Genomic DNA, 288358 nt, shown 5'->3' with positions numbered 1-288358 from the left:
TGGACGGATACTCCAGTGTCTTCTTGGGAACTCTGCAGCTCCTTGATAGTTACGTTTTGCCTCTGTGCTGCCTCTCTAATTAATGCCCTCCTTGCCCAGGTTCATAGTTTTGGTGGGAGGCCCTCTCTTTGCAGGTTTGTTCTGATATCATGTTCTTTCCATTTGGTGATAATGGATTTGATGGTGCTTCGGGGGATCATCAGAGATTGTTTTTTTTATTACCCAACCCTGGCTGTTAGGGGCACAGTTCAGCTGATCAGCTGAAAAGGTGCGGGCTCATTGCTGAAACCTGCACAAAACAGGGGGAGGCGTCCAATGACGGATTTTGAACGTCATTGGACGTTAAGGGTTTAATGAGGTTGCTGCCTTTGTGGCCTTTCAGAAATGGTGTGTATATACTGACAGACCATGTGAAAGATTGCACACAGGTGGGCAGAAATTATTAGGGGCTTCATCGCAAAAGGGGTGAATACATATGCACATGCCAATTTTTAGTTATTTTATTCTATAAATGTAATTTATGCCTATATTTTTCTCACTTCACTGAAATTTAGACTATTTTGTGCTGATCCATCACACACAAATCAGATTACAAAAATATTTAAACCCAGGTTGTAGTGTAAAAAAATAGGTAAAAAGCCAAGGGAAGGTGATTCACAAGCCACTTTAGATGTGCTGCGGCTTTCTTTTGTCCTCTGGATGTATGTGATACGTCCGAAGGTGGGTAGTGTGAACCCAGCGCTGATTGACTTCAGGGATCATATGATGTAACACTGGTACATGATCCGAGTGTCGACACCCCTGGAATGGCGCCGAAACCGGAGGTGAGTATGTTTTAGTATGTTTAAAGGGGAAAATATTCAGATTGAGAAGGGGTTGTCCGAGTAGTAGACAACTATTTAAAGTGGTTATCCAAAACTTTTAAACAAGGGGTGTAACAAGTAAAGCAAAATTCAGCCTGTCTGTTCTATGATTTGCGTTGAGGACACTTATTGTATGTGAGCTGGTGAATTTTGTGTGCCAGGGCTGCTTTTTAGTCTCAGTCCAGTCCTGTATCTCCCCCATTATCTGCATGGAAGGAAGAGTGTGAACTTGTACTAATTGTGCAGTAACTAGTGTTGAGCATTCCGATACCGCAAGTATCGGGTATCGGCCGATATTCGCTGTATCGGAATTCCGATACTTAGTTCTGATACTTTTTTCATATCGAATACCGGAATCGGAAGTTCCCATAATGCTAGGAGCCCGCTCGATTTGATTCAGCCAATGGGGATCCTCAGAAGTGTGGGCACATCCTGTTAGGCATGTAGGCATGTTAACTACTGGCATGGCTGTGATTGGCTGCTGAAATGATGTCATGATGCACTATAAAAACCGCTGCAGCCGCCATTTCTGGTCACTCTGCTGTGAATTCAGTTAGGGACAGGCTGCTGTTGAAGACTGTGAGGGACAGTTAGAAATAGCGATCATCCAAAATATCTATTGCTCTACCCAGGCTACATAATCCACCACTGTAGCATTTTTGTAGCCCAGCAGCGCTGTTTTAATAGCTGTCTGCAAGGGCTGTGTGAGTGCAGACCCACGCTGTGTAGTGTGTCCTGCAGGCACGTCTGCTTGTAGGCCGCCCAGCGTGTGTCTCTGCCTCATACACATTTTTCTTTTATTGCTGCTTTTTTTTTCTCCTGTATAGTGTGCTTCCATACGTATCCATATACGTTGGTTGCAAACACTAAAGGAGTGGACAGCGGAGCCTTTCAGCAGCCTTTCAGTGCTATAGCCCATTTCTCTGCACTGTTTTTGGCTGTCTGATAGGTCTCTCTGTGTGTGAGTGCAGCTCACGTTGCAGTGTGTTCTACAGCCACCGCTAGCTGTAGTCCGCTCAGCGTGCGTCACTGCCTCATACATAGTCCTTTTTTTGCAGCTAATTTAGCCAGATTTTTGCTCCTATATTAGTGTGCTTCCAACCGCATCCATTGTCATTGGTTGGTTGCAAACACTATATAGGATTAGATAGAGGAGCCTTTTTGCTGGCTTGTGCCCTTCAGGGCCAGCCAGACTAGTATCACCCTATTTTTTGGAGCCTCATCAATTGCATTGTAGGTTAGCTTCCTGCATTGTAATCGCTCCAAAAAGTTTGTGATACTATAGCTTTCAAACTTTGGTCACATCCTTTTCTCCCCCCCCCCCAAAAAAAAAAGGAAATAAAGTTCACCAAACACTCCACTTTACAGTTGTCTAGGCCACATTAGATCATATTAAAGTGTAGTACCCACACTCTGAGCCAAATTAGTGTTTCTTATACTGGTTAGCAGGTGTTCAGGAATAAGAACACTAAGCCACCCCTTTTTTACTTTTCTGCCTATCTTTATCAGTCTACCAAGATGAAGAAGGCAGGGAGTAAGGCACGTGGTCGTGGCCGTGGAGTTTCAGCAGGGAGAGGACGGTGGGATTCAGCAGGGAGTGGACGTGGGGATTCGGTGTCTGCTGCGGCCACCAGTGACCCGGCATCCCCCACTTTTACCAGGCAACAGTCCTTCATGCGCAGCTTGTAGGACCTCGCCGTACCCCACTGCTGCGTGACGAACAAATTGAAGCCGTTGTCGGATGGATGGCAGCTAACGCATCCACTTCAATGACTTCCGCATCCTCCCAAGGCCAGAGCACTGAAGAGCAACCATCTGTCTCTTCACCACCTGCCAAATTGCCCAGGCAGTCTGAGAGCCCTGGACAGGAGCCATCTCAATCTTTACTTCTGTTCTCAGAATCTGTTGGCTTGGAAAGAGGTGGCCAGCCAAGCAGCATTCTAGAGCATGAAGAAGAGGGAGTATGCAGTGATGCGCAACTGCTTTTTCCCTCTGAATGTGAAGAGGCGGGTGGGCCAGTGCCTATTGTCAGCTCACCTCAGTGCTCATCTGATGATGATGAGACTCAGTTGCCAATTTCTGGTGCGTACGGTACTGGCAAGACAACCCAGGACCAGCCGGTGCTTGAAGAGGGGAGTGGAGATGATGAGGTCCTTGACCCATCATGGCGTCAGCCACAGGAAGGTGGTGGGAGCAGCTCTGAGGAAGAGATTCCCCAAACGGCCAAAAGAGGAGGGAGAGGGCGGGGGCAGACTTGGTTGCCTGTAGCCTCCACTTTGGCACCCGTGAGGAGCAATCCTCTTCCAAAACACAAAACGGGCGCTCCCAGGACTTGCAGTGCGTGGTCTTTTTTTGACACAGTTGCAGATGACATTTACTTTGTCAAATGCAAGCTGTGTCATCAGAAAGTGAAACGAGGGAAAAATGTGAGCAACCTCAATACCACAAATATGTGGAAACATGTGCGTACCAAGCACGAGGTGGAGTTACACAGACACACTGAAGATGTAGGCCAACCTTCAGCAGCACCTACCACCTCTTCAGCTCGTGTTGGGGCCTCTTCCTCCAGCTCACACACAGCTGGTTCGGCTTCCTTACTGGAACGCCATGGAAGAACCACTGCCACTGTTGTCCAGAGACCCAGTGAAATTCCACCCACTGAACCACGTTCACAGTCATCATCACACTCCCAGGCCACTCACCAGCAATCGGGAGCACAGGCATGGGAGAAAAAGCAGCCATACTCGGCAAACCATCCCCGAGCACTGGCTCTGAATGCCGGCATTGCGAAACTACTGGCCCTTGAGATGCTGTCATTCAGGCTGGTGGAGACTGACACCTTCCTGAACTTTATGTCATTGGCAGTTCCACAATACAATGTGCCCAGCCGCTTTTATTTCAGCAGGCAAGCCGTCCCTGCCCTGCAAAAGCATGTGGAGGGAAAAATTAAAAATGCGCTACTAAATGCTGTCAGTAGCAAGGTCCACCTGACCACCGATGCGTGGACCAGTAGCCATGGACAGGGACGATACCTTTCCCTCACTGCCCATTGGGTCAATGTTGTGGAGCCGGGTACAGATCTGGAGAGTGGCTCTGTACGTATTCTGCCAACTCCAAGGATTGCAGGAATGCAGTCTGTACATATTGAGTCCTCCTCCTACTCTGGTTCCTCGGAATCAGCACTGCGTGAGCCTGTTAGGCCAGATATGAGCACAGGTGTGGCCAAACGTCAACAGGCCGTCCTTAAATTAATTTCTTTGGGGAATCGGAGCCACACAGCACAGGAGCCCTGGAATGCCATCAAGCAGGAGAGCGATGTGTGGTTTGTGCCAGCGAATCTCCAGCCAGGTTTGGTAGTGAGTGACAAGGGCCGAAATCTAGTGGCAGCTCTGGGCCTAGGCAACCTCACTCACATACCATATCTGGCACACGTGCTCAATTTGGTCGTGCAGAGCTTTCTGAGGGACTATCTGGATCTTGATGCACTGCTGCACAAGGTTCGCCTAAAGTGTGCTCACTTGCGGCGTTCCAGCATGGCAAGATCACGCATTGCATCTCTGCAACGCCGGTTCCGCCTGCCAGAACATCGCATCATATGTGACCTCCCCACCAGGTGGAATTCAACGTTACATATGTTGGAGCGGTTGTATGAGCAGCAGGCAGCAGTAATGGAGTACCAGCTGCATCAGGCGCAAACAAGTCGCACTGTGCGCCGGACAAACTTCACCACCACTGAGTGGGCCACTATGAGGGACATCTGCCAAGTTTTGTGTGCCTTCGATGACTCCACGCGGATGGCCAGTGCAGATGATGCACTAATCAGCATGACTGTCCCCCTCATCTGTCTGCTTCAAAAAACCTTACAAGCACTAAGTGAGGAGGTTTTTGAAGAGGTCGAGGATGAGCAGTCAGAAATGCCATCTGCTTCTGGCAAGTCTGCGCAACGTGCTTCCACACAAAGGCCCAGGCAGGGGACACTTAGTGAGGAGGATGACGAGGAGTCAATGGAGGAGGAGGAACACATCTCTCCAGAGGAGGGAGGTACACAAGGCTCTAGTAGTCAGTGTGTACAGTGAGGGTGGGGTGATGCTGAGCAGGCAGAGATGCTGCCTCAAGCTGGGGACAGCGTTTCCGGTCCAGTTGGCAGTCTGCAGCACATGGTTGATTTCATGCTGCAGTGCTTGTTAAATGACCGCCGCAACGCCAACATTCTCCACACGGCTGATTATTGGGTGTACACCCTCCTAGATCCTCGCTACCGGGACAACTTACAAAGCCTCATACCACAGTTGAACCGGGAGCGAAAAATGCGGGAGTACCAAGAAACACTTGTGCAGGCCATCATGTTCTCCATTCCGCCCGCAAGTGTTGCTGGTAGTGCTTTTCAAAGCAGCCATGTGGGTAGAGGCAGTGGAGGAAGCTCTGCACAAAGAGGTAGCAGAGGCAGTGCCGCAGGACAAGGCAAGGCCAGTATGGCCCAAATGTGGAAAAGTTTTGTGGGACCGCCACAAACGGCTACACCATCACAGACGGCTCCAGTCAGCAGGAGGCATCGTTTCCGTCAGATGGTGACAGACTACGTGTCTTGCCCTGTTAGTGTTCTTCCAGACAGCTCTTCCCCGTTCAAGTATTGGGTCTCTAAGCTGGATACATGGCCAGAGCTTAGCCAGTATGCATTGGAGGTGCTGGCTTGCCCTGCTGCCAGTGTATTATCGGAACGTGTCTTTAGTGCTGCAGGTGGTGTGGTAACAGACCGTCGCATGCGACTATCCGCCGATAATGTTGACCGGCTTACTTTTCTGAAAATGAACAAGGCCTGGATCTCACCTGAATTTGCCAGTCCTCTTCCAGAATAAATAATTGGCTGGCAACAGGATCCAGGTCTCCTGTTGTGTTCATGTTTCTATGACCTGAACTTTATTTCCTGGGCTACAGCAACGCCCGTTGTTGCTCAGAAGTGCTGTCCACACAGACAAAACACTCGCTCATGTGTAAGTGGGGTTCGGTAACGTCAGCTGATCCCCTGCTGTGTGTATGGCAAAGTGTCCTGCTCCCTCCACAGTCAAACAACCTCAGATTTACACCTGGCTCCAAGTAGGCCTCGGCCTACTACCTGATTTTCCCTGGGCTCCGACACCGCCAGTTGGAGCTCAGAAGTGCTGTCCGCACAGACAAAACACTCGCTCATGTGTAAGTGGGGTTCGGTAACGTCAGCTGATCCCCTGCTGTGTGTACGGCAAACTCTCCTGCTGCCTACAACTTCTGACTACCTCTGATTTAATATGTTCTCTGATTTGCCCTCTGTCTCCACTCTGTTTTGAGTATTTCCTCCGGCCTACAACACTGCCTGTTTCTGCTCTCAAGTGCCGTCTGCACAATCCACACTTGTTCCTGTGTTACCTGGGTCCTGTAACATCTGCTCATCTCCAGAGGTGAGCACGGCAATGTCTCCTGCTTTGTCTACATTCCCACTACTTGTAGTGGAAATGTGGACAGAGCAGGAGACATTGCCTGACTCACCTCTAGGGAGAAGCTGCTGTTACAGAACCCCAGTAACACAGGAACAAGTGTGGGTTGTGCAGACTGCATTTCAGAGCAGCAACTGGCGTGGTTGGAAGCCAGAGGAAATACTCGAAACAGAGTGAAGACAGAGGCCTAATTGGAGTACATTGACAGTTAGTAGTAGTCTAGAAACAATCGCAAACTGCCACCAAGTAGTCCTCGGCTTACTACCTGATTTTCCCTGGGCTCCGACACCGCCAGTTGGTGCTCAGAAGTGCTGTCCGCACAGACAAAACACTCGCTCATGTGTAAGTGGGGTTCGGTAACGTCAGCTGATCCCCTGCTGTGTGTACGGCAAACTCTCCTGCTGCCTCCAAATTCAAACAACGTCTTATCTTAAACTGCCTCCAAGTAGGCCTCAGCCTAGAAAATGACTATCCCTGGGCTCCAACATCGTCAGTTGTTGTTCGGAAGTGCTGGCCACACAGAAAAAAACACTAATTCATGTGAAAGTGGGGTTCGGTAACGTCAGCTGATCCCCTGCTGTGTGGAGGGCAAAGTGTCCTGCTCTCTCCAAAGTCAAAATACCTCAGCTTTACACCTGGCTCCTAGTAGGCCTCGGCCAGCACCCTGATTGTCCCTGGGCTCCAACAACGCTAGTTGGTGCTCGGAAGTGCTGTTCACACAGAAAAACACACTTGTTCATGTGAAAGTGGGGGTCAGTAACATCAGCTGATCCCCTGCTGTGTGGAGGGCAAAGTGTCCTGCTCCCTCCAAAGTCAAAATACCTCAGCTTTACACCTGGCTCCTAGTAGGCCTCGGCCTGCACCCTGATTGTCCCTGGGTTCCAACAACGCTAGTTGGTGCTCGGAAGTGCTGTCCACACAGAAAAACACACTTGTTCATGAGAAAGTGGGAGTCAGTAACGTCAGCTGATCCTCTGCTGTGTGGAGGGCAAAGTGTCCTGCTCCCTCCAAAGTCAAAATACCTCAGCTTTACACCTGGCTCCTAGTAGGCCTCGGCCTGCACTCTGATTATCCCTGGGTTCCAACAACGCTAGTTGGTGCTCGGAAGTGCTGTCAAAAACAGAAAAACACACTTGTTCATGTGAAAGTGGGGGTCAGTAACGTCAGCTGATCCCCTGCTGTGTGGAGGGCAAAGTGCTGCTGCCGCCAAATTGTAACTACTTCAGATTTAAACATTCTCTGATTTGGCCTCTGTCTCCACTCTGTCTCTAGTATTTCCCCTGACCTCCAGCACTGCCAGTTCCTGCTCACAGTTGCCGTCCACGCATTCCACACGTGTTCCTGTGTTCCTGGTGTTCTGTTACGTGAGCAGATCCCCCAATGTGTGTCCACCACTGTCTCCTGCACTGTCCACCTTCCCACTGCAAGTGGGGGGAATGTGGACAGAGCAGGAGACAGTGGCAGAGACACATCAGGTGATCTGCTAACATTACAGAACCCCAGTAACACAGGAACACATGTGGATTGGGCAGACGGCTGCTGTACGCATAAACTGGCGGTGTTGGTGGTCACGTGAAACCCTGGAAACAGAGTGGAGACAGATGCCTAATTGGAGCACGTTGACAGTCTGTTGTAGCCTACAAACAATCTAAAACTGCCACCAAGTAGGCCTCGGCCTGCACCCTGGTTCTCCCTGGGCTCCAACAACGCTAGTTGGTGCTCGGAAGTGCTGTCCACACAGAAAAACACACTCGTTCATGTGAAAGTGGGGTTCGGTAATGTCAGCTGATCCCCTGCTGTGTGGAGGGCAAAGTGCTGCTGCCTCCAAATTCAAACAACGTCTTATCTTAAACTGCCTCCAAGTAGGCCTCAGCCTACAAAATGACTATCCCTGGGCTCCAACATCGTCAGTTGTTGCTCGGAAGTGCTGTCCACACAGAAAAAAACACTTGTTCATGTGAAAGTGGGGGTCGGTAACGTCGGCTGATCCCCTGCTGTGTGTACGGCAAACTCTCCTGCTGCCTCCAAAGTCAAAATAACTCCTATTTACATCTGGCTCCTAGTAGGCCTCGGCCTGCACCATGATTGTCCCTGGGCTCCAACAACGCCAGTTGGTGCTCGGAAGTGCTGTCCACACAGAAAAACACACTCGTTCATGTGTAAGTGGGGTTCGGTAACGTCAGCTGATCCCCTGCTGTGTGGAGGGCAAAGTGCTGCTGCCTCCAAATTGTAACTACGTCAGATTTAAACATTCTCTGATTTGGCCTCTGTCTCCACTCTGTCTCTAGTATTTCCCCTGACCTCCAACACCGCCAGTTCCTGCTCACAGTTGCCGTCCACGCATTCCACACGTGTTCCTGTGTTACTGGGGTTCTGTAACGTCAGCAGATCCCCCAATATGTGTCCGCCACTGTCTCCTGCGCTGTCCACCTTCCCACTGCAAGCGGTGGGAACGTGGACAGAGCAGGAGACAGTGGCAGACACACATCAGGGGATCTGCCGACATTACAGAACCCCAGTAACCCAGGAACACGTGTGGATTGGGTAGACGGCTGCTGTACGCATAAACTGGCGGTGTTGGTGGTCACGTGAAATCCTGGAAACAGAGTGGAGACAGATGCCTAATTGGAGCACGTTGACAGTCTGTTGTAGCCTACAAACAATCAAAAACTGCCACCAAGTAGGCCTCGGCCTGCACCATGATTGTCCCTGGGCTCCAACAACGCCAGTTGGTGCTCGGCAGTGTCTTTGGCACGGGTACTCCCTGTTGCCCAGCCTGTTTTCAGCACGCGTGCTGTTTCCGGGTAGTGTCAAGGTCACTATGCCACCAATCCGTTGTCCTGTCGTCTTGCGGCCGGGTTAGCCGACTCTACGGTGCCTGCAGTTTAGGTGACTCCTATGTGGGCTGCGGGAACTGGCACTGAAGGCTGGATCCGTAGTGCCAATGGGACATGGACCCCCTGTAGGACTGTGGGTTTCGGTAACTGCGGCCGGCTTGCGGCCTGGCTACTTTGCTTTGAATGGGTACCTTCTGCTACCCACCCGGGTTCCAGCACTGTCTGCTGGTTCTCGCCAGAGCCTTTGGCCTAGGTGCCTCCATCTCGGTATCCGAAGTCCAGCACCATCAGCTGGTCCTTGGTAGTGCTTTCTAGCACAGGTACCTCCTGCCTAGTAACCGTGGTCCAGCACCGTCAGCTGTTCCTCGGTAGTGCCATTGGCTCTTGTAGCTTTTGCTACCCATCTGGGTTCCAGCACCGTCAGCTGGTTCTCGGCAGTGTCTTTGGCATGGGTACTCCCTGTTGCCCAGCCTGTTTTCAGCACGCCTGCTGTTTCCGGGTAGTGTCAAGGTCACTATGCCACAAATCCGTTGTCCTGTCTTGCGGCCGGGTTAGCCGACTCTACGGTGCCTGCAGTTTAGGTGACTCCTATGTGGGCTGCGGGAACTGGCACTGAAGGCTGGATCCGTAGTGCCAATGGGACATGGACCCCCTGTAGGACTGTGGGTTTCGGTAACTGCGGCCGGCTTGCGGCCTGGCTACTTTGCTTTGAATGGGTACCTTCTGCTACCCACCCGGGTTCCAGCACTGTCTGCTGGTTCTCGCCAGAGCCTTTGGCCTAGGTGCCTCCATCTCGGTATCCGAAGTCCAGCACCGTCAGCTGGTCCTTGGTAGTGCTTTCTAGCACAGATACCTCCTGCCTAGTAACCGTGGTCCAGCACCGTCAGCTGTTCCTCGGTAGTGCCATTGGCTCTTGTAGCTTTTGCTACCCATCTGGGTCCCAGCACCGTCAGCTGGTTCTCGGCAGTGTCTTTGGCACGGGTACTCCCTGTTGCCCAGCCTGTTTTCAGCACGCCTGCTGTGTCCGGGTTGTGTCAAGGTCACTATGCCACCAATCCGTTGTCCTGTCGTCTTGCGGCCGGGTTAGCCGAATCTACGGTGCCTGCAGTTTAGGTGACTCCTATGTGGGCTGCGGGAACTGGCACTGAAGGCTGGATCCGTAGTGCCAATGGGACATGGACCCCCTGTAGGACTGTGGGTTTCGGTAACTGCGGCCGGCTTGCGGCCTGGCTACTTTGCTTTGAATGGGTACCTTCTGCTACCCATCTGGGTGCCAGCACTGTCTGCTTGTTCTCGCCACAGCCTTTGGCCTAGGTGCCTCCATCTTGGTATCCGAGGTCCAGCACCGTCAGCTGGTCCTTGGTAGTGCTTTTTAGCACAGGTACCTTCTGCTTAGTAACCGTGGTCCAGCACCGTCAGTTGGTCCTCGGTAGTGCCATTGGCTCTTGTTCCTTCTGCTACCCATCCGGGTGCCAGCACTGTCTGCTGGTTCTCGCCACAGCCTTTGGCCTAGGTGCCTCCATCTCGGTATCCGAGGTCCAGCACCGTCAGCTGGTCCTTGGTAGTGCTTTTTAGCACAGGTACTTTCTGCTTAGTAACCGTGGTCCAGCACCGTCAGTTGGTCCTCGGTAGTGCCATTGGCTCTTGTTCCTTCTGCTACCCATCCGGGTGCCAGCACTGTCTGCTGGTTCTCGCCAGTTTCTCAGCCTTCTTGTACCTTCTGCTACATTTCCAAGATCAAGCTTTTTGAAATTGTCTTTGGTAATCCTTATTGATCTCCATGACGACGACCCTGATGACGACGACCCTGAAGACCACACCAAAGAAGACCAGAAATATGACTCTAAATAATAAGACCAAGAGGACAAAGAACATGAAGACAACCACCAAGATACAGAACAAAAGACAGAAGAACAAGAAGCAGAAGAAGCAAAAGCAGAAGAACAGAAAGCAGAAGAACATTAAGCATAAGACTAAAAATCAGCATAGAAGAAATCAAAATTATAAGCAGAAGAAGACTAAGCAGTAAATGGGGGTGAGTCCGTTCCTCCTCGTGGTGCCCCTGGAAAATGCCTGCTGCTGCAGGCCAAACTGAACGCTGACAAATCCTGTTGTAAATCTTTAGTGACAGGCAGAACGTAAGGTGTAATCTTATAACTTTTATAGATAAGTACTACAGGAATGCCTGTCACCATAAGAAAATGAAGACAAAGAAGAATAGGAAGAAGATGAAGAAATAGCATATTAAAATTAATAATAGCTGAATAAGAAGAATATGAAGAATGGAAAAAAAAAATTAATGGGAAGAAGATGAAGAAGAAGAAGATGAATAAGGTGAAGAAAAAGTTGATGAAAAAAATGCAACTGCTGCGGATCATGAAGGAGAAAGTGTGGGAGAAGTACAAAAGAAGGTGAAGAGCATGGAAGTTGTGAAACATACATATCTGACAAAATATAAAAAAGGTTAACATAGTCAATATCTTTTTAACTCCGAACGTCTTGAAAAAAAAAATTGGAATTAATGCTATGCCATGTGATTTGAATAAACCACTATGCCTTTAATGTCTCCTCCACCTCCCACAATACATTCTACATGATTCTTATTTTCAATTATGTAGAATTAGCCAACAAGGAAATAAAGGGGTTTTTTTAATTCCGATACCGGAAGTCCCATTGACTTGAATGGGACTTCCGGTATCGGAATCGGCGATACCCGATTTTTTTTTCGTATCGGGCGATACCATCCGATACGATATTTTTGGGTATCGAACGGTATCGCTCAACACTAGCAGTAACACTTTGTCATCTCTGCCCCATCCTGTCTTCCATCATAAGGTTAAAAATACTCACGCTCCATATCTGGCTTTATGGCTTGATCATAGATGCTGGATCCAAATTCCCAAGAAAATCCCACCAACCCAAGATTGTGAAAGAAACGTACAAAACACTTTTATTGGATGTTACATTAAGTGAATTTTATTCCAAATCTCATTATTATTATTTCATTCAGTGTCTGAAATTTAGAATCAGCCAATTACTATGAAAAAGACACTGAAAATGGCACAACCCCTGACTCACGAAGAATCATCCCCCAGCACTCAGGAGAGGAAAAACCCCCTGTGGTGGAAACCTCTAGGGAACCATGGCTGTTGGACTGCCCTTCCCTTGGGCTTAGAAGGTTAATGCCAACACATAAGAGCAAATTGTACCAGAATTTGTACATTGTGTCATATTTGTTATGGAGAAGCTAATGCGACCTCTCCAGGCCGTATACATAAAGATGAAGGCGGCGAGTACCGGACGTGAGGGAGATCTGGTTGCAACATCTGTCACCCCATTGATCTGGCTGGCTAGGCGCTATGGCTGATCTGGCTGACTAGGCGCTATGGCTGATCTGGCTGGCTAGGTGGTGTCCCCTTCCTCCCATTGTGGAGTGATGAAGCTCTAGGTCTCCAGACACATCAAGTACGGCTCCTCATACGGCTGAATGACCGGTGGTTCCGGAATCTTCTCCAGTATCATAGATGTATGTGTTTATGACATCAGCATAGTTGCCGTAGTAACCACAGGTGTTTATTACTGATGTTTCATTGGCTAGAAAGTCCCTCTCAGTGTTCCAAAGAATTAACTCTTGAATGACTGGCATTGTGCCTTTCTCCAGAAGTCTGTAAAATAAACTTCTCACTAGACATTACCATTATCATTATTATATTTTAAAGTTGCCCTATCCAAAGTGTAATTAGTGATCGCATCTACAGATTTGCTGTGTAACAAGCACAATAATTATCTTAAGCCCTACTAAGTGCATAAATGCACAATATGAGTACAGAGCAGTCCCATAGAGAATGAATGATACCGAGGTCAATGCAGTTAGGTAAAGAAGTAGAAAACCAAACTGGGGTGAGTGTTTCCCATGGCACAATACAGCGGAAAACCATGTGGCGGTAATGGGACTCTGATCCAGCGCTAGCATCGGGCCCTTTCCCTGCCCAGCATCGTACTTTCAACTGTATCAGCATCCTGGTCCTAGATGTCTATATAGTTTAAATCAATGATGGGAGAAGGAGCCGTCTGCTCCCACCATTCTCCCTCTGTGTCTGATCTCTGTGACATCTCAGCGCAGGGGGCACGGTGACATCACTACAGAGCCCTATGGTCAGTGCAGAGGGTCAGAAGACACGCTGCAGAGACCGAAGCAGTGGTGAACTGGGAGCGATGAGTATTTATTTTTAATGTGTGGCCCATAATAATGTATGGAGGACTTCATGGGACCCATAATACATATTGTGCCCATAATAATGAATGGAGGAGTATATGGGACCAATAATATTATATGGGATATACATGGGACCTATAATAATGCAGTAGGACTATATGGGACCCATAATAATGTATGTAGGACTATAGGAGACCCATATCTGTAATATAATGCTGGAAGCGTCACTCTGTCTGAAGCCTTTATACACTGCGCAAGCGCGGCGCGCCTGTGCAGTCAGGCTCCAGACAGAAGAAGGCATCCAGCGCTACAGGGAATGTGTATGGTGCCGGAAATCGCGGTAGACACTGAATGCATACCGTGATCTCTGGCGCCATACTTACATACTTAACTGACTGGGAGGAGCGGTGCTGCGGGACTTCTCTTCTCGCCAGAGACCGGGGCAGGAGTGCGCATGCGCATAGCGCTATCTGGCGCCATCTTACTGAAGACGCATTTGCAGTGTGTCGTCAGCAATATGGCGACGGACAGCGTGGTATGGGCATGCGCGTACTCCAGCGCCACACTCCTCCCCCACACTCCTCCCCCGGCCTCCAGCAGAACGGGACAGCGCTGGAGCACAGGAAAGAAAGGTGAGCATAAATGTTTTTTGTTTTTTTTTGTATATGTGCAGTTTAATAGGGGTGAGGGGGACCATACATATCAGGATTTGGCGTGAGGGGATCATGAAAATCAGGATTGGGGGATGAGGGTAACATGCATATCAGGATAGGGGGGGTGAGGGCACCATGCATGCCAGGATAGGGGGTGAGGGGACCATGCATACCCGGATAGGGGGTGAGAGACCATGCATATCAGGATGGGGGGGTGAGGGGACCATGCATACCAGGATAGGGGGCTGAGGGAACCATGCATATCAGGATAGGGGGTGAGGGGACCATGCATACCAGGATAGGGGGGTGAGGGGGACCATGTATATCAGTATTGGGGGTGAGGGGACCATGCTTATCAGGATAGGGGGGGTGAGGGGTAGTATGCATACCAGGATTTGGGGGTGAGGGGACTATGCATACCAAGATTGGGGGGAGTGAGGGGGCCATGCATACCAGGATTGGGGAATGAGTGGTACCATGCATACCAGAATAGGGGGCTGAGGGCTACCATGCATACCAGGATTGGGGATGAGGGGACCATGCATACCAGAATTGGTGGGTGAGGGGGTACCATATACAGTATCCTACGATAGGGATGAAGGGGGACCATGCATACCAGGATTGGGGGTGAGGGGACTATGTATACCAGGATTGGGGGGTGAGAGGACCATGCATACCAGGATTGGGGGGCGAGTGGACCATGCATTCCAGGATTGGGGGGTGATGGGACCATGCATACCAGGACTGGGGGTTGAAGGGACCATGCATGCTAGGATTGGGGCGTAAAGGGACCAGGCATTCCAGGATTGGGGGTGAGGGGACCATACATACCAGGATTGGGGGGTGAGGGGACCATGCATACCAAGATTGGGGGGTGAGGGGACCATGCATTCCAGGATTGGGGGGTGAGGGGACCATACATACCAGGATTGGGGGTGAGGGGACCATGCATACCAGGATTGGGGGGTGAGGGGACCATGCACACCACGATTAGGGGGTGAGGGGACCATGCATACCATAATAGGGATGAGGGGGTACCATGCATACCAGGATTGGGGGGTGAGGGAATCATGAATACCAGGATATGGATGAGGGGGTACCATGCATACCAGAATTGGGGGGTGAGGGGACCATACATACCAGGATGAGGAATGGAGTGCCATGCATACCTGGATTGGGGGGAGTGAGGAGATAATACATATCAGAATAGGGATAAGGGGGCCATTCATAGCAGGATAGGGATGAGGGGTACCTTGCAAACCAGGATAGGGATGAGGGGTGCCATGCATACCAGGTGAGATGCAGTGACCCCTGTGACAGCTAGGGGGCGCTGTATGGGCTACCTGAGACATGCATGCAGGCATTCCCTTTGTTATGATGGGAAAATGGTGAGCGGCAGGATTATAAATGGCCGATATGTATCACAGGGGTGGGTGCCCTGTGATGGAAGCTGGGATATGTATTAATCAGCAGAGATATACTGCTGAGGATTTGTCGCTGTGTATCAGGGAAGCTTCCAGGTGACTTGGTGAGATGGGTGGAACCAGTCACCTACAAACCCACCCAGGGGTGTGTCTGAATGCCCAAAGTAAAACCTGTATGTGTTTGGCTGTGTGTGTAATAGGACCTGTAGTGAGGTCATGACCATGTTATCCATACCTCACCTGTGGGTGTGATTATGTACCATATAATGTGCCTGAGGTCTGGTTACATGGGGAGAGAGTGTGTTCCTGAATGGTTCAGGGTGCAATGTCCTGGAGGGTCAGTGTTGAGAGATTCTGGGAGAAGAATTGGATCCCTGGAGCAAGTGCTGCGACCCTGGACCTGGTGAGGCGTGAGTGTTGGACGGTCTCAGGAGGGGACAGACGTCCTGAACAGCACCCGCTGAGGCCCTGGACCTGGTAGCCGTTGTGTTGGGAGACCCTGGGAGGAGGGTTGGATCCCTGAATAGCACCCGGTGAGGCCGGTGTGTTGGGCGGTTCCAAAGTGGGGATGGACGTCCTGAATAGCACACAGACAGGCCACGTGTATTTGCAGAGTCAGTGACGGCACTGCAATGGGGGAGCTACCGTCCGTCTGTGAATATGGACTGTCAGGTGGCCTGGTGAGCAAGGCATTGTCCGGGACGGTGATCCCAGTTCGGCAGCTTCCCTGAGAGAGAGGACTACCAAAGAGTCGGCATCTGGAGCAGGAGCTCCTGCGAGGTACCCCTGGACATGGGGATATAACTGTTGGTGCCCGTGATGTTCTATGGACACTAATGAATTGTTCGGCGTGCGGTCACCCACGGTAACTGGACAAAGAGGTCCAGCATGTTTAGTGACAGCATGTTAAAGCCATGTACCAAGGATTGTGATGTACTAAGTGTAAGCATATGATGTGTAACATGTTCCTCAGCGGTTTATGAAGGCATAATAAACTGCACTAGACTGTTTAAGTGGAAAGTGTTCCTGTATGCTTTAATATCGCAGTCAAGTGAGTGTCCCCCAATGCACTCAATAAGCGTTTCCTTACATATAGTGGAGAATGCTAAGGGCACTTTTGTAGCCTTGTTGCTAGGGGCAACAGAAAAGGTCTGCAAACTCGGTTGCTAAGGGCAACGGTCCAGGAGGCACGTATGAGGTGTTTTGCTGTGACTCGGTGGGGTCACAAAGTTTTTTTTTTTTCTCAAGTCAGCATGCTGTGGCTCGGTGGGGTCACGAAGGTGACAAGTGTCTGTCTGTAACTCGGCGGGGTTACGAAGGTTGCTGTGGATCGGCAGGTCCACGAAGATGGCGCAGTGGAAGTGTGTATGGACTTGTGGCAGTGGGAGCTGCAGTTGCAAGTTGCAGCAAGAGGTTCTGCAGCAGCAGGAGCTGCAGTGACACCATCAGCTGCTTGTGAGGTTCAGACTGTGCAACCTCTTAAAGGGCCAGTACAAGCCCGAAAGACATAAACTGTATGGTGTGAACTTGGACCTGAGACTGCCATGGGGGAGTCCACGGAGTGTACCCCGGAGAGGGGTGGTGTCCCTAAATGGGGTGGTGTCCCAAAAGGTGGTGGTAACCCATACAGGGATGATTGCCAAAAATGGGGTGGAATCCCAAAAGAGGGTGGTATCCCACAATGCAGTAGTTGCCCACAAAGGGGTGGAGTCCCAAAAGGGGGCAGTAACCAAAATTGTGATGTGGCAAAAAAAGAGGCGGCGGCGAAGGGGCCATTGGACTGTAACTGGGAGCAGCAAAGTTCCTGCTATGCAGGCCCATGCTATACTCTGGATAGCTTGGTCAGTGAACTGACACTACAGTGCCCCTTCTGGCTGGATGGAGAACGGGTGATGGCATTGTTAGACCCGGGGAGTTGGGAGTCTGTGCTGTAGACCCCTCCTGGATGTTCTGTGTTGCCTGGAATAGGGCCGAGAGTGAAGGGCTTTGGTGGGGATGATAAAGAACCTTTGACAGCCTTCCTCTACATTGACATGACTTAGGGTTCCACGTACCATGAAGTGACGGTAGTCCCGGACTTACGGTGCACTATGGTAATAGGGCGGGACTTAGAAGCCCTGTGGGACTGGTGGACAAAAGGAGAAGTGCCTGTAGAAATAATGTGTGTGGGAGGTAATGGTGTGGAAAGGGCGACTCCTAAAGTTGACAGTAGAGATGAGCGAAACGGGTCGGTCAAATTCATAAGTCGCCGACTTTCGCTGAAGTCAGGTTTCATAAAACGAAACCCGACCATAGCGTGAGGTCGGCCACGAGGTCAGCAACCAGAGTGCCAAAGTCGCGTTTCAAATGATGCTTCCAGCGACCTTTTTCAGCCAATGATAGAGGATGCACACTGTGGGCAACGCAATGACATGGGCATCGGTCACCACCATCTTTGAGAAGGGCATGCAAGTGATTGGCTTGCTTTGTGTGGCGTCACAGGGGCTATAAATGGGCGTGCACGCCAACCGCCATCTTACTTCTGCCGATCTTAGCATTAGGGAGAGGTTGCAGCTCCTGATTCTGAATAAGGGAGAGCGTTAGGCAGGGAAGAAGAACAAAAAAACTGCTTCTGCTGATAGCGATTTCCACTGTTCAACACAACAGTTTGTGTGCAGTGACAGGGGAGGCTATATTTTTGTGCATCAGCTCTGTTGGTTATTAGGCTGCCTTATAAGGCTCCCTGATAGCTGCATTGCTGTTTGCAAACTGCTGTGCAAACTGCTTTTTTAAAAGCAAAAATACTTTTCTTCCTCTTTTCTGCACAGTTACCAAGCGTTCATTTTTCCACACTTTTGTGTGCAGCAGTCCTGCTTATTAGGCTGCCTGCTGCTATACTTGGACTGAGAGCATCATTGTCAGCCTCCTAAAATCTCTATGGAGCTTCCAATTCTCCCCAATACTATATAGACACCTTGTACCTGGTCATACACCTGCCTATTTCAGCCTGTTAAATTGAGGTGTAATCTATAGTGGGCCTGAGATAATAGTTCAGCCTCCTAAAATCTCTAGGGAGCTTCCAATTCTCCCCAATACTATATACACACCTTGTGCCTGGTCATACACCTGCCTATTTCAGCCTGTTAAATTGAGATGTAATCTATAGTGGGCCTGAGATAATAGTTCAGCCTCCTAAAATCTCTAGGAAGCTTCCAATTTTCCCCAATACTATATACACACCTTGTGCCTGGTGCCTATTTCAGCCTGTGAAATTGAGGTGTAATCTATAGTGGGCCTGAGATAATAGTTCAGCCTCCTAAAATCTCTAGGGAGCTTCCAATTCTCCCTAATACTATATACACCTTGTACCTTGTTTTACAGTACCATATAGCCGGTGGTATTTTGGGCACATTTTTCCAAAAATGAGGAAGTATGATGGAAGAGGCCGTGGAAGTGGGCGGGGGTTGCCAGCTGGTACTGATGGTGGTGGGGATGGTGGTGCATCTGCTGGTAGTGGCAAAAGCACAATAGCACCTAAGGCAGGAGGTGTTGAGCCTGCGTCATCGTCTGGCTCCACAAGGCCTCGAAGGCTCCCTTTTCTGGGAGTAGGTAAACCGCTTTTAAAGCCGGAGCTTCAGGAACAAGTTTTGGCTTACATTGCTGACACAGCCTCCAGCTCTATCGCCTCCTCTTCTGAAGTTTCAAAAAATAAAAGCACTGAGTCATCAGTGGAGGCTCCTGGTCAGGAACAACACCTTTTCTTGTGTCCTTTACCCCTACCAAAAGTGAAGTATGCAGCAGGCCACACTACAGATTACTCCATGGAGTTCTTTTCACATACCATGCCTGGGTTATCAAGTCAAATCGTGAATTCCCCAGTCCAAGATGAATCGGACATGGAGTGCACTGATGCACAGCCACTGCTAGATTTTTCTGCTGGTACATTCACTCAGAGCACTACATTGTCCTCGCAGTGTACTGAGCCAGAATCTGACCCTAATGAAACTCAGGTGCCCCTTCCCGCATATTATATCACCTTACATGGTGACACAGAGGAAGGTGCACATGAAATTGAAGAGGAGGTGATGGATGACCCAGTTGTTGACCCAGATTGGCATCCACTGGGGGAGGAGGGTGCCACTGCCAATAGCTCAGAAGAGGAGGAGGAGGATCCGCAGCAGGCATCGACATCGCAACAGCTATTATCTGGCAGGCCCGTAGCAGTCCAAAAACTGTTTACAAAAACCCAAAGAGTTGCAGGACAGCTTGGCCAGACGGTCAAATTAGCACAGCGTGCAAGGCCTCAAAATGTCTTCCATAGTAGGAAGAGTGCAGTGTGGCAATTTTTTGAACAAAATCCTAATGATCAGGCAAAGGTTATCTGTAAGAAGTGCGCAAAGACCTTTAGCTGAGGGAAAAATCTGAGAAATTTGAATACCAGTTGCATGCTTAGATATTTAACCACCATGCACTTACAAGCATGGACGGACTACCAAACCTCACGTACTACATGTGCACCTGCTCCGAATGAAGGTAGTCAGCAACGCTATATCGCTTCCCCCACTGTAAGCCCACCGGTTAGCACACCACCAGCAGCAAATGTTGAGGTGTCGTCGCAAGGCCAAAGCAGTCAGGGAATCACAATGTTATTGCTATGAAAGACTGAATCGAGGCCATCAACAAGACCACCAACACCATCACCATCACCAACCCTCTCTCAGTCTGCCATGTCCACCGCTAGTTCCACCATATGCAACTCTCAAGTCCAGCTCACCCTAACAGAGGCTCTGAGTAGGACAAGAAAGTACTCATCCTCTCATCCGCGTATACAGTGTTTGAACGCCCACATTGCCAAACTAATCTCGTTAGAGATGATGCCCTACCGGTTGGTTGAAAGCAAAGCTTTCCGTGAGCTCATGGCCTACGCAGTACCACGCTATGACCTACCCAGTCGGCACTTCTTTTCTCGAAAAGCCATCCCAGCCCTCCACCTGCATGTAAAAGACCGCATTGTCCGTGCACGCAAGCAATCAGTGAGTGGAAAGGTGCACCTCACAACAGATGCATGGTCCAGTAGGCATGGCCAGGGCCGTTAGGTGTCCATCACTGTGCACTGGGTTAATGTGGTGGATGCAGGGTCCACAGGGGACAGTGGCAGTGGGACAGTGCTGCCTAGCCCACGGTATAGGAAACAGTTGGCTGTAGGCGCTCGACCCTCCTCTCCTCCAGAAGGGAAAGCTCGTCCACAGAGCGCAGTCGCACGAGCACTCCATCCGCAGCTGCCAGTGTTGCACACGAGGTGTCCCACTATCGAACAGCTAGTGGTAAGCGTCAGCAGGCTGTGTTGAAGATGATGTGTTTGGGCGACAACAGGAGGTACTGGCCGACTACCTGCAGCGACAAACTGAGTCATGGCTGGGCAGTCTACATCTTGAGGCAGGCAAGATAGTTAGTGATAACGGCCGGAATTTTGTGGCAGCCATAGCCCTTTCAAAACTCAGACACATACATTGCCTAGCTCACACCTTGAACCTGGTGGTGCAGTGCTTCCTCAATAATTATCCTGAGTTAACAGCCCTGCTCCATAAGGTGCGAAGACTGTGCTCGCACATCCGCCGGTCGCCCGTACACTCCAGTCGTATGCAGAAGCTGCAGCGATTGCTCCACCTTCCCAAGCACCGCCTAATTATCGACGTTGCAACAAGGTGGAACTCCACCCTGCACATGGTTCAGAGGCTGTGCGAACAGAGGCAGGCTGTAATGCATTTGTGGGAGGATACACGGGCAGGCAGTGTGAGGGCAGACATGGAGTTGTCTGGTGGGCAGTGGTCAAAGCTGAAAGACCTCTGTAAAGTCCTTCAGTGTTTTGAGGAATGCACACGGCTGGTAAGCGCAGACATCGCCATCATAAGCATGAGCATCCCACTTATGCGTCTGCTCATGCAAACTTTGACGCACAGCCGAGGAGGAGGGAAGCCTTGATGACAGTCAGCCATTGTCTGCTCAGGGAACACTCCTGGACGAGGTGAAGGAAGAAGAGGAAGAGGAGGAGGAGGAGGATGATGGGGATGATTATTTAGAGGAGGAGGATGCTTCTCAGGGGGCAAGAGAAAATGTTGGCATGGCAAGGTCAGGTACAGGGTTTGTGCGTGACTGGAGGGATGTTGATTTGCCAGAAAGTGCTCCTCCACCCAGCACTCGCAGTGCATCATTGACACCTGGAACATTGGCCCACATGTCAGATTATGCCTTGCAGATCCTAAAAAGGGGCCCCCACATTGCTAAAATGATGAATGATGATGACTACTGTTGGCCAGCATCCTGGATCCACGCTATAAAGGCAAATTCCGAAACATCATGCCACAGGAGAGCCTAGAGCTAATATTGGCTAACAAAAAAGCGACTCTGGTAAACCGTTTGTTTGAGGGATTCCCAGCACACAGCGGCGGTAATGGTTCTCTCACGAGCCATAGGGGGCAACATGGAAGATGTGTTCATGGTGCACACAGCCGAAGTGGTGTTGGACACAGGGGTTTCATGACCATGTTATGGACTGATTTTTCAAGTACCGCTCACACTACTGGTAATACTGCATCGATTGAAAGTGACAGGAGACAGCAGTTGTCAACGATGGTTACAAACTACTTCTCCCATATCGATGTTCTCCCTCACAGGTCATTCCCCTTTGACTATTGGGCCTGTAAACTGGACACCTGGCCTGAATTGGCACAATATGTCTTACAGGAGCTCGCTTGCCCTGCTGCTAGTGTGCTATCCGAAAGAGTCTTCAGTGCTGCTGGATCAATCCTGACAGAAAAAAGGACCCGTCTGTCGACCCAAAATGTTGATGATCTAACCTTCATTAAAATGAACCATGCATGGGTTTCATAGGATTTTGTCCCACCTTCCCCTGCTGACACGTAGGTTGCCAGAAAAATGGCTCGCTTTTGTCCTCCTCTTCCTCGGACTTCGCCAATTCCTCCATTTGCAGCTGCTGATTGTCCAACATCAACATATGCCATTTTTTCAACCTCCCTAACTGGGCTGCCTCCCCCCCCACGGCCGGGGTCACCACCTGGGGCACGCACCCGTGCGAGTGCCGTTGCCCTAGACAGGTGGGTGGGCCCACTCTTGGGTGACGGCACTGGCACAGGGTTCGTCATAGTACAATCAAGTGTCTCTGACGGTGGGGGTGCACATCCGCCATCAGAGACACCGGCATACTATGAGGGGCCCTGTGCCAGTACCGCCGCCCACGAGTGGGCCCCCCCTGCTTGCTCAGGGCCCCAGCACTTGCAATACTTACCTCTCCCTGCTCCACCGCTGTGTAGTCTGGGCTGTTAAATCCTTCACTGGGACTGCCAATACAAATTTGGTGAACTGATAGATGATAGTTAAGACGTAGCTATGCCTTGTCCTGCTGGGCTCTATCTTCAGGTGATCAATGGCTTCCATTTTTTATGGACATCGACTCACAATGAGATGCAGTAGTGGTTTATCATCAGCTTTCACAGTTTTCCTACTCACAGACGTGTGACATTCCTGCCCACATTTTTAAATGTGTCCTCTCATGCCAATCCAATAGAATCGCCTACGGCCTGTGGCTTCTGTCTTTTGCACTCCAAAGTTACCTGACAGATCATGATAGGCAGTGAGGACAATGTCTACATCTCTACCTGTGATCACAATTTGATGGAGATGAGTAACGGTGATGGGATCCACGGTACTGCGATACAGCAAACCTTTCTTCACAAGAACTGTTTTCGCTGTCTCAACCGACAAAGTAATTGAGGGTCAGCATCGCCTCTGAGAATTCTCCCGGGAGTTTTTCCCGTGACTAGTAATTCCAAAATTTCTGCAATCACTCGACTTTCCGTCTGTACTTGTATCCATCTCGTTTCCTCTTGCGGAGAGTCTGGACTGTCTTACTGAGACTGAAATATATATGGAGATTGAAAAATAGCCCAACAGTGTATACTGGTGTACGCTTTGAATACATTACCCTTTTTCTACTTTTTAGATTCTTGTCTAATCCACACTGAGGCTGTGAGTGTCTTTGTCGGACTCCGGAAATATACACGGAGATTTTTAATGTTTAAACTATGCTACATATATACCTGTTATCCGGTGATACTGTACCCTTTCTCAACTTTCTACAATCTTGTCGAATCCATACTGGGCCTGAGACCATCTGAGTCTGCCTCCTGATATATAGACATAGATTTTTAATGTGTAAACTATGCTACATATATACCTGTTATCCGGTGATACTGTACCCTTTCTCAACCTTCTACAATCTTGTCGAATCCATACTGGGCCTGAGACCGTCTGAGTCTGCCTCCTGATAAGAGATGAGCGGTGTTCGAGTTGACCTGTTCGCCAAGTTCAAATTCGAGCTGTTTTGGGCGGTGTTCGAGCCGTTCCTCAAACTTGAACACTTTGCTTAAAATTCGGCTGTTCGAGGTTCCGTTCGAGAACAGTTCGTTCACCAAAAGCGTAACTTTATTTTCACATTAATAATGGTTTTCAATGTTAATAGACAGTTTCATGGCATAGTAGTACACCTGTCAAGGAGCTACACTGTGTGCGTTTCTAATAATTTTTTACCGCATCTTGTCCAGAAAATCCTTTTGGGCCTTGTAGCACTGTCTGCTAGAGTTGAGGGAAACGGGTCGAAAAAATTCAAAAGTCGCCGACTTTTGGCAAAGTCGGGTTTCATGAAACGAAACCCGACCCTAGGATGAGGTCGGCCACGAGGTCGGCGACTTACGCGCCAAAGTCGCGTTTCAAAAGTTTGTTTTGCGCTCTTTTTCAGCCAATCAGGATCCACGGACACTGTGGGCAACGTGATGACATAGGCACGGGTCACCACCATCTTTCAGAAGAGCATGCAAGTGATTGGCTTGCTTTGGTGGGCGTCACAGGGGGTATAAAAGGGCGTGCACGCCGACCGCCATCTTACTTCTGCCGATCTTAGTATAGGGAGAGGTTGCTGCTGATTCTGTAGGGAGAGCGTTAGGCAGGGAAGAAGACAAAAAAACTGCTTCTGCTGCTAGCGATTTGGCCTGCACAACACACAAGTCACTGTGTGTGCAGTGCAAGGGGAGGCTATATTGTGGTGTATCAGTGGTGTTGGTTGTTGGGCTGCCTTCTAAGGCTTCCTGACACGCTGGCATTGCTGTTTACCCACTGCTCCGCAAACTGCTTTTTTAAAAGCAATCCAATCTCCCTTATCCTCTCGTCACTTTGGTCACAGGCAGCTGTGCCATCGAGCGTGTCACATAGCGCTCAGATATCAGTGGGCCGCACACAATCCACAAGTGTCCAGTGTCCAAAAGTGTACGCAGAGATTCAAAATCTCCATTATCCTCTCGTCACTTTGGTCACAGGCAGCTGTGCCATCGAGCGTGTCACATAGCGCTCAGATATCAGTGGGCCGCACACAATCCACAAGTGTCCAGTGTCCAAAAGTGTACGCAGAGATTCAAAATCTCCATTATCCTCTCGTCACTTTGGTCACAGGCAGCTGTGCCATCGAGCGTGTCACATAGCGCTCAGATATCAGTGGGCCGCACACAATCCACAAGTGTCCAGTGTCCAAAAGTGTACGCAGAGATTCAAAATCTCCATTATCCTCTCGTCACTTTGGTCACAGGCAGCTGTGCCATCGAGCGTGTCACATAGCGCTCAGATATCAGTGGGCCGCACACAATCCACAAGTGTCCAGTGTCCAAAAGAGTACGCAGAGATTCAAAATCTCCATTATCCTCTCGTCACTTTGGTCACAGGCAGCTGTGCCATCGAGCGTGTCACATAGCGCTCAGATATCAGTGGGCCGCACACAATCCACAAGTGTCCAGTGTCCAAAAGTGTACGCAGAGATTCAAAATCTCCATTATCCTCTCGTCACTTTGGTCACAGGCAGCTGTGCCATCGAGCGTGTCACATAGCGCTCAGATATCAGTGGGCCGCACACAATCCACAAGTGTCCAGTGTCCAAAAGTGTACGCAGAGATTCAAAATCTCCATTATCCTCTCGTCACTTTGGTCACAGGCAGCTGTGCCATCGAGCGTGTCACATAGCGCTCAGATATCAGTGGGCCGCACACAATCCACAAGTGTCCAGCGTCCAAAAGTGTACGCAGAGATTCAAAATCTCCATTATCCTCTCGTCACTTTGGTCACAGGCAGCTGTGCCATCGAGCGTGTCACATAGCGCTCAGATATCAGTGGGCCGCACACAATCCACAAGTGTCCAGTGTCCAAAAGTGTACGCAGAGATTCAAAATCTCCATTATCCTCTCGTCACTTTGGTCACAGGCAGCTGTGCCATCGAGCGTGTCACATAGCGCTCAGATATCAGTGGGCCGCACACAATCCACAAGTGTCCAGTGTCCAAAAGTGTACGCAGAGATTCAAAATCTCCATTATCCTCTCGTCACTTTGGTCACAGGCAGCTGTGCCATCGAGCGTGTCACATAGCGCTCAGATATCAGTGGGCCGCACACAATCCACAAGTGTCCAGTGTCCAAAAGTGTACGCAGAGATTCAAAATCTCCATTATCCTCTCGTCACTTTGGTCACAGGCAGCTGTGCCATCGAGCGTGTCACATAGCGCTCAGATATCAGTGGGCCGCACACAATCCACAAGTGTCCAGTGTCCAAAAGTGTACGCAGAGATTCAAAATCTCCATTATCCTCTCGTCACTTTGGTCACAGGCACCTGTGCCATCGAGCGTGTCACATAGCGCTCAGATATCAGTGGGCCGCACACAATCCACAAGTGTCCAGTGTCCAAAAGTGTACGCAGAGATTCAAAATCTCCATTATCCTCTCGTCACTTTGGTCACAGGCAGCTGTGCCATCGAGCGTGTCACATAGCGCTCAGATATCAGTGGGCCGCACACAATCCACAAGTGTCCAGTGTCCAAAAGTGTACGCAGAGATTCAAAATCTCCATTATCCTCTCGTCACTTTGGTCACAGGCAGCTGTGCCATCGAGCGTGTCACATAGCGCTCAGATATCAGTGGGCCGCACACAATCCACAAGTGTCCACTGTCCACAAGTGTACGCAGAGATTCAAAATCTCCATTATCCTCTCGTCACTTTGGTCACAGGCAGCTGTGCCATCGAGCGTGTCACATAGCGCTCAGATATCAGTGGGCCGCACACAATCCACAAGTGTCCAGTGTCCAAAAGTGTACGCAGAGATTCAAAATCTCCATTATCCTCTCGTCACTTTGGTCACAGGCAGCTGTGCCATCGAGCGTGTCACATAGCGCTCAGATATCAGTGGGCCGCACACAATCCACAAGTGTCCAGTGTCCAAAAGTGTACGCAGAGATTCAAAATCTCCATTATCCTCTCGTCACTTTGGTCACAGGCAGCTGTGCCATCGAGCGTGTCACATAGCGCTCAGATATCAGTGGGCCGCACACAATCCACAAGTGTCCACTGTCCACAAGTGTACGCAGAGATTCAAAATCTCCATTATCCTCTCGTCACTTTGGTCACAGGCAGCTGTGCCATCGAGCGTGTCACATAGCGCTCAGATATCAGTGGGCCGCACACAATCCACAAGTGTCCAGTGTCCAAAAGTGTACGCAGAGATTCAAAATCTCCATTATCCTCTCGTCACTTTGGTCACAGGCAGCTGTGCCATTGAGCGTGTCACATAGCGCTCAGATATCAGTGGGCCGCACACAATCCACAAGTGTCCACTGTCCACAAGTGTACGCAGAGATTCAAAATCTCCATTATCCTCTTGTCACTTTGGTCACAGGCAGCTGTGCCATCGAGCGTGTCACATAGCGCTCAGATATCAGTGGGCCGCACACAATCCACAAGTGTCCAGTGTCCAAAAGTGTACGCAGAGATTCAAAATCTCCATTATCCTCTTGTCACTTTGGTCACAGGCAGCTGTGCCATCGAGCGTGTCACATAGCGCTCAGATATCAGTGGGCCGCACACAATCCACAAGTGTCCAGTGTCCAAAAGTGTACGCAGAGATTCAAAATCTCCATTATCCTCTCGTCACTTTGGTCACAGGCAGCTGTGCCATCGAGCGTGTCACATAGCGCTCAGATATCAGTGGGCCGCACACAATCCACAAGTGTCCACTGTCCACAAGTGTGTGCAGAAATTCTAAAACTCCCCTGTCCTATAGACACCTTGTACCATGTTTTACATTACTATATAGTTTGTTGGATTTTGTCTACATTTCTACCAAAAATGAGGAAGGCTGGTGGAAGAGGCCATGGAATTGGGCGGGGGTTGGCAGCTGGTAATGATGGTGTTGGTGGTGGATCTGATGGTAGTGGCAAGAGCAAAATAGGACCAAATGCAGGAGGTGCTGACCCTGCGTCATCGTCTGTCTACATAAGGCCTCGAACGCTTAGTTTTCTAGGAGTTGGCAAACCGCTTTTAAAGGCAGAGCATCAGGAAAAAGTTTTGTCTTACATTGCTGACTCTGCCTTCAGCTCTATCGCCTCCTCTTCTTCAGTTGTAAAAAGTAAAAGCACTGAGTCGTCATTGGAGGCTCATGTTCATGAACCACACCTTTCCTTGTGTCCTTCACCCCAACCAAGATTGAAGGATGACGCAGGCCATACTACTGATTACTCCATGGAGCTGTTTTCACATACCATGTCTGGATTATCAAGTCAAATGGTGAATTACCCAGGCCAAGATGAATCTGACATGGAGTGCACTGATGCACAGCCGCTGATGGATGATTCTGCTGGTACCTTCACTCAGAGCACTACATTGTCCTCGCAGTGTACAGAGCCAGATTTTGACCCTGATGAGACTCAGGTGCCCCTTCCCGCACACTATACCACCATACACGGTGACACAGAGAAAGGTGCACATGACATAGAAGAGGAGGTGATGGATGACCCAGTTGTTGACCCAGATTGGCATCCATTGGGGGAAGAGGGTGCTGCTTCCAATAGCTCAGATGAGGAGCATCCACAGCAGACATCGACATCGCAACAGCTGTTATCTGGCAGGCCCGGAGCACTCCAAAGACAGGTTCCAAACATCAAAAGAGTTGCTGGACAGCTTGTCCAGAGGGTCAAAAGATCACAGCGTGCTAGGCCGCAAAATGTCTGCCAAAGTAGGAAGAGTGCAGTGTGGCAGTTTTTTGAACAAAATCCTCATGATCAGGCCAAGGTTATCTGTAAGAAGTGCGCAAAGACCTTTAGTCGAGGGAAAAATCTGAAAAATTTGAATACCAGTTGCATGCTTAGACATTTAACCAGCATGCACTTGCAAGCGTGGACACAACACCAAACCTCAAGTGCCACATGTGCAACTGATCACAACGAAGGTAGTCAGCAACGCTACATTGTTCCCCCACTGTAAGCACACCGGTTAGCACAGCAGCAAATGTTGAGGTGTCGTTGCAAGGCCACAGCAGTCAGGGAATCCCACTGTTATATCAACGAAAGACTGATTCTAGGCCATCAGAAAGAACACCAACTCCATCACCATCATCAACCCTCTCTCAGTCCGCCCTGTCCACCGCTACTTCCACCATATGCAGCTCTCAAGTCCAGCTCACCCTCCCAGACACTATGAGTAGGTCAAGAAAGTACTCAGTCTCTCATCCGCGTACACTGGGTTTGAACGCCCACATTGCCAAACTAATCTCGTTTGAGATGATGCCCTTTCGGTTGGTGGAAAGCACAGCTTTCCGCGAACTCATGGCCTATGCAGTACCACGCTATGACCTACCCAGTCGCCACTTCTTCTCTCGCAAAGCCATCCCAGCCCTCCACCATCATGTGAAAGACCGCATTGTCCATGCACTCAAGCAGTCAGTGAGCGGAAAGGTGCACCTCACAACTGATGCATGGTCCAGTCGGCATGGCCAGGGCCGTTACGTGTCCATCACTGCGCACTGGGTTAATGTGGTGGATGCAGGGTCCACAGGGGACAGCGGTGGTGGGACAGTGCTGCCTAGCCCACGGTATAGGAAACAGTTGGCTGTAGGCGTTCGATCCTCCTCCTCCTCCTCCAGAAGCGACAGCTCGTCCACAGAGCGCAGTCGTACGAGCACTCCATCTGCAGCTGCCACTGTTGCACACGATGTGTCCCCCTATCGAGCAGCTAGTGGAAAGCGTCAGCAGGCTGTGTTGCAGATGATGTGTTTGGGCGACAGACACACTGCCGAGGTGCTGGCCGAGTACTTGAAGCGACAAACTGAGTCATGGCTGGGCAGTGTACATCTTGAGGCAGGCAAGGTAGTTAGTGATAACGGCCGTAATTTTGTGGCAGCCATAGCCATTTCAAAACTCAGCCACATACCTTGCTTGGCTCACACCTTGAACCTGGTGGTGCAGTGCTTCCTCAAAAATTATCCGGAGTTAACAGCCCTGCTCCAGAAGGTGCGAAGACTGTGCGCGCACATCCGCCGGTCGCCTGTACACTCCGTTCGTATGCAGAAGCTGCAGCGATTGCTCCACCTTCCCAACCACCGCCTCATTATCGACATTGCAACAAGGTGGAACTCCACCCTGCACATGGTGGAGCGGCTGTGCGAGCAGAGGCAGGCCATAATGCATTTGTGGGAGGATACACGGCCAGGCACTTTGAGAGCAGACATGGAGTTGACAGGCGTGCAGTGGTCGAAGCTGAAAGATCTTTGTAAAGTCCTTCAGTGTTTTGAGGAATGCACACGGCTGGTAAGCGCAGACGACGCCTTCCTAAGCATGAGCATCCCACTTATGCGTCTGCTCATGCAAACTTTGATGCACCTTAAGGAGCAGGCGTCTGCAGCCAATGTTGATGAGGAGGAAGAGGAGGAGGGAATCCTTGATGACATTCAGCCATTGTCTGCTCAGGGACCTCTCCTGGACGAGGTGGAGGAAGAAGAGGAGGAGGAGGATGATGGGGATGATTACTTAGGGGAGGAGGATGCATCTCATGGGGCAAGTGAAAATGTTGGCGTGGCAAGGTCTGGTACAGGGTTTGTGCGTGACTGGAGGGATGTGGATTTGCCAGAAAGTGCTCCTCCACCCAGCACTCGCAGTGCATCATTGACACCGGGAACGTTGGCCCACATGTCAGATTATGCCTTGCGGATCCTAAAAAGGGACCCCCGCATTGCCAAAATGATGAACGATGACGACTACTGGTTGGCCAGCATCCTGGATCCACGCTATAAAGGCAAATTACAAAACATCATGCCACAGGAGAACCTTGACCTAATATTGGCTAATAAACAAGCAACTCTGGTAAATCGGTTGCTTGAGGCATTCCCAGCACACAGCAGCGGTGATGGTTCTCACACGAGCCGTACGGGCCGGGGGCAGCTTGGCAGAGGTGTTCGTGGTGCACACAGCAGAAGTGGCGTTGGAGACAGGGGTTTCATGACAATGTTGTGGACTGATTTTTCAAATACCGCTCACACAACTGGTAATACTGCATCAATGGAAAGTGACAGGAGACAGCAGTTGTCAACTATGGTTACAAACTACTTTTCCTCCCATATCGATGTTCTCCCACACAGGTCATTCCCCTTTGACTATTGGGCCGCTAAACTGGACACCTGGCCTGAATTGGCCCAATATGCCTTACAGGAGCTCGCTTGCCCAGCTGCAAGTGTGCTATCGGAAAGAGTCTTCAGTGCAGCTGGATCAATCCTGACAGAAAAAAGGACCCGTCTGTCAACCCAAAATGTGGATGATCTAACCTTCATTAAAATGAACCACGCATGGGTTTCCAAGGATTTTGTCCCACCTTCCCCTGATGACACATAGGGTGACAGAAAAATGGCTTGCTTTGGTCCACCTCTTCCTGGTACTTCACCTATTTCGCCTTTTGCATCAGTTGAATGTCCAACATCAACATATGCCACTTTCTAAAACTCCCTAACTGTGCTGCCTCCCCCATGGCCGGGGTCACCACCTAGCGCACGACACCGTGCGAGTGCCGTTGCCCTGGACAGGTGGGTAGGCCGACTCTTGGGCGCGGGCACTGGCACAGGGTCCCTCATAGTGCAATCAAGTGTCTCTGACGGTGGTGGTGCACACCCGCCGTCAGACACACCGCTGTACTATGAGGGGCCCAGTGCCAGTACCAACGCCCACGAGTGTGCCCCCCTTGCTTGGCCAGGGCCCCAGCATTTGCAATCTTTACCTCTCCCTGCTCCTCCGCTGTGTAATCTGGGCCGTCAAATCCATACTGTGCCTGACACCATCTGAGCCTGCCTCATGCTGTATATACATATATTTTGAATGTGTACGCTATCCATACATGTTATCCGGGGATACGGTACCCCTTCTAACCTTTGTGCAATGACGTGCAATCCATACTGGGCCTAACACCGTCTGAGCCTGCCTCATGCTGTATAGACATACAGTATATTTTGAATGTGTACGCTATCCATACATGTTATCCGGGGATACGGTACCCTTTCTAACCTTTGTGCAATGACGTGCAATCCATACTGGGCCTAACACCGTCTGAGCCTGCCTCATGCTGTATAGACATATATTTTGAATGTGTACGCTATCCATACATGTTATCCGGGGATACGGTACCCCTTCTAACCTTTGTGCAATGACGTGCAATCCATACTGGGCCTAACACCGTCTGAGCCTGCCTCATGCTGTATAGACATATATTTTGAATGTGTACGCTATCCATACATGTTATCCGGGGATACGGTACCCCTTCTAACCTTTGTGCAATGACGTGCAATCCATACTGGGCCTAACACCGTCTGAGCCTGCCTCATGCTGTATAGACATATATTTTGAATGTGTACGCTATCCATACATGTTATCCGGGGATACGGTACCCCTTCTAACCTTTGTGCAATGACGTGCAATCCATACTGGGCCTAACACCGTCTGAGCCTGCCTCATGCTGTATAGACATATATTTTGAATGTGTACGCTATCCATACATGTTATCCGGGGATACGGTACCCCTTCTAACCTTTGTGCAATGACGTGCAATCCATACTGGGCCTAACACCGTCTGAGCCTGCCTCATGCTGTATAGACATATATTTTGAATGTGTACGCTATCCATACATGTTATCCGGGGATACGGTACCCTTTCTAACCTTTGTGCAATGACGTGCAATCCATACTGGGCCTAACACCGTCTGAGCCTGCCTCATGCTGTATAGACATATATTTTGAATGTGTACGCTATCCATACATGTTATCCGGGGATACGGTACCCCTTCTAACCTTTGTGCAATGACGTGCAATCCATACTGGGCCTAACACCGTCTGAGCCTGCCTCATGCTGTATAGACATATATTTTGAATGTGTACGCTATCCATACATGTTATCCGGGGATACGGTACCCTTTCTAACCTTTGTGCATTGATGTGCAATCCATACTGGGCCTAACACCGTCTGAGCCTGCCTCATGCTGTATAGACATATATTTTGAATGTGTACGCTATCCATACATGTTATCCGGGGATACGGTACCCTTTCTAACCTTTGTGCAATGACGTGCAATCCATACTGGGCCTAACACCGTCTGAGCCTGCCTCATGCTGTATAGACATATATTTTGAATGTGTACGCTATCCATACATGTTATCCGGGGATACGGTACCCCTTCTAACCTTTGTGCAATGACGTGCAATCCATACTGGGCCTAACACCGTCTGAGCCTGCCTCATGCTGTATAGACATATATTTTGAATGTGTACGCTATCCATACATGTTATCCGGGGATACGGTACCCTTTCTAACCTTTGTGCAATGACGTGCAATCCATACTGGGCCTAACACCGTCTGAGCCTGCCTCATGCTGTATAGACATATATTTTGAATGTGTACGCTATCCATACATGTTATCCGGGGATACGGTACCCCTTCTAACCTTTGTGCAATGACGTGCAATCCATACTGGGCCTAACACCGTCTGAGCCTGCCTCATGCTGTATAGACATATATTTTGAATGTGTACGCTATCCATACATGTTATCCGGGGATACGGTACCCTTTCTAACCTTTGTGCAATGACGTGCAATCCATACTGGGCCTAACACCGTCTGAGCCTGCCTCATGCTGTATAGACATATATTTTGAATGTGTACGCTATCCATACATGTTATCCGGGGATACGGTACCCTTTCTAACCTTTGTGCAATCACGTGCAATCCATACTGGGCGTGAGAACGGCTGGCGAGCTATTAAGCAAGCTACAGCACCTGTCCAGACAAGTACAGGGATTCCCTAGCGAGGAGACTTATTTGATTGTTTTCTATGTTGGGACAGCAATTTTTGGGGAGCACTATACTCTGGAGAATGATAGATGGGGCCCACCATACACTGGAACATTCCAAAGGTGGACATCAGACACTGGAGCAGCATTTACAGGGCCCATTATACACTAGAGCATTAGAAATGGGGCCCATTATGTTTGGAGCATTATTTGGGCCCATAAGACAGTGGAGCTTCATCCATGGGGACCAACATATACTGTAGCATTATGTGGAGCTCATCATATACTGTTTCAAACATTATATGGGACCAATGATTTTGTATGGAGAAATAGATGGGCCTCGTCATGAGATGTAAAAATTGAGGTATTTTTCATTGTACTATACCGCTATTTCTCTGCCGTATCGGAGCATGATGAGTTGTGGTATGTGTTAAAGGGGCGCTCTTTCGCCCAGGGCACATGAAAACCTGCAGCCAGCCCTCCCCCCCCACAACTTTAGCCAAATAACCCCCATTTTTCAGTGCGTAACTTGTATTATGAAGTTAATTAAGGTTGACAAGCTTAAGTAAGAAGAATTGATGCTTTTGGCATTCAAATGGGCACTGTAGGTGTGTTTCCTGTCCTCTCTCACTGCCGACTTTTATTCCCCATTGACTTACATTGGGTTTCGTGTTTCGGGACGACCCCGACTTTTCCCTATAATCGGACGATCTTGCTCGACCCGACTTTTGGAAAAGTCGGGTTTCACGAAACGAAACGCGACCCTAAAAAAGCAAAAGTCGCTCAACTCTACTGTCTGCTACTCAGCAGAGGAGCCCACCCGTGAACCTAGCTATGCCGCCTGTTTATGAAAGAACCAGTTTTTGACTGCATTTAGCCCAGTTAATACTTTGGGCCTAGTAACTGTGTCTGCTACTCAGCAGAGGAGCCCACCCATGAACCTAGCTATGCCGCCTGTTTATGTAAGCACCGTCTGCTACTCAGCAGAGTTGCCCACCCGTGAACCAAGCTATGCCGCCTGTTTATGTAAGAACTGCGTGCTACTCAGCAGAGGAGCCCAGCTGTTAAGCAAGCTACAGCACCTGTGGTTTGGACACTTAATTTTTTCACATTCTTTCAGGAATGCCGGTTAGGCCTAATTCCGGAATTCCGGTTGACCTGCACTTTCTGGGAAATCCTCGTTCGCGGGGAAGAATTGGAATCCCAGATCCCCATCACTAACGGGGTTCAGCGGGTTATCCGCACCTGTAAGCGACACACGCTGGTCCTTTCAGTGTAGCGCGCATGCAGCCCCGGACATGTAAGGGCATGACAGACCTGTTATTGCACGATCTCGCGTGCCAGAGCCTCGCGTGTCCCTCTAGTAAGCTGGACGCGGACCGCGGGGTCATGCCGGAGTCTCGTTCGTTAACAGAATTAAGCTGACAAATCGCTAGCACAACTAAAAACGGCCATGCACCACCACCCACAGAATCGACAAAGCTTGCAATCTGTCCATCTTTTCCGTGGCTGGCATGGTTGAGGTTGCCCGTGTGGAGTCCAATTAAGCCACAGGCTCCACTCCTGGTGGTGCCCTTCTGGACATTCCTTTAAGGTTCAGCTTTGCAACCATACTGCCCCTGGAAACCAAACACTTTGCCTTCATGGACGCTGTTCAGAGGGTCGTGGGAATAACGTCGCCCGATCGGTGGTTGGCATAATTTATGGTGGGAAGTCCAACGGTATATGATCGTCTTCGATTTTAGAATTTTAGATTTTTTTTTATTTTAGATTTTTAGTCCAACCTTTCTTGACTTTATAAGGGCATGACATGACTATATCTGTGTCTCCTCCTCCTCCTTTTACTCCTCCACCTCTTTTCTATATGTAGTTGCTCTTTTCCATATGTTATTTTTGTCTTCTGAGCATTTTGTCAGCTTTGGGACACCTTTTAAGGTGTTTTGTAATTGTTTTCAATGTGTTTGTATGTGTTTGTGTTTGCCTGCCATTGCTTTGAATGGGGTTCGATGGTGTTCGTCGAACGTTCCACGAACATTCGACGAACTTGCCTCCTGTTCGACGAACCGAACCGAACTTGAACACTAGCGGGGTGGCTCAACACTACTCCTGATATATAGACGTACATTTTTAATGTTTAAACTATGCTATATATACCTGGTATCTGGTGATACTGTACCCTTTCTGCCAGGAAGTCCTCCTCCACCCACCACTCTAAGTGTATCATTAACACCTGGAACACTGGCCCACATGTGTGATTATTTCTTGCGGATCTTCTTTTTATATTGTGGTGTGATCCATCCTGAGCTTGTGAGAGTCTGTGGGTTACTCCTGCAATTTATATGTAGATTTAAAAATTACCCCAACACTGTATACAGCTCTACGCTTGTGATACATTACCCATTTACTGCTTTTTATATTCTGGTCTAATCCAAACTGACCAAGTGAGAGTCTGTTTCTGACTGAGATTGACAATGACCCCTACACTGTGTACAGCTGTACGCTTCAGATCCATTACCGTTTTATAGCTTTTTATATTGTGTTGTAATCCATACTGAGCCTGAGAGCGTCTGTGTCTGCCTCCTGAAATATATACGGAGATTTAGAATGTTTAAACTATACTATACATACTGGGTATCTGATGATACTGTACCCTTTTTCTACTTTTTATATTCTTGTCTAATCCGTACTGAGCCTGTGAGAGTCTCTGTGTGACTCATGAAATGTATAGGGAGATTGACAATTATCCTTTGACTGTATAGAGCTGTACGCTTCTGATACAGTACCATATATCTGATGTTATTTTGGGTACATTTTCTCCAAAATTTGGAAGTATGGTGGAAGAGGCTGCGGACGTGGGTGTGGGGGGGGCAGTTGGTACTGATGGTGGTGGTGCATCTGCTGGTAGTGGCAAAAGCACAATAGCAACTAAGGTAGGAGGTGTTGAGCCTGCGTCATGGTCTGGCTCCGGAACGCCTGGAAGGCTACCTTTTCTGTGAGTAGGTTAACCGCTTTTAAAGCCGGAGCATCAGGAACTGGTTTTGGCTTAAATTGCCGAAACAGACTCCAGCAAATATGCCCTCCTCTTCTGAAGTTTCATAAAATGCAAGCACTGAGTCATCAAGTGCTGGCTCCTGGTCAGGAAGAACCCCTTTCCTTGTGTCCTTCACCCCCACCAAAAGTGAATGATGCAGCAGGCCACACTTCACATTAGTCCATGTAGCTCTTTCTCACATACCTGCCTGGGTTATCAAGTCAAATCATGAATTCCCCAGTCCAAGATGAATCTGACATGGAGTGTGGGTGGCCAGCCAGGGCAGTGGGGTTAATCTGTATCGGGCCGGTGTCTCAGAGGGATGTGTCACGGTGGTGGTAACCCGGTCCGTGGGCCTGGGCGTCCATGCAAAGGGGTGAATAACGTTTATAGGTGAATGATACGTGACGCCACCTGTGGTTTCTGATCAGATTGACCAGCGCTGCAGTGTCGCTTCTCTGGGACAGATGTTGTGGTGCAGCTAAGATGTAGAAGCCCTGCACAGGTAGGGCCGTAGTCACAGGGCAGATGAAAGAGTTGGTAGAAGGTGTGCAGTGCAGGATGTAGCAGAGCCGTGCGCCAGGCGCAGGAGAAAGATGACAGATACAGTCGTGCAGTTCCTTTACCTGTACTTGGCAAGTGCCGTCCAGGACCCAGAGTACAGATGGAGAAGGAGTTGGTCAGCCTGGAAGCAAATTAGGAATTCTCTCTCTGCAGATAGGTAGTGTGGCCTCTGTTCTAGCGCTTATCTGAGGTACTCGCAGTACTGAGTTCACTGACGTTCCCCCTGTTGACTCTCTTTTGAAACTTTCTCGTATGGCAGGCAGCCGTAGCCTTTTCCTTCTGACACACACAAGTCACTGCTGGGGTCTCCGAGCCTCAGTTGGGAACAGAGCATTTACAGCTGCTACTTCCTCCGGTTTCTGCTGCAGGACCGTCAGTGTACCTACAAACTCGGAGACCGGAATCCGGACCATGCGCTCCAGCTAGGAGTGAGCCTTAACTCTGCTCATCGTCCAGTTCCCCTTCTCACGTGCACACACTTCTCCTTCCCTTCACAGACTGCCCTAACTTCCCTCTTCCCGACCAAAGAGAGCAGCTACTCAGCAGTCAGGTTCAGAGCTCTCCCTGCTGGCCTGGAGTGGGAACTGTGTTGTGTGTTGGTTTAACTGGTAGAGAGATCCTTCGTTGCTCCCAAGCATGACATCACACTCCCTAGGAGGAAGGTAATGCCACTGTGGCGACCGTACTCCTGGGGGCGCCACAAGTGCACTGATGCCCATCCACTGTTAGATGATTCTGCTGGTACATTGACCCAGACCACTACATTCCCCTCGCACTCTACACAGCCAGAATCTGACCCTGATGATACTCAGGTTCCCCTTCCCGCATACTATACCACGGTAACAAAGAGGAAGGTGCAGATGAAAGTGCAGGTTCCTTGAGCAGGTGGGGAGGGGGCATACTCATGGGTGATGGCACTGGCACAGGGCCCCTCATAGTACGCAAAAGTGTCTCTGCTGGTGTACGCAAAAGTGTCTCTGCCGGTGGGAGGGTGGGCCCAGGGCCCACCCCCACCCGCCGTCAGACACACCGCCGTACTATGAGGGGCCCTGTGCCAGTGCCGTCGCCAACGAGTGAGCCCCCCTTGCTTGCTCAAGATCACAGCACTTTCAAGTTGAAATACTTACCTCTCCCTGCTCCACCGCCGTGACGTCTTCCGCGTTTCCTGACAGTGACATTCTGGTCAGAGAGCGCGATGACATCACGTCTGTACACCCTCTGCTTAAACAGTCCAAGTGCAGAGAGATGGAAGATGGGGACGACGAGGAGTCCAGACTAGTACAGGGATTCCCTAGCGAGGAGACTTATTTAATTGTTTTAAAGGTTGGGAGCAATTTTTGGGGAGCACTATACTCTGAAGAATGATATGTGGGGTCCACCATACACTGGAGTATTCCAAAGGTGGACATCAGACACTGGAGCAGCATTTACAGGGTCCATTATACACTGGAGCATTAGAAATGGGGCCAATTATATATGGAGTATTATTTGGGCCCATAAGACAGTGGGGCTTCATCCACAGGGACCAACATATACTGTAGTATTATGTGGAGCTCATTATATACTGTATTGAACATTATATGGGACCAATGATTCTGTATGGAGAAATATATGGGCCTCATTACTCTGTATAGCGCACTATGCGGTGGCCATAATACTGTATGGAGTAATATACTGTCCGTTTTTGGAGCTATTGGTGAATTTAAAATGGATATCAGTCATGTGATGTAAGACGTGAAGTATTTTTCATTGTACTATACCGCTATTTCTCTTCCGTATCAGAGGATCATGAATTGTGGCATGTGTTAAAGGAGCCCATTGACACTCTTTGGCCCTGGGCCCACGAAAATCTGGAGCCAGCCCTACCCCCCCACAACTTTAGCTAAATAACCCCCAGTTTTCAATGCCTAACTATTATTATAAAGTAAATTAAGGTTGACAAGCTTAAGTAATAAGAATTTATGTTTTTGGCATTAAAATGGTCACTGTAGGTGTGATTCCTGTCCTCCACTCACTGCCGACTTTTCTTCCCCATTGACTTGCATTGGGTTTCGTGTTTCAGTCGGCCTTTGACTTTTCATGATAATCGGCCGATTTCGTTTGACCCGACTTTTGCGAAAGTCGTGTTTCATGAAACCCGACTCGACCCAAAAAAAGGCAAAGTCGCTCATCTCTAGTTGACAGTACTAAGTTAGGCATGACCAAAGGAAATGGTGGATGGGCCCAACTTAGTGACATGACGGTAGCAGCCATGCTCGAAAGTATGACAAAAGAGAAGGGTGCGTGTGCCCAACTTACGGACGTGATGTCACCCGACGTGTACCTCAGGGTGACTGATAGTGGTGTGGTATTTAAAAAGAGTGGAGCTGACACCCGAACAGAGGGCGACTTGAGCATTTACCAGACTGTGGGGTGTGACACAGGTAGCGGGCATGACTGTAATATGTTATTACCATTAGCAACCACTAGGGCTGAAGACAATGTTTGTCAGACAGAAGCATGAACCCAGTGTAATGACAGTGCTCCATAAGGTGAAGGCAGCATGATGCAGGTAGTCATACCAGAATGTGTGACCATTGAAGAGGAAAAGCTCTCCAATTTGACCGCTATCACCCGACAGCTAGAGGGTCAAGTTGACAAACTGACCAAGGAAGTGTGCACGTGGAAAGAGCGAGTTGACAGTTTTCACCAGGTAGAAGCGCACATACAAAACTCGGAGAGCGAGCGCGAAGAGCTCTGTCAACAGCTAGCGAAGGAATGTTTAAAGGTGGCGAGTATGGAAGTCGCCAACTCCACGCAGTTGGAGCGGCTGCACTACCTAGCTCTCTGCAGTCAAGGCCCTGAGACAAATGGCCGAGCACAGAGTGGATGAGCTGGAGAAAGAAATCTTGGAGCTCAGAGGTTACCTGACAGCGTGTGAATAAGACCCTAAGGGAAGATATGGAAGTGCTCAGAGAAGCAGTGAGAGGTTTTCTGCAAGAGGAGAAGGTGGTGGTCAAAAACTTACAGCGGCCGTGCCCGAGTGATAGCAAGGCAGAACTGCCAATGCCCATCTTGGAAAAGGGTCTTGCAGAGTGTAAATCTCAGGAAGATTGTGAGACAAGAGCTGAACAAGACAGTCACCTGGTCGTGGCAGATGTCTTGAGGGAAGTGTCTGTGGTAAACCAGGAGCCGTCTGTCCATGAAGAGAGTGAGGCTTCGCTCTTCAAGTACCTGATGGAGGTACCCGAAGACATGCGAGAAGCGTGTGCCAAAAAGAGTGTGCATGAGGCTTTTAAAAAGGCAATAAAGGCCTATAGTGTGAACTGGGCCCTGGAGATGAACCAGTTGATGATACTAGCAGAAAGGGAAGTCATAGAGAAGCGGGTGACTGTCCTGAGGGAGATGCACCTACAATGTCTCCGCACGAAACAGATGGTCATGTTAAGGAATATGAAAGCCGCTCGACGTCTGGAGCTTGCAAGGGAAGTTGAAAGTCGGCTGGGCTTTGTGGAAGACATAATTCCGGTACCCAGAAATCTGGTGGGGAAAGTCATTGGAATACTTGGAAAGGTGATGCAGGAGATGGTAAATAGATCTGGTGTGAAGAGAGTGAGGATCCCACCTGCTGGTGAAATCTAAGTAGCGGTTGATGACATGGTTCCAGTCATTGTTGTTGGCTCGGTGGAAAGCATTGGAAGCATCCGAATGCTACTGGAATATCGGGTAGCCTACCTGGAGGAGATAGAGCAGTTGAGACTGGACCTACTGCAGATTAATAAACAAATGCAGAACATCAGGTGGCGGCTGCCTCCAACCCAAGGTGTAAGGACCCAAAGTAATCCTCCAAATAATTAAATGGCAGGTAGCCGAAGACTGTCAGCAAGACAAAAACGTTGAGAATCTGCAAGTGGCACTTCTACTGTCAGTACGAAACTGAGAGACCTTAGCTCCTGTGAGGTACTAAATGGGTCAGACTCAGGCCAGACAGTTGACTCGACTGTAAGTGGGTCTTCTGACCGTACCGACCAAGAGAACCGGCCAGTGAGAGAAAGGTCAGGTGACGGGGCATACTACGGAAAAGTGGAGACTAAAAAGGGTATGGTGACCCAGGTGGACTGTGACTTAAGGGCCAAAGCTCAAGGCCGACATAAGGACCGCTGGGGACGGGGAAGGCCTGACAGATTGACTCTGCAACGGGAAAGGACAAAGTCCGATAATGTGGTGGTCCCAGAGAGGGATACAATGACAGTGATGGACTACGTCTCGGGAGCTGACGCGCAAAGATGACTGAGAGGGCCCTCTCGACTGGTAGGGCAAGGTGACATGGGTGCCCGGTCTCGAGGCCCCTGGCTTGTGGCAAATGTTCAACCCTACAAGTTTGAACAGGTGGGGTATGTGATGCAGTGACCCCTGTGACAGATAGGGGGCGCTGTATGGGCTGCCCGAGACATGCATGCAGGCATTCCCTTTGTTATGATGGGAAAATGGTGAGCGGCAGGATTATAAATGGCCGATATGTATCACAGGGGTGGGTGCCCTGTGATGGAAGTTGGGATATGTATTAATCAACAGAGATATACTGCTGAGGATTTGTTGCTGTGGGAACAAATCAGGGAAGCTTCCAGGTGACTTGGTGAGATGGGTGGGACCAGTCACCTACAAACCCACCCAGGGGTGTGTCTGAATGCCCAAAGTAAAGCCTGTAGGTGTGTGGCTGTGTGTGTAATAGGACCTGTAGTGAGGTCATGACCATGTTATCCATACCTCACCTGTGGGTGTGGTTATGTACCATATAATGTGCCTGAGGTCTGGTCACATGGGGAGAGAGTGTGTTCCTGAATGGTTAAGGGTGCAAGGTCCTGGAGGGTCAGTGTTGGGAGATTCTGGGAGAAGGATCGGATCCCTGGAACAAGTGCTGTGATCTTGGACCTGGTGAGGCGTGAGTGTTGGACGGTCTCAGGAGGGGACGGACGTCCTGAACAGCACCCGCTGAGGCCCTGGACCTGGTAGCCGTTGTGTTGGGAGACCCTGGGAGGAGGGTTGGATCCCTGAATAGCACCCGGTGAGGCCGGTGTGTTGGATGGTTCCAAAGTGGGACAGACGTCCTGAATAGCACACAGAGAGGCCACGTGTATTTGCAGAGTCAGTGATGGCACTGTATTGGGGGAGCTACCGTCCGTCTGTGTATCTGGACTGTCAGGTGGCCTGGTGAGCATGGCGCTGTTCGGGATGGTGATCCCAGTTCGGCAGCTTCCCTGAGGACTACCAAAGAGTCGGCATCTGGAGCAGGAGCTCCTGCGAGGTACCCCTGGACATGGGGATATAACTGTTGGTGCCCGTGATGTTCTATGGACACTAATGAATTGTTCGGCGTGCTGTCACCCACAGTAACTGGACAAAGAGGTCCAGCGTGTTTAGTGACAGCATGTTAAAGCCATGTACCACGGATTGTGATGGAATATGTGTAAGCATGTGACATGTAACAAGTTCCTCAGCGGTTTATGAAAGCATAATAAACTGCACTAGACTGTTTAAATGGAAAGTGTTCCGGTATGCATTAATATCGCAGCCGAGTGTCCCCCAATGCACTCAATAAGTGCTGCCTTACACAAGATTGGAGGGGGGCAGCACATACCAGGATGGGAGACCATATACCATATCCGCAGTTGTCCGGATCAAAGGTGGTCACTAGGGGCCCGCACATGGACCTGGAGAGCCCCAAACCACCGAAGATTTTAGGGGGACCAGCTAGAAACCCGGCCTACCACAGTCCCCCTGGGGCGCGATGCCACACCTGTCATCAGCTGGGCCACCTGCAAAGACAATGCCCCAACCGGACTCAGCATACCCAGTGGCCAAAGGCAGGAACAGCTACCTTCAGTCGGGCTGCTGTACACTGCTACCAAGGCGAAGCTGACCCGGCATTGGGGGCTACGATTAACCAAGGGGTGGAAGAGATGGAGGAAGTGCTGCATGAAGTAGACCCCGTGCAGGCAGCCCGGGCAGATAATCGACAACAGCATCGACAGGTCGTGTGGGTTAATGGGAAACGTATGCAGGGACTAAGAGATTCCGGGGCAACTTTGACCCTTGTTAAGCCTCATCTCATCCGGGACCAAGAGAAGATGGACCGGACAGTGGCAGTCCGTGTAGCAGGGGGAGCTATACATCGACTACCCACTGCCAGGATTCACCTGAACTGGGGAGCTGGGGATGGCCTTGTTGAGGTCGGCTTGATGGAGGATTTGCCTGCATACGTCTTGCTGGGAAATGACTTGGGGCCCATGTTGTCTGCATTCTCGGTGGCCACTCTGGCTGAGACCTATTATGTGAGCACTCGGAGACAAGCTCGAGCTGCGGAGGTGGAATCACATGCAGAGGAGGCCCAGGTAAGACATCCCAGCTCTGCACGTATTCCCATAGCCAGACACATTTCTTGGGCCACCCCAGAGAAATTTAAGAGGGAGTTACTTGAGGATCCTTCATTAGAGGGATATCGTGGGAAGGCACAGGAGGGGAGAGGAGTACTGGAAGGGGAACAGTTTGTATGGAAGCAGGGACTCCTCTACCGGATCACAGAGCAGCACCACACAGGGACGAGCCCCACTATAAAACAACAGCTGGTAATTCCCAAGAAGTATAGGCAGGAGTTACTGCGCATCTCTCATGATATACCCTTGGCCAGGCACTTCGGCATCAGTCGCACCAGGCATCATCTGACACAAAAGTTCTTTTGGCTGAGGGTAACCTATGATGTTCGTTACTACTGCCAGACCTGTGACAGTTGTCAGCGCATTGGCAAGAGGGGGGATCGATGCAAGGCCAAATTACGCCCCCTCCCCATTGTGGAGGAACCATTTAGCCGAGTAGCGGTCGATCTGATAGGGCCGTTAGCCAAACCCAGTCCGTCCGGGAAAAAGTATATATTGACAGTGGTAGATTATGCCACACGGTATCCAGAGGCGGTTACGTTACCTAACATACTGTCAGAGACGGTGGCGGCCGCCCTACTCCAGGTTTTCTCACGGGTTGGATTTCCCCGGGAGATTATCTCGGACCAGGGTAACCAGTTTACAGCAGAGGTGACCAACCAACTGTGGAAGCTGTGCGGCTTAAAGTCCATTAGAAGCGCCCCATACCACCTGCAAACCAATGGATTGTGTGAACGCTTTAACGGGACGTTAAAACAGCTCATTGGGACTTTTACCAGGACCTACATGGACTGGGAGAAATTCTTGCCACATCTCCTGTTTGCCTATTGGGTGGTGCCCCAAGAATCCACGGGGTTCTCCCCGTTCGAGCTGGTATACGGAAGACGGGTAAGGGGACCCCTAGACTTAGTGCTGGAACACTGGGAAGGGGAGGGCCTCATAGAAGGGGTACCTATTGTACCCCATGTGCTGGAATTCCAGGACCGCCTACAGGAGCTGACTCAGGTTGTATGTGAGAACTTGCAGGCGACACAGCGGCGCCAGGGCGTATGGTATGATTGGAGGGCCAGAGAGCGCACTTTGGAAATAGGACAGAAGGTCCTGGTGTTAGAGCCCACTAAGCAGAATAAGTTTCAAGCTGCATGGCAGGGGCCCTACCAGGTAGTGGGGAAAATAGCCGACACAACTTATAATGTCGCCGATTGTGACGACCCCAGGGTTATCCGCATGTTCCACGTGAATATGCTGAAGCCCTACATGGAGCGCCCTGAAGAGGAGTGGCCATCTGTGCACCTGAAGCAGAGGATTTAGCCGGACTTCCCTTGCCGGATGTCTTAGGGGAAAGGACTCAGTCTAAAACACGGGACCAGGTACACTTGGGTGAAGACCTAGGCCCCCGGGAGAGACAGCCGGCGGAGGCGTTGTTGAGGCTGCGACAGAGGATGTTTTCAGAGAGACCGGGGTACACTCGCCTGGCACAACACAAGGTTGAGACCCAGGATCAGACCCCCCTGCGACAAAACCCCTTCCGCGTCCCTGAGTCTGTACGAGAGGGGATGCGACAAGAGATACAAGAGATGTTGCGTTTAGGGGTCATTGAAGAGTCAGGTAGTCCCTGGGCATCCCCTGTAGTGTTAGTGCCCAAGAAGGATGGGACTACACGGTTTTGTGTAGACTATCGTAAGCTCAATGAGAAAACAGTGACGGATGCATACCCCATGCCGCGTGTGGATGAGTTGTTAGACCGGCTGGCGGGATCAAAGTATTTGACCACCATCGATCTATGCAAAGGCTACTGGCAGATTCCCCTTAGTCCTGATGCTATTCCCAAGTCGGCATTTGTCCCCCCTTTCGGCTTATTCCAGTTTCGAGTTATGCCATTCGGGATGAAGAATGCCCCAGCGACCTTCCAAAGGCAGGCTGACCGGCTTCTGGATGGTCTCCAGGACTATGCTTGTGTCTACCTGGACGACATTGCCATCTACAGTGCGACATGGGAAGAGCATCTAAATCACCTAGAGACAGTATTGGACAGGATCCACCAGGCCGGAATCACCCTGAACCAAAACAAGTGTCACGTGGGCCAAGCAGAGGTTCAGTATTTAGGGCATTGGGTGGGAAGTGGGAAACAGCGACCAGAACCAGCCAAAATTGAGGCCATAGCCAAATGGCCCATCCCACGCACTAAAACCCAGGTCATGGCGTTTCTAGGGACAGCGGGGTATTACAGGAAATTCGTTCCCAATTACAGCAGCGTAGCCAAGCCCCTCACTGATTTGACCCGTAAGAACCAACCCCGCCAGGTAACCTGGACCTCAGAGTGTGAGGAAGCCTTCCGCCAACTAAAGGACGCCCTCACCAATACCCCTGTATTGGCCGCACCCGATCCAACTAAATGTTTCCATGTTCACACAGATGCTTCTATGTTTGGATTGGGGGCAGTACTGAGCCAAGTCGGGGCGGACGGCCAAGAACACCAGGTAGCTTACCTGAGTCGGTAACTACTGCCCCATGAAGTAAGCTATGTGGCCACCGAGAAGGAGTGCCTGGCGGTAGTATGGGCACTCAAGAAGTTGCAACCATATTTGTATGGACAACAGTTTTCCCTCCTAACGGACCATAATCCCTTAGTCTGGCTTAATCGGGTCTCCGGAGACAACACCAGATTGCTGTGGTGGAGTCTAGCCCTACAACCTCTGGACTTCACCATCCACCACAGACCCGGCAAACAAAATGGTAACGCCGATGGACTAAGTCAACAAACGGAACTTGTACCAACCCCATAAACTTCGGTCATCCCCAAACCGATCCGTTGAGGATCAGACTGTGTATGCCGATCGTGTCGCTGAAAAGGGGAGCCGTGTTACGTGTTACAGAACCACTCAGCACCCAGAATATGTTGTGCAGTTATATGTATGTATAATATAATAAGGTATAATATACAGTAATAGTATAATATAAAGAGGTTAAAAAAGACCTTGAAGTCCTTGCTTAAGAAGGTTGTGGAAAAGGTGGCAGAAACTGGGATTGCCTATTCCCGTACCTGCGGTTCTCTTTTAGTCGAGTTCCACATGCCTCTATGGGGTTCTCACCATTCGAGTTGTTATACGGACGACAGCCTTGGGGACTTCTGGATATTGTGAAACAGTGCAATCATATAATCCCTTTAAAAATATGAAACTTTAATAAATTGAGGTAAAAAACACCCCCCTAGTGCAATAACACAATTATCAAACTCTATACAATAATAACGTAGGATAGCCCTACACTAGCCTGCTATTCCTTCCTGACAGTGGAGGTTGGCACCCTAAAAGGTACGATTTGGCGCCCCCATTCCGCGGCGGCTGTCCCAGACTCGCCCTAAATGACCCTTATAAACTACAGGTGGGAAAACAATAAGCAAATAAAAGAGATGAAAGATAGTGCTTAATATAATACACAGGCTATTAGTGTACAATATATAAAAGGAAGGCTATTACATGTAAACAGAGAAACCTCTTGTATAACCAATAGATAGCAGCAAGTCTTGTCTTTTTGGGTATTAATAGACCACAGAAAATACAGATTCCATAAGCTACTAGTAGATAGTGGCAATCTTGTCTTTTTGGGTATTAATAGACTACAGAAAACTTAGATTCCATATGCATTATCAAATAAAGCCAAAAAAAAAAACTCTGCAGTAAAATCAGACAAGCACAGACAAGAGGTAAAAAATAGCATGATTCAATAAAGGAACATCAGAATTATATCCATATTAGTTCCCATAGAAGGCAATGGATGATACCTATTGCCAAAAAAAAAAAAATTATAGAAACAGCTGGGGGTTAACCCAAACTTAGCTTCCAGCCTCGACGGTTCCTTTATTGAACCATGCTATTTTTTACCTCTTGTCTGTGCTTGTCTGATTTTACTGCAGAGAGTTTTTTTTTTTTTTTTTGGCTTTATTTGATAATGCATGTGGAATCTAAGTTTTCTGTAGTCTATTAATACCCAAAAGACAAGACTTGCTGCTATTGGTTATACAAGAGGTTTCTCTATGTTTACATGTAATAGCCTGTCTTTTTTATATTGTACATTAATAGCCTGTGTATTATATTAAGCACTATCTTTCATCTCTTTTATTTGCTTATTGTTTTCCCACCTGTAGTTTATAAGGGTCATTTAGGGCAAGTCTGGGACAGCCACCGCGGAGTGGGGGCGCCAAATCGTACCTTTTAGGGTGCCAACCTCCACTGTCAGGAAGGGATAGCAGGCTAGCGTAGGGCTATCGTAGGTTATTATTGTATAGAGTTTGATAATTGTGTTATTGCACTAGGGGGGTGTTTTTTACCTCAATTTATTAAAGTTTCATATTTTTAAAGGGATTATATGATTGCACTGTTTCACAATATCCAGAAGTCCCCAAGGGTGTCGTCCGTATAACAACTCGAATGTTGAGAACCCCATAGAGGCATGTGGAACTTGACTAAAAGAGAACCGCAGGTACGGGAATAGGCAATCCCAGTTTCTGCCACCTTTTCCACAACCTTCTTAAGCAAGGACTTCAAGGTCTTTTTTAACCTCTCCACCAGGCCGTCTGTCTGCAGGTGGTACATCGACTTCCTGAGTTGTGTATTCTTGACATTTCTTTGGACATGAATGGTGTTTCTTTGTCCATCAGGTTCTCCTTTGCCAGGCCAGTTCCAGAAAAAATATAAGCTAGCTCTCGGGCTATGCTTCTGGCGGAGGAGTTTCTTGGTGGTACCACCTCCAAGTACCATGTTGCATAGTCAATGACCACCAGGATAAATTGGTGCCCTCTGGAGGGTTTAACTTGGGGCCTGACAAGGTCTATGGCAATCAGCCACAAAACTAAAGAATGTGAATTGACCCCTAAGCTTTAGTAGCTGAAATATATAATTTGTTCATGAGCCTCCATTCCATTGACATGTGACTTTCTAATATTTGGCTGTCTATTGATGTCAACACTTTAAAAGGGCCATTTTTTGTCCTAGTTAAGCAGTTTCTTATATGATTAAGTGATATATACATAACTCCTGTTTTTGTAGTCATTTTTGCATCTGTGTCTCCAAATTAAGCTTTTTTAACCTATTTGCATTATTTGTTTAATAAAGAATATACTTTTTTTATACTTGGCACTGGCTTTCTTGTGCTTGTAGGTAGATAGTTTCCTGTAGTTGTTGCAGAAACACTATTCTCCATCAGGGTTCGGCACGAGTGCAGTGGGGTTGGACCAGCTGCTCTTTGATTCCTCGATGATGCCCAGGCTCAACATTTTTTTAACCTTCTTCAAAATCACTTCATGGCGGCCTTTGGGAATTTTAAAAGGCTTCTGATTCACCTGTACATGTGGCTCCGTTAGGATTTCATGTTCAACAACCTGCATTGGCAGTTTTCGAAAACAAGTCTCAGTTCTGCTGAAGCAATTCTCGGCACTGTTATTGCTGGGCCAGTGACAGTGACTCTGCCACTGCGGCATCCTTTACCTTGGTCTCAGGATTGGCCCCAACCACATAGCTTCCATCGTTTCCCTGTCTCCAATAGCGTAGCTACTGAGGGGGCAGAGGGGGCCATCGCCCCGGGCCCTGTCACATGAAGGGGCCCACCGGAGCCGAAGCTGCTGCTGTGATGAAGCAGAACAATGCACAGTAGGGAAGAAGCAAAATGCCTGCTCCCCAGCCTGACAAAGACTCTGCACTGCTGGAGCCAGTTGCAGAGTCTCCCTCCTGTAGTGTGAAGTGCAGGCTTCACTGACCTGAGGCTTCACTGTCCTGAGGCTTCACTGTCTGCTCTGCCTGTCAGGTTGCAGTTTTGTGCAAGGACCCTTAGATTGTCTTGGGCACTCTGGGTCCTAGTGCCGACCCTGCATTTCACTCAGACACTTCCTGGTCCTGCCTCACTGCCGGTGCCTGCAAACTTCATCTGTAAGTGTGGATGAAATATAATAGATTGATTAAATGAAGCCATGTTATGGTCACTGGGGGGGGGTTAAAGTGAGAGTTTGAGGGTATTGTGAGGGCTGAGGTGGGTGAGGGACGACAGAGCACTGAGGAGTGAATGTGAGAGAATGGGGATATTGTGAGGTCAGAGGTGGGTGAGGGGTGACAGGACACTGGGGGGTGAATGTGAGAGTTTGAGGATATTGTGAGAGCTGAGGTGGGTGAGGGACAACAGAGCACTGAGGGGTGAATGTGTGAGAATGGGGGTATTGTGAGGTCAGAGGTGGGTGAGGGGTGACAGGACACTGGGGGGTGAATGTGAGAGTTTGAGGATATTGTGAGAGCTGAGGTGGGTGAGGGACAACAGAGCACTGAGGGGTGAATGTGTGAGAATGGGGGTATTGTGAGGTCAGAGGTGGGTGAGGGGTGACAGGACACTGGGGGGTGAATGTGAGAGTTTGAGGATATTGTGAGAGCTGAGGTGGGTGAGGGACGACAGAGCACTGAGGAGTGAATGTGAGAGAATGGGGATATTGTGAGGTCAGAGGTGGGTGAGGGGTGACAGGACACTGGGGGGTGAATGTGAGAGTTTGAGGATATTGTGAGAGCTGAGGTGGGTGAGGGACAACAGAGCACTGAGGGGTGAATGTGTGAGAATGGGGGTATTGTGAGGTCAGAGGTGGGTGAGGGGTGACAGGACACTGGGGGGTGAATGTGAGAGTTTGAGGATATTGTGAGGGCTGAGGTGGGTGAGGGACGACAGAGCACTGAGGAGTGAATGTGAGAGAATGGGGATATTGTGAGGTCAGAGGTGGGTGAGGGGTGACAGGACACTGGGGGGTGAATGTGAGAGTTTGAGGATATTGTGAGAGCTGAGGTGGGTGAGGGACAACAGAGCACTGAGGGGTGAATGTGAGAGAATGGGGATATTGTGAGGTCAGAGGTGGGTGAGGGGTGACAGGACACTGGGGGGTGAATGTGAGAGTTTGAGGATATTGTGAGAGCTGAGGTGGGTGAGGGACAACAGAGCACTGAGGGGTGAATGTGTGAGAATGGGGGTATTGTGAGGTCAGAGGTGGGTGAGGGGTGACAGGACACTGGGGGGTGAATGTGAGAGTTTGAGGATATTGTGAGAGCTGAGGTGGGTGAGGGACGACAGAGCACTGAGGAGTGAATGTGAGAGAATGGGGATATTGTGAGGTCAGAGGTGGGTGAGGGGTGACAGGACACTGGGGGGTGAATGTGAGAGTTTGAGGATATTGTGAGAGCTGAGGTGGGTGAGGGACAACAGAGCACTGAGGGGTGAATGTGTGAGAATGGGGGTATTGTGAGGTCAGAGGTGGGTGAGGGGTGACAGGACACTGGGGGGTGAATGTGAGAGTTTGAGGATATTGTGAGGGCTGAGGTGGGTGAGGGACGACAGAGCACTGAGGAGTGAATGTGAGAGAATGGGGATATTGTGAGGTCAGAGGTGGGTGAGGGGTGACAGGACACTGGGGGGTGAATGTGAGAGTTTGAGGATATTGTGAGAGCTGAGGTGGGTGAGGGACAACAGAGCACTGAGGGGTGAATGTGTGAGAATGGGGGTATTGTGAGGTCAGAGGTGGGTGAGGGGTGACAGGACACTGGGGGGTGAATGTGAGAGTTTGAGGATATTGTGAGAGCTGAGGTGGGTGAGGGACAACAGAGCACTGAGGGGTGAATGTGTGAGAATGGGGGTATTGTGAGGTCAGAGGTGGGTGAGGGGTGACAGGACACTGGGGGGTGAATGTGAGAGTTTGAGGATATTGTGAGAGCTGAGGTGGGTGAGGGACGACAGAGCACTGAGGAGTGAATGTGAGAGAATGGGGATATTGTGAGGTCAGAGGTGGGTGAGGGGTGACAGGACACTGGGGGGTGAATGTGAGAGTTTGAGGATATTGTGAGAGCTGAGGTGGGTGAGGGACAACAGAGCACTGAGGGGTGAATGTGTGAGAATGGGGGTATTGTGAGGTCAGAGGTGGGTGAGGGGTGACAGGACACTGGGGGGTGAATGTGAGAGTTTGAGGATATTGTGAGGGCTGAGGTGGGTGAGGGACGACAGAGCACTGAGGAGTGAATGTGAGAGAATGGGGATATTGTGAGGTCAGAGGTGGGTGAGGGGTGACAGGACACTGGGGGGTGAATGTGAGAGTTTGAGGATATTGTGAGAGCTGAGGTGGGTGAGGGACAACAGAGCACTGAGGGGTGAATGTGAGAGAATGGGGATATTGTGAGGTCAGAGGTGGGTGAGGGGTGACAGGACACTGGGGGGTGAATGTGAGAGTTTGAGGATATTGTGAGAGCTGAGGTGGGTGAGGGACAACAGAGCACTGAGGGGTGAATGTGTGAGAATGGGGGTATTGTGAGGTCAGAGGTGGGTGAGGGGTGACAGGACACTGGGGGGTGAATGTGAGAGTTTGAGGATATTGTGAGAGCTGAGGTGGGTGAGGGACGACAGAGCACTGAGGAGTGAATGTGAGAGAATGGGGATATTGTGAGGTCAGAGGTGGGTGAGGGGTGACAGGACACTGGGGGGTGAATGTGAGAGTTTGAGGATATTGTGAGAGCTGAGGTGGGTGAGGGACAACAGAGCACTGAGGGGTGAATGTGTGAGAATGGGGGTATTGTGAGGTCAGAGGTGGGTGAGGGGTGACAGGACACTGGGGGGTGAATGTGAGAGTTTGAGGATATTGTGAGGGCTGAGGTGGGTGAGGGACGACAGAGCACTGAGGAGTGAATGTGAGAGAATGGGGATATTGTGAGGTCAGAGGTGGGTGAGGGGTGACAGGACACTGGGGGGTGAATGTGAGAGTTTGAGGATATTGTGAGAGCTGAGGTGGGTGAGGGACAACAGAGCACTGAGGGGTGAATGTGTGAGAATGGGGGTATTGTGAGGGCTGAGTTGGGTGAGGGGCGGCAGGACACGGGAGGGTGAATGTGAGAGTTTGAGGGTATTGTGAGGGCTGAGGTGGGTGAGGGGCGACAGGACACTGGGAGGTGAATGTGAGAAGATGGGGGTATTGTAGGGGAGGGGGACAGGGTACTGGGGGTGAATGTGAGAGAATGGGGTTATTGTGAGGGCTGAGGTGAGTGTGGGGCGACAGAGCACTGGGGGTTAATGTGAGAGAATGGGGTTATTGTGAGGGCTGAGGTGAGTGTGGGGCGACAGAGCACTGGGGGTTAATGTGAGAGGATGGGGGTATTGTGAGGGCTGAGGTGGGTGTGGGGCGACAGGACACTTGGGGGTGAATGTGAGAGAATAGGGATATTGTGAGGGATTAGGTGGCAGAGGGGTGACAGAGCCCTGGGAGGGCTGATTATTATACTGTTTTGTTATGATAATATATTCAGTCTATTACATGTAATAGTTGCTATCTGGGGGGCTGAAGATGGGGAGGTCAGGGGCTTTTGATACTTACCTTAGCTCAGTCTTTTACGAGTATTAGTATAACAAGCCTCCATATAGTAACCATGAGCTGCATCACATTTAAAGGGAATCTGTCCCCCGGGGACGTACTGTATATGACATATTAATATGGGTATACAGGTAATAGAAATGTTACACTAGTCCTACCTGTGTGTGCCTCATATTAATGGTCTTGTTGAGAAATGTTATATTCTGTCTTTATGCTTATAATTTCTTCCAGGCTACGGCGCTTGTGGTGCCTGGAAGAAATCCCTGCCTCCTGTCTTCATCGTAATACTTCCTCCCATCAGCGCCAGTTATGTCCCCGGAATCCTGCGCCCCCTGCATTCCCTCAGAAATACACACCTCATTCTCCCTTCTATGGGCACTGCATTCAGGGTTCTTCTGTGCTGGCGACTTCTGCTTCAGTGACCTCCAGTGTGCGCCGATAAGGTGCTCTCCCCTCTTCTTCCCTGCATAGTCATCACCATGTACATATGGTTCCTAGCAATGACTATGCAGGGAGGAAGTGGGGAGAGCATCTTATTGGCGCACACATCGGAGGTCACAGTGGCTCGCCTGCGCAGAAGTTCCTTGAATGTAGTGCCCACAGAAGGGAGAGGATGAGGGATGTATTCCTGATGGAGTGCAGGGTGCAGGCGCGGGATTCTGGGGCTGTAACTGATGCTGATGGGAGGGTGGTAGTATTACAATGAAGACAGGAGTCAGTGATTTCTCACAAGCACCGCATTCCCCGGAGCCTGGAAGAAATCATTAATATAAAGACAGAATGTAACATTTCTCAGCAACAAGACCACTAATATTAGGTAGACAGGGAGGACCAGTGTAACATTTCTATTACCTGTATGCCCATATTAATAGGTCATTCATGTCTCGGAGGGTGACAGATTCCCTTTAAAGCACTACTCCAGCATTTTTTTTATTTCACCGCTGGAGTGGCGCCATTTAAATCCAAGACCTCTACTGACTATCTGATACTCACCTTCCGGCTTTTTCATTTGTTTTCACTGCCGCTCGGCTCCATCTCCTGCAGTTTGCGACCTGTCCGCTGCTCCAGTGTTTTATGGTGCTTCACAGCGGTCTCTAATCAATGTGAGTCTATGAGAGCCTCATTCAGGTCTTGTTCTTGCCTCTTTTAGACTTACATTGAGCGCTTGTGATGTAGCTTCTAATTTCTGGCCAGTCAGAAGCTGCGCTCACAAGATGGAGCCACTGGACTGGAGTGGTGCCAAAAAATGGTGAATACGCCGGAGGATGAGTATATGATCGGGGCAGGGGACTTGCATTTAAAGCACCACTCCAGCGGTGAAAAAATAACCCCCGCTGGAGTGGCGCTTTAATAATTTAATTAGCAATTTATTATTAGAAAGTTAATTATGGCTTGGATTAAATGTCTGCAGTCACTTTATGTGACTGCAGACTGCCAAATCACAACAATGAGCGCCTGCTGCATGAGCCCCAAATATCACTTATCGGGCGGTCATGGAACCCACGTTTGCTATTTGCATGTGTCAACTAGAAAGGTTTGGTTTCTCTCAACAGAAGAGAATTGAGAGAAGCCGAAAAAGTCATCACATGACCGCCTGCTCGAATCTGTGATAATAAATGTTAAGTGGGCACTTAACGCATTATTGTTATAGGGGCACTCAGAGTATTGTGACCATCAAAGTTGCATATGGGGTATTATTACTTTTTAGGGACAAAATGTGGAGGGCACTAGCACAGGGCATTAATATTTTTAGGGGGGTATTTTACTATCTAGAGAGCACAAAGGAGGCATTATTTCTATGTAAGGGGCACAGTGGTGGCATTATTACTATGTAAGGAGCACAGTGGTGGCAGTATTATGTGGGGCGGTAGCAGGAGCCGTTATTGTACCACACAGCAGGTGTGTAGGACACATATGGCAGCAGTGGCTCAGTATTGGGGTATCAGCAGAATGAGTAGTTTGCACAGTTTGGGCATAGATATGGATGGTGCGGGAAATATGAGAAGTCAGATTTGTTGTAATCTCTGCAGACGAGTCCTGGTTGAAGAAGCTGTCATGTCGGTCTGGGCCAGATAGAAAAGACTGCAAAAGTCCACCAGATAGAATGTCACCTGTAAGTCACAATCTATAACTGTGCTGTGATCTCTTATATGTTCTGCAGGACAGATATCTGCCACGATATGGTCCCCATATAGTAATATCAATATTCATTTTTGTATATAGATTTATTTTCAATCTCAGAGCAGTCATCTGCTGATGTTCCCCTGTACTCATAATTAGGGTGCGCCACCGTAGTCATAGTCAGGATTAGCTGGTTAGGGGCCCCATCAAATTTTTCGCCTCCCCTAAGCTGAAACCCTAGCTATGCCTCTGCCTGTCTCTCAGTGGTTTAAGCAGGTTGATATGGTAGACTTGGTATGGCTTTCTTCTCCCTGGCTGGTGGACCTTGTAGTTGATGTCACTTAGCTTTCTGACCACCTCGTATGGCCTCTGTCACTTGGGCAGAAATTTACTTTCAATCTTGGAAATTAACAACAACACCCAGTCCCCAGGGCTAAACTGTCTCAACCTAGCCAACCGATTGCAGACCTTTGCCTGGGCCTCTTGTGCTTGAAGGAGTCTCTACTTCATTATCATCATCACCCACACGATCCTGTCCTGCATCTGTGCCGCATGCTCGATGATACTTCCTTGGGATGTGACCTCTGCTTCTGCTCCGCCAGGTCTTGATAACGTGCACACCCTGATGCGTGTTTTGGAAAGAGATTCCTTCGTCGGGGTGTGCACGTTATCAAGACCTGGCGGCTCTTAAAGTTATATTACCCTTCTAATCTTTACCTTTTTGTCACTTTAGCACTATGCACGTTAAGTGTGTTATTGAGTTGTGCTGTTTACCTTAACACCTATGCACTTCATTTTTGCTCTCACTTGAGGGTCCCCTCCTGTACAATTATTTACTATTGTGCGGTTTACATTCTCACTAATGCACCTTATTTTTGCTTGTACTTGAGGGTCCCTGCCTGTACAACCATTTATATTTTATTATCATTTTTTATGGGTATGTGTATAAGGAATAAATTAATATATAATTTTTCATAATATGGTTTATATATATATATATTTTTTTTTTCACATTATTTATTAGAGGTAATTTTGATGATTTTGTTTGGCACTCACATACTGTATATAATTTCATTGAGATCTTATGTGTTTTTTTGATCATATCATGTCACTATTACCTATTAGTCCGTCCCTTGCAATATTGCTTTTTTTATATATGTAATTATATTTTCCTTCTTTTTAATGATAGCCATGTATATTTGGTCCTGATACATGGGCATTTTTCTATATAGCACCATTTTTTGCCATTTTAATGAATAAAGATATATCTTTTTATCATATATTCCTTGTCTCTAGTTTATTGGCTTTCCATTGTTCTGGGGAATTCAGTTGGTACCTTCTCTCTGAATGGTTTCCACTTTTTACAGAGCACCTTGGTTATTCACTATACTGTACATATTAATTATCTCTTTATAAACGTATAGCACCATGAGGTGTAAGTTTTGTGTTTATTTACCCTTCTTTTGAGAGTAAAGCTTCTTCTAGGTACCCCAGTACTGGGATGCAACACCACCTGGTTTCCTCAGGGATTTCTCAACCACCTGGTACCTTTCCACTAGGTCAACCAGGACATCCACAATCCGGGTATCTCCCTGGACAACCCAGGTTTGCACCAGCCTAGGAAGGGAGTGGATAAATCTGTCCATAACAATTCACTTGACCATCTGGGCTGACGTAGAGGTCTCCGGGTTCAACCCCTTCTGTACCAAATGTAGTAGGTCGAACATTTGGAAGCGAGGGGGTTTGTTAATGTAATATGCCCAGTGGTGGACCCTTCGAGCTCTAACAGACATAATCACTCCCGAGCATGCCAATATCTCAGTTTTTAATTTGGCATACTCCTGAGCATCCTGTAAGGTCAGGTCATATTAAGCTTTTTGGGGATTGCCGGTTAGATAGGGGACCAGCATCTCCTCCGACTGCTCCGGCTGCAGCTTCTTACGCTCTGCTACCCTTTCAAACACAATAAAAAATGCCTCAACATCATCACCTGGGGTCATCTTTTGCATGGCTCGTCTTACCGCCTTCCAGACATATGAGACATCACCTGGATTTAGGAGCAGCGCAGTTTTTCTGCTGCGGACATCCCCACCAGGAGTTCCATTTCCATTGCTGCTGTTGGGTCTTCTACATCAGGAATTTTGTTGTCTCCTGCTGGGCTTGATGATGGAGCTGCTGTTGCTGGCTTTGGACCAGGTGCTTGATCAGCTCCTCCATTTCCTATGACTGCTGTTCCATCCTTATAATCGCCTTCACCCAGGACATGCAGTTTGTCCACAGCCATCACAGTTGCTTTCTGGGGATCTTTCCCACACTTCTAACACCAACTGTGGTAAATCGGCTCGCTTGGCTGCATAGAGAGGTAGAGACAGGAACACTGTCTCTTTAAATCTTCCATTGATTTAGTAAAGGTACTGGGAAAAAAACACGGCCTTTCTGGTCTAACAGGAAAACGAAAACATAACGTGTGGCACAGTCTGTGTCGCTATGGGGATCTGCTCTTTCAGGAACAAACAACAAAAGTTCAGCTTTCCTTATCATGAAAACACATCTCTGGAGCTCGCACCTCCAGACACACCCAAAACTGAATGAGCTAGAAGGCTGTGTATTTATCCTCTGGACTTCATCCACTCTACAGCTCTTCACTCAACTTAGCACTAAACATGGCCGATTAATCCCTCTCAGCACTTAGTGTGCTGGAACATTTTCCTAGGTTCATATTACTGAAGCTAACAGCTACAGTGATACATATCTTCCCTCCTGTACTTTGCCAGTGACTTTGTCACAATGTGTTAAATGACAAAGCTGCAAAAAATATGGCAGAATTTTTTTTTTCAAATTATTTGAGGAGTATACAGGTATTTATAATTCTCCATCCATTGTGTAAATCATAATCCTAATTCTAGAATGGAAGATTCTGACTACATATTAGTTTACACGTTAAGCACGTGAACCATGTTTGCCTGGCAACATTAAAAATAAATAGAAAATTGTGGATTGCTCAGATGGAGCTACCTCTTGGATAAATCAACCAGAGAGATGGTATTGACTTTCAGCAATTTATTGACATGCAGCATTGTGCAAAAGTATTAGACAGTGTTGAAAAAATATTAAAAAAATAATGCTTTATAAAATAGAAGTGTTAATAGTTTTTTTTTTATCAATGAGCAAAGTAACTGAACAAAATAGAACACTACATTAAATCAATAATTGCTGTGATCGTCTTTTGCTTTCAAAACAGCATCAAAGCATCAATTTTTGTCGCTACCCTTGCATGCAGTGGTTCAAGGAACTCAGCGGTGAGGTTGTTCCAAACATCTTGTTAACTAACCACAGATCTGTGGATGTAGTCTTGTGTAAAACCTTCTGTCCTTTCATCTCATACCAAATTGTCTCAACAAAGTTGAGATTAGGGCTCTTTGGGGCCATATTATCTCTTCCAAGAATTCTTGTTCTTCACAGTGAAAATAGTTCTTAATGACATTGTCTTTATGCTTGGGATCAATGTCCTGAAGTATAAATTTGGAGCTAATTAGATCTATCCCTGATGGTATTGGATGATAGATAATTATCTGACTTTATTTCTCAGCATGGAGGACACCATTAATCCTGACCAAATTTCCAAGTCAACGTGCTGAAATGCAGCCCTAAACTTGTCAGGAACCCCCACCATGATTCACTGCTGATGTAGACCCTCATTATTTTACTGCTCTCCATTTGGCGAATAAACTTCCTTCTGTTACATCCAAATATTTCATATTTTGACTCATTCGTCCAGAGCACCAGCTGCCATTTTATGTTTTTTTTTTTGTATTGTTTAGTCATGGCCTTGTTTCGATGTTGACTTTTGGCAGCAATTTTTCCATGAAGACTACTTCTGGCAACACTTCTCTGACCAGTAGATGGGTGCAGCTGGGTCCCACTGGTTGCTGCTATTTCTGAGCTGATGACACCGCTGGATAGCTACCAATTTTGAAGGGAAGTAAGCTTGATGTGTCTTTCATCTACAGCACTATTTCCTTGGCCGACAAACTACTGTATAAAGTGTAATAAGGACATCTACGGACAAGACAGGTCCTTACAGCGTACCTATGCACCTGTTGATGCAACTTAAGGTGTATAGGGTTTGGGCAAAAAATGATAGCCAAACTGTGCTAGAAAGTTTCAGAATTGGCCATTGGAGGGTGCGGTTTTGGCCTCACACTGGCGATTTTCATTCCAGTCTTGATGATGGGGTGTGTTGCAGGCAAACTCTTCAAATTATTAAAAGCTGTGTGCCTCTGTGCGCCTCTCCACAAATCTTATTCCAGTCAGCCACTGGAGTAAGAGTTATGGAGTAAGATATACCACAGCTCGTCATGAATTAGATGAGCTATGTCGTCACGTCCCTGTCCCATTCAAACTCTTCCTGTTTTGGTGAAGCTCCGCAAAACTGGTGTGAAAAATCCAAAAGTAGCAAAATCGTAAGCACAACTCAGAGTTCATTAAATATTTTACGACTTGTTAAAGGTTTTCATGCCAGAATTCTGATGTAAAAGCTTTGATAAATCAGGGCCACAGTGTTAGGCAAAAACAATCTCAGAAGTACACCAAATTTATTAGCAGATAACGTCACACATCAGAATGGAAAAATGGCGCAGCGTCTGGAAGATCGAAACTTGATTTGACGGTAACGGGTTAAAGTAAAGCTTTGCAGATGGAGGGCTGATTTACATTGCATGACGCAGTGCCGACTAGACATTATAATTACAGGAGATGGTATTCTATTTTTGCTAAGTAGAAAGAAAACATTTTCTTAAATGAGTATTTATGGGAATTTCTATGACTCTTTATTTAGCACATTGGTTAAGAATCAGATCATGAACATGGTATGATTGAATATTTATATTCTGCTGCCAGTCAGTGATATTTTATTATCATTCATGTCATCAATTCACTTTCTCCCGGAGACATCGCTCAGAAGTCCTGTCCATCACCAGCACAGAGAGCGAGCAAGGCTTTCTCATAGTGTCCTGAAGAAAAGTGCTGCAGAGGAAATTATAATCGGGTTAGTTTTCTTCTCACATTATTCTCATTCAGATGATTTCTGTGCAGACTGTAAAAGTGACTTTGTCTCCATGTGTTGCCAGACACTAGTAACAGTTAAAGAGGTATTCCCATCTCCAAGATCCCATCCCAATATGTAGTAGGGGTGATAATAATATTAGCAAATACCTCCAATGAGAAATGTAGTATAGTTTTTCTGATTCGCTATGACTCTTTCCTCATGTGCCGACATTGAAGGACCTTAGGTATCCATGAATATGACCAATGATATAGTGAACATTAGTTAGCTAGTTGCTAGTGGTCGTAACCAGATATGGCTAATCAGAAAAACTATGCTACATTTCAAATTGTAGGTATTTGCTAATATTATTATTAAACCTACTACATATTGGGGTAGGATCTTGAAGATGGGAATACCCCTTTAAGTTAGTTATACCCCCCAGCAATCACACAGTTGTCACTTAACTTATGGATAGATGATAGTTTTAATACTTACTCCAAACTCTATAAAAGGAATATATCATTAGAAAATGACTTGTAGTTTAACCTCTTATGATGTAATGGTATGGGATATGTTGGCTCCCTGTCTTTGCTGCAAGCTCAGGAGCTGAGCCCGGATCTTTGCCGGCAGATAGCAGAATGTTCATGTGTTGCCGTGACAGTCGGGGTCTGTCTGACGCTGGCATTTATAGGAGACTGATTTTTTTTCTATATATTGCTGTATATAGTACAAACGATCAGCTCCAAAGCCTCCAAGGGGACTACAAAATACAGTGAAGAGTAAAAAAAAGTTTTAAAAATATGAAAAAAAAAGAAGTTCGGATCACCTCTTTTTCCTCCATGAAAAATAGAGATATAAGAAAGTGTGAAAATTACATATGTGTGACATCTCCATTTTGGTAAAAGTCAGATCTATCAACTTATAGAATCGATTAAATTGATCACACCGTTTACCAATGACAAAAAAAAATCTAAAAACGGGCGACTAAAGAGAACTGTATTTATTTTTTAAATTGATTTCCAATTTTTTTTTTAACCACTTAAAAAAACTATGCATATTTGGTATCACTGTAATCATAATAACCTGGGGAATAATATTGCCAGGGCATATTTACTGTGTAATGAACACGGTATTGCGCTTTTTCGCAATTTCGTTGCACTTGGAATTGTTTTCCTACTTTTCACATGATAAAAAGGTGTTGTTCAAAAGTGCAACTTGTCTGACAAAAAAACATGGCCATAGACGGCTATTTTGACAGAAAAATTTAAAAGTTATGACTCTTGGAATAAAAAAGTGAGGATAAAAAGAAAGCGCAAAAAGAGAAAGGGGTTAAATCAGTTTTTTTGTGTTAAATGTATTGTTTTTTAATTTTGGGCAGGTTTTTGTTTCATATCATAATCTGTATTTTAAAAAAGAGAAATTTCGCAATTGGTCATTGTGGATATTTTAGACTCATACTTCCTGTTCTGTACAGTAGACTTTTCAGGAATCTCATTATCAACACAGGCAGGATTACAATGACAGGTAACACCTGTTCCCAAGTTGATAATACAGGATCCACCAGTCACAATAAGCGATGTCACAGCATATGATGGTGTAATGAGTGATTCCCTACTAAAATTTAAGAAGGGACTGGATGCCTTTCTTGAAAAGTATAATATTACAGGGTATATACACTAGTTTCCTTAATATTGCGTTGATCCAGGGAGCTAGTCTGATTGCCGTATGTGGAGTCGGGAAGGAATTTTTTTTCCCCAATGTGAAGCTTACTGTTTGCCACATGGGTTTTTTTTTTGCCTTCCTCTGGATCAACATGTTAGGGCAAGTTAGGATAGGATATGGGTTGAACTAGATGGACTTAAAGTCTCCCTTCAACCTTAATAACTATGTTACTATGTTACTATGTTAGTATTGACTACCCGTCTGTATTATCTCTTTCGCCTTGACGCACTCTGTCCTTGGAATTCTGACTCTGAACCATGACCTGACTAAACCTTTTGCCTTACACTTTTGTACATGACAAGCCCTCTTGATATCTGACCCTGGACCTTTTTACTATCCAAGACTCACGGCTTGCCCGTGAATAGTGACTAGCATCACAACTAGCATCTCCCTGTCTGCTTTGTTTGAGTAACAGATCTTTCACTGTGCACTATACATGCTACATCTTACTCCAGGGTAGTAGGCGGGGAGAAGCCACCGAGGATCCTCTTGTCTCCCGTGCGGCTTGGTACACAGCAGCTATTATAATGTGTTTTTCTCTGAAATGTCTTAGCATTTCAGAATGAAACATATAAGTGCTTCTCACTAAATTAGAATATCATCAAAAAGTTAATTTATTTCAGTTCTTCAATACAAAAAGTGAAACTCATGTATTATATAGAGTCATTACAAACAGAGTGATCTATTTCAAGTGTTTATTTCTGTCAATGTTGATGATTATGACTTACAGCCAATGAAAATCCAAAAGTCATTATCTCACTAAATTGGAATACTTTACTATGCACTATACATGCTACCTCTTACTCCAGGGTAGCAGGCGGGGAGAAGCCACCGAGGATCCTCTTGTCTCCTGTGCAGCTTGGTACACAGCAGCTATTATAATGTGTTTTTCTCTGAAATGTCTTAGCATTTCACTTCCTTTTGGAAGTGCATTGAGCAGCAGGGTGGTGTACTGGTAAAAGGGAAAAAAAAAAAATATTTTAAATCTTCTGCCTGAGCGAGTGTGACCTGAGTGTAAGTGCGAACTGTGGTAAGTGTGTGACTTGAGATTCAGGGAAGAGGTATTTGGAAAACCTATACCAAATACCTGTGTGAGTTACTGAATTGTAGGTTGCTGAGTGCTTTCTACATGTTCAATTTTTGGGGGGCTTGTTTAACCTATTTTTTCTCTCTACAGGGTTAATCTCTTATTTTACTATCTGTGTTTTTAAGGGTTAACTATATTGCATTTAAATCTTGAGGTGTAACTATATTCACAAGGGGTTAATTAAGGGTGGGAGTTCATAATTAAGGGTTTATAAGGGGCAGCTGGTTGGGGCTCATCTCCTTTTGGAAGTGCATTGAGCAGCAGGGTGGTGTGCTGGTAAAAGGGAAAAAAAAATAAATCTTTTAAATCTTCTGCCTGAGCGAGTGTGAACGAGCTGAGTGTCTCCTGTGCGGCTTGGTACACAGCAGCTATTATAATGTGTTTTTCTCTGAAATGTCTTAGCATTTCAGAATGAAACATATAAGTGCTTCTCACTAAATTAGAATATCATCAAAAAGTTAAATTATTTCAGCTCTTCAATACAAAAAGTGAAACTCATATATTATATAGAATCATTACAGAGTGATGTATTTCAAGTGTTTGTTTCTGTCAATGTTGATGATTATGGCTTACAGCCAATGAGAACCCAAAAGTCATTATCTCAGTAAATTAGAATACTTTATAACACCAGCTTGAAAAATGAATTTAAAATCCGAAATGTTGGCCTACTGAAATATATGTACAGTGAAAGCTCTCAATACTTGGTTGTGGCTCCTTTTGCATCAATTACTGCATCAATGCGGCGTGGCATGGAGGCAATCAGTCTGTGGCATTGCTGAAGTGTTATGGAAGCCCAGGTTGCTTTGATAGCAGCCTTCAGCTCGTCTGCATTGTTGGGTCTGGTGTCTCTCATCTTCCTCTTGACAATACCCCATAGATTCTCTATGGGGTTAAGGTCAGGCGAGTTTTCTGGCCAATCAAGCACAGTGATACTGTTGTTTTTAAATCAGGTATTGGTACTTTTGGCAGCGTGGACAGGTACCAAGTCCAGCTGAAGAATGAAATTTCCATCTCTAAAAAACTTGTCTGCAGAGGGAAGCATTAAGTGCTCTAAATTTCCTAGTAGACGGCTGTGCTGACTTTGGTCTTGATTAAACACAATGGACCTACACCAGCAGATGACATGGCTCCCCAAACCATCACTGATTGTGAAAACTTCACACTAGACCTCAAGCAGCTTGGATTGTGTGCCTCTCCACTCTTCCTCCAGACTCTGGGACCTTCATTTTGAAATGAAATGCAAAACTTACTTTCATCTGAAAACAACACCTTTGACCACTGAGCAACAGTCCAGTTCTTTTTCTCCTTGGCCCAGGTAAGATGCTTCTTACGTTGTCTATTGGTCATGAGTGGCTTGACACAAGGAATGCGACACTTGTAGCCCATGTCCTGGGTACGTCTGTGTGTGGTGACTCTTGAAGCAGTGACTCCAGCAGCAGTCCATTCCTTGTGAATCTCCCTCAAATTTTTGAAAGGCCTTTTCTTAACAATCCTTTCAAGGCTGCAGTTATCCCGGTGGCTTGTGTACCTTTTTCTACCACAATTTTTACTTCCACTAAACTTTCCATTATTATGCTTGGATACAGCACTCTGTGAACAGCCAGCTTCTTTAGCAATGACCTTTTGTGGCTTAGCCTCCTTGTGGAGTGTGTCAATGACTGCCTTCTGGACATCTGTCAAGTAAGCAGTCTTCCCCATGATTGTGGAGCCAACTGAAAATGGCTAAGGGACCTTTTTAAATGCTTAGGAAGCCTTTGCAGGTGTTTTTGATAGTTAATCTAATTTACTGAGATAATGACTTTTGGGTTTTCATTGGCTGTAAGCCATAATCATCAACATTAGCGGAAATAAATACTTGAAATAGATCACTCTAATGATTCTATATAATGTATGAGTTTCACTTTTTATTTTGAAGAACTTAAATAAATTAACTTTTTGATGATATTCTAATTTAGTGAGATCACTTGTATATGACTGAAATTAAGGAAGTGGCTGATAGATGCTGCCTTTGGATCGGACAGCATGATCCCCTGATTTAAACTTTTCTGATTAAACATTCCCTTTAAGCCTTACGAATAAAGATATAACATAACTAGCAGACATCCGGAACAACCCCTTTAATTACAGCGCTATCAGTATGATTTTTCTATGGTATGTCTTTCATAATATCTTTCACTACAATAAATAGTGTCTTTTATCCCGAGAGTTGTGACTGCAGAAATGACTAGAACAGCAAGTACCAAGTGTCACACAGAGTGCACTGCCATTCAGATTAAACTAGCAGAATTCTCTCATATGTATTGTGGATTTTATATCCAGTGTAATATCTCTTTGCAAATAAAAAAGTCATGAGACATTTGGATTTCTATTGTTTGTTGCAATGTCTTACTAATCAGATGGAAAAAAAAGTGAATTTGCTGTTTTAATAGCATTTGACATTTTGGGTTATGCGATGTGCTGCAAATCTGCAAAATGGCCAAATAGGATTATTATTCCTTCTGGCTAAAATATGCTGCTACTGAGATGTTTTGCATTAGAGAATGACAAAAAGAAAAACAATAAATCTTTATTGTAAATTAAATATGTGAGAACACCATATGGCATTTGTATTATTGACAATAAACAGTGCAGGAAGCCATAGAATGAAAGGTCTGGAGAAATGGAATGGCTTTAAGTCTTGGCATCTTCTCTACATGAAATCGTAGTGTAATTGCTCTGCATTATTTTCAAATAGGAGCAAACATAAGGAGTTCAAAAAGTGTTGACTTAAAGGGGTTAGACAGGTTCTTGCTATGTTCCTTATTTTAACACATTATACTAACATTTTACCGGTGGCTCAGTATATTTAATAAGAAACAAAGTGATACTCACCGATCGGCACTGAAACAGTGCAGGCTGCACCATGATTTGTTTCCTCCAGAAGGGAAAGGTCACCACCATTTAAGCAGCAGAAGGACCACTGCATCCGGTCATTGGCTGTTGTGGTCATTTGACTCCAGCAGCGCATCATCGGTGATGTTAATGTTGACGCATTACTGAAGTCTCCTGACCGCAGCTGCCATTTACAGGTCCCGCTGCTGCCGGAATGGTGACATCTCCCTGCGGAAAAAAATGGAGCAGCCTGCTGGATTCTGGTAAGTGCCGGTACGGGAGTATCATTTCATTTGTTATTTTTTAATATCTCAAGCCACCAGAAAAATATTCACAATGACTTTAAGCTGAAAGGGGTGACACATTTAAATCACTTGATTATCTAGTCCATCGAATGCATAGTCCTTCAGGACTGTAGAATAGACTGCCGAATGGACGTCTCATAGTATGTGAACACCGTACTGCGGCTGGACTTCATAGGAGAAAGTTAGTTTATTTATATACTGCAATATAGTAGTATTATCGCAGGTTCAAATCACCAAAGAGGGTTAAAAAAGTATTTTTTTAAATTCTAAAAATTAAAAATAACCCCATTAATTATAAAGATATAAAAAAAAGCATATTTGGCATTGTCATATCCATAAAAGTCCGATCTATCAAAAATTTTTATTAACCCAAATTGTAAACACCATAAGAAAAAAATCAAAATGCCATAAATACGTGGGTTCTTTTTGCTATGTCTAAAAAAAGTCAATAAATACATATCAAAAAAGTTGTATTTGCCTAAAAAAGGTATCAATAAAAAGTGGCAGCTTATCATGCAAAAAACAAGCCTTTACATATCTTAGCTCCATCAAAAGTAAAATTTAAAAGGTTTTTTATTTTTTCTTTTGAGACAAAAATTAAAAAATACATTTAGTATTACTATAGTCATACTGACATACAGAATTGGGTTGCAAGGTCATTTTTACCATACAATGAGCGTCGGAAAAACAAAACCCATTAAACAATGACAGAATTATGTTTTTTCTTCCAAATTTTACCGCACCTAAAGTTTCTTTCCAATTTTGTAATTCAAAACTTCATGTGGTTTCACAAAAAAAAAACAGGCACTCAATAAAAAAGTTGGAATTCTTGAAAAAAGGGCAGGAGAAAACAGAAATGAAAAATCTAATTTGCAACTGGACATTCTATACGACAAATACTCATCAACCTTCTTCTGCATTAGACTTTTGCAAATTTCTACCATAATTCACAAGAGAGGACAGCGACCAGACTGCAAAGCTTGATGGCTCAGGCTTTAAGGCTGCCATTCATTATCAGTGGTCAAACCAAAAAGAAAAAGGCAGCGGCTGCGGTGAGAGAGGCTCAGTTGTCTCTAGTGATTATAAGATTATATTCACATGTTCAGAAATCATCCGTTAGAACGGATCCAGCAGTAATCTGTTGGCAAAAAATGTCTGCAGTGCAGACACAACTTTTTCGTCCATCTCTATATATAGAAATTAATGTGTGTGTGTTAGAGTTGAGCGATACCGTCCGATACTTCAAAGTATCGTATCGGATGGTATCGGCCGATCTTTAAAAAAAGTATCGGTATCGCCGATTCCGATACCGGAAGTCCCATTCAAGTCTATGGGACTTCCGGTATCGGAATAAGAAAAACCCTTTCCTGCCCTTGTACAGCCTCTCTGGGGTCTGTACGGGCCTTTCGGGGGGCTGTGCCGGCCTGCCAGGGGGTCTGTGCAGGCTCCGGTGGTCTGTGCCGGCCTGCCGGTGGTCTGTGCAGGCTCCGGGGGGGCTGTGCCGGCCTGCCGGGGGGCTGTGCCGGCCTGCCGGGGGGCTGTGCAGGCTCCGGGGGGCTGTGCCGGCCTGCCGGGGGGCTGTGCCGGCCTGCCGGGGGGCTGTGCCGGCCTGCCGGGGGGGCTGTGCCGGCCTGCCGGTGGTCTGTGCAGGCTCCGGGGGTCTGTGCAGGCATCGTCCGATGGGACTACAAGTCCCATCGGGCGATGCCTGCTACCATGACAGTGATTGACACATTAGCCAATGATGGGACAGTAGTAGTCCCATCATCCGGCTAATGTGTTAAATGTAAAAAAAAAAAAAAAAAAAAATTACATGCTACATACATACAACATGCATACTACATACATGCTACATTCATACTACATACTACATACATGCTACATTCATACTACATAAATACTACATGCAACATACATACTACATATATACTACATGCATGCTACATACATACTGCATGCTACATACATACCACATATATACTACATACATACTACATGCATGCTACATGCATGCTACATGCTACATACATAACACATATATACTACATGCATGCTACATACATACTACATGCTACATACTACATATATACTACATGCATGCTACATACTACATGCTACATAAATACTACATATATACTACATGCATGCTACATACATACTGCATGCTACATGCATGCTACATACATACTACATACATACTACATGCTACATACATACTACATATATACTACATACATACTACATACATACTACATGCATGCTACATGCATGCTACATACATACCACATACATAACACATATATACTACATGCATGCTACATACATACTACATGCTACATACATACCATATACATACTACATGCATGCTACATACATACTACATGCATGCTACATACATACTACATGCTACATACATACTACATATATACTACATGCATGCTACATACATACTACATGCTACATACATACTACATATATACTACATGCATGCTACATACTACATGCTACATACATACTACATATATACTACATGCATGCTACATACATACTACATGCATGCTACATACATACTACATGCTACATACATACCACATACATACTACATATATACTACATGCATGCTACATACATACTGCATGCTACATGCATGCTACATACATACTACATACATACTACATGCTACATACATACCACATATATACTACATACATACAATACATTCATACAATACATACATAGACATACAGTACATATAACATAGAGTAACATACTTACCAATACTTGTCACATTGTTCCCCGAAGCCATTGTCTTTTCCGGAATAAATATTAACATAACAAACCACAAAAATACTCACCCACGATCCGAAGCAGTCCACGAGTGTGTCCCACGACGATCTTGGGTAGAGAACTGCAGCATCAGCTGTTGCTGCCGTTCTCTACGGGCTGCAGGAATCCAATGATGGAAGGTAGGTATCCCACGCAGCAATGGCATAAAGTGAGACTAGGGACTTTTTTTTTTTTAAGTGGCGGAGGAATACAGTGCGGAAGGATCAGCATCCTGATGATCTGATGCTGCAGTTCTCTACCCAAGATCGTCGTGGGACACACTCGTGGACTGCTTCGGATCGTGGGTGAGTATTTTTGTGGTTTGTTATGTTAATATTTATTCCGGAAAAGACAATGGCTTCGGGGAACAATGTGACAAGTATTGGTAAGTATGTTACTCTATGTTATATGTACTGTATGTCTATGTATGTATTGTATGAATGTATTGTATGTATGTAGTATATATGTGGTATGTATGTAGCATGTAGTATGTATGTAGTATGTATGTAGCATGCATGTAGCATGTAGTATGTATGTAGCATGCATGTAGTATATATGTAGTATGTATGTAGCATGCATGTAGTATATATGTAGCATGTATGTGGTATGTATGTAGCATGTAGTATGTATGTAGCATGCATGTAGTATATATGTAGTATGTATGTAGCATGTAGTATGTATGTAGTATGTATGTGGTATGTATGTAGCATGTAGTATGTATGTAGCATGCATGTAGTATATATGTAGTATGTAGTATGTATGTAGTATGTATGTGGTATGTATGTAGCATGTAGTATGTATGTAGCATGCATGTAGTATGTATGTAGCATGCATGTAGTATGTATGTAGCATGCATGTAGTATGTATGTAGTATGTATGTAGTATGTATGTAGCATGCAGTATGTATGTAGCATGTATGTAGTATGTATGTAGTATATATGTAGTATGTATGTAGCATGTAGTATGTATGTAGCATGCATGTAGTATATATGTAGTATGTATGTAGCATGCATGTAGTATGTATGTAGTATGTATGTAGTATGTATGTAGCATGCAGTATGTATGTAGCATGTATGTAGTATGTATGTAGTATATATGTAGTATGTATGTAGCATGCATGTAGTATGTATGTAGCATGCATGTAGTATGTATGTAGCATGTATGTAGTATGTATGTAGTATATATGTAGTATGTATGTAGCATGTAGTATGTATGTAGCATGCATGTAGTATGTATGTAGTATTTTTTTTTTTTTTTTTAAACATTTAACACATTAGCCGGATGATGGGACTACTACTGTCCCATCATTGGCTAATGTGTCAATCACTGTCATGGTAGCAGGCATCGCCCGATGGGACTTGTAGTCCCATCGGACGATGCTTGCACAGACCCCCGGACATCAGCACAGCCCCCCCGGCAGGCCGGCACAGCCCCCCGGCAGGCCGGTACAGACCCCCACAGGGTGCACAGACCACCGGCAGGCCGGCACAGCCCCCCGGCAGGCCGGTACAGACCCCGGGCAGTCCACACAGCCCCCCGGCAGGCCGGCACAGCCCCCCCGGCAGGCCGGCAGAGACCCCCGGAAGGCCCGAAATGACGGCGCATCATGATGCGCACACACCGCGCATCATGATGACGTCAGGCCGTCAATCAACTGAACTTCCGATTCCGATGCCGAATTCCGATATTGAAAAAATATCGGAAGTCGGTATCGGAATTCCGATACAGCAAGTATCGGCCGATACCCGATACTTGCGGTATCGGAATGCTCAACACTAGTGTGTGTGTGTGTGTATCACCAACCAATCACGAAGCATCTTTAATTTCACCAGAGCTGTTCAAAAGAAGCTAAGCTGTGATTGGTTGCTATGACCAACTGTTTTCCTTGCAACCAATCACTAAGTATCTGTCATTTTACCAGAGCTGGTTAAAAGTAGCTGAGCTGTGATTGGTATGTGCAAGTTTTCCCACTTGACAACACTTTAGCAGACACTGACATGGTGGTAGAAATCTAGCATCCCCAGGAACATAAGCTCCAGCCATCGTCTGTCCCCCAGAAAGGAGCAGTGAGTACATGACAGAAATGAATCCCCCCTCCCGTGTGGTGTCATTAAGTGACACACATGAATGTAGGAAAGTGCACATATTAAATGTCTTGTGGATTTAATATTTTCTCACAGACACTTTTATGCATTATCGATGTGTTACTGTGCTCTGATGCTGTGAGCTTTACTACTTTCCACATAATTCACCTGACTATACCAATATAAAACGTAATGCTTTTCCCATGACAACCCATTAAATATGATACTATACTGCATACAGATGCTGTACATCCATGAGCAACTCAGCCGGACAAATTGCAAGTTGTCGGTGCATGAAAATGTGTGTGAAGGTTTCTCTACTGTAGTAATGTATAAGGTTTGTGCCTGTCCATTGGTGAAAAGCATGACTGTGATATTTATGGTGGCAGATAAGTGAGAATATCAGCCTGATCAGTAGAAAACCTGGGATCTTAGTGAACCATGTTTCTGTGCAATTTCACTATTCTACTTTTACTGGCTTTGACGGGATGATGTGGGATATTAGGGGTAGTAGTCCGGTAGCTCTGGCTGATGGGATGATGTGGGATACTAGGGGTAGTTGTCCGGTGGCTCTGGCTGATGGGATGATGTGGGATATTAGGGGTAGTAGTCCGGCGGCTGTGATAAGATGATGTGGGATATTGGTGGTAGTTGTCCGGTGGCTCTGGCTGACGGGATGATGTGGGATATTAGGGGTAGTAGTCCGGTAGCTCTGGCTGACGGGATGATGTGGAATATTATAGTGAATGTGGCTATGCGGAGTGGGCGGGGCTATACACTCAGCTTTATATATATAGATAATAATCATTATAATTTGTTATAACTAACTGTAGTTAGTTACTATGCCCGGGCAGCGCCGGGCTCTTCAGCTAGTTATTAAATAACTGGTCTCTGTTGGATCCATTTTTTTAACATTGACATCTATGGAAAACGGATCAGTTAATTAGTAGTGATGAGTAAACGTGCTCAGGTAAGGTGTTATCCGAGCATACTCAGGTGCTAACCGAATGTCTTCGGTATGGTCGAAAAATATGTTTGAGTCCCCGCGGCAACATGTCTCGCATCTGTAAGGGTATGTTTCCACAGTCAGTAAACGATGCGGGTTTGACACTCCGTACATCTACAGCGTCAAACCAGCAGCGTCCAGATGTTGCAGCATAGTGGATGGGATTTCATGAAATCCCATCTCCACTGTGCGTTCAGAGACGCAGGCAGCAGACCTGCGTAAATGGACATGTGGCGCATCTTTATATACCACAGCATTGTCATGTTGTGTTTTGGGTTTTGGGTAGGTGATGAAGGAGTTAACTCTGAGAGCCTCTCTGTGGATCTGGGGAGGGTTTTTATAGCTTCAGGGGAGAGCCGAGGTATTGCTGCCACAGGTGAGGCGATTAAAAGAGTCTTCTGGTGGCCATGTATGTCGGGGGAGATTAAGAAACATGTCGCTGCATGCGGGGTTTGCGCACGTTCAAAGAGCTCTCATTGCCAGCCGGCAGGGGAATTGGTGCCTCTCCCAGTTCCAAGAAGGCCTTGGACTCATTTGTCCATGGACTTCATCACTAACCTCCCTCCTTCTTGGGGTAATACGGTAATTTGGGTAATTGTGGATAGATCCTCTAAGATGGCTCATTTTGTACCCATGACTAAATTACCATCTGCAGAAGTTCTATCTGGACACTTCCTTTCTCAAATTGTTCGCCTCCATGGGGTACCTACTAACATTGTCTCGGACAGGGGAACACAATTTGTGGCTAAGTTTTGGCAGGCTTTCTGTAGGAAGTTGGGGATATCTCTGTCTTTCTCCTCAGCTTACCACCCAGAGAGCAATGGACAGACGGAACGCACCAATCAGTCATTGGAACAGATCCTCCGGTTTTTAACTTCCACGTTACAGGACGATTGGTGCGAGGCCTTACCATTGGCAGAGTTCGCCTTTAACAGTCGAATAAACCAATCCATGGGTAGGTCACCATTTTTTATTAATTATGGATTGAACCCTCACTTTGGTGAGTTCTCACGGCTGGATTCAAGCTGTCCAGGGGCGGGAGACTCCGTCAGCAGGATAAGTGATTTATGGGCTAAGGTTCGGACGAACATTTCCAGAGCACAAGAGAAATATAAACATTTTGCTGACAATAAGAGGGATCCGGGTCTGACACTACAGTGTGGGGATAAGGTATGGCTTTCTATGCGAAACATAACCTTAAAATTACCTTCTGCCAAGCTGGGACCTAAATTCATTGGCCCTTATGTAATAACCGAGGTAATCAACCCAGTGGCATATCGTTTACTTCTCCCTGCATCCTTGAAACTTCATAATGTGTTACATAGGTCTCTACTCAAACCAGTAGGCTCGGTGGCAGAGGAACCTGGTTCCATACCAACTCCAGTGTTGGTAGACGGTCATATGGAGTTCGAAGTGCAAAACACTGTACAGTCTCGGTGGGTACGTGGTTCCTTGCAATATCTTGTACATTGGAAGGGGTACGGTCCGGAGGACCGATCGTGGGTACCAACCAGGTTAGTGCACGCTGATCGCCTGGTTAGAGCTTACCGTGCTTGGTATCCTGAGAGACCTGGGGGTCCGGAGGCCCCCCGTTGAAGGAGGGGTACTGTCATGGTGTATTTTGGGTAGGTGGTGAAGGAGTTAACTCTGAGAGCCTCTCTGTGGATCTGGGGAGGGTTTTTATAGCTTCAGGGGAGAGCCATCCCCTGTCGCTTATACTCCTATCTGAGTGTGCCCGACCCTGCTCTGTCCATGTGTCTCGCAAATCATTGTCCGTCTGCCTGGTATTCTGACCCTGCTCTGTTACGGTTTACGTCTCTGCTTTGCTGACTCTGTTCCTGCTTTGCCTGTGCTGTGTATGACCTCACTCCTGAATATCCCCCGTGTACCGCGCTTGCCCGTACTGTGTATGACCTTTGGCTTTGTCTGACCTCCCATCTGTATATCCCTCCTGTACCTTGCTTGCCCGTACTGTGTATGACCTGTGTTTTGCCTGACTCTGAGTTTTTGTACAGTGTCCTGTCATTTCTGAAATCAGGACGCTAAGCCCCGTCCCCTTGCAGTCACGTGACCGTAGGTCCTGTGATTGCTTGCTAACTTCAGCATCCACAGGTCCTGTGCATCTGTACTTTCCGGCTGTACCTGAACCCGGGCCCCCTACAGTGCGGGTGAGTCCCTGCTCAGCGGAGGCTGCATGTCGGTGCTGTCAGGATCCTGACAAGCATGTCTATTTACGATGCGGAGATGCTCCGTCCCCGCAGCGTAAATTTCCCATAGACTATCATTAGATGTGGTAAAACCACATCTAATGATTAGTCACATGGATAATAACTGCGTAAACACAGCTTACTATGCATGTGTACTCATTTGCATAAGGTCTTACCTTGTCACCGCCGGAAGTTAGAGTCCACTGCAGTTCTCGCAATGATGAAGCTGACAGCGAGAACTGCCGTGCACGTGACCATCGGGGTTATCTCCGGTCACACTAAACTAGTTCTCACAGTCAGCCGACCGTGAGAACTACAGTGCAGGTGATTAATTAGTCATCCATATTTCTTTAATTTGTAATGGATCTGTCTCTGGATCCAGTAAGCAAAAATGGATCCTTTACAAATGTTAAAAAAACGAATCCAGCAGAGATTAGTTATTTGAAAATGTTCTATCTGAACAACTTTTTTGTCAGCAGATTGCTGTTGGATCAGTTCTAAGGGATGACAACTGGACATGTGAACATAACCTAACAATATGGTGGTGCAGACATTTATGTGGACCATAGCTGATAGTAACGGGATATAGATTGAAGTAGTGTGGACTAGTGTAATAAAATCAATCAGGGAGATTTATGAAGCTACTATTCTGCCTCAGTTTATGCTAAAAAAACTTATTATGACTTATACCATATGTATTCTGTATTTTAGAAAGGGAATGTGATAACAAACCGATAGTAAAAACAGACCCACTGATAACACCAATACCATTGTTTCACATACATGTTTAAACACAGGTGTGTGTGTAAGGGGGTGAAGAGGAAGAAGCACCTAAAAGGGATTACCTCTCCTGCTCTGTGTCCAGAAGCACCTAGCCAGACAGCAGGGTTGCCGGGGGAAAGACTTTCTGGTCTAGACCGACGGCACCATGTGACCATGAGGGGCAGTGATGAAAGGGAAGGGGTGGTGGACAGGAAGCTGTGCAGGGTGAGGGCATGAAAGCAGAGCGCACGGGACGCAGAGCAGAGCGTGCGGGACAGAGATCAGGCTGCAGCACCGCACTCCCAGAGAAAGAGAACCCCCAGTCAAGGGACTAAGACTGAAGGACGAGGTGATGACAGCGCTGTATGTGAGTACGTGGACCCGCTAGCCTCCGTGATTAGAGGAGACTTCCCCCCCCTGACAGTGCTGAGAGAGTGACACGAGAGCGCAGTCCCGGGGACCGCAGTGACAAGCTGGAGCCCCTCAGTGTGGTAAAGAGACTTCCCAGTGTGCGAAGCATCGTTCCTGTGGAGAGACAGACAGGGTATCATACAGTGACTCAGAGCAGGGGAGACTCAGGTTTGCAGCGTCTCCCTGCTCCTTGTTTTAACCCCTGAGGTCCCAACTTCATTCAGAGTAGAGACTATAGAGACTGCAAGCGCCGCTGTTGCCGGTGCCAATGTGGGAGATGCAGACACTTCAATCAAGCTTTCCCTGGACTGATAGGTTACAATTACCTAACTGTTTTATTGCTTTCTACATTTCCATTGTGCTGTTTTACTGTTTTATACTGTCATTTATCCCCCTACTGCTCCTCCCTGCATGGAGAGTAAATCCCTGTAAATAAACCTTTAAGGCCGGCATCACACTAGCGAGCAAATCAGACAAATGCAATGCGATAAAAAAAAATCGCATTGCAATCGTACCAATGTTATTCTATGGTGTAGCTCCCATCATCCGATTTTATTATTGGATCTTTTCCTCGGGCCGAGACAATCGCAGCATGCTGCGATTGTCACTGATTTTCGGATTGGACTCACCAATGCAAGTCTACGGGTGCGATTAAAAATCGGATTAAAAACGGATCACACGTGTGACTTGCGATAAAATCTCAAGACTTCACCAGGTGACAGGAAGCTTTGGCATGCAAATTTCACTGGCACCAGTTAAAAAAAAAAAACAGGAAGAACACCTCCACGGATCTACAATCACAGGGTAGGGCTCACCAAAACGTCGGGATATAACACAATTGAAAAGAACATGCTCAGTGGTGTTAAAAGTCAGTCTGTCATGTTTAGCACAAATCAGACCTAACCAAATCCAAGCACACACTCTATTGCAAAGTTAGGAGGCTCCCACCTGTTGTAGAGCCAATAAATATAGGGCTGGATGATGACTTAAATTAGTTTCAGGCCTAAAAACCGTTATTTGTCCATTTTGGTAGCCTCCGACAAAATATCGGCAGACGGATATCAAACGGATGCTTAGATGCGATTAAAATCGCATCATCGCAGGAAAATCGGATGACAGACGGATCCCTGGTCAGGAAACATTTGTGCGATTTTGGTCCGTAAAAATCGGACCGATTTTTTTTGTCGCTGTGTGTGACTCCAGCCTAACTCTTGGTCTGTCTCGGATCCGTGGCAACATCCTCAGTACCTGCAGTTTATTACATGTGAAGGAGGCATAAGGATTAGACAATATTGCTAATTATACCCCAATGTCTTTTCAATTTACCTTGATGTCATGGTAGAGGGTTTTTCCATATCTCTCCTTGTATCTCTGTCTGATGGTCAGGAGATCTATTTCACATCTGGCTATGATGGTTCTTATTACTGTCTTATTGTGGAAGCCAAAATCCTAAAGAGAAAAAGTTACAAACCCAGGTTACATATGGCAACATACTAAGAAAACTGAACTTTACATTAATTTCTCCATCAGGACAACCCTTTCTGCTAAAAAACAACGCTCTCATGATCAGCTAATTACTCACTGCAGACATTGTAATTGAAGGGAGCTGCAACTGGCCGCTCATTACATAAATCCCATTTTAATGAATGGTCTACAATATTGTGCAAAGTAGTACCAAGTCCATAAGAGTCGAAACAGATCTGTCCATAATAAATCATATGTCATAATTGGGCAGATATGTTAATACTTGAATAGTGCTGAGTGATGCCCCAGTACTTAATGGGAACCTGTTGGCCTGGAAATGCTGTTCAGTCTGTGGGCAACCTGTCATGGCTCCTATTCTAGGTTTAGCTGGCAAGATACAGTGCTAATCAATGATTGACAGCTCTCTCCTTACCCATTTATTCAGTAGAGGTTGGAAGTTACCAACTAGGATCCCGCCCCCTTGACTCCTAAGCCCAGACAGATTTCATAAATTAAACTACAAGTTACAATCAATCTTTTCCTGCAAAGCTATATATCGATCTATTCAACTTCTTCTGTCCTTCACCACACAGCTGGCAGATAGCAGGATGACAGACTCCCTTTAATTGCAATGCAATGATACTGATTTCGCCAGGTAGCTTGTACCTTCTGTTCAGAAAACTAGGTAAACCCTTTGATTCAGTGATGCCGAGTAACACTTAGCCGGTCACCTTTTCCCAATACATACAACATACAAAAATATTGGAAATATCTGAAAAAGTGTTTGGGTTGTTAAGTGTGATTAGATAGGAAAATGATTTTTTTTAAGACCTTGGACTTTTATCCACAGCGAGTCTTCAACAATGCTGTTTTTCTCAGCTCTTGTTTCTTCTGACACCTCTTTGTAAAAACACAATGCCATCTGTGATCATGTGTGATTCATTCCGCCTGCTATAGAAACACTACGTCTGTATGACAGTCACGGAAATGCTCTCTGCATTGTAGGTGCCCTAAATGCTTCCCTTATTATGTATTTGTGGCGACCCCAGGAGTATGGTCGCCACAGTGGCTTTGCCTTCCTCCAGGGAGGGTAATGCCAGGCTTGGAGGCAATGATGGGTCTCTCTCGCAGTCAATCTATGCATGCAACACAGTTCCACTCCAGGCCAGCAGGGGGAACTCTGAACTGGAATTAAGGGGAGGAGCGCTCTCTGAGGGCCAAGGGGAAGGAGTGGTTAGTTAGTCTGCGGAGGGTGAAGTGTGCAGTCGTGTGGAAGGAGCGCTGAGGTAGAGCTGAGAGGAAGCGCTCATCTCCCGTAAGAGGGCATGAACTGGAGCCTGGTCTCCACGGCAGTATGGACACTGATGGTCCTACAGCAGACACCAGAGGAGTAGAAGGCTGTAAATGCAATACTCCCATCTAAAACTTGAGGGCACAACAGCAACACCGATAGTGAGCCGGGACTTAGGAGTGAGGAGTCCCTGGAACAGGCTACAGTTGTCTGCCGTACAAGTAGAGTTCTTGGGAATATCTGACAGGAGGAACTTCAGTGTAACTCAGTACTGGAGATCCCTCAAGTAAGCGCTAGGAAGGAGACTGCACAGTCCATCTGCTGAGAGAGAATTCCTGAGTTGCTTCCAGGCTAGTCTGCTCCGGTACCATCTGTAACCAGGACCCTGGACTGCATTTATCAAGTAAAGGTACAGAAATTTTACCCTGCTGTGTCTTGTCTGCTTCCTACCTTTCCGGCACCGCTACATCCCCGTGCCAACCACATCTACACTGCCCTGGGACTACAGCTTCACCTGTTGGGAGCTTTTGCATCTTTGTTGCACTATACCATCAGTCCCAGCGAATCTGCATGGAGCGTCGGCTTAACACCTCCCTTGCCGAGCACCACAGGTTGCGTCACGAACTATTCATCTAACTACATTCCACAATTTCAATTCCCCCATTACTTGGGTGCCCAGGGCCACGAACCGGGTCACCGCTGCTGTGACACATCCCCCTGACCGAGTACCCCACAGCCCTGTGAGGGCGACCCAATTTTGGGGTCAGGATTACGGAGCCCGGTACCCCCGGGTCCTGTGTGCCAGAGACTGTTGTGTGCTATAGACTGTATGTGAAATTGGCGCCTATTGCCACCATTGCCACGCTGCTTGGCGTGCACGGGAAGAAAATGCGGCAGGCCTTCATGGGCGGAGCCTGCCACAGAGCGCGAAGAAGTGAAGTGCCGCGCGGGAAGAGAGGACAGCGCGCGAGAAGGGGACGAGCTGTGGCCTACAGCCCGGAGCGTCGGGCCTGCGAAGCGGCCGCCGGTGAGCTCACACAACCCCCGGCCCTGGCTAACGTTAACTAGGGGAGAAGAGAATGTCTGTGCCAAGCAGCAATGTAGCGGCGGACTCCGTTGCCAACCCAGCAGCGCCGCAAGGAGTAGCGCCCGCCGCAGCGGTCCCCATAATGCCGCTGTCTATGCCCTACCTCCCGGGAGCGGCTTGGCTACCGCAATACTCGGGTGAGTCACATACGCTGAGTGAATTTAACCCCTTCGCACCCGAGCCTGTTTTTGCCTTCGTGACCAGGCCAATTTTTTCAATTCTGACCAGTGTCACTTTATGAGGTCATAACTCTAGAATGCTTCAACGGATCCTACTGATTCTGACATTGTTTTCCAATGACATATTGTACTTCATGATGGTGGTAAAAATTTTTAGATATGATCTGCGCTTATTTGTTAAAAAAAAATCAAAATTTGGCGAAAATTTAGAAAATTTTGCAATTTTCAAACTTTTAATTTTTATGCCCTTAAATCAGAGAGTGATATCGCACAAAATAGTTCATAAATAACATTTCCCACATGTCTACTTTGCATCTGCACAATTTTGGAAACATAATTTTTTTTTTTAGGAAGTTATAAGGGTTAAAAGTTGACCAGCGATTTCTCATTTTTACAACAAAATTTGCAACACCATTTTTTTAGGGACCACCTCACATTTGAAGTGAGTTTGGGGGGTCAATATGACAGAAAATACCCAAAAGTGACACCATTCTAAAAACTGCACCTCTCAATGTACTCAAAACCACATTCAAGAAGTTTATTAACCCTTCAGGTGCTACACATGAATGAATGGAATATGGAAGGAAAAAATAAACATTTAACTTTTTTTCACAAACATTTTACTTCAAAACCATTTTTTTTTATTTTCACAAGTGTGAAAAGAGAAAATGAACCACAAAATTTTTTGTGCAATTTCTCCCGAATACGCCAATACCCCGTATGTGGGGCTAAACCACTGTTTGAGCACACGGCAGAGTTCAGAACGGAAGGAGTGCCGTTTGACTTTTTCAATGCAGAATTGGCTGGAATTGAGATCGGATGCCATGTCGCATTTGGAGAGCCCCTGATGTACCTAAACAGTGGAAACCCCCCATAAGTGACCCCATTTTGGAAATTAGACCCCCCAAGGGACTTATCTAGATGTGTGGTGAGCACTTTGAACCCCCAAGTGTTTCACTAAAGTTTATAATGTAGAGGCGTGAAAATAAAAAAAATCATTTTTTTTCCACAAACATGATCTTTTAGCCTCCAATTTTTATTTTCCTAAGGGTAACAGGAGAAATTGGACCCCAAAAGTTGTTGTCCAATTTGTCCTGAGTACGTTGGTACCCTATATGTGGGAGAAAACTACTGTTTGGGCACACGGTGGGGCTCGGAAGGGAAGTAGTGACGTTCTGAAATGCAGACTTTGATGGAATGGTCTGCGGGTGTCATGTCGCATTTGCAGAGCCCCTGATGTACCTAAACAGTGGAAACCCCCCACAAGTGACCCCATTTTGGAAACTAGACCCCCCAAGGAACTTATCTAGATGTGTGGTGAGCACTTTGAACCCCCAAGTGTTTCAGTAAAGTTTATAATGTAGAGGCGTGAAAATAAAAAAATCATTTTTTTCCACAAAAATGATCTTTTAGCCCCCAATTTTTATTTTCACAAGGGTAACAGGAGAAATTGGACCCTAAGAGATGTTGTCCAATTTGTCCTGCGTACGCTGGTACCCCATATGTGGGAGAAAACTACTGTTTAGGCACACGGTGGGGCTCGGAAGGGAAGTAGTGACGTTCTGAAATGCAGACTTTGATGGAATGGTCTGCGGGCGTCATATTGCATTTACAGAGCCCCTGATGTACCTAAACAGTGGAAACCCCCAATTCTAATTCCAACCCTAACCCCAACACACCCCTAACCCTAATCTCAGCCCTAACCATAACCCTAACCACAAACCTAACACCAACACACCCATAACCTTAATCCCAGCCCTAGCCCTAACCCTAACCCTAGCCCTAACCCTAACCCTAGCCCTAGCCCTAACCTGTGTACCTGCTTTTTTTTTTCTTTACTTTTTTATTTTTGTGACAAGATCGCTGCCCTGCGATCTGACTCATAGTAATGCCACTTCTCCTCTGATCTCACACTGACAGATGATCAGAGGTGAAGCAGCGTTACTGTGTGACTAGATCGCTGCCTGGCACACAGTAACGCTGGTCACACAGTAACGCTGCTTCACCTCTGATCATCTGTCATTGTGAGATCAGAGGAGAAGTCGCGTTATTATGTGCCAGGCAGCGATCTGACTCATAGTAATGCCACTTCTCCTCTGATCTCACACTGACAGATGATCAGAGGTGAAGCAGCATTACTATGTGACAAGATTGCTGCCTGGCACATAATAACGCAACTTCTCCTCTGATCTCACAATGACAGATCATCAGAGGTGAAGCAGCGTTAATGTGTGACAAGATCGCTGCCTGGCACAGCTGTGATCAGCTGTGCTAGGCAGCGATCTAGTCACACAGTAACGCTGCTTCACCTCTGATCATCTGTCAGTGTTAGATCAGAGGAGAAGCCGCGTTACAATGAGTGAGATCGCCGGGAAACAAGCAGCTTTCCCAGCGATCGCTCCCATTGGCTGCTGTGACGCTGACGTCATCAGGACCTGAACCAATCAGGTCTCGATGACGTCGGGGGTCCCAGCATGCATTGTGCACCGGGATCCCCGCGTTGTAAGGTATGTGGGGGTCCCGGGGGCACAAAACCGCCGACAGTAGATAAACGTCGGCGCTGCACAAAGCCCAGCAAGCGCCAACGTTTATCTACTGTGGGCGGTCGGGAAGAGGTTAAAGAGACTGTGCAGTTTGTTTAAAGTATACCCTCTGAAAGCCAGAAAGTGAATATCCTGATTGGACAGCTAACGGGTGCAGCGCAGAGAAAAGTGAAAGCCTGGCAGGACACTGATAAAGAGACTGTTGCAAAGATCCTGGCCAAGCTGAGAAGCACCTTTGACACCTGCACTGCAGCTGAAATCAAGATGAGGTTCTTTGGCTGTAAACAGAAGGCGCAGGACAGTATCAGGGACTATGCTCTCAAACTGCAGGAGGCGCTGCGCGCAGTTAAGCAAGTTGATCCTGACAGTGTGAAGGAGGACGATAAACTGTTAAAGGAGCAGTTCATTGAAGGACTTCTATCCAGTACACACAGAGAACAGTTGCACATCATAACCCTGCAAGACCCTGATCTGGACTTTGCTGATTTTAAGGACAGGGCTATACGGGTACTGCAGGAACCCACTGACAGCCGTCCAGCGCCCCCTAGGCGTCCAGCGATCACCTACCATCAGGAAGCAACATCCCTGTGGAGGCTGATGCACAGACTCTGGATAAAGATCCCACTGAAGAGCTGCGTCTTCAGGTCCAGGAGTTGACCAAAGGAATGTCTGCACTTACTAAAACTGTGCAGTCTCTGCAAGTGTCCTCCAAGGAGAAGATCCAGCTGGCTTCCAGTCCAGAGGATGTCCCGTGGCTCCGGAAGAGGAGAGCTCTGCCACTCCAAGGGAGGAACAACGATCGCTATGACCAGGACGGACGTCCCATCTGTCATCGCTGTTATAAGGCAGGTCATCTTGCAAGATTCTGTCCTTTAAATGAGCAACCCCTGGGGCAGAGGGCCAACCCCCAGGAATAGGATCCCCAGGCCCAAAGAACTGGAGAGCCAAGTATGTTGGAGGGAGACCAATCCTTACAGTGGTGATTGACGGTATCCCCATGAACGCTCTGCTGGACACTGGCTCTCAGGTGACCACTATGCCGTACATTCTTTACAAGAGGTATTGGGCTGATTCTGAACTTACCCGTGGCCCAACTGATGAACTAACAGTAGTTGCCAGTAATGGCCAGTCTTTGCCGCAGATTGGATGTAAAGAGATTACTGTTAAAGTGGGTCGGGTAGAGCTAAAGTTTCAAGGTCTGATAGTTGTGGATATTGATCGACGTGAATGTAATCCCATGATGACAAATGTAATTGAAAACTGTCTGTCCGAGGTTATTGTCTTGTTGCAACAGGTGGCTGAGACTGCTGGTTCCAGTGAACAACGAATCCTGCAGAAGGAGATCAGAGCCCTGATGCAAAGACAACAGGTAGAACTCTCTGGTGGAGAAATTGGCAGCGTCAGAGTGAGTGATGCTTTTCCCATTGCAATACCCCCCAGATGTGAAATGTTGATTTGGTGTCGGCAGCTATAGGTCTTAGAGGGAGAGATTACCAGGCGATGGTAGAACCAGTTTGCTCCGATAGCAGGCCCACTGTCCTGACAGCCAGAGGGGTGGTTGATGTACGTAAAGGGAGAGTGCCTGTACGCCTCTTGAATTGTGGGGAGGAGGAGGCCACAATACCTCGGTACGCCACAGTTGCTAAGCAGCTCACTGTTAATAACAACTCAGTGCAGGCAGCAGAGCCCTTGGTCTCATCCGACCAGGTGGAGGACAATGGCTCTGGAAAACAGCTAGAGGAGTGGTGTCAGCAACTGCAGGTGGGAACTGACTCTACTCCCTCATACCAGAAAAATGGGGTTCACAGAGTGACACCAGAGTATGAGCGGGTATTCAGTAAGCACCCACTAGATTTTGGGCAGGCAAAAGGGATTCAACATCATATCCCCACTGGAGATCATCCACCCATTAAAGAAAGGTACCGGCCTATACCCCCAACACAATACCAATGTGCTAAGAGTATGTTGAGAGAGATGAAGGAAGCAGGGGTTATCAGAGACAGTTGTAGCCCCTGGGCAGCTCCAATAGTTTTGTAAAGAAAAAAGATGGTACAATGAGAATGTGTGTTGATTACAGGAAAATTAACAGCATTACACATAAAGAGGCCTATCCCTTACCTAGAATTGAGGAATCATTAGCTGCACTTAAAACTGCTAACTACTTTTCCACCTTAGATCTCACTAGTGGGTATTGGCAGGTTCCCGTGGCAGAGGCAGACAAGGAGAAAACAGCATTTACCACTCCAATGGGTCTCTGTGAGTTCAACTATATGCCATTCGGCTCTGCACCACCCCAGGAACATTTCAACGGCTGATGGAGTGCTGCCTAGGACACATGAACTTTGAAACGGTCCTGTTGTACCTGGATGATGTCATTGTTTTCTCCAAAACCTATGAAGATCATCTGGAACACCTGGCTGAAGTGTTTGAAGCTTTGTCCAGTTTTGGCTTGAAGGTGAAGCCTTCCAAATGCCACCTCCTGAAGCCCAAGGTGCAGTACCTTGGTCATGTGGTCAGTGCAGAAGGTGTGGCACTAGATCCTGACAAGATCAAAGTCATCCGGGACTGGCCGAAGCCCAGCAACCTTCATGAAGTACGCCAATTCCTTGGACTGGTAGGCTACTACCGAAGATTCATCAAAGGTTTTACTGAAATAGCCACCCCTATGCAAAATCTTTCAGTCCAAGAAGACCAAACAGAAAAATTCCACCTTTGAATGGACTGAGGAGTTGGAGAGATCCTTCACTCGGCTGAAGATGGCTCTCACAGGTGACGAAGTTCTGGCCTACCCAGATTATGACAAACCCTTTGTGCTGTACACTGATGCCAGCAATGTGGGACTAGGAGCAGTACTGTTGCAGGTACAGAATGGGAAAGAAAGAGTGATCTCCTACGCCAGCAGGAAGCTGCGTCCCACTGAAAGGAACCCTGACAACAATAGTTCTTTCAAGCTGGAGTTCCTTGCCATAGTCTGGGCTGTCACCGAAAGGTTCAAACATTACCTAGCCTCCGCCAAGTTTACTATCTTCACGGACAACAATCCTTTGACCCACTTGGAAACTGCAAAACTAGGTGCACTGGAGCAGCGATGGATGGCTCGGCTATTTACTGTATCTATGAATTCACCATCAAGTACCGAGCAGGGCACAAGAATGCCAATGCTGATGCGCTGTCCAGGAAGCCTAATTTGCCAGATGCAGGAGAAGATCCTGAGGCTCTTGAAGAAATAGAGCTACCTCCCTTCCACCGGCCAATTGCGGCCCAACATGCCCAAGGAGTGAGACACAGACAGTCTGGCTTGAAGGAGGTCACCCTGAATCCATTGCCCCATCATGACTGTGCAGAAATGCGAGATAGTGACCCTGCAGTCCGCCTGGTGAAGGAGCTACTGTCACAAGCTGACTCACGCCCGGAGTCGGATGCTCCTGAAGAAACCCAGAAGTTGTGGAAGGAGAGAGGCCGGCTGTTCATCTATGAAGGAAAGCTGTGTCAGAAGAGTATCAATGCCCGTACTCATGAGCTGGTCTGGCAGGTTGTAGTCCCAAAGAGAGAGGCATCATTGGTCCTAGAAGCATACCACAATGGAGCTGGACTGTTATGAATGAGTCACCGTAGGAGGCAAAAACAGAAATACTAGCTAAGTCCAGAAAACCAGAGAAGTTGGCAGCTATCGGATTGCAGACCCCTGAACCTAACAACAACAACTAGCAGTAGCCGTGGGGGGTCCTAAGGTGCCCTAGACCCCTCGGTCACAGCCGGAGAACTACATAGCCTAAAGACAGAAAGGGAAATCTAAACTGCTCCAGAGCAGACCCCAAAGCAATAGGCAGCCCCCAACATATAATGACGGTGAAGCAAGATGAAAAAACACTCACAAAGATAGAAAGATAGGCTGAGCAAATGATGGGGCCCAAGCTAACTAAATAGGACAGAATAGAAAAGCTGCTGTCTGCAATCCACCAAAACCCTCTCAAAACAAGAGCCAACAGACTGATAGGGAAAAAAGCCCTGAAGACGCTAGGCTTCAAAAAGACTATATCAGTACTCAGGTATTTTCTGGAGACAGAGCAAAAAGGAATTCAGCTCACCCAGCAGGGAAAGGCAGAAATCCAGAAAAACAAGGCAAAACAAAACCAAAACACAAATGCAAAAAGTAGAGCAGAAAACTTAGCTTTTGAGGAGCAGGAATCAGACTGGTCTCCAAGAATCCCTCAGAGTAATCACCCGCAAGGCAGAAGGGCGTCGGCTTTCTTATATCCAGTCAGCAATTCCAGTCACCCAGTCATCATCATTCTGCTCAGGTGCTTTGTAATCAGCCTCACTACCTTCCTTCACCAGAAGAAGGAGTTCATCAGACCTCAATGGTGAAGGGGAAAATGAACTCACAACACTGGACACTTAGGATGGAAGAAGTTGGAAGCTTTGCTCCGAGAGAGATTCTATTGGGCTGGTATGAGGAAAGCCATTGAAAAGTGGTGCCGGGAGTGTGGACAATGTAACCTGCGCAGAAAGGATCGAAACAGCCAGAGAGCTCCTCTACAGCCAATCATCACCAAACAGCCACTTGAGTTGGTAGCCCTGGACCATGTGAAGCTGGTTCCAAGCCGATCAGGCTACATCTATGCTCTTACCATCGTGGACCACTACTCAAGATTCCTGGTAGTTGTGCCTGTCCATGATCAAACAGCCAGCACAGCAGCCAGAGCATTCCAACAGCACTTCTGTAGACCAAATGGATATCCTGAAAGAGTGCTTACAGATCAAGGTCCAGCTTTCGAGGCAGAAGTGTTCGAGGAATTCTGTAACTTGTATGGTTGTAAGAAGATCCGGACAACACCGTACCACCCACAGACCAATGGCATGTGTGAGAAGATGAACCAGTTAGTGATTGACCTACTGAAGACATTGCCCTTGGAGGTGAGAAATCTGTGGCCAGAAAAGTTGCCAGATCTGTTAGACTTCTACAACCATATTCCAGTGAACTCCACCAACTGCACCTGATGAGAGCAAGGCCTGGTAAGCTGCCTATTGATTTGGACATGGGAGTCCTGACACCTGAAGTAACATCACGAGATGCTGACTGGGATACAGAGAGGCAGCAACAGTACAAAAGAGTACAAGAATGTGTGGAAAAGATTCTAGCTCAGGCAAGATAAAAGCAGGAGAAGCTTTATAATTAAAATGCACCTGCCGTTCCTTTTTCGCCAGGAGAACAAGTCTTAAAAAGGAAGAAGATTGCACAAATTGGATGATCAATGGGAAGCTGAACATTATACCATTCTGCCCTCAAACTTTGATAATACCAAGGAATGCCTTACTAGCAAAGAAGGAGGAGAAACCTCAGCAGCAATATCAAGAGACCACCTGAAACTATGTCCTGACCTGTTAAAGTAAAGAGTGGAAGAACCAGATAACATCCAACCCATAGAGGAAGAAGAGAAGGTCAGCACAATACTTGGAGAATTCCCTGCGAAGTGGACTAAAGTGAATGATGCTATAGTGGTGCCAGTGTTGACATTTCCGCAATTGGTAGCACAAGAAGACCTGATTCCAGAAAACCCTGAGGATCAGGAAAATCAGGCAGCAGATGCTACACCAGCAGTGGAGACAGAGAACCCTTGCCCTGCCAGTAGTGAATCTGACATGCCCATAGTGACACTAAGAACACGTAGACATGTGCCACCCAGTTCACATACTACACCGGTAGTTAGAACCAGACAATCAGTGAGGGCCATTACAACACCAGTGTTATGCAGATCTACTCGTATCACCCAAGGCATAATACCAGTTAGATTCCGCATATAACTGTCCAATATAAAATAAAGTTGAGTATTGTAACTGTTAACCTGTCTGTAAATATGTAACTGTTTAAGCTTTGTACCTACAGGTAACCTGTAAGACTTTCCCTTGAATTTTCCAGTTTTGTTTTATGGACATTGTACCACAGGACTTGTGTGGTCACCAATCTGTATATAGTTCACCATTTGCCCAGGAATGGACCATGGACATTGATGCTTGGACTTATCATCATAGGACCATTTTTGAAGCACTTGGCTTTTGTAACTTTTTCATTTTTAAATCTTGTGCAATTATTATTGTTTAACTGTTTATATGTTTCATGTTTTGTTCAGCCCAGGAGTGCTGACTTGCACTAGGGGGGAATGTGGTGCCCCCAGGAGTAGTTCGCCACAGTGGCTTTGCCTTCCTCCAGGGAGGGTAATGCCAGGCTTGGAGGCAATGATGGGTCTCTCTTGCAGTCAATCTATGCATGCCACACAGTTCCACTCCAGGCCAGCAGGGGAAACTCTGAACCGGAATTAAGGGGAGGAGTGCTCTCTGAGGGCCAAGGGGAAGGAGTGGTCAGTTAGTCTGTGGAGGGTGAAGTGTGCATACGTGTGGAAGGAGCGCTGAGATAGAGCTGAGAGGAAGCGCTCATCTCCCGTAAGAGCGCATGAACTGGAGCCTGGTCTCCACGGCTGTATGTACACTGATGGTCCTACAGCAGACACCAGAGGAGTAGAAGGCTGTAAATGCAATACTCCCATCTAAGACTTGAGGGCACAACAGCAACACGGATAGTGATCCGGGACTTAGGAGTGAGGAGTCCCTGGAAGAGGCTACAGTTGTCTGCTGTACAAGTAGAGTTCTTGGGAACATCTGACAGGAGGAACTTCAGTGTAACTCAGTACTGGAGATCCCTCAAGTAAGCGTTAGGAAGGAGACTCCACAGCCCATCTGCTGAGAGATAATTCCTGAGTTGCTTCCAGGCTAGCCTGCTCCGGTACCATCTGTAACCAGGACCCTGGACTGCATTTATCAAGTAAAGGTACAGAAATTGCACTCCGCTGTGTCTTGTCTGCTTCCTACCTTTCCGGCACCGCTACATCCCCATGCCAACCACATCTACACTGCTCTGGGACTACAGCTTCACCTGTGGGGAGCTTTTACATCTTTGCTGCACCATACCATCAGTCCCAGCGGATCTGCATGCAGCATCGGCTTAACACCTCCCTTGCCGAGCACCACAGGTGGCGTCACAAACTATTCATCTAACTACATTCCACCATTTCAATTCCCCCATTACTTGGGCGCCCAGGGCCACGAACCGGGTCACCGCTGCTGTAACACATCCCCCTGACACCGGCCCGGTACCGAGTACCCCACAGCCCTGCGAGGGCGACCCATATTCATTCATAGAAAATGACAGTAATGTAAGCCGGCTGTTATGGGAGAATTTATATTTATGTCAGAATTTTGACAATGGGCTCTGTATTGAAAGTGGGGCATTTAAAGCGGTTTTCTGAAATCCACGTCAATATCTGAAAACCTCCAAATTGCCCGTAATATTGATAAATAGTTCAGCCTTGAACATTTATATACCCAGAAAAATATTTTAAGCAGATAAACCAAGTGCTCACCTTTGTTTGTTTACATCCTGGTGCGGGGTGTTACTTTGTCTTCACAAACTACACCTCCAATCACATAACCCACACTCCCTAAAACTCTGCTTTGTGTTATCAAAGCCTGTGCAACATTGGCTTCTCTGCACCTCTGAGAATCTGCAACCTTTCGACTAGTTTCAGCAGAGCCATTGATTCTCTTTCTCAGAAGCCTTTGTTCCCCTTTGGAAGTCAAACTTTTTCTGCAGAACATCAGATCAGCATCTGACAGGCAGAAAAGGAGGTGTGTAGCTCACAAGCCACCTTCCTGCAGGACCCTGAAGGACCCCGCGGCCATCTTGGGGCCGAGGGTCTCCATGGAGACCATCAGATAAATGTGATTGTGTTGTTCTGATCTCTGCGCAATCCTACTCAATGTCGGTGTCACTATTGACAGCGGCATCAGAGGGGTTAAACGCCCCGATCGTGGGCATTGTTGCAAGGTGTTAGCTCTCAGATACAGCTGACACCCTCACCCGATCGCCGCGGCGCTCAGCGTTAGGCCACGCGATCTCGGCACCGTACATATACCGCTGTTTGTGGCAACGCAGCTCCCACAGCGCCATATATGTGCGGCACATGTTGAGAAGGGGTTAAATATACTCTGTTATTGCTGATTTAATCAATTTTTAGATGACTTTATAACTGCCTGAAAGGTTGAGTAGATCTTTACCTACTTTTGTGCATTTCAGGTTGGATTGTATAAGTGTATCATCCTGTTTAACCCCATAGTGACAGAGCTAATTTTGACATTAATGACCAGGCCCAATTTTTTAAAACTGACCAGTGTCACTTTATGGGCTCATACTCACTTACGAGAGACTCGCACGATTTTCGTGCGAGTCTCTCGCATGAAAACCCGGCACTGCCGCCGGCACTCAGATCGGAGTGTGCGGTGGCATAGAAATACATGTAGCCGCACACTCCGGTCTGAGCACCGGCAGCTGTGCCTGGTTTTCATGCGAGATACTCGCACAAGAATCGTGCGAGTCTCTCGCAAGTGAGTATGATCCCTATGTGGAAATAACTCTGGAACGCTTCAACCGATCCCAGTGATTCTGAGACTGTTTTTTTGTGACATATTGTACTTCTTGTTAGTGGTAAATTTTGGTTGATATTTGCGTATATTTGATAATATTTGGTTGATTTCCGCATATTTATATTTTTGAAAATATAAAAAATGTGTCAAAAAATTAGAAAGTTTCACAATTTGGTTGCTCTTAAATAAGATAGTTATGCCACACAAAATAATTAATAAATTACATTTTCCATATGTCTACTTTACATCTGCATCATTTATGAAACATATTTTTTTGTTAGGAAGATAAAAGGTTTCAAAGTTGATCAGCAATTTATCATTTTTCCAACAAAATGCACAAAACCATTTTTTTAGGGGACCACATCACATTTGAAGTGACCTTTAAGGGGCCTATATGACAGAAAATACTAAAGTGACACTATTCTAAAAACTGCACTCCTCAAAGTCCTGAAAACATTCAAAAATTTTACTAACCCTTCAGCTGCTTCACAGGAATTAATAGAATGTAGAAGGAAAAAATGAACATTTAACTTTTTTCACAAAAATTTTACTTTAGTCCCCTTTTTTTTCACTTTTACAAGGGTTAGAGAAAATTAACCTTAAAATTTGTTGTCCAATTTCGACTCAGTGCGCTGATTCCCCATCTGGAGGTAAAACTACTATTTGAGCACATGGCAGGGATTGGAAGGGAAGCAGTACCTTTTGACTTGGCAAAAATTGATGGAATCGAAAGTGGACATCATGTCGCGTTTGGAGAGCCCCTGATGTGCTTAAACAATGGAAACCACCCCACATATGACTCAATTTTGGAAACTAAACCAATCAAGTAATGTATCTAGATGTGTGGTGAACATCTTAAACCCCAAGGTGCTTCACAGAAGTTTATGATGTATAGCTATGAAAATGAAAAAAATCACACTTTTCCCACATACCGTAAATGTTCTTTTAGCATCAAATTTTGCATTTTCACAAGGGTAACAGGAGCCGTGTACCCAAAAAGTGGTTTACCCCCACATATGGGGTATCGGCGTATTCAGGAGAAATTGCATAACAAATTTCTTGGTTCATTTTCTCTTTTAACACTTGTGAAAATAAAAAAAAATTGGTTCTGAAGTAAATTTTTTTGCAAAAAAAGTTAAATGTTAATTTTTTCCTTCCACATTGCTTCAGTTCCTGTGAAGCACGTAAAGGGTTAATAAACTTCTTGAATGTGGTTTTGAGCACCTTGAGGGGTCTAGTTTTTAGAATGGTGTCACTTTTGGGTATTTTCTGTCATGTATACCCCTCAAAATGACTTTAAATATGATGTGGTCCCTAAAAAATATGGTTTTGTAAATTTTGTTGTAAAAATGAGAAATCGCAAGAACTTCCTAACAAAAAAAAATTGTTTCCAAAATTGTGCTGATGTCAAGTAGACATGTGGGAAATGTTATTTATTAAGAAGTTTGTGTAACATATCTCTCTGATTTAAGGGCATAAAAATTTGAAGTTTGAAAATTGCAACATTTTCAAAATTTTCACCATATTTCTGTTTTTTTCATTATTATTATTATTTTTAACATCCAGTGGGAACAGTAATGATGATGTCTCGAAAACTCTGTGAAATGAATGGCTCTAAATAAGTGAAATAATAACAGTAATATTCCTGTAGAATGTAAGCCCTCAAGGGTCCTCTCCCCTCTGTACCAGTCTGTCATTGTTAGTTTTGTTTGCTGTAAGTGATAATTGTATTTTGATGTAACCTCGCCTCATGTACAGCGGTGCTATATAAATAAATAGTAATAATAATATTAGAAGGTAAGAAATGTTCTAAACTACTATCAATTGTCACAGATGTAATTGTATCTAGTATAACTGCAGTTGTTGAAGGGATATGCTAAAATTTATAACACAGGTGGCAGCAAAGTCCATATAAAAAATTATCTCTGCAGTACAGAAAGAATAAGCATTACAATTTTTAACTACGAGTATTTCACCACCAGATACCACTTATCTACAGTCTTTTATCAGCTCAGGACAAGTCATTTTTGTCATAAATATTTTATTTTACATCTAAAGCAGTGTAGCAATGGAGCTATGTGATTTGCATGAGGTGTAATAATTTAGGTAATGTCATTTTGAAATAATTGCTGTGCCCAAACTGGTAAAAAAAACCCCACACGGTTTAACCTCTGGGTTCTTTAGCAATTATGTCATATCAGGGACTTTTCTTATCAACTGGGGTTCTCCGACGTGGACAGTAGATCTAATGATAGGACTCTGTTCACATCTGCATCTCGGGTATTTGAGATCTGGCCAAAAATACTGAATAAAATAGCACAGCATGCCCAATGAGAGGAAATGAGCTATAATGAGGTCTGGAACCTTGATTGTATACAGTATGTCTGGGATTCGGTATTGTCATTAATTGAGTTTTTTTCCTCCCATGATGGAATTAGACAATTGATATGTATTTAAAACAAGATGTGAACAGAGGCTTGCCCAGTGTTCTAAATATATGATAGCATGGAGATTTTTGACATCTCTTTTAGGCCAGTTTCACACGTCCAGATAATTCTGGTACCGGAGAAAATGGTCTCGGAGCTATCTGTGTCCATGTCGATACGTAGGCCATCCGTGTGACATCCGTGTGCTGTCCGTGTGTCACATCCGTGTGATGTCCGTGTGATGTCCATGTGAATACGTATCACTCACAAAGCTTTTGATGCACACGGATCACACACATACTGCACACGGACGTGATCCGTGTGCGGTACGTGTTTACACGCACCCATTGACTTGTATGGGTCCGTGTTATCCGTGCTCTCGCATACAAACGGACATGTCAGCATATTTTGCACACGTGTCCGTGAAAACATGCTGACATATGCATAGACCCATTCATTTGAATGGGTCTACATGTGTCAGTGTCTCCGGTACGTGAGAAAACTGTCACTACACGTACCGGAGACACTGACGTGTGAAACTGCCCTTATGTGGATTCATCTAAGGCTGGAGTCACACTAACCAGCGCAAAATACGGTCCGTATTTTACATGCGTAATACGGATGAATGACCCCTAAATAGTGCTCCGTAGGTCATCCGTAAGCCAGGTGCGGTCGCGTATTTTGCGCATGTCTGCATCCGTGTGTAATCCGTATGGCATCCGTATGCAATCCGGATGGCGAGATTTTCTCGCAGCCTTGCAAAATGGACATTTACCGGTTTTGAGGCCTGCTAACAATTTAAATCATTAGCCTGCACCCTATTTATACACTCAGAAACAGGTGGCTGCCTCCATTCTGTCCATTTGTGAGCTTGCTTTCACGAGGTGTGTTGGTGTTCTTTGTGCAACATAGCAGAGGGTCTGAGATTCAATACAACTGAGCAGGTTCTCTTTAACTGGCTTTTGTCACGGCTCTTTGGGCAACCATACCCAGTGATAGTGGATCCGCAGAGGAGGAGACGCATGTGGGTCCATCCACTTTTGAGGCAACGACTCACGAGAGGTCATTTTCACCGCCTCTATTCTTCTCTGCGGGAGCATCCTGAGAGATTTTACCAGTACTGTCGCATGAGCATTTCCACATTTGATCGACTCTTGGAGACAGTGCGCCCTGGGATAACCTTTCAGGACACAAGGATGCGCAAAGCGATATCTGCAGAGGAGCGACTTCTACTCACAATACGGTATGTACAGTGGGGAAAAAAAGTATTTAGTCAGTCAGCAATAGTGCAAGTTCCACCACTTAAAAAGATGAGAGGCGTCTGTAATTTACATCATAGGTAGACCTCAACTATGGGAGACAAACTGAGAAAAAAAAATCCAGAAAATCACATTGTCTGTTTTTTTTCATTTTATTTGCATATTATGGTGGAAAATAAGTATTTGGTCAGAAACAAAATTTCATCTCAATACTTTGTGATATATCCTTTGTTGGCAATGACAGAGGTCAAACGTTTTCTGTAAGTCTTCACAAGGTTGCCACACACTGCTGTTGGTATGTTGGCCCATTCCTCCATGCAGATCTCCTCTAGAGCAGTGATGTTTTTGGCTTTTCGCTTGGCAACACGGACTTTCAACTCCCTCCAAAGGTTTTCTATAGGGTTGAGATCTGGAGACTGGCTAGGCCACTCCAGGACCTTGAAATGCTTCTTACGAAGCCACTCCTTCGTTGCCCTGGCGGTGTGCTTTGGATCATTGTCATGTTGAAAGACCCAGCCACGTTTCATCTTCAATGCCCTTGCTGATGGAAGGAGGTTTGCACTCAAAATCTCACGATACATGGCCCCATTCATTCTTTCATGTACCCGGATCAGTCGTCCTGGCCCCTTTGCAGTGAAACAGCCCCAAAGCATGATGTTTCCACCACCATGCTTTACAGTAGGTATGGTGTTTGATGGATGCAACTCAGTATTCTTTTTCCTCCAAACACGACAAGTTGTGTTTCTACCAAACAGTTCCAGTTTGGTTTCATCAGACCATAGGACATTCTCCCAAAACTCCTCTGGATCATCCAAATGCTCTCTAGCAAACTTCAGACGGGCCCGGACATGTACAGGCTTAAGCAGTGGGACACGTCTGGCACTGCAGGATCTGAGTCCATGGTGGCGTAGTGTGTTACTTATGGTAGGCCTTGTTACATTGGTCCCAGCTCTCTGCAGTTCATTCACTAGGTCCCCCTGCGTGGTTCTGGGATTTTTGCTCACCGTTCTTGTGATCATTCTGACCCCACGGGGTGGGATTTTGCGTGGAGCACCAGATCGAGGGAGATTATCAGTGGTCTTGTATGTCTTCCATTTTCTGATTATTGCTCCCACAGTTGATTTCTTCACTCCAAGCTGGTTGGCTATTGCAGATTCAGTCTTCCCAGCCTGGTGCAGGGCTACAATTTTGTTTCTGGTGTCCTTTGACAGCTCTTTGGTCTTCACCATAGTGGAGTTTGGAGTCAGACTGTTTGAGGGTGTGCACAGGTGTCTTTTTATACTGATAACAAGTTTAAACAGGTGCCATTACTACAGGTAATGAGTGGAGGAAAGAGGAGACTCTTAAAGAAGAAGTTACAGGTCTGTGAGAGCCAGAAATCTTGATTGCTTGTTTCTGACCAAATACTTATTTTCCACCATAATATGCAAATAAAATGAAAAAAAAAACAGACAATGTGATTTTCTGGATTTTTTTTTCTCAGTTTGTCTCCCATAGTTGAGGTCTACCTATGATGTAAATTACAGACGCCTCTCATCTTTTTAAGTGGTGGAACTTGCACTATTGCTGACTGACTAAATACTTTTTTTCCCCACTGTACTACACAACCACATTCTCTATGTTCATAATGTGTGTGCTAAAGTATGTTTTTTTGCCTTCTTGGACAAAGTTTTATGCCCTCATCTTACTCAAAATATGTTTCAACTTACACACCAGAATGTTAACTCTAATATGTCCTGCATATCACTTAGTCATTGTGCAACCAAATATGTGTGTGTTATTCTATCTCAATTCCTACCAAGTTTGGTCGGCATGTAACTGATGTTTTTGGACTTTATGCATTCTAAACTTATCAATTTATGTTGTTCTACAGCTTCCTGTCCACTGGCCTGTCTTATGCCGCCCTCCACCATGAGTTTCTCATTGGAAGATCAACCATTTCAGGCATAGTGAGGTCTACATGTACAGAAATCTGGACAAGACTCCATCAAGTGGTCATACCCGAGCCCAGGATGGAAGACTGGTTGAGGATATCAAGGGACTTTGAGGAGGACTGTCAGTTTCCAAATTGTATTGGGGCCCTGAATGGCAAACATATCCGGGTGCGTAAGCCGCCGAACTCTGGCTCCCAATTCTTCAATTATAAGCAATACTTTTCTGCTGTATTGTTGGCTCTGGTAGACCCTCAATACAAGTTTATAATTGTTGACATTGGGGCCTATGGAAGGACGGGAGACTCTAGAGTCTTCAATACTTCCATAATGGCTCGCCGGCTACGCACCAACCAGTTGGATCTACCACCACCACGCCAGCTACCAGGCTCCCCTGAAGAATCAGTCTCTTATGTCCTTGTGGCAGATGAGGCGTTTCAGTTATCGCGCAATGTCATGAGGCCATATCCCCGGCGCAACCTTGACCACAGGCGCAGAATTTTTAACTTGCGCCTATCATGTGCTAGGCGACTGGTGGAGTGTTCCTTTGGGATTCTTTGTGCCAAATGGCGGGTACTCCAGTCTGCCATTCAGTTGAGTGAACAAAATGTGAATGAAGTTGAGAAAGCCTGTGTGTTATGAATGAGTCACCGTAGGAGGCAGACACAAAAATAGAAGCTACGTCCAGAAAACCAGAGAAGTTGGCAACTATCAGATTGCAGACCCCTGAACCTATCAACACAACTAGCAGTAGCCATGGGGGGTTCCTACGGTGCCCTAGACCCCTCGATCACAGCCGGAGAGCTAAATAGCCTAAAGACAGAAAAGGAAATCTAAACTGCCCCAGAGCAGACCCCAAAGCAAAAGGCAGCCCCCAACATATAATGACGGTGAAGCAAGATGAAAAAACACTCACACAGACAGAAAGATAGGCTGAGCAAACGATGGGGCCCAAAACTAACTAAACAGGACAGGAAAGGAAGGTTGCTGTCTGCAATCTGCAAAAACCCTATCAAAGACATTAGCCAACAAGCTGATATGGAAAAAGACCCTGAAGCAGCTAGGCTTCAAAACTAAATCAGCACTCAGGTATTTTCAGAAGACAGAGCTAAAGGAATTCAGCTCACCCCAGCAGGGAATGGCAGAAATCCAGAAAAACAAAGCAAAACAAAGGCAAAGCAAAATGCAAAAGGCAGAGCAGAAAACTTAGCTTTAGATGAGCAGGAATTCAGACTGGTCTCCAAGGATCCCACAGAGAAATCACCCGCAGGGCAGAAGGGCGTCGACGGCCTTATATCCAGTCAGTAACTCCACTCAGCCAGTCATCATCATTAGGCTCAGATGTTTGATAATCAGGCTCACTACCTTTCTTTACCAGAAGAGGGAGTTCATCGGGCCTCAGTAGTGAAGGGGAAAATGAACTCACAACACCTGTGTTGTTCTGCATAACTTTACCAGGATACATGATTGTTCCTCCTCTGATGGTGTTGTGCGTAGGCCGGACAATGTGCGCAGGGTGAGACCACCTATGAACCCTCAACGTAGACTGCTCTCTGGCCTCAAAGTGCATGATATTTTCACTAATTACTTTATCTCACCTGAGGGGGCAACTTCTTGGCAAGAGCATGCTGTGTCTATGTTATAATTTGTTTCTTTAATTGTGTCTAAATATATATTACTCAACCCCTTATGATTCTATGAGTGTTTCATTGCATTGGTTAGTGTATGTTAGTATGTTGACAGGGTTTTTGAAAAATCACACAGAGACGTTAACTATAGTAGACAAATTTTTAGTTTTGCCTTTTTTTTTGGTTGCTTAAAGGCAAACATAATATTGCCATATGAACATTTTGGCAATGGCAAAATGGCCCTTTGTGCCTTCTTAAACTTTTTTGAAAAGTAACATTACATAACATAACCCAAAAAAAATTAGGCAATAAAAACATTGCTGCATGAGAATATTAAACTAGAAAGGAAAAAAATAGGTGAGCTCCATCAACAAAATTAATGCTAAAAGATAACACTCACATTTCTTCAGAATGTTTTCCAATCATAGAAATATTCCACCATGACAGGCAAGGCTACCTCACGGCTTTCAGACAGATATTACCTGTCTGTAGAACAGAGAATATTTAACCATGCTATACTGGAAAGGATGAAAAAACAAAACTTACTTGTTAAGACATAGAGAGAGCATGATATTCTGAAGGCTGGTCGCCTTGATTTGTTACTATAGATTGCTAGCAAAAAAGGTGACTACTTCACTAAGGCCAGCACGCCTTTCCTAGGCATTAGTAAGTGAGTAGTGTATTTTCATCCTTTGACTTTACACACATGTAATATCTGTCTGAAAGGCGTGAGGTAGCCTTGCCTGTCATGATGGATTCTTTAATATGATTGGAAAACATTGTGAAAAAATTAGAATGTTAAATTAGGTAACAAAGTTTGGTGATGGAGAACACCTGTTTTTTCCTTTGTATTTGGAGCACCAGTTAAACCGCACTGGACATCTATGGCCATCAGACTTATAAATCCTCATAGGTTGGGGAAGGGGAACGTGGAAGAGCAGCCTGTGGGTGCTGCTGGACACTGTGGCCAACATCGCCCTGTGTGGGGCCATACTGTTCCCCATGATGTTGGAATTGTCCTGCCTCCTGGGACTGTTGGGGATACTGGCCAGAGTAATGATGATGGTGAGGGGCATCTTGTTGGCTGTGGTAGGCACGTGGCTCATACCCACCAAGATAGCCAGATCGTCCCCAACAGGTTGGGACCAGCCTCCAACACTGGGTGGGTACAAGTGGCCATATTGGTGGGGTTGGCTAGAGGCTGACATTTGTGGCTGCTGAATAGAAGGTTGGGTAGTGGGAGGAAGGGGTTGAGGTGTAGGCCCACGTATTAGGGGATGTTCGGACCCTGCTTGAGCAAGCATCTGTGTGGATGGTCTCATGCGCATTAGATTTCGGGGGGAGAGCTGCCACCTCTCCAGATATTCGAATAGCTCATATGGGGTATTGGGGGGGGTGCTTGCATCAAGCAGGATCTGAAAACATCCCCTAATACGGAGCCTGACCTCACAGGTAAGGGCACGGAGATAAAGGGTGAGGCTACGTGAGTAGGTCTCCTCCCCATCATCTGTAGTTACTCTTGATAAATAATTGAGCACCCCTGTGTCCACATTGGTCCTGCTCTCTTGAATAGTGACCTGGCGCCTTCTTCGTGTTCGCCATGATGTAAGAGCAGCCTGTGGGGATGCCCTGATCTGGCCAGTTGGGCTGCTGCTCAAGTTTCCCGGCTCTTCCAGGATGGGTGATGGGGCAGCAGCAGACCGTCCTGGTGGTGTTGTGTGTTGGGCAGCCATTGGGTTGTCCTGTGATGCCTCATCTTCTGCCATCCTTCTTGTAGGGGGAGAAGATGGGCCAGCCACATCATCCCCTACAGGATCTATTATGGGCTCTGCCTCTGAGGCCGTTCCTCGATCCGTAAGGTTGGATTGAGTTCTGTTATGAAATAGAACAGAGGCAAAAATACATCAATATTTTTGGCCCTGTAAAGTATTTGTGTAATGTGGTGTGAGGTATCTACTTACGGTCTCAGATCCAGAATTGGGGTGAGGAAGGAGAGCCGGACATAATAGATGTATTTTCTTTTTACATATCCAGCATCCCCACTCCTGGACCGCTGCTGGCGTTCCCGGCGGTACTGGTCCCGGATGCTTCGCCAGCGTTTCATCACATCTTCCACTGCAATGTGACAGGAAATATTGTTCACATATTTGATAGGTCACATTTGCTACCAGTAGTCTAGGCATGGGGCCTTCTGGGGTGTGCTTTCTACCCATGGTGGCATATGTAATTGGGCAGATACACAGGGTCTCTTTAGCTACACTTAATAATTGTTTTGTCTAGGAGTATGAGGAGCTTGTGGCCTAACCCCAAATTATGGCTGTGTGAATCCACGTGTCACATCCAAATCTAACGGCCTCATGAGGCAAAAAGTACATGCACAGGAAGGGGGGTGGTGATTCTATATTCCTTTTTTCTTGCGCGCTAAGGTTACTCATGTTTTGCATTGTACTTACGAATTTTATGCTGCTCCTCACGTGGTCGGTCACCAAAGTCATGGTACATCTGGCGACAGATGCGCCTCCATGACGCCTCCTTTCTTGCCCGGTTTGCATAATTTGCATCGCGTTAGTCCCAGATTTCGGGACGCTCCTGCACCAGGACAATGAGCATCTCAACATTTATGTACGTGAACGCCATGCTGCTGCTGTACTCCGTGGAGGCGTACTTCATGGATGTCTGGAGCGCTTTTTGAGCTCATGTCTAGGCTTCCTGATGATGGATTGGCCCATTTCCTGTCAACAGCCAAAAGACCTGCGTATTGCTCGCAGGTGACACATGTGGTCCGTGTGTAATCCGTATTTTTTGCGCACCCATAGACTTTCATTGGCGTACTAGGGGCGTAGTATGCTGACAATCGCAGCATGCTGCGATTGGCACGGAGCGTAGGATACGGATGAGAAATATACGCCTGGTGCGAGTGACCCCATAGAGAATCATTTGTCCGTGTAATGCGTGCTTTTAGCGCCTCTCATTCGGCCGTATTCCTCGCCAGTGTGACCCCGGCCTAAGAGTCTACATCATGTAATATTATTGAAAAAAATGGGTTAAAAAATGTGCCAAAAATAGTATCAAAAACTGTTAATTGTTACAAAGTCATGACAAAAAACAAGTGTGTTTTAGGCTGCGTTCCCACAATGAGCTTTTGGTGAGTTTTTGACACTGTGTATTTTAGACAAAATGCAAGTTACCTATAAAATCTGCAATATTAAAAACTCCCCTAAGGCTCATTGTGGGAACGTAGTCTTAGAGTACGTTCATGTTTTTTTAGACGGATTCTTCTGGTCGAAAAAAGATCTAGAGCTAAAAACAGCTTCTAAGAGACATACGTTTTTTGTCCCATTTTTTAAGAACATGCGTTTTTCGATGCTTTTTTGATGCAGCATTTGACATATCTTTCAGCCTGGTTTTTAAGCGTTTTTAAATAAAATAGTTGCATTTTCACAGAAAAAAACCTTGACCAAACTCTTCAAAAATAAGCATTTTCACATGGTTTACACATCAAAGAGTAGACATGATGCTTTTCAAACAGACAAAAAAAACATGATGTGCACTTGTAACGGGCGCCCGGGTGGCTGCTGTGGCGAGGGGCTTTAACACTTCCACACCCGGACGCTCCGTCACTATAAAAATAGGGTGATCTTCTTGTGACATACTATGTGTGTGGGATGCTGCACCCACTTACTGCCCAGGGATCTGCTCAGTCTGTGGCACCTCAGGTCCTTGTACGCAAACGCAAAGATGCTCAGAGTCCAGGTACTTTTCTAAATAAACTTTACTGGGTTCAGGTTTCTTCAAGATAATTATAGTCCATCCATTTTCCTCGTACATCAGTATCTCTTCTCCTGTACTCTCCCTGGTCTGCCCCGTCTGCTTCTCTTCCTGCATCCTGGTATCCAAGCCCGAAGCTTTCCGAATCCTCCGACTAGCTACCTCCAAGTGCTCCCCTTTCATATTCCTCATCCTGAGTGAATATCCAGCTGCCACTTGCAACTATTGTATGGACCGTAGGTCCTCGAACGCTGCAGGAGGTGACCTGTAATACTATCAAAAGATTTGTTCCAGATGCCTTTCCTCTTTCTTCCTAACCTAAGCACACGTCTTCTCCAGATCTTCCCACTCAACTCTCTTCTCGGGTAACTTCCTGAACTCCTCCCATAAGACCCCCATAGGTCCTCTATATTTAACTATTACTATCTCCTACTTATACGCTAGAGCACCCCCTAGTGTCCCGACTGCTACAAACCCCATACTATCCTACAGTTAAAGCCTAACTACACGACTAACTGTCCCTATCTTATAATCTTTACATACATAAAAGGGTATGGTACACATACACAGTGCACCAGGAGGAGGAGTGCATGACCTGACTAGTCACCCCTTTACACACTATTGACACTTTTTCTCATTCAAATGAATGGGGAATATTGCAGCAAAAAGATCTGAAGCTATTTTTATGTGGATTACAACACGGAATCCATGCCAAATATGCATAAAAAACTCCATACCCTTAGGCTTTATTCACACATTAGTATTTCTGCATCTTTGTTTCACCAGTGTTTCTATGTCAAAACCAGGAGTGTCTCTAAAACACAGAACATATGTCAATCTTTCAATTATAGTTTAATCTGTAAGTTCCACTCTTGAATTTGTAAAAATGCTGCCATGTGAATAAGCCCTTAGGGGTTCTTAGATATGGATTTCTCAGCCTGAAAAACCCATGTAAACAAATTTAGTGTGATTGTACTTTTAACCCCTTAATGACCGCCAATACATCTTTTAACTGACCTGAGATCTAAGAGAATAGCATCCCCATACAGGGGACTATCCATCAGCTGTCGGCTGTACACTGTAGCTGACAACTTTCTGCATCAGCCACGATCAGTGTTTGCACCGTCCAAATCTGTTTAATCCCTTAAATGCTGCTGTCAATAGGGACTACATCATGTAAATGGTTAACAGAGTGTGGCTTCTTCCTCTTTATCTCCATCGGCACCCTGAGATCATGATTGTGTGGTCCTGATGTTTGGCATGGCATTTCACGACCAAATAGCGGCCTTAGAGTCTGATGGCTGTTGTAGCCTGTTCAGAAGTTAGCGCCACTTAGGTGGTAAAAATAAAATTTTCATTCCTGACATGCCACTTTGCATTAATTCCTAAAAATCACCAGAAGGGTTAATAAACTACCTGACTGCAGTTTTCAATATGTCAGGAAGTGCTGTTTTTAAAATGGTATCACTTTTTGGGGTTTCCAATATATATGACCCTCAAAGTCACTTCAAACATGGATAGGTCCCTTTAAAAAAATAAATTTTGTAAATTTCCTTGAAAAAATGAAAAATGACTGCTACATTTTTAAAACCTCCTAAAAGGTTAATAAAATAAAATAACATTTTAGGAATGGTGCTGATGTAAGGCAGACATGTGGGAAATGTTATTTATTAATGTTTTGCTGTGGTATGACTATCTGGATTAAAGGGATAATCATTCAAAGTTTAAAAATTGCTAATTTTTTAACATTTTTCTAAAATTTCTGATCTTTTTATTAAATAAAAACAAAACATATCAACCTAAGTTTACCATTATCATAGAGTATAATATGTCACAAAAAAACAATCTCAAAATTACTGAGAATTGTTGAAGGTTTCCAGAGTTTTTACCAGATATATTGACACTGGTCGGACTTCAAAAATGTGGCTCCGTCACTAAGGGGTTAAGGGGAGAGCCAGACTGCCGTATAACTTGTGCGAGGATCGCATCGTAAACCTTGTACTGGCAGTCTGCTTGAAAGCTGCATAGAACTACATCACACTGTCAGGCTCAGGTCAGGAGAGGTGCCGGGCCTGTCCATGCAGTGGGCCAGTCTGTGTAGTGTGATACAATCATGCACGAGTGATACAGCAGTCCGTCTCTGCCCTAAAGTATATATACTTGGAGATTGATTACAGAAATGTATACAACTTGAATCTGTTTCCTACATGTAAGGGTATGTTTCCACGTTCAGTATTGGCAGCACTTTGGAAGCAGCTCCATCTAAAGTGCAGCCGGCTTTTGTTCGCGCGGTGATTCCGCATGTGTTCATTGAACCATGTGGAATCACCACATCCTATACATTAGACTGTGATATATATCTTGCGAAGACCGTGGAAACATAACCTTAGTCTGTTCCTAGAGCAAGCATAAGGATTAAGATGATTGGGGCAGTTGCAGAAATCTTGCAACAAATCTGCTGTCTGTGAATTCCCTCTAATGATAATGCTTTGAAGTTATAAATCTAGAATATTTCATCCAGTTCAGATTCCCTCTGAATAAGGTTGTGCTGTGTACCTATGAACTTTAATGATCAGGACGCATAATTATAACATGTATGATAAAGAATATCCACTTACATGAATTGCAGAATGCAACCTGTATGCAAAATATGATGGCTTGTCTCGAACACAAGACACTGAAAAGTAGACAAAAAAAATTTAAAATAAAGGATTAATTTTATAATCAAGACTAGCATTTGTTAGGCGAAATATGACAGTTCAACTTCTATCATGGTTTTGAATCACATATTCCACTCATTAAAGTGGTTGCCGAGTACTTTTATATTGAAGGCCTATCCTTAGGGTAGATCATCAATGTCTGATTGGTGGAAGTTCTGTTTCTAAATCCGGTGGTCAAATGTGCTCAGTTACCAAGCTGCACAGTACAGTGCCATCAAATATATAGTGGCCATGGCAGGTACTGCACATCCTCTCAGTATTCAACTCAATAGGGGCTGGCTGTGCAGTACCTTGGCAAAGCCACTATGTTGCTCATGGAGCTCTGTTTTTTTTTTAAGGCTGTGTGCCCACGATGCGATTTTTAAGCGTTTTTGCCACGATTTTTGGCACGAAAATGCTGCGAAAACGTTTAAAAATCTTGTACATGACGCACCCCATGCATTCCTATGGCATTCCGCACATGCTGTGCTAATGCTGCGCTTTTTTCCGCGGCGGAATCGCATCGCGGAAAAAAATCGCAGCATGATCATTCTTTTGTGCGGAATTGCAAAGAATTGCCGCAATTCCGCACCCATAGGAATGCAAGAGAATCGCTTACTTCCCGCATGTGGCTATGCCCACCATGCGGGAAGTTAAGCGTCTCATGTGCGGTTGGTACCCACGGTGTGGAGGAGAGGAGACTGTCCTCCAGGCCCTGGGTACCATACCCCTGTAAAAAAAAGAAGAAATAAAAAAATCGTGGTATATTTACCTTCCGGCGTCATGCGCTGCATTCCCGGCCTCAGCGTTCCCAGTAATGCCTTGCGGCAAGGTCCTGTGATGACATGGTCTTGCGAGATCGCTATAGTAACGCGAGAACAACATCATCACAGGTCTCGCAAGGCATTACTGGGAACGCTGAGGCCCGGGAAGGCAGCGCAGGACGTCGGAAGGTAAATATACACCGATTTTTTATTTTTTTAATCATTTTTAACATTTTATCTTTTACTATTGATGCCGCATAGGCGGCCTCAATAGTAAAAAGCTGATCACACTTGTCAAACACTATGTTTGACGAGTGTGACCAACCTGTCAATCACTTTCCAAGCGATGCTTCAAATCGCTTGGAAAGTGCTTGAGAAAATTGCGGCAAAATCGCGAACAGAATCGCGGTGAAATTGCGCAGAAAAAAAGCGCGATTTCTGGGAAGGAGTCCGGTTTTCATTGTGCGTTTTAAAAGGCTACGTGGGCCCATAGCCTAAAAGATGAAAAAGCATCTGTATAAAAAAATGGATTGAAACGGATTTACACAAAGGTATGTCAAAAAGATATCAATATAATATACATCTGTCCTATTATTTTCTATTTAGAGAAGCCTTCCCATAACCAAATACTGAACGTGGCCTTAAAAACACTTCTGGATCATGCAGTGTGACCCTGAGAGTCTGAAGAGCGGAAACATCGCTCCGAGGGCTCGCTCACACTCCATATATATTATCTCATGCAAGAGAATAGGGCCGTTTATGTTAATGACACTGGGCTTAAAATCTGTTAACGTTTGGGCCGAGTGTCATCTTGGGCCTCTATCTCACGTCCGTGCCCCCAGTACGTGTGGTAACAGCTTTCACATGTACCGGAGACACGTACACACGTAGATCCATTCAAATGAATGGGTCTGTGCACATGTCAGTGTGTTTCCACGCTGACATGTCTATTTTATACCGTCAGCATGGACAGCAAAAGGTCCCACACAAGTGTAAACGGAGAACACGCATTGATGTCCTCCATGTGACACACATCGGCACCAGGGAAGATGCACTACTGTAAGCGCTGTTCCCCGGCGGCAGGTGCTGAAGACTGCTCTCATCCTCCCCTGCTGAGTAGAATGATGAGCGTTATATTAAACAGATGGGGGCTTTTGGGACTCTTTTACCCCATTACCTGACACCTGCTGCTGCTAATAACAGTGACAGCAGGTGTCGGATGATGGGAGTAAGAGTCCCAAAAGCCCCCACCTGCTGTCGTTCGGACTTTAATATAACGCACATTATTCTCCTCTGCTCGCCGGCAGAGCAGGGGAGAATGATGACAGCCGGCTTCAGCACCAGCCACCGGGGAACAGCGCTTACAGTAGCTCTTCTTCCCCCACGGGTGTCCGTGCTGTACTGATGTGGCACACGATTGCCACACAAGTGCCACATGCAGTACACACACGGACATGGATATGTCAGGTACCATTTTTTTCGGTACCGGAAATAAACGCATGTGTGAAAGAGGCCTTAGTCTGCTCCGGTTCTCTCGTATTAGAGTATCATATCACAGGTGTGGAGAAGACAGAGAAATTAATCTCTCTATCTTCTCTTCTCCATTGTGTCTCTGCACGTACATAGTTAACACCCACAGCCACAGATTTGTATGGGTGAGCGTGATTTGATCATTGGAGGCACTCGCAGCGTGCTATGATAATTTGAGAAAATAATCGCAGATCTGCACTGCCCCATAGTATAACACTGGGCTGAATGCTATCTGATAAAGCATGAGATAGTACTTGTCCGAGTTATAGACTAGTGTGAGCAAGCCCTTAAACAGTATATGGCGCTGCGCTGTTCCTCCATATCCTATTTACAACAAGCCACAGTGGGGTCCTGTGTGTTTTCCCCCTGATTTTATATTGATGAACATTCCTAAGGATATGTTGTTGATCTATAAGTCCTGGACAACTCACTTTACCTGCTTCACAGGTAAAAGGTGAATAGTATCAACAAGCACGGTATGTTATGTTCCAATTACATACAATTATATCCTGCACTACTGAATAAAAATGCCATCAAACAAAGGCTTCACCTCCATATGTTTCCCAGCATCACATACTGCATAGCCACTACTGAGGAGCAATTACATCTATAGTTTTCCTTCACACGAAGTTTTATGGATAAACAGCATGTTTTTTCAGTGTTGTCATTTTTGGGCTAAAAATGTTGTGTTCAGATGTTAGCAGCAAGTTAGCAAAATAAATATTACTGTAAACATTATGGCTTTTTCATTTACTTTTTCTTGTGCTTTAGGCTGTGTTCACATGTTGCATTTTTGTTGTGTTTTTTTTTCTGCAGGCAAAACCTGCTCTCTTGGCAGTAAGAAAGCTTCTTAAAAAATAGTTTTTGGTTAGTTTTTTTTTTTTTGCTGCGTTTTTCATGATGATACAGTTCCTGTTCCTGACTTTTCTGCACCATAAAAGCAGCAAATGAATGCATTTTTACTGCATTTTTGCTCTTACTCATTGCTTTCGACCGGGGAAAAGCACTCCAAAAACGCTTAAAGAATTGACATGCTGCAGTTTTCAAAAACCCAGCAGTTTTCCTATTCAGTCAGGGAAAAAAAAAGCAATTTGTGTGCATCAGATTTCAGAAATCTCGTAGCTTTTGCTGGTACTGTAAAAAGCAGCTTTTAATCTGCATAAAAAAGCAGCCAAAATGCAGCAAACGCGCAACATATGAACATAGCCTTAGTGTCAGTGGCCTATTTCACAAATGTAGCACACCCTAGGATTGGCAGTTTTTGGTGAGTTTCTACCATTTTTTCCCCATTATACTTCCATTGTGTTTTTTTGAGCGGGATTCTTGATTCCTTGATTCATATTCACACTAATTTTTTTAAGGCAGAAAATAAATCCACTTGTAGAAATGCTGTTCATTTATTTTATCCTCAAGCTTTCATTGAAAAAGATTTTTGAAGCTTTTTTTTGTAAACATGCTGTTTGGCAACATTTTGACTTGACGATGTAGGGTTTGGAGCAAATTCCACCAAGGAACCCTCCTCAAACAAATGGCAGGCCACTAAAAAACTCACTGTATGAACAGCAAAGTGGATTTTAGTTTGTAATACATAGGAATAATATCCAAAGTGTGTTTGAAGTGGATTTTAATGTTTATTTGTTGTGGATGTTCAGGATCCGGTCTAAAATCTTCCTAAAACTTGTGTTATCATACCCTTACTCTTCAGTCGATTCTAAGCACAACATGTGTATCACATGACTTATGAGTCACAAGCTTTGTAAGGCTACGTTCACACTAGGTGTTTTTGCAGCGTATTTTTAATGCAAATTTTAAGCTGTGTTTATAAGTACCAACAAAGTCTATGAGATTTCAGAAATATCATGCACACACACATTGGTTTTACTTTCCTGACTGATTTGCAAAACTTCTGCATTTTTGCAAACTGCAGCATGTCACTTCTTTCAGTATTTTTTCCACGTATTGGCAGTGTTTTTTACCCATAGGAAACAATGGGTAAGTGCAAAAACGCAGCAAAAAGAGCAAGTATCAGTTTTTTGCTGCATTTTTGCTGCAAAAAATCTAAGGAAGTTAAATCATGCTTTTTTTAGGCTACTAAATTTTATCTATAGGCACAAGAGACAACAAAAACACAGCAAAAAGCAGCAAAAATGCAACCTGCGAGCATAGCCTACTGTAGAAAAAAGGCATAAAAAAACACATGCTGCTAAACATACTATTTAATACTATGTAGAAAAATGTCAGAAAGCAAATTCATGTGTATTTTATTTGCAAAACATTGTGTAAAGGAAGCCTAAAAGAATTGTCAAGTGGATGAGTAACGTTTATTAAAATGATTACATTTAGTCCTGGAATTAGATGTAAGCAGAAATCCTAACAGGCACAAGGAAAGCAACAGGGGTCTTCATAGAAACACATGCTACATTGGCCCTAGACTGCTACTTTCTATTAAGGGTCATATGAGGAGTATTTATTAGCTTACAATGTTCCCCATAGACTCAGCTGGGACCTCACCTCAAAGCTTGTGTAAAGCAAATGTCAAGCAGGCAATTATCTACTCTACATCCTAGCTTTAGGGAAGGGAATCGCAAGGTCAGTAACACCCTTAACTTTAATTATCGTAGGTTAGATTTTATTTTTTTTACTGTCTTCCTCTCAAGGGCTGATATAAGTTGCAGGATCTTCCAGGGATGTGTCCTATGTATATATTATATTACCTGCATAGACCTAATAGTAAAGATACAAAAGTTTTTTCCTGTTCTATGTACAAGTACTTATCCAAGGAAGATTTAAAGGGAACCTGTTAGGCTGGTTTCACATTCGCGTTAAAACGACGCTGCGCACTGTGTCGTTAAGCCCCGCCCCGATCCGGCTCCCTGCCCGCCCCATCCGGGATCACCGCCTACTTTCGCATTTGCACGCATGCGATCGGCGCACCCTATCTTTAGCATAGGGTGCGCAGATCATGCGCTGCCAGTGTGAAAGTAGCGTGCTGCGCACTTTTGACGGTGCGCCGTGCGCGCCGAAGTGCAACATGCTGCATTTCGGCGCGCACGGCGCACCGTCAAATGTGCGCAGCACGCTACTTTCACACTGGCAGCGCATGATCTGCGCACCCTATGCTAAAGATAGGGTGCGCCGATCGCATGCGTGCAAATGCGAAAGTAGGCGGTGATCCCGGATGGGGCGGGCAGGGAGCCGGATCGGGGCGGGGCTTAACGACGCAGTGCGCAGCGTCGTTTTAACGCGAATGTGAAACCAGCCTAAGATGACTCATGCTGCCCAAACCATGTATCAGCCACTAGCTGTACGATCAAAGCTATGTAAGTTTGTCTCTGAAATCGCATGGATGACTGGTGCACAGTGCGGCTCACCACCCGCTGACCATGAGTAAAAGTCTCTGTAGGTGAGTATGGGCAGAGGCTTACCATTCACTGTCAGCAGGCAGGGAGAAGCGGCTGGGACCCGCCTATAAAACTAGTCACCCACACAGCTCGGTCCCCGGAAGCCTCACCACCCGCTGACCATGAGTGACAAGTCTAACTGTAGGCGCGTATGGGCGGAGGCTTACCATTCACTGTCAGCAGACAAGAAGAAGCCTTGTACAACTAGTGAGCAACACAGCTTGGACCCCCACAGTTATTAAAAGTAGATTTTTTTTCTGGAACACCACATTGTTTCAGAGACACACATATTTGACTGTGATCGTACAGCCAGTGTCTGATACGTGCTGCCCGTGGTTTGGGCAGCATGGATCATCTGACAGATTGCCTTTAACTTGAAGCTGTATATACAAATTGTGGTGATTGAAGAATATGTTGTACCTTGTTTGTCTCTTTTTGTAAAGAAGCAGATGGAATAGGTCTGAATATTCACACAAATCTCTTTTCATGATAACCACATAGACAACAACTGACCCAACAAATACGATTTGTAGAAATAGAAGCTGAAGCTCTTATGTACGATGACATTTCATAGTAATGCATTCTGCCTCAAGCATCTTGCAAAATAAGAAAGAGCATTATCCGAAGAGGAAATTGCATTTATATAAATGAATCTTCTCTGTATGGATACAGAACATTACTCGCATTGTAGAGTGAAAGCTTCAGCACACCGTCTAAATTAAATCTTATTTGCATTTCAAGTCCTGACTATTATTTGGTATAAATTGGCCACTTCTACCTTTTAAATAAGGAACATCATTTAAGGACACTAATTATATATTAGCAGAAACTGGTGGTATATATCGAACACATGGAATAAGATGATTTTCTAGATACTAACCTATTGCCAAGAGCAGCTGCTGAAAGTATCCATCGTAGCAATTTTCAATGACTGCTGCTATGTCTTGTCCAGAAATGTTTTGAAATTCCTGAAAAACTTTAAATTATAGCATAACTTGAAAATGTTGCCCTTATACAGTTAGGTTTTTCTTCAAGGTAACCTTTTGAATATCATGAAATGATTTTATGTACCATCTGCAATATACATCAATTTAAAGAGGTTGTGAACCTCCCTTAAAATTATTGCAAACAGCAAGGATAATCAAAATAATAAGATCAGATAACCCCAACCTCTGTGGATTCATTACAGGCCATTCTGCACCTGGACAGAGTAAAGTTGCTTTGTCTGTGGTTGTCCATCATCTCTAACCAGGGCTTCCAAGGACAGGCTAGCTCTTCTATCAGGTCCTAGAAGAGCTCTAGACTTCACCATTTAGCCCCTGTAAAGGAATGTGGACTAATAGAAAGCCCATAATTGGAGTCCTCAGAGTAGACACTGGATGGTGGAGCAGGCTGACAGGAATGGTCAGGTTGGGTCAGAACTACGATAAGGGACAAAGCTGTAACTCGGAGGAATAGCCAGTAAATGGGCTGAGGTCTGAAACAGGAGACAAAACAATAGAACTACAAGAGCTGAGAACAGAGGTATGGACCAGATTAAGAAGAAGTTATAACTGGCAAGGAGACAGGGACTCAGGGGTTTATACAGTGAGAGCCACTCAACCATGAACTCACAAAAATAAATAATTAAGAACCAAAGCAAGGAATTAATCTTTACTGAGTCCCTTGGAATTAAACAGGCCTGCCATGTTGCTCGGCATTGCCCACAGTGAAGATGGGGTGCCTCCCAGTTACTGAAGTTTAAATAGAGAAGACAGGAATCAACATGGATGTTACAGACAAGATGTTATTATGTCCAGGTTTTTAATCACCTGACCACTGAGATCTTTTGACTGACTCCTGACTTGGAGAAAGGAACTTGAGGAAGCCAACATAGGACCTGCTGTGAGCTGCATCGATGAGACAGGTCAGTAGCAAAGTAATTACCGTATTTTGTGGTTTACAAGATGCACCTGATTATAAGACGCACCCCAAATTTTGAGGAGAAAAATAGGAAAAAACTTTTTTAATAAAATGATGGTTCTTCTTATAATGCTTCTTATTGTTTACCGGGGGTGGTGGCTGCGGTGAAGCAGGGTCTCAGGGTCTCCTGAGACCTTTGTGCCCCTGCACCACCGAACACCAGCAGTGTCGCACATCCAAACAACCCCTCATCCCAGCCTGCGGTCTGCTGCAACATCCACTCTTGCCTCCTCAAGCAGCGACCCTGGGACCTTGCTCCACCACGGCCGGTAAGGTATATTTGCATTATTAGACTCACCCACATTTTCCCCACGAATTTGGGGGGGAAATCTGAAAAATATGGTATACTATTCTTTTTTATTTTTGATCGCTAAATTAATTCTGCTCTGCAATGCAGAAGAAAAAACTTTCCAAACTAAATTTGTGTGAATTGCCAAATTTGAATTTTGGTAGATTTGCTTGTTACTAAATGCATCATCCTGCATCAAAATGATCATTACTTTGCAACATAAGTCTCATTATAAACTTAACCTAAACTAATAAATAACAGAGCTCCTGCTCTAATAGCCAATAAATAAATGTTTCATAAAATTCCCTTTTTTAAAAACAAATATTTCCTATTATCCAAGCACACATTTGTTCTTTTTGGTTCCTTAACACTTTGGGACCTCCTACTTTGCCTATAAGTTGCAAATCTTTGAACTTCGAATATTGCCACTTTGGTATCTATTCCACATGATAAATACCATAACTGAAAAAACTAAAAAAAACTCTGCCAGAACTGTTATTCATACTGCCTATAAAAAAACCCCGTAGAATGTACAGCAATTAAAATATTATTAAAGTGGTACCGTAATAGAAAAACAAATTTAGTTTTTCTTTAAATGGCTTTTATTGTCTAAAATTAGAAAAATGTATAATAAAAAATAAATAAATATGTAAATTTCTATACACATATTGATACAGTGAATAAACTTAAGATGAATGCCATAAAAAATAATATTGGCAAAATTGTTGTATTTTTTAACTCCCACTGCAACTAAAAGTTATAGAATGCATTTTATATACCCCAGACGGTGCCATAAAAAAAAATCAACTTGTACACCAAAAAATAAAAATAGGCCTAATAAGGCTTTTTAGAGAGATGAGTAAAATAATAAATAAATTAAACACTATGGCTATGAGATGTGTCAATGAGAAACAACAACAAAAAATCGCCAAGACACATGAAATATTTAGGGGCTAAATTACCATCTGAATTTTAACATAGTCAATGTACATTCAAATATAATAAAAAAAATTGGGTTTAAAGTTTGTGGTTGAAAATATTCTATACCATGAAATGCATACTGGCAAATTTACACAAAGCAAAAAATGAAAACTTCAGATTTGGGTAAATCCATATGTACAGTGGCAAGCAAAAGTTTAGGCACCCCTGGTCAAAATTACTGTTATTGTGAACAGTTAAGCAAGTTGAAGATAAAATGATCTCTAAAAGGCCTAAAGTTAAAGATGACACATTTGTTTTGTATTTTAGGCTAAAAAGTATTACACATTGTAATTTTTTCACATTTTAAAAATTACAAAAAGAAAAATGGTCCGATGCTAAAGTTTGGGCACCTTTGGAGATTTGTGTGCTCAGATAACTTTGACCAAGGTTTCAGACCTTAATTAGCCTGTAAGGGATATGGCTTGTTCACCCTCAATGTTAGGAAAGGCCAGCTGATGCAGATTCCACAGGTTTAGAAACACATAGCCTCCTCTAATCTTGTGCGAAAAAACAGCCACCATGGGTTCTTTTAAGCAGCTGCCTAGCACTCTGAAAATGAAAATGGTGGAGGCCCACAAAGCAGGAGAAGGCTATAAGAAGATAGCAAAGCGTTTTCAAGTTGTCCTTTCCTCAGTTCAATATGTAATTCAGAAATAGCAGTTTACAGGAACAGTGGAGGTCAAGATAAGGTCTGGAAGGCCAAGCAAAATTTCAGAGAGAGCTGCTTGTAGGATTGTAGGCATATCAGAACCCCCACTTGACTGCAAAAGACCTTTCTGAAAGATTTAGCAGATTCTGGAGTTGTGGTAATTGTTCTACTGTTCAGAGACACCTTATCAAATATGGCTTTCATGGAAGAGTCATCAGAAGAAAACCTCTCCTGCACCCTCACCATATAAAATTCAGCATCAGAGGTATGCAAAAGAACATCTAAACAAGCCCAATGCATTTTAGAAACAAGTCCTGTGAATCGTTGAAGTTAAAATAAAACTCTTTGGACGCAATGATCAAAGGTATGTGCAGAAAAAAAATTGCATAGAATTTCAGGAAAAGAACATCTCTCCAACCATTAAGCATGGGGATGGATCAATCATGCTTTGGAGTTGTGTTGCAGACAATGGCACAGGGAACATTTCACAGGTAGAGGGAAGAATGGAGTCAATGAAATTTCAATAAATTCTTGATGCAAACATAACACCATGTGTAAAAAAGCTGAGTTTGAACACAGGATGGCTTTTACAAATGGATAATGATCACACACATCAAAATCCACAATGGACTACCTCAAAAGGCGATAGCTAAAGGTTTTTCAATGGCCCTCACAGTCCCCCGATTCGATCATCATTGAAAATCTGTGGCTAGTCCTCAAAATAGCAGTGCATGCAAGACGACCCAGGAATCTCACAGAAATGGAAGAATTTTCCAAGGAAGAATGGATGAAAATCCATCAAACAAGAATTGAAAGACTCTTGGCTGGCTACTAAAAGCGTTTACAAGCTGTGATATTTTAAAAGGGAGTGCTACTAGGTGCTAACTATGCAGGGTGCCCAAACTTTTGCATTGGCCTATTTTTCTTATTGTAATTTTTAAAATGTAAAAAATGACAATATATAATTTTTTTGGCCTAAAATACAGAGAAAATGTGTCATCTTTAACTTTAGCCCTTTTAGAGATCATTCCATCTTCAACTTGCTTAACTGTTCACAATAACAGTAATTTTGACCAGGGGTGCCCAAACTTTTAAATGCCACTGTACAATTGAAATGCATAGTAGTAACTTTTAAAGAATGGCTGCTGAAAAACAAGTACATGTATGTGTGATGCACCCGGAGAGGTGAGGCATCTGTGACAATAGCTGTGAAGTCCCAACCCAGAAGGCTCTCTGCACCACAACATGAGTTTTACTTGTGCTTCTTTTCTTCTCCAATTGTCCTCTTGGAAGAAGCACAGGAGATACACACTTTGGGTTGTAAAGAGATTGCAGAGTTGATGCTCTCAATATATATATTGGAAAATACACTTGTAGCTTTGTTGTTTCATACTCCATGTTCTGTGCATTCTGTCAATGTGCAGTTCATTAGATGAAGAAATCAATTTTCTGCCTGTTAGTTTTTCCATACTTATATAGTACTTATGTTGATTTTACACATTCTTTATGATGGTAAAGTTATTATTTTATCCTGATGGTGTGTAAAGTACATTTCTCTGCAAATGCTTTTAGATACTCTACTGTTTACTATAAGTGGCCTTCTTTTCTTTTTTTTGGTTTTCTGTTCCACTTTTTAGAATCATGTCCAACTTCCCAAATACAACGAAATGCTATCCCTTAGGCCCGGGGTCAGACATGCGAGAAACTTGAACGAGTCTTGCATGTCAATACCCAGTGTTATGAATGGGTCACCGAGGAGGAACAACAAAAAGCTAAGTCCCAGAAAACCAGAGAGGTTGGTCACTATGCAGATTGCAGATCCCTGATCTTAACCACACAACTAACAGTAGCAGTGGAGCATTCCTACGTTGTTCCTAGATGCCTCGTCACCGCCGGAGGACTACATAAACCTAAGGCAAGAAAAGGGAAAACTAACTGCCCCAGAGCAGACCCCAAAGGAAAAGACAGCCCCCACACATGTATTGACGGTGAAGCAAGATGAAAACACATACACAGGCAGGAAAATAGGCTGAGCAAACGATGGGGCCCTACTAACTAGAAAGGACAGGAAAGGAAAGCCACTGTCTGCAATCTGCCAAAAAACCCTACCAAAAATAATGTCCAACACGTCTGATAGCAAAATTAACACTGAAGTCACTAGACTTCTCCCACTATATCAGCACTCTGAAATATTCTGAAACAGAGAAAAAAGAGGCCAATCTAATAAGGGACAAAAAGGCAAATTGGCAAATACAGATAAATAGGAGTGGAAGTTCAGCATAGCCCCAGCAGGGACAAGCTAACCACAAAAGAAACTGAATTGACCAACAAGCGCAAGTGTGAACATTAGCAAAAAACAAACTTAGCTTAAGAAGACTGGAAGAGAGCTGAAGTCCAAGACCTGAGAAGCAGACTGAATCACCAGCAGCAGGATAGGGCGTCGGCTGTCTTATATCCAGTCTGATACTCCAGAGATCCAATCGTTATCCTTCTCATCAGGTGGCAGATCACTACCACTTAAACCAACCTCACTACCTCCTGTCACCACCAGAGGGAGAACGGAAGGAGAACTCTCAACTGGAGGAGCAGAAAATGAGCTCATAACAACCCGGCACTCGGGAGCGTGTGGCTGCATGTATTTCTATGCAGCTGAACTCACCGCTTCCGAGTGCCTGGCGGCAGTGCCGGGTATTAAGATGCGAGACTCGTCTGAGTTTCTCGCAAGTGTGACCCCAGCCTTACACTGACACACATATCATATCTCTCTGTGTGAGGCTAGCCTCTGTGGCGCAGCGTGATTTCACACCAGGCTCCTCCATACTAGAAGGTCATTGACAATATTCTCTAGCCACAAAGTATCAGGGCATTTATTGATATAAATAAGGATTGGGCACTTGGATTTCAACATGCCCAATCATTTTGTTCCCAAGGAGCAAGAGATATCTGCCAGCAGTTTGCTCCCCTTCTTCCCTTATAGGACACAGCACACTCTGCCAAGATGAACAGTGCATGCTTATGGAGGGACTACGGAGGAGACAACTATCAGCCAAAAGAGTGCATGTGATGTGCATGGCGTGCTTAAGAGTAACTTATTTTCAGATGACAGCCTTAAAAGCCAGTTCTGTCAGCTTCATGCAAAATAGTATTTAATAAAAACATTTTCTTATGAACAGATACAATATTAAGAAAACATTACCCATCCATAACTGCTGCTGACTTTTATTACATAAGATCATTTGCATCAAGTTTTTGTGATCTCCTGTTCTTCTTTGACATGCATCCCACAGGACCTAGAACATATCATGAGACAATTTTATGCTATTTTGGACTTGTTCACACTTTAGTTTTTCACATCCGAATGCTACCCTTTTATTTCCGAGAGAGAAGTTGTACCTACGACACACTATATCAAGGCAGAAGAAAGTCGGCACTCAATTCTCCTTGGTTCAACATTTTATTGAAATCAATTTGAAACGATGGCAATAAAATCTTCAAACTATCTGATGCGTTCTGGAATACAGTTCCTTAGTCACAGCCATTCTCCTTGGTTCAACACTTTATTGGAAATCCATGTGCAACATCGACAGTGAAATCTTCAAACCATCAGCCAGATAGTGATCTATGGCTCAGGAATTGTATTCCAAAATGTGTCAGCTGGTTTGAAGATTTTACTGTTATTGTTGCACATGGATGTCCAATAAAGTGCTGCACCGAGGATAAAGGAGTTTTGACTTTCTTCTGCATTGATATTTTCTATTGCCTTCTCAGGCTGCCGTACATCCAGGATGTGATTGATACAGGTAAGATGAGATGTTGTTGTTTCTGTTGTTATGGTACTCCATAAAACTGTTTATATGTTTGATTTTTTTTTTTAGTTGGACTGAATGATCCGTGCAAAATCACGGAGACATGTCCAAAACGGTTACGAGTGTCAGATCAAAATCGGCAAGGCAAGTCTATGGCTCAGTGAAAAAATCTGACAGCATTCAGAGGCCATCCGTGTGCTGTCTGTTTTTCACTGACTGATAGACAGGAGAAAGTGGAGAAACACTCTTGGCATGGAATTAACATTCATCTTCTCTCTTCACACAGGTAATCAACTGATCCACCCTGCATGTATTTACTCCATTCTCTGCTAGCAAGCAGCCTGAATGGTACAACTTCCCACCTCTGCTGCCTCTATTTTCTGCTGCAATATATCCAAATGATAATCAACTGATCCACCCTGCATGTATTTACTCCATTCACTGCTAGCAAGTAGCCTGAATGGTACAACTTCCCAACTCTGCAGCTTCTAATTTCTGCTGTAATATATCCAAATGGTACAACTCCATACTTCTGCTTGCTGTCTGTCTTCTGCTGCTTTACCATTTTGCTGCATATTTTAATGTGCTTGCTAAAGCTTTGGTATAATTCATTTGTTGCACTGTATGTAATACTTACTGCTTTAGATCCGTGACTGGGGCCTCTCTAGATCTTATCAGGTGGAAGGTGCTATAGCATATCGACACAGCCTGGTCTAGTGCCTTTGATCATCTAACCACCCCCTGGTGTGCTGGCCCCAGCTGCCAAATTATACCAAACCAGCTCCCACAATCCCTCTCTCCTGACCCTGTAGTGTGACCTATATATGTAGTAGTTCCTAAGGGGAAGCACGCAGTATGGGGTGCAGCACGCAAGCATCCCATAAGCAAAGCATCACAGAAGCTAAGCATCAAGAAAATGACAGTTATACATGGCAGTTAGTCAGGGCAGGAGTCAGGTAACCCACACTTTGCTCTCTCTTTTATCCATGTGCTTTATTTCTATCCTCCTGTGCTCCCTTGCCATCCACATTCACCACCCCATCCCCCCTCCATCACGACTCATACACATCAGCCCCTCTATACTTCCCTCTCCCATGTACAGCTCCCATGCACTCCTCACCTTCCTGAGAAACCTCAGCCCATCTTGCCCAAACACATCACAGAAAAAAACTACTTACAATTCCAACAATTATTTGCTCTTTATCTTCCTGCTCCTACTGATTTCAGGGGACATCTCCCCCAACCCTGGTCTACCATCCCCCAATCTCAACCCCTACTGTACCTCATATCTAAACCATAATAATCTAATTAATATTGCTTGCACTCCCTCATCTCCATCTTTTAATTGTGCCCTCTGGAATCCACGGTCTGTTTGTAACAAGCTTCCTTTCCTACACAACTACTTTCTGAACAACTCTCTTAATCTGTTGGCCCTCACTGAAACCTGGATTCAGGATTCTGACACTGTCTCTCCTGCTGCCATTTCCTATGGTGGCTTACAATTCTCTCATTCCCCGAGACCCACAAACAGACATGGTGGTGGAGTCGGCATACTCCTGTCCCCACAATGCACTTTCCAGGTCATCCCCCCAGTTCCATCACTCATATTTCCTTCTTTTCAGGTCCACACCATCAGGCTCTTCCGTCCCCTTTCCCTCAGAGTAGCGGTCATATACCGGCCCCAAGACTCACCCACCCACTTTCTTGACCACTTTTCAGCCTGGCTGCCGCACTTCATGTCCTCAGAAATTCCAACCCTTATCTTGGGAGACTTCAACATCCCCATTAACAGCCCTACTTCCACATCTGCATCCCAGCTTCTATCACTAACCACCTCTCTAGGCCTCTCGCAGCTTTCAACCTCTGAGACACACAAGGACGGTAACACCCTTGATCTGGTCTTCATCCGGCTCTGTTCAATCTCCCACCTAAATAACTCACCGCTTCCACTCTCTGACCACAACATTCTCTCCTTCACGCTCACAAATCCTCACCCATCCCAGCTCACTCCTACCTACCACACAGTCAGAAATCTACAAGCCATTAATCCTAAGAAACTTTCAGATTCCCTACACTCATCACTGTCCCCAATCTCCTCTTTTTCCTGTCCTAATCTGGCTGTTCATCACTACAACGACACTCTTAGAAGCACCCTTGACCAAGTATCTCCCCTCACCCTCAGAACCTCCAAGCACAGAGTAAAACAGCCCTGGCTCACATCCCAAACTCAACTTCTCCAGCGATGCTCTAGGAGTGCTGAACGCCTATGGAGAAAAACCCACACACCAGAAGACTTCCACTTCAAATTTATGTTAAGAACCTATAACGCTGCCCTTCACCTCGCCAAACAGACCTACTTCACCACCCTGATCTCCTCACTAGCCAACATCCCCCAGGAACTTTTTGTCACCGTTTACTCCCTCCTCAGGCTGAAAGCACAAGCCCCTATCACAGACATTTGAGCTGATGACCTGGCCTCCCACTTTACAGAAAAAATAGATAATATCCGTCAGGAAATCTGCTCCCAATCACCAAGTGCTGTGACTCCCATCCCTTCATGCATCTCCCCTGGCTCACTTTCCACATTTGATCCCACCACAGAAGAACAAGTCTCCAGACTCCTCTTTTCTTCTCGTCCGACTACATGCACTACCGACCCCATTACCTCACATATCTTCCAGTCTCTCTCTCCAGTCGTCACAGCCCACCTAACTACAATCTTTAATCTCTCCCTCTCCTTGGGCATTTTCCCATCCTCCTTCAAACACTCCATCATTACTCCATTACTAAAGAAACCCGCTCTCGACCCATCCTGCACAAACAACTACAGACCAGTCTCCAATCTCCCCTTCATCTCTAAACTTTTGGTGCGCCTAGTTTACTCCCGCCTTGTCTGTTACCTCTCCACTCACTCCCTTCTAGACCTTTCACAGTCCGGCTTCCGCCCCCTAAATTCGACTTAAACTGCACTCATCAAAGTGACCAATGGCTTTCTGACAGCAAAACGTAACGGTGACCACTCTGCTCATTCTTCTTGACCTATCTGCAGCTTTCGATATTGTTGACCGCCATCTCCTACTCTCTAGGCTCCAGTCACTAGGCATTAAGGACACTGCTCTCTCCTGGTTCTCTTCCTATCTCTCTGACCACTCCTTCAGTGTTATGTTCTCTGGCTCCACGTCATCTTCTCTTCCTCTTGCAGGCGGGGTACCTCAGGGCTCAGTCCTTGGCCCCCTTCTTTTCTCTCTCTACACGGCCCCAATTGGACAGACCATCAGCAGATTTGGCTCTCAGTACCATCTTTATGCTGATGACACACAACTATATACGTGAAACAAAACACTGTGAGCACAACTAAAGGGTGGTGCTAAAGTTAGGTTCCCAAACCGTATAGTAAGTATGTAGAAACTTAGCACTCAGCTTAAGTATAAACAAGGCAAATTTATTGTAGTATGAAGGAAAACGTTTTGGTCAATAAATGATATTGTCCTCAGGCTTGGCTGGTAAAGTTGATTAGAAGGGATCCTGCATCTGGAGGCACGTATGCCCCTGCTTCACTTCTAATCAAGTTTACCAGCCAAGCCTGAGGACAATATGTCCCAAGACGGAGCAATTCAAGCTATTCAATAGGTGTATATCCTATTGCTAGATATCTAGCATACACACGAAACTGAATAAGGTCATTTATTGACCGAAACGTTTTCCTTCCTACTACAATAAATTCGCCTTGTTTATACTTAAGTTGAGTGCTAAGTTTCTACATAATTACACAACTATATACGTCTTCCCCCGACCTTACCCCCACTGTACTACAGAACGCCAGTGACTGTCTGTCCGCAGTCTCCAACATCATGTCCGCTCTCTATCTGAAACTCAACCTCTCCAAAACTGAACTTCTTCTGCTCCCGCTGTCTACTATCCTCCCTAAATCTGACATTTCCCTCTCCGTTGGTGGTACCACAATAACACCCCGGCAGCAGGCGCGCTGTCTGGGTGTTATGTTTGACACCAATCTCTCCTTCACATCCCATATACAATCTCTTGCCCGCTCTTGCCGCTTACACCTAAAGAACATCTCTAGAATCCGCCCTTTTCTCACCGTGGAAACAACAAAAACCCTCACTGTAGTATTGATCCACTCCTGCCTGGATTACTGCAACGCTCTATTAATTGGCCTCCCCGTCACTCGACTATCCCCTCTCCAGTCCATACTTAATGCAGCAGTCAGGTTCATCTATCTGACTAATCGGTACTCGGACGCGTCCGCTCTTCGCCAGTCCTTACATTGGCTGCCCATTCATTATAGGATCCAAGACTTCTCCCATGCTGCTCCTATCCTCTGGAATGCTCTACCCCAAGAAATCAGGACTATCCACAATTTGCATAGTTTCAGGCGCTCCCTCAAAACATATTTGTTCAGAGCGGCCTATCACGTTCACTAATCAAAGTCATTCTATGTGTAAGTGTGCGTGTGTAGCCCATTCACTATCTCCATCCATCCCTCACTCCCTCAAGATGGCTGGATCTTCATTGTAAATACATCACTGTAAATGCACACCTGTACTTTGTATCTCTCCCACCTCATTGTAGATTGTAAGCTCTCACGAGCAGGGTCGTCTTATTTTGCTTTAATTATTGTATTGTTAACATTGTTACTTATGACTTGTGTTTTGACACTGTTAAACTGTAAAGCGCTGCGGAATATGTTGGCGCTATATAAATAAAGGTTATTATTATTATTATTATTTTCTCATCAGTGAAAAAAAATGACCAAACTTTGATGAAAATCACTGATGAAACTCCGTCAGCTTTTCTCATACGTGAAAAAAAACTGAAGTCTGCATGAGCCCTTAGGTAGAGAACCTTTTTACACATTAGGCAATGAATCAATTTTATATAGTAGTAAAACAGAGAAGCTCTTATTTTTAATAAAAGGGGTTTTCTGACTTCATATTTTATACAGTGACACCCAAAATTGCAGTGAAAATGGTCTTTGGAACAGAGGGTGGCCCTCTCTTAAAAGAGGAGCTTTATATAAAGAGGATATCATGAAAATTCTAAAATTGTCACTTTTTTTAAATGACCACTAAACAAAATTTAAATTCTAAAATACTGATGAATAATCAGCTTTGTAGCCTCCAAGCCACACGGCACATACCATAGCATCCTGCGCTGCCATGCCAGGATCTGCATATCCTTCCTCTCTTACTCCCTGTAATAAAAGGATAATATAAATGTACCACTAACCCATGTCATTACTTTAAAAACATTATCTTTGAAGGGAACCTGTCATCAGACTCATGGTGCGTGATTTCAGCCAGCTATTAGTGATGAGCGAGTATACTCGTTACTCTAGATTTCCCGAGCATGCTCGGATGTCCAGATTGACCAAACAAGGCAAGTCTTCATCACTCAACCACCACAACCCCTTTGCATACCCGACCAATGCCCAAACCCCATAACCTCACTCTCCAACATCACTGAAGGGGAGCTTAATCGCCTCTTCTCCAAATCGCACCTCACAACCAGTGCACTTGACCCCATCCCATCCCACCTCCTCCCCAACCGCACCACCACACTTATCCCATCCCTAACCCACCTCTTCAACCTATCACTAACGTCCGGTACCTTCCCTTCTGCTTTCAAACATGCCACAATCACGCCTATCCTTAAAAAGCCAACCCTCGACCCAACCACTATGTCCAGCTACTGTATCGCCCAATATCATTGCTTCCATTCGTTTCCAAACTCCTGGAACAGCACGTCCACGCTGAACTTTCCTCCCACCTATCATCTAACTTGCTCTTTGACAATCTACAATCTGGTTTCCGCCCCCATCACTCCACTGAGACAGCCCTGACCAAAATTACTAACGACCTTCTTACAGCCAAATCAAATGGACAATACTCTATACTCCTGCTTCTAGACCTGTCCTCTGCATTTGACACAGTTGACCACTGCTTCCTACTACAGATCCTCTCCTCCTCCGGCATCAAAGGCCTTGCCCTATCTTGGATCTCCTCATACCTTTCCAACCGCACATTCAGCGTCTCCCACTCCCACACCACCTCCTCACCCCACCCTCTCTCTGTTGGAGTCCCCCAAGTCTCTGTTTTAGGACCTCTACTCTTCTCAATCTATACACTTGGTCTGGGGCAACTCATAAAGTCCACTACCACCTTTATGCTGATGACACTCAGATCTACCTCTCTGGCTCAGACGCCACCTCTCTGCTTTCCAGAATCCCAGAGTGTCTATCAGCCATATCCTCCTTCTTCTCCTCTCGCTTCGTCAAACTCAATGTAGACAAATCTGAACTCATCATCTTTCCTCCATCTCACAGATCTTCCTTACCCGACCTAGCTATAACAATTAATGACATCACACTTTCATCAGTACCAGAAGTCCGCTGCCTCGGAGTAACCTTTGAATCTGCCCTGTCCTTCAAACCGCACATCCAAGCTCTTTCCTCCTCCTGTCGCCTTCAGCTCAAAAATATTTCCAGAATCTGTCCTTTCCTCAACCCTCAATCTACTAAAATGCTTGTGCATGCCCTCATCATCTCCCGCCTCGACTACTGCAACATCCTTTTCTGTGGTTTCCCTGCTAACACCCTCGCACCTCTCCAGTCCATCCTTAACTCTGCCGCCCGACTAATTCATCTCTCCCTCGCTACTCCTCCGCTTCTCCCCTCTGCAAATCTCTTCACTGGCTCCCATTCCCTCAGAGTATCCAGTTCAAATGACTAATACTGACCTACAAGGCCATCTATAACCTGTCTCCCCCATATGTCTCTGAACTAATCACCTGATACCTTCCCTCACGTAATCTCCAGTCCTCCCAAGACCTCCTTCTCTCCTCCACACTTATTCGCTCATCACCCAACCGCCTCCAAGACTTCTCCCGAATAGCCCCTATTTTCTGGAATTCTTTGCCCCAACAAGTCCGACTATCAACCACATTTGGATCCTTCAGACGGAACCTGAAAACCCACCTCTTCAAGAAAGCCTACAGCCTGCAATGACCCCGCTACCTCCTTCTCTCTCACCACTACCGGTGATATCACCTCAACCAACACCGGAACTGCTGCAACCCACCAACTTACTGTCTCCTTCCCCACCATCCTGTAGCATGTAAGCCCGAAAGGGCAGGGTCCTCTCTCCCCTCTGTATCAGTCTGTCATTGTTAGTTTGTTTACTGTAAGTGATATCTGTAATTTGTATGTAACCCCTTCTCACGTACAGCACCATGGAATCAATGGTGCTATATAAATAAATAATAATAATAATGTCCTACGAGTATTTGGATGTGCTCGAAGATTTAGTTTCTGTCACCGTAGCTGCATGATTTGTGGCTGCTGGCCAGCCTGAATACATGTGGGGATTTCCTAACAAATAGGCATTCCTCACATGTATTCAGCCTGTCCAGCAGCCGTAAAACATGCAGCTGCGTCAACACAAACTAAATCTCCGAGCACATCCAAATACTCGCACCCGAGAATGCACGGGAGAACCCGAGCAACGAGTATACTCACTCATCACTACCAGCTATGTTTTATTCTGAAATGCTGCGGCGTCTTAGAGTAAGCATATTATGTGTCTCGGCTGACTTGTCCATGGCGGGTCTCTTGCCAACTTCTCGACCCCGGAGGTTGAACAATAGGTCTCCCCCTGTCATCCAATTAGAGAAGACCACGGTTAAGGCAGCATTAATCTTACTACAGGCTCCCTGTAATGGATACATTAAGTGACAAAATGAGTTTTAATGTATATTATCACAGTGGGCAAATGGTTCTAGAAAGAAGGCAAATCTATGGAGGAATTATCATGAGTGGAATGGGGTGGAGGGAACCAAGTCAACGTGGGCATGTGATTGGTGATGCTGCCTTCTGTAAAGATTATTGGCACACCCAAAGCTAGTGCTGAAGCTTAAGCGTCTTTGTCTGTTACTGTCTCCTCTGTTTAACATTAAGAAAGGCCTCCAAAATAATATAGTTCTTGTCCTAAAATGAGAAGCCCTCAACAAATACCAAATGAGATCAAAACAGTGAGCTAGAATACAATCCCAACCCCACTGTCACTGCCTGTTCTGTGGTTATGGTTGATGGCTAAAATGTAACATTAGTACTTTGATTATAATTACAGTATTTTTTTTTGTTATGTATCTTGCCAAAGGATTAGCTCAGAACTTTTTTTTATAGAAATAGTGTAAGCTAATACTAACATGATGTAAAATGTCATTGTTCTGCCACGAGATGACAATATATTTAATCTGTACTCGTATGTCTGAGTATAAGTGTATTGTGTTTTATGTAATTTGCATTGCTGATCCTAAACATCAAAACATGTAGTAAAGCATGACACTGCATGTAAAACTCTACATTGTCACGTGGGATTTTAAAGAGGTTTTGCTATGTTTGACATTTATTACTTATCCAAAAGATTGAGCATAAATGTCAGTCATTTATTCAAAGGACTTGAGAAATCAATGGAAGTGTTGACGTAAATAGCTGTGTGTTTGTCAGGTGCATTTTAATCCTTGTACGCAAAACAATAAAAAAATTCCTTTACTAAAAACCCCCTCAGTTATGGGATAAATCTGCAGTTTAATAACGCTCTGGGAGGTCACAGCTCTGTAAATATGTCACCGACACTGACTGACAGCAGCTCATCATTATGGCCGGCTGTCAGTCAGTGCAGGGGGTGGGGTTACAGCCCCTGCTCTCTATACACAGAGCGGTGACTGAACGCGCGTCGGCACCACCCCTATGTCTAGAGCGGGGCTCTAACTGCGGGTGCCAGGTAGGTTCAGAACTTTATTTATCTGCATATTAACCCCATATCTGCAGGATAATAGCGTCTTTTTCACTTGACAGGTTAATTTTAAAAGGTGATGAGCTGAAATATCAAACCCGGCCAATGAATACATGTGGATCTGTTGTTTTCTATTTCTGCAAATCCCTTATAAGTAAAAGGATCTGAATTAATTGGAACCTCTGCACTGAGAATAGTTGTCGTTAATGAGGACGCAGTAAACTGCAATTGACCATGATTATCAACTTCTAAAAAAACCACATGGTAAATGGCAGAAATGTTACTGTTTTGCTGTAAAGCTTGTTAACATTATTATTTATTTGGAAAATATCCCTGTGGTTTTATCATATTGGATTTCATTATCTATTTTTTTTATCGTCGTTTCTTGTTTGGTTCTGGTTTTAGTTTATTTTTTTACAATAGAATGCAATATACATACAGTACCTGGGCTAGGTTTATTAAAGCATCTCTAAAATGCCCCGAGGTTTCCGAATAAATGTCTTGATCCAGATTGTTGCCATATTCTACAAAGGAAGCAAATGTTTGCATATTATTTTAAATGTCATGCATGTGTTCTTTGAAAGCATCCATTCTGTGTAATCAGACATCTGAAGGGTGGAGTACGTCACCGCAAATGTTTCTGTGATGAACAGCTACTGGCAGATCTTCAAGAAATATCGAAGACTCATCAAACTGCGCTAAGAGCAACACAAACCAGACGCCCGCGGTGGAATTAGCCTGCGTCTACAGTGTTTGGGCAGATCCAAAGCCGAATAATCAGGCTTTTGGGGCTTTAATCTTTTCTCTTTTTTATGTCTATGAAGCCCACAAATAACAACATTTGCAGTGTGTACATACAGTTGTTTAACTGCTCAGAGGCCAATTAGACATGCAAAATAAAAGGAATCCTCAAAATAACAAATATACAAACACCATATGACTATAGAGAGGTAACCGGTTGCTGATTTTTGGCAGGCTCCTCTAAATGACTAAGATTCGTGTGTGTTTTTTTAGTGGACCTTCTGGTTTTTCTTTATTTACTGTTTAAAACTATGTGTAATGAATAATATTTAAAGGAAGCCTGTCAGCAGAAAATGACTGTTCAAACCAAGCACAAGTGTTCGATTTAGGCAAAACAGTTCAGTGCACCTGACCACCTACTTATATTGCATCTATTTCTGCCCCCTTACTTGATTGATGGCTGTGGCTTTGATAGAAAAAAAAGTAGGTAAGAAGGTGAATTGAGCTACTTAGGCTTACCATTTGTGCACCCAGCGCATATGCTTGGTTTGAACAGTTATTTTCTGTTGGCAGCCTTCCTTTAAAGGGAATCTGTCAGCAAGTTTTTGCTATTTAATCTGACAGCTGCATAAAGTAGGGACAGAGAGCCTGAATCCATGGATGTGTCACTAGTCTGTTTGCTGAAGTTTCAATATATTCAGTGTTTAGCAGCAGGAGATTACCACTGCCGGCCTAGGTGATCCATGCAGCTAATCTGTGTGACCATGTCCCCAACCCTGATTGGCAGATTGCTGACAATGTATAGTGTAAACAGGAAGCTGCCAATCAGGGGAGTGGGCAGAGTTATACACAGCTCGGCATTCTGACCACTGCTTCATCTGCAGCAGAGAACACACACATTCTATCAAAACTGCACCAAGCAGCCCAATAATTGACAAATCGCTAGAATCAGGGTCTCTGCCCTACAAAATGCAGCTTTCAGCTTTTAGAGGAGAAGCTTGCTGTCAGATTCCTTTTCACAATACCGTAGAATATGGGCGAGTGCTATGCAAGAAATCATTGCATAGCACTCAGCCCAGTGTTAATCCATGGGGCGTATTTAGTGTGCGTGTAAAGTCGCAGCATGTTGCGATTGTCACCAAGACTCGGCTAAGATTTGGCAATGAAGGCCTATGGGTGCGAGAAAAAAATCACACAGCATTTGAACATTCGAGTACTGTCCGATTTTTAAGCACCGGTGTCCTTTGAAAAGCCGGCAATTCATGTGCCGTGTACATTAAAGAGTGACAGACTAGAATAGATATAGACACATAGAATACATAGATATATAGATGTCAGTGATGCACACACATATATATATGCATATATATTACATAGAAGAAAAGCCAGCAATTTATTTGCCGTGTACTGTAAAATCACTGCAGGAGTTGACAGGATAGAAGAGATGGATTACATCCAGTAGGTAGATATACAGATGTACAATATGTGACAAATGCAATTAGTACAGTGTGTGCAGCTCACTGTACATGTATTTAATTAATAAAAGATTATTTTTTGGAAAAAAATTTCCCAAGGCCCTCGTGCTGGTATTAGAAAGATGAAGTGAGTTCATTGGCTGTGAACTCGCAGGACCTGTCTGACAACACCGTGAGCAGGAGAACTTTATCATGCTCGTGGTGCATTCAGACAGGAAATACGAGTTCACAAGGAGACATTGAGCACACAGTGCTCACTTTCTCTACTGGATGACAGGCTGTATGTTCGCATCATGCAACTATGCAGTCTGCCATCTAGATGTAGCAGAGCTAGACCCATCGTGTGACAAATGACTTAAAATATTGTTGCTTGTTTTTTTAAACTTTTTCAGATGACAAGGGCATTGAGTGAATGGGCGAGGTCGTAAGTATGGTTTAATTAAGATTATGAAAAGAGTCTGTGTCTTTCTTTCAATTAAAGGACTTTATTCTGGGTGTCTGTGTTTTCATACTATGTGACTATGGGGTTAGTAATGGGGGCATCTTATTGACACCTCTCCATTACTAACATCGGTGTTTGATGTCACCTGACAATCCAAAGGTGACATAAACCCCCCTTCAACTATCACCCCACTTGCTACTGCTACAGGGCAAGTGGGAAGAGTGAGGCTAAGTGCCAGGATTGATGCAGAAGCTCCATGAGTATTACCCCCTCCCCAGGCTATAAACGTCAGCTTTCCCTCTGCTGGTTAAGAAAATTACACGGGAGCCCACGCCTTTTTTTTCCTAAAAATAATTTTTTATTAATTAAATGTGCAGTAAGCTGCACACACACACTGTACTAATTGCATCTGTCCCTGACATCTATATAGCTACCTATTCTATTTGCCTTTACTGTATGTAATCCATCTCTTCTATCCAGTCGGCTTCTGCAGTGATTTTACAGTACACAGTACAAAATTGCCAGCTTTTCTTCTATGTAATATACATACATATATACTGTAAACAGTATATATATGTGTGTCTCACTAACATCTATATACTCTATGTGTTTATACCTATTCTATCTATTCTATTCTATCCTGTCACTATGTGATTTTACTGTACGTGGCACATGAATTGCCAGCTTTTATTATATATATATATATATGTTAGGCTGGTGGAATGCACCAAATAATAAAAATGACAATGAGGTGCGTTCGCAGCCTAGGGTCCACTGTGCAGAGATGTAGAACTGCTGCTTGGTAATGGCAGAGGTTATATGGCAGACAATAAATGAACACACGCGGGTTAGCGTCACTCGGTGTGTACAGAAGCGAGTTCTGTTACTTCACAGAACTGTGGTGCCGCACAAAGTATTATCCCATGCGGTGCCAGCATCGGATAATAATCCCAGAAAAACATGCAGGTGTGCACAGAGCCGCTCAGGCAGATGCCTCTAATCGCCCAGGGTTGGGCCAGATAAGCGCACAGGTTGCGCAAGGCGCTGCACAGGTGGTAGCTGCCACTTGCCGCGGTATGATAGTGCCCTGCAGTGGGCGACACCATTGGACGCTAGTGTGTGCAGAGTACTAGGAGCACAGCGGCATGAGCATAGCCACCCATTGGTGCTGACTCTAAGGCCGGAGTCACACTGGCGAGGAATACGGATGAGTGAAAGGCGCTAAAAGCACGCATTAGACACGGACCGATGATTCTCTATGGGGTCACTCGCACCAACCGTATATTTCTCATCCGTATTCTACGCTCCGTGTCAATCGCAGCATGCTGCGATTGTCAGCGTACTATGCCCGTAGTACGCCAATGCAAGTCTATGGGTGCGCAAAAAATACGGATTACACACGGACCACACATGTGACTTGCGAGAAATACGCACCACATAAAACAAACAACACACTGTGAAAAAAGCAAAAAAAAACAAATGCTTGGAGCGAGCTAGGAGTCCCTGGTTTAGTGCGTATGCTTGCACCTTCCTGACGGCAGGGGTTGGCACCCTAGGGGGGAGCATTTTGGCGCCCCCGCTCCACGATGGCTACCCCTAGGGTTCCTAGATACACCCTATAGCCACTCAAATGTTCCCCTAGCAAGATAAATAAGGGAACCCCTATTTCTATACATAGGTCACATCTACACCTAAAGAGGCCCTTAAGAACACATATGACATAGGTGGCACTCATAGATAATTGAGTAGACTAAGTCTATGTCTTTCCATACACTGTCCTTCATGGACCATCAGAAATAAAAAAAGATTATTATAGTGGTTTGAAAAAACCACTATATTGTAATCCGAATGCTGCTAACTTATTCTTCTTATTATTATTTTCCAGTTGAGGTGTCGTTTCGAAGCCAGCGTCCACGAGAGGTGTGCTAAGTATTTTTCGTGTCGATCGGATTTGTAGTTTTTGCGCAATTTGCGTTTGAAAATTTTTTTTCCCGTCATTGGAATGCACTGTCTCCAATGCTTGTCAATGGGAAATGGCAAAACGTGCCCTGAGGCGATTGAAATGGCAGTTGAGCTCATTGATATGCGCAGGCAGAACCAGTTACTACGCCTACGAACGTCACATGACGCCCCAAGGACAGAGCTTCTGCCACATAATATCAGCTCTTAAAGCGAAACCCACAGCACTAATGCAAATCTAGCTTCATCACATGACACATGCCCCTGAGAGAGAATGTCCGCCACAGTTGATTTAGAAGAAGCCCAGTGAGCCAAACTAGCTCTTAAAGGGCCGACGCGCCAAAGTGATTGTTAAAGGGCCGGCGCACCGAAATGAGTCTTAAAGGGCCAACACGCCAAATCGAAAGCTGAGCGACCCCAGGCTCCAAATCGGAGGCTGAGCCACCCCAGGCTCCAAATCGGGGGCTGAGCCACCCCGGCCTCCAAATCGGAGGCTCAACGACCCCGGCCTCCAAATCGGAGGCTCTTTGACCTCGGCCTCCAAATCGGAAGCTCATCAACCCCGGCCTCCAAATCGGAGGCTGAGCGACCCCAGCCTCCAAATCTTACCCAGAGTGACCCCACCCACCAAATCAAACCCAGAGAGGCCCTGCCCACCAAACCAGACCCTGAGCGGCCCCGCCCACCAAATCGGACCCCGTGGGGCCCCGCCCACTAAATCGGACCCAGAGTGGCCCCGCCCACCAATTCGGACCCTGAGAGGTCCCGCCCACCAAATTGGACCCAGAGTGGTCCCGCCCACCAAATAGGACCCAGAGTGGTCCCGCCCACCAAATCATACCCTAAAGGGCCCCGCCCAACTAAACGGACCCAGAGTGGCCCCACCCACCCAATCGGACCCAGAGTGGCCCCACCCACAAAATCGGATCCAGAGTGTCCCCACCCACAAAATTGGACCCTGAGGGGCCCCGGCCACAAAATCGGACCCTGAGGGGCCCCGCCCACCAAATCGGACCCTGAGGGGATCCGGCCACAAAATCGGACCCTGAGGGGCCCCACCCACAAAATCGGACCCTGAGGGGCCCCACGCACAAAATCGGACCCTGAGGGGCCACACCCACAAAATCAGAGCCTGAGGGATCCCCGCCAACAATTCAAGCCCACCAAATCGGACCCTGAAGGGCCCCGTCCACCAAATCGGACCCAGAGTGGCCCCGCCCACCAAATCGGACCCTGAGGAGCCCCGCCCACCAAATCGGACCCAGAGTGACCCGCCCACCAAATCGGACCCAGAGTGGCCCCGCCCACCAAATCGGACCCAGAGTGGCCCCGCCCACCAAATCGGACCCAGAGTGGCCCCGCCCACCAAATCGGACCCAAAGTGGCCCCGCCCACCAAATCGGACCCAGAGGGGCCCCGCCCACGAAATCAGACCCTGAGGAGCCCCGCCCACCAAATCGGACCCAGAGTGACCCTGCCCACCAAATCGGACCCTGAAGGGCCCCGCCCACCAAATCGGACCCAGAGGGGCCCCGCTCACCAAATCGGACCATGAGGGGCACCGCCCACTAAATCGGACCCAGAGTGGCCCCACCCACCAAATCGGACCCAGAGTGGCCCCACCCACAAAATCGGATCCAGAGTGGCCCCACCCACAAAATTGGACCCTGAGGGGCCCCGGCCACAAAATCGGACCCTGAGGGGCCCCACCCACAAAATCGGACCCTGAGGGGCCCCACCCACAAAATCGGACCCTGAGGGGCCCCACCCACAAAATCGGACCCTGAGGGGCCCCACGCACAAAATCGGACCCTGAGGGGCCACACCCACAAAATCAGAGCCTGAGGGATCCCCGCCAACAATTCAAGCCCACCAAATCGGACCCTGAAGGGCCCCGTCCACCAAATCGGACCCAGAGTGGCCCCGCCCACCAAATCGGACCCTGAGGAGCCCCGCCCACCAAATCGGACCCAGAGTGACCCCGCCCACCAAATCGGACCCAGAGGGGCCCCGCCCACCAAATCGGACCCTGAGGAGCCCCGCCCACCAAATCGGACCCAGAGTGACCCCGCCCACCAAATCAGACCCTGAAGGGCCCCGCCCACCAAATCGGACCCAGAGGGGCCCCACCCACCAAATCGGACCATGAGGGGCACCGCCCACTAAATCGGACCAAGAGTGGCCCCGCCCACCAAAATGGACCCAGGGGGCTCCACCCACAAAATCAGACCATGAGGGGCACCGCCCACTAAATCGGACCCTGAGGAGCCCCGCCCACCAAATCGGACCCAGAGTGACCCCGCCCACCAAATCGGACCCTGAAGGGCCCCGCCCACCAAATCAGACCCAGAGGGGCCCCGCCCACTAAATCGGTCCCTGAGGAGCCCCGCCCACCAAATCGGACCCAGAGTGGCCCCGCCCACTAAATCGGACCCAGAGTGGCCCCGCCCACCAAATCGGACCCAGAGGGGCCCCGCCCACCAAATCGGACCCTGAGGGGCACCGCCCACTAAATCGGACCCTGAGGAGCCCCGCCTACCAAATCGGACCCAGAGTGGCCCCGCCCACCAAATCGGACCCAGAGTGGCCCCGCCCACCAAATCGGACCCAGAGGGGCCCCGCCCACCAAATCGGACCCTGAGGAGCCCCGCCCACCAAATCGGACCCAGAGTGACCCCGCCCACCAAATCGGACCCTGAAGGGCCCCGCCCACCAAATCGGACCCAGAGGGGCCCCGTCCACCAAATCGGACCATGAGGGGCACCGCCCACTAAATCGGACCCAGAGTGGCCCCACCCACCAAATCGGACCCAGAGTGGCCCCACCCACAAAATCGGATCCAGAGTGGCCCCACCCACAAAATTGGACCCTGAGGGGCCCCACGCACAAAATCGGACCCTGAGGGGCCACACCCACAAAATCAGAGCCTGAGGGATCCCCGCCAACAATTCAAGCCCACCAAATCGGACCCTGAAGGGCCCCGTCCACCAAATCGGACCCAGATTGGCCCCGCCCACCAAATCGGACCCTGAGGAGCCCCGCCCACCAAATCGGACTCAGAGTGACCCCGCCCACCAAATCGGACCCAGAGGGGCCCCGCCCACCAAATCGGACCCTGAGGATCCCCGCCCACCAAATCGGACCCAGAGTGACCCCGCCCACCAAATCGGACCCTGAAGGGCCCCGCCCACCAAATCGGACCCAGAGGGGCCCCGCCCACCAAATCGGACCATGAGGGGCACCGCCCACTAAATCGGACCCAGAGGGGCCCCGCCCACCAAATCGGACCCAGAGGGGCCCCGCCCACCAAATCGGACCATGAGGGGCACCGCCCACTAAATCGGACCAAGAGTGGCCCCGCCCACCAAAATGGACCCAGGGGGCTCCACCCACAAAATCAGACCATGAGGGGCACCGCCCACTAAATCGGACCCAGAGTGACCCCGCCCACCAAATCGGACCCAGAGTGACCCCGCCCACCAAATCGGACCCTGAAGGGCCCCGCCCACCAAATCGGACCCAGAGGGGCCCCGCCCACCAAATCAGACCCTAAAGGGCCCCACCCACAAAATCGGACCCTGAGTGGACCCGGCCACAAAATCAGACCCTAAGGGGCCCCACCCACAAAATCAGACCCTGAGGGGCCTCAGCCACATAATCAGACCCTGAGGGGCCCCAGCCACAAAATCAGACCCTGAGGGGCCCCAGCCACAAAATCAGACCCTGAGGGGCCCCACCCACAAAATCAGACCCTGAGGGGCCCCGCCCACCAAATTAGACCCTGAGGGGCCCCACCCTCAAAATCGGACCCTGAGGGGCCCCGGCCACAAAATCGGACCCTGAGGGGTCCCCGGCCACAAAATTGGACCCTGAGGGGCCCCGGCCACAAAATCGGACCCTGAGGGGCCTCGGCCACAAAATTAGACCCTGAGGGGCTCCGGCCACAAAATCGGACCCTGAGTGGCCCCGGCCACAAAATCAGACCCTGAGGGGCCCCACCCGCAAAATCGGACCCTGAGGGGCCCCACCCGCAAAATCGGACCCTGAGGGGCCCCACCCACTTAATGGGACCCTGAGGGGCCCCGGCCACAAAATGGGACCCTGAGGGGCCCCAGCCACAAAATTAGACCCTGAGGGGCCCGGCCACAAAATCGGACCCTGGGGGTCCCCACCCACCAAATTTGACCCAGAGGGGCCCCACCCTCAAAATCGGACCCTGAGGGGCCCCGGCCACAAAATCGGACCCTGAGGGGCCCCACCCACAAAATCGGTCCCTGAGAGACCCCGGCCACAAAATCGAACCCAGAGGGGCCCCAGTCACAAAATCAGACCCTGAGGTGCCCCAGCCACAAAATCAGACCCTGAGGGACCCAGCCACAAAATCAGACCCTGAGGGGCCCCACCCACAAAATCGGACCCTGAGGGGCCCCACCCACAAAATCTGACCCTGAGGGGCCCCACCCACCAAATTAGACCCTGAGGGGCGCCACCCTCAAAACCGGACCCTGAGGGGCCCCGGCCACAAAATCGGACCCTGAGGGGCCCCCGGCCACAAAATCGGACTCTGAGGGGCCCTGGCCACAAAATCGGACCCAGAGGGGCCTCGGCCACAAAATCGGACCCTGAGGGGCCCCGGCCACAAAATCAGACCCTGAGGGGCTCCGGCCACAAAATCGGACCCTGAGGGGCCCTGGCCACAAGATCGGACCCTGAGGGGCCCCACCCGCAAAATCGGACCCCGAGGGGCCCCACCCACAAAATCGGACCCTGAGGGGCCCCACCCGCAAAATGGGACCCTGAGGGGCCCCGGCCACGAAATGGGACCCTGAGGGGCCCCGGCAACAAAATTAGACCCTGAGGGGCCCCGGCCACAAAATTGGACCCTGAGGGGCCCCGGCCACAAAATCGGACCCTGAGGGGCCCCACCCACAAAATCAGACCCAGAGGGGCCCCGCCCACCAAATCGGACCCTGAGGAGCCCCGCCCACCAAATCAGACCCAGAGTGACCCCGCCCACCAAATCGGACCCTGAAGGGCCCCGCCCACCAAATCGTACCCAGAGGGGCCCCGCCCACCAAATCGGACCATGAAGGGCACCGCCCACTAAATCGGACCCAGAGGGGCCCCGCCCACCAAATCGGACCATTAGGGGCACCACCCACTAAATCGCACCCAGAGTGGCCCCGCCCACCAAAATGGACCCAGGGGGCTCCACCCACAAAATCAGACCCTAAGGGGCCCCACCCACACAATCGGACCCTGAGTGGACCCGGCCACAAAATCAGACCCTGAGGGGCCCCACCCACAAAATCAGACCCTGAGGGGCCCCAGCCACAAAATCAGACCCTGAGGGGCCCCACCCACAAAATCGGACCCTGAGAGACCCCGGCCACAAAATCGAACCCAGAGGGGTCCCAGTCACAAAATCAGACCCTAAGGGGCCCCACCCACAAAATCAGACCCTGAGGGGCCCCAGCCACAAAATCAGACCCTGAGGGGCCCCAGCCACAAAATCAGACCCTGAGGGGCCCCACCCACAAAATCGGACCCTGAGGGGCCCCACCCACAAAATCTGACCCTGAGGGGCCCCGCCCACCAAATTAGACCCTGAGGGGCCCCACCCTCAAAATCAGACCCTGAGGGGCCTCGGCCACAAAATCAGACCCTGAGGGGCCCCCCGGCCACAAAATCGGACCCTGAGGGTCCCCGGCCACAAAATCGGACCCTGAGGGGCCTCGGCCACAAAATCGGACCCTGAGGGGTCCCGGCCACAAAATCAGACCCTGAGGGGCCCCGGCCACAAAATCGGACCCTGAGGGGCCCCACCTGCAAAATCGGACCCTGAGGGGCCCCACCCGCAAAATCGGACCCTGAGGGGCCCCACCCGCAAAATCGGACCCTGAGGGGCCCCACCCGCAAAATGGGACCCTGAGGGGCCCCGGCCACAAAATTAGACCCTGAGGGGCCCCAGCCACAAAATCGGACCCTGAGGGGCCCCAGCCACAAAATCGGACCCTGAGGGGCCCCACTCACAAAATCAGACCATGAGGGGCCCCACCCCCAAAATCGGACCCTGAGTGGCCCCACACACAAAATCAGACCATGAGGCGCCCCACCCACAAAACTGGACCCTGAGGCATCCCAGCCACCAATACAAACCCTGAGGAGCCCAGGCCACCGAATCGGATCCTGAGGGGCCGCACCCACCAAATCAGACCCTGAGGCCAAAGTGGCCCCTGAGAGGCACCCACACTTAAAACGGATCCTGAGTTGAATGTCTTGCAGGGGCAGCAGGCAAGTCTCTCTTAATGGGGCAGCCCGGGCACCATTTCAAACCACTATCTGTACTTCCTTCAGGAAATACACATCTAGTTTTTGTTGTTATTTGTCCAAAGCGTGGATCCACAACTGAGGTGTATATTGTATGGTAGTCTAATATACACCTTAGGCTACTTTCACACTTGTGTTAGGAGGTGCAGCGCACAGCCGCCGCACAGCTCTGCCCCCTGCTGCGCCTCCTCCGGTCAGCTCCTCCTATGGGCGCATGACACTGCATGCGACATGTGTACCCTATTGTTAGCATTGGGTACACAGGCCATGCGCTGGTATGCTTTTGCCGGCGCATGCGCCCTTTTGACAGTGCGCCGACGTGCGCCAAACGCACCATGTTGCATTTTGGTGCGCTCGTCGCACCGTCAAAAGGGCGCATGCGCCGGCAAAAGCATACCATTGCACGGCTTGCATACCCAATGCTAACGATAGGGTACGCAGGTCACATGCAGCGTCATGCGCCCATAGAAGGAGCTGACCGGAGGGGACGCGGCAGGAGGCGGAGCTGCACAGTAGCCATGCGCTGCGCTTCCTAACGCAAGTGTGAAAGTAGCCTAAGTCCTATGTATCAACTCATATAGGAACTACCTAGAGATACAGTACATTTAATTTATGTTTATATATTTAAATTAATTTCATTTAATCTGGGGCTCCACATACTTTTTGTAGTCCAATATCTTTTATTGGAATTGTTTTGAGGTTTGCACATGACTTCCATGTAACTTGTGTACAACATTGTGCCTAACGTGATCATTGCGGGGTTTTATCATTCAACCTCAATGTTTAAATAAAGAGTTAAAATAGGAAAAATGTCAAAAAGACTCAATTTGTGATATATCCTAATTAGAAACTATACGCTATGAGATATATATTTAACGGACTCAACTGCAGCTCCAGTTCATTCCTTGATAAATTGCACAAAAATAATTGGTTTGTTTCCTCCGCGACAATGTAGACAATGCCACAGTTATTTAATTAGTTTAGAATATTGTGACTAAAAGAATACTCACGCATTAAATAGGCTTCCTTCAGCTGAAATATATCTGAACTTGTTCTTGAAGCTAAAATATCAATAAGGCAATTTTCATCTGTGCCGGGTCCCTGTAAATAATCGCGTCGTGCGAAAAAAGATGTGACACAAGTGAACAAATTAATGTTTTTAAAAGGCAATGTACAATACTGTCACGTCCTGTGTACATACTGTATGTCATACACACAACCGCCACCAATTAACATGACTGATAAGGGACATTGTTTTTCAGATGGGCATGAAATGTACATTTTAATGAGATAGTTTTCTAGGAAAATGAAGCATATGATTCCATATAACACAATAATATGATCCAATCATTGCTTATAGCTATTCTATGCTGTTCTTGTGCCCTGGGAATACTTGGAATTATGTAAATTGTTATAAGTTTTCAAAGCTTTGTTGCAGCATTGTGCATCCTATGTCCCATATTATAGATTACTTCTACGGCCAGGGCTGTGTTTTTTTATATGGATCGTATCAGCAGATGAACAACAAGTGCATGGGGCGGTGCAACGTCTGTATTCTCTCTTCAGATTAGATTAGATTTCCACATAACGTGGAGAATTGTTAAACTAAGGACTCATTCAGACGTCAGTTTTTCCCATCCGTGGTTTTTATGGATAGCACTCGTACCTACAGGGCTGTTCACATGTCCAATTCTTTTTCTCGAGCTGAGTGGTCCATTTTAAAAATTGGAGAAAGGTCCGATTTTGATCCTAGGGTCAGATCGAAATCGGTGGTGCAAGTGTATAGGTCTGTGAAAAATCAGACTGCACTCGGATGGTACGATTTTCACGGACTGTCATATACAAGAAGGTGGACTTTTTTTTTCTCTTACCTCCACATACAAGAAAAGTGAATGACATTTCTGACCACACTCTGATCAAAGTCTGATCAGAATAATCGGTCTGTTTTCCTCATACATGGAAAATACTGATGTCTGAATGAGGCCTTAGGCCAGGTTCATACTGCGTTAATGCAGTCCATTCAATGCATAGCATAACGCGATCGTGTTATGCTTCATCTGCACTAGTAGTGACGGACGTTCGGATGCTGCAGACCGCGTCTGAGGGTCCGTCACAGAATAACGGCACATTGCTAGCACATGCCGATTTATGGCATGCGTTAGCGTTGCGCTCATTAATGGGAGTGAATGGCAGTGTTAACAGATTGCGTTACATGACGTTATGCCGCGGTGTAACACAATCCGTTAAACGGACTGCATTAACGCAGCATGAACCCTGCCTTAGAGAACTGAACAGTGGAGACGTTTGCAATGGCAACCAACAGCTGGAATAACTGGAGCAGAGATGTGAATCTCCATTATCAGTCTGAATTGTGACATAATGTATGCCTTTCAATCATTCCTCTTAAAATGGTCCCTGAGACTTCCTTCCTTTTCCACTGAAGGAGAGTACCTTTGCCAAATGCCATTTTCAGAGGACTGAGTAATCAGATTACAGCAACGCCAAACATCCTGAGCGCTGCACTCGCTATTCTTAACTACCCTTAGGTGTTGTATAAATTTATATCAAATATCTCATGAAAATGGCATTTTAAGCAAAGTCTGTGCTCAAATTTTGTTGGACACTTTTCCCTTTCTTATGGTTGAATGTCCGTAAGCAATTTTAGCAAAGAAGCGCCAGAGGGAACCGACCCTTGTCTCCAACAATGGTTTAGAAGAAATGAAGAAATTCAGGGCACGAAACTGCTCCAAGAGTTGGGCTCATTATACAGTTTATGACCTGAATACCTAATCATCCAGCACACTGGGTTTACTGGCTCAGACTTTGCTATAGGAAACAGACAATTATAGTTCTTTGTCCATCTTCCTTGTTTTAGGTCTTCATGACATTTATTTTTAAATGCTTCTCATACATTTGTGAAAAGTGCAACTGGCCATAGTATTAAGCAAAGATGAACATTTTTTTCTTTTAATTCGAATTTGCCATCTTTGCCAAGTTTTCCCAGAAAATTTGACTTGTAATATATTACTTGCTACAAATCAAAAGCATCTCAAAGCCTCTAACTGTTTAGAGAAGACTTTTCTAATAGGGATGAGTGAACGTGTTTGGGTAAGGTGTTATCCGAGCATGCTCATGTGCTAACCAAGTGTCTTCGGTGTGGTTTAAAATTATGTTTGAGTCCCCGTGGCTGTATGTTTGTCAACTGTTCAACAGCTGCAATGCATGCAGAGATTACTTGTTTGTTAGGTAATCCCTGCCTGTGTTTCGGCTGTCAAACAGCCGCGAGACATGCAGGCGCGGGTTCTCTACCATATTATTCAAGCACGCCGAAGCACACGAGCATGCTCGGATAACTCTTTATCCGAGCACGTTTGTTCATCACTAATTTCTAGCATTCTGAAATCTACCTAGAAAATATTTAACCCCTTTTAAGCTTGTTCATGAAAACATAGCCTTAATATCATAGTGAGTGTCCTCAAAGTAAATGGCTGTGGATAACCAGGCCACAAAGAAACTGGAATCCGTTATGGATCAGCATGGACGAAAGCTGTGGGATATGTAGAAAATACCAGGAGACACAAAGCAAGGATTGTGAATATTCTCAGGAGATGAATGTGAATAGTAAGTTTAGGACATGCCATCAGCAGACAGATGGTTACTAGCAGAGTCATGTGTGATCACCGGACAAATGGTTAACTGCAGGGCAGCAAAAATGAAAAGGCAAATTGAATAGTTGTTGCAAAGAAGCTTACACTGTCTTGGCACACCAGCAGTATTAGTTGAAAAGAGTTTTTTATGCTTGCAGCAGATACTTTTTTTAACTGCAGGTCTGCTCACTACAGTAGCTTAGTGTAGATTTGCTCAACAGGAACTGACCCTAGGGGAAGGAAAAAAGAACTGAGGCCTGAAACAAGACAGGTAATTAACATTATAATTCTCTTTTCCTCAAACTCACAATTTTTCACTGTCCTGTCACACACACTCTTTTCAGTGCATTATGTCTTTCTATGGCTAAGCTGTGAGTGGCCATGTTCACCACAAAATGACTGATGTGTTTCCTACTTCTGTTTTTATGCAGGTTATCATAGTCCCTCCTGATGGGCTGTGAGTTACCATGTTACGTGATAGCTGCAAAACATTATGTGGTAGTACGCCCAGCGGCGACCAAGGTGGCATCCTTCTGTCTCTGATGCCGTCTTCTGCAAAGTGTAAAATGGTGGCTCCCATTTCAGGCAGTTTATAAAGTGAATCACAAATTGTTTGATTTTGCCTGGGTCAGCAAATTTCTTAAAACTCATCGCAAATTAGACTCGCATTAATTTAATATGCTCATCTATAATCTGTAATACGTTTTTATAGTAGATGGGTTACTTGTGTAGATTACGGCATGTCCTAAACCATCCTAGTGCTTTCTTTCTAAAGAAGCACTTACATCATTTTTTTATTCCCATAACCTGTCTTTCTGTTAGTGTAGTCTACTTTAATTGTGTTAATATACTCCGATTGCCATCTTCCTTGTTTTCCACCCCCTTTACAGTCTTCTGAGTCATGTGTCAGCTCTTCTAACTTGCTACTTGATCGAATTACTCAGAAGGGATCTTAGCGGGGCTGGAAACTGGGGAAGGTGAATATTGTGATTGTAGTAATATACTTACACTACATTAACTAGTCAATAAAAAATAACAGGACTGGTTCTTTAAATTAGGAATATATCACTTAAGGTACTGTCACACATAGCGATGCACCAGCGATCCCGACCAGCGATATGACGCGGTCAGGATCGCTGGTGCATCGCTAAGTGGTCGCTAGTAAGCTGCCACACAGGCAGATCTCACCAGCGACATAGCAGGGGTCGGGGATCGCTACTTACCTGTCAGATGAGGCGATCCTGACGTCCTCCCGTCCGCGTCCACGCGTCACTCGTCGCCGCCACAGGAAGCCCAGCAGGAAGGTGACGACGAGAAACGGCCCAGGCCGTTCTCGTGCGATCAGCGATAGCCAGCGGGGGAGCTGGTCGGAGGTAAGTATCAGACATAACGATATCGCTAGCAATATCGCTATAACATCACAAAACCAGTGACGTTATAGCGATATTGCTAATGATATCGCTTAGTGTGACAGGCCCTTTAATCAACATTTTTGGTTCTGTAGTGCCTGGTACATAATCATTTCAGTTCTGTATAAGTTGCAGGTGTGGGGGGGAGGACTCCCATAGAGTGAAGGATCCACCATAGAGTGACTGGGCCGGAACCAAGGGGACTGCCATCAGGGTTCCTGAAGGAACGACACCGGGGTGGCAACAAAGAGAAACACACGACTAAAGGTGACAGGGCAGCAAGGGGCGGGGTGAGGATAAAAGGAGCAGGGAGCGCGCTCAGATGTCAGTTGGCAGAGAGGCGCACAGGAGACAGGAAACCGTGTGATATAGAGAGGGACGGTGTTACAGGCGTTGGAGAGTTGGGAGACGTTCAGGGGTCTGTGAGGGGTAAGCGACGTATTCACCGAGCAGTGACTGGTGTTCTACCCTTACCGGAGGCCTTACTCCACCCACGGTCGGTCGCAGCTGTGCCCGCTGTTCCTCGCCCTGCTGCGGCTGGTCCGCTACCCCTAGCCACCGCCGTCACTATACACCAACCCGCTGCAGCGGCCTGGACACTGCCTCCCTGCCTCCGCCTATGGCTGCGGCCCTCCCATCACCAGCCTCAGTGGACGCCACCTCGCCTTAGGCGGCAGTAGAGGCCTACGTCCTGTCTACAGAGGGACCCTTAGTAGAGGCCGACAAACTGTCACTTAAAAGACTACGACATAACTGCGCTTTGAGGCGGGAGCCGGCTAAGACGTTCTGAAAGCCTACCCCGCTGTGTCTGCAGGGGGTCATCTACACCCAGGATTACCCCAGCTCCAGGATTCCTCCAGGGCCTGTTGCGCCCCAACGGCACAGATCCTCCAGGGCCTGTTGTGCCCCAACGGCACAGATCCTTCAGGGCCTGTTGTGCCCCCATGGCACAGATCCTTCTGGGCCTGTTGTGCCCCCAGTGTCAGGGTTATTCCAGGGCCTGGTGCGCCCCAACGGCAAAGATCCTTCAGAGCCTGTCGAGCCCCAGCTTCCCCTGGATATCGGGGTGCCAAAACAACCGCATCAGCGTCCTCGAAGCTGCCATGCCTGTGACCCTGAAGGACGCCTGGAAGGATAAGTTGACTTTAGGAAATAAGGACCATAGTTGGCCGTACGTGGCCCATTACACCCGGTCTAGCCGGATTAGTCGCATTCTCAATAAGAAAAGTGTTGTTATTGTTGAGTCCCTGCATGGACAGATTGGTGTTATCCTTGTTGTTCGTTCAGCATAGCCCCAGTGGCTCCAATTCATAAACGTTGATTTCAAAAACCACGCTCAGTCTCGTGTCTCGTCACTGCATCCTGAGAACCTGCTGTACCCTACACTTGGCGTAGTCGTCAGGATGCTGTCTCCGAGCACGGACAGTGGTGCCCCAGATCAGGGCAGAGTTGTGAACTCTACCAATAATCAGGGTCCCAGTTCCAGCATTTCATTGGGGGCCATGCTGAGCAACCTGCCTAGATTTTCCAGATCCAATACTATGCTATGGAGCTGGACAGAGCGGATGCGGGGGCTCTTTCGAATGCACCCAATGACTCCTGATTTGGAAGCTGAAGTAGCTCTCATGGCATTAGATGGGGAGGTACGGAGGTCAGTGATGTTGAAACCTCCGGGACACCGCAACACTTTTGATAAAGTTTTACAGATAGTAGAACAGACCCATGGGGACCCAACTAATGTGGGAGAGTTAAGGACCCGTCTGTTCAGTCGAATGCAGGGAGAGGGCGAGACGATCACTCAGTATATGAATGTCCTCCAAAAATTGCATACGGCCATTGAAAGAAAGGATGGGGTAGGGGTAGGACCTATTGATATTACCCTACGTGACCTACTGGTGACTGGACTGCGAGACCCACTAATAAAGCAGGCATTACGGGAGCAGATCAGAATGAATCCCCGAATAGACTTTTCAGAGGTGGGAAGCCAGGCACGGGCTCGAGAGCAAGAGCAGGGGATGGCAGTCCCCGTGGGAAAGGTCCGAGGTGTGGAGGCCTCCGTGAACGCAGTCGAGGAGCCTCAGTGGGTGGAGGAGATGAAACAAAAGTTAAAGAATATTAAGGGTGAGTTGGCCGAAGTAAAGAGAAGAACCGAGACCGGGACTGGACGACCTAGTTTTAACCCCGACTCCTAAGGATCACGCCCCCCACGGGGCGGTCAGTCTGCACAGGCCCAGTATTATGAGTGCGGAGAACCAGGCCACTTTGTCCGAGAGTGTCCGTGGCGTGGGCCAGGCAGCCATTAAACTAAAGGGCTCCGGGCTGGGGGGATGCCGCTCGGAGCCGAAAACCACAACTAGGGGTGGTGGAAGTCCCAAAGATTTGGTAGCAAAATGTCCGGTGGTTTGGGCAGAAGTGGAGGGCCAGGCCATTCGGTGCCTGGTGGACACGGGGTCACAAGTAACCACTATGCCCGCAATGTATTTTCAACAAAATTTCCCGGAGGCAGCAAGACCTCAGTGGGGACCCATGATCAGACTAATAGCCACCAACCAACTGCCGGTCCCGGTTGCCGGGGTGGTGTGGGTACAGGTGACATTGTGCGGTAGATCCCTTGGTCACAGAGGGGTGGTGCTGACTCAAGGAGAAACTGATAAACAGCATCCTGTCACCCTAGGCATGAATATTTTACGGGAGTTCGACAACCTACTGCTCAATGATCCCACACAGATTCTGAAGCAGTGGGGTTCTCGCACCGCTCAGGGACAGGTATTCCAGCAGCTGGTGCGTGAGGTGCGGGTACATCAGGACTGACATGAGGGCGAGGTTCTGGGCAAGGTCGTCGCGCCAGCGGCTCCCCTGCTTGTGCTACCTCCTGGGCAGACTGTGGTCGCCCTGCCAATTCGAGCCTCGATACCCTTGGAGGGCGTGGAGATGCAGGTGGAGCCGTGCCACTCGGAGCGCTTACCTCCTGGCATATTGGTGGCCCGTTCCCTGGCTACCGTGCAAAAAGGGACCGTCCTGGTGCGATGCGTCAACCTTGAAGACCGAGACATCATTCTGAAAGCACGGACTGAACTGGCCAAACTAGTAAGGCCTTTAGAGGAAGTGCTGCCAGCTCCTGTGGTTCAATTGCGAGTACAATCCGAGGATCCTTGGGAAGTAACGATTCGAACCCTACAGGCCACCAAAGTCTCGGCTCAGGAGAGGGGTCGAAAGATTCTGGAGCAGATGCGGGCCGAGCTCTCCGGACAAACTCCAGCCCAGCTCTCCCAGATAAAAACACTGCTCGGACAGTACCATGAAGTATTTGCTAGTCATGAGGAAGATTTTGGGTGTACCACCGCCATCACTCATTAAATCCCCACGGCAGGAGCGGCCCCCATCCGGGAACGATATCGACAGATTCCCCCACAACTCTACCAAGAGGTGAAAACTTTGTTGGCCCAGATGCTGCGGAAAGGGGTGATACGAGAAAGACAAAGCCCCTCGGCGGATAATCGTTGAATAGTTCTGCCAAGCCCGCATCAGAGTTAGAGGTCCAACATATGACATAACTATACGTCATATGTCAGGAAGGGGTTAAAAAAACTTTTCAAGAGGATATAGGCCCTTATAATTCAGGCACTTTTTTATAATGTATAGCTACCTGTCCATGAACAGTTGTGCTCAAAAGTTTAGATACCCCGGCAGAATTTTTGCTTTCTTTGCTTTTTTTCAGAGAATATGATTGATAACTAGTGTTGAGCAATACCATCCGATATTGAGATATATCGGATCGGATTGGATCGGCTGATACCCAAAAAGTATCGGGTATCGCTGATTCTAATACCGGAAGTCCCATTCAAGTCAATGGGACAGAAATATCGGAATTAAAAAAACCCTTTCTTTTCTTGTACATCCAGTTTGGGAGGGGGAAGAGGGTGGGTGGTGCGTGGGCGGACACTGTGCGTGTCTGTGTGTGCGGGCGGGGTCTGTGCGGGCCTCTCGGGTGTCTGTGCGGGCCTGCCGGGGGTCTGTGTGGGCCTGCCAGGGGTCTGTGCGGGCAGTCGGGGGTCTGTGAGGGCCTGCCGGGGGTCTGTGCGGGCTGCTGGGGGTCTGTGCGGGCCTGCCGGGGGTCTGTACGGGCGTGCCGGGGCTCTGTGCGGGCTGTCGGGGGTCTGTGCGGGCTGTCGGGGGTCTGTGCGGGCCTGTTGGGGGTCTGTATTGGCCTGCCGGGGTCTGTGCAGGCTGCCGGGGGTCTGTGCGGGCCTGCCGGGGGTTGTGTGTGTGTTCAGGCATCGTCCGATAGGACTACAAGTCCCATCGGGCTATGCCTGCTACAATGACAGTGATTGACACATTAGCCAATGATGGGACAGTAGTAGTCCCATCATCCGGTTAATGTGTTGAATGTAAAAAAAAAAAAACATACATACTACATACATTCTACATATATACTACATTCATACAACATACATACATACTACATACATACTTCATATATACTACATTCATACAACATACATACATACTACATACATACTTCATATAAACTACATTCATACAACATACATACATACTACATATATACTACATTCATACAACATACATACATACTACATACATAATTAATATATACTACATTCATACAACATACATACATACTACATACATACTTCATATATACTACATTCATACAACATACATACATACTACATACATACTTCATATATACTACATTCATACAACATACGTACTACATACATACTTCATATATACTACATTCATACAACATACATACATACTACATACATACTTAATATATAGTACATTCATACAACATGAAAAAACCAAAAGCAAAACACAAAACAAATATCCTGGAATAAAAAAGTAAAAAAATATATTGCAAAAATTGCATGAAGGTAGTAATAATAGTAATAATAAGGGTATTTAGTTAACATAATTTTGATCAAAATTATGTAGAAGCCATCCCGCCACGTCACGGCAACCCTTGTGGGACAGTCCTAACTCTTGTATTTAAAACCTTTCCACTTGTCAAGTGACGTAAATGTGAACAAGGACAGAGGGACTGAACCACCAATAATAGTATAGGCCATACAACATACATACATACTACATACATACTTCATATATACTACATTCATACAATATACATACTACTTACATACTACATATATACTACATTCATACAACATACATACATACTACATGCTACATACATACTTCATATATACTACATTCATATAACATACATACATACTACATATATACTACATATATACTACATTCATGCAACATACATACATACTACATATATACTACATTCATATAACATACATACATACTACATATATACTACATATATACTACATTCATGCAACATACATACATACTACATATATACTACATTCATACAACATACATACATACTACATACATACTACATATATACTTCATTCATACAACATACACACTACATGCTACATACATACTACATATATACTACATTCATACAACATACATACAACATATATACTACATTCATACAACATACATAGTACATACTACATACATACAACATACATAAAACATGCTACAGACATACAACATACATACTTCATACATACTACATACAATACACTCATACATTCTTACAATACATACATATAGACATACAGTGGATTTCTGCAGATCAGGGAGTATATTGCTTGTTTTTTTTTTCATATTTTTTATAGATGACACTGGCTTCGGGGAACAAAGTGACAAGTGATGGTGAGTATGTACTCTATGTTATATGTACTGTATATCTATATGTATTGTATGAATGTATGAATGTATTGTATGCAGTATGTATGTAGTATGTATGTAGTATGTATTTTGTATGTCTGTAGCATGTTGTATGTATGTAGTATGTACTATGTATGTATGTTGTATGAATGTAGTATATATGTATTATGTATGTAGTATGTAGTATGCATGTATGTATGTTGTATGAATGTAGTATATATGAAGTATGTATGTAGTATGTATGTATGTTGTATGAATGTAGTATATATGTAGTATGTACTATGTATGTATGTTGTATGAATGTAGTATATATGTAGTATGTATGTAGTATGTATGTATGTTGTATGAATGTAGTATATATGAAGTATGTATGTAGTATGTATGCATGTTGTATGAATGTTTTATATATGTAGTATGTATGTATACATTCAACACATTAGCCGGATGATGGGACTACTACTGTCCCATCATTGGCTAATGTGTCAATCACTGTCATTGTAGCAGGCATCGCCCGATGGGACTTGTAGTCCCATCGGACGATGCCTGCACACACACAACCCCCGGCAGGCCCGCACAGACCCCTGGCAGCCCGCACAGACCCCCGGCAGGCCCGTACAGACCCCCGGCAGGCCCACACAGACCCCTGACAGCCCGCACAGACCTCCGGCAGGCCCGCACAGACCCCCGGCAGCCCGCACAGACCCCCGGCAGGCCCGCAAAGACCCCCGACAGCCCGCACAGACCCCTGGCAGACCCGCACAGACCCCCAGCAGGCCCACACAGACCCACGACAGCCCGCACAGACCCCCGGCAGGCCCGCACAGACCCCCAGCAGGCCCGTACAGACCCCCGGCAGGCCCGCACAGACCCCCGACAGCCCGTACAGACCCCCGGCAGGCCCGCACAGTCCCCTGGCAGGCCCGCACAGACCGCGCATCATGATGCGCACAGACCGCGCATCATGATGACATTATTTCAGCAGCCAATCACAGCCACAACACTGGCTCATTGCATTATGGGAACTTCCGATTCCGATATCCGATAATGTAAAAATATCGGTACTCGGTATCGGAATTCCGATACTACGAATATTGGCGATACCCGATATTTGCAGTATCGGAATGCTCAACACTATTGATAACACGAAAACTCTTTCTCCACTCATGGTTAGTGGTTGGGTGAAGCCATTTATTGTCAAACTACTGTGTTTTCTCTTTTTAAATCATAATGACAACCCAAAATATTCAAATCACCCTGATCAAAAGTTCCCATACCCTATTTCTTAACACCGTGTGTTTCCCCCTCTAACATCAATGACAGCTTGAAGTCTTTTGTGGTAGGTGTCGATGAGGTTCTTTATTTTCTCAGATGGTAAAGCTGCCCACTCTTCTTGGCAAAAAGTCTCCAGTTCCTGTAAATTCCTGGGCTGTCTTGCATGAACTGCGCACTTGAGATCTCCCCAGAGTGGCTCAATGATATTGAGGTCAGGAGGCTGAGATGGCCACTTCAGAATCTTCAATTTGTTCTGCTGTAACCAATGACAGGCCAACTTGGCCTTGTGTTTTGGATCATTATCATTTGGAACGTCCAAGTACATCCCATGCGCAGCTTCCAGGCTGATGATTGCAAGTTTGCCTCCAGTATTTGCTGATAACGTGCTGCATTCATCTTTCCTTCAACTTTGACCAAGTTTTCTGTGCCTTTGTAGCTCAAACATCCCCAAAACATCAGTGATCCACCTCCATGCTTTACAGTACGAATGGTGTTCCTTTCATCATAGGCCTTGTTGACCTCTCGCCAAATGACCATGATTAAGACCCCAATGGGTCGAAACGCGTTGGTTGTACTAGAGACTCTGCCCATTTGTTGTATCACTAATGATGTCTATTTTTAATATTTTTTTTAATAAATTTGAACTTTTATTCAAGTCTTAACGCTGGAGATCATTCTTCCTCTTCCCGTTTCTCCTATTTGAAGGTTTGTTGGTTGTAAGACAAGTTAAATTTTTAAATAGTAATATTTTGAGGTTTATACAAACATAAATACATACAATTCTGTAACTTGTTCAGTGTACTTTTTACTATGGAGTTCACCATGCATGGTTAATGATTTATTATCTTTATTCTAAGGGTTAGTATGATTATGGTGATATCAAGTTTATTAAGTTTTTTTTTTTTTCATAATTTTGTACAATTAAATCCACATTTTTAAGCTGTATGAGGGTTAACTAGTATGTTATTTTTAGAACTGGGGAGCTTACAAATGTGACAATACCAATTATTTTGTAATATTTGTTTAATTTAAATAGTAAAGAAATGGGTAAGAGCAATAAGGTGATTTTTTTAAATATATATTTATGTTTGTTAATTTTTTTTTACACTTTTTATTTTAGTTCCACTTGGGCACTCAACTGTCTTGGTCTCTCATAGGATACACTACAATACTTCTGTATTGTCTGTCTTGTATTATCTATTTGTTATGATAATGCTCACAGTCATCCTGTTAGATGCAGGCTTTGGTCAAGACTGAGGAGAACCAAGATGGCAGTCATGAAGATTTTTGTTAGGCCGCTGTAACAGCTCATTGACACCTCTGCATATGGGTTGCGGAAGCCCAGTAAAGGGAGCTCTATCCCTCTGTCAAATCATCTACATACCACGGTGACTACTGACCATGTTATCTAAGGGGTTAGACTGGGTTAAACCACGGGTATTGGTGTTCGAACTGATCCAAACAGTTTCAGCAGGAACTTGGCTATTTATATCAGGCAGGCTCCTGCAGTATAAAGGCAATTACAATTAGCATGATGGATATATCCCTGATTTATCTTTAGGAGTTAAAGTGCATATTTTTTATATATCTGGTGCATTTCAAATTGTCTGAATTGTCCATTTGAATTTCTTTTTATGCTTCAGATGATTAGCCATACATCTGGACCATGGATTTGCAGGTTTTCAACCTAGAACCTTGATAATGGACCTTTAAAATACATTTAGAATAATGAGTAATACTTGAGTCCAGCCTTAATTCAAGAAGTTAAGCATATTGGTATTTAGTGACCGGCGATATCAACATTACCTTCATAGCATGCCAGAGTTCATGAGCATCAAATGTAGGCGGAGAGTACATCAAGCCAACCATAACTTCCTTAAAATGACCATCTAGATTTTCTTTCAAGTCTTCAAGCAAGTTCTTTGGAGAAAAAAATTTGAAAAGTTGTATTTTTTTTGTGACAGCAGTCATTCTATAAGAATTAGAACTAAGACAAACTTGGACTGCTACACTGAGATTCGATTTTGAAAATACTTTCTATTATGTAGATTGCTTTTCACATGGAGAATTTTACAAATAAAATGGGAAATAATGTGCATTTGCTTTGCCTTACTTTCATTTATAAACATATGTGGCGCCCCTGAGGCTCAGTCGCCACAGAGGTACTGCACCTTCTCCTAAGGTGTAGTGCCCCACCGCCTAGGTAAGTTGGGAACTCCTTTCCACACTCCAACACCTGCATCCCACACACAGGATAGTTTAGTAGGTCCACCTAGCAGTTTCAAGCTGGGGGTAGCAGAGCACCCTTCGTGGAACCCTGCTTCGTAACACAAGATGTGCTGGGAGGTGGGTGGAGTTAGTATAAAAGAGTGGGAAAGTTTAGAATTACAGGTCAGTCTGGAGGTCAGTCAGTCAGGAGAGTCTTAGGACGGATCCCTGGAGGAGGGATGGAGGAAGGAGTGCTGCAGCTGTCTCTGTGATCTGAGCCAGCTGGCACGGGAAAGGAACAAAAGGAGAAAGACGTAGAACTGCAACCTAAGCTTCCATAAGAGAGAGAAGGAACAGCACGGAACGAAGGAGTAGGAGAACAGAGAGGAGTTGTGGGTTGAGAGAGTACCCTGCCTATAGGTTCTCAGCGCAAGGCAGGGGCCAGGTCCCTGAGGTTGTATGGACACTTATGGTTCTGCAGCAGACACCGGTGGAGTAATTGGCTGTAAATGCACTACTCCCATCAAAGACTTGGGACACAACAGCAACTGGATAGAGAGCCAGGACTCCTGAGAAGGGAGTCCCCGATAGAGGCTACAGCTGTCTGTCAAACAAATAGAGACTAGGAACACCTAGAGAAAGGCATTCCAGGGTAACTAAGTACTGGAGTGCTTCGCCCTAAAAGGCGCATTGGAGGAGTCGTTCAGAAAGGTATATGTTGGCGGAGTGTTGGAGAGGAGAAGCCTGACTTGCCCGGGAGGTTGATTGAGTCTCTGCCCCGGAGGACACAGCATGGAAGTGGGCACCAGTGGCTACTAAGAATTGTGAGTAAAGCGTTGAAACTGCAAGCCCTGGTGTCCTCCATTCCTTCTACACCATAATCCCGGAAGTAGGACTAGTATAACATTCCCTCATGGAAGCTTCTTCAGGACTTCTCACCAGTGATCTCAAAGGATACTGTATAATAGTACAGATCGAGACAGCAATGGAGACTGGCCAAGAGGTCTTTCCTCTTCAATTATGAATTCCGGTGTTGTCATGGACACAATGATTGCCAGGGATTGGTTCTGTAGGCCAGATGGGCAATGCTATTTAGAGATTTTCACACCAGGAAAGAGAATGTCACACTGCATTGCAGGCAGACACCACTAGTCTTCATTCAGGTATATTAACAGCTCAGCATTACATTTATTTGGTCAGAAAACGCAAAGGGAGTTGCCAGCAGCAGATCTTGATGATTTTTTAGCACAAATGCATTTATTGTGGCAGAACATGCCTCCCACAACCAACTAGTATTAATTACTTCCTTGATAGCAGTCAAGGCCTGTAAGAGTAAGTGTAAGAGTGTTTTGGATTGTGACACTTACTCAATACTGAATAAATCGAGATCTTTTGACATTTTTGTTTCCATTCTTTAAACATATGCATATCATTTACAGGTCTATCCATCCTGTGATTTAATTATTTCCATAACTTTTACTACTCTTCTTGATATTGCAATTTTAATGTTGAGAAGTGTATATACTGCATTTGTACTTTTTCTACAGTCAGCCTTTATACGATAGAGTAGATAAATTATAACCTTTCCAAATTATTCTTTTCACAGTAATGTGTACTCCAGTGTTTCTATAAGGCGGCCTATGTCACACAGAGGATATGCTCTGCGAGTGCAAAATGCTATAATGAGTGCATTTATAACAATTTTTTCTTGCTGGCATGGTATATGTAATTGCCAGTCTATACACAGCTTCAGTTACATTGCACTAAGAATGAAATGTGTAAAAACACAACATATAATTATTTTTAACATTAACGTCATCAGTAAAATATTAAGGCAACCTATAGAACTCTATTCACAAAAAGCATCACATCAATCCAGTTACATAATGCAACGTTATTATCAGCAGTGATCTAAAATTATTCCTGAAAGGTAAATTTCCCATTGTCAGTACATGCTCTCCTAGCCATTAAACAACATTATAGATATTTTTTCAATGACCTGCATACACAGGTTTCATAAAGAAGCCTACATTCCAACGCACACAAGCATATCTGGGGTCCTTGTCATGGTAATGCCTTGTAATGGAGCCATGCATACTGTATCAAGATGTAGCAGTACACAGAGATTTTTTATTCAGAGTCCAAATAAAACAATCTCGGTATGACCCATCAGTTGTTATATGTCTCTTAAGTTCACTCCTAAGGGCAATCTCACACGTCCAGATAATTCCGGTACCGGAAAAAACTGTATCGGAGCTATCCATGTCCGTGTGGATATGTGGCACCTCCGTGTGGCAACCGTGTGCCGCACGTGTGCCGCATCAGGACCACACGGACGGCTGCCGGGGAAGAATCACTACAGTAAGTGCAGTTCCCCTGTGGCTGGTGCAGACTCAGTGATGAGTGGTGACATCACCGCAAGTTACTGAGCATGCGCCAGCTGCTTCCATTCATTCCTCAGTAGTTTACAGTCGGAGCGGTTACATTAGCAGCGTTCCGCCTGCAAACTGATTAACCCCTGAGATGGATTTATGCCGTGGGATGTGACTGAGCGCCGGACAGGTATAGATATTGTTGATTTATTATTTTAGACTTTTACAGGAGAACGATGGTGTCAAAATGGAATTAGGAGTATAATAAAGTTTTAAACAATGTGTGTAGTGTATTCTTTCATTAAAATAGTTTGCTCTTATTGTGTGTGTGTTTATTTAACCCTTGAATAACTCTTGGATTAGTAATGGAGAGGTGTCTTATTGACACCTCTCCATTACTAACCCGGGCTTAATGTCTCCTTACAATAGAAAGGTGGCATTAACCCCTTATTAACCCCCACTTGCCACCACTACAGGGCAAGTGGGAAGAACCCGACAAAGCTCCAGAATAGACACATCTAATAGATGCGCCTTTTCTGGGCAGCTGGGGGCTGCTGTTTTTAGGCTGGAGGGTCAAGATTAATGGTCCCTCACCAGCCTGAGAGTAGCAGCCCCCAGCTGTGAGCTTTGCCGGGTTAGTTACAGATATAAGGGGGAACCCACATCGTTTTTTTTTCATTCTTTCTCTCCTGCTCGCTGTTGCCGGCAGAGCCGGAGAGAAGAATGACAGCCACATTCAGCACCAGCTGCAGAGGAACAGTGCTTACTGTAGCGCTTCTTCCCCGGCGGCCGTCTGTGAACACGGAGGACAGTGTGAACTGTTCTCCGTGTGCACTTGTTCAGCACATTTGCGGACCGTGCGCTCCCACAAACACTGACATGTCTCCATGTTTTGCACATGGACTGTGTGTCTGTGAAAACACACTGACATGGGCAGAGACACATTCATTTTAATGTGTCTACTGTACGTGTGTCAGTGTCTCCCGTACGGGAGGTAACTGTCACTACACGTACTGGAGCAACTGACGTGTGAAACCGGCCTTAGACGTACTGATTTCCTTAAAAGTGTTGACAAATATTCTAACATCTTTTGACAAAAATGCTTCTTTTTTCTACAGTTTTTTTCTGCAGATGTCCGAACCAAAATAAAGAATAGCGATTGCACTGATTGAGTTCTACCTGTTTTTTTGCTGCATTTTCCACTTTTTTATGTGTTCTTGCAGATTTAAAAAAGCATTTTAGTGCAGAAAAATTTGGATCCTACATTTAAAAATGCTGCTGAATTTTTCACATGCATTTTTCACAGAATCCCTATAGAGGTTATAGGTATAAATATGGAAAAAAAAACTGACAATTCAGCATCCTGTTTAAACGCACTGTGGGCTTGTGTTTTTATGAAATCACAGCCACTTTGCTAGAACTGTTAAATACAGCAGATTATTTTGCACAGCAAAAGTGCAGCTTTTCCCTATCTGGGAACAGGACTTAAATAAGATCTGAAGGTTAAATCTGTGCTCAGCCTTTTGTCTTGAGCTTTAATCTTGCACCAGTGTAAATTTACAGAATGGGATTAAAGGAGCTTTAGGGTATGTTTCCACTAAGCGCATTGCCTGCGCTTTGCATCGAGTGGCAACCCCGCTCCACCCAAAGCCCCTCCCCCTTCTGTACGCGTAGTGATACCGGATGTGTTCATTGAACACATGTGGTATCACTGCATCGCATACATACACCGGGTTATTTACCTTGCGGAGACTGAGCGTCTCCGCAAGGTAAACAGACATGCTGCATTCTAAAAATACGTGCCGCATGTCTGGTTTCGTGGGTATGTCACCCGCGTATTAGGATGCATAGTGGAGATGGGATTTCACAAAATCCCCTCCACTATGCTGTAACATCTGGACGCTGCAGTTTAAACGTTCAATCCACAGCAAATCCGGATGTAATACGGTTCATGGAAACATACCCTTAGTCTAGCAGGAGCTGTCAGGTCTCAGGCTGTCAGACAAGACTGGTGACACTAGGCAGAAGACAGAAACGGTTTATTACCACTATGTAGTGAGTAGAAGCATTTGGCAATGCTGGCGCATTGAGTGTCTGTCCGGCATAGCAGTGCTGCTTGTTCTATGGAGACACAGATCAGCTATACCAGTGACTAGGGAAACACATGAACAAATTAACCAAGAAGTGTTGAGCTATGTTGACACGTTGCGTTTTTTCAGGTTTTTTTTAATGTTTTTTATGCAAGTTTTTGGCTGCGTTTTACAGCACCAGCAAAGTCTATGAGTTTTCAGAAATCTCATGCTCACACCTCATTTTTTTTTGTCCTCAGTATTTTGTGCAATAACTTGGTTTTTGCAAAATGCAGCATGTCACTTCTTTCAGCATTTTTCACCCATTGAAAGCAATGGGTGGTGAAAAAACGCTGAAAAAAAAAAACAATGACAAAAGGCAGGTTTCAGTTTTTGCTGCGCTGTTGTTGCCAAAACCTAATGAAGTAGAATCAGGTTTTTTTTATGCACTAAACATTATCAGCATGTACAAGAGACAAATGTACCATGACAAAAATGCAGGAAAAAAAACATACAAAACGTACACCAAAAAATGAAACAAAAACTAAGCAAAACCTGCTTTTTTAAGTACGTTTCTTACTGCCTGTGGAAAAAATGCATCTAAAATAGAATTTGTGTACATAGCCATAGAGTAAAACATGTGTGCAGCTTCTCTGTGGAAAAAGGAGTAACAAGGTACATAAAGTGTTGCTGCTCAGTCTCCTCTGATGAAGAAACCCATGTTTCTTTAAAAGAGTAAGGAAGTGTGGACCCAAACAGCTACCATACTCATCTGACTGTGTGATGTCACACACTCTTTGTGGCCTCTGGTCAAGGGATGCGGCCGGCCGGAGCACGCTGCCCCCAGCATCTCACCAGCGCACATCTACTGTTTCATTCAACAAACTATGGATTTCTATTATGTGTTGGACTTTACTTGAACTCTTCATGAATGTACTAAAAACAATGGACTTGATTAGGTCTTCACAAGGATGAGTGGGCATTTATCCTGCTCGGACCTTTATAACGCATCATAATTGTGTGTTACTGAATTAATACTGCAGTATTTATATAAGATATTTCTCATAGTCATCTAATCAGGCTGCTACCACCAACCATTTATTTGCCACCTATTTTTCTATGTGTACATTTTTGGTGTATATAATATACATACATCTTTCATTTCATTTAGTGGAGCCTGGTTTTGTTTTTCCTCAGAATCATAAAATCTTAAAATCTATGTTCCTTCTTACTCCTTTTTCCACTGGGAAACTACACCCATGTGCATGTTGTCACTTAACAGTTCTTGGTTAATTCAATAGGGCATAGGTGTACTAGTTAAATTATCCCTTCTTTACTGTCCTTACACATCTGGCAGACATGTGATACAATTTCCTACTTAATGTGGATATCTATGCCCTTTTTATATATTGTAGTTGGGTGATTGGCTATATTTAAACCAGTCATCCTATTATAGTGTGCTGTTTTCTTCCATCACTAGGGCTCCTATGGACAACCAAGTTACAGTGGAAAAAAACAATAAAGGAACAATTATGTATGCTATTGATCTCTTGAAGGAAAAAATTATGTAAATTATGTATGTGTGTAGATATATATACAGTGCCTTGCGAAAGTATTCGGCTTCCTGGAACTTTTCAACCTTTTCCCACATATCATGCTTCAAACATAAAGATACCAAATGTAAATTTTTGGTGAAGAATCAACAAGTGGAACACAATTGTGAAGTTAATGAAATTTATTGGTTATTTTAAATTTTTGTGGAAATTCAAAAACTGAAAAGTGGGGCGTGCAATAATATTCGGCCCCTTTAACTTATTTCTGTGTTGCGCCACCTTTTGCTGTAATTACAGCTGCAAGTCCCTTCGGGTATGTCTCTATCAGTTGTGTACATCGAGTGACTGAAATTCTTGCCCATTCTTCTTTGGCAAACAGCTCGAGTTCAGTGAGGTTTGATGGAGATCGTTTGTGAACAGCAGTTTTCAGCTCTTTCCACAGATTCTCGATTGGATTCAGGTCTGGTCTTTGACTTGGCCATTCTAACACCTGGATATGTTTATTCGTGAACCATTCCATTGTAGATTTTGCTTTATGTTTGGGATCATTGTCTTGTTGGAAGACAAATCTCCGTCCCAGTCTCAGGTCTTTTGCAGACTCCAACAGGTTTTCTTCAAGAATCGTCCTGTATTTGGCTCCATCCATCTTCCCATCAATTTTAACCATCTTCCCTGTCCCTGCTGAAGAAAAGCAGGCTCAAACCATGATGCTGCTTCCACCATGTTTGACAGAGGGGATGGTGTGTTCAGGGTGATAAGATGTGTTGCCTTTATGCCAAACATATCATTTGGCATTGTTGCCAAAAAGTTTAATTTTGGTTTCATCTGACCAGAGCACCTTCTTCCACATGTTTGGTGTGTCTCCCAAGTGGCTTGTTGCAAACTTTAAACAACACTTTTTATGGATATCTTTGAGAAATGGCTTTCTTCTTGCCACTTTTCCATAAAGGCCAGATTTGTGCAGTGTACGACTGATTGTTGTCCTATGGACAGACTGTCCCACCTCAGCTGTAGATCTCTGCAGTTCATCCAAAGTGATCATGGGCCTCTTGGCGGCATCTCTGATCAGTCTTCTCCTCATTTGATGTAAAAGTTTAGAGGGACGGCCGGGTCTTGGTAGATTTGCAGTGGTATGATGCTCCTTCCATTTCAGTATGATCGCTTGCATAGTGCTCCTTGGGATGTTTAAAGTTTTGGAATTCATTTTCTATCCAAATCCGGCTTTAAACTTCTCTACAGCAGTATCACGGACCTGCCTGTTGTGTTCCTTGGCCTTCTTGATACTCTCTGTGCTTCAAATAGAACCCTGAGATTATCACAGAGCAGGTGCATTTATACAGAGACTTGATTACACACAGGTGGATTATATTTATCATGATTAGCAATTTAGGACAACATTGGATCATTCAGAGATCCACAATGAACTTCTGGAGTGAGTTTGCTGCACTGAAAATAAAGGGGTCGAATAATATTGCACACCCCACTTTTCAGTTTTTGAATTTCCACAAAAATTTCGATCAGCTTCACAATTGTGTCCCACTTGTTGTTGATTCCTCACCAAAAATTTACATTTGGTATCTTAACGTTTGAAGCATGATATGTGGGAAAAGTTTGAAAAGTTCCAGGGGGCCGAATACTTTCGCAAGGCACTGTATATATATATATATATATATATATAGGAAATGATATAAAAGAAATTAAAAAGTTTGTTAAGCAAAAGTACAACAAAATGTAATTTTCATAAAAAAAACTTTTGATGCAAAAATATATAACAAATTTGAACAGTAAAAAAAGATAACCATGAAAAAACTATGAAAAATTTTTTTTTTTACCATATTTGCATAGCAAACAAAACATAAGAGTTACATAGCGATTACATAGTAATTTATATGCAAATTATCTCTCCAGAGAAGAAGAGGACTAGAACTCTAGTGCCACCTATAGGAATTAGCAATCCTAAAAGTGAATATCGACCCTCCAATGAGCCTTGTCACATGATATATGTATTCCAAAACTGCACTAAAAATACAATTTTTCATGCATAGTAAATGTTCCCTATATCCTTACCAGTGCAAAAAATTATAAGGTTATGGATGCAGAAAGGAATAGATGCAAAAAAAAAAAAAAAATGTATGGTCGGTAGAGTTGAGCGACTTTTGGTTTTTTAGGGTCGCGTTTCGTTTCGTGAAACCCGACTTTTCCAAAAGTCGGGTCGAGCAAGATCGTCCGATTATAGGGAAAAGTCGGGGTCGTCCCGAAACACGAAACCCAATGTAAGTCAATGGGGAATAAAAGTCGGCAGTGAGAGGAGGACAGGAAACACACCTACAGTGCCCATTTGAATGCCAAAAGCATCAATTCTTCTTACTTAAGCTTGTCAACGTTAATTAACTTCATAATACAAGTTACGCACTGAAAAATGGGGGTTATTTGGCTAAAGTTGTGGGGGGGGAGGGCAGGCTGCAGGTTTTCATGTGCCCTGGGCGAAAGAGCGCCCCTTTAACACATACCACAACTCATCATGCTCCGATACGGCAGATAAATAGCGGTATAGTACAATGAAAAATACCTCACTTTTTACATCTCATGACGAGGCCCATCTATTTCTCCATACAGAATCATTGGTCCCATATAATGTTTGAAACAGTATATGATGAGCTCCACATAATGCTACAGTATATGTTGGTCCCCATGGATGAAGCTCCACTGTCTTATGGGCCCAAATAATGCTCCAAACATAATGGGCCCCATTTCTAATGCTCTAGTGTATAATGGGCCCTGTAAATGCTGCTCCAGTGTCTGATGTCCACCTTTGGAATGTTCCAGTGTATGGTGGGCCCCATCTATCATTCTCCAGAGTATAGTGCTCCCCAAAAATTGCTGTCCAAACATTGAAAACAATCAAATAAGTCTCCTCGCTAGGGAATCCCTGTACTTGTCTGGACAGGTGCTGTAGCTTGCTTAACAGCTCGCCAGCCGTTCTCACGCCCAGTATGGATTGCACATGATTGCACAAAGGTTAGAAAGGGTACCGTATCCCTGGATAACATGTATGGATAGCGTACACATTCAAAATATATGTCTCAGGAGGCAGGCTCAGACTGTGTCAGGCACAGTATGGATTGCACGTGATTGCACAAAGGTTAGAAAGGGTACCGTATCCCTGGATAACATGTATGGATAGCGTACACATTCAAAATATATGTCTCAGGAGGCAGGCTCAGACTGTGTCAGGCACAGTATGGATTGCACGTGATTGCACAAAGGTTAGAAAGGGTACCGTATCCCTGGATAACATGTATGGATAGCGTACACATTCAAAATATATGTCTATACAGCATGAGGCAGGCTCAGACGGTGTTAGGCCCAGTATGGATTGCACGTGATTGCACAAAGGTTAGAAAGGGTACCGTATCCCCGGATAACATGTATGGATAGCGTACACATTCAAAATATATGTCTATACAGCATGAGGCAGGCTCAGACGGTGTTAGGCCCAGTATGGATTGCACGTGATTGCACAAAGGTTAGAAAGGGTACCGTATCCCCGGATAACATGTATGGATAGCGTACACATTCAAAATATATGTCTATACAGCATGAGGCAGGCTCAGACGGTGTTAGGCCCAGTATGGATTGCACGTGATTGCACAAAGGTTAGAAAGGGTACCGTATCCCTGGATAACATGTATGGATAGCGTACACATTCAAAATATATGTCTATACAGCATGAGGCAGGCTCAGACGGTGTTAGGCCCAGTATGGATTGCACGTGATTGCACAAAGGTTAGAAAGGGTACCGTATCCCTGGATAACATGTATGGATAGCGTACACATTCAAAATATATGTCTATACAGCATGAGGCAGGCTCAGACGGTGTTAGGCCCAGTATGGATTGCACGTGATTGCACAACGGTTAGAAAGGGTACCGTATCCCCGGATAACATGTATGGATAGCGTACACATTCAAAATATATGTCTATACAGCATGAGGCAGGCTCAGACAGTGTTAGGCCCAGTATGGATTGCACGTGATTGCACAAAGGTTAGAAAGGGTACCGTATCCCTGGATAACATGTATGGATAGCGTACACATTCAAAATATATGTCTATACAGCATGAGGCAGGCTCAGACGGTGTTAGGCCCAGTATGGATTGCACGTGATTGCACAAAGGTTAGAAAGGGTACCGTATCCCCGGATAACATGTATGGATAGCATACACATTCAAAATATATGTCTCAGGAGGCAGGCTCAGACGGTGTCAGGCACAGTATGGATTTGACGGCCCAGATTACACAGCGGAGGAGCAGGGAGAGGTAAAGATTGCAAATGCTGGGGCACTGCCCAAGCAAGGGGGGCCCACTCGTGGGCGTCGGTACTGGCACTGGGCCCCTCATAGTACAGCGGTGTGTCTGACGGCGGGTGTGCACCACCACCGTCAGAGACACTTGATTGCACTATGAGGGACCCTGTGCCAGTGCCCGCGCCCAAGAGTCAGCCTACCCACCTGTCCAGGGCAACGGCACTCGCACGGTGTCGTGCGGTAGGTGGTGACCCCGGCTATGGGGGGGGAGGCAGCACAGTTAGGGAGTTTTAGAAAGTGGCATATGTTGATGTTGGACATTCAGCTGATGCAAAAGGCGAAATAGGTGAAGTACCAGGAAAAGGTGGACCAAAGCAAGCCATTTTTCTGTCACCCTATGTGTCATCAGGGGAAGGTGGGACAAAATCCTTGGAAACCCATGTGTGGTTCATTTTAATGAAGGTTAGATCATCCACATTTTGGGTTGACAGACGGGTCCTTTTTTCTGTCAGGATTGATCCAGCTGCACTGAAGACTCTTTCCGATAGCACACTTGCAGCTGGGCAAGCGAGCTCCTGTAAGGCATATTGGGCCAATTCAGGCCAGGTGTTCAGTTTAGCGGCCCAATAGTCAAAGGGGAATGACCTGTGTGGGAGAACATCGATATGGGAGGAAAAGTAGTTTGTAACCATAGTTGACAACTGCTGTCTCCTGTCACTTTCCATCGATGCAGTATTACCAGTTGTGTGAGCGGTATTTGAAAAATCAGTCCACAACATTGTCATGAAACCCCTGTCTCCAACGCCACTTCTGCTGTGTGCACCACGAACACCTCTGCCAAGCTGCCCCCGGCCCGTACGGCTCGTGTGAGAACCATCACCGCTGCTGTGTGCTGGGAATGCCTCAAGCAACCGATTTACCAGAGTTGCTTGTTTATTAGCCAATATTAGGTCAAGGTTCTCCTGTGGCATGATGTTTTGTAATTTGCCTTTATAGCGTGGATCCAGGATGCTGGCCAACCAGTAGTCGTCATCGTTCATCATTTTGGCAATGCGGGGGTCCCTTTTTAGGATCCGCAAGGCATAATCTGACATGTGGGCCAATGTTCCCGGTGTCAATGATGCACTGCGAGTGCTGGGTGGAGGAGCACTTTCTGGCAAATCCACATCCCTCCAGTCACGCACAAACCCTGTACCAGACCTTGCCACGCCAACATTTTCACTTGCCCCACGAGATGCATCCTCCTCCCCTAAGTAATCATCCCCATCATCCTCCTCCTCCTCCTCTTCTTCCTCCACCTCGTCCAGGAGAGGTCCCTGAGCAGACAATGGCTGAATGTCATCAAGGATTCCCTCCTCCTCTTCCTCCTCATCAACATTGGCTGCAGACGCCTGCTCCTTAAGGTGCGTCAAAGTTTGCATGAGCAGACGCATAAGTGGGATGCTCATGCTTAGGATGGCGTCGTCTGCGCTTAACAGCCGTGTGCATTCCTCAAAACACTGAAGGACTTTACAAAGATCTTTCAGCTTCGACCACTGCACGCCTGTCAACTCCATGTCTGCTCTCAAAGTGCCTGGCCGTGTATCCTCCCACAAATGCATTATGGCCTGCCTCTGCTCGCACAGCCGCTCCACCATGTGCAGGGTGGAGTTCCACCTTGTTGCAATGTCGATAATGAGGCGGTGGTTGGGAAGGTGGAGCAATCGCTGCAGCTTCTGCATACGAACGGAGTGTACAGGCGACCGGCGGATGTGCGCGCACAGTCTTCGCACCTTCTGGAGCAGGGCTGTTAACTCCGGATAATTTTTGAGGAAGCACTGCACCACCAGGTTCAAGGTGTGAGCCAAGCAAGGTATGTGGCTGAGTTTTGAAAGGGCTATGGCTGCCACAAAATTACGGCCGTTATCACTAACTACCTTGCCTGCCTCAAGATGTACACTGCCCAGCCATGACTCAGTTTGTCGCTTCAAGTACTCGGCCAGCACCTCGGCGGTGTGTCTGTCGCCCAAACACATCATCTGCAACACAGCCTGCTGACGCTTTCCACTAGCTGCTCGATAGGGGGACACATCGTGTGCAACAGTGGCAGCTGCAGATGGAGTGCTCGTATGACTGCGCTCTGTGGACGAGCTTTCGCTTCTGGAGGAGGAGGAGGAGGAGGGTCGAACGCCTACAGCCAACTGTTTCCTATACCGTGGACTAGGCAGCACTGTCCCACCACCGCTGTCCCCTGTGGACCCTGCATCCACCACATTAACCCAGTGCGCAGTGATGGACACGTAACGGCCCTGGCCATGCCGACTGGACCATGCATCAGTTGTGAGGTGCACCTTTCCGCTCACTGACTGCTTGAGTGCATGGACAATGCGGTCTTTCACATGATGGTGGAGGGCTGGGATGGCTTTGCGAGAGAAGAAGTGGCGACTGGGTAGGTCATAGCGTGGTACTGCATAGGCCATGAGTTCGCGGAAAGCTGAGCTTTCCACCAACCGAAAGGGCATCATCTCAAACGAGATTAGTTTGGCAATGTGGGCGTTCAAACCCAGTGTACGCGGATGAGAGACTGAGTACTTTCTTGACCTACTCATAGTGTCTGGGAGGGTGAGCTGGACTTGAGAGCTGCATATGGTGGAAGTAGCGGTGGACAGGGCGGACTGAGAGAGGGTTGATGATGGTGATGGAGTTGGTGTTCTTTCTGATGGCCTAGAATCAGTCTTTCATTGATATAACAGTGGGATTCCCTGACTGCTGTGGTCTTGCAACGACACCTCAACATTTGCTGCTGTGCTAACCGGTGGGCTTACAGTGGGGGAAACAATGTAGCGTTGCTGACTACCTTCGTTGTGATCAGTTGCACATGTGGCACTTGAGGTTTGGTGTTGTGTCCACGCTTGCAAGTGCATGCTGGTTAAATGTCTAAGCATGCAACTGGTATTCAAATTTTTCAGATTTTTCCCTCGGCTAAAGGTCTTTGCGCACTTCTTACAGATAACCTTGGCCTGATCATGAGGATTTTGGTCAAAAAAGTGCCACACTGCACTCTTCCTACTTTGGCAGACATTTTGCGGCCTAGCACGCTGTGATCTTTTGACCCTCTGGACAAGCTGTCCAGCAACTCTTTTGATGTTTGGAACCTGTCTTTGGAGTGCTCCGGGCCTGCCAGATAACAGCTGTTGCGATGTCGATGTCTGCTGTGGATGCTCCTCATCTGAGCTATTGGAAGCAGCACCCTCTTCCCCCAATGGATGCCAATCTGGGTCAACAACTGGGTCATCCATCACCTCCTCTTCTATGTCATGTGCACCTTTCTCTGTGTCACCGTGTATGGTGGTATAGTGTGCGGGAAGGGGCACCTGAGTCTCATCAGGGTCAAAATCTGGCTCTGTACACTGCGAGGACAATGTAGTGCTCTGAGTGAATGTACCAGCAGAATCATCCATCAGCGGCTGTGCATCAGTGCACTCCATGTCAGATTCATCTTGGCCTGGGTAATTCACCATTTCACTTGATAATCCAGGCATGGTATGTGAAAACAGCTCCATGGAGTTATCAGTAGTATGGCCTGCGTCATCCTTCAATCTTGGTTGGGGTGAAGGACACAAGGAAAGGTGTGGTTCATGAACATGAGCCTCCAATGACGACTCAGTGCTTTTACTTTTTACAACTGAAGAAGAGGAGGCGATAGAGCTGGAGGCTGAGTCAGCAATGTAAGACAAAACTTTTTCCTGATGCTCTGCCTTTAAAAGCGGTTTGCCAACTCCTAGAAAACTAAGCGTTCGAGGCCTTATGTAGCCAGACGATGACGCAGGGTCAGCACCTCCTGCATTCGGTCCTATTTTGCTCTTGCCACTACCATCAGATCCACCACCAACACCATCATTACCAGCTGCCAACCCCCGCCCAATTCCACGGCCTCTTCCACCAGCCTTCCTCATTTTTGGTAGAAATGTAGACAAAATCCAACAAACTATATAGTAATGTAAAACAAGGTACAAGGTGTCTATAGGACAGGGGAGATTTAGAATTTCTGCACACACTTGTGGACAGTGGACACTTTTGGATTGTGTGAGGCCCACTGATATCTGAGCGCTATGTGACACGCTCGATGGCACAGCTGCCTGTGACCAAAGTGACGAGAGGATAATGGAGATTTTGAATCTCTGCGCACACTTTTGGACACTGGACACTTGTGGATTGTGTGAGGCCCACTGATATCTGAGCGCTATGTGACACGCTCGATGGCACAGCTGCCTGTGACCAAAGTGACGAGAGGATAATGGAGATTTTGAATCTCTGTGCACACTTTTGGACTCTGGACACTTGTGGATTGTGTGAGGCCCACTGATATCTGAGCGCTATGTGACAGGCTCGATGGCACAGCTGTGACAAAAGTGACTAGAGGATAAGGGAGATTGGATTGCTTTTAAAAAAGCAGTTTGCGGAGCAGTGGGTAAACAGCAATGCCAGCGTGTCAGGAAGCCTTAAAAGGCAGCCCAACAACCAACACCACTGATACACCACAATATAGCCTCCCCTTGCACTGCACACACAGTGACTTGTGTGTTGTGCAGGCCAAATCGCTAGCAGCAGAAGCAGTTTTTTTGTCTTCTTCCCTGCCTAACGCTCTCCCTACAGAATCAGCAGCAACCTCTCCCTATACTAAGATCTGCAGAAGTAAGATGGCGGTCGGCGTGCACGCCCTTTTATACCCCCTGTGACGCCCACCAAAGCAAGCCAATCACTTGCATGCCCTTCTGAAAGATGGTGGTGACCCGTGCCTAGGTCATCACGTTGCCCACAGTGTCCGTGGATCCTGATTGGCTGAAAAAGAGCGCAAAACAAACTTTTGAAACGCGACTTTGGCGCGTAAGTCGCCGACCTCGTGGCCGACCTCATCCTAGGGTCGGGTTTCGTTTCATGAAACCCGACTTTGACAAAAGTCGGCGACTTTTGAATTTTTTCGACCCGTTTCGCTCAACTCTAATGGTCGGTCATTAAAAGGGTTATCAAGGTTATCACTTTTATTATTTTTGTCTATGGAGCTAAGCACTAACAGGTTAGCAGTTACTATCTACCTGCTTGTACTTGTGTAGGGTTGAGGAGGTTCTCAGGATGCAGTGATGAGACACGAGACAGGATATGCTTTGTGAAACCAATGTTTATAACTTGGAGCCGCTGGGGCTATGCAGAACAAATAAATGGCGTAACAACAATCTGTCCTCGCAGGGACTCAACAACATAAACAATAATTTTTCTTATATTAAATGCGACTAATCCGGCTAGTCCGGGTGTTGAAGGCCACATATGGCCAAACTATGGGTTCTTATTTCCTATACGCGACTTATCCTTCCAGGCGTCGTTCAGGATCGCAGACGCGGCCGCTTGGAGGTCGCTGATGCGGCTGCCTTGACGCCTCGATATTCCGGGATGATTTGGGCTCGACAGGCCCTGAAGGATCTGTGCTGGTGGGGCACAACAGGCCCTGAAGAATCTGTGCCGGAGGGGCACAACAGGCCCTGAAGACTCTGTGCTGGTGGGGCACAATAGGCCCTGAAGACTCTGTGCTGGTGGGGCACAGCAGGCCCTGAAGAATCTGTGCTGGTGCGGCACAACAGACCCTAAAGAATCTGTGCTGGTGGGGCACAACAGGCCCTGAAGGATCTGTGCTGGTGGGGGCACAACAGGCCCTGAAGAATCTGTGCTGGTAGGCCTTTTCAGGACGTCTTTACCGGCTCCCGTCTCACAGTCATGACGCAGTTTTCCAAATGACGGTTGGCCTGCCTCAGCTCAGGGTCCCTCTGTAGTTGGGACGTGGGCCTCTATTGTCGCCTATGGCGGGGTGGCGTCCACTGAGGCTGGTGATGACAGGGCCGCAGCTGTGGGAGAAGGCAGGGGGGCAGTGTCCAGGCTGCTGAAGCAGTTAGATGTCGATTCGCAGCGGCGACTTGAGGTAACGGACCTGTCTCAATAGGGCGGGGAACAGCGGGCGCGCCTGTGTGCGACCGTGTGCAGGGAGCAGCCTCCGGTGAAAGTCTCTCACGTCTCACTTGTCGGTGAGTGAGTCGCTTACCCCTCACAGACTCCTGACGGTGTCTCCAAAGCACACCGCCCGTTACCCCATTTCTCTCTATGTCACTCAGCTTCCTGCCTCCTGACACACTCTCTGCCAACTGCCACCTGAGCACGCCCTCTGCTCCTTTCATCTTCGCCACGCCCCCTGTTGCCCTGACACCTTCAGTCGTGTGTCTCCCTTTGTTGCCCCCCGGTGCTGGTCCTTCAGGAACCCTCATGGCAGTCCCCTGGGTTCCAGCCCAGTCACTATCTGTGAGTCTTCTGTTGTGAGTTCATTTTCCCCTTCACCATTGAGGTCTGATGAACTCCCTCTTCTGGTGAAGGAAGGTAGTGAGGCTGATTACCAAGCACCTGGGCAGGATGATGATGACTGGGTGACGGGAATTACTGACTGTATATAAGGCAGCCGACGCCCTTCTGCCTTGCTGGTGATCTCTCTGAGGGATTCTAGGAGACCAGTCTGATTCCTGCTCCTCAAAATCTAAGTTTTCTGCTCTACTTTTTGCATTTGTGTTTTGGTTTTGTTTTCCATTGTTTTCCTTGATTTCTGCCATTCCCTGCTGGGGTGAGCTGAATTCCTTTTTGCTCTGTCTTCAGAAAATACCTGAGTACTGATATAGTCTTTTTGAAGCCTAGCGTCTTCAGGGCTTTTTTCCCTATCAGCTGTTGGCTCTTGTTTTGATAGGGTTTTGGAGGATTACGGACAGCAGCTTTTCTATCCTGTCCTATCTAGTTAGCTTGGGCCCCATCATTTGCTCAGCCTATCTTTCTATCTGTGTGAGTGTTTTTTCATCTTGCTTCACCGTCATTATATGTTGGGGGCTGCCTATTGCTTTGGGGTCTGCTCTGGGGCAGTTTAGATTTCCTTTTCTGTCTTTAGGCTATGTAGTTCTCCGGCTGTGATCGAGGGGTCTAGGGCACCGTAGGAACCCCCCACGGCTACTGCTAGTTGTTGTTGATAGGTTCAGGGGTCTGCAATCCGATAGCTAGTTTTTCTGTTTTTGCCTCCTACGGTGACTCATTCATAACAGTCCTCCTCCCCACATTCCCCCACCCTGTAAGCTCGCCAGTCCTCGGGCGAGGGCCTTAGTCTATTGAGATCTGTCTGTAGGGGTATCAATGTTCGTTGCCATACGAACTGATCTTGTTCATATCGTTCAGGGGGTTTGCCGGCTGTTGACCGCTCGGAGCGTCTTAGCTCGACTGGGGGAAAGTCTTCTGGGGTGGTGGAAATTGGTGGGCTGATTGGTGCAGGCGGGCTAATTGTGTCAGCTGGTTCATTATTGAGTGGCGGGCCTCTGGGTTCTGGAGGAAAATCTTCGTCGTCGTCCGGGTCCCAACATATGGACGGCGATTCAGATGTCGACGGGGCAGGCTCCAGTTGCTTCGGGTCAGTGGAAATACACGGGCGTAACATATTATGATGCACAATACGGGTGGCCAGTGTTTCATCCTCCTCGGGTCGTATTTGGTACACAGGTCCTTCCGGATGGATACGGTGTAAGACCCGATATGGACTCTCTTCACAACGCAGCTCTAGTTTGTTCTGGGAGCGTTGATCAAGTACAAGCACACGGTCCCCGCTTTGGAGGTGGGGAGGTGGGGTTGCATTCTTCCCTGGGTGCTCCCAGTCTCGGAGCTTTGTGTGTACGATTCGGTGAAGAGTTTGCAGCCGGTGGCGATGATTTCGGTCCCAAGACGACACTCCGGTCCAGGGCTGAGGTTCTTCGGGGTCCAACTCCACCTCCGTGATCCCTTTACCCTCTCGTCCAAACAACAGGAAGTAGGGGGTATAGCCAGTAACTCGATGTACCCAATTGTTATAGACCCATGCTAATTCAGAAACATATTCGGGCCAACGGACCTTCTTGTCACTCTCCAGAGTGCGCAACATCTGAATCAATGTCCGATTAAATCGTTCACAAGCCCCATTTCCTTGCGGGTGATACGGTGTGGTCTGGGATTTGTCAATTCCATAGAGATGATGTAGTTCCTCCATAACTTTTCCTAAAAAACATGCTCTCTGATCGGAATGTATTTGTTGAAGACAGCCGTATACTTGTATAAAGTTTCTACAAATTGCGGAGGCAGCTGACTCTGCAGTCTGATCCCGAGTGGGGGTGACCACAGCGAACTTGGTGAAATGATCTACCATAACGAGACATTGTTTGTATCCCTGGAATGCGGGCCCAATGGTCAGGTAATCCACAGTCAGGAGCTCAAGGGGCGCTGAGGTCACAATGGTCTGTGTTGCGGCTCGCTGAGTGGGTGGTTTGGCTAATTCGCATAAGCGGCAGGTCCGGCAAATTTTGTCCGCAACAGCTGGCAAGCGCAGGTGGTAAGCTTTCTGTTGCAGCCATTGCAAGGTCTTTTTAGTTCCGAAGTGGGCCCCTTTTTCGTGAGTCTCCCGAGCCAGTACGTGAAGTTGGGCTCCTGGCGTAACCACCTGCCAAACCGTCATTGAGGTTGCTTGTGATGTTATTTTACGGTACAATAGTCGCTTTCAGATAACCAACCACTCCCATTGTCGCAGCATCAGCGACAGGTCTTTAGTCAAATTTTGTCATTGAGAGTCAGTGGGTAATTGGCCAGCGGCGACCCACGTCCTGAGAAGGCCAACTTCTTCGTCTTCTTGTTGTTGTTGTATCCACTTATCCCGAGATTGTTCCAATATGCCCCTTGGGGTCTCGGGGGAAGATATTTTTTGATTGGCAGTTGTGAGCACACCAGCAGTGAGAGCGAACGGTATTTCCTCTCCTTCTAATTCTTCGTCTCGATTCTGTCCTGGAGTTGTATGTCAAATCCTGGAGAGGGCGTCCGCATGGACATTCTAGGCACCTCTTTTGTAGATAATTTTATAATTGAACTTCGCCATCCGGGTCACCATCACTGTTCCAGAGCCCCCAATTTGGCGTTTTCCAAATGAGCCAGCGGGTTGTTGACAGTTCGCACCACAACCTCGGAGCCCGCTAGGTACTCTGCGAATCTCTCCGTCATGGCCCACACCACTGCGAGGAGCTCGAGCTTGAAGGAGCTGTAATTGTCAGGGTTGTGCTTGGAGTCATGGAGTGAGCGGCTTCCATATGCGATCACCCTCTCCCGGCCATCTTGAACTTGTGACAACACAGCCCCCAGCCCGTGAAGACTCCCGTCAGTGTGCAAGATGAACGGTTGTGAGAAATCCGCATAAGCCAACACTGAGGCATCCGAGAGTGCAGCCTTGAGGTCTCGGAAGGCCTCTTCCTGAGGGCGTTGCCACTGGATTCTTCGCCCATTGGCCCAGCGGGAGCCCCCTTCAGCAGGTCGTGCAGGGCTCGAGCTCGACATGCAAAATTCTTTACGAAACGACGGAAATATCTGGCTAACCCCAGAAAAGCCCGCACATCTTTTACCGTCTCGGGGGTAGGCCATTCCTGGATAGCAGCAACCTTCTCCCGGGATGGCCTCACACCCTCTGCTGAAACGACATGACCTAGATACTCAATCTTTGAGCGAAATAGGTGGCATTCCTGAGGCTTCACCTTCAACCCGTAATTTTGCAACCGGCTGAGTACCTGTCCCAACCGCTTTAGGTGGTCCTCGAATGTGGCGGCATAGACGATGATGTCGTCCAGGTAGATCAACGTGGCCTCAAAATTGAGATCTTCCAGACACCGCTCCATCAACCGCTGAAAGGTCCCGGGGCGTTGGCCAGCCCAAACGGCATTCGATTAAACTCAAATAGTCCCATGGGCAATATGAACACCGTCTTGGCTCTATCTTCTTCTGACATGGGCACCTGCCAGTACCCAATGGCCAAGTCCAGGGTCGAAAAATATGTTGCCTCCCCAAGGCGGACAAGGATTCTTCTATGCGGGGCAGTGGGTATGAGTCTTTAATAGTGCAAGCGTTTAGTTTACGATAATCCACACAGAATCGTAGTGTACCATCTTTCTTCCGGACCAACACGATTGGAGCTGCCCAGGGGCTTTGACTTTCCCGTATCACCCCTTTTCGCAGCATCTGGGCCAGCAAAGTTTTCACCTCTTGATAGAGTTGTGGCGGGATCTGTTGATATCATTCCCGGATAGGGGCCGCTCCCGCTGTAGGGATTTCACGAGTGATGGTGGTGGTACACCCAAAAATGTCCTTATGACTAGAAAATACTTCATGGTACTGTCCAAGCAATGTTTTTACCTGTGAGAGTTGGGCTGCAGTTAACCCAGACAGCTCGGCCCTCATCTGCTCCAAAATATTTCGACCCTTCTCCTGTGCGAGACTTCGTTGGCCTGCAAGGTTCGAATTGTTACTTCCCAAGGATCCTCGGGGTGTACTCGCAATTGAACCGCAGGAGCTGGCAGCACCTCCTCTAAAGGCCTTGCTAGTTTGGTCAGTTCAGTCCGTGCTTTCAGAACGGTGTCTCGGTCTTCAAGGTTAACTCAGCGTACCTGGACGGTTCCTTTTTTCACCGTAGCTAGGGAACGGGCCACCAGTATGCCAAGAGGTAAGTGCTCTGAGTGACACGGCTCCACCTGCACCTCCACGCCCTCCAAAGGTATCGGGGCTCAAATTGGCAGGGCCACCACAGTCTGTCCAGGAGGCAGCACAAGCAGGGGAGCCGCTGACGCGATGACCTTGCCCAGAGCCTCGCCCACCTGGCAGTCCTGATGCACCCGCGCATCTCGCACCAGCTGCTGGAATACCTGTCCCTGAGCTGTGCGAGAACCCCACTGCTTCAGAATCTTCTGTGTGGGATCATTTAGTAGTAAGTTGCTGAACTCTTGTAAAATATTCATGCTTAGGGTGATGGGGTGCCGTTGATCAGCTTCTCCTTGAGTTAGCACCACCCCTCTGCGACCAAGGAATTTACCACACAACGTCACCTGCACCCACACTACCCTGGCAACTGGGACCGGCAGTTGGTTGGCGGCTATTAGTCTGATCATGGGTACCCACTGCGGTCTCGCTGCCTCCGGGAAGTTTTGTTGAAAGTACGTTGCGGGCATGGTGGGTACTTGTGACCCCGTGTCTACCAGACACCGGACGGCCCAGCCTTCCACTTCTGCCCAAACCCCCGGACACTTTGCTACCAAATCTTCAGGACTTCCACCACCCCTAGTTGTGGTTTTCGGCTCCGAGCGGCTTCCCCCCAGTCTGGAGCCCTTTAGTTCTGCTCCCGTAATGCCTGTTTTATTAATGGATCTCGCAAACCAGTCACCAGTAGGTCACGTAGGACAATGTCAATAGGTCCTACCCCTACCCTGTCCTTTCTTTCACTAGCCGTATGCAATTCTTGGAGGACATTCAAGTACTGAGTGATCGTCTCCCCCTCTGCCTGAATGCCACAAAACAAACGGGTCCTTAACTCTCCCACATTAGTAGGGTCCCCATGGGTCTGTTCTACTATCTGTAACACTTTTTAAAAAGTGTTGCGGTGCCCCAGAGGTTTCAACATCACTGACCTCCGCACCTCCCCGTCTAGTGTCATGAGTGCCACTTCGGCTTCCAGATCAGGGGTCATTGGGTGCATCCGAAAGAGCCCCCCATCCGCTCTGTCCAGCTCCATAGCATAGTATTGGAGCCGGAAAATCTAGGCAGGATGTTCAGCATGGCCCCCAATGAAATGCTGGAGTGGGGACCCTCATTATTTGTAGAGTTGACAGCTCTGCCCTGATCGGGGGCACCACTGTCTGTGCTCGGAGACTGCATCCTGCTGACTACGCCAAGTGTAGGGTTGAGCAGGGTTTCAGGATGCAGTGACGAGATACGAGACAGGATATGATTTGTGAAACCAACGTTTATAACTTAGAGCCGCTGGGGCTATGCAGAACAAATAAAAGGGGTGACAACAATCTGCCCTCGTAGGGACTCAACAACATAAACAATAACTTTTCTTATATTAAATGCGACTAATCCGGCTAGTCCGGGTGTTGAAGGCCACGTATGGCCAAACTATGGGTTCTTATTTCCAGTAGGCGACTTATCCTTCCAGGCGTTGTTCAGGATCGCAGACGCGGCCGCTTGGAGGTTGCTGATGCGGCTGCCTTGACGCTTCGATATTCCGGGATGATTTGGGCTCGACAGGCCCTGAAGGATCTGTGCTGGTGGGACACAACAGGCCCTGAAGAATCTGTGCCGGAGGGGTACAACAGGCCCTGAAGACTTTGTGCTGGTGGGGCACAACAGGCCCTCAAGACTCTGTGCTGGTGGGGCACAACAGGCCCGGAAGAATCTGTGCTGGTGGGGCACAACAGGCCCTTAAGGATCTGTGCTGGTGGGGGCACAACAGGCCCTGAAGAATCTGTGCTGGTAGGCCTTTTCAGGAGGTCTTTACAGGCTCCCGTCTCACAGCGCAGTCATGATGCAGTTTTCCAAATGACGGTTGGCCGGCCTCTGCTCAGGGTCCCTCTGTAGTTGGGACGTGGGCCTCTATTGTCACCTATGGCGGGGTGGCATCCACTGAGGCCGGTGATGACAGGGCCGCAGCTGTGGGAGAAGGCAGGGGGGTAGTGTCCAGGCTGCTGAAGCTGTTAGATGAAGAGTCGCAGCGGCGACTTGAGGTAACAGACCTGTCTCAATAGGGCGGGGAACAGCGGGTGCGGCTGTGTGCGACCGTGTGCAGGGAGCAGCCTCCGGTGAAAGTCTCTCATGTCTCACTTGTCGGTGAGTGAGTCGCTTACCCCTAACAGACTCCTGACGGAGTCTCCAAAACACACCGCCCGTTACCCCGTTTCTCTCTATGTCACTCGGCTTCCTGCCTCCTGTCACACTCTCTACCAACTTCCATCTACGCGCGCCCTCTGCTCCTTTCATCTTCGCCCCGCCCCCTGTTGCCCTGACACCTTCAGTCGTGTGCCTCCCTTTGTTGCCCCCCGGTGTTGTTCCTTCAGGAACCCTGATGGTGGTCCCCTGGGTTCCGGCCCAGTCACTATCTGGGAGTCCTCCTCCCCACATTTGCTCAGTAAAGACAGCAATTCCTATGCTTCATTTCACTTCTCATTAACAGTGCAGCACATTCTCTAGCGGTCTGCTTTGTCGACGGGGCATAACTGCAACCATCATGCTGATTAAAAGCCGGCCGGCTGACTAGCTAAATAACAGGGAGCCAAACTGTCAATCAGCATGACAATGGCAATGATGACCCATCGACAGAGCAGAGTGGAAGAGAAAATGCTGTTCTGTTGATGTGACATCAGCAGATGGAGTGGGATTGCCGACAGGAGTGTTCCTTGACAGCTCTGAGCTGGCAGAAGTTGTCACTGGCCAGGACAGGCAGGTAGTTAGTGTTACACAACTGTCCTGGGCATTACAGACCATGATTCCTTCCCCTAGGTCCACTGCCTTCTGTGTGGTGTGCGTCGGGTTTTACAAGTTGCCCAGCATGGATCATTGATATCACCTCTAGTGATGAGTGAGCGTGCTCGGATATCCCCATATCTGAATATGTTCGTGCATGAATAATCACCTCCCTAGGAGAGGAGAGAGTCAGGGAGATTCACCATAGTGTTGAATGCAGTAGACTGTAATGAGAACCATGTGGGTGCCTATCCTGCTGGTGATCACAGCCACAAACAGTGGAAGAAAAGTAACTCTGTGGCACACCAACGAGTTAAGTGAAAAAGTTCTCTTTATTCAGGTATATGGTGCCAAATAAAGCCAGGGAAGTAGATTAAAAACTCCTGACTTGTTTCTGGCTTGGCAATGCGCCTTTAGTCATAGGTTAGTCCTATTTAAGGCTCAGTAACACACACTTGTGTCTTCAGATTCTGTTTCAGGAATCTTATTTTTTTTCTTCACCTCCTGTGACAGCTATGCTGACCAGCTCCTTCCTTTCTGACTTCACTGCATCCATCCTGTTGCTCTCAAGACTGCTGAGTATTCCACATTTCCACTTCCTTGCTCCCCACATGCCATCCTGCCAGCTGCACTAACTCCCGGGATCATGTACCCACCCAAATCTGGGGCATAGATTGTCCACTGCACAAAGTGAGCCTAACAGTTAGCAACTGTTACACACTTAACATTATGGCCGGTCCATACAATCAGGGCAATTGTTACCTCCCACCTTTCGTGTCTACCTTTTTTTCCTCCTAGATTGTAAGCTTGCGAGCAGGGCCCTCATTCCTCTTGGTATCTGTTATGATCTATGTGATTATTGCTATGCTGTAATGTCTATTGTTTGTACAAGTCCTCTCTGAAATGTAAAGTGCTGCGGAATATGTCGGCGCTATAGAAATAAAATTTATTATTATTATTATTAACTACATGCCTGTTAGTTCTTGGCTCCATAAGCAAAACATAATAAAGTCCCAGGTAAACCCTTAAAGGCCTGGTCATTTAGGGGTATATAAACACTGCCATATTAAACTACCCCTCTCCCTAAGGGACCTTACCTGAAAGGTGTGAGTCATCTGTGCTCTAATCTCCCAGCACTTTCTAATCATGCAGGAGGTTAGACCAGGAGATCAAAGCTGTATCCTTAAATCTCACACATTGAGAAACGTAGGGGTTATGTTCTTATTCTGCAATGTGGCCGCCTTTTCATGATTGGGTAACTCATACAGGGAGAAGTTCACGTCCCTGTGAAAACTATCTAATAACACTACTTGGACTTAACAAAAGGTAATTCTTTAGGTACCAAATACATTGATTGCTAATATCTCTGCATAGGAGAGGCAAAACTTAAATTAATAAGCAAAGAAAAAACATAACATTTTATTCTGTTTTTAGGCAACAATCCCATTCCGGGTTCCAGTTCAACATTAAAAAATTTGGTGTAAGAATGGTGGACTTTACTATTGCGTTCCTACCCCCCAAAAGTCATCGATCATGTTGTATTATTGTGTGAATAATGTTGTGCGTCTTTTATGTATGTACAATGTACAGAATGTGATATGTGCTTCTACCAGGCACTAAGCAATGTAAGGGATTATAATGCATAAATAACGTAAAATATTATTGGATGCTATATAGTGAGGTGTATCTTGATAATGTATTGTGCATTCATGAGTTATATAGAGGTAATAAATTTGTGTAACATGTATATTGTGAATAGACTGTGATATGGTAGTGTGCAGCATAGGGTAAGATCTAGATTATAATTTAGGACAAAAGGCTTTTAACTTACTGATATTGGACAGTAACTGTAGTTAGCTGGGGACATAGGATAAGGTATAGTTAATGTTTGGGACTAACCCACAATGGCATGTTGATAATGTTAGTAGAAAGTAGACTACTCCCTGATAGTTAGTCAGATAGGAAGTGCAGTAACCAAGGTCAAGTTCAAGTGCATTGCGGACATTCCTGCATTCTGGAGTTCAGGGCTTGATACTGATACTGGGAGGAGTGCCTTATCCTCTGATGTACAGGGGATGATGGACACGGAACTGCAAGAAGGGAAGGTAGCAGTTTCTGGGTGGACTGCGGGACTGAACAGGAATCCCTGTGGCAAACAGGAGTAACCAATGTAGGGATAGTCCAGGAGGAATGACTAATAATGGTGGAAATGGACTGTGTTAAGGAAACATATTGTGATAAGGAAACAAGGAACAAAAAATGTTGTGCCCTATACTGCTTGTTACAATCTGATGAACTCGAACTGTCCAGTAAACTGTTGTTGGGTAATACAAACTGCCTGTCCACTGAGTTATGCGAGGTGGCTCCAGAAGAAGGAGGCCTGGAAATAACAGAGGCCTGTGGCCTACATATGAGTGTGATGCACCCTACACTGAGCAGTCCATTGGGACTGGGACACAATTTCCATGTAAAGTGCCAAGACAATGTGAAGCAGCAGCTCGGTCATGGCTACCATTTGCGGTTAAATACAAAAGGTCCTCTTTAGGTAAACTGGGAATCAGCCCTCCACCAATCTGATATTGATTTAATAAGGAATAATCCCTTTATTTTTTTTATTATATGAAGACTATTAATTGCTGAAACAAAAATACTAAATATAAGTCCTTCAGTTGTCATCTTCTATGCAGCAGTTTTGGAGACAATTATATAGTAGTACCTGACTTTTCAATTCTCTTCAACTCAAATCTACCAAATTATCAAGTCTATGATATAAGGCTGATGTGTGAAGAAAGTGGCAGCAATACTGGCCAGATTTCCTGATGTCAATAATGGGAAAAAGAAATAACTTACAAATATGTTTTATTTTAAGTGCAAATACCCTTCAATGCAATGCTAGCTTAAAAGAACCTGCAACTAACTATATTCATAGAACTAACTTATCTCAATTGTTCACTTATGACCCTTGTGCCTGTTGCAGATTTCAGGAGAACTGTCAGCACTCTGATGTTGTGTGAGAATGATCTGTTTTACTTGGGACACACAGCCACCATTATTTACTTCCTATCACTGAGGTTCAACCACCATGGCCACTGGTGATACAGAGAACAGGGCTGAATGGAGTGGAGGTCGCTCATGTGCAATACTGTTTCATTGATTCTTAATGGGGTTGTCCACTACTCGGGCAACCCCTTCTTTTAAATTAAATTTGTGTCCCTATAAAATAATAAAGCCTATACTCACCTCCCGTGCCAGCGCCGTTCCTGCACTTGCTCTTCCTGGGCTGTGATGTGGTGTTATGCCATGTGCCCCTGGCGCCCAATCAGTGCTAGCGTCACTGTCTTCACCTTCATTCAAACTGAATATGAAGAGGAAGCCAGGGCTGCAGCTCATCCCAGACTTCTTCATGTTCAGTTTGTCTGAAGGTGGAGACAGTGATGTCATCACTGACTGGGCACCGGACATCATGTGTTATTCCAATGCATCACAGCCCAGGGACCTCGAGTGCTGACACTGCGGGAATGGAGCTGCCACGATAAGGGAGTATAGTCTTTATTATTTTATTGGGACCAAACATTTAGTTTAAGAACGGGTTGTCCTTGTTGCTCCCCTTTAATGGGAGCTCTGGAGAGTGTCGAGCACGGTGCTTGGTTGATCTTCGCCGCTCGTGTTAGAATGAATGGAGAGTCAGTGAGCATAATTGATCTATGTTCCATTCAGCCTGGGCTTAAGCCTGCAGCTGTTGTGTACTCCAACAGTTCTTTTATTTTTTTCACTATAATACTGTATAACAATCTATTTAACATTGAAAAATAATCGTCCTTTACATGCAGATAGCTGCTCAGATGTTTGCCATGTGTATTAAAGCACTAGATATAATACAATAATGACAGACTATAAAATGACAGATCTTTCTTTGCAAATACCAGAAATTTAGATATTTTATACCTTGCCAAACAAACTCCCATAGGCCTCTGCGATCATAATTCTTTGTGCACTGCTGCGTTGGGTAAGAATATCAATCAAGACGTCCTTGTCACAACCTGGAGAGAAATAACATGATTTACATTAGTTCTCTACTACAACATGCACACACACTTTTCAATATAGTTAGTAGTAATCATTAATGGTTGATAATCACTGCATCTATTAGTTTTAGGAGACATGATACACTTTTTGTTTTCACTTTTTATCATCCTTTTTTGTTTTCTTCACATGGCATTTGTTCCTGTCTTGGAATGGAACAATCAGATTTTTTATATTCACTTGTGGGTCTCACCTTTTTTAGGATATTGTTTTTCTTTGCACTGGAATTTTTTTTTTCTTATGACGCCCCCTAATAGAGTCTTTTTCATTGGACTCATATTTATTCTTATTCTCCCTTTTCTTTCTTTTTCCTTTTTGATATGGAATATATGGTGATATGCATAGTGCAGCCATTTCAGATTTCACTTCACAAAAATGTCCGCCGGTCCGTGGTTCCCCAGTTTAGCCTTACATGACGTTGGTATTGTCAAGTAGTTTACCTCAGGGGAGACCAAGCATCTTGGCCTTCCCCCGTTACCCCCGCGTGACCATGAAAACCCCACCCCCTCACCGGCGCCAACTAAGACACGGACACAAATATTTTCTTTGGAATTTTTATGGCCACATCAGCCTTTTATTAAACCAACAAAAACAACAATACACTGTATCATAAATAACATAAGTACAATGACTTGAACACTGAAAGGAGGAGTCCTTGAAGCCACAAGATCATGGTGAAGTAGTCCAAAATACTGTGAACAAACCCCATCCATTTGCTCCCAGCCATTACCCCACAGGCTCAGGTGCACCAGCACACCATTAGATATTGTCCACGAACTACTTGGAGATCCGCCCACTTCTGATGGAAAACTCCCCATCCACCTTTCACCAGATCACGACCAACATACCTTTTAACGGAGGAGACCCTACACACCGAGTCTCCAAAACCAATTTCCACCGACTTCAAGGACTCCCCCCTCCTCCAAAACCCGCCACAACGAGGGGGCCTTGAACACCTCAGTGACTCGAGACCCACCCAACCCGCCATGCGACGGCCATCTCTATACCGTCCTGAAGGGTGAGGGCCCAAATATCGGAACCCACTGCATTTAAATGGATCCCGTTCGCCAACCAAAAATCACTCTCGCCCTTTTCCAAATCGAAATGCCGCATGACAACTCCCCCATTCTGAACAATAAAAGCAGACACCGCTCTGTTAACTTTTATCCTGGCCCTATTAACCTTTTCCAACGATCTCATAGACCGCCAACGCCTGTGCGGCACAATCTCGGACCACACAATAGTGACCACCCGGTACAGCAACCACAACCTTAAGCAATCTTGCTTAATATCCTTGACCAACTCCCGAAAAGGCCTAACCGCCAGATCGTTACCTCCAGCGTGAATAACAAGAATATTTGGTACGCGGTCCAACCGGGCGCATTCATGGATCTCCGGCAACACCCTTTGCCACACCAGGCCCCTGAAACTGAGTCACTGCACCACCGCCACTGCCCTGGGAATCCCCAGCTGTCTGCCTTTGTTCCTGACATTGGCTCGCAACGCTCCCCAATAAACGAAGGAGTGACCAAAAATCCGGACCAGCAGCGGCTCAGCACCTGAAACAAAAAGCGACACTAACAGAAAAATATACTTGCAGCATAAATTTAACACCAACCCATACAGACTGCTATTCGTCCCATGTTCACGACCAACCATACCCCCCATCCCTTTCCAAAATTAAGGCCGAACATAACTGCGGTACCGATTGGACCTCCACCCGTCAATGCGCTGTATTAAAGATGGGACCAAACCGCACGCTGCCGCCTCGGTCGCCACTCCTATCCTAAATGAATGAGAGGCAAAGCGGGAATCATCTATCCCCATACTCCGAATGGATTTCTTAAAAACCGCGCCAAACTGATACCGAGACAAACTACCCCCGTCAGCGTGGCCCAACAATGAACCTCTCAAACTGGGACAAAGCTCCCAAAAACTCCTCAAACACTGCACCGGGCATATTAAGGAACCAGACACGTTACCCAACACCACTCGGCGGCCTTTCCAGGACTGGTCCGTTTTGGACCGTCGCATCCAGAATTCAACACCCCGTGAGGTCAATACCACATCCCTGGCTAATAAGTCACCCACCAACTCTTTATTGGGAGACACAAGCTCCCCCACCCGCAAAGCCCCAAAAATGCAAATGAAAAGGTCAGGCGAAACAAAACCTCATATCGATCTGAGCAAAACGACTCAAGAACACGACCCAATTGCTCCAATAAATTAAAAGATACTGGCCGTCTTAAATCACCCCCACCTCTGAAATTGCAGAAACTTTTTGCCGCCTGTTTGACCAAAAATGTTTTCGTCAAATCCCTGCTCCCGTGCAACCGAAAACCAAAAGACAAACCCGCTAATAATCATGTGACCTTTGCACGGGACCAACCCTCGCTCCCACCTCGCCCCAACCAGGACAAAAACATTCCCTCCTGGTCAAGCCCGGCCCAACTGGTTTGGCCGGCCGTAAGGACCTCCTCCCACATCCGCCACACTGCCCGGTAAGCCTCCCAAGTTTTTGGTGCCAGAGACGATTCAATCAGCGACTCTGCGGCCAGTAAGCCACCCTCCACAGCTCCTCCGGACAGGTTAGACCCTCGATCTCTGCTTCCGGATCCAAAGAACAAAAACAATCCCACTGCGAACGAGAGAGAGTCAGCTTTCTCGTTCCTGACACCAGGCACGTGCGTCGCGGTCACATGGGCATTCAAAGACAACCACAATAGCACCAATTGCTGTAAAACTCGAACAACTGGAGGGGATGATGCAGTAAAACCATAAATCGCGCTCACAACGCCCATGTTCTCGCAATTAAAATGCACACACCGGTTCCTGAGATCCCGCCCCCACAAATGCACCGCCACCAGTATCGGAAAAATCTCCAACAACATGATGTTGCGCACCAGACCAGCCAAAACCCACATGTCGGGCCATTGAGCCGCACACTATTGCCCTCCGAAATAGGCACCAAAACCGATCCCGCCAGCCACGCCTGTAAACAAATCCAATCCATTGTTACCTACCACCTCCGCCATTACCAAAGAGCGCCCGTTGTACACCTCCAAAAGGGACTCCCAGACCGCCAAATCGGCCTGTTATGATTGAGTCACCGTAGGAGGCAGAAACAAAAATAGGAGCTACGTCCAGAAAACCAGAGAAGTTGGCAACTATCATATTGCAGACCCCTGAACCTATCAACACAACTAGCAGTAGCCGTGGGGGGTTCCTACAATGCCCTAGACCCCTCGATCACAGCCGGAGTGCTAAATAGCCTAAAGACAGAAAAGGAAATCTAAACTGCCCCAGAGCAGACCCCAAAGTAAAGACAGCCCCCAACATATAATGACGGTGAAGCAAGATGAAAAAACACTCACACAGACAGAAAGATAGGCTGAGCAAACAATGGGGCCCAAGCTAACTAAACAGAACAGGAAAAGAAGGTTGCTGTCTGCAATCTGCCAAAACCCTATCAAAAACATAAGCCAACAAGCTGATATGGAAAAAGACCCTGAAGCAGCTAGGCTTCAAAAACTAAATCAGCACTCAGGTATTTTCAGAAGACAGAGCTAAAGGAATCCAGCTCACCCCAGCAGGGAATGGCAGAAATCCAGAAAAACAAAGCAAAACAAAGTCAAAGCACAAATGCAAAAAGCCGAGCAGAAAACTTAGCTTTAGAAGAGCAGGAATTCAGACTGGTCTCCAAGGATCCCACAGAGAAATCACCCGCAGGGCAGAAGGGCGTCGCGCGGCCTTATATCCAGTCAGTAACCCCACTCAGCCAGTCATCATCATTAGGCTCAGGTGTTTGATAATCAGGCTCACTACCTTTCTTTACCAGAAGAGGGAGTTCATCGGGCCTCAGTAGTGAAGGGGAAAATGAACTCACAACAGTACCTCCCCCTTGAGGAGGGGTCACCGAACCCTCATCCATGCCACCAGGGCGATCCGGGTGAGCCCGATGAAAGGCACGCACCAATCTTTTGGCATGAATATCAGAGGCAGAGACCCAGGAATTATCCTCCTGACCATAACCCTTCCATTTAACCAAATACTGGAGTCTCCGTCTAGTCAGACGGGAATCCAGTACTTTCTCTACCTCATATTCCATGTTACCTTCAACCAATACAGGGTCTGGAGGTGCCACCCCCGGAACAACAGGTTCAACAAACCTCTTCAACAAAGATTTATGGAACACATTATGGATTTTAAATGTGACAGGAAGAGCCAAACGAAAAGAGACCGGATTAATAATCTCCAAAATCTTGTAAGGTCCAATAAATCTAGGCTTAAACTTAGGAGAAGCCACCTTCATAGCAATATTTTTTGATGATAACCACACCATATCACCAACCTTAAACTGGGGACCAATGGTCCTATGTCGGTTGGAAAACCGCTGGGCCTTTTCCTGGGAGAGAGATAACTTATCCACCACTTGGTCCCAGATGTGGTGCATTCTCTCCACCACAGTGTCAACACCTGGGCAGGCAGAGGGCTCCACCTGCCCTGAAGAAAATCGAGGATGAAACCCAAAGTTACAAAAAAAGGGTGACATCAAAGTGGCAGAACTAGCTCTATTATTTAAAGCAAATTCGGCCAAGGGCAAAAATGAAACCCAATCATCCTGATCAGCAGAAATAAAACATCTCAAATATGACTCCAAGGTCTGGTTTGTTCTCTCTGTCTACCCATTGGTCTGAGGGTGAAAAGCAGAGGAGAAGGACAACTGAATTCCCAGCTTGGAACAGAAAGTTCTCCAAAATCTAGACACAAACTGAACTCCTCTGTCAGATACAATGTTCTCAGGAATCCCGTGCAAGCGAACCACCTGTTGCAAAAACAGGGGCACCAACTCAGAGGAAGACGGCAACTTAGGGAGTGGTACAAGATGAACCATCTTAGAGAACCTATCACAAATCACCCAAATAACAGTCATCCTTTGAGAGACAGGCATATCAGAGATGAAATCCATTGAAATATGGGTCCATGGCCTCTTGGGGACAGGCAAAGGCATCAACAACCCGCTAGAGCGAGAACACGATTTAGACCGGGAGCACGTCCCACAGGACTGCACAAAATTCCTGACATCACGAGACAAGGAGGGCCACCAAAAAGACCGACTCACCAGATCTCTAGTACCAAAAATACCTGGATGACCAGCCAAAGCAGAGCAATGAACCTCAGACATCACTCTCTTCTTCCACTGGTCAGGAACATACAACTTTCCACTGCGACAACGCTCAGGTTTGTCCTCCTGGAACTCTTCCAGAGCACGTCTCAAATCGGGCAAGATGGCAGAAAGAACTACCCCTTCGCCTAAGATGGTAGCAGGCTTGGTCACCACAGGAGAATCAGCAAGCAAGCTCCTAGAGAGGGCGTCTGCCTTGACATTCTTAGTTCCAGGAAGAAAAGAAACTACAAAATCAAAACATGTAAAAAACAAGGCCCACCTAGCCTGTTTAGGGATCAAGCGCTTAGCCGACTCTAGGTAAATCAAATTCTTGTGGTCAGTGAGGACCACGACTTGATGCTTAGCTCCCTCCAACCAATGTCTCCACTCCTCAAATGCCCATTTCATGGCTAACAGTTCCCGATTCCCCACATCATAGTTACGTTCAGATGGAGAGAACTTTCAGGAAAAGAAAGCACAGGGATTCATTTTAGATGTTACAGGATCCTTTTGGGACAAAACAGCTCCTGCACCAATCTCAGAAGCATCCACCTCTACCTGGAACGGAAGTGAGACATCAGGTTGCCGCAAAATCGGGGCGGAGGTGAATCTTCGCTTCAGCTCCTGAAAGGAAAAAACAGCCTCCGGAGACCAATTCAACACATCAGCACCCTTCTTAGTCAAATCAGTCAATGGCTTGGCAATACTAGAAAATTTTGCTATAAATTTCCGATATAAATTAGCAAAACCCAAAAACTTCTGGAGGGCCTTCAAAGAAGTGGGCTGAACCCAATCGTAAATGGCCTGTACCTTGGCCGGGTCCATTTCAATAGTTGACGGGGACAAAATAAATCCCAAAAAAGAAATCCTCTGTACTCCAAAAAGGCATTTAGATCCTTTGACATACAGGGAATTCTCCCTCAAGATCCGGAACACAGTCCGAATATGTTCCACATGAGAATCACAATCCTTGGAGAAGATCAAAATATCATCCAGATAGATAATCAAAAATTTATCGACAAAATCTCGGAAAATATCGTTCATGAAGCACTGGAAGACAGAAGGGGCATTAGTGAGCCCAAAAGGCATCACCAGGTACTCAAAATGTCCCTCCGGAGTATTAAACGCCGTCTTCCATTCATCCCCATGCTTAATGCGAATAAGATTATACGCCCCCTGAGGTCAAGCTTGGTAAACCAGCAAGCACCTTTAACTCTGGAAAATAGATCAGAAATCAGGGGTAACGGATACTGATATTTAACAGTAATTTTGTTGAGGGCACGATAATCAATACAAGGTCTTAATGATCCATCCTTTTTGGCTACAAAAAAAAAACCGGCACCTAAGGGTGACGAGGATGGTCTAATATGACCCTTCTCCAACGCCTCCTTAATATAGGATCGCATAGCCTCGTGCTCGGGTACAGATAAATTGAAGAGCCGACCCTTGGGAAATTTACACCCCGGGCTCAGTTCAATTGCACAGTCATAACTCCTATGAGGAGGCAGAGACGCAGACTCATTCTCACTAAATACATCATAAAAGTCCGCCAAATAATCAGGAACATCATGCGACTGAGGAGAGGTGGAAAACACCGGAGCCTCACTAAAGGCACACCGACAACCCCAACTCACCACAGACACAGATTTCCAATCCAAAACTGGATTATGAATTTGTAACCAGGGAAACCCCAGAACAATAGTATCATGCAGATTATGCAACACCAAAAATCTGCAATTTTCTTGATGGTCTGGGGCGACCCGCATTACCACCTGGGTCCAAAACTGAGGTTTATTTTTAGCCAAAGGAGTAGCATCAATCCCCCTCAAAGGGATAGGCGTCTGCAGAGGTGTCATCGGAAATCCACAATGTTTAGCAAAATCCAAGTCCATTAGGTTTAGAGCTCCCGAATCCACAAAAGCCTTGGCGGAAAATGTGGACAGGGAGCAGATCAGAGTAATAGCCAGAAGAAACTTAGGTTGAACACCACCAACAGAAAACGTGTGTGCAAAGCGTTTCTCTCGTTTAGGACAGACAGAAATAATATGCGAGGCATCTCCACAGAAAAAGCACAACTTATTACGCCTTCTGAACTCCTGACGCTGCTCTCTGGACAAAACTCTATATCACATTGCATAGGTTCAGACATTTGTTCAACAGGTGGCAACACCTCTCGTGCAGTTTGGCGTTCGCGCAAACGCCGATCAACCTGAATAGCTAATGACATAGAATCGTCAAGACCAGAGGGAACAGGAAATCCCACCATAGTATCTTTTACGGCTTCTGACAACCCCTTCCGAAAGAGAGCAGCCAAGGCATTATCATTCCAGGTAGTAAGTACTGCCCATTTTCGGAATTTTTGACAGTACAATTCTGCAGAATCTCGACCCTGGTTCAATGCCAGCAGGGTCTTTTCAGCCTGATCAATGGCATTAGGTTCGTCATACAACAACCCCAAGGCTTGAAAAAGTGCGTTCACATTAGTCAGAATCGGATCATCTGGTTTCAAAGAAAATGCCCAATCCTGGGGATCGCCACGCAGCAAAGAGATGACAATTTTAACCTGCTGCGCGGAGTTCCCCGACGAGTTAGGCTTCAAGGCAAAAAATAGTTTACAATTATTTTTGAAATTCAAAAATTTAGACCGATCCCCAAAAAATACATCAGGTGTAGGAATCTTTGGTTCAGCAGCATGTGAATGAGCAAGGTAGGCGGAAATTCCCCGCACTTCCGCAGCTAGCTGCTCCACACGATCAGACAATTGCTTTATCTCCATGAGAGAAAAAAAAAATTCCCCCTACGGCTTCAGAGATATAGAGGAAAAAATATACACACTTTTTTTTTTTTTTTATACAATTCTTTCCTGCAATTGAGTACCCTAGGATCTGCGGTATGGCGGGTGATTCTGTTATGATTGAGTCACCGTAGGAGGCAGAAACAAAAATAGGAGCTACGTCCAGAAAACCAGAGAAGCTGGCAACTATCATATTGCAGACCCCTGAACCTATCAACACAACTAGCAGTAGCTGTGGGGGGTTCCTACGATGCCCTAGACCCCTCGATCACAGCCGGAGCGCTAAATAGCCTAAAGACAGAAAAGGAAATCTAAACTGCCCCAGAGCAGACCCCAAAGTAAAGACAGCCCCCAACATATAATGACGGTGAAGCAAGATGAAAAAACACTCACACAGGCAGAAAGATAGGCTGAGCAAACGATGGGGCCCAAGCTAACTAAACAGAACAGGAAAGGAAGGTTGCAGTCTGCAATCTGCCAAAACCCTATCAAAAACATAAGCCAACAAGCTGATATGGAAAAAGACCCTGAAGCAGCTAGGCTTCAAAAACTAAATCATCACTCAGGTATTTTCAGAAGACAGAGCTAAAGGAATCCAGCTCACCCCAACAGGGAATGGCAGAAATCCAGAAAAACAAAGCAAAACAAAGTCAAAGCACAAATGCAAAAAGCCGAGCAGAAAACTTAGCTTTAGAAGAGCAGGAATTCAGACTGGTCTCCAAGGATCCCACAGAGAAATCACCCGCAGGGCAGAAGGGCATCAGTGGCCTTATATCCAGTCAGTAACCCCACTCAGCCAGTCATCATCATTAGGCTCAGGTGTTTGATAATCAGGCTCACTACCTTTCTTTACCAGAAGAGGGAGTTCATTGGGCCTCAGTAGTGAAGGGGAAAATGAACTCACAACATCGGCCCTAAGCTCTGACGACAACCTAACAAAATGGTGGGGAGCCCGAACCCCCGCAGTAGCGCTAGCCAACCTACACGAAAAAACTCGACCAATCAGCATAACATGACAAGCAAAGTTAAGCTTCCCCAACAGCGACTGAAGATCGAGCAACGATATTTTCCTCAAACGACGCGCTCGGACCACTTCAGACCTCAAATCCACTAGCTTGTCCACAGGCAACCTGAACTCCCACTCAACTGTATCGATGACGATCCCCAGAAAACGCAAACACGTGCTAGGGCACTCTGTTTTTCCGGGCGCCAACGGGACACCAAAATGATCAGCCACCCACTCAATGGCTTTCAAAATCATGGAACAACGCGATGAATCCGCCGGACCAACACACAAAAAGTCATCCAAATAATGAATAACCGAGTCGAAACCGGAAACGTCGCACACGACCCACTCGAGAAAGGAACTAAACGCCTCGAATTATGCACAGGACAACGAAGAACCCATAGGTAAACACCTATCCACGAAAAACCTGCCTTCCCAAAAACAGCCCAGCAGCTTCACGCTTTCAGGGTGAACCGGTAATAAACGAAAAGCGGATTCAACATCAGTTTTCGCCATAAGGGCACCACGACCACATTTTCGCACCCACCGAGCCGCCTCGTCGAATGAAGAGTATACCACCGAACAAATCTCCGGATCAATACCATCGTTAACCGACCTACCCAGTGGGTAGGACAAGTGCTGAATAAGCCGAAACTTATTCGGCTCCTTCTTCGGAACCACCGCCAAAGGGGAAACCACCAAATCTGGAAAAGAAGGAGAAACGAAAGGGCCCGCCATACGGCCCAACGAAACTTCTTTTCTGAGTTTCTCGGAAACAACTGCGGAATGCTCCATGGCTGAACGAAAAATGTTGAAAACTAACGGAATTTCAAACGGAGGACCAGGAATGCGAAAACCATCATTAAAACCTGCATACAGCAACCCCGCTCTTTCCCTATCCGGGTACCTATTTAGATAGGGAACCATCCTTTCCAGATTCACTGGAGTCTCCCCCTTTCGAATTTCCACCCCCCGGTTCTGGGCTTCCCTTTCTTGAAACTCTTCGACGCTCCATGTGAGGCGCCGTTACAATTAGAGCAGAGGTGTTTGAATTTACAATTCGCCCTGAACATGCACTGGCCGTCATAAAACTGCCAGCAAACCCCCGCCTTGTGCGTTCCTGTCTGCCCTTGACCTCTGCCACCCGTAGAGCTGGAGTTGCCGCTACTCTGGCTGATGCTTCCAGCCCCCCATGAAGGGAGCTCCCAAATTTATTTTGAGCTATCATGCGCATCCACAATCCAATATCTTTTTGGTCCCAGCGAATAGCCGGACGCACAGCCTTCCTCTGACGGAATTGCTCATCGTACCTCAACCACGCCTGACCGCCATACACTCTGTAAGCCTCCCCTATAGCGTCCAGGTAACAAAACAGAGCTGAACAATTGTCAGGGGCCTTTTCCCCAATAACGCTTACCAAAATGGCAAAAGCCTGTTGCCAATTCACAAACGTCTGAGGAATCAAACGCCACCTGCGCTTTTCCTTCTCCTCCTTTTTGCTATCCTCTTTCTTGCTTTTGTCTAAATTAAACTTCTCAAGAGGCAGCAATGAAAATATTTCAACATACTCATCCTTCCAAATTCGCTCTTTCACCTCTTTTTTTAAGTGAGCCCCAACGAACCTTCAAAGCATACATACACCTCACCATGCGCCCGATCATCTAAATGCACACGACATTCCTTCTCTTTCTCGATTTGTACCGATATGGACACTGGCTCACCAGAGCGGGGGCCTGGCTCTAGACCGCTCTGACCAGACGACCCCCCAACCTGTGACCTGACCCAAGCTGCTACCGGCGACGACCCAACAAAGCCCCGCTTCAAGCGAGACAGCAAACTACGCACATCTGCAAGCATATCACACACTCCCCAGCCGAACCTAGACCGCTCAACCCAGCCCCCACCCCGACACTACTACCTTCGGCCAAGGGGCCCCTTTCCACCACTGTTGAAGACAAACGCGGGTGACAAACAGGGGACACGGACACATACTCACGGGCTGCGAGAGGGCTGTGTGCCCTCCAGCCGGAAAGCCTGGATCCCCCAAAGCCTCGAGAACATCACAACTCACGGTGGCGGACTCGCCGGCGCGTTGCTGGCCCCCGGAGATCCCCGCTGGGAGGACCGGGGTGGGAGGCCTGAGCCCCTGGAACGATCCAGGCTGCGGTACCCCAAACGCTGATGCCGCCTGGCTCCCCCCGCCGAGAGCTCCTGGTGATGTGCCGTCCTGCCGCAGCTGGGCATCCTGGGCCCCCCACGATAGCTGGGAGCCGACATTGTCCTCCTGCCTCCGTCCCTTCTTGCAGCAGGCGCCAACCCCGCCGTGCTGCCTGCCACTCCCGCTGCAGCCCCAGAGCTGGAATTCCTGGTCACCCCATCTGAGTCAGGCGCAGCTGCGTGGCCTGCGCAACGGTGCCCCCCCCGCAGAAGCCGATGCCCCCACACCGCTGGGGAAGATGAAACAGGCCCTGCCGCCCGGCAGGCCGCCAGTCTGCTGGCGGCCGATGTCCTCGGATCATGGGAGGCAGGCCACGCGGCGTACCCGTCACCGCTGCGGCCCCCCGAAGGAGCAGGGGAAATGTGACGCCCGGCGCGTGCCGGCTCCGCCCCCTCCTGGACCGAGGCAGAGGCCTAGACACCACCGCAGGGCCTCGCCGCACACAAGGATTCCTCACAGGCCGAGTCGCACTGGAAGGAGGATTACACGTCGCGCAACCTGGAGGGTCCCGAGGGGGACTCCTGCGGCGACGCAAGGCCTGGGGAGCGATGTCGGGTGAGAGCCGTTCCGGAGGCCTCACCCGCCTCGATCTGTGCTCCCTCCCTTCGGCTTGCCCGGAGGTACCTGGGAGCAACCAGGTGACGTGTGCCTCCAGCCATCCCGGGGGCTGCCCCAGCGCTGCAGCCCGCAGCCGATCCAAGGCCTCTTCAACACCCACCATCCTAGTAAGTGGCTGATGACTGCTTTGGTGCTGGGAGAGCAGGAACAGAGGGCGAGAACACACCCGACCCTCTCCTAAATACCCCCTGGCTCCCCCTCCCTGTTAACACCTCCCCCCGCTAAACCCTTCAACCCCCCGTCATGATGGCCTCTGCCCACGCCTCCTATGGGGGGCTGGGAGGCTTACTCCGGCCATTTCTTGATGGCCTCAAAACTACTAAGTACGCATGACTCCGACGTCATCCGGAGATTTCATTGTGACGTGCGCCCTTAGTGAGTGTGAGAATTGAAGGATTTACTTCTGAGTTTATGACAGTACGCATGTGCACTAGCTGTGGGATCTAATGAGATAGGATACATAACACCTGCCTTTGATCACTGATAGCAGTTTTTAGGATTGCTACTTCCTATAGGTGGCACAAGAGTTTAAGTTCTCTTCCTTTCTGAAGTGGCAATTTGCAAATATGGATGTGAACTAGTGTCAGTGTACCTTAACCCCTTCCCGACATTTGACATACTATCCCGTCCATGTGCCCTGGGCCTTAATGCCCATGGACGGGATAGTACATCACAACCGGGTGTCAGCTGATTATCACAGCTGACACCCCGCACTATGTGCCAGGAGCAGTCATGGACCGCCACCGGCACATTAACCCCCAGCACACTGCGATCAAACATGATCGCAGTGTTCCGGGGGCATAGTGAAGCATCACGCAGGGAGGGGGCTCCCTGCGTGCTTCCCTGAGACCCTCAGAACAATGTGATGTGATCGCGTTGTCCCGAGGGCCTCTTCCCTGCAGGCCCCCGGATCCAAGATGGCCGTGGGGTCCTTCCGGGTCCTGCAGGGAGGTGGCTTCTCAGTGCTTGCTGAGAGCAGGCACTGAGAAACCTCCTGCACTGCCTGTCAGATCGCTGATTTGACACAGTGTAGTGCAAAGTGTCATATCAGCGATCTGACTCTATATAGTGATGTCCCACCCTGGGACAAAGTAATAAAGTATTTTATTTTACATGTGTAAAAATTATTTTTAAAAAATTCCTAAATAAAGAAAAAAAATATTCCCCAATAAATTCATTTCTTTTTGTATATAAAAAAACATAAAAGTACACATATTTAGTATCGCCGTGTCTGTAACAACCCGCCCTATAAAACTGTCCCACTAGTTAACCCCTTTAGTGAACCCTTTTCAAAAAAATAAAGAAGGCAAAAAACAATGCTTTATCATCATACTGCTAAACAAAAAGTGCAATAACACGCAATCAAAAAGACGGATATAACTAAACATGGTACCGCTGAAAACGTCATACTGTCCCACAAAAAACGAGCTGCCATAAGGTGTCATCAGCAAAAAAATTAAAAAGTTATAGCTCACAGAATAAAATTGTGCAAAAATAATTATTTTTTATATAAAATTGTTTTTATTGTATAAGAGCACCATAACATAAAAAAATGTAAATGAGGTATCGCTGTCATCGTGCTAACCCGAAGAATAAAACTGCTTAATCAATTTTACCACACGCAGAACGGTGTAAACGCCCCTTTCCCAAAATAAATTAATGAATAAATAGTAAACCAAACCCCCTTTATCACCCCCTTAGTTATGGAAAAATAATAACGTTAAAAAAATGTATTTATTTCCATTTTCTGGTTAGGGAAAGGGTTAGGGTTGGGATTAGGGTTAGGGGTGTGTTGGGGTTAGGGTTGGAGTTAGAACTGGGGGGTTTCCACTGTTCAGGCACATGAGGGGCATCTGATCCCAATTCCAGCCAATTCTGCGCTGAAAAAGTCAAATGGTGCTCCTTCCCTTCCAAGCTCTGCCATGCACCCAAACAGTGGTTTACCCCTACATATGGGTTATCAGCATACTAAGGACAAATTGGACAACAATTTTTTGGGTCCAATTTCTCCTGTTACCCTTGGAAAAATAAAAAATTGGTGACTAAAAGATCATTTTTGTGGAAAAAAAATGATTTTTTTTATTTTTATGGCTCTACGTTATAAACTTCTGTGAAGCACTTGGGGATTCAAAGTGCTCACCACACATCTTGGGAAAGTAAAAACTGGGGGTGAAAAGATTATTTTTGTGGAAAAAATATGATTTATTTAATCTTACGGCTGTACGTTATAAACTTCTGTGAAGCCATTGGGGGTTCAAAGTTCTCACCACACATCTAGATACGTTCCTTGGGGTCTAGTTTCCAAAATGGTGCCATTTGTGGGGGGTTTCCACTGTTCAGGCACATCAGGGGCTCTCCAAACGCGACATGGCGTCCGATCTCAATTCCAGCCAAATTGGCGTTAAAAAAGTCAAACGGCGCTCCTTCCCTTCCGAGCTCCCTCCCAAACAGTGGTTCCCCCTCACATATCCAGTATCAGCCTACTAAGGACAAATTGCACAATAACTTTTGTGGTCCAATTTCTCCTGTTACCCTTGGTAAAATAAAAAAATTGGACCTCAAGTGATTTTTTTTGTGAAAAAAGTTAAATGTTCATTTAAAAAAAAAAAACATTCAAAAAATTCCGGTGAAGCACCTGAAGGGTTAATAATCTTCTTGAATCTGATTTTGAGCATCTTCAGGGGTGCAGTTTTTAGAATGGTGTCACTTTTGGATATTTTCTGTCATATAGACCCCTCAAAGTGACTTCAAATGTGATGTGGTCTATAAAAAAATGGTGTTGTAAAAGTGAGAAATCGCTGGTCAAATTTTAACCCCTATAACTTCCTAACAAAAAAATTTTTGGTTCTAACATTGTGCTGATTTAAAGTAAACATGTGGGAAATGTTACTTATTAAGTACTTTGTGTGATATATCTCTGTGATTTAAAGGCATGGAAATTCAAATTTGGAAAATTGCGAAATTTTCAACATTTTTTGCCAAATTTCCATTTTTTTCACAAATAATCACAAGTTATCTCAAAGAAATTTTACCACTTTCATGAAGTACAATATGTCACGAGAAAACAGTGTCAGAATCACCAGGATCCGTGGAAGCGTTCCAGAGTTGTTACCTCATAAAGGGACAGTGGTCAGAATTGTAAAAATTGGCCCGGTCATTAACGTGCAAACCACCTTTGGAGGTAAAGGGGTTAAAAAAAATCTAATTGTTCTACCCATGGCTTTGTTACTTAATATTTTGAGCCTTAACCCCAAGCCTTAACCACTAAAGGACCATGCAATTTTTCATTTTTTTGCGATTTTGTTGAAATAGATGTATGAGGACTAGTGATGAGTGAGTATACTCGTTGCTCAGGTTTTTCTGAGCATGCTCGGGTGTCCTCCGAGTATTTTGGCGTGCTCTGAGATGTAGTTTCTGCCACCGTAGCAGCATGATTTGCGGATGCTGGACTCGCTGATTACATGAGTGGAATGCCTGTTTGTTAGGGAATCCCCACATGTATTCAGCCTGTCTACAAGTTGCAAATCATGCAGCTGAGACGAGGAAAACTAAATCTCTGAACACGCCAAAATACTCGGCGGACACCCGAGCAACGAGTATTCTCGCTCATCACTAATGAGGAATTTTTTTTTGTGTGATAAATTTTAGTTTTGAATGGCACTACTCATTTTTTTATTTAATATTCTTAAAAATGGGGGAAAATATCAAGTGGGATGAAGTGGTGAAAATAAAATGCAATTTTGTCATTGTTTTTTGGGGTTTGTTAATAGGGTGTTCATAGTGTTGTAAAAATCACCTGGAAGCATAATTATCCAGGTCAGTATGATTATGTTGATACCAAACATGCATCGTTTTTTCTATTTAAGTGATGAAATAAAAAATCAGAGTATTGTAAAAAAGAAAAAAAAGCTTCATGTTGCCATTTTACGACACCCATGTTTTTGTTGATGGTGCTGAGTAAGGGCTTGTTTTTTGTGCTGTGAGCTGACATTTTTATTGATACTACTTTTATGTCTTCAGCATACCCTCCTCTGTCATAATATACCCATCGGTCCCCCACAATCATCTCATGGGGGGCCGATGGGTGCCGCTGCACAGGAGCACTGACATGTGTTCAATTACAACATCGCAGTCAAAGATCGACAGCAGCATTTAAATGGTTAACAGCCATGGCCAGAACTGGGTGCCAGCTGTGGCTGTTAGATTCAGATGCTGGCTATATACAGTAATATAGCTATTATCTGCTGAGTATAGAGGAAGATCAGCTCCTGAGCCACCTCCATACCTGAGGACCCCATCCCATGACTTCAATACAACATGCTTTTGTGGGAAGAGGTTTAACATCTGTTGATAAAGTTTGTAGCCAAAATTCACAAATCTAAGATTTTCTAATTAAATGAATAATGAGCTTATATAGAAAATGTTGCAATTTATTCATACACTGGACAATTGTCTTAGCAGCTTTGGCCTTGAGTAAGCTCGGATTGCATGCATAATGAAATAACAGAAAAAATATAGAAAGAAAGGTTTACTTGTCTCAGTCTGTCAGTTCAAGGAGGAATAAATACACTGTTCCATCTAATAATCACTGATCACAAAGGGAATTGAATAGACATATGTAGAGATGTATGTACAGCATAGACAATAGACTCCATAGTTACCATTCTCTCACTTCCTGGCCCTTTATGACAATATGTGAGAGTTTGATTTCTCTTCCAGATTTACAAATAAGCATTGGGCAATTATTATTCAACTACTATAATTATTCTACAGAAATATTTTCTTCCTCTACATCGCTTGTTCTTATGTGGAGGTGGTAGACAAAGGTTTGAACAGATAAATCTAATGAGCAAAAATCTTCAATACACTGTATATTAACATGTTCATTCTATCAAGGTTAGTTGAAACGTATACATACAGAGAGATCCTTCAGGACTTCACCTCCACGAATTACCAGATAATGGCTAAGGCTGGAGTCACACTAAGGGTATGTACATGTGGCGCCCCTGAGGATTCAGTTGCCACAGAGGTACTGCACCTCCTCCTGAGGTGTGGTGCCCCACCATCCAGGTAGGTTGAAGGCTCCTGACCACGCTCCAACACCTGCATCCCACACAACACAGTAGTTCAGCAAAGCTACATTGCGGCTCCCTGCTTGGAGTGTAGCAGAGCACCTTTGGTGGCTCCCTGCTTGGAACACGAAACATGCTGGGAGGCGGGTGGAGTTATAATACATAAAAGAGCGGGAAGGTTTAGGATTTCAGGTCAGTCAGTCGGTCAGTCAGTAGGAGAGAGTGTGGAGAGAGGATCCCCGGGAGAGGGATGGAGGAAGGAGGTGCAGCAGCAGACCTCAGTGACCTGGGTCTGCTGGCACGGGAAAGGAAAGAAGGAGAAAGACATTGAACAGAAACCTGATCTTCCATAAGAAGGAGAGACTAGTACGGAACGAAGGAGTAAAAGGGAACAGAGGACGTGGGTTAGGAGAGAACCCTGCCTAGAAGTTCTAAGTGTAAGGCCGGGGCCCGGTCCCCGAGGTTGTATGGATACTAATGGTCCTACAGCAGACACCGGTGGAGTAGTGAGCTGTAAATGCACTACTCCCATCTAAGACTTGGGGGCACAACAGCAACTTGGAGATTGAGCCGGGACTCAGGAGTAAGGAGTCCCCGAAGCAGGCTACAGCTGTCTGCCGTGCAAGTATGGTTCTTGGGAACATCTGTCAGGAGGAACTCCAGTGTAACTCAGTACAAGGAGTACTTCACACCAAAGGCTCTATAAGAGGAGACGTTCAGAAAGGCACATGTTGGCGGAGTGTTGGAAGGGAGCGTTCCATCTGACCTGGAGTTTGACTGAGTCCCTGACCCGGAGGACACGGCATGGAGGCAGGCACCTGTGTGTACTACAGACTGTGAGTAAAGCTTTGGAACTACATGCCCTGGTGTCCTCCAATTATTCTTGCGCTTACATACCCTGTACCACTACATCGGGGTACCAGCTTCTACACCGCCTGTGCCTCTCCTCTACCCCTACATCTACACTGCCCTGGGACTACAGCTCCACCTGTGGGGAGCTACACCATCTTGGCTGCACCACACCACCAGTTCCAGAGGATCTGCATGCAGTGTCGGCTTAACATCTCACTTGCCGAACACCACAGGTGGCGTCATAAACTATTCTTTTAATCAACTACATTCCACCATTCAAACTTCCCCTATTAATTGGGCGCCCAGGGCCACGGACCGGGTCACCGCTGCTGTGACACATCCTGCCGACACTGGCCCGGTACCGAGTACCCCACAGCCCTGGGAGGGTGACCCACACACGTTGCAGATTAGCCTACAGAATTTTATGCAGAGAATCTGCATCTCTTGGCAGAAAATGCAGGGAAAAACGCTTGCGTTTTACATGTGGAATTGATGCTGATTTCCTGCGGATCTGAATGCATTTTTTGGTGTGCGGATTTGTTTGGTGTTACTGGGAATGGAGAGAGAGAGAGAGCAATTCAGCAGCCACATAGTGTAAAATTACAGCAATAATAAGACTGTTTGAGGGCACCACGAGCGTGAGAAAGTTCTCCTGCTGGCGGTGCCGTCAGACAGGTCCTGCGAGTTCACACCAATGAACTCACTTCACCATTTTGACGTCAGCGCTAGTTTTCTCATGCTCGCACGGAGCTCAGTGTCTCTGTTGGATGACAGGCTGTATGTTCGCATCATGCTAGATGTAGCAGAGCTAGACTCGTCATGGGACAAATAGATTAGCAGAATCTCTGCTGAAAGGTGAGGAATATTGTTGTTTTTTTATTTTTAACTGTTTTGCAGATGACAAGGGCGTCAGTGGAATTGGTGAGGTTGTAAGTATGGTTTAATTAAGATTATTAAAGGAGTTTGTGTCTTTCTTTCAATTAAAGGACTTTATTCTGCGTGTGTGTTTTTATACGATATGACTATAGGGTTAGTAATGGGGGTCTTATAGACGCCTCTCCATTACTAACCTTGGGGCTTGATGTCACATGACAATACAAAGGTGACATCAACCCCCCCAACTATCACATCACTTACCACCGCTACAGGGCAAGTGGGAAGAGTGAGGCTAAGTGCCAGAATTGGCGCATCTTAGAGATCCGCCTTTTCTGGGGTGGCTGAGAGCTGATGTTTTTAGCCGGGGGGACTATCCATGCCCCCTTCCTAGGATATTAATATCAGCATGCAGCTGTCTGTATAGCCTTTGCTGATCATTAATTATAGGGGGACCCTGCATAATTTTTTTTTAGGGTCCCTCTTTTTAATAGCCAGAAAAGGTCAAGTATACAGTTGTGAGCTGATATTAATAGCCTGGGAAGCTCCATGGGTATTATCCCCTTCCCAGGATATAAACATCAGCCCCCAGCCGTCGGTTTTCCCTCTGCTGGTACGTCTGTATATCTACTTATTGTATGTGTATTTACTGTATGTAATCCATCTCTTCTATCCCTTTGGTTCCTGATGTGATTTTACACTATGTGGTTGCTGAATTGCCAGCTTTTCTTCTCTCTATTTATGTAATATATATACATATATGTGTGTGTCACTGACATCTATATATCTATATTTTCTATGTGTATATATCTATTTTATCTATTGTACTCTAACCTGCCACTCTGTGGTTTTATGATTTTACTGTATGCGGCAGATGAATTGCAGGCTTTTCAAAGGGCACGGGGGCGTAAAAATTGGACAGCACTCGCATGGTCCAATTGCTGTGCAATTTTTTCTCACACCCATAGGCTTGCATTAGCGATGCCCCGATGGTTGAAATTGATTTTTAATATGAGGAAGCAGGATCATATAACTCATTGTTGTATTTTGGTGCACATTACTCAGAATGCCTCATTCATGATGCTGCTTACATCCCACTGATACGGCTTGATCTGCGCAGTGGTTGCTCTTTTGGTACTCATATAGGTGGATTTACAAGCATTGACCTAATTTACAGTCACATTACCATACATTGAGACTCATTTCCACCAGGTGTGACTGTATATTTCCAATAGCACGTTACATTATGAGGTTTGATGAATAGTATTTACATGATCTCATTTATATGGTACAAATAAGTGGTGCTTATAAGAAAAGGATGCTATACCAATACATGTTATTGTTACTAACTAGGGCAAGTGATTGACATATCCTATGGGCAACTATAGTCATTTTGCTATCAGGTCAGATTAATATTGAGGATCTGAGAGGCCAGTAGTACCTTTTTAACAACCCACCCCTTTTTCTGTTCATTGGTTATAGGGCACATCCTTCACTGTGGTACCCCTTTGTTTTTGTTTGACTAATTTGGCTTTTTACAAGTTTACCTAATAAAGGTAAAGTTTTAATATCCACTTTGCTACACAAATAATCTATTTTGTGCATTGTTCTATTCCTGCTTTTTATGCTAATTAAGGGATATTATTACTGCAGTGATGTATTTATTTTATTTTTTGAGGATACTGTTTTAAATGGGGGGCAGTCCTGTTACTGTACAGAGCGACACTGTCGTTTCTTCATCTGGTGTAGTGTAGTTTTGAATTTAGGATAAAATTAAGTAATGTGTTCTGCAAGCGGTGCTCTAGATTACTGTGTTATTTCCTGCAGAGACAAACCCTGGCTGGAAGATGTGATGGCGGTTTGTGCTGGAGGAAAGATGAAAAGCAAAGATGAATGACTTCACCTAGAGACGTCACTGGTGAGTCAGTGTGTTACCTGTACACTGACTCTATACACCGCATACTGCATATACAGCGGTCCTGTGTATAATGTCACCGGTGAGCACTGTGTTACCTATACATTATATACAGAGATCCTGCATATAATGTCACCGGTGAGCACTGTATTACCTGTACACTGACACTATATACAGAGCTCCTGTGTATAATGTCACTGGTGATCACTGTATTACCTGTACACTGACACTATATACAGTGCTCCTGTTTATAATGTCACTGGTGATCACTGTATTACCTGTACACTGACACTATATACAGAGCTCCTGTGTATAATGTCACCGGTAATCACTGTATTACCTGTACACTAACACTATATACAGAGCTCCTGTGTATAATGTCACCGGTAATCACTGTATTACCTGTACACTGACACTATATACAGAGCTCCTGTGTATAATGTCACTGGTGATCACTGTATTAGCTGCACACTGACACTATATACAGTGCTCCTGTTTATAATGTCACTAATGATCACTGTATTACCTGTGCACTGACACCATATACAGAACTCATGTGTATAATGTCACCAGTGATCACTGTATTACCTATACATTATATACAGAGCTCCTGTGTATAGTGTTACTGGTGATCACTGTATTACCTTTACACAGACACTGCATACTAAGTACAGATCTCCTGTGTATAATGGCACTTATAGTGATATTAGTATTGTGTTTTTTATTAATGATCAGTATTGTAGCATTCAGTCACTATGTGGGGATAATATTTTGTCCGGCCATTGTGTGGCGATATTTGTTCCTTGTATGTGCTATCATTTGGTCACCATGTGGTGATAATATGTGGTCTGGTAATGATGTGGTGGTATTTGTTCCTTGTATGTGGTATTATTCGGTCACTGTGGTGGTGATATGTTGTCTGGTCATGGTGCAGTGGTATTTGTCCCTTGTATGTGGTATTATAGATCACAATATGGTGGTAATATGTGGTCTGGTCATGGTGTGATGAATTTGTCCCTTGTATGTGATATTATTGATCATTTAAAAAATTGAAAAATAAATAAAATATACCAAAATTGTATTGGATATTTTAACAAATGTTTAATAGGTTAGAGTACAGTAGGACCCGGCCAAAAGAGTCTACCTTGTCGTGGAGGCGGCTTAAAAAATCTTTTGGCCAAAACAAAAGCTGCCGGCTATGTGTGTGATCTGGTGATGGAAACTGTTAATGTGTGATTGGTGAGAAGTGGAGTTTTTAATATATATATTATTGGGTCTTTGCTGTATTTTTTATGTTTCCCAGTGTATGCATTTTTGGTGTAGATTGAATGCTGGAATTATGCACTCAAGGCAACACTTTGTGGGTTTTTTTTTGGGGGGGCTGCCCTGGAGTGGTGCTACTAATCTAAGGTCCCTGCCCTGCTCCTATACTCCCTGCTGCCGTCTTCACCTTTTATCTGCAATCTCTTGTGACTGCAACTTCTGTCTGCGGGAAGTCATAAGTAGCAGAAACACGCTATCAGGCCACGTTCACACGTTAAGTATTTTGCCTCAGTATTTGTAGGCCTATGTATGAAAATGATGATCATAAGTAGCTGTATGTTTTAACTGTATACTATAGTCCTACAAAATCCTTGATTTTGAGCAAGTGTGTCTAGAAGATTTATGCTCTTTTAAATATGAAGTGTAGTCCCACAAAATATTGATTTTGATTTTGATTTTTCTTTTGTTTACTCACCTTGCATTTTAATAATTGATGAAAATAAACTTTTAACACTTGCATTTTTTTTAACGCATTCTTACTTTGCTGCACTTTTCCACACCTGCTGAAAACGTTTGACCATTACTGTATAAATAATAATAATAATAAAAAAAAACACCAATACAATTTTTTAAAAATATGTTTAACATAAAAGCTTGATCTAAATCGTAGATCATTTTTATGAGGCATTCCCTTTAAAGCAGATAGCCCCATGGTGAATTATTGAGTAAAACGCAATTTACATTTCTTTACTTGTAGGAGATTAAGTGCGTAATTGTAACATAACGAAGCATCAATTTTATTGATTTATGGGACAGCCTGTGGTGTTTTTCTTTGATCAAATCGATATAGTGAAACTTTGAAAGAAGCAAAGTCGTTCTCTAAATTGCTAGAATGTAAGGAGGAGGTTAGTAACGAAATGTCTCTTCTTGCACCATTTACAATGATGATTCAGAGTGCTGCGCATGCAGGATAGTTTATGCAGTGCAGACAGATTGTGTTGCAGTAGATTTAGTATACACTGTACGTACACGTTTATCTTTGCATAAAAGAATAGCTGGTTAATTTATAGCTTACAACTTTTGATCTGTGCTGAGAATAAATTGCTAATGAGATGTCTAAATTTATAATTGCCTATAACTCTGCCTAGCATTCGTATATACCCGATTAAAATTCAATGTCGATGCATCATTTAAACTATAAACTGAATGTATCTCAGATGAGCAACGTTTTGTGCCTTTAGCATACAGTGCCTAGTAATTAAACTCTATTAAATTCCTTGTAGATGGAGTGTTGTGGGGAACACTTGCTAAAGTGCTTCAAATAATCAGTTATCAAATAGTGCTCTAAATACCAGAAACAATTAAAGCACTCATTTCAGAAACATTAATGATAGGCATCTTGTGCTGATGAAGTGAAGTAGGGACTGAAATGGAGGCTTTAAAGTAGCATTTATGCTACTGATTCTTTAATTACAATATTTAACAAAGCATCAGTGGGTTTTTTTCTGTATTAGATTTGGTATTTTTCATCACAGGAAAGGGAAGCCTTTCAGTGCGAAACGCGCGTCGGGTGTGGTGGGTTCCCCAGGTGTGCCTCCTTGGTAACTATGCCTAACTTATTTCCAACCAGCTTGATATACCTGTTGTCTATTGGCACTGATTGTTATCTACTGCTATTTTCACTTGCTTTGTGCAATTATGGACGCAACTTTGTTACTGATATTTCTTCACCTTATTTATTGATATTTATAATTATAATTAGCTTATATACGTGTCCTTGATTGCATAGAGCAGGTGAATCTTTTTATACCATTCAATACTATTTATAATAGTGCTTAATATGATGCGCATAACAGTGTAAAACCTATTCTTGGTTAGATTCCTATATTGTTTTTTTTTGGTGTATACATTGCTTCTAGGGGTGTCTTTGTTGGTTACCCACCTTTTCTCTTGTATTTGTGGTGCCTGCCTTGTTTTTATTAGTTTATGTGCTTTTTCAATAAAGATTTTTGTCATTTATTACGATTCGACATTGTGTGAAGTTTTGTTGTTGGTAGCATCACAGGAAAGGAATCAAATACTATGCTAATATTTTTGCCAAATTTACTAAAATTAATGACAGTAAGAGAATTGCCTAGATGACTACAGAGGCTAGTTTTATTTGGATTACAGTTCATCTTAAGTACCAAATGCAAAAAGCGAAAGCTTCTTTTCCAATAATTGGGTTTCCAGGACTTAGTTATTGATGGCTTATCCACAAAATAGGTAACCAATATTAGGCCAATGGAGGCGCATCGTAAAACACCTAACCGATCAGCTGTTTGCAACTCCTTCAGCTGAATGTACACATTTTACAGAGCTGTAACAGGACATCTCTATCCACGGTGCAGTGACTGTTCCAGAGTACTGGACGCTGAGCTGCAGTACCAGTGCGCATCCACTACATGGTGTCTTGAGCTGTGCTGTTCCAGGCATCTACATCCGGACACTGCGGCAGCGGCAAAAAGTTGAACATAGGGAGTGAAGGGTGTCAGTTCTGAAACTGATAACCAATCCAAAGACTGGACAACCTGTTTAAGGTCTAATTTGAGCCATAAATGATTTTTTATTTTTTTCACCTCCATATTCCAAGGGTCATCTATTCTATTATTTCTAAACACTGTTTTTCGGTGATTCCTTTGTATCCCGGTTCATACTGCATCCACACACACAAATGATACACCATTTGAAAGGTAAACTTGCCCCCTTCAGCAAGAAAATAGCCAAACCACACATCCACTATTTGATCACAGAATACAGTTTAAACATTAATTTTCATAAACCTGTAGTAAGGAAAAATGACTTGCAGGTGGCACGACAGTACCCCAAAGCATACTACCAACACATTTGAAAACATGCACTGCTTTTTCGTTGATTACTTCGCCCCACACACACGACACACCATTTGAAAGGTAAACTTGCTCCCTTCAGCAAGAAAACAACCAAACAAACCACACATTCATGATTTTATCACTAAATACAGTTTAAACATTCATTTTTATAAACCCGCAGAAAGACACAATGACCTGCAGGTGGCACCTCAACCGGAAAACATTTTTTGGCCTCTACTTATCAAAACAATTTATTGTATTACCAATCTACATATATAAATACCTGTCTGTGTTAATCAGCTCATGAAATACATTTACATTTGACCAGCTTGCTTTCTGTGAAATTGCCTGAGTCCCCGACAACCAATGTGCAAAAATTTTGCACGGGCCAAGCTAGTACTTTTTTATTTCTCTGTTGATGTAGCAGCATTAAGGCTTGTTTTGGAGTATCCATTGTATTTTTGTTGACCATTTTGATGCATTTGTAGTGTATGTAATGTAATTAATAACTTTTAACACAGCAAATTATTATTTTAGTTTCAAGTGGTGAAATTGTTGATACCAAATTGATGAGTTTTTGATGTTTTACTGATTTTACATCGACATGTTTTTATTTTGTCACTCCATTAGAAGAGCTGTCACTTTATTCTTCCAGAGTTCTTGTAGGAGGTCTTCCAGGAAGAGTTGTAGTTTCATTAGGGCCATTTGGAGTTTTTATAACTTGTCAACAGTTCTGACATTATTAGCACCCATGTCACAAAGAATTTGTTAGGGTACAGAGGGAGCCACCTCCTGCTGTAAAACCTTTTAGGTTCCGTGGTTAAATAACAAATCTCTGATTCCAGCTGTTAGAGCAGGCTGTCAGCTGTACAATACAGCAGGCGCCCCTGAGTGATTTTTTGCACTGCTCTTATGTTCACACCATCATTTTATAGAAATATTACAGCAGTTTGCTGGAACAAACTGCTCTCTCCTACATACTCTTATGCCACAAGGTGCGAATGGTTTAAAGTGGGTGACCGGTTTCGACCCCCCCTAGTATATACATTTTGACAATACAGTATTGAAATTCTCTAGTCTTCACTGCTGAAATAACAAAGCATATCATTTATTTTAGCCAAGTATTGATGGCTCACTGTTTCTGGCATTTGGAATGTCACAACCACAAGACATGGAACTTATTGGGTTAATTTATATGTGACATGCTGGGAATCCGTGGCCTACACTTTTATTTTGTTGGTTTTGTGTGGTTATATGTGTGTGTATGTGTGTATGTGTTATACCAATATTTGCCAGTTTTGGTTTTAAAAGGTATATAATTCTTCAAACTTTGGACAACATATACATTTAATAAATGATAAACTATTTATAAAGGTACATAACACATATATTTCATAATTATAATATAATACAGACCAAATCCTTGTAGAGCCCCTCCAATCAGTTGTGCATCTATCATGGGATCACAGTTGGGGTTTGGGAACACTGTCCCCTGGACCTGCTGAATTGTCAAAATATAAATAATTACACTATTGAATATCAAGATTTCATAAAAGAAAAAAAAATGAAAATACATAGTGAAGCAGACATTGAGACATTTGTCGCACTGAAGCTCTGTAGCAAGATTTTCTTTTGGGATATGGTTAACCAATTACACTTGAAAGAAATATAGTAACTCTCACACAAGCACAGCAACAAATGTTACAACAAAAGAAAGATGTCCTTGTCCTTATAAGCTGTCAGTATGACCAGAATGGAATAAGTTACACAATAGGTACACTATACGATGCAAATTTTGTTCAGAGCTTTGCATTAGCAATAAGACATATTATACACTAACTGGCCATCCAATCAGTATTTGAGCCTGTATGTATACTGTATATACAGTGGGGAAAAAAAGTATTTAGTCAGTCAGCAATAGTGCAAGTTCCACCACTTAAAAAGATGAGAGGCGTCTGTAATTTACATCATAGGTAGACCTCAACTATGGGAGACAAACTGAGAAAAAAAAATCCAGAAAATCACATTGTCTGTTTTTTTTTTCATTTTATTTGCATATTATGGTGGAGAATAAGTATTTGGTCAGAAACAAAATTTCATCTCAATACTTTGTGATATATCCTTTGTTGGCAATGACAGAGGTCAAACGTTTTCTGTAAGTCTTCACAAGGTTGCCACACACTGTTGTTGGTATGTTGGCCCATTCCTCCATGCAGATCTCCTCTAGAGCAGTGATGTTTTTGGCTTTTCGCTTGGCAACACGGACTTTCAACTCCCTCCAAAGGTTTTCTATAGGGTTGAGATCTGGAGACTGGCTAGGCCACTCCAGGACCTTGAAATGCTTCTTACGAAGCCACTCCTTCGTTGCCCTGGCGGTGTGCTTTGGATCATTGTCATGTTGAAAGACCCAGCCACGTTTCATCTTCAATGCCCTTGCTGATGGAAGGAGGTTTGCACTCAAAATCTCACGATACATGGCCCCATTCATTCTTTCATGTACCCGGATCAGTCGTCCTGGCCCCTTTGCAGAGAAACAGCCCCAAAGCATGATGTTTCCCCCACCTTGCTTTACAGTAGGTATGGTGTTTGATGGATGCAACTCAGTATTCTTTTTCCTCCAAACACGACAAGTTGTGTTTCTACCAAACAGTTCCAGTTTGGTTTCATCAGACCATAGGACATTCTCCCAAAACTCCTCTGGATCATCCAAATGCTCTCTAGCAAACTTCAGACAGGCCCGGACATGTACAGGCTTAAGCAGTGGGACACGTCTGGCACTGCAGGATCTGAGTCCATGGTGGCGTAGTGTGTTACTTATGGTAGGCCTTGTTACATTGGTCCCAGCTCTCTGTAGTTCATTCACTAGGTCCCCCCACGTGGTTCTGGGATTTTTGCTCACCGTTCTTGTGATCATTCTGACCCCACGGGGTGGGATTTTGCGTGGAGCACCAGATCGAGGGAGATTATCAGTGGTCTTGTATGTCTTCCATTTTCTAATTATTGCTCCCACAGTTGATTTCTTCACTCCAAGCTGGTTGGCTATTGCAGATTCAGTCTTCCCAGCCTGGTGCAGGGCTACAATTTTGTTTCTGGTGTCCTTTGACAGCTCTTTGGTCTTCACCATAGTGGAGTTTGGAGTCAGACTGTTTGAGGGTGTGCACAGGTGTCTTTTTATACTGATAACAAGTTTAAACAGGTGCCATTACTACAGGTAATGTAGTAATGGCACCTTCTTTAACTTCTTAAAGAAGAAGTTACAGGTCTGTGAGAGCCAGAAATCTTGATTGCTTGTTTCTGACCAAATACTTATTTTCCACCATAATATGCAAATAAAATGAAAAAAAAACAGACAATGTGATTTTCTGGATTTTTTTTTCTCAGTTTGTCTCCCATAGTTGAGGTCTACCTATGTTGTAAATTACAGACGCCTCTCATCTTTTTAAGTGGTGGAACTTGCACTATTGCTGACTGACTAAATACTTTTTTTCCCCACTGTATATAACAAGTGCAGACTGATGTGATTAGGCCAGATACTGCATCGAACTTAGCCCATGGTCTAGTTTATGTATGACATAGAACTCCCTGAAGAAATATTTCTGGATATTAGTAAATTTACTACAATTGCCCAGCTTTTCAATAAAAAGAAACACATTTTAATTTAAAGTAAGAAAAATAAATTCAGAAACAAAATTAGATCTATATGAAGTAAAATAAAATAAAAAATTTGGATTACTATGTAGCATATACAGTCATGACTGAAAGTGTTGGCACCCTTGAAATTGTTCCAGAAAATGAAATATTTTTCCCAATTATTGCAATTGCACATGCTTTGTTATACACATGTTTGTCTCCGTTGTGTGTGTGAGGAGACTGCAGGCACGTAGGATGCAGAAACGGACTGCACACAGACCAAGGGTGAAAGGGGTTTATTATACAGTAGAAACTCCATGCAGGGAGAAAACGGAGGGCTAATATTCCCTAATACAGCAAAAGGCTAATGGGGATAACTTAAGGAAGAGGGACAAGTAAAGACGGCAATACAATAAAATATAACTTATCACTCAGGCATCAGTCATGGTTGAACTTCTGTCTGTGACTGGTGCTATCTAGATTGCATCACAGTGGGGGTCTGTCACAATCCTGAGGTAAATGGTGTATTATCTTTTGACGTTCGAGGTGTTCTCCCATGGTCCTGACGATGGCGGTGAATCCTCGGGATCCTGATGCAGGTCTTGGGTCCAGCAGATGAGGTGATGAAGAGGGATACGTCCTTATCCTCAGTGGTGAGTGTCCCAGCACTCCGGAGATTTGCAGCACTGCCCAAACACAGTTTACAATGGGCAATTGGTTCGCTGAGACAAATTGACACACGCCTAAGTCCCATTCACAGACCTTGTCTCTCACGGTAGGTACTGTCAGCGGGGGTGGCTGTGGCAGTGGGGGCGGCTTTGTCAGCGGTGTCAGCCAGGGCAGTGATGTTGGCTGGGACAGTGGTGTCTGAACGGTACTCAGTCGACGATCTCCTGTCAAAGCGCTCTATCATCCCAGGCTCTGCTCTGCCCAGATGCTTCTTAGCTGATTTTACCTCACAGGCGTTCCGTGCGCCCGAATTTCCAAACTGTCTGGTCACTCGCACGCTGCAGCACTGTCCGCTTAGTCACGCCTCCTTTTCTCAAACACAGAGTATGGTCTGGAGTCTCAGTCTTTCTACCCCGCAATATAGGTCACAGCACGACGGTTCTGGACCCTTCACGGAGGAGACATGCCTAGTTAGTTCCTTACCCCTAACATTCCCCATCTCTTTGTGCTTGCCAATCCACGGGGAGAGTTCTTGAAGTATGCGTTTACATTCTTCTATGTTTCGAACAACTTATTGCCAAACAAATCTATCCTGATCAAATCGGTGAGGGGGTTTTCCTGATATTGAACGTTCAGAATGTCGTAAACTGGTAATATCAGTTGGTTCTACTTGAGTAATGGAATCAGGCTCAATAGACAAAGGTAGAGGCACGCTCAGCCCGGGAGAAACAGCCCTTGTAGGAATTTCAGGAGTCCCAGGGGTCTCAGGTTTCTGTTCTTCTTCTGATTCTACCCGTGGTGGTTCAGAGCATTCGTCATCTTCATCTTCACTAGTGAATGATAGAAGATTCTCAGGAGCATCGTGCTCTTCTTTCTCTATTCGCATAGGGTCTTTAGACATGCAGGGGCGTAACAAGATTTGGTGCACAATACGAGTTGGACCATCATTGGCACCCTCGGGCTGAATTTCGTAGATAGGCCCTTCAGAACTGACTTGCCGTCATACACAATACAGTGTATTCTCCCATCGATGATCTAACTTGTCTCGAAGATGTTTTTCTCTAACTAGTACCCAGTCTCCGGCCAGTAGAGCTGTCCCCCGTAGAGGAGCCATCTCTGGGTGTTTCAACTCTCGAAACCGGGTCTGCACCAGGCGATGTAGAGTCTGCAATCGATGACGGTGTTCTTGGACCCAGGTGGACATCCCCGTCCATGGGTAGTCCTCTGGGTCCAGCTCCAGTTCGATGATCTCTTTTCCTTGCCTGCCAAAAAGTAGAGTATAGTGTGTGTATCCTGTGGTGCTATGTACCCGACTGTTGTACACCCACACTAGTTCTGCTACAAATTACGTCCAACGGGCCTTTCAATTTTCTTCTAAGGTCCTCAACATTTGAATTAGGGTTCGATTGAACCGTTCACATGCTCCATTGCCCTGAGTGTGGTAAGAGGTCATACAAGATTTCTCAATTCCATACAAATGGTGTAGCTCTTCCAAGACTCGCCCTAAGAAGCAGGCACCTTGGTCTGAGTGAATTCTTTTCGGGCAGCCATATACTTGAATTAAATTTTTACAGATAGCGTAAGCTGCGGATTCGGCAGTTTGATCCCAAGTAGGGGTCATGACAGCGAACTTAGGGAAGTGGTCCACCATGACTAAACAATTTTCATACCCTTGATAGGCTGGGCCTAATGTCAGGTAGTCTATCATCAACAATTCTAACAGGATGGCGGTTACGTTAGTTTGTGTGGGAGCTCTCTGTTCCGGAGGTTTGGACAGTTCCTACAGAGTATACATACTTCTCCCACCGTTGTTTTAAGCAGTGAATGGTACACCAGTCTCTGCAACCACTGAAAGGTTTTCTTCTTGACCAAAATGGGCCCCTTTTTCATGTGCCTCTGTGGCCACTTGATGTTTCAGCTTCTCACAATCACTACTTGCCAAGTGACAGTCAGGTCCCGCTGTAGCTGGACTTTTCTATACAGCAATCCTTCTCTCAGTTGTAGCCTCTCCCATTGCCATAGGATTTGTTTCATACCAGGAGACAGGTTTTCTCTCTCCTCCTGGATAGGCAGTTGTTTGAGAGTCACCCACTGCCGAAGTCGGGCAAGCTCTCCATCTACCTGCTGAATTCGTGCCCACTCATCACGAGGCTTTCCCAGCACACCTTTCTGAGACTCTGCCCGATTTTGTTCCCCAGTAGCTGCCAACATTCTGGCAGATCCTCGGAACTCTGACACTTCGTCGGCCTCCAGCTCTTCATGTCGGTTAGGGCCGGGCTGCTTATATGGAATCCTGGATAGCGCATCTGCATGGGTGTTTTCAGCCCCCTGTTTGTAGGCTATTTTGTACCGGTATTTGGCCATTCTAGCGACCCAACATTGCTCCAGAGCCCCTAACTTCGCGTTCTCCAAGTGGGCCAGTGGGTTGTTGTCTGTGCGCACCAGTACCCTAAACCCGGAACGGTATTCCGCAAACTTTTCTGTCATGGCCCATACCAGTGCCAACAATTCTAGTTTGAAAAAGCTGTAGTTGTTTGGATTCCATTCAGAGTCATGGAGGGAATGACTCACATAGGCAATCACTCTCTCTTTTCCACCTTTGATCTGTCACAGTATGGCTCCGAGCCCATGTAAGCTCCCATCTGTATGAAGAATGAAGGGTTGAGAAAAATCAGCATAGGCCAGGACCAGAGCTTCTGTCAGAGCCATTTTCAAGGCTTGGAACGCTTTCTCCTGGTATTCTCCCCACTGAATCATCCTGCCGATACTCCTTTCAACAGTTCTAATAACAGATTCACAATGTGGGTGGAGTCTATAATACCCAGTGAGCCCTAAAGAAGGCTTGAACATCCTTTACGGTTCTCGGGGTAGGCCAGTCTTGCACTGCCGCAATCTTCTCACAGGACGGACGTACACTTTCTGCGGAGACCACATGCCCCAGGTACTCAATCTGGGTGCCGAACACGTGACATTTAGATGGTTTCACCCGCAGCCCATATTTCTGTACTTGCTCAAGGCGCTGTAAGTGCTCTTTGAACGTGGGGGCGAGCACAATTATATCATCCAGGTAGATGAGAGTGGCCTCAAAGTTTAAATCTCCCAAACATCATTCCATGATTCGCTGAAAAGAACCAGGAGCATTAGCCAATCATAACAGCATTCTGTTGAACTCGTAGAGGCCCCTAGGTAGTATATAGGCCCTTCTTCGCTTGGTTGTGTTCTGACATAGGCACTTGCCAGTACCCGCTAGCCAGGTCTAAAGTGGAGAAGTATCTTGCGTTCCCCAGAGCATACAAGGATTCTTCAATACGGGGTAGTGGATATGAATCTCGCACCGTGCAGGCATTTAATTTGCAATAGTCCACACAGAACCGCAAAGTACCATCAATAATCCCTCGGCAATGCCCAGCACCAAACTTTTCTCTTGATTGCTCACCGCTCATCCAGAAGGGCATCGCACTATAGAAGAACATAAACTGCATGGAATAGCAGCCATCTGATGTCACAGATGTTGGAAATGGGAGATAAGACCATAGATGCTGCAGACCCTGATAGCATGTTTAGCTCATGTGGTCTGCTCATAATAGCACGAGCAACATGCAGCCTAGTGTTGTGTTGAATTATGGTCCTGGGACACTTTGGAAAAAATTCCCATACCACTGGTGCCACGACTAAATCAATGTAACAACAGAGCTGTTAGTGTATCTGGAATAAAGACTATCAATTGTTGAAGTAATTTCCTGTTTCCATTGAGATGTTTTTCAAAATGACAATGCCAAACCACTAGAGTTGAGCGATACCGTCCGATACTTCAAAGTATCGGATCGGAATGGATCGGCCGATCTTAAAAAAAAGTATCGGTATCGCCGATTCCGATACCGGAAGTCCCATTCAAGTCTATGGGACTTCCGGTATCGGAATAAGAAAAATCCTGTTTTTCCCTTGTACAGCCTCTCTGGGGTCTGTACGGGCCTTTCGGGGGGCTGTGCCGGCCTGCCAGGGGGTCTGTGCAGGCTCCGGTGGTCTGTGCCGGCCTGACGGGGGGCTGTGCAGGCTCCGGTGGGCTGTGCCGGCCTGCCGGGGGGCTGTGCAGGCTCCGGGGGGCTGTGCCGGCCTGCCGGGGGGCTGTGCCGGCCTGCCGGGGGGCTGTGCAGGCTTCGGGGGTCTGTGCAGGCATCGTCCGATGGGACTACAAGTCCCATCGGGCGATGCCTGCTACCATGACAGTGATTGACACATTAGCCAATGATGGGACAGTAGTAGTCCCATCATCCGGCTAATGTGTTGAATGTAAAAAAAAAAAAAATTACATGCTACATACATGCTACATACATACAACATGCATACTACATACATGCTACATTCATACTACATACTACATACATGCTACATTCATACTACATACATACTACATATATACTACATGCATGCAACATGCATACTACATATATACTACATGCAACATACATACTACATATATACTACATGCAACATACATACTACATATATACTACATGCATGCAACATGCATACTACATATATACTACATGCTACATACATACTACATATATACTACATACATACTGCATGCTACATACATACTACATGCTACATACATACCACATACATACTACATACATACTACATATATACTACATATATACTACATGCTACATACATACTACATATATGCTACATACATACTATATACATACTACATGCTACATACATACTACATATATACTACATACATACTACATACATACTACATGCTACATACATACTACATATATACTACATGCATGCTACATACATACTGCATGCTACATGCATGCTACATACATACTACATACATACTACATGCTACATACATACCACATATATACTACATACATACTACATACAATACATTCATACAATACATACATAGACATACAGTACATATAACATAGAGTAACATACTTACCAATACTTGTCACATTGTTCCCCGAAGCCATTGTCTTTTACGGAATAAATATTAACATAACAAACCACAAAAATACTCACCCACGATCCGAAGCAGTCCACGAGTGTGTCCCACGACGAACTTGGGTAGAGAACTGCAGCATCAGCTGTTGCTGCTGTTCTCTACGGGCTGCAGGAATCCAATGACGGAAGGTAGGTATCCTTCCGCACTGTATTCCTCCGCCACTTAAAAAAAAAAAAGTCCCTAGTCTCACTTTATGCCATTGCTGCGTGGGAATTTCCCACACAGCAATGGCATAAAGTGAGACTAGGGACTTTTTTTTTTAAGTGGCGGAGGAATACAGTGCGGAAGGATACCTACCTTCCGTCATTGGATTCCTGCAGCCCGTAGAGAACGGCAGCAACAGCTGATGCTGCAGTTCTCTACCCAAGATCGTCGTGGGACACACTCGTGGACTGCTTCGGATCGTGGGTGAGTATTTTTGTGGTTTGTTATGTTAATATTTATTCCGTAAAAGACAATGGCTTCGGGGAACAATGTGACAAGTATTGGTAAGTATGTTACTCTATGTTATATGTACTGTATGTCTATGTATGTATTGTATGAATGTATTGTATGTAGTATGTATGTAGTATATATGTGGTATGTATGTAGCATGTAGTATGTATGTAGCATGCATGTAGTATGTATGTAGCATGCATGTAGTATATATGTAGTATGTATGTAGCATGTAGTATGTATGTAGCATGCATGTAGTATATATGTAGTATGTATGTAGTATGTATGTAGCATGCATGTAGTATATATGTTGTATGTATGTAGCATGTAGTATGTATGTAGCATGCATGTAGTATATATGTAGTATGTATGTAGCATGTAGTATGTATGTAGCATGCATGTAGTATGTATGTAGTATGTATGTAGTATGTATGTGGTATGTATGTAGCATGTAGTATGTATGTAGCATGCATGTAGTATGTATGTAGTATGCATGTAGTATATATGTAGTATGTATGTAGCATGTAGTATGTATGTAGCATGCATGTAGTATATATGTAGTATGTATGTATGTAGTATGTATGTAGTATATATGTAGCATGTAGTATGTATGTAGCATGCATGTAGTATATATGTGTTATGTATGTAGTATGTATGTAGTATGTATGTGGTATGTAGAATGTATGTAGTATGTATGTAGTATGTATGTGGTATGTATGTATTATGTATGTAGCATGTAGTATGTATGTAGTATTTTTTTTTTTTTTTTAACATTTAACACATTAGCCGGATGATGGGACTACTACTGTCCCATCATTGGCTAATGTGTCAATCACTGTCATGGTAGCAGGCATCGCCAGATGGGACTTGTAGTCCCATCGGACGATGCTTGCACAGACCCCCGGACATCAGCACAGCCCCCCGGCAGGCCGGCACAGCCCCCCGGCAGGCCGGTACAGACCCCCACAGGGTGCACAGACCACCGGCAGGCCGGCACAGCCCCCCGGCAGGCCGGTACAGACCCCCACAGGGTGCACAGACCACCGGCAGGCCGGCACAGCCCCCCGGCAGGCCGGTACAGACCCCGGGCAGTCCACACAGCCCCCCGGCAGGCCGGCAGAGACCCCCGGAAGGCCCGAAATGACGGCGCATCATGATGCGCACACACTGCGCATCATGATGACGTCAGGCTGTCAATCAACTTTGAACTTCCGATTCCGATGCCGACTTCCGATATTGAAAAAATATCGGAAGTCGGTATCGGAATTCCGATACAGCAAGTATCGGCCGATACCCGATACTTGCGGTATCGGAATGCTCAACACTACAAACCACATATTGTTTGTGCAATTGTGAGCAGACTGTGTGGGCTAAACATGCTACCATGTCCTTGACCATCTCCAGACTTGTTTCCTATTGAGCACATTTGGGACGTCTAAAAATCATTAGCAGATTAGAAAGATGCAGAAAGGTGCCAGAGATGTGTTTTGAGGGTAAAATGAAACTTTCATGTGGATTTGCACCAAAGGGTGTGTGAAATCCACCCATAATCTGTCTCCCAATTTTTTCAGTGTGATAGGTTTCCATGTGGAACCAGGTAGGGACACTAAGTGTTGTTAATCCATCTACTGACCCCATACAGGTCACACTATTGATCCTCAGGTAAAATCCAAGAATCCACGGTGTGATCATTGCCTAACAATTTAGGAATATGTTCAGATGTGGCATATTTGTTATGGATTTTTGGACTGATTTTACACCGTAAATCGCTAACAATTTACAGTACATGACAATGGATTTTTATGAAACCTCATTCACATACACCACAAAAAAATAGTTCCTTTCAAAACATGGTGCAGATTTTCAAATTTACAGGTATGCCCATGTGTTTGCAGACACTACACCATTCACCTTGTCCCAGACTTGTGGGATGTATTCACACTTGGTGTCTAGGGCAGCAGCAGCTGTACAAACAACCCTGCTCATATCCTTCTCCATCATTCTGAGAACAGGAGATCTGTGCCGCCTGTGAGAGAAGGTGAATTAACATGTTCTTCAGAAGAATGTGCAATGCTTGTATATTAATGACTGCCACAAATTCATGTCCCCAACACATTTGTCAAAATTAAGAAAAAGTAGTCAAACCATTTAATATAAGTGAGTACAAAATACAAAATGTTTGGCAAATCAGTCACTGTAATATATACCATATTGTCTCTTTATTCGTTATTTTACTTATTACTGACCTTTACACAAAACACAGCGGAGTGTAAAAGCCAAAGATAGGTGTACATGCAATTTACTAAAATAATGGAAAACATTTTAAAGTGCAAATACAAAGGTGCAGTGGAGCATAGCAGCCAGAGCGACATTTGCCTCTATTGCGTAAACTATATTATACCAATCACAGGTAATTCCCAGCATACTGAGAGTGGTAATTGTACTGTCACATTTACCTCCGTATTAGTGAATAACTCGCATTGTGACATCGAACACTTATTCCATTATAATCCTGTTCTACACAATGAAATAATTAACGCAATATGTGCTGTGCTTCGGTTACGCTTTTACATACATTATTCTACGCTCTATGTACCCTGCCTGAATACAGATAAGACTGAGATAAGCACAGTACAGTGGGTACGGAATGTATTCAGACCCCTTTAAATTTTTGTTAGATTGCATCTATTTGGTAAATTCAAAAAAGTTCATTTTTTTCTCATTAATGTACAGTCTGCACTCCATCTTGACTGGAAAAACATAAATGTAGACGTTTTTGCAAATTTATTAAAATAGAAAAACTGAAATATCACATGGTCATAAGTATTCAGACCCTTTTCTCAGACACTAATATTTAAGTCACATGCTGTCCATTTCCTTGTGATCCTCCTTGAGATGGTTCTACTCCTTCACTGGAGTGAAGCTGTGTTTAATTAAACTGATAGGACTTGATTTGTAAAGGCACACACCTGCCTATATAAGACTTCACAGGTGACATAAGACCTTTCAGGTGACATCAAGCCTTGAGGTTAGTAATGGAGAGGCGTCAATAAGACGCCCCTATTACTAACCCCATAGTCAAATTGTAAAGAAAACACACACACATTAAAAAATCCTTTATTTGAAATAAAGACACAGACTCCTTTATTATTCTTAATTAAACTTTACTTAGAAACACACCTAATCCATAGGAAGCCCTCGTTCTCCTGTAATAAATATAAAATAAAAAAGCAACAATATGCCATACCTGTCCGTTGTTGTGCCCCACGCCGTAATCCATATCTGGGGGATATACATTTTTCAACCTGGACAGTGCTAAGATGTGACCGTCCTGGCTGAAAAACCACTGGTGAATGAGGAGATGTTGCCAGAGCATATTCAGTGACTAGCTCTGATGTCACTGAGTCTGCGCTCCCTCACAGCCTGATCTACGCTGAACTCTGGAGCGTGGGAAAATTAATTGGCAATTTCCCACACTCCAGGCTTCAGCGCGGGTCAGGCTGTGAGGAAGCGCAGACTCAGTGACATCACCGCTATTCACTGAAGCTGTTATCGCAGCCAGGCTGAATTGCTGTGACCTCAGGACTGTGGGAAAATGCCAGTGATGAGGTCACGGCAGTTCATGCTCAGTATATTCACAGCTGATCACCGCGAGAATTTCTCCCACCACTCCCAGCACTTAACCACCTAAATACTGCGATTGCTCATGATCACAGAATTTAGCAGGGATGCAGGAGAAGGGAGCCCCTCTGCACTCTGATCAGCACATCATTGCAGGGGCCGATTGTTATCATGATCGGTTGAAGTGTTCCAGATCTATTACCACATAAAGTGACACCAGTCAGAATTGTAAAATTTGGCCTGGTCATGAAAGTTAAAACAGGCTTGGGGGCTGAAGGGGTTAAAAACAAGCTCTGGAGGAAGATTCTCATGCAGATCTGCAGATCAGTGTCCTGTCCATAGCTTGGAACAGTTTATTCACATATAAGAAAAATGTGATTTTTCTCTGGAATAAGACATCAGATTATAGATAGCAAGGTACCATTTTATTCATCTTCATATGTCCTTCATGCCCATATAGATGGCGACTTCGGAGGGTTAATCCTTTTTACAGATTCCCTTAAATTCCACTGACATTAATTGACAACAGCATTTATATAGTAACCAAAATGTAAATTTTTATTTTTATTAATAAGATGAAAATAAGAAACTTTGTAATATATCTTATCAGAGAAATTTGCTTCTTTTTCTGCCAGAACTGAACTTTCATTATCAAAATTCTCAATTCCCAGGTAAAAATCTGTATTCAGTAAGCATAGGTTTTTACATTACTGAGATAGGAGATGGCAGTTGCTGTTGAAGCCATCACTGGGACACAGGGAAATTTTTTGAATAGGATTCTTATAATCAGGGCCGGTTTTAGACAAAGTGGGACCCTGGGCAAAAGTTTAAAGTGGGGCCGTAAATGGTCACACATTGCACCATCACACAGAAACATTTCTGTTGTATTTATATGTGCTGAGTTCAGGCTGCTAAACGAGTGTGATCGACAATACTAAAGTCGTTTGACGCTTGATTCCTGGCCTCTTTAGGGTAGGTGCACCCACTCAGTAATTGGCAGTGCTTTGGACGCAGCACATGTCTGCTGCATACAAAGCACTGATGGCTATTTAACGCAGGTAAATCCGATTGTGATCATTGAACCATGAAGAATCACAGTGTCCAATACATTCTATAGGTGAAATTTATCTTGCGGAGGCTCGCGTCTCCGCAAGATAAAGACATTCTGCAGTCTGGAGAGACGCCCTGCATGTCCGTCCCTGCATATTAGCCGTGGGCATCTGTGTACGCATAGTGGGCATGGGATTTCTTGAGATCCCATCCACTATGCTGTAATATCTGGATGCTGCACAAGGACGCAGCATCCAACCTGCATTGTTTACTGACCATGTGCACCTACCCTTACTTCGGCTGAGGAAGAATGATTGGTACAGATAGTCCTCGATACAGTATAATGCAGGTCCCATATAGTACATATAGTAAAAGGCACTCCCCATGGTCCTTGATAGAATACATTACATCCCCTCATAGATTATAATACAGCCCCATCAGAATATACTGCAGCCCCCCTCATAGAGTATAATGTATTCCTCTCATAGAGCATAATGCAGCCCCCCTCAGAGTATAATGCAGCCCCCCTCAGAGTATAATGCAGCCATCAGAGTATAATGCAGCCCCTTCAGAGTATAATGCAGCCCTCCACACAAGTATAATGTAGTCCTCTCAGAGTATTATGCAGCACCCTAAAAGTTTAATGCAACCCTCTCAAGAGTATAATGCAGCCCCCTCAGAGTATAATGTAGCCTCCCCAAGTATAAAGCAGCCCCCTCAGATTAAAATGCAGCCCCACACACAGTATCATGCAACCCCCCTACAAACATACACAGTATAGTACAACCCCCTCACACACTGTATAATGCAGCCCCCACACACAGTATAATGTAGCCCCCCAGAGTATAAAGCAGCCCCCTCAGAGTATAATTTAGCCCCACACACAGCTTAATGCAGCCCCCCTACAAGCACACACACAGTATAGTGCAACCCCCTCACACACAGTATATTGGAACCCGTCACACAGTATAATGCAGCCCACTCAGAATATAATGCAGTCTCCTAAGAGTATAATGCCGCTCCCTCAGAGTATAATGCAGCTCAACACACAGTATAGTGCAGCCCCCCCACACACAGCATAGTGAAGTCCCCCCACATAGTATAGTGCAACAGACACACACAACGCAATATAGTGCTGTCCCCAAGCACACAATATTTACCACTCCTCCTCCTTCCCCCGCTGCTCTGGCTTCTGCAGAGTGTCTCATCAGCCACTGATGGCACACACTGAGTTAGAGGCAGAGGCAGAATGATGAGAGAGGGACTGTCATCTGACGCTCTCTCCTCCATTACTGCTTTCAACTATAATTTTAATGTGCAATGCGAGGGGAAGGGGGGGCACCACTGGGCCCCTTTTACTCAGGGGCCCCAGAGCGGCCTCGTGGTGTCACTATTAGTGGCATGCCACTGGCTGGGGGCCCCTGGAGGAGAGTGGACCCTAGGGGCTGCCTGGTCTGCCTGTACCTAACGCCGGCCATGCTTATAACCATATTTATTACTTCATGAATCATTATATACTTACCACGTCTGTTTATGGCACTAAACACTTTATCTATGTGGGATTAATTTATTCTATATGCACTTTTACTTTTGACCCTCATGTGATTACCCCTTTTTAACAAAGCATTACACCCTTCTTTTGCACTGACACAGACACTGTAGGTTCTGTGCATTTATTTACTTTACATGGTTATAATAAATCTATCTATATCATGGCTTTATTTTTAATCATCCCATTTTCATTTTAAACATTTACTTTTGTGCTATTGAACTCTATATCTCTAATGGTTATGGTAAGATTCTATGAAGAGAACTGGATGATGGGGAGGGGCTAGAGGCAGAGCTCCTCCTCCCTTCTCTACTACATGTAAGCTGTTTTTTATAAGATTCTATCTCCTATCACAGTAATGTAAAAACCTGCATTCACTGAATACAGATTTTATCCCAGAACTAAGAATTTTGAGAATTATCATTTCTGGAAAACAAAGAAGCAGATTCCTCTGATAAGATACATTACAAAGCTGCTTATTTTTATGTGTGCTTTTGATTTATAAAATAAAAATTAAAACAACTCTTTAATTGATTAATCTACTAGCTCCGCTCACCACTGTTACAGGTAGAAGTTCTTTAACATAGCTGGTATAGTGTGGGCTCGACTTCTGAGCCCATTTCGTATACTGCTATGTCCTGCTTCGGGAAGTGGTTAATTGTGACCTCCTTTTATACATGTAAAATGTTTCATAAAAACTCCTATATATTTTCAACTTAGAAATAACTTAACTTAACTCTTAACTTAGTCATGGTTAAGAATCGGACATATTTATAAGTTCGAAACGCATAGGATTTTTTATGTAATATATTAGGCTGGTTTCACATTAGCGTTTTTGTGCACAGTGCATTGTTTAACATGGTGTGCACATGGTCTGGTCTTGCGTTTGCATGCGTTCGTCTGCATTTTCATGCGCATATGTTTTTTCCAGGTGTGCATTTAGACGCGCTGGACGCAACATGTTGCATTTTTTGGTCCGCCCAAAGGCGTAAAAAAAATGCATGCGCCAGGAATGTGACAAAATAATGCATTACAGTCTATAAGAATGCAGGCATGCGCATGGACATGCGTTCATCTGCGTTTTTTGAGTAAACATGTCTAGACACTGGTTTAAACCACCCCTACACAAGGAAACATTGTTTGATGTCCCATTGCTGGAGTCTGTTTAAAGGATTTTTCAAGGATTTTCCTCCTGTGACACCAAGAGAACGCATGCGCATAAAAACGCATGCGCGTTTTTGCATGCGTTTTTACTTGTGCATGATGCGCTGCGCACAAAGATGCAAATGTGAAACTAGCCTTACCTGCATAAAAGGTCACAATTAACCCCTATTTGGTGTTTCTGCATCCAAAGTCACCAAAATACTTTTGTCATGATCCAGGTTGGATGTAACCTTTTTTTCCCTTAAGCTGTGTGCTTAGAGTTGGTTTTGCCCCCGGTGGCCATTAGGGTCATTGCACTGTGGTGGTTTCAGCTCTAGTTTTGCCCCCGGTGGCCATTAGGGTCACTGCATTCTGGTTACTTTAGTTTAGTGCACGTGATTATGAAGCAGGTGTGATTGCTGGCTCTTACGTATAAAAGAGTTTCAGGTGGTTGCAATCACTGTTGGTGATAGTGGTCATTTCCAACCAACCTTGGTGGAGGAAGGAGCTAGAGAGAGTTCCTGGCAGCTCAGTCACGGTCCTGGTGTGGAAGGAGCTAGAGAGAGTTCCTTGCAGCTCTGACAAAGCTTGGTGAAGTAGCAGCGATTCTGGAGGAAAGCTGCATTCTGGTGGTGGACTCTGTTGCTGGGAGCAAGAGCAGCAGAGCAAAGCTAAGTGGTGTTATTCCTGTTTGTGACTTCCCTTATGTGTGTTTTAGTGCAGTTGTGGGATTAGTTTCTGCACCGTCCAATTCATTAGAAAGGGCTAGGTGCAGGGAAATCTACGGTTCATAGGTTGCAGCTCGGTGACAGGTGCGGAGCCTGTATAGGAACTGTTAGGAGTGTAGAGACTGGCTCAGGGGAGTGCAGGAGGTCTCCACGTCCCCGTTCCCTATCGCAGGGCCCTCCATTGTTTCATTTTCCCTGGTGTTTCCCCTTGTTATTTAAATTTGCCCTGCTGGAGGTGGTGTATCCAGTTACACGTGTAATTTTGAAATTCGCCTGCTGGAGGTGGTGTATCCGGCTGCACGTTATATTATTTAAATTCGCCCTACTGGAGGCGGTGTATCCAGGGTCACGTGTGCCATAGAAATTCGCCCTGCTGGAGGCGGTGTGTCAAGTCACCCGTTGACCATCACAACTTTGAGCATGTAATGGTTATAAAAAATCTGTAGTAGGGCCTCAGAAACACAGAGTACATTGAATGAAAATCATAATTTCCCATTAAAATGTGGCTACTTTTCATAGAAATAATTTATCAGTTTTCAAAAAGATTTTTCTTTAAGAACTTTATTTTAAACCATATTTATATGGGGATTATTACAGTTGTACAAGTAGAGCTCTGTGGACTATTAAAATGGAGAGGATTGGGCAGCGTGAGACAAGCGTTCAGCTATAAGTTAGCAAATGTCATTAAGAAATATAAAACCTACATCCACTGTGCATCATTTTCCTTTAAGCAATGGAAGTTTTCATTTTATCTATGCCCAGGGACATTTTTTATTATATATTATATTCGTGAAAGAAACAAAATAATAATAGAGATTTATACATGTCAATGACATAGCCCTGGTAGGAGGAATGGAAATGTCTATAGTTAACATTGCTGCCTGCATTTAGAGAATGGAAAACAATTAAGCAATTGAAATACTATATGACAAACCTATTATTTATTCTTCTACACAGCATTATTTGTTAAAAGGATATGAGGATATTGTGTCCATAATAAGGACACTAAAATCCATTCATTTCAAAGCGCTTGTGCTGATTTTAAAAGTTATCACCTATACACAAGCTACAGTAGGGGATAACTTCTTGCATGCTAAAGGTTAAACTGCTGGACCCTATCTAATGGGTGAAATTGTATTTAATTTATGCACAGCACAGAGCACAGGCTAATATGGACCTTAAAAGAGTTAGTAGTACTCTTCCACCTAACATGAAATCTGCCATTGAGACACGACTGCACATTGGGCAATCAGATTGGTAAGACAAATGCCTGATACCAAGTGAGTATCCAACAGTGTTCTCATAAAATAGAATAGCACCCATGTATGATATTCATGCATTTCTCAATGTAATATGGGATGGGAGAAAATGCATGGAAACCTTTTACGGAGCTCTTTGGCTGTTAGTTCATTCACTAGTTATAGATGTATTAGCTATCAATTTGAGGGCTGTACACTCGACGACAATAGCTGTAGTGTACCACAGCACCCGATAGCCCCGCTACACCATTTAGGTAGCACACTTTTCATTCAAAGTGCACAGAAATTGTCACTTAAAATCAGGCATGCACAACCTTTTCTGGCCCGATGGCCACATTGTCATGTTGAATCACTCCCAAGGGACACAATAAAAGTTCTAAGGGTATTACCATCGGAGACATTTCTGTCATTACGGAAATATATGTCTGGTAGATAGCAGACAAGAAAGTGGGATCTGCACCTATAGGAATGATGAAGGTCACCTTTACCTTCAGTTAGGACTTAGGAGAGGGGAGGATCATGCATAAATATAGCTGTCCCATTGCAAACGTAAATGGCATAAATTACAATGTAGAGAGCTACAACTCTAGTTGGCCACCTGTATATATCTTTCCTGAGTGACATGGAAGGGTTAATGGATCCCATTGTCCTAACATTTATGGGGCACTGCGATGACTGTGTGCAGCCTCTCTTTTTCCTATGGGAACTACAAGAATCTAGCCACACACAGGCAAGCATTTATGTGACCAGATTGTTGGGGACCCTATAGAATGGCAAAGAGGGCCACATGTGACCTGCACCATGGACGCAGATTGGGTACCCCTGCTTTTAATAGAGCACCAAGGCCATAACATTGGCAGCTGCTTCATCTGCAACTTGTTCATTCCAATATTTGTTGTTCCCCAGTTTTTTATTTGTCGGCCTTTATTAGTCTTAGGGCAAAAATAGCATAAAACAACTGCCTACATGGTATTACTATGTAGTGACATTTTCCTAACATTAGCATAGTCGCATTAATTTGCTATTTAGAGAAAATATTGAATAGCTAGGCATTTATGTAGCATGTAATATAGAACACTGAATGTCCCTATAAATTGTGACTTATTTGCAGAAGAAGCTTATCACAAAGTCAACTTTTGTTGGTGACCAAGCCCATTAGTGCTCGGTTTACCTTAAAATATGCTGGTGATATGGCTGACTGTGGCTTGTAACACAGATTTTTTCCCTTAATTGTTACTACTTACTTTTCCTTAAAAGCAATCCCTAAAATACAATTTCTGCTATTTTCCAAAATCCTCCAACACAGTCCAGTGTTTGGATGAACCAACATACAATTTGTGTTCACAGAAGCCTGAAATTAAGTAGCCCGTTTTACATCGCAGCTTTTAATTACAATATTGAGGTAATGACAAAAAATACACAAGGTGGAAAATACTGCAGCTTCTGATAAGAAATCCCTGTAGACTGTACACATGATTAGCTTGTAGGCTTTACTGGGAGCAATGTTTGCTTTCTCTAGCAACCTTTACAACATATACAGTATTTAACATATAAAGTCGATTTGGCCACAAAGACTTTTATTTTAGATAGAAAAGTTCTTGCTAACAATGGATAGAACAGAACCGGATTCTCTATAAGGTCGAATTCAGACATCTGTTTATCATGACGGTATGCAGACAGACCGTGATGCATGGACTGGCCGAGGGTCTCCTGACCCGAACTTGACAGCCTTATCTTTGCCTATGAAGCAGTGAGGTTCAGGTCAGGAGACCCTCAGCTAGTCCATGCATCAGAGTCAGTACTCAGACCATCGGGATACACGGATGTCTGAATTCGACCATAGACTTGAGATGTGATTTTTTTTTATGACTGTGCATTATAGGAAAGGTCTGTAGTCATTAGCATCACATTCAAATTTGGCCTCATATATGAAAAGCAGTGTAGACAAACTGTTACCTATAACAACTAAATATTAGCTATTTTTTTTTTAACTGGAGGCCCAAAACCAAATGCAGTTGCAATGGGTAAAACCTCCAGTTATGTTGAATATTTTTGTATTAGGTCCTTCATAGTTCATGCAGTAGTCTGCGTCTGTATTTAGTTTCTCACACCCTTGACCATGGTAATAATCACACCAAGAATCATGTTTCTTTCATAAAACCACTTTTCACTGTATACAATGCTTTGATTTAATTCTTTTGGGCCATGTTTTTCTCTTAAATGGTGCATCGATGCATGCAGAACCTAACATGCATGGCTGTAATTATCGGATACATACTACCTGTGGATTGGGCAGCACATATCAGCCGTCATGTTACTTATAATAAAATTGATAGAAAATGATTTGCCTAAATCATAAATTATCTCTGTATGAGTTGGAGCTTGCAATGCTTGGATTCTGTACGTAAAGTCATAAAGGGAGCATTATGGTTAGCTGTAGTCATCTCGAGGGGGAGCCATATAAATCTACTGTGCATGCAGCGAGTGCTACTTATCTACAGCTTTAGACAGACAGAATGAGTTTACCAAAGCAGTATGTAATATTTCCCTAGGATAAGCATTAATTGATGAATAGCTCACAGACAAAAGAATCCCTTCTGATGACAAATTAGACAGGAGTCCACATTCCTTTTCTTTAATCTGGGGTTCTTTCCTATCTATATCCGCCTCTGATGTATGTGCAGTATATTGTACTGTGTTGTTTCATTACTGGCGTGCTAAAAGTCTTTAATGAAAACATATCTTACTGTGAAATATAGGAACAGCCACATAAGAGGAAATCGATAATTCATCGGATCATAAAGTTACCACATATAATACTGCATACCTCAATACCAACAATAAAATATAGTGTGGTTTGAGTAAAATGTTCCATATGGGTATATTTAACAGTCACGGGATAAAGAAAAGAGTGCAAACTTCATTCTCATTTATGGATTTTGTTAAGATTCAGTGATCCCAGTCAAAGGTCATAATCATAGAACAGAATGGACAAAACCAAAAAGAAAAGAAATCTGATATTATATTACAAAAAAATCAGTAATAAAACATACAATTTAAAATTTTGTCAGCAACTTATAATACAAATTGTTTGTCACAAAAATATAGTAGTCAGATCAAGAGCCGTACTTAAAGTGTCTCATTTTTACCCCAAATGCCAATAATCTCAAAAATTTTCTTTCTGCTTATCAAAGGGGTTGAATTATAATCTACAGTATGTATAACTAAAGCATGGTAATAGCATTCACAAATATATAACGCAATCCCATTCACCAATATACTTAGATCAGTACGTAAAACCCATGTTATTCTAATTTATGTTATAAATAGAGTAATAACTTACATAGCCCCCACAAAACATTGTGACGTAGGTGGTCTTCTGAAGGTGGTGAGCGGATGAATACTCGAACGGACTCCAAATGAAGTAGGCTTGGTTGAAACCTGCGATGGTAATGTGCCAACTCCACCCAATCTGATAATGTAACCCATTCACGTATCACATCTAGTTTGCTCGAAACAAAGGAAAGCACTTCTTGGTGCCAGGTATGTGGGCTAAAGCATCAATCATGTTCAAGAAACAAATTAATTTTGCAATACAAATAAAACTTAATCTTTGCTTTACCAATGACAGATATGAAACCAGCCAATCAAGCCTCAAGTTCACGGAAAAGCATTTAGTTAATAATTAATCTTATGACACATTATACAGTTACTACATCTTTGAGTACAATGAAATTCATGTTCTGTTTTACACATAGCAAAGTGTACCATTAATGAGATAATGCATAATTAATATTAAAAATGTACTGTATGTATATTGCAGGCCTACTGTAATGTATTGTTCCTTAATCTATGGAGTTAATATTTAAGGGAGGGAATGTTTTAGAAATTAATGGCTTGAGTTCTGTTGTAATGTCACAGTATTGTTCATAGTCATATTTAAAATGAACAGGTGGAAAAGAAACAGCAAAGCAGTGTGGCATGTTTGATGTATTCTAAAACTTAAAGAGAACCTGTCAGGTCCCGCATGCCCTCAGAACCATCTGTTAGACCCTTATCTGTCCCCTTCTCCAGCCCATGAGGCATGGGACATAAATGTAAGCGAAAGAAAGCACAAAATCAGAAAGGGGTAACTGAAAACCTCTATCGTACAAAACACTCACCAAAAATATGTAGGAAGGTAGGGAAAGGGAGGAATAAGGTGAACAGACCCCTTCCTGATCACCGGGGAAGGCTGACAGTGTAACCTCTCTGGGACAGCAGGACAATTGCTGCACTTGTAACCGGAATAGCATAGCACCAGACCCAATCCATTTCCAGGCGGGAGCACAGAACCCCAATACCTAACAACAACAGAGTCTCAGTGTATTCTATGTAATATGTCCAGCAGAGTCTCAGTGTATCCTGTGTAATCTTGTGTGATTTAAACAGTGGAGTCTCATTGCTTTCTGTTTTCTATGTAAGCTATCTAGCAGAATATTAGTTTATTCATGTCATGTACACCGCAGTCTCATTGAATCCTATGAATTGTACACAGCAGTCTCAGTGTATCCTATGCAATGTGTACAGCAGTCTCAGTATATTCTGTTTTGTACTTTAGGGTGTCCCTTATATGAAGCAAATATTTATTTTTAAGAAATCTGAAAGCCTCTATATTTTTTCAATTTAGTCTTAAACATTCATTTATAAAACATTACCCCCGTAGGAAAATGTTAACCTGTGCCGTCTTGATGTCAAAGTTACTATATGGAAACTAATATTAAGTATTAATCCCACCAAGGTCAACATCTGCAAGGAGTTTGTATGTTCTCCCAGCGTTTGTGTGGGTTTCCTCCTGGTACTCCGGTTTCCTCCCACACTCCAAAGACATACTGTGTTTAGCACGGGGAACATTTCAATGGTAGAGGGATAATGGATGTAAAGCGCTGAGGAATATGATAGCTCTATATAAGCAAAAATATAATAATATTATAAAAGTCACCAATCTATGGTTTAAGATTTCATTTAGTTAGGGAACAAAGCAAGGATTTATTGAAATTGTCTGTTATTTATTATTTTATATTAAATAAAGAAATATATACTTTAAAAAAAAATATTTAAAACACTAGTAATGATTAATTGACGTATTTTCTTTTTAATTTTTTTTTCTTGCTGTCAGGGTAAAACTTTCCGTGTTCTTGTACACAACTTAACAAACTGTTTTTATTCCTCTTCTGCAGTAATTCGACTATGCAAGTCTTGTTTCAACTTTTTCAGCCCTTTCAGCTGTATTGTTCACTGCTTTAGAGGACAATACACTATTTTCGTCTTTCAATAATGAGGCATTAGTCTCCCATGAAGAAGGATCCTCTTGAAGAAAATTATCCTCAATCTTGAGAAGAGATAAAAAATCCTGCTTTTGATTGATATAAAATCATCAATGTTTTTGTCTGAAATAAAAGAAAAAATGGTTAGCATGAAAGTGGTAGGCGAATAAGGAAATGTATCAATAAAATTACCATACAATTAGAGATGAGCGACTTTGCCTTTTTAGGGTCGAGTCGGGTTTCATGAAACCCGACTTTCTAAAAGTCGAGTCAAACGAAATCGGCCGACTATAGGGAAAAGTCGGAGGTCCGACTGAAACACAAAACCCAATGCAAGTCAATGGGGAAGCAAAGTTGGCAGGGAGTGCAGGACAGTAAACACACCTACAGTGCCCATTTCAATGCCAACGACATCAATTCTTATTACTTAAGCTTGTCAACCTTAATTTACTTTATAATAATAGTTACGCATTGAAAACTGGGGGTTATTTGGCTAAAGTTGTGGGGGGGCAGGGCTGGCTCCAGATTTTCGTGTGCCCCGGGCCAAAGAGTGTCAGTGCGCTCCTTTAACACATATCACAACTCATGATGCTCCAGTACGGCACAGAAATATAGGTATAGTACAATGAAAAATACTTCACTTCTTACATGACATGACTGATATCTATTTTAAATTCAACAATAGTCCAATAAGCGGACAGTATATTACTCCATACAGTATTATTGCCACCACATGGTGCGCCACACAGAATATTGAGCCCCATATATTTTTCTATACAGTATAATTGGTCCCATATAATGTTCCATACAGTATATGATGAGCTCCACATAATGCTACAGTATATGATGGTCTCCATGGATGATGTTCCAGTGTGTTATGGGCCCAAATAATGCTCCACATATAATGGGCCCCATTTCTAATGCTCCAGTGTATAATTGGCCCCATAGATGCTGCTCCAGTGTCTGATCTGCCCATTTAGAATGCTCCAGTATATGATGGACCTCATGGATGATGCTCCAGTGTCTTATGGGCTCAAATAATGCTCCGTATATAATGATCCCCATTTCTAATGCTCCAGTGCATAATGGGCCCTGTAAATGCTGCTCCAGTGTCTGATGTCCCCCATTTGGAATGCTCCAGTATATGATGGGCCTCATGGATGATGCTCCAGTGTCTTATGGGCTCAAATAATGCTCCATATATAATCTGCCCCATTTAGAATGTTCCATTATATGATGGGCCCCATGGATGATGCTCCAGTGTCTTATGGGCCCAAATAGTGCTCCATATATAATCTGCCCCATTTAGAATGCTCCAATATATGATGGGCTTCATGGATGATGCTCCAGTGTCTTATGGGCCCAAATAATGCTCCATATATAGTCTGCCCCATTTTGAATGCTCCAGTATATGATGGGCCCCATGGATGATGTTCCAGTGTCTTATGCGCCCAAATAATGACGCAGGTTCAACACTTCCTGCCTTAGCTGCTATTGTGCTTTTGTCACTACCAGCAGATGCACCACCACCACCATCAGTACCAGCTGGCCCCCCATGCCCACGTCCGTGGCCTCTTCCACCATACTTACTAATTTTTGTGAAAATTTACCCAAAATACCAGCAGATATATGGTACTGTATCAGAAGCGTACAGCTCTATACAGTCTAGGGATAATTGTAAATCTCCATATATATTTCATGAGTCATACACAGATGCTCACAGGCTCAGTATGGATTACACAATAATATAAAAAGTTGAAAAAGAGTAAAGTATCACCAGATACAAGGTATATATAGTATAGTTTAAACATTCTGAATCTCCTAATATATTTCAGGAGGCAGACACAAATGCTCTCAGGCCCAGTATAAATTAGACAAGAATATAAAAAGCTGTAAATGGGTAATGTATCACAAGCGTACAGCTGTATACAGTGTTGGTGTAATTTTTAAATCTACATATATATTTAATGAGTAACACAGACTCTCACAGGCTCAGTATGGATCACACCATAATATAAAAAGAAGATCCGCAAGAAATAATCACACATGTGGGCCAATGTTCCAGGTGTCAATGATGCACTTAGAGTGGTGGGTGGAGGAGGACTTTCTAGCTCAAAGGGTACTGTATCAGATACAAGGTATATATAGTTTAGTGAAAGTAGAAAAAATATCCGTATGTATTTCAGGAGGCAGACACAGATGCTCTCAGGCCCAGTATGGATTCGACAAGAATATAGAAATTTGACAAAGGGTACAGTATCAGCAGATAATAGGTATATTTAGCATAGTTTAAACATTCTAAATCTCAGTATATATTTGAGGAGGCAGACACAGATGCTCTCAGGCCCAGTATGGATTACACCACAATATAAAAAGCAGTAAAAGGGTAAAGGATCAGAAGCGTACAACTGTATACAGTATAGGCAGCATTGTTTATCCGTATATATTTCCATAGTCAGAAACAGAGTCTCACTGGCTCAGTATGGATTATACCAGAATATAAAAAGCAGTAAATGGGTAATGTATCACAAGCATACAGCTGTATACAGTGTTGGTGTGAACTTAAATCTCCAAATATATTTCCAGAGTAACAGACAGACGTTCACAGGCTCATTATGGATTACACCAGAATCTAAATAGCAAAAAAGGGTACTGTATCAGAAGCGTAGAGCTGTATACAGTGTTGGGCAAATTTGAAATATCGGTATGTTGTGAGTTCATTTTCCCCTTCACCATTGAGGTCTGATGAACTCCCTCTTCTGGTGAAGAAAGGTAGTGAGGCTGATTACCAAGCACCTGAGCAGGATGATGATGACTGGGTGACTGGAATTGCTGACTGGATATAAGGCAGCCGACGCCCTTCTGCCTTGCTGGTGATTTCTCGGAGGGATTCTGGGAGACCAGTCTGATTCCTGCTCCTCAAGAGCTAAGTTTTCTGCTCTGCTTTTTGCATTTGTGTTTTGGTTTTGTTTTGCTTTGTTTTTCTGGATTTCTGCCATTCCCTGCTGGGGTGAGTTGAATTCCTTTTTGCTCTGTCTTCAGAAAATACCTGAGTACTGATATAGTCTTTTTGAAGCCTAGCGTCTTCAGGGCTTTTTTCCCTATCAGTCTGTTGGCTCTTGTTTTGATAGGGTTTTGGCGGATTGCAGACAGCAGCTTTTCTATCCTGTCCTATTTAGTTAACTTGGGCCCCATCATTTGCTCAGCCTATCTTTCTATCTGTGTGAGTGTTTTTTCATCTTGCTTCACGGTCATTATATGTTGGGGGCTGCCTATTGCTTTGGGGTCTGCTCTGGGGCAGTTTAGATTTCCCTTTCTGTCTTTAGGCTATTTAGTTCTCTGGCTGTGATCGAGGGGTCTAGGGCACCGTAGGAACCCCCCACGGCTACTGCTAGTTGTTGTTGTTAGGTTCAGGGGTCTGAAATCCGATAGGTGCCAACTTCTCTGGTTCTCTGGACTTAGCTAGTATTTCTGTTTTTGCCTCCTACGGTGACTCATTCATAACATCGGTATATATTTCCCGAGTCACCCTCAGACGCTCACTCAGTCTGGATTTGACCAAAATACAAAATGTTGAAAAAAAAGTACTGGATAACAAGATAACAAGTATATATATATATTATAGGGTACAATTTAAATCTCCGTATAGATATTCCCGTAGTCACCCTCAGACGCTCACTCAGTATGGATTTGACCATAATACTAAATGTCGAGCAAAGGTACTGTATAACAAGATAGAAACTGTATATAGTATAGGGTAAGATTTTTATCTCCGTATATATAGAAGGAGGAAACCACACAAGCCCACTCAGTATGGATTATACCATAATTAAAAATTTAGAACAAAGGTACTGTATCAGCAGATACCTGGTGTATTCAGTCTAGGGGTAATTGTAAATTTCCATCTATATTTCCAGAGTCAGACACAGACACTCACAGGCTCAGTATGGATTACACCAGAATATGAAAAGAAAAAGGGAAATGTATTCAAAGCGTACACCAGTATGCATTGTTGTGGTACTTTTAAATCTTTGTAAATATTTCAGACTCAGTAAGCCAGTCCAGACTCTCCGCTACTGGAAACTAGATGGATACAAGTACAGACGGAAAGTCGAGTGTTTGCAGAAATTTGGGAATTACTAATCACGGGAAAACCTCCCGGTAGACTTCGCAGAGGCGATGCTGACCCTCAATTACTTTGTCTGTGGAGACAGCAAAAATGGTTATTTGTGAAGAAAGGATTGCTGTATCGCAGTAGCGTGGATCCCATCACCGTTACTCATCTCCATCAAATTGTGATCACAGGGAGAGATGTAGACAGCAGGACAGGCCATAGCTCCATCTTAACCATCATCGATCAGTTCATCAAATTTGTAGTGGCAGTCCCTGTGAAGGATTTAACTGTCCAGACTACACAGCGGTGGAGCAGGGTGGGGTAAGTATTGCAACTTGCAAGTGCTGTGGCCATGAGCAAGCAGGGGGGCCCACTCATGGCCGACGGTACTGGCACAGGGCCCCTCATAGTACGCCGGTGTGTCTGACGGTGAGTGGGCCCCCCACCATCAGAGACACTGTATTGTATTATGAGGGGCCCTGTGCCAGTGCTGTTGGCCAAGAGTGGGCCCACCCACCTGTTCAGAGCAACGGCACTTGCCCAGGTGCGCCAGGTGGTGACCCCAGCCCTTGGGGGGGCAGCCTAGTTAGGGAGGTTTAAAAAATGGCATATGTTGATGTGTAGGCTGTACATTCAGCAGCTGCAAATGGAGGAATTGGACAAGTCCGAGGAAGAGGAGGACAAAAGCGAGCCAAATTTCTGGCAACCTATGTGTCATCAGGGGAAAGTGGGACAAAATCCTTTGAAACCCATGCATGGTTCATTTTAATGAAGGATAGATCATCAACATTTTGGGTCGACAGACGGGTCCTTTTTTCTGTCAGGATTGATCCAGCAGCACTGAAGACTCTTTCAGATAGCACACTAGCAGCAGGGCAAGCGAGCTCCTGTAAGGCATATTGTGCCAATTCAGGCCAGGTGTCCAGTTTACAGGCCCAATAGTCGAAGGGGAATGACCTGTGAGGGAGAACATCGATATGGGAGGAGAAGTAGTTTGTAACCATAATTGACAACTGCTGTCTCCTGTCACTTGCAATCGATGCAGTATTACCAGTCGTGTGAGTGGTACTTGAGAAATCAGTCCACAACATGATCATGAAACCCCTGTCTCCAATGCCACTTTGGCTGTGTGCACCATGAACACCTCTTCCATTTTGCCCACTACGGCTAGTGGGAGAACCAGCACCGCTGCTGTGTGCTGGGAATACCTTAAACAAATGGTTTACCAGAGTTGCATGTTTGTTAGCCAATATTATCTCTAGGTTCTCCTGTGGCATGATGTTGTGTAATTTGCCTTTATAGTGTGGATCGAGGATGCTGGCCAACCAGTAGTCGTCATCCTTCATCATTTTGGTAATGCGGGGGTCCCTTTTTAGGATCTGCAAGGCATAATCACACATGTGGGCCAATGTTTCAGGTGTCAATGATGCACTGGCAGTGGTGGGTGGAGGAGCACTTTCTGGCAAATCCACATCCATCCAGTACCTGACCTTGCCACGCCAATATTTTCTCTTGCCCCCTGAGAAGCATCCTCCTCTTTAAAATAATCATCCCCTTCATCCTCCTCCTCCCCTTCCTCTTCTTCCCCCACCTCATCCAGGACAGTTCCCTGACCAGACAATGGCTGACTGTCAGCAAGGCTTCCCTCCTCCTCCTGTTCCTCCTCTGCTGCAGACGCCTGATCCTTAATGTGCGTCAAACTTTGCATGAGCAGACACATAAGTGGGATGCTCATGCTTATGATGGCATCGTCTGCGCTTACCAGCCGTGTGCATTCCTCAAAACACTGAAGGACTTTCAGAGGTCTTTCAGCTTCGACCACTGCACACCCGACAACTCCATGTCTGCCCTCAAACTGCCTGCCCGTGTATCCTCCCACAAATGCATTACAGCTTGCCTCTGTTTGCACAGTCTCTCAACCATGTGCAGGGTGGAGTTCCACCTTGTTGCAACGTCTATGATTAGGCTTTGCTTTGTGGAGGTGGAGCAATCGCTGCAGCTTCTGCATATGACTGGAGTGTATGGGCGAGCAATGGATGTGTGAGCACAGTCTTCGCACCTTATGGAGCAGGGCTGTTAACGCCAGATAATTATTTAGGAAGCATTGCACCACCAGGTTCAAAGTGTGAGCCAGGCAAGGTATGTGAGTTTTGCAAGGGCTATGGCTGCCACAAAATTCCAGCCGTTATCACTGACTACCTTGCCTGGCTCAAGATGTAGACTGCCCAGCCCCGACTCAGTCTGTCACTGCAGTAGTCAGCCAGTACCTCCACGGTATGTCTGTTGTCACCCAAAGACATCATCTTTAAAACAGCCTGCTCCCGCTTACCAGTAGCTGTTCGATAGTGGGACACCTCGTGTGCAACACTGGCAGCTGCAGATGGAGTGCTCGTGTGACTGCGCTCTGTCGACGAGCTTTCGCTTCTGGAGGAGGAGGAGGGTTGAATGCCTACAGCCAACTGTTTCCTATACCATGGGCTAGGCAGCACTGTTCCACCGCCGCTGTACCCTGTGGAACCTGCATCCACCACATTAACCCAGTGCGCAGTGATGGACACATAACTGCCCTGGCCAGGCCTACTGGACCATGCATCTGTTGTGAGATGCACCTTTCCACTTACTGATTGTTTGAGTGCATGGACAATGCGGTCTTTCACATGCAGGTGGAGGACAGGGATGGCTTTTCAAGAAAAGAAGTGCCGACTGGGTAGGTCATAGCGTGGGACAGCATAGGCCATGAGCTCTCGGACAGCTTCGCTTTCAACCAAACGGAAGGGCATCATCTCTAATGAGATCAGTTTGGCAATGTATACGTTCAAAGCCAGTGTACACGGATGAGAGGATGAATACTTTCTTGTCCTACTCAGAGAGTCTGCTAGAGTGAGCTGGACTTGAGAGCTGCATATGGGGGAACTAGCGGTGGACTGGACAGACTGAGAGGGGGTTGGTGATGGTGTTGGTGGTGATGGCCTAGATTCAGTGTTTCGTTGCAAAACCACTGTGATTCCCTGACTGCTTTGGCCTTGCGACGACACCTCAACATTTATTGCTGGTGGTGTGCTTACCGGTGGCTGTGGTTTTACAGTGGGGGAAGCGATGGAGCATTTTGGCTACCTTCAGCCGGAGCAGGTGCACATGTGGTACCTGAGGTTTTGTAGTCCGTCCATGCTTGCAAGTGCATGGTGGTTAAAAGTCTAAGCATGCAACTGGTATTCAAATTTCTGAGATTTTTCCCTCGGCTAAAGGTCCTTCCGCACTTCTTACAGATAACCTTTGCCTCATCAGTAGGATTTTGCACAAAGAAGTGCCACACTGCACTCTTCCTACTATGGTATACATTTTCAGGGCTTACATGCTGTGCTAATTTGACCGTGTGGCCAAGCTGTCCTGCAACTCTTGTTTTTTTTCCACGTTTTTGGACAGCTACGAGCCTGCCAGATAACCGCTGCTGCGATGTTGATGCCTGCTGCGGATCCTTCTCCTTATCTGAGGTATTGCCAGTGGCACCCTCTTCCCCCAATGGATGCCAATCCAGGTCAACAACTGGGTCATCCATCACCTCCTCTTCAATTTCATCTGCACCTTCCTCTGTGTCACCGTGTAAGGTGGTATAGTATGCGGGAAGGGGCACCTGAGTTTCATCAGGGTCAGATTCTGGCTCAGTAGACTGCGAGGGCAATGTGGTGCTGTGGGTCAATGTGCCAGCAGAATCATCTAGCATTGGCTGTGCATCAGTGCACTCCATGTCAGATTCATCTTGGACTGGGGAATTCAGGATTTGACTGGATAATGCAGGCATGGTATGTGAAAAGAGCTCCATGGAGTAATCTGAAGTGTGGGCTGCCGCATCCTTAACTTTTGGTGGGGGTGTAGGACACAAGGAAAGGTGTTTTTCCTGACTAGAACCCTGCACTTATGACTCAGTGCTTGCAGGTTTTGAAAGTTCAGAAGAGGAGGCAATAGAGCTGGTGGCTGTTTCGGCAATGTAAGCCAAAACCTGTTCCTGATGCTCTGACTTTAAAAGTGGTTTTCCTACTCCCAGAAAAGGAAACCTTACAGTCCTTCTGTCATGATCCATGCTGGATCATGTCAGATAAGAGCACTGGTAACCTTTTTTTTTCTCTCTCTAGCTTTGTGCAGAGAGATAGTTTTGCCCCCGGTGGCCAGTATGGTCATTGCACTGGTGTGCTTAGAGATAGTTTTGCCCCCGGTGGCCAGTATGGTCATTGCACTGGTGTTTTTAGAGATAGTTTTGCCCACCGGTGGTGGTTAGTGTAATTGCACGGGAATTGCTAACAGGTGTGTTTACTCAATAAAGGTGTGCCAGTTGTGCTCACTGACGCTGGTGGTATTGTTGGGCTTTTCCAACCATCCTGCGTGAAAGAGTTAGCTGAGGAGAGTCCAGGGCAGCTCGGTCAGAGTCCTGGAGTGGCAGCTATGGTGTCAGCAAGGAGTTCGTGTAAAGCATGGTGGAGTGGCAGCTATGGTGTCAGTGAAGAATTCTTGCAAAGCTTGGTGGAGTGGCAGCTATGGTGTAGAGCTGCACTCAGTTGCTGGACTCTGTTGCTGAAAGCTGCACTCAGGTGGTGGAGTCCGTTGCTGGACAGCTGCACTCAGGTGCTGGACTCCGTTGCTCCAAGGCGGCACTCGGGTGCTGGATGCTGTTGCTGTAAAGCTGCACCCAGGTGTTGGACACGGTGGGAGGAAGATGCACTCAGGTGTTGGACTCTATTGCCTGGAGCAAGTGCATCAGAGCAAAGCTAAGTATTTCCCTGTTTGTCACTTTTCCTCATATTGGTGTTAGTACAGTGATGGGGACAGTGCCTGCACCACCCAGCTCCCTAGTAAGGGATAGGTGTATGGTTTGCTAGGGTGACTGGTATCCTGTTCGGCGACAGGTGAGGAGCCTGTATAGGGAACGTTAGGAGTGTTAGGGACATTGACTCAGGGGAGTGCAGGAGGTCTCCACGTCCCCCATTCCCTATCGCAGGGCCCACCGTTGTAAATGTGTCCCAATCCCCTGTGTCTTGTTGTATTAGTTACCAGCCTGCGGGCCGTGTCACACTGGACAATTACACGTGCCGTGTCCTGTTGTATTAGTTACCGGCTTGCTGGCCGTGTCACACAGGACGGGGCACGTGACACCTTCTTGTGCCAGACGATGACGTAGGCTCAACAACTCCTGCCTTAGCTGCTATTGTGCTTTTGGCATAACCAGCAGATGCACCACCAGCTGCCCCCCCTTGCCCACGTTTACGGCCTCTTCCACCATACTTCCTCATGTTTGTGAAAATGTAACAAAACTACCAGCAGATATATGGTACTGTATGAGGAGCGTACATCTGTCTAAGGTGTAGATAAAAATTTAAATCTTCGTATATATTTCATTAGTCACAGACGCTCTCCCAGTATGTATTTGACCATAATCTAACCAGCAGATATACGGTACTGTATCAGAAGCGGACAGCTCTATATGGTGTATGTATGGAAAAATGAAAACCTCCGTCTATTTTTTTACGGAGTCACACGCAGATAGCATGTATTTGTCCGTGATACCAGCCGGTACACGGTAGAGTGTTAGGAACGTACAGCTCTATACTGTGTATGTATGGAAAATTTTAAATCTCCGTCTATTTTTTTACGGAGTCACACACACACGCTGTCTCTGTATAGATTTGACCGTAAGACAAACGGAAGATATACGATACTGTTTAAGAAGCAGACAGCCCTATACGATGTAAGTATGGAAAATTTTAAATCTCTGTCTATTTTTTGACGGAGTCAACAGCAGATATACGATACTGTTAGAGAAGCATACAGCTCTATACGTGTATGCAAAAATGGAAATGTATTTACAGACTCACACACACACACACGCGCTGTCTCTGTATAGATTGGACCGTATTCCAGGGGTCCCCAACCGCCAGTCCGCGGCCCAGCACAGGGCCGCTGCAGTGCCCTTGCCGGTCCGCGGACAAAAGGGGAGCCAGGGGCGGTCAGTGGCGTAGCGGGGGCGGCGCGCAGCAATTCTTAGACTGCCCTCGTGTAGCGGCGGCCAGGGAGCGATCCAAGCAGCTCTGCTGCCTGCAAGAGGGAATAGCAGGAGCGGAGCTGCAAGGACCCTTCCACTGCGTCCAGCTTCCTGCCCGCCGCCCGCGCTTCCTGTCTCTGACTGACACAGAGAGGAGCGCGCCTCTGCTGTGTCAGAGCAAGGAAGCGCGGGCGATGCTGCGACAGGTGAAAGGAGAGAGGTGGTGTGTGTATGTATGTCTGTCTGTGTGTGTACATGTATGTCTGTGTGTGTGTGTTTGTCTGTGTTCGTGTAGGTGGAGCCTGGCCCTGGAGGAGATGGGGACATGAGGAGGAGACCGTGATGGGGAGAGAAGGCCATGATGCCTGGGGTGATGGGAGAAGGCCATGATGGGGGTGATGGAGAGAAGGCATTGATGGGAGTGATGGAGAGACGTCAGTGATGGGGTGAAGGCAATGATGGAGAGAAAGCAGTGATGGGGTGAAGGCAATGATGGGGAGAAGGGAGTGATGGGATGAAGGCAATGATGGAGAGAAGGCAGTGATGGGGTGAAGGCAATGATGGGGAGAAGGGAGTGATGGGGTGAAGGCAATGATGGAGAGAAGGCAGTGATGGGGTGAAGGCAATGATGGGGAGAAGGGAGTGATGGGGTGAAGGCAGTGATGGAGAGAAGGCAGTGATGGGGTGAAGGCAATGATGGGGAGTAGGGAGTGATGGGGTGAAGGCAGTGATGGAGAGAAGGCAGTGATGGGGTGAAGGCAATGATGGGGAGAAGGCAATGATGGGGAGAAGGGAGTGATGGGGTGAAGGCAGTGATGGAGAGACGGCAGTGATGGGGTGAAGGCAATGATGGAGAGACGGCAGTGATGGGGTGAAGGCAATGATGGAGAGACGGCAGTGATGGGGTGAAGGCAATGATGGGGAGAAGGGAGTGATGGGGTGAAGGCAATGATGGAGAGAGGGGAGTGATGGGGTGAAGGCAATGATGGAGAGAAGGCAGTGATAGGGTGAAGGCAATGATGGGGAGAAGGGAGTGATGGGGTGAAGGCAATGATGGGGTGATGGAGCAGGCAAGGATGGGGGTGATGGAGCACTCATTCAAACCCTATGGTGAGTTGAGTTACATTATAAATGTTATTTAATTATAAATATGCACTGCTACACTACAACCGCGTCCATAGCCCCGCTCCCTTCTGACCAAAGCCCCGCCCCTGACACACCTCCATCCCCGCCCTGCCGGGCCATGGAAGAATGGTCTTGCTTGAAACCGGTCCCTGGTGCAAAAAAGGTTGGGGACCACTGCCGTAATCCAAACAGCAGATATACGATACTGTTTGAGAAGCGGACAGGTGTATGTATGGAAAATTTTAAATCTCCGTCTATTTTATTATGGAGTCAAACACAGATAGCATGTATTTGTCCATGATAGCAGCCGGTACACGGTAGTGTGTAAGGAGCGTACAGCTCTATATGTTGTATGTATGGAAAGATGAAAATCTATGTCTATTTTTTTCCGTAGTCACACACAGATGCTGTCTCAGTATGGATTTTACTGTAATCTAAACAGCAGATATACGGTACTGTATCAGAAACGGACAGCTCTATACGGTGTATGTATGGAAAAATGAAAATCTCCATCTATCTTTTTATGGAGTCACACACAGATAGCATGTATTTGTCCGTGATACCAGCCGGTACACGGTAGTGTGTGAGGAGCGTACAGCTCTATATGGTGTATGTATGAAAATTTTTAAATCTCCGTCTAATTTTTTCTGGAGTCAAACACACATGCTGTCTCTGTATAGATTTGACCATAAACAAACAGCAGATATATGATACTGTTTGACAAGTGGACAGCTCTATATGGTGTATGTATGGAAAATTTTAAATCTCCGTCTATTTTTTTGCGGAGTCACACACACACATGCTGTCTCTGTATAGATTTGACTGTAATCAAACAGCAGATATATGATACTGTTTGAGAAGCGGACAGCTCTATATGGTGTATGGAAAAATTGAAATGTCCGTATATGTATTTACGGAGTCTCACACACACGCTGTCTCTGTATAGATTTGACCGCAATACAAACAGCAGATATACGATAATGTTTGAGAAGCGGACAGCTCTATACGGTGTATGTATGGAAAATTTAAAATCTCCGTCTATTTTTTTGGAAAGATGGCGACCTATGAATTTGATCGACCCATTTCGCTCAACTCTACATACAATGAATCTCAAAATTCTGCTTTCTATGGCGAGTATCGTTTCCCAGGGGCTGATATGTTTTTGTTGCTTAACTTTGTCACCATTCTTGCTTTTATTTCTTGGTCTTCTTCATCGTCAAACAGTTAAATACCATAAATGCTGGCAAAACTTCTGTAGAGCTGCTTTCAAGATGTTTTTCTCCAAGTATTCATAAACCTTCATAGATTGTAGAAAGCATAAATCTTGGTAAGGTGCTTTTACTTTGGAAATGCATTGAAGCCATGAATTAACACAGCATGTGACAATAAACCATCTCACATATAGCAGTGCTGCCTTGTCTTTCTGTGTTAGTCTGAACTGGGAGCTGAGTAGTGATTAGTAGTGTTGAGCGATACCTTCCGATATCGGGAAATATAGGATCGGACCGATACCCAAAAAGTATCGGATATCGCCAATTCCGATACCGGAAACCAATGCAAGTCAATGGGACAGAAATATCGGAATTAAAATAAACCCTTTCTTTCCTTGTAGGTTAATTCTACATGAAGGAAAACAACTAAGAATAATGTAGAATGTATTGGGTGAGGTGGAGGAGACATTAAAGGCATAGAGGTTTAGCCCAATCAAATGTAATAGCAGGAATTAATTTTTTTTTAAGACGTTCGGAGTTACAAAGATATTGACTATGTTAACCTTTTTTATATTTTGTCAGATATGTACAGTATGTTTCACTACTTCCATGCTCTTCACCTTCTTTTTTACTTCTCCCACACTTTCTCCTTCATGATCCTCAGCAGGAGCAGCATCTTTTTCATCAACTTCTTCTTCACCTTATTCATCTTCTTCTTCACCTTCTTCCTATTATTCTTTTTTTTTACATTCTTCATATTCTTCTTATTCAACTATTATTCTTCATCATATTCTACTTCTTAATCTTCTTCCTATTCTTCTTCTTCATCATATTCTTATTTGTGACAGGCATTCCTGTAGTTGTTATCTATAGTTTGAAGATTACACCTTCCGTTCTGCCTGTCACAAAAGATTTACAACAGGATTTGTCCGCGTTCAGTTTGGCCTGCAGCAGCAGGCATTTTCCAGGGGCACCATGAGGAGGAATGGACTCACCCCCATACAATGCTTAGTCTTCTTCTGCTTATAATTTAGATAATATCTTTTGCTCTGATTTTTAGTCTTATGCTTAATGTTCTTCTGCTTTTTGTTCTTCTGCTTCTTGGTCTTCTGCTTCTTGGTCTTCTGTCTCTTGTTGTTCTGTATCGTGGTGGTTGTCTTCATGTTCTTTGTCCTCTTGGTCATCTTCTTCAGGGTCATCTTTTTGGTCTTCCTTGGGGTGGTCTTCTGGGTCGTCGTCTTTGGGGTCGTCGTCTTCTTCGGGGTGGTCTTCAGGGTCGCTGTCTTCAGGGTCATCATCTTCGGGGTCGTCTTCTTCGGGGTGGTCTTCAGGGTCGTCATCTTCAGGGTCGTCATCAGGGAGATCCAGAGTGATTACCAAAAACCATTTCAAAAAGCTTGAACATGGAAATGTAGCAGAAGGTACAAGAAGTCTGAGGAACTGCCGAGAACCAGCTGACGGCACTGGAACCCGGATGGGTAGCAGAAGCTACAAGAGCCAATGGAACTACCAAGGACCAGCTGACGGTGCTGGAACCCGGAGGGGCAGCAGAAGGAACAAGAGCTAATGGCACTACCGAGGACCAGCTGATGGTACTGGAACCCGGTTACTAAGCAGGAGGTACCTGTAACAGAAAGCACTACCAAGGACCAGCAGACGTTGCTGGAACTCGGATCCCGAGAAGGAGGCACCTAAGCCAAAGGCACTGCCAAGAACCAGCTGACGGTACTGGAACCCGGATAGGTAGCAGAAGGTAAACATGAAAAACAAAGTTGCAAGGCCGCGAGCCGGCCACAGTTACCGAAACCCAACAGTCCTACAGGGGGTGCTTGTCCTATTGGCACTACGGAACCAGCCTTTATTGCCAGATCCTGCAGCCCACATAGGAAGCACCTAAACTCCAGGCACCATATAGTCGGCTATCCCGACTGCAACACGACAGGACAAAGTTTTGGAGGCAAAGTAACATTGACACTACCCGGAAACAGCTGGTGTACTGGAACCAGGCTGGGCAGGAGGGAGAAGCCGTGCCAATGACACTGCCGGGAACCAGCTGGTGGTGCTGGAACCCAGGGTAAATACTACAAACAGAGTGGAGGCAGAGGCCTATTTGGAGCAAGTTTAAAATCTGCAGTTGTGTGAGTGTGGACAGAGCAGGAGAAATTGCCGGACGCACAGCTGGGGATCAGCTGACATTACTGAATCCCAATAACACTGGAGCATATATTGACTGTGCAGACCGCACTTCTGAGCAGCAACTGGCGGTGTTGGAGCCCAGGGTCAATAGTACAAACAGAGTGGAGGCAGAGGCCTATTTGGAGCAAGTTTAAAATCTGTAGTTGTGTGAGTGTGGACAGAGCAGGAGAAATTGCCGGACACATAGCTGGGGATCAGCTGACATTACTGAACCCCAATAACACTGGAGCATATGTTGACTGTGCAGACGGCACTTCTGAGCAGCAACTGGCGGTGTTGGAGCCCAGGGTTAATACTACAAACATAGTGGAGCCAGAGGCCTAATTGGATCAAGATTAATATCTGTTGTAGACTACTACTGATTTTAAACTTGCTCCAATTAGGCCTCTGGCTCCACTCTGTTTCTAGTATTTACCCTGGGCTCCAACACCGCCAGTTGCTGTTCAGAAGTACCATCTGCACAGTCAACACTTGCTCCTGTGTTTTTGGCGTTCAGTATCATCAGCTGATCCCCTGCTGTATATCCGCCAATTTCTCCTGCTCTGTCCACATTCCCACTAGTAGTAGGAATGTGGACAGAGCAGGAGAAATTGCCGGACACACAGCCGGGGATCAACTGACGTTACTGGAGCCCACCAAACACAGGAGCTAGTGTTTTTCTCTGTGCAGACGGCACTTCTGAGCAGCAACTGGCAGTGTTGGAGCCCAGGGTCAATCAGGGTGTAGGCTGAGGCCTAATTGGAGCAAGTTTAATATCTGATGTTGTGTGAATGTGGACGGAGGAGGAGATATTGCAGGACACACAGCAGGGGAGCAGCTGACATTACTGAACCCCACTAACACAGGAGCTAGTGTTTTTCTCTGTGCAGACGGCACTTCTGAGCAGTAACTGGCGGTGTTGGAGCCCAGGGTCAATCATGGTGTAGGCTGAGGCCTATTTGGAGCAAGTTTAAAATCAGTAGTAGTGTGAATGTGGACAGAGCAGGAGACATTGCCGGACACACAGCAGGGGAGCAGCTAACGTTACTGTACCCCACTAACACAGGAGCTAGTGTTTTTCTCTGTGAAGACAGCACTTCTAAGCAGCAACTGGCGGTGTTAGAGCCCAGGGTCAATCAGGGTGTAGGCTGAGGCCTAATTGGAGTAAGTTTAATATCTGATGTTGTGTGAATGTGGAGGGAGCAGGAGATATTGCCGGACACACAGCAGGGGAGCAGCTGACATTACTGAACCCCACTAACACAGGAGCTAGTGTTTTTCTCTGTGCAAATGGCACTTCTGAGCAGCAACTGGCAGTGTTGGAGCCCAGGGTCAATCAGGGTGTAGGCTGAGGCCTAATTGGAGCAAGTTTAATATCTGATGTTGTGTGAATGTGGATGGAGCAGGAGATATTGCCGGACACACAGCAGGGGAGCAGCTGACATTACTGAACCCCACTAACACAGGAGCTAGTGTTTTTCTCTGTGCAGACGGCACTTCTGAGCAGCAACTGGCGGTGTTGGAGCCCAGGGTCAATCAGGGTGTAGGCTGAGGCCTAATTGGAGCAAGTTTAATATCAGTAGTAGTGTGAATGTGGACAGAGCAGGAGACATTGCCGGACACACAGCAGGGGAGCAGCTGATGTTACTGTATCCCACTAACACAGGAGCTAGTGTTTTTCTGTGCAGATGGCACTTCTGAGCAGCAACTGGCGGTGTTGGAGCCCAGGGATTACAGTTCAGGTGGTAGAAACATGAACACAACAGGAGACCTGGATACTGTTGCCAACCAATTATTTAATCTGGAAGAGGACTGGCAAATTCCGGCGAGATCCAGGCCTTGTTCATTTTCAGAAAAGTAAGCCGGTCAACCTTATCAGAGGACAGTAGCATGCGATGGTCTGTTAGTACACCACCTGCAGCACTAAAGACGCGTTCCGATAATACACTGGCAGCAGGGCAAGCCAGCACCTCCAATGCATACTGGCTAAGCTCTGGCCATGTATCCAGCTTAGAGACCCAAAATTTGAAGGGGAAGAGCCGTCTGGGAGTACACTGAGAGGGCAAGACATGTAGTCTGTCACGATCTGATGGAAACGTTGCCTCCTGCTGACTGGAGCCGTCTGTGATGGTGTAGACATTTGTGGCGGGGACACAAAACTTTGCCACATTTGGGCCATACTGGTCTTGCCTTGTGCTGAGGCGCTGCTTCTGCTCCCTCTTTGTGCAGAGCTTCCTCCACTGCCTCGACGCACAGAGCTGCTTTGTAAAGCACTAGCAGCACTGCTCTCGGGTGGAATGGAGAACATGATGGAATACACCAGTGTGTCTTAGTACTCCCGCATTTTACGCTCCCGGTTCAACAGTGTTATGAGGCTTTGTAAGTTGTCCCGGTAGCGAGGATCTAGGAGGGTGTACACCCAATAATCAGCCGTGTTGAGAATGTGGGCGATGCGGCGGTCGTTTCTCAGGCACTGCAGCATGAAATCAACCATGTGCTGCAGACTCCCAACTGGCCAAGAAACGCTGTCCCCTGCTTGATGCGTGATCTCTGCCTGCTCTGCATCACCCCACCCTCGCTCTACATACTGACTACTAGAGCATTGTTACCTCCCTCCTCTGGAGAGATGTCTTCCTCCTCCATTAACTCCTCCTCATCCTCCTCACAAAGTGTCCCCTGCCTAGGACTTTGTTAGGAACCACGTTGCGCAGACTGTCCAGAAGCAGATGGCATTTGTGACTCCTCATCCTCCACCTCTTCCACAACCTCCTCCCTTAGTGCTTGCAGTGTTTTTTCAAGCAGGCAGATAAGGGTGACAGTCATGCTGACTAGTGCATCATCTGCACTTGCCATCGACGTGGAATCATCGTAGGCACGCAAAACGTGGCAGATGTCCTTCATAGAGGCCCACTCAGTGGTGGTGAAGTGTGAACGGTGCGCAGTGCGACTTGTTTGCGCCTGATGCAGCTGGTACTCCATTACTGCTGCCTGCTGCTCACACAATCGCTCCAACATATGCAATGTTGAATTCCACCTGGTGGGTAGGTCACATATGATGCGATGTTCCGGAAGGCGGAATCGGCGCTGCAGAGCTGCAATGCGCGATCTTGCCATACTGATACACTGCAAGTGAGCGCACTCTATGCGGACCTTGTACAGCAGTGCATCAAGATCTGGATAGTCCCTCAAAAAACTCTGCACGACCAAGTTGATTAAAACAGTGAGGGTGATAAACTTAATAAATTTAATACTTAATGGAGCACTATAATGAAATCTAATAAAATAAAATCCAAGTTGGAACACCCCTCTGAAACTATGGATGGCAGACCATCCGGAGAGAGTGACTATACACACTGAATATGGGGGGAAAAAAACGGCAAGGTGGCAGGTGAAAATAGATAAAATATATTCAACAAAGTGCAGTTATAATTAAAATACCCTTTATTAAAATATGGGTGTACACATAAAACAATTAAAAGAAAGACATACCAGGCATGTACACGGTATCATAATATAATATGTTATAGCATGAAGCTTAATATATAACCATGTAAAAATATAGAAACAAGCTCAATAATAAACAGGTAATAGTTGTATATTTCTATGTAGACCCCAAAGATAAAAAAGTGATGAAAAAGAAAAATGAAAAGAAAAAATTATATAGTGAGATATAAAATATATATGAATATTGTGTATATAATAATGCACAAATGGAGTGACACAACAATAATCAATGTAAGATAAAAATTTGTGGAGGCGCACATAATATAACCAAAATTGACAAAATGTGTACAGAAGAAACCACACTAAATGTGTGGAAACCACAAAGTGAGGGGCGCGTTACCAGGCACATTCTACAGCTCACCAGGTAGTTGTCCATCCCCTGATTTTCACTTTGTGGTTTCCACACATTTAGTGTGGTTTCTTCTGTACACATTTTGTCAATTTTGGTTATATTATGTGCGCCTCCACAAATTTTTATCTTACATTGATTATTGTTGTGTCACTCCATTTGTGCATTATTATATACACAATATTCATATATATTTTATATCTCACTATATAATTTTTTCTTTTCATTTTTCTTTTTCATCACTTTTTTATCTTTGGGGTCTACATAGAAATATACAACTATTACCTGTTTATTATTGAGCTTGTTTCTATATTTTTACATGGTTATATATTAAGCTTCATGCTATAACATATTATATTATGATACCGTGTACATGCCTGGTATGTCTTTCTTTTAATTGTTTTATGTGTACACCCATATTTTAATAAAGGGTATTTTAATTATAACTGCACTTTGTTGCATATATCTTATCTATTTTCACCTGCCACCTTGCCGGTTTTTTTCCCCCATATTCAGTGTGTATAGTCATGACCAAGTTGAGCACATGTGCCAGACATGGGATGTGAGTGAGGTTGCCTAGGCCCAGAGCTGCCACCAGATTTCGGCCATTGTCACACACTATCAAGCCTGGCTGGAGATTCGCTGGCACAAACCACACGTCGCTCTCCTGCTTGATGGCATTTCAGAGCTCCTGCGCTGTGTGGCTTCGATTCCCCAAAGAAATTAACTTCAGTACGGCCTGTTGACATTTGGCCACGGCTGTGCTCATATCGGTCGTAACAGTTAGGCGTTCACGGGTCCATGTGGAGGTAAACCGTGACGGCTCCTGCAGCACTGATTCAGAGGAACTGGAGTATGAGGAGGAGTCAATGTGTACAGAATTGATTCCTGCAATCCTTGGAGTTGGAAGAACATGTACAGCGCCACTCTCAAAATCTGTACCCGGCTCTACAACATTTACCCAACGGGCAGTGAGGGAAAGGTACCCTGTCCATGGTTACTGGTCCACGCATCGGTGGTCAGGTGGACCTTGCTACTGACGGCGTTTAGTAGCACATGTTTAATTTTTCCCTACACATGCTTTTGCAGGGCAGGGACGGCTTGCCTGCTGAAATAAAAGCGGCTGGACACGTTGTATTGTGGGACTGCCAATGCCATGAAGTTAAGGAAGGTGTCAGTCTCCACCAGCCTGAATGACAGCATTTCAAGGGACAGTAGTTTTGCAATGCCAGCATTCAGAGCCTGTGCTCGGGGATGGTTTGCCGAGTATGGCCGCCTTTTCTCCCATGTCTGTGCTACCGATGGCTGTAGAGTGGCCTGGGAGTGTGAGGATGACAGGGAACGTGGTGCTGTGGGTGGAATTACACTGGGTCTCTGTACAACGGTGACAGAGGTTCTTCCATGGCGATCCTGTGAGGAAGCCGAACCAGCTGTGTGTGACCTGGAGGAAGAGGCTACAACATGAGCTGAAGAGGTGGTAGGTGGTGCTGTAGGTTGGCCTATGTCTTCAGTATGTCTTTGTAACTCCACCACGTGCTTGGTCCGTACATGTTTCCACATATTTGTGGTATTGAGGTTGCTGACACTTTTCCCTCTTTTGACTTTCTGACTACACAGCTTGCATTTGACAAAGCAAATGTCATCTGCAACTGTGTCAAAAAAGGACCACGCACTGCAAGTTATGGGAGTGCCCGCTTTGGGTTTTGGAAGAGGAATGCTCCTAATGGGTGCCGAAGTGAAGGCTACAGGCAACCTAGTCTGCCACCTCCCTATCCCTCCTGTTTTGGCCGTTCAGGGAATTTCTTCCTCAGAGCTGCTCCCACCACCTTCCTGTTCCTCACGCCTTGATGGGTCAAGGACCTCATCATCTACACTACCCTCTTCAAACACCTGCTTCTCCTGGGTAGTCTCGCCAGCACAGTACACACCAGAAAGTGGCACCTGAGTCTCATCATCAGATGCGTACTGAGGTGTGCTGACCATAGGCACTGGCCCACCCACCTCTTCAGATTCAGAGAGACAAAGCTGTTGCGCATCACTGCATACTCCCTTTTCTTCACATTCTAGAATGCTGCTTGGCTGGCCCCCTCTTTCCAAGCCAAGAGATTCAGAGAACAGAAGTAGAGATGGCTCCTGTCCATGGCTCTCTGACTGACTGGGCAATTTGGCAGGTGGTGAAGAGACAGATGGTTGCTCTTCAGTGCTCTGGACCTGAGAGGATGTGGAAGTAATTGAAGTCGATGCGTTAGCTGCCATCCATCCGACAACGGCTTCAATTTGTTCCTCCCGCAGCAGTGGGGTATTACGAGCTCCTACAAAGCTGCGCATAAAGGACTGTTCCCTGGGAAAACTGGGGGATGCTGAGTCAATGGTGCCCGCAGCAGGCACAGAATCCCCATGTCCTCTCCCTGCTGAAACTCCACGCCCACGACCACGTGCCTTACTCCCTGCCTTCTTCATCTTGGTAGACTATAACCCCTTCACCCCCAAGGGTGGTTTGCACTTTCATGACCGGGCCAGTTTTTACAATTCTGACCACTGTACCTTTATGAGGTCATAACTCTGGAACGCTTCCATGGATCCCGGTGATTCTGACATTGTTTTCTCATGACATATTGTACTTCATGTTAGTGGTAAAATTTCATTCAAATAACTTGCGTTTATTTGTGAGAAAAATTGAAATTTGGCGAAAATTTTGAAAATTTCGCAATTTTCCAACTTTGAATTTTTATGCCTTTAAATCACAGAGATACGGCACACAAAAAACTTGATAACTAACATTTCCCACATGTTTACTTTACATCAGCACAATTTTGGAACCAAAATTTTTTTTTGTTAGGAAGTTATAAGGGTTAAAAGTTGACCAGCGATTTCTCATTTTTACAACACCATTTTATTTTTAGGACCACATCACATTTGAAGCCACTTTGAGGGGTCTATATGATAGAAAATACCCAAAAGTGACACCATTCTAAAAACTGCACCCCTTAAAGTGCTCAAAACCACATTCAAGAAGTTTATTAACCCTTTAGGTGCGTCACAGGAATTTTTTTGAATATTTAAAAAAAAAATGAACATCTAACTTTTTTTCATAAAAAAAATACTTCAGGTTCAATTTTTTTTATTTTACCAAGGGTAACAGGAGAAATTGGACTGCAAAAGTTATTGTGCAATTTGTCCTGAGTACGCAGATACCTGATATGTGGGGGGGAACCACTGTTTCGGTGCATGGCAGAGCTCAGAATGGAAGGAGCGCCGTTTGACTTTTTCAATGCAAAATTGGCTGGAATTCAGATTGGACGCCATGTCACGTTTGGAGAGTCCCTGATGTACCTAAACAGTGGAAACCCCCTACAAGTGACCCCATTTTGGAAACTAGACCCCCCAAGGAACTTATCTAGATACGTGGTGAGAACTTTGAACCCACAAGGGCTTTACAGAAGTTTATAACGTACAGCGGTACAATTAAAAAATCATATTTTTTCCACAAAAATGATCTTTTCACCCCAATTTTTATTTTCCCAAGGGTAACAGGACCCTAAAAGTTATTGTGCAATTTGTCCTGAGTACGCTGATACCCCACATGTGGGGGTAAACCACTATTTGGGCGCATGGCAGAGCTCGGAAGGGAAGCAGCGCCATTTGACGTTTTTGGCTGGAATTGAGATCGGACACCATGTCGCGTTTGGAAAACCCCTGATGTACCAAAACAGTGGAAACCCCCCACAAATGACACCATTTTGGAAACTAGACCCCCTAAGGAACTTATCTAGATGTGTGGTGAGAACTTTGAACCCCCATGGGCTTCACAGAAGTTTATAACATAAAGCCATACAATTAAAAAATCATATTTTTTCCACAAAAATGATCTTTTCACCCTCAATTCTTATTTTTGCAAGGGTAACAGGACCCTAAAAGTTATTGTGCAATTTGTCCTGAGTACGCTGATACCCCACATGTGGGGGTAAACCACTATTTGGGCGCATGGCAGAGCTCGGAAGGGAAGCAGCGCCATTTGACGTTTTTGGCTGGAATTGAGATCGGACACCATGTCGCGTTTGGAGAGCCCCTAATGTACCTAAACAGTGGAAACCCCCCACAAATGACACCATTTTGTAAACTAGACCCCCCAAGGAACTTATCTAGATGTGTGGTGAGCACTTTGAACCCCCATGGGCTTCACAGAAGTTTATAACGCCCGGGCGTGAAAATAAAAAATTCGTATTTTTTCCACAAACATGATCTTTTAGTCACCATTTTTTTATTTTCCCAAGGGTACCAGGAGAAATTGGAGCCCAAAAGTTGTTGTCCAATTTGTCCTGAGTATGCTGATACCCCATATGTGGGAGAAAACTACTGTATGGGCAGACGTCGGGGCTCGGAAGGGAAGTAGTGACGTTTTGGAATGCAGACTTTGATGGAATGGTCTGCAGGTGTCATGTTGCCTTTGGAGAGCCCCTAATGTACCTAAACAGTGGAAACCCCCCACAAATGACCCCATTTTGAAAACTAGACCCACTAAGGAACTTATCTAGATGTGAGGTGAGCACTTTGAACCCCCAAGGGCTTCACAGAAGTTTATAATGCCAGGGCATGAAAATAAAAAAATCGTATTTTTTCCAGAAACATGATCAATTAGTCCCCAATTTTTTCATTTTCCCAAGGGTAACAGGAGAAATTGGACCCCCAAAAGTTGTTGTCCAATTTGGCCTGAGTACGCTGACACCCCATATGTGGGAGAAAACTACTGTATGGACACACGTCGGGGCTCGGAAGGGAAGCAGTGACGTTTTGGAATGCAGACTTTGATGGAATGGTCTGCGGGTGTCATGTGCGTTTGGAGAGCCCCTGATGTACCTAAACTATTGAAACTCCCCACAAGTGACCCCATTTTGGACACTAGACCCCCCACGGAACTTATCTACATGTGTGGTGAGCACTTTGAACCCCCAAGTGCTTCACAGAAGTTTACAACACTCGGATGTGAAAATAAAGAAATCATTTTTTTCCACAAAAATGATATTTTTGCCCCCAATTTTTTATTTTCCTAAGGGTAACAGGAGAAATTGGACCCCAAAAATTGTTTTGCAATTTGTCCTGAGTAGGTTGATACCCTACATGTGTGGTAAAACACTGTTTGGGCGCATGGCAGAGCTTGGAAGGGAAGGAGCACCATTTGACTTTTTCAACTCAGAATGGCTGGAATTGAGATCAGACGCCATGTTGCATTTGGAGAGCCCCTGATGTGCCCAAACAGTGGAAACCCCCCAATTATAACTCCAACCCTAACCCCAACACACCCCTAACCCTAATCTGAGCCCTAACCCTAGCCCTAACCCTAGCCCTAACCCTAGCCCTAACCCTAACCCTAGCCCTAACCCTAACCCTAACCCTAATGGGAAAATGGAGATAAATACTTTTTTTTAATTTTATTATTTTTCCCTAACTAAGGGGGTGATGACGGGGGGTTTGATTTACTATTTATGGCTGTTTTTATATTTGGCAGCTGTCGCACGCTAAAAGACGCTTTTTATTGTAAAAATAGTTTTTGCATCACCACATATTGAGAGCTATAATTTTTCCGTATTTTGACCCACCGAGTCATGTGAGGTCTTATTTTTTGCGGGACGAGTTGACGTTTTTATTGGTACCATTTTCGGGCACGTGACATTTTTTGATCGCTTTTTTTTCCTATTTTTGGGACGCAGAATGAACAAAAACCAGCGTTTCATGAATTTCTTTTGGGGGGGTGCGTTTACACCGTTCTGCGTGCGGTAAAATTGATAAAGCGGTTTTATTCTTCGGGTCAGTACGGTTACAGCGATACCTCATTTATGTCATTTTTTTATGTTTTTGTCGGTTTTATGCAATGAAAACTATTTTATATAAAAAATAATTATTTTTGCATCGCTTTATTCTGCGAGCTATAACTTTTTTATTTTTTCGCTGATGATGCTGTGTTGCAGCTCGTTTTTTGCGGGACAAGATGACATTTTCAGCGGTACCATGGATATTTATATGCGTCTTTTTGATCGCGCGTTATTACACTTTTTGTTTGGCAGTATGATAATAAATCATTATTTTTTGCTTCGTTTTTTATTTTTATTTTTTAAGGGGTTCGCTAAAGGGGTTAACTAATGGGACTGTTTTATAGGGCGGGTCATTACGGACGCGGCGATACCTAATATGTGTACTTTTATTGTTTTTTTTTTTATTATTTCCAAAAAATGGATTTATTGGGGGAATATTTTTTTTTTTTTTTTCTAATTTATTTGGCGATTTTTTTTTAATTATTTTAACACTTTTTTTTATTTTTTTTTTTACTTTATTAAATAGTCCCAGGTGGGACATCACTGTCCTGTGACAGATCGCTGATCTGTCACATCACAGATCACTGTGACAGATCAGCGATCTGACACAGGCACTGCTGCAGACTTCCTCATGCCTGCGCTTTGCAGGCACTGAGGAAGCCAGCTTCCTCAGGCCCCCGAAGGCCCCCGTCGCCATCTTGGATTCGGGGGCCTGGAGGAAAGGAGCCCCCCTCAGCAGCGCTGCACATTGCGCTGCCGTGGGGGGCTCAGGGAAGCACGGAGGGAGCCCCCTCCCTGCCGATGCTTCCCTTTAACCCCCGGTACACCGCGATCATGTTTGATCGCGGTGTGCAAGGGGTTAGCGTGTCAGGGGCGGTCCGTGACCGCCCCTGACACATTGTGCCGGGTGTCAGCTGTGATAATCAGCTGACACCCGGCCGCGTTCAGCGGCGCTCACCACGTGGGCGCCGCTGATCGCGGTAGACGTACTATCCCGTCCACGGTCATACGGGCCCGGGTACCGTGGACGGGATAGTACGTCGGATGTCAGGAAGGGGTTAAAGATAGGCATAAAAGTACTAAGGGCTTAGTGTGCTTATTCCTGAACAGCTGCTAACAGGTTTAAGAAACACTAATTTTATAATATGTGGACTACACTTTAATATGAGCTAATGTGGCCTACACAACTGTAAAGTGGAGTGTTTGGTGAACTTTTTTTACGTGTTTTTTTTTCACAAAAAAGGATGTGACCAAAGATGTAAAAGCGATAGTATCACAAACTTTATGTAGCTATTACAATGCAGGAAGGTAACCTACAATGCAATAGATGAGGCTCCAAAAAATAGGCTAATACTAGTTTGGTTGGGGCTGCAGGGCACAAGCCAGCAGAAAGGCTCCTCTATCTACTCCTATATACAGTTGTGGCCAAAAGTATTGACACCCCTGCAATTTTGTCAGATAATACTTAGTTTCTTCCTGAAAATGATTGCAAACACAAATTCTTTGGTATTATTATCTTCATTTCATTTGTCTTAAATGAAAAAAACACAAAAGAGATTGACGCAAAAAGCAAAACATTGATCATTTCACACAAAACTCCAAAAATGGGCAAGACAAAAGTATTGGCACCCTCAGCCTAATACTTGGTTGCACAACCTTTAGCCAAAATAACTGCGACCAACCGCTTCCGGTAACCATCAATGAGTTTCTTACTTTTGTCTCATCTAACCAGAGAACATTCTTACAAAAAGTTTTAGGCTTTTTCAGGTAAGTTTTGGCAAACTCCAGCCAGGCTTTTTTATGTCTCTGGATAAGAAGTGGGGTCTTCCTGGGTCTCCTACCATACAGTCCCTTTTCATTCAGACGCCGACGGATAGTACAGGTTGACACTGTCGTGCCCTCGGACTGCAGGGCAGCTTGAACTTGTTTGGATGTTAGTCGAGGTTCTTTATCCAACATCCGCACAATCTTGCGTTGAAATCTCTTGTCAATTTTTCTTTTCCGTCCACATCTACGGAGGTTAGCCACAGTGTCATGGGCTTTAAACTTCTTGATGACACTGCGCACGGTAGACACAGGAACATTCAGGTCTTTGGAGATGGACTTGTAGCCTTGAGATTGCTCATGCTTCCTCACAATTTGGTTTCTCAAGTCTTCAGACAGTTCTTTGGTCTTCTTTCTTTTCTCCATGCTCAATGTGGTACACACAAGGACACAGGACAGAGGTTGAGTCAACTTTAATCCATGTCAACTGGCTGCAAGTGTGATTTAGTTATTGCCAACACCTGTTAGGTGCCACAGGTAAGTTACAGGAGCTGTTAATCACACAAATTAGAGAAGCATCACATGATTTTTTGAACAGTGCCAATACTTTTGTCCACCCTCTTTTTTATGTTTGGTGTGGAATTATATCCAATTTGGTTTTAGGACAATTCTTTTTGTGTTTTTTCATTTAAGACAAATTAAATGAAGATAATAATACCAAAGAATTCATGTTTGCATTCATTTTCAGGAAAGAAACTGAGTATTATCTGACAAAATTGCAGGGGTGTCAATACTTTTGCCCACAACCGTAGTGTTTGCAACCAATCTAGCTGGATACGGATGGAAGCACATTAATAGGAGAAATTCAGGAAAAATAAGCAGCACTACAGTAAAAGAGGACAATGTTTGAGGCAGTGACCCATGCTGAGCGGACTACAACCAGAGGTGGCTGCAGAACACACTACAGCGTGAGCTGCACTCACACACAGAGACCTCACAGACAGCCGTGAACAGTGCAGAGAACTGTGCACTAGCACTGAAAGGCTGCAGAAAGGCTCCGCTATCTACTCCTATATAGTGTTTGCAACCAATGTAGATGGATACGGATGGAAGCACACTAATAGGAGAAATCAGGAAAAGTGAGCAGCAATAAAACAAAAAAAGGACTATGTATGAGGCAGTGACGCACGTTGAGCAGACTACAACCAGAGGTGGCTGCAGAACACTACAGCGTGAGCTGCACTCACACACACAGACCTTGCAGACAGTGTGAACATCGCTGCAAGGCAAAAGAAAGCTACAGCGGTTGATAAAGTAGCCTGGGTAAAGCACTATATAGAAAATCGCTATCTCTAACTGTCCATCAGAGCCTGAACAGCAGCGTCCTGTCCCTAACTGAATTCACAGCAGAGTGAACCCAAAATGGCGGCGGTGGCTGCTTTTATAGTGCATCATTACATCATTTCAGCAGCCAATCACAGCCATGCCATTAGTTAACATGCCTACATGCCTAACAGGATGTGCCCACACTTCTTAGAATTCCTCATTGGCTGAATCAAATCAAACTGGACATTATGGGAACTTCCAATTCCGGTATTCGATATGCAAAAAGTATCGGAACTCAGTATCGGAATTCTGATACCATGAATATCGGCTGATACCTGATATTTGCAGTATCGGAATGCTCAACACTAGTGATTAAAGATGAGCTAACTTGTTCGGAAAATTTTCATCAATCTCAAAGTCGACACGAACATTAAATATTGAGATTCATGTTTGGAATCCCAAGTATTTTACTCAAAATCAGCAAAATTCGTCCAAATTATCAAGTTTCCACTAATGCTTTTATAAGGACTTTGGTTAGCATAGTGGTGCTGTATAATGATGAGCGACTTTGCCTTTTTTAGGGTCGAGTCGGGTATCATGAAACCCGACTTTTGCAAAAGTCGGGTCCCACGAAAACGGCTGAGTATAGGGAAAAGTCAGAGGCCGACTGAAACCCGAAACCCAATGCAAGTCAATGGGGAAGCAAAGTCGGCAGAGAGTGGAGGACAGTAAACACACCTACAGTGCCCATTTCAATGCCAAAAACATCAATTCTTATTACTGAAGCTTGTCAACCATAATTTATTTCATAATAATAGTTGCGCATTGAAAACTGGGGGTTATTTGGCTAAAGTTGTGGGGGGTAGGGATGGCTCCAGGTATTTGCGTGCCCTGGGCCAAAGAGTGTCAGTGCGCCCCTTTAACACATATCACAACTCATGATGCTCCAATACGGAACAGAAATATAGGTTTAGTACAATGACAAATACTTCACTGCTTTCATGACATGACTGATCTATTTTAAGTTGTACAATAGCTCAAAAAAAGAACAGTATATTACTCCATACAGTATTATGGCCACCACATTGTGCACCATATATTTCTCCATACAGAATAATTGGTCACATATAATGTTCCATACAGTATATGATGAGCTCCACATAATGCTATAGTATATGATGGTCCCCATGGACGATGCTCAAGTGTGTTATGGGTCCAAATAATGCTCCATATATAATGGGCCCCATTTTTAATGCTCTAGTGTAATAATGTGCCCCATAGATGCTGCTCGAGTGTCTGATCTGCCCCATTTAGAATGCTCCAGTATATGATGGGCCCCATGGATGATGCTCCAGTGTCTTATGGGCCCAAATAATGCTCCATATATAATGGGCTCCATTTCTAATGCTCCGGTGTATAATGGTCCCCGTAAATGCTGCTCCAGTGTCTGATGTCCCCCATTTGGAATGCTCCAGTATATGATGGGCCTCATAGATGATGCTTCAGTGTACGATGGGCCCTAATAATGCTCCATATATAATGGGCTCCATTTCTAATTCTCATGTGTATAATGGGCCCCGTAAATGCTGCTCCAGTGTCTGATGTCCCCCATTTGGAATGCTCCAGTATATGATGGACCTCATGGATGATGCGCCAGTGTATGATGGGCCCTAATAATGCTCCATATATAATGGGCTCCATTTCTAATGCTCCAGTGAATAATGGGCCCTGTAAATGCTGCTCCAGTGTCTGATGTCCCCCATTTGGAATGCTCCAGTATATGATGGGCCTCATGGATGATGCTCCAGTGTATGATGGGCCCTAATAATGTTCCATATATAATGGGCTCCATTTGGAATGCTCCAGTATATGATGGGCCCAATTTTTAATGAACACAGGCATGGTATGTGAAAAGAGCTCCATGGAGTATTCTGAAGCATGTGCTGCCACATCCTTCACTTTTGGTGTAGGTGAAGGACACAAGGAAAGGGGTTGCTCCTGACTAGAAGCCTGCACTGACAAGTCAGTGCTTGCATTTTTTTAAACTTCAGAAGAGGAGGCGATAGAGCTGGAGGCTGTTTCAGCAATGTAAGCCAAAACCAGTTCCTGATGCTCCAGCTTTAAAAGCAGTCTACCTACTCCCATAAAAGGGAGCCGTACAGGCCTTCTGGAGCTACACCATGACGCAGGCTCAACACCTCCTGCCTTAGCAACTTTTGTGTTTTTGTCACTACCAGCAGATGCACCACCACCACCATCAGTACCAGGTGGCCCCTCACGCCCACATCCGCATCCTCTTCCACCATACTTCCTCATGTTTTGGAAAATGCACCCAAAATACCAGCAGATATATGGTACTGTATCAGAAGTGTACAGCTCTATACAGTCTAGGGATAACAGTAAATCTATATTTCATGAGTCATACACAGACGCTCACAGGCTCAGTATGGATTACACAATAAAATAAAATGTTGAAAAAGGGTACAGTATCACCAGATACAAGGTATATATAGTATAGTGTAAACATTATGAATCTCCATATATATTTCAGGAGGTAGACACAAACGCTCTCAAGCCCAGTATGGATTACACAAGAATATGTGAAAGCTGGAAATGGGTAATGTAACACAAGCGTACAGCTGTATACAGTGTTGGGGTAATCTTAAAGCTCCAAATATATTTCCGGAGTAACAGACAGACATTCACAGACTCAGTATGGAATACACCAGAATCTAAATAGCAAAAAAGGTTACTGTATCAGAAGCATACAGCTGTATACAGTGTTGGCCAAATTTGAAATCTCGGTATATATTTCTGGAGTCACCCTCAGACACTCACTCAGTCTGGGTTGACCATAATAAAAAATGTTGTAAAAAAGGTACTGGATAACAAGATAGCAAGTATATATATTATAGGGTACAATTGAACTCTCCGTATACATAGTCCCAAAGTGACTCTCAGACGCTTACTCAGTATGGATTTGACCGTAATACTAAATGTCGAACAAAGATACTGTTTAACATGATACAAGCTGTATCGAGTATAGGGTAAAAATTGGTATATATAGAAGGTGTAAACCACACACGCTCACTCACTATGGATGATACCGTAATAAAAAATTTTGAACAAAGGTACTGTATCAGCACATACCAGGTGTATCCAGTCTAGGGGTAATTGTAAATTTCCATCTATACTTCCCGAGTCAGACACAGACACTCACAGTCTCACTATGTATTACAAGAGAATTTAAAAAGTAGAAAAAGGGAAAGGTATTCAAAGCGCACAACAGTATACAGTGTTGTGGTACTTTTAATCTTCGTCTATATTTCAATCTCAGTAAGCCAGTCCAGACTCTCCGCTACTGGAAACTACATGGATACAAGCACAGACGGAAAGTTGAGTGTTAGCAGAAATTTGGGTATTACTCATTGCGGGAAAACCTCCCTTAGATGTTGCAGAGGCGATGCAATTACTGTGTCTGTGGAGACAGCGAAAATGGTTCTTTGTGAAGAAAGGATTGCTTTATCGCAGTAGCGTGGATCACATCACCGTTACTCGTCTCCATCAAATTGTGATTACAGGGAGAGATGCAGACATGGTCCTCACTGCCTATCATGATGTGTCTGGTCATTTTGGAGTGCAAAAGACAGAAGTCACAGGCCGTAGGCGATTCTATTGGGTTGGCATGAGAGGAGACATTGAAAAATGGTGGCAGGAATGTCACACGTCTGTGACTATCACAAATGTGAAAGGTGATCACACAGCAGCACTGCATCCGCTTGTAAGTTGACGTCCATTACAAATGGTAGCCATTGCTCATCTAAAGGTAGAGGCCAGCAGGACAGGCCATAGCTATATCTTAACCATCATTGATCAATACACCAAATTTCTAGTGGCCGTCCCTGTGAAGGATTTAACTGGCCAGACTACACAGCGGTGGAGCAGAGAGAGGTAAGTATTGCAACTTGCAAGTGCTGTGGCACACTCGTGGGCGACGGTACTGGCACAGGGCCCCTCATAGTACGCTAGTGTGTCTGATGGCGAGTGGGCACCCCCACCGTCAGAGACACTGTATTGTTCTATGAGGGGCCCTGTGCCAGTGCCGTCGGCCATCAGTGGGCCCATCCACCTGTTCAGAGCAACGGCACTTGCCCGGGTGTGCCAGGTGTTGACCCCAGCTCTAGGGGGGGATGGGCAGCCCAGGTTTAAAAAATGGCATATGTTGATGTGTAGGCTGGACATTCAGCTGCTGCAAATAGCGGAATTGGGCAAGTCCGAGGAAGAGGCGGACAAGAGCGAGGCAGTTTTCTGGCAACCTATGTGTCATCAGGGGAAGGTGGGACAAAATCCTTTGAAACCCATGCATTGTTCATTTTAATGAAGTTAGATCATCAACATTTTGGGTCGGCAGATGGGTCCTTTTTTCTGTCAGGATTGATCCAGCAGCACTGAAGACTCTTTCAGATAACACACTAGCAGCAGGGCAAGCGAGTTCCTGTAAGGCAGAGTGTGCCAATTCAGGCCAGGTGTTCAGTTTAGAGGTCCAATAGTCGAAGGGGAATGACCTGTGAGGGAGAACATCGATATGGGAGGAGAAGTAGTTTGTAACCATAGTTGACAACTGCTGTCTCCTGTCACTTGTAATCGATGCAGTATTAGCAGTCATGTGAGCGGTACTTGAGAAATCATTCCACAACATGGTCATTAAACCCCTGTCTCCAACGCCACTTTGGCTGTGTGAACCACGAACACCTCTTCCATTGTGCCCACTACGGCTCATGGGAGAACTAGCACCGCTGCTGTGTGCTGGAAAAGCCTCAAACAAACGGTTTACCAGAGTTGCTTGTTTGTTAGCAAATATTATCTCTAGGTTCTCCTGTGGCATGATGTTGTGTAATTTGCCTTTGTAGCGTGGATTGAGGATGCTGGCCAGCCAGTAGTCGTCATCCTTCATCATTTTGGCTATGCGGGGGTCCCTTTTTAGGATCCGCAAGGCATAATCACACATGTGGGCCAATGTTCCAGGTGTCAATAATGCACTGCCACTGCTGGGTGGAGGAGTACTTTCTGGCAAATCCACATCCCTACAGTCACGCACAAACACTGTACCTGACATTGCAATGCCAACATTTTCTCTTGCCCCCTGAGAAGCAACCTCCTGCCCAAAATAATCATCCCGCTCATCCAACTGCTCCTCCTCTTCCTCTTCTTCCTCCACCTCGTCCAGGACAGTTCCCTGACCTGACAAAGGCTGACTGTCAGCAAGGCTTCCCTCCTCCTCCTCCTCCTGTTCCTCCTCCACTACAGACGCCAGATCCTTAATGTGCATCAAACTTTTGCATGAGTAGTCGCATAAGTGGGATGCTCATACTTATGATGGCGTCATCTGCGCTTACCAGCCGTGTGCTTTCCTCAAAATACTGAAGAACTTTATGAGGTCTTTCAGCTTTGACCACTGCACACCCGACAATTCCATGTCTTCCCTCAAACTGCCTGCCCATGTATCCTCCCACAAATGCATTACAGCCTGCCTCTGTTCGCACAGCCTCTCAACCATGTACAGGGTGGAGTTCCACCTTGTTGCAAAGTCTATGATTAGGCGGTGCTTGGGGAGGTGAAGCAATCGCTGCAGCTTCTGCATACAACTGGAGTGGATGTTTGAGCGACGGATGTGCGAGCACTGTCTTCGCACCTTAAGGAGCAGGGATGTTAACTCCAGATAATTATTAAGGAAGCACTGCACCACCAGGTTCAAAGTGTGAGCCAGGCAAGGTATGTGTGTGAGTTTTGCAAGGGCTTTGGCTGCCACAAAAATACGGCTGTTATCACTGACTACCTTGCCTGGCTCAAGCTGTAGACTGCCCAGCCTTGACTCAGTATGTTGCTGCAAGTAGTCAGCCAGTACCTCCACGGTGTTTCTGTAACAGCCCTGGCCATGCCTACTGGACCATGCATCTGTTGTGAGGTGCACTTTTCCACTCACCGATTGCTTGAGTGCATGGACAATGCGGTCTTTCACATGCAGGTGGAGGACAGGGATGGCTTTTCGAGAAAAGAAGTGCTGACTGGGTAGGTCATAGCATTGGACTGCGTAGGCCATGAGCTCAAGGAAAGCTTTGCTTTCAACCAAATGGTAGGGCATCATCTCTAATGAGATTAGCTTGGCAATGTAGGCATTCAAACACAGTGTACGTGGATGATAGGATGAGTACTTTATTGTCCTACTCAGAGTATCTGGTAGGGAGAGCTGGACTGGAGAGCTGCATATGGGGGAAGTAGCGGTGGACCGGACGGATGGAGAGGGGGTTGGTGATGGTATTGGTGGTGATGGCCTAGATTCAGTGTTGTGCTGCAAAACCATTGTGATTCCCTGACTGCTTTGGCCTTGCGACGACACCTCAACATTTAGTGCTGGTGGTGTGCTTAACGGTGGTGATGGTCTTACAGTGGGGGAAGCGATGGAGCATTGTTGGCTACCTTCAGTCGGAGCAGGTGCACATGTGCTACCTGAGGTTTTGTAATCCATCCATGCTTGCAAGTGCATGTTGATTAAATGTCTAAGCATGCAACTGGTATTCAAATTTCTGAGTTGTTTACCTCGGCTAAAGGTCCTTCTGCACTTCTTACAGGTAACCTTTGTCTCATCAGTAGGATTTTGGACAAAGAAGTGCCACACTGCACTCTTTCTACTATGGTATGGTATGGCCTGGCCAAGGTGTCCTGCAACTCTTTTAGTTTTTGGTCCACGTTTTTGGACAGCTACGGGCCTGCCAGATAACCGCTGCTGCGATGTCAATGTCTGCTGTGGATCCTTCTCCTTACCTGAACAATTGCCAGTGCCACCCTCATCCCCCAATGGATTCCAATCTTGGTCAAGAACTGGGTCATCCATCACCTCTTCTTCAAAGTCATCTGCACCTTCCTCTTTACCTTCCTCTGTGTCACCGTGTAAGGTGGTATAGCATGTGGGAAGGGGCACCTGAGCTTCATCAGTGTCAGATTTTGGCTCAGTAGACTGCGAGGACAATGTAGTGCTCTGGGTCAATGTACCAGCAGAATCATCTAGCAGTGCCTGTGCATCAGTGCACTCCATGTCAGATTCATCTTGGACTGGGGAATTCAGGATTTGACTGAATAACCCAGGCATGGTATGTGAAAAGAGCTCCATAGAGTAATCTGAAGTGTGGGCTGTCGCATCCTTAACTTTTGTTGGGGGTGAAGGACACAAGGAAAGGTGTTTTTCCTGACCAGAACCCTGCACTGACGACTCCGTGCTTGCAGGTTTGGAAAGTTCAGAAGAGGAGGTTTTGTACGCCAAAACCTGTTCCTGATGCTCCGGCTTTAAAAGCGGTTTTCCTACTCCAAGAAATGGGAACCATACAGGCCTTCTTGGGCCAGATGATGATGCAGGCTCAACACCTCCTGCCTTAGCTGCTTTTGTGCTTTTGCCAGAACCAGCCAATGCACCACCACCATCATCACCAGCTGCGCCCCCCCTGCCCACATCCGCGGCCTCTTCCACCATACTTGCTCGTTTGGGAAAATATACCAAAAACATCAGCAGAGACATGGTACTGCATGAGGAGCGTCCAGCTGAGTAAGGTGTATTAAAAAAAATAAATCTACGTATATATTTTGTTAGTCAATGAAGCTCTCCCAGTATGTGTTTGACAGTCATCCAACAAGCAGATATACGGAACTGTATCATAAGTGTACAGCTGTATACATTTTTTGTGTAACTAACAATCTCCGTATATGTATTTACGGAGTGTCACACACACACGCTGACTCCGTATAGATGTGACTGTAATGCGAACGGCAGATATACAATACTGTTTGAGAATTGGACAGCTCTATATGGTGTCTGTATGGAAAATTGTCAATCTCCATCTATTTTTATATGGAGTGACACACGCTGTCTCTGTATAGTTTTGACCGACATCAAACAGCAGATATACGAAACTTTCTGAAAAGCGGTCAGTTCTATAAGGTGTAGGTCTGGAAAAATGGAAAATCTCCTCTGCTTGTTTTTCCAGAGTCACTCACAGATAACTTCTATTTGTCCGTGATACCAGCTGGTACACGGTAGTGTGTGAGGAGCGTACACCGCTATACGGTGTCTGTATGGAAAATTGTCAATCTCCGTCTATTTTTATATGGAGTGACACACACTGTCTCTGTATAGTTTTGACCGGCATCAAACAGAAGATATACGAAACTGTTTAAAAAGCGGACAACTCTATAAGGTGTAGGTCTGGAAAAATGGAAAATCTCCTCGGCTTGTTTTTCCAGAGTCACACACAGATAGCTTGTATTTGTCCGTGATACCAGCCAGTACACGGTAGTGTGTGAGGAGCGTACACCGCTATATGGTGTCTGTATGGAAAATTGTCAATCTCCGTCTATTTTTATATGGAGTGACACACACTGTCTCTGTATAATTTTGACCAGCATCAAACAGCAGATATGCGAAACTGTTTGAAAAGCGGACAGCTCTATAAGGTGTAGGTCTGGAAAAATGGAAAATCTCATCGGCTTGTTTTTCTAGAGTCACACACAGATAGCTTGTATTTGTCCATGACACCAGCCGGTACACGGTAGTGTGTGAGGAGCATACACCGCTATATGGTGTCTGTATGGAAAATTGTGAATCTCTGTCTATTTTTATACGGAGTGACACATGCTGTCTCTGTATAGTTTTGACCGTTATCAAACAGCAGATATACAAAACTGTTTGAAAAGCGGACAGCTCTATAAGGTGTATGTCTGGAAAAATGGAAAATCTCCTCAGGTTGTTTTTCCAGAGTCACACACAGATAGCTTGTATTTGTCCGTGATACCAGCCGGTACACGGTAGTTTGTGAAGAGCGTACACCGCTATACGGTGTCTGTATGGAAAATTGTCAATCTCCATCTATTTTTATATGGAGTGACACAAGCTGTCTCTGTATAGTTTTGACCGGCATAAAACAACAGATATACGAAACTGTTTGAAAAGCGGACAACTCTATATGGTGTAGGTCTGGAAAAATGGAAAATCTCCTCGGCTTGTTTTTTCAGAGTCACACACAGATAGCTTGTATTTGTTCGTGATACCAGCCGGTACACGGTAGTGTGTGAGGAGCGTACACCGCTATACGGTGTCTGTATGGAAAATTGTCAATCTACGTCTATTTTTATACGGAGTGGCACACACTGTCTCTGTATAATTTTGACCGTAACCAAACAGCAGATATACGAAACTGTTCGAAAAGCAGATAGCTCTATAAGGTGTAGGTCTGGAAAAATGGAAAATCTCCTCGGCTTTTTTTTCTAGAGTCACACACAGATAGCTTGTATTTGTCCATGATACCAGCCGGTACACGGTAGTGTGTGAGGAGCGTACACCGCTATACGGTGTCTGTATTGAAAATTGTCAATCTCCGTCTATTTTTATACGGAGTGACACATGCTGTCTCTGTATAGTTTTGACCGTTATCAAACAGCAGATATACAAAACTGTTTGAAAAGCGGACAGCTCTGAAAGGTGTAGGTCGGGAAAAATGGAAAATCTCCTCGGCTTGTTTTTCCAGAGTCACACACAGATAGCTTGTATTTGTCCATGATACCAGCCAGTACACGGTAGTGTGTGAAGAGCGTACACTGCTATACGGTGTGTGAAAAAATGAACGCTCGGTAACTCACCAGAACAAAATAATAAAAGTTAGCAGGTAGCCTTAAAAGGCAGCCTAATCACCACCAGCGCTACTCAACACAACAAAAATCCTCCCCTTTCACTGCACACTAACTGTACAGTGAAAAGCGCTATCAGCAGAAGCAATTTTTTTTCTTCTTCCCTGCCTAACGCTCTCCCTTATTCAGAATCAGCAGCAGCACCTCTCCCTATTCTAATAACGGCAGAAGTAAGATGGCGGTCGGCGGTCACGGCCTTTTATAGCCACTGTGATGCCACACAAAGCAAGCCAATCAATTCAATGCCCTTCTCTAAGATGGTGGTGGCCGCTGCCCATGCCATCGCGTTGCCTACAGTGTGCGTCCTCCATCATTGGCTGAGAAAAGACGCTGTAAGCATTATTTGAAATGCGACTTTGGCGCTCGGCTCAGCGACCTCATGGCCGACCTCACGCTATGGTCGGGTTTTGCTCAGCAAAACCCGACTTTAGCTAAAGTCGGCAATTTTTGAATTTGACCGACCTGCTTCGCTCAACTCTAGTGCTGTATGATGAGCGGGGGGAGACATGTTTAGTGGAGGGGGTTGGGTGAGGTCAGAGGAGTGATGGACTGTTTGTTTTTTTAGAATAATTTAATGTGTGGAGATTACGGCAACCAATCAGGGTGCAGGAACCATCCACAACGTCCAGACACAGGGGCTTTTCTCACTGGCTGCTGAAATCACATGTCCCTCTCCATATAAATAGCAGACATGCTGTTTTTATGCCATTTTGTCAGTGTAACAGCGCAGAGAGGCTGCTGCAAGTAGTCAGATAGTTAGCTAGATAGTTTATTGTCTGCTACTTCAGTAAGATAGGATCCTATCTCAAATAGACCTTCCAGCAACTAAATCGTTTGTGCTAACAGTGTAGTGCAGCCAGGAGAGTCCACATTTTAGAATCTAAATCACTTTTGCTAATAGTGTGGTGCAGCCAAGGATCCACACTTCAGATTCTAGATCATTTGTACTAATAGTGTGATCCAGCCAGGAGTCCACATTTCAGAATCTAAATGTCAACGCCTGGATGGACAACACAATTAGCACAAATGGTTTAGATTCTAAAATGTATACTGCTGGCTGGACTACACATTTTGAACAAAGGAATTAGATTCTAAAATGTGGACTCCTGGCTGGACTACACTATTAGCACAAACCATTTACATATGTTACTATGTTACTTTGTTAATGGTTTGTGCTAATAGTGTGGCCAAGCCAGGAGTCCACATTTCAGTATCTAAATCCTTTGTTCAAATTGTGTAGTCCAGCTAGCTGTATACATTTTAGAATCTCAATCATTTGTGCTAATTGTGTTGTCTATCCAGGAGTCCATATTTCAGTGTCTAAATCTTTTGTTCTATTTCTGTGGTCCAACCACACTATCTCAGCAAATAAATACAGATTTATAATTAACTAACAGGTGACTGACAGGTGTAGGCCTATGGTTTTGAAACAACTGGTTAAAAAGGAGAAAGGTATATCTAACATGAGTGGGGAAAAGTGAGGTCATGGTAGAAGGGGGAGTAGGCTTAATGTTCGAGGTGTATGTGGGGTAGCTGGTTATGTTACTGAAATATCTACTGAACAAACACCGGCGGCTCATACTATACAAATACAACTGACAATTTCTGCTACTGGACGGGCTACTCGACTTCCTCTCTTTGGCAGCCACACAGCGGTATACCTTGTAGATGAGGGCCAGAAAGAGCATGTGCTCCAGTGAATGGCAAGTGCAGCATGAAGTAGTCTCTCCTATTCTTCCACCACCTTAACATCACACACAGTACAGTCCTCAGAGGTGGCACCCCAGTTATCCTTGTTTCCACCCACATCACTACTCTCCAACCATCCAACTGACCTAGAGTGCAAATAGTATAATTGCTCAGCATGAATGCATTGGATAGGGCCTGGGACAGGGCTTTTTTAAGTGTAATTTTTAGCTTAAACATTGATCAGTAACAGGTGGATGATTGACAGGGGTAGGCCTGGTGCTCTGAGGGCCCTGCAAAATCTAGACAACCTACTTTAAGGAGACCCAACTTTCATTCCAAATATTTCCAGAAATTATGGGCAGACACCAGGAAAAGTTGCATTAATTGACCCACAGTAGAAATTTTATAATGGCACAGCAGTAGTCAGGCACGGACCATTTATGAGCCAGGATCTGGGCAAGCATTTACAGCTTTGAATTTAAGTTCAAATAAAGAGTTGAGTAAGGGACCGGTGTAGGCCTGCTGTGCTGGGAGCCCTGATACCTAATGCAACAACTCAAACTGCTTTGCTGCTCAGCCACACTTCGGTTGCACAAGCATAATTTTCATAGACTACTATTGGTAGAAAAATTTAAAGATAGAATCACAGGTAGCTGACTGAAAATAAGTGCATGTCTGCCGGTCCGGGAATCCAACTGCTACAGGCAACAAACATAAAAACAACAGAGAAAAGGCAGTCATAAAGTCCAAAAAGGGCTGGGACTATGGGATGGTGGATATGTATGATGGGTATATGGGCACGGGACTATGGGATGGAGGATATGTATGATGGGTATATAGGCACGGGACTATGGGATGGAGGATATGTATGATGGGTATATGGGCATGGGACTATGAGATGAAGGATGTATGATGGGTATATGGGCACTCGACTATGGGATGGAGGATTTGTATGATGGGTATATGGGCACGGGCCTATGGGATCATGGATATGTATGATGGGTATATGGGCATGGGACTATGGGATGGAGGATAATTATAATTTGCTATAACTAACCACAGTTAGTTACTATGCCCGGGCAGCGCCGGGCTCTTCAGCTAGCATCATTATATAAAGCAAATACAAATAGACTATGTAGATATATAGATGTCTGCTGACAAATACAATTAGTACAGTGTGTGTGTGTGCAGCTTACTTTACATGTATTTAATTAATAAAAGATTATTTTTGCAAAAAATATTTGTGTGTGCTCCTGCACAATTTTCATAACCAGCAGAGGGAAAGCCGATAGCTAGGGGCAGATGGTTATAGCCTGGAAAGGAGGGAATACCCATGGAGCTTCCTAGGATATTAATATCAGCTCACAACTATATACTTAGCCTTTACTGGCTATTAAAATGGAGGACTCCCCCAAAAAATGACATAGGGTCCCCCTATGATTAATAACCAGCAAAGGCTATGCAGACAGCTGTGGGCTGATATTAATCGCCTAGGAAGGGGCCATGGATGCTGTACCCCCAGGTTAAAACATCAGCTCTCCGCCGCCCCAGAAAAGGCACATCTCTAAGATGCGTCATTTCTGGCATTTAGCCTTGCTCTTCCCATTTGCCCTGTAGCAGTAGCAAATGGGGTGATAGTTGGGGGGTTGAACTTATCTTTGTATTGTCAAGTGACATCAAGCCCGTAGGTTAGTAATGAATAGACATCAATAAGATGTCCCCATTATTAACCCCACAGTCACATTGTAAAAAAACACCGACATCCAGAAAAAAAGTCCTTTAATTGAAAGAATGACACAGACTTCTTTAATATTCTTAATTAAACCATACTTACAACCTCGCCCATTCCCCGATGCCCTCGTCATCTGCAAAAGAGTTAAAAAAACAAACAACAAAATTCCTCACCTTTCCACAGAGATGCTACTAATCCATTTGTCCCATGACGGGTCTAGCTCTGCAAAATCTAGATGGCAGGCTGCATGGATGCATGATGTGTCCATACAGCCTGTCATCCAATAGACACTGAGCAGCATCTGTCAGTGTCTGCCTGTGAACTGCTATTCCCTGTCTGAGGGCACCACAAGTGTGAAAAAGTTTTCCTGCTTGCGCTGCTGTCTGACATGTTCTGCGATTTCACGGCCAATGAACTCACTTCATCTTTCTGATGTCAGCATGAGCGCCATGGAAAAATTTCCCACCGTGCTCATGCTGACGTCTGACAGGTCCTGCGAGTTCACTGCCAATTAACTCACTTCACCTTTCTGACATCAGAGTGAAATTTCCCAACGCACTCGCGCTGACATCATATATAGTATGAAGTAAGTTCATTGGCCGTGAACTCGCAAGACCTATCAGACGGCACCGCGAGCAGGAGAACTTTCTCATGCACATGGTGCCCTCAGACAGGGAATAGCAGTTCACAGGCAGACCCTAAGCAGATGCTGCTCAATGTCTACTGGATGATAGGCTGCATGGACGCATCATGCATCCATGCAGCCTGTCATCTAGATGTAGCAGAGCTAAACCCGTCGTGGAACAAATGGATTAGTAGCATCTCTGGGAAAGGTGAGGATCCATGGCCCTTTCCTAAGCCATTAATATCAGTCTGGAGCTGTCTGCAAAACATTTGCTGGTTATTAATAATAGGGGGACCCCACGTCATTTTTTTGGGTCCCTTATTTTAATAGCCAGTAAAGGCTAAGTATACAGTTGTGAGCTGATATTAATAGCCTGGGAAGCTCCGTGGGTATTACCCCCCTACCAGGCTATAAACATCTGCCCCCAGCTGTCAGCTTTCCCTCTGCTGGTTATGAAAATTGCGCGGGAACCCACACCATTTTTTTCTGAAAAATAATCTTTTATTAATTAAATACATGTACAGTAAGCTGCACACACACTGCACTAATTGTATTTGTAACAGACATCTATATATCTAGCTATTCTATTTGTATTTACAATATGTAATTCATCTATTCTATACTGTCAGCTCCGGCAGTGAATTTACAATACAGGGCTGATGATTTGCCAGCTTTTCTTCTATGTATCTATGTAATATATATACATAAATATATGTGTGTGTCACTGACATCTATATATCTATTTTTTACATGAGTATATATCTATTCTATATATTCTAACCTGTCACTATATATATATATATATATACTAGATTATGGCCCGATGCTATCGCATCGGGAGGATGCGATAGCATCACACCTCTTGCCATGTTAACCCTCAACACACACACTCCTCAACACACACTCCTCTCACCTTTCACCATCTCCACTCACTCTTTCACTCCACATACGACCCCTTCTCTCACTCCGTCTCTCATACTCACGCCGTCATCGCCGCTGCTCCACGATCCCCGACATCTTCTTCCGCCGGCGCCATCCTGGATCCAGACGTTGTCCACGCCGGCGACATGTTCTTGCGGCGACGCCATCTTGAGTATCGTGAAATCCCGCGATAGTCAAGATAGCGTCGCCGGAAGAACATGTCGCCGGCGTGGACGACGTCGGGATCCAAAATGGCGTCGGCGAAATCTCGCGAGTTTTCGCCGATGCCATTTTGGATCCCGACGTCGTCCTCGCCGGCGTCATGTTCTTGCGGCGACGCCATCTTGACTATCGCGGGATTTCGCCGATCCAAAATGGCGTCGCCGCAAGAACATGTCGCCGGCGTGGACGACATCGGGATCCAAAATGGCGTCGGCGTAATCTCGCGAGATTTCGTCGACTCCATCTTTTTGGATCCCGAGTCGTCCACGCCAGCGACATGTTCTTGCGGCGACGCCATCTTGAATCTCGCGGGATTTCACGAAATTCAAGATGGCGTCACCGCAAGAACATGTCGGCGGCCTGGAGAATGTCTGGATCCAGGATCGCGGCGGCGGAGGAAGATGTCGCGGCAGCGACGATGACGGTGTGAGTATGAGAAACGGAGTGAGAGAAAGGAACGTATGTGGAGTGAAAGAGTGAGTGGACGTGAGTGGAGGTGAAAGGTGAGAGGAGTGTGTGTTGAGGCGGTGTGGTGTGTTGAGGGTTAACATGTGCGTGTGTGTATGGTGACGTCACCGGTTACAACTGGACGGAAGTTGTTACAACCGGAAGCTGCTTAGGGCATTTATTATTATAGATGTGTGTATGTGTTTTGGAAAATATTTCCTTTGAAAATAATGTTTAAATTAGAGAATTTCTCTATGTAAAATCTCATGTTAAAATCGCATTGCAGTCGGATAGCAATCGCACTACATTCGGACTTAAATAGGATGCTAGGTGTGAAAAATCAGATTGTTCTCGCATAAATAATGCATGACACTTCCATGACACTTGCATTGCACTCGTCCGACTCTCCTGCATCAAAATCGGACGGATTTTAAAATACAAGCCTTTCTCTGGCCAACAGACTGCAGATGGTGAAGTTCAAGCTCTTAGCTTTGGCATGTGTAGAAGGAAACAATCTTTTATGTTACCACAGCTGTGAGACCAAGGGCTGGCTGCTGTGCTGAGAAAGGGTGGAGTAGGGTGAGCACGACAAACTACTGCACTGTGAATGAGGTGCAGGTGGAGATGTTATGGTGGATTGAGAAAGATGTGATGTGCTCAGTGTCTGAGATCAGTCAAAAAGAGCAGGCATGTCCTCTTCCATAACAGCTGACAGGCTCTCATTCACCCCAACTATAGTGGGTAAACAATTGGAGGTTCTGTTTGAGAAAACTTGTCATGGTGACAGAGGAGGAAGAAGCAGCAGATGTTCTTGATGGGATGGCCGATGGTTGGCAATTTTAGCGCTGTGAAATTCCCAGACTAATGCATGTTGATTGCACTTGTGCCGCAGTAGTCAAATTATTGGAATGTTTGCCTTTATTGAAATTTTTTTGGAAAGTTGGCAGATAGCATGAGTCTGGTAATCCTTTTCTGTCTCAAAAAAGGCCCATGCGAACTGCAGACCTACAACCGCTGTAGACCTGTGACCGCTCACAGTTGTGGCTGAGGATGCAGTGCTTGTCTTGGTTGTATCACTCCATGTCTGTGTGGGAGACCGCAATTTAACCTTCTCATGACACTCCTCTTCCAACGTTGACAGCATAGTACACTCCGAGTGCACCTCAGGTATCTGAGTCTCATCAGGATCACTTACACCCCCGGGGGTTAATGTCTGGTGATGAGGGTCTGGATTCTCCTAGGACCCTACTTTGTCTGGCCCTGGATCCAACCGGAAAAATGTTTGGCCATCGGTGCAGATGCTTTACTCCTCTTGAGTCTGTGAATCTTTGGGGGAGGAGACAGATAAGGGCTGATTTAGGAGGTTAACAAGGCATGTGGCCCCAATGTTTTTACCATCAGAAGTAATCTGGGGAGCAGGGATAGCTTTAGGGATAGAGAAGGAGCCTCAAGCCCCAGATATTTTGCAACAGTGCTGTGACAAAACCAAAAACAACCGATAAATATGAGATAAGTGCAGTGTCGTGTAAGAGCGTGCACTCCTAAGTATGCAAGTACCAATATGTTTCAATGTTTCAATGCAACTCGTCATGGGTTAGTGTTTTGACATTAGACAAAAAAAATAAGAGGGTATGTGTTAAAAAAATTGAAGTAAAAAAATAAGGGACATTCCTATCTACTATATACAGTTGTGGCCAAAAGTATTGACACCCCAGCAATTTTGTCAGATAATACTCAGTTTCTTCCTGAAAATGATTGCAAACACAAATTCTTTGTTATTATTATCTTCATTCAATTTGTCTTAAATGAAAAACACAAAAAGAATTGTCCTAAAGCCAAATTGGATATAATTCCACACCAAACATAAAAAAGAGGGTGGACAAAAGTATTGGCACTGTTCGAAAAATCATGTGATGCTTCTCTAATTTGTGTAATTAACAGCACCTGTAACTTACCTGTGGCACCTAACAGGTGTTGGCAATAACTAAATCACACTTGCAGCCAGTTGACATGGATTAAAGTTGACTCAACCTCTGTCCTGTGTCCTTGTGTGTACCACATTGAGCATAGAGAAAAGAAAGAAGACCAAAAACTGTCTGAGGACTTGAGAAACCAAATTGTGAGGAAGCATGAGCAATCTCAAGGCTACAAGTCCATCTCCAAAGACCTGATTGTTCCTGTGTCTACCGTGCGCAGTGTCATCAAGAAGTTTAAAGCCCATGGCACTGTGGCTAACCTCCCTAGATGTGGACGGAAAAGAAAAACTGACAAGAGATTTCAACGCAAGATTGTGCGAATGTTGGATAAAGAACCTCGACTAACATCCAAACAATTTCAGGCTGCCCTGCAGTCTGAGGGTACAACAGTGTCAACCCGTACTATCCGTCGGCGTCTGAATGAAAAGGGACTGTATGGTAGGAGACCCAGGAAGACCCCACTTCTTACCCCGAGACATAAAAAAGCCAGGCTGGAGTTTGCCAAAACTTACCTCAAAAAGCATAAAACGATTTAGAAGAATGTTCTCTGGTGAGATGAGACAAAAGTAGAGCTTTTTGGGCAATGGCATCAACATAGAGTTTACAGGAGAAAAAAAGAGGCATTCAAAGAAAAGAACACAGTCAAACATGGCGGAGGTTCCCTGATGTTTTGGTGTTGCTTTGCTGCCTCTGGCACTGGACTGCTTGACCGTGTGCATGGCATTATGAAGTCTGAAGACTACCAACATATTTTGCAGCATAAGGTAGGGCCCAGTGTGAGATAGCTGGGTCTCCCTCAGAGGTCATGGGTCTTCCAGCAGGACAATGGCCCAAAACACACTTCAAAAAGCACTAGAAAATGGTTTGAGAGAAAGCACTGGAGACTTCTAATGTGGCCAGCAATGACTCCAGACCTGAATCCCATAGAACACCTGTGGAGAGATCTAAAAATGGCAGTTTGGAGAAGACACCCTTCTAATATCAGGGACCTGGAGCAGTTTGCCAAAGAAGAATGGTCTAAAATTCCAGCAGAGCATTGTAAGAAACTCATTGATGGTTACCAGAAGCGGTTGGTCGCAGTTATTGTGGCTAAAGGTTGTGCAAACAAGTATTAGGCTGAGGGTGCCAATACTTTTGTCTGGTCCATTTTGGGAGTTTTGTGTGAAATGATCAATGTTTTCCTTTTTTCTTCATTCTGTTTTGTGTTTTTTCATTTAAGACAAACTAAATGAAGATAATAATACCAAAGAATTTGTGATTGCAATCATTTTCAGGAAGAAACTGAGTATTATCTGACAAAATTGCAGGGGTGTCAATACTTTTGGCCACAACTGTAATCATCTTATTTTCTCTGTCTGTAATGGAAATCCCGGGTCGCTGATTGGTCATGCCCGGCCGGCCGCAACCAATCAGCAAAACTAATGATGCACACCCCCGCTACCGTAGAGAGAGAGATAGAAAGAGAGAGAGAAGAGAGATTGATTGATTCTAGAATACCCGATGTGTTAGAATCGGGCCACCATCTAGTATAAATATAGTCTCAGTGTATCTTATGTGATCATTTGAGCAGAATTTCAGTATATCCCATGTGGTATATCCAGCAGAGTCTTAGTGTATCCATGTTATGTATACAGTAGTTTTATAGTATCATATGAGATGTATGCAACCGTGTCTCAGCGTATCCTCTGTAATGCACCCAGCATAGTCTCATTGTGATCCTGTGTAATTTATGTTGTTTATCAAGCAGTGTCTCAGTGTATTCTATGTGATGTACACAGCAGTCTCAGTGTATTTATGTAGTGTATACAGCAGTCTTAGTGCAATCTCAGTGTATCCTATGTGATATACAGTATATACATCAATATCAGTATATCATACGTGAGGTACACAGCAGTCTAATAGTATCCTATGTGATAAATTGAGCAAAGTCTGAGGTTCACTTTAACTCTAAAATCCCAGTCCTGCATCCAAAATGAACAATGCATAGTGTTGAGCATTCCGATACTGCAAATATCGGGTATCGGCCGATATTCGCTGTATCGGAATTCCGATACCGAGTACTGATATTTTTACAATATCGAATACCGGAATCGGAAGTTCCCATGATGCAATGAGCCAGTGTTGTGGCTGTGATTGGCTGCTGAAATGATATCATCATGATGCGTGGTCTGTGCGCATCAGGATGCGCGGTCTGTGCGGGCCTGCTGGGGGTCTGTGCGGGCTGCTGGGGGTCTGTACGGGCCTGCCGTGGGTGTGTGCGGGCTGCCGGGGGTCTGTGCGGGCCTGCCAGGGGTCTGTGCGGGCCTGCCGGGGGTCTGTATGGGCCTGACGGGGGTCTGTGCGGGCTGCCGGGGGTCTGTGCGGGCCTGCCGGGGGTCTGTGCGGGCCTGCCGGTGGTCTGTATGGGCCTGACGGGGGCCTGTGCGGGCTGCCGGGGGTCTGTACGAGCCTGCCGGGGGTCTGTGCAGGATGCCGGGGGTCTGTGCGGGCTGCCGGGTGTCTGTGCGGGTCTGCTGGGGGTTGTGTGTGTGTGCAGGCATCGTCCGATGGGACTACAAGTCCCATCGGGCTATGCCTGCTACAATGACAGTGATTGACACATTAGCCAATGATGGGGCAGTAGTAGTCCCATCATCCGGCTAATGTGTTGAATGTAAAAAAAAAACATACATACTACATACATACTACATATATACAACATTCATACAACACACATACATACTACAAACATACTTCATATATACTACATTCATACAACATACATACATACTACATATTTACTACATTCATACAACATACATACATACTACATACTACATATATACTACATTCATACAACATAACATACATACATACTACATACTACACACATACTGCATATATACTACATACATACAACATACATACTACATACAATTGCCATATGTGTCAATCACTGTCATTGTAGCAGGCATAGCCCGATGGGACTTGTAGTCCCATCGGACAATGCCTGCACACACACACAACCCCCGGCAGGCCCGCACAAATCCCCGGCAGCCCGCACAGACCCCGGCAGGCCCGCACAGCCCCCGGCAGGCCCGTCCAGACCCCCGGCAGGCCCGCACAGACCCCCGAGAGGCCCGTACAGACCCGGCCCGCACACACAGACACACACACCCGGCACCGCCCACACTCTTCCCCCCTCCCCAACTGGATGTGCAAGTAAAAAAAGGGGTTTTTTAATTCTGATATTTCTGTCCCATTAACTTGCATGGGTTTCCGGTATCGGAATCGGCGATACCGGATACTTTTTTGGTATCGGTCCGATCCAATCCGATCCGATATTTCCCAATATCGGAAAGTATCGCTCAACACTAACAATAAGGTGACTGCACATGAACAGCATTTATTTCTAGTGGAGAAAACAGCAGAGCATACTTATTAATATTAGTAAAACAAGAAGCATGTTGAAAGTTTTTTTTTCCTTGCGCTCAATCATTACAGCATCCAGAATTGTAATAGGAAGTCAGTTTGCCACCAAGTAAATAGAATATTGTTATTTTAAGTAAATTTGCCTTTAACTTCATCAGAGTAATATTAATAAATGAATAACGCAGAGGTGTAGTGTGCAGCGCTGGCATGAATCATTAGCGCTTTGAAAGAAATTAGTTTTATAATGGAGAAACAAATTGCTGAGAAAAGGTGATATATTAACTGTGTAATTCAGAAGCTAGGTTCACATGTGCATAAATAAACCAACTCCTAGAGTAATGCGAACATGACAAGGTGAATTAAATGAGTTATTCATTCCACTGGATAATGAAATTGTTACTTTTGATCTTTAATTAGCAGCTCCATATAGCTGTCTAGATAATGGGCAAAAGGCTATGGGCGAACAATATTAAAGAGGAACTGCATATACAGTATTACATTATAAAGTAAAGAATTTTCTGTGTTCACATCAGTGGCCACCTATAAAAATGAAGTTAAAATCATTAGCACCTGGAAGGCCCTTGGTTTTGATCGAATTTTTGTACCTCATTCACAAACTGCTGATGTAGGCAATTAATATTCACTAATCAATTTTTTTGTATAAAGCTAGTCTCTAATTCCAAGAGAATGTCATGTAGATTCTTGACAGACGTCCCTGGAGAAACAGCACAGAAAAATTGAAAAAAGTCAAGTCACCCATCCTAGAATGTATGATGTGCTCCTAAGGCATGAATTAATTCAGATTTATGGGCAAAATATTTAATGGGGTAACATTATACTTCTGCAAGCTGGACCCTCTATATTAACCACATATAGAAGTGGTAAAGGCATACATGGTCCACCCAAATAATTAATCTCATAGTATCTACCTAAGGCTTCAACAGAGAAGGCCACCTTTTCATCTCTGCTCAGTTTGGCAATATTGCCAAGAAGCCATTGAGAAACTTCGTTTTCCTAAGGCCGGGGTCAGACTTGCAGTACAATGTGAGAAACTCACGCGAGTCTCTCGTGTCAATACCCGACACTGCTGCCGGCACTCGGACTGGAGTTTGCGGCTGCATGTATTTCTAAGCAGCTGCATACTCCAGTCCCGAGTGCCGGTGGCAGTGTCGGGTATTGATGCGAGAGACTCGCATGAGTTTCTCGCATTGTACTCGCAAGTCTGACCCCGACCTTAGGAAAACGAAGTGTCAAAGACACCGCACTACACTTGCTCATAGAGCCAGTGCGCGTGTCCTGAGTACAGAAGCAGTGCTAAGAGTTACCTGGGGAGCAGGGCAGCAGAGGTGACAAAGCGTGCTTCAACTAATAGTGTCAGAGAAGCCAGAGAACTCAGATTATGGCAAAGCAGAAGTCATGCACGGTACAGACCAGCGAGATACAGGAGGGATAAACAGACAGGAGGTCAGACAAAGCCAAAGGTCATACACAAGATATCAGTACAGTACCAGGGAGGAGACAGAGCGGATAATTAGGGCCAAGCAGAGATCAAAACCAAACAGACATAGGAGGTACCAGGCAGAATCCAAAGCGATATCCAGGGAACAGACCGAGTCATACACAGAGAATCAAGCAACCAGAACACAGCACAAACACACTCAGGGGTCACCACACAATGCCAAGGGCAAGAGTATAACTGACAGGGATGGGAGCGTCCTGAGGCTATAAGAAGCCTCCCCCAGAACCAGGGAGAGGCCACAATCATAGCCCCAGGTGTGCAGGTAAGCCTGCACCGGGATCACAACCTTTAACCCCAGAAATGCCAGTCATCAGCACTGGTTCCAAACATTAACCCCACGTGTGCGAGTCAAACCCACACTGAGATCATGACACGAAGTTTCTCAATGGCTTCTCGGCAATATAATAAGAAGTGAAGGTTTCAGTGGTGAATGCTATTCAATTAAATAATAACTGTGAGGGGTAGAACTAAAAAGGCAAAATGCCATAGCAAGCCATCACTTGCCAGTAAAGCCCTCCCCATCCACAGCAGCCTACAAGCATAATTCTGTTAAACATGAATAATTTATTAATTAGATTATTAAAGAGATGTTCATTTTATTATTTGCATAGATAAATATTAGATGAATGGATATAAATAGATAGATACCCCTAAGTCTCCAAGGTGGTCAAAACATACTAAGTGCCTGTGTTGATAAAGGGAAATACTAATCTGACACATTTAATCAGCATGTAAAATATGGGAATATTATTACAGTGTTGACACCGTGCTGTATCAGGGAGCACAGATATTTTTTTTGCACATAGCGCTTTGGATAATTTTAGTTGTTTTTTCATTCTTCCGCCAGTAAATACATCTTCATTTGCTGTATATTATATGCGAGACTTGTTTCTTCCTTTTTGCTCTCTTACACGTTTCTTCATTATCCTTGACTGCAGAATTCATTGACATTTAGTAAACAGGCATCGCAAACGGTTCATCTGTTAATTCTTTTTGTCTTTCTTTTGATTCATCCATACAGAAGAATGTAATTCTTTCCAAGAAGATGATGAAATGTTGTATTCTTTGCTTTCTTCATTCAGGACACACAATACATTTCTTAAACATTTGTACTTTATATTGAAATTAGTGTTAAATGATAATATGTGTTTATACGTATGAACAACATAAACGAAAATATCAGTATTTTGCTAATTATACTCTTTTCACCTTTCCATATTTCTTATTTTCTTTGATGAGCAGAAGGAAAATGTGCTGTTATTCATTGGGGGAGTTGAACAGAAAACCAAAACCTTCCGTCAATCTGCAATAGTAAATGGTACAACTGTAAAGTCATTGTAATCATTACAAAGAAGCAGATGCTTTAGCATAATATAGTTGCATATGAAGTCACCACAAACGCGTGTATGCAGATTACAGTAATAATAAAATGTTTGTATCTCACATTTCTCATGGATTCCAAAGGCTAACAGATATTCTTAAATAAATGTGTTAATGTTACACATTGAAATCAGTTATATTTATATCGGAATATGTAGAGTCCTCTGGAGATGGTAATTATCACTAAAGCCCGTAGTGCAATGTTATGCAAAACAAAAAAAATTAACATTATGGAAATAATCTTATAATGAACATGACATTATGGAAGACTTTCTAGTTTGTACGGTGATTTTTCTGCCGTTAAAGAGATAAGGAAGTCATATAGGGTCCATCTTTTGCGACACCTCTCTATGAGCCAATGAAGCGATCCATTGGTAAATGTGTGTTACATGAGCTGCCATTCATTTCACTAGCTAGCAAGTCTTATATTTTCCTACAGTATGTGAGTGTCCACTGCAAAGGAAGCAGAGAGTATGACTGGCTGCTGCCTCTCCCAGTGATAGCAACTGATTGCCAGGAAAATCTGAATCTAGACTGATCTCTAAATTGTCTTCTATTTGAAATGATTTTGCATTCATGAAACCTTAAGAATCTCCATGACCCATGTTCCCAAAATATTAATTCAGGTGGCTGCATTTCATAATGTTTCTGTAGCAAGCCTCCGGGTGTTGTCAGGAGGCTTTGTGATGAATGCATGCTTACCTCCCATACCAGCACCATACTCCACTGCTCCAGTTTCAGGATTGTTTTCTCCACTGGCAAGGTCGGACATACCATGAGTGCAATACAGTGAAGGAAATAGTTATTTGATCTCTTGCTGATTTTGTAAGTTTGCCCACTAACAAAGACATGAACAGTCTATAATTTTAAGGGTAGGTTATCTTTAACATTGAGAGACAGAATAGCAAAAATAAAATACAGAAAATCACATTGTATAAATTATATAAATGTATTTGCATTTTGCAGTGAGAAATAAGTGTTTGATCCCTCTGGTGAACAAGACTTAATACTTGGTGACAAAACCCTTGTTGGCAAGCACCAGCAGTCAGACATTTTTTGTAGTTGATGATGAGGTTTGCGCACTTGTCAGGAGGAATTTTGGTCCACTCCTCTTTGCAGATCAGCTCTAAATAATAGATTTTGAGGCTGTCCCTTGGCAACTTGGAGCTTTAACTCCCTCCATAAGTTTTCTATTGGATTAAGGTCTGGAGACTGGCTAGGCCACTCCATGACCTTAATGTGCTTTTTTTTGAGCCACTCCTTTGTTGCATTGACTGTATGTTTTGGGTCATTGTTTTGCTGGAAAACCCAGCCACCGACCCATTTTTAATGTCCTGGTGGAGGGAAGGAGGTTGTCACTCAGGAATTCACAATACATGGCTCCATCCTTTCTCCCATTGATGTGGTGAAGTAGTTCTGTGCCCTTAGCAGAGAAACACCACCAAAACATGTTTCCACCTCCATGCTTGACAGTGGGGATGGTGTTCTTTGGGTCATAGGCAGCATTTCTCTTCCCACAAACACTGCGAGTTGAGTTAATGCCAAAGAGCTCAATTTTTGTCTACTCTAACCACAGCACTTTCTCCCAATCAGAAAACAGGTGAATTCCAGCAGGATCCACAGGATAACTTGATCACTTAAAAAATAACTTTTATTGATTGTCATAAAATTATGAACAAATATGATGTTCAATACAAAAATAGCACTAGCAGCACAACATGCATTGAACATCATATTTGTTCATAATTTTATGATAATCAATAAAAGTTATTTTTTAAGTGATCAAGATTTCCTGTGGATCCTGCTGGAATTCACCTGTTTTTTGATTATCTCCTCCGAGGCTGCTCAGCCCAGTCCGTGCAGGATCAGGCACTTGGAACTACAGCAAATATAGGTAAGCTGATGTACTGTTTCTTTTTTCTCCCAATCACTCACAGAATCATCCATGTGTTCATTGGAAAACTTCAGATGGGCCTGCACATGTGCCTTCTTGAGCAGGGGGACCTTGTGGGCACTGCAAGATTTTAAACCTTTTTGGCGTAATGAGTTACCAATGGTTTTCTTGGTGACTGTGGTCCCAGCTGCCTTGAGTTTACTAACAATTTCCCCCCTTTTAGTTTTAGGCTGATCTCTAACCTTCCTCATGATCAAGGTGAGATATTGCATGGTGCCCCAGATCAATATCGATTGGCAGTCATTTTGTATTTCTTCCATTTTCTTACTATTGCACCAACAGTTGTCTCTTTCTCACCCAACGTCTTACTTTTGGTTTTGTAGCCCATTCCAGCTTTGTGCAGGTCTATGATCTTGTCCTTGACATCTTTATAAAGCTCTTTGGTCTTGCCCATGTTGTACAGATTAGAGTCTGACTAATTAATTGAGTCTGTCTGTGGACAGGAGTCTTTTATAAAGGTTACTATGTAAGACAGCAAGTAACTAGTTGAGTTGGAGCGTCTAACTGGTCTGTATGAGCCAGAACTCTTAATGGATGGAAGGGGATCAAATACTTATTTCTCACTGCAAAATGCAAATAAATTTATATAATTTATACAATGTGATTTTTCTGGATTTTATTTTTGATATAAAGACCTTCATTTAACTCCTTAAAAATCACCAATACTCCTTTTAACAGCGGCAGTTAAGAGTACTTAATCCTCAGCACCGCTTCTTAATGGCAATGAGAAATAAGGTTATAGCGTCCCCCAGCATCGGAAATTCTGTGGTCTCCGCTACCAGGGGTAGCCGAGACCCAGGAGAACATGATTCAGGTTGGTTTTTACTGACCCAAGTGTTTCGATCACTGTTATTCACGGAACAACAGCGACCACAAAAAAAGTCTGATTTCCCATTTAATTTCTTTCTCCTTTGATATAATCTAGCACATCAGAGGAAAGAGAAATGGGGTCCCCCAAGTCCCCGGTACCTCTGGTTTCCCTGGACTCTACTGCATCCCATGGTCCTGTCCCCCAGCAGTCGGCATCTTCTTCCAGAAATAAAGATCTGCTGGCCAGCACCTGACAACAATAGGACATTTTTCCTATTGGTTCATTTTGATCACTGTGATAGACCATATTACTTCCATTTTTCCATTAGGGTTAGGGTGTCAAGTCGCCGTCAGATTCAGGGCCTGCTGTCCCAACCTCGGCCACTAGGAGGCGCCGGACTGTCCCATCACCGTCTGACTCAGGGCCTGCCATTCCGACCTCAGCCACTAGGAGGCGCCGTGGCTCGCGCCCGAATGATGGCGGCGGCAGTGGAGGGGCTTCTGCGCAGGCGTCTGGTGGACGCAGACTCCGCTCCGCTGTCAGTCGTGAAGGGGTTGGTGCATCATCATCAGGTCTGGTCCTAGGGGCGGTCCTGATGACATCATCACCCCTCGAGCCTGTGAGGGATGACCTGATCCCTCAAATACCTTGGGACTGGGCTTGCAAGCCGCCGGATATATTCTTGGTTCCCCTGCGTGTTACTGTGTGAATTGCTATAGTTTATGACTCTGACCTTGGTCTGGACTTCTGACTCTGCTTCTGCCTAACGATTCTGTACCTCAGCTGCCCTCCTGGTTTATGACTCTGACCTTGGCCTGAATCTGACTCTGCTACTGTCTACTGTTTTTGTACCTAGCTGCCCTCCTGGTTTATGACTCTGACCTTGGCCTGAATCTGCTACTGTCTACTGTTTTTGTACCTTGCTGCCTGACTGGTTTAGACCCGGATACCACTACGTTTTTGTCCTGTATTGGAACACCTTTCTGATGACCTTCCTGCTCTGGCCACTGCTCCTATTCAGACAGCGCCTCCTGGGCTCTGCTATAAATCCAGATCCCTGTATAGGGGTAAAGGGTATCAGTGTTTCTCGGGGTGTTGTCTGGCTGCAGCCCAGACCGCAGACGGATGGCACATTATATCCGGCCATAAAAAACTGCTTTTTGTGTATATGTCCATCATACATAAAAGCAGTCTCCTGAATTTTTTTTTCTTTCTTCTTCTGACTGAGCTGATTTCCTGGCCTAACACCTGCTCCAGAGCACAGCCTGAAGGCACTCTCCCACCTTCCTACACCAGCATGCTGCAGCCTGGAGGCTTCAAGGGAAATGATGAGCGTCATAAATCCACATTCCTGGGACGTCGGCCTCTGGGCAGCTCTGGTCGTGCTGGCCCAGAGGCTCAGGTATTGCCCGCAAATGCGGCTAAACTTTTGTTACCCGTCTCTCTCTCGTGTTCTAATAAATCTCTGTGTGTGAAGGCTTATGTGGATTGTGGTTCCGCAGGCAACTTCATGGATTTTTTGCTTGCAAAGAATCTTGGTGTACCTCTTAATGCCCCTATTCAGGCCACTGCGATTAATGGTACATCCATTATCCAGGGTGGAGTGGAATTTGTTACTACAGACATTGCTATGTCAGTGGGGGCATTACACAACGAACAGATGTCATTTTTTGTTATACATAATTTATCAAATCCAGTTGTGTTAGGCATGCCATGGTTGCACCAGCATAATCCGGTTATTGACTGGCGCATAGGTGATATCGTGCGCTGGAGTCCACGGTGTCAGAGTAACTGTATGTCACTGTCAGTGAACTGAATTAAAATTAAAAACCCCTCTATTCCATATGCGTTCAGAGATTATGAAGATGTCTTCTCCATAGTGGAGTCTGAGAAACTACCTCCTCATAGAGAGTATGACTGTCCTATAGATTTGGTCCCAGGTGCGCATCTCCCTAAGGGGAGAATATTCAACCTTTCTGGTCTGGAGCGTGTAGCCATGAATGACTACATAGCAGACAGTCTACGAAAAGGCTTTATTAGACCTTCCACCTCACCTGTAGGAGCTGGGTTTTTCTTTGTAGAAAAAAAAGATGGTGGACTCAGACCATGCATTGATTATCGTGAGCTGAACGTTATTACTGTAAAAAATCAGTATCCGCTTCCACTCATTCCTGATCTGTTTAATCAGCTACTGGGAGCCCGCTGGTTTACTAAACTTGACCTCCGGGGGGCATATAATCTGGTCCGCATAAGAAACGGTGACGAATGGAAAACGGCCTTTAATACACCTTTTGGTCACTTTGAGTACCTTGTAATGCCGTTCGGACTCAGTAATGCACCTGCAGTATTTCAACACTTTGTCAATGATATTTTCAGAGACATTTGTGGGGTGTATGTCGTCGTGTACCTTGATGACATTTTGATTTACTCTGCGGACCCTGTGACACATACTCAACTTGTCCGTTCGGTACTGCAGAGACTGCGAGAAAATTCTTTGTTTGCGAAACTAGAAAAATGTGGTTCTTTTTGCCGAAGAGGTACAGTTTTTAGGATATATGGTCACAGGCAAGGGGTTTCGCATGGATCCTGCCAAGATTCAACCTATTAAGGCTTGGGTGCAACCCAAATCGCTGAAAACGCTGCAGCGATTTTTGGGATTTGCGAATTACTACCGCAAGTTTATCAGGGGTTTCTCTGAGATCGCCAAGCCACTCACGGACCTTACATGAAAAGGGGCGGACGTGACTAATTGGAATCCTGTGGCAATTCAGGCATTTTCCACACTAAAAGAGTGCTACGTGGCCAACCCAGTTTTGATTCAACCGGACTTAGACCGCCCGTTTATTGTAGAAGTGGATGCCTCCGAAGTCGGAGTGGGAGCAGTGCTATCGCAAGGCACTGCATCCCTCACTCAGCTTTGCCCTTGTGCCTTTTTCTCCCGCAAATTCTCTGCCACGGAGAGAAACTATGACATCGGTAATTGGGAATTATTGGCAATCAAATGGGCCTTTGAGGAATGGCGCCACTTCCTCAAAGGTGCCAAACACAAGGTCACTGTTATTACAGATGACAAAAACCTAACCTACCTAGAGTCAGCTAAAAGACTAAATCCCAGGCAGGCCAGGTGGGCCTTGTTTTTCTCCAGGTTTGATTTTTTAATCACCTTTCATCCCGGTACTAAAAATGTGATGGCAGATGCCCTCTCTTGCAGTTTTTGCCCCACACAGACCGAGGACTGTGAACCAGTCCCGATATTGGCTAATGGAATCGTCGTGTCGGCAGTGTCTTTGGACCTTCTGGAGGAGACCTGTAAGTCTTCAGAGCAAGTTCCTGACACTACGCCCCCCCAAAAAATTGTTTTTTCCTGCTAACCTTCGTCTGCAGGTTCTAAAAGAATCACACGACTCTGTCCTGGCAGGCCATCCTGGTCTCAATAATACCACCAGGCTGGTAACCAAGAACCTTTGGTGGCCGACGGTGGTCAAGGACTGTAAGGACTATGTTTCAGCGTGTGAAGTCTGTGCCCGCGCCAAGTCCCTCCATAATCGCCCTGCCGGCTGGCTTCAGTCCTTGCCCACCCCTGAGAGTCCATGGACCCACATCTCCATGGACTTCATTACAGACCAGCCGCCCTCAGATGGGAAAACTTGGATCTGGGTGGTGGTAGACAGGTTCAGCAAGCAGAGTCATTTTATTCCCCTGTCTGGGTTGCCTAACTCTGAAACTTTAAGTAAGTTGTTCGTTCTGCACATTGTACGTCTGCACGGCGTTCCGGCAAATATTGTGTCCGACAGGGGTACCCAGTTTGTCTCGAAGTTCTGGAGGGCGTTCTGTAGATGCATTGGTGTGGAGTTGTCCTTCTCCTCGGCATACCATCCCGAAACCAATGGTCAAACTGAGCGTACTGTTGTGAGTTCATTTTTCCCTTCACCATTGAGGTCTGATGAACTCCCTCCTCTGGTGAAGGAAGGTAGTGAGGCTGATTATCAAACACCTGGGCAGCTAGATGATGACTCGGTGGCTGGAATTGAGGACTGGATATAAGGCTGCCGACGCCCTTCTTCCTGGCTGGTGATTTTCCTGCTGGATTCTTGGAGACCAGTCTGATTCCTCCATCTCAAAGCTAAGTTTTTCTGCTCTGCTTTGTACTCTTCAGTTTTGTTTTTGTTTTGCCTTGTTTTTTGGGAGTTCTGCCATCCCCGGCCGGGGGTGAGCTGAATTCCATTTTTGTCTCTGATCTGTTGATCTTTTGCTCTGTCTTCAGAATATACCTGAGTGCTGATATAGTCTTTTGAAGCCTAGCGACTTCAGGGCCTGTTTTTCCGATCAGTCGGTTGGCTCATTTTGATAGGGTTTTTGCGGATGGCAGACAGCAGCTTTCCTATCCTGTCCTATGTAGTTAGCTTGGGCCCCATCATTTGCTCAACCTATCTTCTATCTGTGTTAGTGTTTTCATCTTGCTTCACCGTCATTATATGTTGGGGGCTGCCTATTGCTTTGGGGTCTGCTCTGGGGCAGTTTAGTTTTTCCCCTTTCTGTCTTTAGGCTATCTAGTTCTCCGGCTGTGATCGAGGGGTCTAGGGCACTGTAGGAACCCCCCACGGCTACTGCTAGTTGTTGTGGATAGGTCCAGGGGTCTGCAATCCGATAGCTGCCAACCTCTCTGGTTTTTCTGGACTTAGCTGATATTTTGTTTTTTCCTCCTTCGGTGACTCATCATAACAGCATACTAACCAAGCTCTGGAACAATACCTCCGCTGTTATGTGTCAGGACATCAGTCCGATTGGGTGGAACATCTGCCATTGGCTGAGTTCGCCCTCAATAATCGATATCAAGACTCCATTAAAACTACCCCCTTTTTCTGTAACCTTGGACTACATCCGCGCTTTGGGTCATTTTCGGCCAGGATGTCGGAGCTCCCTGGAGTTGAGCAAAATATACATCTGCTGAAAATGATTTGGTCTGAGGTTAATTCAAATTTGAAAGGGGCTCAGGTTAGACAGGCTTCGGCTGCAAATAGACGACGATCTAAGGGGCCGCACCTGGGAGTTGGCGACAAGGTTTGGCTCTCTACAAAAAACATCAAGCTTAAGGTACCGTCTGCCAAACTAGGTCCCAGGTTTATCCGCCCATACGAAATTATCGAGGTGGTTAACCCAGTAGCCTTCCGCTTAAAACTTCCACAGTCATTCAAATTGCCTAACGTATTCCACAGGTCTCTCCTCAAACCTTATCGTTCTCACATTCACCCTGTCCAGTCCCCTCCTCCTCCTGTTTCGGTCAGGGGAGCTTTGGAGTATGAAGTCAGGGTATCCTTAACTCCCGCCTTGTAAGGGGCTCAGTACAGTATCTGGTACACTGGAAGGGCTAAGGCCCAGAGGAAAGGTCATGGGTTCCTGAGGAAATGTGTGTTACATGAGCTGCCATTCATTTCATTAGCTAGCAAGTCTTATATTTTCCTACAGTATGTGAGTGTCCACTGCAAAGGAAGCAGAGAGTATGACTGGCTGCTGCCTCTCCCAGTGATAGCAACTGATTGCCAGGAAAATCTGAATCTAGACTGATCTCTAAATTGTCTTCTATTTGAAATGATTTTGCATTCATGAAACCTTAAGAATCTCCATGACCCATGTTCCCAAAATATTAATTCAGGTGGCTGCATTTCATAATGTTTCTGTAGCAAGCCTCCGGGTGTTGTCAGGAGGCTTTGTGATGAATGCATGCTTACCTCCCATACCAGCACCATACTCCACTGCTCCAGTTTCAGGATTTTTTTCTCCACTGGCAAGGTCGGACATACCATGAGTGCAATACAGTGAAGGAAATAGTTATTTGATCTCTTGCTGATTTTGTAAGTTTGCCCACTAACAAAGACATGAACAGTCTATAATTTTAAGGGTAGGTTATCTTTAACATTGAGAGACAGAATAGCAAAAATAAAATACAGAAAATCACATTGTATAACTTATATAAATGTATTTGCATTTTGCAGTGAGAAATAAGTGTTTGATCCCTCTGGTGAACAAGACTTAATACTT

At 45.5% G+C, this 288358-nt stretch overlaps 1 protein-coding gene across 1 annotated transcript; it reads right to left on the bottom strand.

Annotated features, from left to right (window-relative positions):
- Positions 1-58193: 58193 nt before the first annotated feature.
- On the bottom strand, positions 58194-226639 carry ANXA10 (annexin A10). Its single transcript, XM_073576000.1, has 12 exons — positions 226529-226639; positions 205489-205573; positions 179287-179381; positions 151293-151406; positions 138382-138472; positions 126869-126948; positions 122770-122823; positions 117002-117095; positions 110805-110900; positions 104149-104207; positions 76803-76925; positions 58194-60173 (listed from the first exon to the last, which is right to left on the bottom strand). The coding sequence occupies exons 1-12, from the start codon at positions 226544-226546 to the stop codon at positions 60105-60107; spliced, it is 978 nt and encodes a 325-aa protein (XP_073432101.1). The 5' UTR covers positions 226547-226639; the 3' UTR covers positions 58194-60104.
- Positions 226640-288358: the final 61719 nt, after the last annotated feature.

The sequence above is a fragment of the Dendrobates tinctorius genome, unplaced genomic scaffold (assembly GCF_039654945.1).
Source record: "Dendrobates tinctorius isolate UK_male_01 unplaced genomic scaffold, ASM3965494v1 ptg000008l, whole genome shotgun sequence".
NCBI classification, from domain to species: Eukaryota; Metazoa; Chordata; class Amphibia; order Anura; family Dendrobatidae; genus Dendrobates; species Dendrobates tinctorius.
This window is presented reverse-complemented; position numbering and strand designations above follow the sequence as displayed.

Excerpts from the sequence above, each read along its gene's own strand:
- ANXA10 (XM_073576000.1), bottom strand. Across the intron at positions 126,949-138,381 it reads GAAGGAAGCCTATTTAATGC|AATATGGCAACAATCTGGAT; the intron begins GTGAGTATTCTT and ends CTTCCTTTGTAG. Across the intron at positions 110,901-117,001 it reads TCAGCAGCAGTTATGGATGG|TTTTTCAGGAATTTCAAAAC; the intron begins GTAATGTTTTCT and ends TATAATTTAAAG.